Source organism: Pongo abelii, chromosome 6, assembly GCF_028885655.2.
Source record: "Pongo abelii isolate AG06213 chromosome 6, NHGRI_mPonAbe1-v2.0_pri, whole genome shotgun sequence".
Lineage (NCBI taxonomy): Eukaryota > Metazoa > Chordata > Mammalia > Primates > Hominidae > Pongo > Pongo abelii.
In genome coordinates, this window is record NC_071991.2 from 33,381,467 (window position 1) to 33,660,552 (window position 279,086).

The 279,086-nt window shown below is 40.2% G+C and overlaps 2 long non-coding RNA genes across 3 annotated transcripts; one reads left to right on the forward strand and one right to left on the reverse strand.

Annotated features, from left to right (window-relative positions):
• Window positions 1–91,693: 91,693 nt before the first annotated feature.
• LOC129060304 (uncharacterized) lies at window positions 91,694–242,909 on the reverse strand. 2 transcript variants are annotated; one of them, XR_008526900.2, is made up of 7 exons: window positions 242,796–242,909; window positions 241,505–241,589; window positions 236,951–237,110; window positions 102,962–103,067; window positions 101,312–101,400; window positions 94,673–94,729; window positions 91,694–93,306 (listed from the first exon to the last, which is right to left on the reverse strand). It is a non-coding gene; the product is annotated as an uncharacterized LOC129060304 (long non-coding RNA). The 2 variants fall into 2 exon arrangements; XR_008526899.2 differs by lacking the exon at window positions 242,796–242,909 and adding an exon at window positions 241,687–241,811.
• A 14,453-nt stretch (window positions 242,910–257,362) lies between these two features.
• On the forward strand, window positions 257,363–276,302 carry LOC129060305 (uncharacterized). The gene is made up of 3 exons (XR_008526901.1): window positions 257,363–257,486; window positions 266,948–267,052; window positions 275,980–276,302. It is a non-coding gene; the product is annotated as an uncharacterized LOC129060305 (long non-coding RNA).
• Window positions 276,303–279,086: the final 2,784 nt, after the last annotated feature.

The window sequence follows — 279,086 nt, forward strand, 5'->3', positions numbered from 1 at the left end:
CCAACATTATTTTTATCAGTATTGTCATTTATTGTTGTTTTGGATACCTGTTTATGAGTCAGTATAAATAAGAGTCATAATTATTGAAAAGGATAGACAATCATTATTACTTAGAAATTTATGACTGCATGCCACAAGACCAAACAAAACAGCCCTTAGAAATAACAGAAGTTCAGCCCAGGCACAGTGGCTCACGCCTGTAATCCCAGCACTTTGGGAGGCCAGGTGGGTGGATCATGAGGTCAAGAGATCGAGACCATCCTGGCCAACATGGTGAAACCCCATCTCTACTAAAAATACAAAAATTAGCTGGGCATGGTGGCGTGCACCAGTAGTCCCAGCTACTTGGGAGGCTGAGGCAGGAGATCTCTTGAACCTGAAAGGCGGGGGTAGCAGTGAGCCGAGATCGCACCACTGCGCTCCAGCCTGGCTACAGAGTGAGACTCCCTCTTAAGAGAAAAAAAAAAGGAAAAGAAATAAGAGTTCAGTAATGAGGCAGTGCACAGAATAAATACTAAAGTTACTATTCTTCATTACAGCAATAGGTTTTTTGCAAATAGGGTGAAAAATCCTTTTTAAAAGCCTTCAGAAAATATAAAACACTTGTAAATATAATTCAATTAGATATAGCATATTGTGTCCGGAATTGGTGGGTTCTTGGTCTCACTGACTTCAAGAATAAAGCCACGGACCCTCGCAGTGAGTGTTACAACTCTTAAGGTGGCACCTCTGGAGTTTGTTCCTTCTGATGTTCGGATGTGTTCGGAGTTTCTTCCTTCTGGTGGGTTCCTGGTCTCCCCACTCAGGAGTGAAGCTGCAGACGTTCGCGGTGAGTGTTACAGCTCTTAAGGTGCGGCGTCTGGAGTTGTTCCTTCCTCCCGGTGGGTTCCTGGTCTCCCTGACTTCAGGAGTGAAGCTGCAGACCTTCGCGGTGAGGGTTACAGCTCATAAAGGCAGTGTGGACCCAAAGAGTGAGCAGCAGCAGGATTTATTGCAAAGAGCGAAAGAACAAAGCTTCCACAGTGTGGAAGGGGACCAGACCAGGTTGCCACTGCTAGCTCGGGCAGCCTGCTTTTATTCTCTTATCTGGCCCCACCCACATCCTGCTGATTGGTAGAGCAGAGTGGTCTCTTTTCTCACAGGGAGCTGATTGGTGCGTTTATAATCCCTGAGCTAGACACAAAGGTTCTCCATGTTCCCACCAGACTCAGGAGACCAGCTGGCTTCACCCAGATCTCGCACTGGGGCTGCAGGTGGAGCTGCAGGTGGAGCTGCCTGCCAGTCCTGCGAGGTGCGCCCACACTCTTCAGCCCTTGGGTGGTCGATGGGACTGGGTGCCATGGAGCAGAGGGTGGCGCTCGTCAGGGAGGCTCGGGCTGCACAAGAGCCCACGGAGGCCAGTGGGCGGGGGAGGCTCAGGCATGGCGGGCTGCAGGTCCCGAGCCCTGCCCGGCAGGAAGGCAGCTAAGGCCCGGCGAGAAATCGAGGGCAGCGCCCGTGGGCTGGCACTGCTGGGGGACCCAGTACACCCTCCGCAGCCGCTGGCCCAGGTGCTAAGCCCCTCATTGCCCGGGGCCGGCAGGGCCGACCAGCTGCTCCGAGTGCGGGGCCGCCAAGGCCACGCCCACCAGGAACTCTAGCTGGCCTGCAAGCGCCCTGCGCAGCCCGGGTTCCCGCTGGTGCCTCTCCCTCCACACCTCCCTGCAAGCTGAGGGAGCCGGCTCCGGCCTTGGCCAGCCCTGAAAGGGGCTCCCACAGTGCAGCGGTGGGCTGAAGGGCTCCTCAAGTGCCACCAAAGTGGGAGCCCAGGCAGAGGAGGTGCCCAGAGCGAGCGAGGGCTGTGAGGACTGCCAGCACGCTGTCACCTCTCAATATCTTATGCAAGCAAAATTACAGAATATTGTTGACGGTAATAAAAGTAGATTAGGCATATCAGGTTCCTAAATGGGATTTTTCTGTATGGTAATGATTTTAAACCTTCCTTTAAAATGCTTTAACATAATTTTGATAAAATCACATTCATATTGTTTGGAACTTGTCAAGGTTGTTCTAGTTATCTGAAAGAAGAAAGGGTGTTGGAATGAGAATTAGGTTTTACTAATGTGTAATGGATCAGGTAGGCACAGAATTCTATGGTCTCATACTAAGCACAAAACAACAAAAGCAAATATGACAGCAAAGAAACAGAGAGCAAAGAGGGACTAAATCACCTAAGTCATTTATTTAAACTGAAAACTTGGTACAATCAGATGAAGCCCAGCAAATATTCACATTTTCTAATTTTTAGATATTAAAATTTGAATAAAACAGTTTTTACAAATATAGCACCACATCCCCAAATGCACCCATATGTTTGAATTCAAAGTTAGCAGAAACAGAAGCAATAGTTCTGGAAATCCTGAAAACATCATGTACTGCTGTGTTTGTACAGAATGAGACCTCAACATGCTTTCCTGCAAACATTCCTCGCATGCCCACTATACAGGGTGAGAAAAGCTGCTGGGACAGCTCTGAGTAGGAGAAGAATGAGAATCGCTTTGCTTCTCTGCAATTGTGTAAGATTTATCAAAGACAGCTCACTATGCAATTATACCAACATAATGATTTGGAGAAAGGTACCAAGGTTTCTATAAGAAGAAATTGGGTGCATTAATCTACCTAGGATCTATCTGAAAATGAGTAAATAAGCATGGTGACACAAATCATTTTTTTCCTTTGGTAAAATTTCAACTGAAAAGCTATAAAATGAATTATCATTAAGGTCTGGAGCAATGTTTTATCATGAATAAGGAACTGGAAATTGAAATATGCCCCTGCCACTAGATTAATCTTCCCTTGGTATTCTATTTTATTTCTCTACTCAAAAATCAATGAATTCCCACCAGCTGGCAAATATTATATGAATTACTTAGTCAGGTATTTAATGCCCTTGATGCTCTCATTCTAACTTTCTTCTCTTCTCTTGAAATTACCTCATGCTCCGGTCCAACACTGTTCAATAGAAATATAATGTGAGCCACATATATAAATTTTAATTTTCTAGTAGCTAAATTAAAAAGTAAAAAGAAACAGGTAAAATAAATTTTAATAATATTTTATTTTAATTAATATACCCAAAGTAGTATCCTCACAACATGTGATCAATGTATTCTCACTTATAAGTGGGAGCTAAGCGACGTGTACACAAGTGCATACAGAATGGTATAATGGACATTGGAGACTCAGAAGAGGGGAGCTTGGAAAGGGTGTGAGGGATAAAAAAATCACCTATTGGGTACAATGTGCACTAAAAGCCCAGACTTCATCGCTATACAATTCATCCCTGTAACCAAAACCACTTATAACCCTAAAGTTATAGAAAATTTAAAGAATTTAAACAAAAGAAAATTAATGACATACGTTTGAGTCTTTTTTGTACTGTCTTTGATATCCGGTATGTATTTTATACCTACAGCACATCTCAATTGGGACTAAGCACATTTCAAGTATTCCAGAGCTACCCGGGGATAGTGGCTACCGTGCTGAACAATACAGCTCCAGTTGAACCAATGGTTTGATTCTTCTTCCATTCCACATCTTCACTGATTGTATACCTTGTGTCTGTTCCTCATGGCAGAACAGTATCACTATCCTTGACGCCTTCTGTGCAGTGATTTCCTCTGCATCATGTTCCTGGAGATGTAGCATTGCAGGTACTGGAGAGCCTCAGTGATGCTGTATTCACTCATACACAATCAAACAAATGATATATAATTATGGCATCCTCTGAAATACACTGTTAGTCACCCAAGGTCCCAGAATTACAGAAAATATGTTCTGTTGCATTTCTGGCTTTTTAGAAAACAAGAACCATCTATTTTTCATCTTTGCAACTACAAGCCCCACCATTGTCTCCTCACTACACACTATGCTAGAATAGCATATCCATTTTTTACATTGTTAATAAATGTTTCTTGGAAGAATAAGACAAATAAAAGTAAACAGTTTGGTCCTTCACACACTGCTGGTAGGCCTAGTTTAACCATTTTATAAATGGTATAGGAATGGAATATTCCATGAAATACTCTATTTTACAGATTGCAGAGGTAGTGAAATGCCAGGCTGACAAAGATAAATTTCAGGGAAAAGAAAACTCACAGGGCTCAGTGAGTGAGCAGAAATCTGACAGACAATCTTCACTGTGAAGAAGGAAAGATAATGCATCTGAGAAGAAAATCTACCCTCGTTATAAAATGATGTGCTCAGAGCTCTCATTTTCAAGGCTAGTAATGGAAGTAGTAATAGGCAGCCTGCTTCTTAAGCACAACACAGCCATAGGTTACTAAGTCTGCGTGAGCAAGCCAGCAAAAACGACATAATTAGTCAGGAATTAGAAAAGTGCAATTCTACTGAACAAAGGCTGAGTTTGAACCCGTGACCGATGCAGCCAGCCACAAAGGGGTTAACAGAGGTGGTTCATAAGAGAAGCCTGGGTTTAAAACCTGGAAATGGATGAGCCTGCTGCAGTGGGCTTGTCCCTGGAGGGAAACGGAGGGAACACAATGACAGAAATCTGCCAGTCATTGAGGGAAGAAAGGGCACCAGCAGCAGGAGATGTTCTGGAAAGCAGCCGGGGAAGGGCTGGTTTCCTGCAGCGAGGCCCAGAAAACATAACAGCCCAAGATTTCCCACAGGAAAGGGTTGATGAGGATAGGCTGATATAGGTTTGGTGGACTGGTAAGGACAGGCAACGCCCCATTCTCCTAGCCAGGTTAACCATCTACATATTAGGCATCAGTGGGAAAGAAAATGCCCACATAAACAGACTGAGCTCCAAAATGATGCACAAACATGGGAATGAGAGAGAAGTCAGATCATTAAGAAAAAAGCACAGTCAGAAGCGGACTGGCAGTCACTTGGATGCGAAGCCATCTCAATGACTGGCTTAGATTTTCACACTGTATCCAAACAGGTTTCATCCTAGAATGCTTCTCAAGCTGAAGGTATTGCTATGTGGATTCAATTATGAAGATTTGGTGTTTCCAGGACACAAGGAATCAAACATGCTGTGGTAAAGGTCATCTGTCTTCGAATACTTGCTTTCTAACCAATATATAATGTCATAGATGTAGTTACCGATAAAAGCATAGAATGTGTGTGTGTGTGTGTGTGTGTGTGTGTGTGTGTATACACATGTTGTCCTTTGAATGAAATTGCATCTTGGCACAGCCAACTAATTCCTCCTTGCCTATTCTTCTTGCTAATATTAAAATCTTACTCACATCACCAAGTGCTCATGGCAAAATCAAGACTTAGTATTCCTAGAGTACAAAAAATTCCAAACCCTTTATGCTGTCCGGGATGAACATCATCAGAAACCAGCTACAATGGGAAGCTCTACATCTCCTGCAATAGCTACACAGAGAAAGACACCACACAATAGGGCTTCTCACTAACACATCAGGCAGCTCACATGCAAAGATGACTTTGTTCAGCCACACTGCAAGCAACATATAAAAGTCTATCTAAATATAGAACTGGAAAAAGAAATTGAGTTTCTGCCATACCTGTAGCACATGCAAAGAATGGATCCCACAGATATAAGTTCTCTGCTTGGAAAACCTGTGCTTTTAGCTGCATTCCTAATTTCATCAAAGTAGAAGATGGAAACAGATGATATAAATGCAACTTGATTATATTTTCAGCTAATATACAGTTGACCCTTAAACAAGACAGAAGTTAAGACCACTGGCCCCTCAAGCAATTGGAAATTTTCGTGTAACTTTTGAGTCTCCCAAAATTTAACTACTACTGTTGACCTGAAGTGTTACTGATAACACAGTCAATTAACACATATCTTATGTTATATGTATTACATATTGTATTTTTACAATAAATTAAGCTAGAGAAAAGACAATGCTGTTAAGAAAATCATAAGGAAGAGAAAATATATTTACTATTCATTAAGTGGAAGTGGATCATCATAAAGGTCTTCATCCTCCTTGTCTTCACATTGAGTAGGCTGAGGAAGGGGAGGAGAAGGAAGGGTTGATCTTGCTGTCTCCAGCATGGCAGAGGCAAAAGAAAATCTGCATATCAGTAAATCCACATAGTTAAAATCCATGTTGTTCATGTGTTAACCATATAATAAAACACATTGAAAAGAAACTAAGTTGTCAATGAAAGACTCGAGACAATTGTTCTCTCTTTATGACTATACACAGAACCTTTTATTCAAGAACGACTAATTTTAAAAATTTAACTGCAATAGATTTTCTAATATTTTTGCAATATAAAAGGAGAAAATCAAACCAAACTGATAGGATTGAAATATGTGTTATGTACTTTCTAGAAATCTAAAAATGTCCAGATTATAAACCAAAAATATTTGGCATACAAAGGATTAGGAAAATATTAACTCACATGCGATAAGAGAGCAGATACCAATATTAAGAGAGCACAGATATTGGAATTACCTAGCATGCAATCATGAAAACTCTTGAAACAAATGGAAACACAGTCATCCCTTGAAATCCCTAAGAAATTGGTGCCAGGACCTCCCTCAAATAACAAAATCTGCAGATGCTCAAATCCCTTACATAATCTGGTACAGTATTTGCATATAACTATGTGTATCTTCCCCTATACATTAAATCATCTTTAAATTACTTAAAATACTTAATATAATGTAAATGCTATGTAAGTCACTATTATACTGTATTGTTTAGGAAATAATGACAAGAAAAAAATATGTGCCTGTTCAGTAGAGATGTAATGTTTAAAAATGTTTTTGAGCCATAGTTGGTTGAATCTATGGATAAGGAACCCACGGATATGGAGGGCCAACTGTATAAAATGTATAAGCAAATAAATAGAAGATAGAAAGAAGAACCAAATGGAAAGATTAGAACTAAAAAACACAATAACCAAAGTAAGTTTAAGTAAATAAATTAATAATTGATAGATAAGAAAAAAATAAGAATGAAGATGGAGGAATCAAACTACCTGATTTTAAGACTTACCATAAAGCTACAGTAATCACACTACAATGCAGTATTGGCAGAAAGATCAAAAATTAGATAACTGTAACAGAACAGCTCAGAAGTAGACCGCACGAATACGAACAATGGTTTTTGACAAAGGTGCACGCTCAGTTGAATGGAGAAAATATAGTTTTTTTTTAAGAAATTGTGCTGAACAATTGAATAGGGGTATGTACTTAAATATATACCTCAATGTACACTTTAGCATCTTATACAAAATTTCACTCAAAATTAAGTATGGACCTAAAGGTAAAATTCAAAGATACAGAATTTGTAGAAGAAAACCCAAGGGAAAACTTTCATGGCACAAAGTTATGCAAAGTGTTATATATGACACCAAAAGCACTATCCAGAAAACAGTGATAAACTACATTTCATCAAAATTTTAAACTTTTGTTCTGTGAAGGACTGGTTAGGAGAGTGACACATCAAACTACGAACTGTGAGAAAATATCTGCAAATACATATCTGAAAAAGACTTGCATTGCAAATATACAAAAGACTTTCAATACTCAACAGAAAGGAAAACAATCAAATTTTAAAATAGACAAAAGACACTTCACCAAAGAGGATAGTCAAGGATGTGGAGCATCCTTTAAATGCCAATTAAAATCAAAGAGATACCACTACACCTATTAAAATATAAAAAATATCAACAATTTCAAGTGCCGATAAGGATGCAGAACAACATTGCTGATGGGTTAAAAATGATACAACCATTCTGGAAAAAGAGTTCTTCAACTTCTTGTAAAATTAAATATATATTTAAAATATGACCCAGCAATCACATTCCTGGATATTTACCTTAGAGAATCAAAAGTTTATATTTACAGAAAAACCTCCACATGAATGTTTATAGTAACTTTATAAAAGCTAAAAACTGGAAACAACTCAGAACTCAGAACTCTGACATCCTTCAGCATGTGAATGGGTAAAAAAAAAAAACCTGGGCTATATCTGTATAATAGAATAGTTGTCATCAATAAAATTCAGCCAACAAAAACTTGAATGAGGCCGGGCGTGGTGGCTCATGCCTATAATCCCAGCACTTTGGAAGGCCGGGGCAGGCGATCACCTGAGGTCAGGAGTTCAAGAACAGCCTGGCCAACATGGTGAAACCCTGTCTCTACTAAAAATACAAAAATTAGCTGGGTGTAGTGGTGCGTGCCTGTAGTCCCAGCTACTCAGAAGGCTGAGCATAAGAATCTCTTGAACCCGGGAGGCAGAGTTTGGCAGTGAGCAGAGATTGTGCCACTGCATTCCAGCCTGGGTGACAGAGCCACACTCTGTCTCAATAAAAAAACAAACAAACGAACAAAATGAATGAATCTCAAAGGCATTCTGTTGAATTAAAGAGGTCTTACAAGGTTATGTATTTTTGGATTCTACTTATTGGCTATTCTGGAAAAGGCAAAACTATAAATGAACAGAACAGTGGTTTCTAGGCATTAAGGGTTGAAGAAGCATGTGACTATAAAATTCCTGATGGAATATTTTGGATTATGGAACTTTTCTGTACTCTGATTCTGGTGCAGTTCCACAAATTATTCTTCTGTTAAAACACATAGACCTGTACGCCAAAACAAAATGCCAGTTTTACTGTAGGCAAATATTTTTTTAAAAAATTTCTAGCTTATCACCTTCTGACAAATATGTGTCTTATTTATGCATACAAGGGAAGTTCTCCTCCCTTTACCAGATACAACAGAACAGTGTTGTCAATAGAGTAGACTGATGAAGACTGAGGATAGTCTCTGCAAACTAGATCATGATAGAAAACCAGAAACAACATAGCCCAGTGGAAGTGTACTGCTGTTCCTTCCAGGTAAACTGTAATTGACAGTACTTTGAAAATAATATAGAGAAAAAGCATTTTCTAAACCCATCACTACATACCATGTGCCAGGGGCACATAGAATTATTCCAATAAAGAAACTGCAACTGGAAAAAGAGCTGCCGTTGAAGCCTCCAGCTGATAAAAGTTTAAGATAACACACAGACATTTTTAAAGACATATTGACTTAATGCTAAAGTAAAATATGAGAGATAAAAGGGAGTAGAAGAAATAAAACCTGCAATGTAATTTTTAGTGATTTATGTTGACACAGACTCTGTGATTATACGAAAAAAGTGTCACTGTTTTCAGTTTGCTATTCTCGGTCAGGGAGCAAGCGGCAGAAATTCCCTCTTTCTTACTTCTTTCTACCGTATTAGCAAGATTTAAAAAGACCACACAGTCTCAGGTAGGTTATTGCATTCTCCATTGGCAAGCACCATTTCTACCCATGTTCTTAGGTTTCTTATGTGCATATATGCATCCATAAATGTATATAGAATGTATATTAGTGCAAAATCTGACTCATAAGAATTTATGGTGTGTGTGTGTGTGTGTGTACCCATACAACTTAGATTCTTATGAGTCAGTTTTGCACTAATTCCTCTTGGGTATGCAGTCATCTTACTCTAGTTATGCATCAGAAGGCAATAGTGAGTGGTAAACTGTTCTTGAGAAAAGTCATCTTGCAAAAAAAGCAGGTAAAAATGCAAGTATTTACAAAGTCTTTGAGCAAGAGACGTGTAATTTCCTTAGAAGCAGGAGCTAGTTCTGTTAGTGAGGGAAGACTGGGGATTTCTGAAGGTTCAAAGTTCTTGCATTTATCATGTCTTACCCCAAAATCCCTATCTAAAGTCTCATTTCTCACTGCCTTGCACTCAATGCCTTTACTTTCCCAGAGAAGAGTTAATGGATGCTCTGTTTTCAATTCAATGTTTCAATTACCTTTTGCACAATTGTATGTTGCATCTTATTTTTAGCCAAATTTTCTCCATAGCTACAAAACAGAAGATATTTTTAGAATATTCATGGAAATTCTCAGGTTCTCTGTTACTTTAGCTCTGAGCTTGTTATAGTTGTGAGTGAGATCGCTGAGTCGTCATCCCAACCCTTGGTCTTGTAGCTATTATTACTCTGCTCAAATGTATTATTTGCCATGTCATATCAAAATTCTGTCACTTGTAAGTTTTCTACACCAAAGAGCAGCAGGTAATTAATAAAAATAATTTGGATGCCGGATTATTACAATGTTTTATTTGCCACTGGAAAGGAGGTAATTATTAAAGCACAAACAGTGATCAACCCAATGTCAGAATCCTGTTTTTGAAGATCTATTTCTCGGTATCATCCCTGATACCAAGCAGTGATTGGAAGAGTAAATACAAAGAAAGAGAAATTAAGAGATACTTGAAACTGGGCAGCAATAGAAACTGAGCAGCAATATAAGTTTTTGTGCCCAAATTGTAACTGCATCTCAAACTTAAATAAACTTAAACATGAAGAAGAAAATAATAAATTTTAGAGATATATATAAAATAATGAAAAAAACACGATAGAGAAATTTAACAAATCCAAAATCTGATTCTTCAAGAAATAATGAAACAGCATTGTTGTCTGAAGTAACACCTGAGGTTCATTGTCCCACACCCATGGAGAACAAGGATGCAGACACACAAAGAGTGAGGTTGAGAGTGGAAGTTTAATAAGCAAAAGAAAGAGAAGAGCTCTCTGCTGCAGAGAGGGGTCCTGGAAAAATGGGTTGCCAGACCGCAGTGAAATGCAAGGGGTTTTATAGATGAGCTGGTGAGGAGGCAGTGTCTGATTCACACATAAGGTGCAAAAAACTGGTTAGACCAGGTGTGCCATTTACATAGGTTGCAAATTTCCGGTAACTCCCACCTTAATCTTTATTATGCAGGCAAGTTCTCTGCCTGAGCTGTGCCATGTTGCCCATTCCTTTGTTTCTATACACATGTAACCAAAAAGGGAAGATGGAGCCTTCATGTTGGACATGCCTGGCGCCCAGATAGCCCTTTTCTCTTGGTGCAGCTGCCAGCATTCCCTCTTGCAAGCATCCAGCTTGCCTATCTATGTTTGCAGATCAATTTTTCAGGCTGCTCTTTGTTAGAAAAGAAATGATTTGGGGGGCTGCTTTTTACTAAAAGGATAGCTCTGCCGAGGACTTTGTTGTCCTCACTACCTGTCTAAATAATTTCTTTCTACCTCCTGTATTAATAAGATATATTGATTTCCATTTTATTATAAAGATGCATAGATGCATATGTTATTGCAGCACTATTCACAATAGCAAAAATATGAAATCAACCTAAATGCCCATCAATGGTAGACTGGGTAAAGAAAATGTGGTACATACCCACCACGGAATACTGTGCACTCATAAAAAGGAACAAGATCATGTCCTTTGCAGGAACATATAGGAAGCTGGAGGCCATTATCCTTAGCAAACTAATGCAGGAACAGAAACCAACTACTGCATATTCTCACTTATAAGTGGGAGCTAAATGATGAGAACACATGGACACATAGAAGGGAACAACACACACTGGGGCCTGTTGGAGGGTGGAGAGTGGGAAAAGGGAGAGGATGAGGAAAAATAACTAATAGGTACTAGGCTTAATACCTGAGTGATGAAATAATTTGTACAACAAACCCCCACGACACAAATTTACATATATAATAAACCTGCACATGCACACCTGAACCTAAAAATAAATCTATTAATTAATTAAATAAAATTTCATTTTCTTGCTTTATGCAATACATTTGGCATGTAAAAAAAGATACATTGATTTCATGAAGATAAAAAAGAAGATACAAATAAACAAAATTTAGAATAAAGAAAATGAGAGGTGAAGACATATATAACAGTAGTTAAAATTATAAAAGTATATATAAACAACTGTATAATAATAATTTGAAAACCTGGATGAAAAATAAATCAGTAACTTGGAACAAGAATAGACAACTTGAATAGATATATTTAAATACATTTAAAATGATAATTCAAGTTACCTCTTCAAAAAAGTCCCAGGTGAAGACATTGTTACAAGTAAATAGTGTCAACGTTTCAAGGAACTGAGAATCTATACCAGGTCCAACCTCTGGGCCATGGACTAGTACCTGTCTGTGGCCTGTTAGGAAACCAGCTGCATGGCAGGAGGTGAGCGGCAGGCAAGGAAGTGAAGCTTCATCTGTATTTACAGCTGCTCCTCATCACTAACATTACCGCTTGATCTCTGCCTCCTGTCAGATCAGCCGTGGCATTAGATTCTCATAGGAGAGGATCTAATTCTATTGTGAACTGCACATGCGAAGGATCTAGCTTGCGGGCTCCTTATGGGAATCTAATGCCTTATGATCTGTCACTGTCTCCCATCACCCCCAGATGTGACCGATTACTTGCAGGGAAACAACCTCAGGGCTCCCACTGATTCTAAATTATGGTGAGTTATATAATTATTTCATTATATATTACAATGTAATAATAATAAAGTGAACAATAACTGTAATGCGTTTGAATCATCCCAAAATCATCCACCGCCACCCGCCACCCGCCACCCTGACCCGTAGAAAAATTATCTTCCACGAAACCAGTCTTTGGTGCCACAAAGGTTGGGGGCTGCTGACTTATACTACAAGACTTCTTAAAAAAAAATAAGAAAATAAAAAAAGGCAAAGTCACCAATCATTTTGTCAGAAAAAACAAAGTCTAAAGCATAAAGAGAAGAATTTAAATAAATAAATAAATATTATTTTGACAACAGATCCGCATTATTTTGTATAAACATAGGTACAAAAATTGTAGTTAAGATGTTCCTAATTGTACCTAACACATTATTGTAAAATACAGTAATCATGTTTCTCATGAATGCATTGATGATTAATATTCAAAATATCTTAAATGAAAAATACATTTATAATGCAATAGAAATATAACATTTATAGATATTTTGGGTATTAATCATCAATGTATCTGCATTACACAGTTACATGTGTAATTTCAAAATTATATATATATAAAAACTAAACTGTACTCCTTTTCTTTCACTTTAAAATATTTCCTTTTAATTTTTACATTGATTTGTTCAAATCAGAATCTAGACTGAGAGATATACATTTCATTTGATTACTATGTTTCTCAAGCCACTTAATTTAAAAATTGAGGTCACTCACTTTTTTCTTGTCTTTTTAAAAATTAATATTCATTTTTTAGGGCAGTTTAGGTTTACAAAAATTTGAGCAGAGAATATAGAGAGTTCCTATATACCCTCTTGGCCTTTCTGATTTTTGAGATCTTACATGAGTGTTGTATATTTGTTACAATTAATGAGCTAATATTGACACATTATTATTGACTGACTGAAGTACATAGTTCATAATTTGGTCACTCTTTGGGTTTTGGCTGATGTATAATAATATACATTCACCATTAAAGTATCCAACAAAATAATTTCACAGCTCAAAAAATCCCTCGTGTTCCACTATTTCATCCTTCCCCTACAAATCCCTGGCTAGTACTGATCATCTTATGCCTCCATAGTTTTAGCTTTAGCAGGATGTGATATAGTTGAATCACAGAGTATATAGTCTTTGCACATTAGCTTCTTTCACTTATCAATATATAATTAAGTTTCCTTCATGTCTTTATGTGGCTAGGAACCTGTTATAAACTGAATGCTTGTGTCTCCTCCAAAAGTCATATGTTGAAGCCTTAAGTCTGAGTGTGATGGCATTTGGAGATGAGACCTTTGGGAGTTAATTAGATTTGGATGAGGTCATGAGGGTGGGACCCTCATGATGGAGTTACTGCCCTTATAAGAAGAAAAAAAGAAAAAGAAAGACAACTCCTGATCATCTCATGCACACACACCAAAAAGAGGCTAATGTAAGGAACCAGCCAGAAGGCAGCCTTCTGCAACTCAAGCAGAGAGTTCTCACCAGATACTGGCCCTGCTGGCACCTTGATATTTGACTTCAGTCTCCAGGACTGTGAGAAATACATTCTGTTGTCTAAATCACTCAGTCTATGGAATTTTGTTATGGAAGCTGAAGCTGACTAAGAAAATATTTCATTTCTTTTTTTTTTTTTTTTTTGTATGTTTCTTTGAGATTGTTGCTCAGCCTGGAGTACACTGGTATGATCATGGCTCATTGCTGCCTCAACCCCCTGGACTCAGATGGTTTTCCCACCTCAGCCTCCCAAGTAGCCAGGACCATAGTCACATGCCACACATGCCCAGCTAATTTTTGTATTTTTTTGTTGAGATGGAGTTGCACCATGTTCCCCAGGCTGGTTTCAAATCCCTAGGCTCAAGTGATCCTCCTGCCTTGGCCTCCCAAAGTGTTGGGATTACAGGCATGAGCCACCATGCCCAGCCATCTTTTTATTGTTGAGTAATATTTCATTGTATAGATGAACCACACTTTGTTTATTCATTCACCTATGGAAAGAATTAGTTGCATCTAAATTGTGGAAATTCTGAATAAAGCTGCTATAAACATTTGTTTGCAGAGTTTTATGGGCATGTACATTTTTTATTCATTTGAGTAAATACCAGGGAGTATGATTACTGGATCATATGGTAAGACTCTGTTTAGTCTTATAAGAAACTGCCAAACTGTCTTCCAAACTGGTTATATCACTGTGCATTCCTGCTGGCAATGAATGAGAGTTCCTGTTACTAAATGTTTCATTGGCTTATGAGTTTTCAATGTTTTAGATTTCAGCCATTCTAGTAAGTGTATAGTGGTATCTCATTGTTGTTTTCATTTATAATTGTATTATAATAATGTTGAATATCTTCTCATATACTTATTTGCTGTCTGTATATTTTTGATGAGATATCTGTTCAGATATTTGCTTATTTTAATTGGATTGTTTAATTGGCCTTTACAATATTTAATGCCTTTACAATAGTAAAGGCATTTATAAAGGCATTAATGCCTTTACAATAATACAATTTAATGTCAGTACAATATTCAATGCCTTTACAATATTTAGTAATTTCTTATTGTTGAGCTTTGTGTCTTTGTGTATTTTGGATAACAGTCCTTTATCTTACATGTGTTTTGCATATATTTTCTCCCAGTCTGTGGATTATCTTTTCTTTCTCATAACAGTGTCTATCTCAGAGCAGAACTTTTTTAATTTTAATGAAGTCTAATTTATCATTTTATTTTTCTTTCTTGGATCATGCTTTTGGTCACTGTATCTAAAAAATAATCACTAAACCCAAAGTCTCCTAGATTTTCTTCTATATGATTTATCTTCTAGAAGGTTTATGCTAGAATTTTATAACTAAGTCTATGATCCATTTTGAGTTTGCTTTTATAAAAAGTATACAGTCCTTGTCTGAATTCATTTCATTTTTTGCAAATGGATGCCCACTTGTTCCAGCACCATTTGTCAAAGAAACTATCCATTCTCTGTTGAATTCCCTCTGCACTTTTGTCCAAGTTTCATTGACTATATTTTCGTGGATCTATGCCTGGACTCTCTATTTTGTTCCAACAGTCTATATGTCTATTCCTTAGCCAATATCCCATTGTCTTGATTCTTGTAGCTTCACAGTAAGCCTTGATGTCAGTTAGTATCAATCTTCTGACCTTGTGCTTCTTTGTCAATATTGTTTCCATTCGAAGTTTTCTTACTTTCAAAATACACTTTTTTTTTTCGAGATGGAGTCTCACTCTGTTGCCCAGGCTGGGGTGCAGTGGCGCGAACTTTGCTCACTGCAACCTCCGCCTCTTGGGTTCAAGCGTCTCCTGCCTCAACCTCCCCAGTAGCTGAGATTGCAGGCATGCGCCACCAAACCTGGCTAATTTTTGTATTTTTAGTAGAGACGGAGTTTCACCAGGTTGGCCAGGATGGTCTCAAACTCCTGACCTCAAGTGATCCGCCCACCTTGGCCTCCCAAAGCACTGGGATTACAGGCATAAGCCACCTGAACTGGCCTCAAAATACACTTTAGAATCTGTTTGTTGATGTCCACAAAATAACTTGCTAGGATTTTGACTGGGATTGTATTGAATCTATAGATCAAATTGGGAAAAACTGCTATTTTAAAATATTGAGTCTTTTTATCCATGTATATGGAGTATCTCTCCATTTATTTATGTTTGATTTTTTTCCTCAGAGTTTTACAGTCTTCACTCAAATAGATTTAGTATATATTATCAAAGATTTGTATATGCGTTTCATTTTTTTTTTCAAATGTAAATGGTATTGTGTTTTCAATATCAAATTCCAATTGTTCATTATTGGCATATAAGAAAGTAATTGACTTTTGTACATTAACCTTATTTCCTGCAAGCTTGCTATAATGATGTTTCTTCCTTTTTTCTTTTTTTCTTCTTACAGGTTTGCCAATTTTATCAATTATTTCAAAATAATTTTTTTTTGCTTCATTGATATTCTGTATTGCTTTCCTGTCTCCAAGTTCAGTGATTTCTGCCTTAAGCTTTATTGTTTGTTTGTTTCTACTTAGTTTTAATTTAATCTTTTCTTCTTTTCCTAGTTTACTTCAGTTGGACCTACATTATTGTTTTTAAGGCTAGGCATGCTGGCTCATGCCTATAATCCCAGCACTAAGAAGCAGGAGGATTCCTTGAGCCCAGGAGTTTGAGACCATCCTGAGCAACATAACAGGACCCCATTTCTATTTGGTAGAAAATAAAATAGAAAATAAAATCTTTCTCTTTTATAATATACACATTGAATACTATAAATTTCCATTTAAGCACTACTTTCACTGCATTTCACAAATTGTAATGAATTGTATTTTAATTTTTATTTAATTAAAAATATTTTTAAAATTTTTCTTGAAATTTCTTCTTTAATCCACATGTTATTCAGAAGTGTTTTCTTTAATCTCCAAGTATTTTGGGATTTTCCAGCTATCTTTTTGTTATTGTGATCTAAGAGCAAACCTTGCAAGATTTCTATCTTTTCAATTTTTAAGGTATGTTTTCTGCCCCATAATGTGATCTAATTTGGTGAATATTCCATGTGAGCTTGAGAACAATGTGTATTCTGTTCTTATTATATGAAGTATTTTATAGATGTTAATTAAGTCCAGTTGACTGATGGTGTTGTTCAATTCACTATATCATCACTGAACCACTGGATCTATTACTAATGAAAGGATGTTGAAATCTCCAACTATGAAAGTGGATTCATCAATTTCTCCTTGCACTTTTACCAATGCTCTTGCTCACGTCTTTCGATGTTCTGTTAAATCCATATATGTTATGATAGAATTAATTTCTCAGTTGTTACCTAATGCCCTTTATATGCCTGGCAGTTTTACTTGCTCTGAAGTCTGCTCTGTCTAAAGTTAGTATAGCTTCTCCAAGTCTCTTTTAACTAGTATTAACATGGTATACCTTTCTCCAATTCTTCACTTTTAATCCATCCAAGTTTTTATATTTAAAGTGGGATTTTCACAGAAAACATATAGTTGGAACTTTAAAAAAAAAAGTCATTCTAACAATCTCTGTCTTTTAACCAGTATATTTAGACTATTGACATTTAGAGCAATTTTGATATAGTTGGATGCAGGCCTTGTTAAGAAAATCAGAATGCTCTGGGCATACTTCAAAATAGCTCCTCTCATCTCGCCCTGCCAAAAGCATCAGGGGATTTTTCTCCCGCCCTCACTTTGAGAACCTGGCAGGGCTAGAAGAGCAAAACTGATGAAAGTGTGGGGACCCTCCTAAGACAGGGTCTTCCTCAGTTTTAACTTTCAAATTTGTTCTCCCTGAGCCTCCCACAGTTCCTTTATTATGAGTTGCATTTCTTTCTTCAGTACTTGTCCCTGTGGGCATCTCTGCTCCTGGGCTTTGGCTCTGGTAAGTTGCCTGGTGCTGTCTATCTTCTTAATTTTGGGAGTGACAGTTTGCTCTACGACTGCCCTCTAATGGCTCTAAGAAGAGTTGTTGATTTTTAGTTTGCTCAGCTTTTTTCTTGTTGCATGGACAGAAGCAATGATCTCTGAGTTTCTTATATCTGGAGCAGTAACCAGAAGTCTTGACTACTCCATTTAAATACAGAGAGGACAAGAATGCCTGCTAGGGACCAGACCTTCTGGGTAATATATAAAGCCCAGCAAAAGAAACAATGCATGTACAGAATTGAAAAAAATAAAATGTTCATTGTTTATAGATTTTATGATCAACTATACAAAACACAACAGGAATTTAATATACTATTAGAAGTAAGAAGAATACAAGTTTCCTAGCACAGAATTTAAATAAAGACCACTTCTCTATATCAGCAATAACAATTAAAAACTATATATTGAGGAATAAACCTCACATGGAAAATACATGACTTTTTAAACAAAATTCTTAAAACCTGATTAGAGTAAAAAAAAAAAAATATTGTATTTAACTCCAATTAATCTATAAATGTATAATCTAATCACAAAACTCAGCTGGATTTATTTCCAAGTGCTCAATAAAATTACTTAAAAATTTACATGAGATAATAAAGGTTCATGAATAGCTAAATTAGTCTTGAGAAAATAAAAGAGAAATTTGTCTTGTAAGAATTTATGATATAATGGAATAATAATGATGTTAATATTAATAATAAAAAAACTGTATGACACAGTCTTTCCAACTAAAATATAGACTCTTTTCTAATAGAATGGCAAAGTCAGAAATAAAACCTCATGAAACATATATAACCTGTTATGCAATAAAAGTGGCACCAATACACTAACAATAAAAGAAAAAATATTTAATAACTTGTTTGGGACAGACTGCTGAGCTTATATGAAAATAAAGCTGGATCTATATCTTAAACTAACTTTAAGGGTGTTCAGTGTTATAGACTTAAAAGTGAAAGATAACATAAGCTAAGAGATGGAAATATAGAACACCATCTTTAGGATCTAGAAGTAGGGAATTCTCTTTTAAACAAAATTAAACACTCACAAACCATTAGGATCAAGAAAATTACTGGAACATATTGTATCAAAATTTGAAATAGCTATTCAACCATAATAAACAAATATGAAGCTATGGTAGAGGATAGCCTGTGAGAAGATAATTGAAATGTAAAACTTTAGCAAAGATTGCTGTTTAGAAGTATAAGAAATTCCTAAAAACATAAGCAAATATAGGAAACCTAAACAAGTTTAATTCAGCAAAGACAGGAAAAAGACAAATAATAAAAGGAAAACCCATAAAGATACCCAGTTCAGAAAGATATGCTCAAATTTATTAGTAGTTAGACAATTTCAAAGAAAAACAAGATATCAATCTGCACTGATCAAACTGATAAATGCAGAGAAATTCATGGGCCTCCAACGTAGCATTCATGGGACAATTTTGGCTTCAAAATTTGCAATATCTCAAGTTGGAGGCAACCAAAGTGCTCATCCGTAAGAAAATAGACAAAAAGAAAATTGTAATGTTTACATGATACAAAACATCATGATACAAAACATCATGCTACAATTTAAAGGAACAAATTAAATTCATGCATAGCAATGTTGACGGATTTAAAGGCTTGGGGTTATGCTTTTATAAAAGAAAACATAAAAGAATATCTATTGCACAATAGCACTGATAATATTTGCCTATGAAACCTTTAAACATAAATGTGTAAAAGAGTACTACCTGGGGGAGGAGCCAAGATGGCCGAATAGGAACAGCTCCCGTCTACAGCTCCCAGTCCGAGCGACGCAGAAGACGGGTGATTTCTGCATTTCCATCTGAGGTACCGTGTTCATCTCACTAGGGAGTGCCAGACAGTGGGCGCAGGTCAGTGGGTGAGTGCACCGTGCGCCAGCCGAAGCAGGGGCAAGGCATTGCCTCACTCGGGAAGTGCAAGGGGTCAGGGAGTTCCCTTTCCAGGGGTGACAGACGGCACCTGGAAAATCGGGCCACTCCCACCTGAATACTGTGCTTTTCCGACGGGCTTAGGAAACGGTGCCCCAGGAGAGTATAGCCCGCACCTGGCTCAGAGGGTCCTATGCCCACAGAGTCTCACTGATTGCTAGCACAGCAGTCTGAGATCAAACAGCAAGTCAGCAGCGAGGCTGGGGGAGGGGCGCCCGCCATTGCCCAGGCTCGCTTAGGTAAACAAAGCAGCCTGGAAGCTTGAACTGGGTGGAGCCCACCACAGCTCAAGGAGGCCTGCCTGCCTCTGTAGGCTCCACCTCTGGGGGCAGGGCACAGACAAACAAAAAGACAGCAGTAACCTCTGCAGACTTAAATGTCCCTGTCTGACAGCTTTGAGGAGAGCAGTGGTTCTCCCAGCACGCAACTGGAGATCTGAGAACGGGCTGACTGCCTCCTCAAGTGGGTCCCTGACCCCTGACCCCCGAGCAGCCTAACTGGGAGGCACCCCCCAGCAGGGGCAGACTGATACCTCACACGGCCGTCCAGGTACTCCAACAGACCTGCAGCTGAGGGTCCTGTCTGTTAGAAGGAAAACTAACAGAAAGGACATCCACACCAGAAACCCATCTGTACATCACCATCATCAAAGACCAAAAGTAGATAAAACCACAAAGATGGGGAAAAAACAGAGCAGAAAAACTGGAAACTCTAAAAAGCAGAGTGCCTCTCCTCCTCCAAAGGAACGCAGTTCCTCACCAGCAACGGAACAAAGCTGGACGGAGAATGACTTTGACGAGCTGAGAGAAGAAGGCTTCAGACGATCAAATTACTCCGAGCTACAGGAGGATATTCAAACCAAAGGCAAAGAAGTTGAAAACTTTGAAAAAAATTTAGAAGAATGTATAACTAGAATAACCAATACAGAGAAGTGCTTAAAGGAGCTGATGGAGCTGAAAACCAAGGCTCGAGAACTACGTGAAGAATGCAGAAGCCTCAGGAGCCGATGCGATCAAATGGAAGAAAGGGTATCAGCCCTGGAAGATGAAATGAATGAAATGAAGCGAGAAGGGAAGTTTAGAGAAAAAAGAATAAAAAGAAATGAGCAAAGCCTCCAAGAAATGTGGGACTATGTGAAAAGACCAAATCTACGTCTGATTGGTGTACCTGAAAGTGACGGGGAGAATGGAAACAAGTTGGAAAACACTCTGCAGGATATTATCCAGGAGAACTTCCCCAATCTAGCAAGGCAGGCCAACATTCAGATTCAGGAAATACAGAGAACGCCACAAAGATACTCCTCGAGAAGAGCAACTCCAAGACACATCATTGTCAGATTCACCAAAGTTGAAATGAAGGAAAAAATGTTAAGGGCAGCCAGAGAGAAAGGTCGGGTTACCATCAAAGGGAAGCCCATCAGACTAACAGCGGATCTCTCGGCAGAAACCCTACAAGCCAGAAGAGAGTGGGGGCCAATATTCAACATTCTTAAAGAAAAGAATTTTCAACCCAGAATTTCATATCCAGCCAAACTAAGCTTCATAAGTGAAGGAGAAATAAAATACTTTACAGACAAGCAAATGCTGAGAGATTTTGTCACCACCAGGCCTGCCCTAAAAGAGCTCCTGAAGGAAGCGCTAAACATGGAAAGGCACAACCGGTACCAGCCACTGCAAAATCACACCGAAATGTAAAGACCATCGAGACTAGGAAGAGACTGCATCAACTAACGAGCAAAATAACCAGCTAACATCATAATGACAGGATCAGATTCACACATAACAATATTACCTTTCAATGTAAATGGACTAAATGCTCCAATTAAAAGACACAGACTGGCAAATTGGATAAAGACTCAAGACCCATCAGTGTGCCGTATTCAGGAAACCCATCTCACGTGCAGAGATACACATAGGCTCAAAATAAAAGGATGGAGGAAGATCTACCAAGCAAATGGAAAACAAAAAAAGGCAGGGGTTGCAATCCTAGTCTCTGATAAAAGAGACTTTAAACCAACAAAGATCAAAAGAGACAAAGAAGGCCATTACATAATGGTAAAGGGATTAATTCAACAAGAAGAGCTAACTATCCTAAATATATATGCACCCAATACAGGAGCACCCAGATTCATAAAGCAAGTCCTGAGTGACCTACAAAGAGACTTAGACTCCCACACATTAATAATGGGAGACTTTAACACCCCACTGTCAACATTAGACAGATCAACGAAACAGAAAATCAACAAGGATACCCAGGAATTGAACTCAGCTCTGCACCAAGCAGACCTAATAGACATCTACAGAACTCTCCACCCCAAATCAACAGAATATACATTTTTTTCAGCACCACACCACACCTATTCCAAAATTGACCATATACTTGGAAGTAAAGCTCTCCTTAATAAATGTAAAAGAACAGAAATTATAACAAACTATCTCTCAGATCACAGTGCAATCAAGCTAGAACTCAGGATTAAGAATCTCTCTCAAAACCGCTCAACTACGTGGAAACTGAACAACCTGCTCCTGAATGACCACTGGGTACATAACGAAATGAAGGCAGAAATAAAGATGTTCTTTGAAACCAATGAGAACCAAGACACAACATACCAGAATCTCTGGGATGCATTCAAAGCAGTGTGTAGAGGGAAATTTATAGCACTAAATGCCCACAAGAGAAAGCAGGAAACATCCAAAATTGACACCCTAACATCACAATTAAAAGAACTAGAAAAGCAAGAGCAAACACATTCAAAAGCTAGCAGAAGTCAAGAAATAACTAAAATCAGAGCAGAACTGAAGGAAATAGAGACACAAAAAACCCTTCAAAAAATAAATGAATCCAGGAGCTGGTTTTTTGAAAGGATCAACAAAATTGATAGACCGCTAGCAAGATTAATAAAGAAAAAAAGAGAGAAGAATCAAATAGATGCAATAAAAAATGATAAAGGGAATATCACCACCAATCCCACAGAAATACAAACTACCATCAGAGAATACTACAAACACCTCTATGCAAATAAACTAGAAAATCTAGAAGAAATGGATAAATTCCTCAACACATACACCCTCCCAAGACTAAACCAGGAAGAAGTTGAATCTCTGAATAGACCAATAACAGGAGCTGAAATTGTGGCAATAATCAATAGCTTACCAACCAAAAAAAGTCCAGGACCAGATGGGTTCACAGCCGAATTCTACCAGAGGTACAAGAAGGAGCTGGTACCATTCCTTCTGAAACTATTCCAATCAATAGAAAAAGAGGGAATCTTCCCTAACTCATTTTATGAGGCGAGCATCATCCTGATACCAAAGCCTGGCAGAGACACAACAAAAAAAGAGAATTTTAGACCAATATCCTTGATGAACATTGATGCAAAAATCCTCAATAAAATACTGGCAAACAGAATCCAGCAGCACATCAAAAAGCTTATCCACCATGATCAAGTGGGCTTCATCCCTGGGATGCAAGGCTGGTTCAATATACGCAAATCAATAAATGTAATCCAGCATATAAACAGAACCAAAGTCAAAAACCACATGATTATCTCAATAGATGCAGAAAAGGCCTTTGACAAAATTCAAAAACCCTTCATGCTAAAAACTCTCAATAAATTAGGTATTGATGGGTCGTATCTCAAAATAATAAGAGCTATTTATGACAAACCCACAGCCAATATCATACTGAATGGGCAAAAACTGGAAGCATTCCCTTTGAAAACTGGCACAAGACAGGGATGCCCTCTCTCACCACTTCTATTCAACATAGAGTTGGAAGTTCTGGCCAGGGCAATTAGGCAAGAGAAGGAAATCAAGGGTATTCAATTAGGAAAAGAGGAAGTCAAATTGTCCCTGTTTGCAGATGACATGATAGTATATCTAGAAAACCCCATTGTCTCAGCCCAAAATCTCCTTAAGCTGATAAGCAACTTCAGCAAAGTCTCAGGATACAAAATCAATGTACAAAAATCACAAGCATTCTTATACATCAATAACAGACAAACAGAGAGCCAAATCATGAGTGAACTCCCATTCACAATTGCTTCAAAGAGAATAAAATACCTAGGAATCCAACTTACAAGGGATGTGAAGGACCTCTTCAAGGAGAACTACAAACCACTGCTCAAGGAAATAAAAGAGGATACAAACAAATGGAAGAACATTCCATGCTCATGGGTAGGAAGAATCAATATCATGAAAATGGCCATCCTTCCCAAGGTAATTTACAGATTCAATGCCATCCCCATCAAGTTACCAATGACTTTCTTCACAGAATTGGAAAAAACTACTTTAAAGTTCATATGGAACCAAAAAAGAGCCCGCATCACCAAGTCAATCCTAAGCCAAAAGAACAAAGCTTGAGGCATCACACTACCTGGCTTCAAACTATACTACAAGGCTACAGTAACCAAAACAGCATGGTACTGGTACCAAAACAGAGATATAGATCAATGGAACAGAACAGAGCCCTCAGAAATAATGCCACATATCTACAACTATCTGATCTTTGACAAACCTGAGAAAAACAAGAAATGGGGAAAGGATTCCCTATTTAATAAATGGTGCTGGGAAAACTAGCTAGCCATATGCAGAAAGCTGAAACTGGATCCCTTCCTTACACTTTATACAAAAATCAATTCAAGATGGATTAAAGACTTAAATGTTAGACCTAAAACCATAAAAACCCTAGAAGAAAACCTAGGCAATACCATTCAGGACATAGGCATGGGCAAGGACTTCATGTCTAAAACACCAAAAGCAATGGCAACAAAAGCCAAAATTGACAAATGGGATCTAATTAAACTAAAGAGCTTCTGCACAGCAAAGGAAACTACCATCAGAGTGAACAGGCAGCCTACAAAATGGGAGAAAATTTTCGCAACCTACTCATCTGACAAAGGGCTAATATCCAGAATCTACAATGAACTCCAACAAATTTACAAGAAGAAAACAAACAACCCCATCAAAAAGTGGGTGAAGGACATGAACAGACACTTCTCAAAAGAAGACATTTATGCAGCCAAAAAACACATGAAAAAATGCTCACCATCACTGGCCATCAGAGAAATGCAAATCAAAACCACAATGAGATACCATCTCACACCAGTTAGAATGGCAATCATTAAAAAGTCAGGAAACAACAGGTGCTGGAGAGGATGTGGAGAAATAGGAACACTTTTACACTGTTGGTGGGACTGTAAACTAGTTCAACCCTTGTGGAAGTCAGTGTGGCGATTCCTCAGGGATCTAGAACTAGAAATTCCATTTGACCCAGCCATCCCATTACTGGGTATATACTCAAAGGACTATAAATCATGCTGCTATAAAGACACATGCACACATATGTTTATTGCGGCATTATTCACAATAGCAAAGACTTGGAACCAACCCAAATGTCCAACAATGATAGACTGGATTAAGAAAATGTGGCACATATTACACCATGGAATACTATGCAGCCATAAAAAATGATGAGTTCACGTCCTTTGTAGGGACATGGATGAAATTGGAAATCATCATTCTCAGTAAACTATCACAAGAACAAAAAACCAAACACCGCATATTCTCACTCATAGGTGGGAATTGAACAATGAGAACACATGGACACAGGAAGGGGAACATCACACTTCGAGGACTGTTGTGGGGTGGGGGGAGGGGGGAGGGATAGCATTGGGAGATATACCTAATGCTAGATGACGAGTTGGTGAGTGCAGCGCACCAGCATGGCACATGTATACATATGTAACTTACCTGCACGTTGCGCACATGTACCATAGAGCCTAAAGTATAATAATAATAACAATAATAATAATAATAATAATAATAAAAAGAAAAATAAATAAATAAATAAATTTTAAAAAAAGAGAAAAGAAAAGATAACTGAGAAAATAGGGCAATATTTAACCCAAAAAAAAAAAAAAAAAAGAGTACTACCTTTGTTCAACAAAGAATTGAACAACTCTTTTGGATCCTAAACTGTTCTAGATACTGGAGTTTATCAGGGGCAAAAATATGCATATATATCCTTATTATGATGGAGCATGCAACTCAGAGGGTGGAGACTGACCATGTGCTGATTCGAAAACCAATGGAACCTAAAAGGACAACAGGGAATGAGAAAGCTGGAAAGGGCCAGGCAAGCACAGGGAACTAAGAAGCAGCAGCTGCAAGATGGGAGGGCACTCAGGATACGGAGCCTAGAGTTTTTTAAGAAAGGTGATGTGGTCAGTTAATGCAAATACCGCTGAGTTTGAACAGAAGGACCAAACAAGTGGCATTGGGCTGTGCATTGTGACATCATTCATAACCATGTTGAGAGCAGATGTCCTGGAGCAGCAGGAACTGACGCCCCAGAGCAGTGTACTGTCGTGAGACAGAGGTTCAGAAAGCCGGTGGAGGAAATACGTGGCACTTTTTTGAGAAGTTTTGCTGTTAGAAAAGCAAAGCAACAGGAGATAGCTGATGAGGATCCTGTGCACAAGAGTCAGATGTGTTTTTGTAGAGGAAGAGAGAATGATAGCAGGTGCAAAATATTCAACAACAGGGGAAGTAACTCAAGCATGGTGCAGGAGTCGGCCTTTGGAGAAGGGCCGCCTTGGCCATCCTAGAGGGATGGAAGGTGCCGGGTGTGGAGGCCAGTGCAGTGGAGTTGGTAGATTTGGGGCAGGAACATAAGAATGTTCCCATCCATTTAGTTTCTCTGCAAAATGAGGCAAGGCCATCAGCTGTGACATAGAGAAAGGTGTGCGAATAATTTTACCTCCTTAGCTGTGAATACTGAGGTCTAGGCCTAAGTGTGTTCTAATGAAATAAAAAGTATTCAGAGCCTCATCTTCCCATGCACACTCCAGAACCAAGGACTTGGGAGACAGTGAGAGCGCTTTGTCCATGCGCAACCAATGAACCCTTCCTCACTAGTAGACGGTGGTAATGGGGCCTCATTCTGCAGATAAAGGTAGAGAAACATTCTGAATCATGGTGAGAAAACACAACTCAAACAAGTGAAGGCATGCAAAGCCAGCCTAGGTGAGAGAATTGCTTAAGCCCAGGAGTATGAGTCTGCAGTGAGCTATGATTGTGCCACTGCACTCCAGCCTGGGTGACAAGGCAAGACCATGTATTTAAAAAAAAATAATTATTATTTGAAAAAGTGAAGCAAGAAGAGGGACATCAGAAACCAAATCTTCACGTGTTCATTACAAGATGATCATAAGCAGGCCGTTATTTCATCTATGAGGGCAACATATTAGTAGATTATGAAATCAATGTAGTAGAGTCAATTTCAGCATTTTAAAAGTGAATGAAGAAGAGAAGAGAAGAGATTAGGAAAGAAAAGAAAGTATCACTGTGCATCTTATGGATATATGCACACATAGTACACACAAACCCTATGTGTGTGTACAATGGAGGTATGCACGGACATACATGAGTACTATGTCATACGCTATCACTTGCTTGAAAAATTGAAAAATACTTCTGTAGGAGATGCAAAGATTTAGATATGATCCCTAAATTCTAGGAATAATAATGCTCATAAGAGGGCTAGGTTAGGGACCAACTCAGAAGCTATGTTCTCAGGAAAACTCCCTTTCTTACCATTCCCAAAACATTAGCCACAAGCTAGAATTTTGTTTCATGCCACCTCTGAATGCCAGCAGTACTGCTTTATACTCCTCCTGTTACAAATGCTGCCATTGTCAGTCTTTTAAAATCCTCCTGAATATTCTTCTGGATACCATTTTATAATTAGAAAATACTACTAGATATATAGTATTTCAGGGTTTTAAAAAATAGTTCTTGTTGCAGATATTAGTTAATGAACTCAGCTTGTACCAACTGTGACGAGTTGAAGGAAATCTATTGTTTTGTGCTGTCTACAAGAAATTGTGGACTGGTTTTATTCTTGTCATTCCAATATTTTGTTTGTTCTTCACTGTCTTTCAAACTGCATAGAAATATTTGGTTTCATCTGAATTAAAGTAGACATATTCTGAAGCTAAATTTAAAAAATACAACAAAATGAGTGTATCAAGACTTTTGCCATTCTAAATATTTTATCAGAAAAGTGATAGCAGTTTAACCATAATTCCTTCCCTTTTTTTAGAGCAATAATATTTTCCAGACCTTTCCTTACATTTACACACACACGTATTTTCCATCAGGAACACTATAGAATTCTACCTATTGCGTCGCATTTGTTATTTCTGTGAATTGTATTTCTGCATTTCATTTCCTCCTTTTTTTTTTTTTTTTTTTTTTTGAGTCAGGGTTTTGCTCTGTTGCCTAAGCTGGAGTGCGGTGGCACAACCGGGGCTCACTGCAGCCTCCACCTCCTCTGCTCAAGTGATCCTCCCACCTCAGCCTCCCATGTAGCTGGAACTACAGGACTGTGCTACCACACCGTGCTAAGTTTTTTGTTTTTTGTTTTGTAGAGACAGGGTCTCACTATATTGCCCAGGCTGGTCTTGAACTCCTGGGCTCAAGTGATCTGCCCACTTCAGCCTCCCAAAACGCTGATATTATAGCTGTGAGCCACATTTCCTCCTTTTTGAAACGGGAAATTTCATAGCTGTGTTGCTCTATGAATGCAAATCTCCAACCTTGTTTGTCCATTTTAGACTTTTTTAAGGGATCCTGATTATTTTTATTAATTTAAAACTACACAAAAAGTATGTAATGTAGATATTATTTTTCTCAACTCTTTTAATATTACAGCTGAGGGGAAGAACTCCAGCCCATCTTTCCTGGCCCAGCAGTCCAGCCTGGGAAGGCAGAGGCACTGAGGCAGCTGTGTCTATGTTTCATTTGAACCCTGTGTAAATGTCACACTCGGCTGTGCAACACTGTCAGACTCATGGCTGACACTTATTACTGTAGCCACAGCTGTCTTTGAAACAACTTTATACCTAGATAGAATCTGAAATCTCCAGGGAAGCACAGTTTCCTGGAAATTTGGAAGCATGTTCAGTGTCAAAGGAAAGAAAGCCAGCAACATTAAAAAAAAAATAGCTATACTCTTGGGGAGGCAGAGGTGGAGATTCCTTCAGAAGATAAATATGTCCCAAAGGTTTTAGGTCGTAGGGGCCAGCACGAAATCCACAGGCTCTTCAAAGGTAAGTTTCTCCCTTTCCACTTAACTGAAAGCAATCTTTCCCCTGAGGAGAGTGCTTACTGTAAGCAGAGGCAGCTCATTCTCCCACAGATGGCTAATAAGACAACTGGAGAAGTGTGGATTTTCCTGGTTCACCTCTACTCACTCAAAATCCCTTTTCTCCTTTGCTGAAATTCCTAACATAAAGACGTATGGATGCAGATCCCTGACCACCCCACACCACACACAACTCTCATTAATCCAGGTTTGCAGATGCAAGTTCACACCTCTTTAATTCACCTCCTCCCGTTATCCTGGAAGACTTCAAGGTCTATGCAAAGCAGCCATCCAACCAATTTAACCATGATCTTTGAAATTCTCAATTTCAATGACTCTCAGGCTCAGACCCATTAGCCACCCAGTGGCCATGGTCCACGATTTGCCATCACCCACAACTGATCTACACCTGAAAGCCCAGTGCCCAGTGATGCGCTCGGATCACAAACTGCACTTCCAGCGTGCTCACCTCCTTGCTTCCACGGCACCCACTCCTTGAGTTTGACAACTCTTTCAACCCCTTGACCCCACCGTGTTTGCAGTCTAGCCACCATTCACGGGCCTCACTTTTCAATATCCATCTTCAAGTTCATAGTCCATCAGGTGAACAAACCACTTGTGATACTTTTCATTTGCTGATTTTCATCATACTCTCACATTTACATTTTTTTGTTTTTGTTTTTGCTTTTAATTTTTACAGGCACACAGTAGGTATATATATTTAGGGGATACATGAGATATTTTGATACAGGCATATGATGCATAATAATCACATCAGAGTAAATGGGGTGTCCATCACTTCAAGCATTTATCATTTCTCTGTGTTACAAACATTCCAATTATACCCTTTTAGTTATTTAACAATGTACATTATTATTGACTGTAGTCACCCTCTTATGCTATCAAATACAAGCTCTTATTCATTCTATCTAACTATATTTTTGTATCCATTAACTATCCCTACTCCTCACCCCACTACCCTTCCCAGCCTCTGGTCACCATCATTCTACGCTCTATCTACTTGCAATACTTTTAACCCCTTTCCATTGGTCTTTCTTGCAATATGATGTCACCCTCAATCATCAAGTCATTCATTGTTTTGCCCCACCTCTCAGATGCCTACCCACATGGAGACAGACACAAATATTGCCAGAAAATATCCTTTTTTCCCCTAATTCAGAAGTGGCCCTAATTCCATTTGCTTCTCTCTAGTAAGGTTCCGTTCTTATTTGACTCAATGAATATTTTAAACATACATGAATTTCCTTTAATCTCCTTTTATCAGTTTCCTTACTCTCGGTATCAGATCCACATTTTTAATATTAAAAATAAAATAGAACTCTCAAGAAAGTTTGCTAAATACAGATGTGCAGCATGTGCACTGCATAAAGGCTACTGACCCATGAACAGTGTGGGAATTGAAATCCAGTCTGTACTGAGGTAGAGGGCTCCTCGGTTTGTATAATTTGCTTGATGGGAGAGAGCATCCTTTGACAGTCAGTCCACCCAGAAGAGGTGCCTTTTGTTTTTTGTAATTTACAAAATTCTGCATCAGACATTAATTATTCTCATTTCTCCCCAACACACACACACACACACACACACACACACACACACACACACACACTTTGTTATTATTATTATTATACCTACCCACAAACCCTTCTCGTCATCTCAGCAAAGGTCTCAGCTCTCACCTTGTCTAGACTTATCCCCACACATGAGTTTTCTACCTCATCACCTTCACCCTTCTCTAGAATCTCCCTTCGGTGTTTATCCTTTTGTTCTTCCACACCTTCAAGCTTTCTAGCATGGTTCATTTCCAAAATAATCTAGGATAAGACCTGCAAGGTAACATTGTAACAGAATGAATTACTGAGCCAGGAATTTTCTTTAACACCAACTAGGTTAGGGGAGTTGAAAATGAGTTGAGGTGGATAAATTATCATGCAAAAAATTGTCAATCAACTTGCCTTAAAATTTCACCAACAACGTTGCCATCACATATCCTGCAATGCTTAGTGGCAGCGAGTGTGGGAAACCAGGAGCCGGAGTTATGGCGCTTCCTGATTCACTGAGAGGCTTGGCGGGGCACTGCCTTTGAGTGACCCGCACTGAGCTTCAGAGACACAACATGGGTGTGGAAAGACAGCCTGCACTTGTAGCAGGGGAAATGGGGGAGATGTTAGAAAAAAAGTATAATGGAGTGCAGATTTTTAAGCAGATAGCCAGTGATTCCTAGTTGTAGGACTTTTCTCAGCTTTTCATCTACCTTGACTTGGCTGAAGTATTTGCTATTGACAATCATCCCCCTTCTCCTTAAGTGCACCGTTCCTTTTGCCTTCAGGGACAGCTGTCACCCAGATCCCATCTGTCCATCAGATCATGGCTCTTCCCACCCTCAGCCTCTACTTTTCTGTCTCTGTCCCCCAGCATGGATGTCACACAGGTGTTGGCCTCAGCATCCATCACTGGTTCCCAGCATGCCCCTCTCACCATCATCCCACCTTAGGCTTCCACTGCCCACTTTATACAGTGGAGCCCACTTCCACCTCTGCTGTCCTGATGCCACAGTATTACTTGTATTAATAGGATCAATTCAACCAACTTGTTTTCCATTTCTGGTACATGGATCCCTGCCTTGATTAAGTAAGGAATTCCCTTCCTTCCACCATGGGCATTACTGTTGGCCTTCCCTATCTGTGGGTTCCAAATTCGAGGATTTCACTAGTCAAGGATAGAATTTTGGTGGATCTGCAGTTGGTTGAATCTGTGCTCAGATGCAGAACCGGCAGATGGAGTGGAGGGCTGACTGTAAGGGACTTGAGCATCCATGGATTTTGGTATCCACTGGGGCCCTGGAACCAATCCCCTGTGGTTACTGAAGGATGACTGCACTTAGCTTTGGACACCCACCCTTAGCCAGGGCTTCTGTTCCTGCTGAAGGAATCCTTGGTGTTCATGGTCTGTCCCTGCCAGCCTCATTACTATAACTTGGTGAAGGTAGCTTCCCCTCAATTTTCAGTGCCAAGTCCCATTGTCCCGAATGGACATGCTACCTGGGAACCTAGATGGACACTGAGCTGTGCCACCAAATTCTCTGCATATCAGCTAAGACCAGATGGGCTTTCTGCTACCACCTGAGCTCATGTTGTTCCCTTAGACAAATCTCACCTGATTCTAATGGCTCCTTAAAAGAAGGGTGTCTCCCTCAGACCCTATCACCTCAGAATGGGCTATAGAAAAGGCCTTCTTCATGGTCCCTCCTTCAATCCCCCTAAGTAAAATCTCACTGCCGCCAGATCAGCCCCACTGGAAATGACTCTTATAAGGGAACCATCCCATCCAACAAAAACGTTATGGTCAAAATCCTCTGGATGGCTGCCCAGTTGACAAGTTCTCATTTTCTAGAACTTCCCCCTCTTCTAATCTACATGTAGACATATTTTCTTTTCTGTTCCTATGCTAACCCTCCCTTGTGCCATACTTGGTTAGATGGGGCATAAATATGTGTGTCAATCTTAGTTCTCCCACCATGAGTTTTCAGTAGGAAAAGAGAACACTGGATGGGTCCCTCTGTAGGGCTGGGTCTGTGCATAGATGCTCAGTGAGCTGGAAACTGAGACAGTGAGGTCATCTGTCTTGTGTTACTCAAAGGAATATTTCAAGGAATTGTCACACAGGATTGCAGTAATTGATATTGCCAGTTCTTGCTTCTACTTTCAAAAAGTGATTCCAAAATGGGACTACTTTGTAATCCTCACATTGTGCCACTTATTTGGATATCACAGATCCCTGATGCAATGGGATGGGATACATCCACCATCCAGTGCCTGTTTGCTAAGGACCTGCAGTGTGCAAGGAACTATGGGAACACAGAGGATCATCAGGCAAGGATTTTATGCAACAGAAGCTTGCAATGCAGAACTGAAGAAATAAGATCACCCACATCAAATTCTATTTTCTTTGGCATCTGAGTTCACCAAAGAAGAAAGGAATTTCCCTGAGAGAAACATGTCAAAATAAAGTTATGTACTGGCAGTTCCTAATCTCCTGATGCCTTTGGAAAGTAAAACAATGGCACATTGGGACAAAGGTAATAGCAAAATTTGTCATTAAGATTTCTGCCCTTGATTGAATACTATTCAATAATAACTGCAAACATCACAGAGATCATATCCAATCTCAGGCTTTTTAAAAATTTAAATAATTTCAATCTGATGTATGTTGTATGAATCTAAGAACCAATTGGGGTAGAGGGCTGAAATGTTATACATTAATCAAGCAAGACAGCCCAAGACCTTGTTACTGTTTTGTAAACTGAATTATTTCCCCCAACCCCTAAGCCCCAAGGAAACAGGCACCAAAAGTAAAGAGAAACACCCTTGAATCAAAACACTATCTGGCATGAGGAACTTAAACTTCATAATCAAACGTTTATTTTCACTTCCTACATTGATACCCTCAGGGTGAACAAGAAAGGAGACACCTTTCTTTCGTATTTGCCAGTTCCTTACACTGTCAGCATCTCTGAAGACCAGCCAAAAATTATTAAACTGCCTCAGTAAACCCAGCACTAGCTTTATGTTCAGTTTAGGAGGAAGGGAGGGTATTCTACCGACATTGTTTCTGGGAATTCATCTACCAAATAGACTAGTTAGATGGGGAATTCTACAATCCATAACTGAACGCAACTGTGACCTATTAAAAATAAAAACTCAGAATACAGACACCTTGTGGTAGAGACATCACAGAGTTCCTTTAAGCATTCACTGCCCGGACACTGTAACATGCCTACACCTATTTCAGAATGCAAGAGAAGGCTGCATGTATTATTCTACCCCCAGTAACTCCTGTGATAGATTATAACAGATGGAAGACTTGGTAATAATAGGCACAGCTGTGCAGGGCCAGGACAAAAGAAGAAAGAAATCACTACAGTCCAAGTAAGTGCTTCTAATTATCTGTTTCTTTTTAATATGAGAAATGCTATTGTGTCTCTGTCTTCTAAATACTGAACACAAAGCATATTTATATTCATCTAGGACCTAAAGATGCAATCCATCCTAAGCAAAGAGGCCCCTCCAATTCCTAGCATTTATTCACATGTTAATATCATGAAGATGTGCCTGGTTTATAGAAGAATGGTCAAAACTTACCTATTATAGCCATTTTTTCATCTAAAGTTGTTACTTATGGATGTAACAGAAACAGAACTCTGAACAAATCTTATTATTTTTCCAGATGATTTTTTTTATTATTATTTAGTACCATTATTCCTATCCTTGAAGCAAAGTAGGGTAGTGGGAAAAAAAAAAAAAAAACATTTAAAGCCATGGGTTTTAAGCCACATTCTCCCGTAGAATATTGGAGGATAGTTACATAACCTCCCTGAGATTCATTATGAAAAACAATCAAGTAACAGTAAGCTTTTTTACAAATTTAGTTTGAGGATTAAATGTAACAATGATTATTTGTTAAACTTCCAATAGTGAGACAGATAACAAGTACTCAATAAGTATTTGTGAAATACAGAAATCAATAACTTTGTATTATATGATAATGTTATCATCCCTATTTTAAGAATAGGATATTTGTCGGCAATAGATATGGCTCTTTCTTGGTTGCACTCATGTTCCCCCTCCATGGACCTAAGCAGGAGGCCATCAGGGTATGTGGCTGGGCTGGGCCTGAATTAGAGTGACCTCAGCACCAGCCTAGGAGGGGCAGGGGCTGGCGCTGGGGTCAACACCCTTCTTTCCCTAGGATGTTTGGTCACCCTAGATACTAAACAGCAGAGAGAGGCACTCAGTGTGGAAGGATGATTGAACTGGAAGGATGCTGTCTTCAGAGTCAGACAAACCTAGCTAGAAGTGCTGGCTCTGCTACTTATTCATGGTCCTGACCTTGTATCTTCACTGCCCTGAGTTTCTATCCTCAGCTGGTACACGGGGAAAAGCAAAGCTACCAACAATTATCACCATCCCTGAAAGGTAATCTATGTAATAGTTCTACCCTAGTGCCTGACGTCTCAGTCCTCAATCAGTGCTGCCCATTGTTATTGAGGACTGTGTTCCTCCTAGCTTCAGCCCACGTCTCCTGCTTCTGGATTCATAGATGCGTGACACACTTATACAACACACACACCCCAACACACAGTACAGATATACAACACACACAGGCAACACACACCTGTAACACACACACTATAGACACACTACAACCACACAAAATGCACACATAACATACAACACACACTATAGATACAACACACACATACTACACACCACGCATACAGCACATAAAACACACAACACATACATAACACAGAGAACACACACAACTACATAACACATACCCAACACACACAACACATACAGGCATACCACACAACACACATAACACACACACAACACACACATCTAATACACACCAAACGCCACACAACACATGCACAGCACATATAATATACTACACACAACACACACAGCCAGTACAGAACACACACATCACACATTCATAAAATATACAACACACACACAACACATATACAACAAATACACAAACTACATGCAGACATACTACACAATGCACACACACAATACAAAACACACACATGCCACACACCACACACACATACATAACACAAATGCCACACACAACACACATTAGTTGTGGCACAGGTTCTCAGCCAAGTCTCTGTGAGCAAGCCTCCGTTGCTGTGCTGGTAGAACCAAGTCATTCTGCCAGACTGGAGATCCAGCTGATTCCAGGAGTTTCTATGCCATGTATAAGACCCAGCCTACACTGTCCCAGGAGATGAGGTCCAAGCCCACATGTTCCCCAGGCTGCAGCTCTAGGCAGCATCTGAGCTGGGCAGACTAGTGGAGGTGGATTCCATAGGAGTGTGCTGAGCTCCAGCCCTGCATGTTCGAGGGTTTCAACTCCCTCCAGGTCTCAAGCTTAGCTGGTGGTCACAGCACACTGATGCCTTGTCAGGTGCTTGATGGCTGTCCTCAGAACTGGAGCCTCACCCCTTATCTCAGCTTCCTGCTTGGAGTTCCTGCCATTTTGCACCATCTCCTGGCTGGTGATCTGGCTAACTCATAATGACTTATCTCTCAAATACCCTACTGATCCTACCTGACTATTGCCAACAGCTGGGATCAATTAGCCCACCACGAGCTCTGGGGATTGCATCCCAAAATCTTACGTGGGCTATCCTCAGGAAAAAATATTTTTTGAATAGATGGGATTGTGATATTTATATTGACAGGACTACTCTATTTAAAATAGGGTTACTCAATTTATCCCTAAGCTGATGACTTCCAGGAAAATACGGATTTTATCAACAGATTTATTAATAATATTTATTCATAATTGATCAATCTACTGAATATAGAGTATCAATATCTACTATATTACTGATTTTAATAAACTACCGAGTATTTACCTAAACATCTCCATCCTCAAAAGCAAGGCGTGCTGCCTGAATTAGAAAATAGATAATTTTCTAAACTCCTTACTTCTCTTTTATTAAAAAATAATTCACACATTGGGGCCTGTTGGAGGGCATGGGGGAAGAGAGAATATCATGAAGAATAGTTGATGGATGGTGCGCTTAATACCTAGATGATGGGTTAATCTGTGCAGCAAACCACCATGGCATACGTTTACCTATGTAACAAACCTGCACATCCTGCACATGTGCCCTGGAACTTAAAAGTTGAAAAAAAAAATGTAGTGTATAGGCTGGGTGCGGTGGCTCACTCCTGTAATCCCAGCACTTTGGGAGGCCGAGGTGGGTGGATTACCTGAGGCCAGGAGTTCAAGACCAGCCTGGCCAACATAGTGAAACCCCGTCTCTACTAAAAACACAAAACTTAGCCGGGCATGGTGGGGGGTGCCTGTAATCCCAGCTACTCAGGATGCTGAGGCAGGAGAATTGCTTGAACCTGGGAGGCAGAGGTTGCAGTGAGCCAAAATCGTGCCATTGCACTCCAGCCTGAGTGACAGAGCAAGACTCCTTCTCAAAAAAAAGAAAAAAAATGTAGTGTATATTTTTAAATTGCTAAAAGCATAGTTGTTTAACATTCTTTCCACAAAAACAAATCATAAGTTGGTAAGGTGATTGTTATGTTAATTAGCTTGATTTACTCTTTCTACCATTGTAGACTGTATAGAGTTCAAAACATCACATTGTACCCCAAAATATATACAATTATTACCTGTCAAGAAACAAATTTTAAAAATACATACAATAATTAAAACTTTAAATAATAATAATAATATTTACAGTTCTGGCACAAGTCTAAAAGTCTTACATGAACCACTTCATTTACTCCTCACGAGAAGTACATGAGACAAATACTATTACAGTGCCCATTTTACAGGTGAGCAAATATTCGCTAATTCTTTTGTTAACTATAACTTGTACAGTTCAGGTATAACCTATTCTATGTTGAGTTCAATACCAATAAGAGACATTCATTCAATTACCATATTCTTATACTTTCTTCTGAAAGTTGATGTTCACAGTTATACAAGTGAATATGCAAAACTTACGCAAAATTATATCTTGCCCCTGAGCCAGAAATACCTTTACTAAGCTTACGGACAGCATTGATCTGTTAGGCTACTATAGATGCGTTGTTGAACACTTTTGTGGTATGCAGTGTGAAGTGGATAAACTCTGTCTCATACCTGAAGCTATGAGAACAATATCTGGGCCCCGAGGAAGCTGTGATGGAAGGCTGTGGCTGCTGAGTGCAGGTCAGGCCAGTGCGCCAAGCAAGAGGAGAGCAGAGTTCACGGGCCTCTTCCTGCTCCACAGCTGAGCCTCCAGCAGAGCGCAGCTGCCCTCTGTAGCCTGACTCGCCTGAGTCACAAGGGGACCTGATGATACCTGGGAAGCAGAAGAAAGGCCTTTGTCAAACAAAGGCCACATTTCCATTTTTCTTGGTTTACAGGAGGGATCCACAGCCTGAATGAGAAAAAAGAAAATGAGAAGTAAGCAAGGTTATAAAGATGGTGTTGCTGAAAGGTTTGTTTTTTTCCAGCTGATGCTTAAGATAAAGGAATAAATGACTTCTCATGGGCAGGCATCTCACAAAAATATAGCAAAGTTTGATCACCTAGAGACCACCTAATTTGATCAAGTGGTTTGAAAAATGAACCTGGAGATCATAGGAAAAAAGAAAAAAGCTGCAACGAAGCAGCAAAGCTGAATGAAATAGACTTCATCTTCTAAGAAACATAAATAACATGTGAGAGATGTCCAGTATTCCAGACAAAGACAAGAAAGATAGTTGTTACCGAAGACCTACGTGTTTATATACTGCTATGCAGTGAATGTAACACTATCTCCTAGGAAGCACCAAGGCACAATGAGAAGAGGTTTAGAGTGGAAACAGCAATGGGATTGGGGAAGAGCAAGGAAGATATATTTTATTTTAAAAGTCACACTTCTGTAGGAAGGAAAGCAACTTGGTTTCATATGCCAAGAAATACATGAGCATGAAAATGCATGACCTGAAAATCTCTCCCTGTGAAGGCAGACTTGAGAGCAGAGGAGACTGCAATGAATTGTGTGCTCCACCTACTGACCCAAAGATGGGCAACAGAGTGAAACAGAGAATCCAGGTGGACCTCAGAGATGATTTAATAGAAACGCCCATCCGCTGCCTTAATTTTAAGCAACTCCAGGCCCTTCACAGCTCCTCTTGCTGTTCCATTTTCATGTTAGAATCAGATGATATCTGTACCAAGAAGAGCACCCTAAGGGAGCAAGAAACAGGAAAGCTTCATCTTGTATTCCCTCCAAATCCCCCTCATCGACTGAACGGGCTAATTTTATTTTTTAAATCATATGCTTCTAGCCTAATGTGGTGCAGGAAGTGATTTGACTGCTCCTTGCACATTACACGTGCATGCCACAGAAACCCATCATTATTTCCCTCTACCTGCTCCAGCAACCTTCCTCTTGTGATATGAGATTCATCCTCTGTGAGTGCCCTAAAATTCTGCAGCCCTCCAGGGAAGATGCAATCAAACCACAGACACGTTGGTGGAAAGCAGTGCAGGGGTCCATTTCTTTAGGCTGGCATCCAGATGGACTAAACTATTCACCAGAGGAAAAGCAGGACCACAGTCATTAGAAGAGAACAGATTGAAGAGTCTCCAGAGTGCCTCAAAGGAAACCAAAAGCCCAAATACATTTGAAAACTAAAGTGTGGTATAAATCAATACGTTTAAACTTGCAATTCAAGGTTATTCATTCAGCTGAAACTTCTTGCACATTTCAAATGTCCTTTCTATAAGTTCAAAGAGTTCATGCATTTGAAATTTGAAACAAAAAAAAAGGTCAAACTTCACATTTTCACAGAAGGCAGCATGTCTGTGGAGTAATCATTATTTGGGACTACATGTTTTGTATCATATATTCAGAAGACTTTGTTTTATTCTACTTTGTCCCGGAATTGGTAGGAAGATTGGACAGTTTCGCGGTGATCCAGAGCTCATAATCGTGAAACATATTAGTCTCTTTGGGATGCTGGAATCAAGTCTTTCATGTAATAAGTCAAATCTGAAGTCATATGCTGTGTTTGATTTATCTTGGCTTGTTCTTTTAAGTGAAAGGAGGCTTGAAGACACAGGCAGAATAAGTGTTCTTCTTTGATAGAGCCAGAAACTCTCCAGGCCAAAAAACTCTCCCCAGCAGCCTTACAGATCAATGGAAAATCACTTTCTGGGATAATCATACATGAGCATATTTCATCTGCTGACTTCTCAGCACAGATGAGGTTATCAGAATAGCAAGAACTGAAAGAGGAGCCTCTCCATAATGAGCTCAGAAGCAGTTTCTTTTCAAGGGAGAGAGGGTCAGGGAATAGTCTGGGTGTTGGCTGACTCAGCAAGAACCACAGTAGCTCTCTCCAAGAGGCAGAAACAGTAAGGGCCAGGGGTATGTCCTCTGGAGTTGGACTGGCTGAGAATCCTAACGCTCTGTGTCTCAGTTTTCTCAGCTGTAAAATGAGAATTAAAAGTGTACCTTTCAGCCAGGCATGGTGGCTCACGCCTGTAATCCCAGCACTTTGGGAGGCCGAGGCAGGAGGATCACGAGGTCAAGAGATCAAGATCATCCTGGCCAACAAGGTGAAGCCACCTCTCTACCAAAAATACAAAAATTAGCTGGGCATGGTGGCGTGCACCTGTAGTCCCAGCTACTGGGGAGGCTGAGGCAGGAGAATTGCTTGAACCCGGGAGATGGAAGTTGCAGTGAGCCGAGATCATGCCACTGGACTCCAGCCTGGAGACAGAGCAAGACTCCATCACACACACACACGGAAAAGTGCACCTTTCTTATAAGGCTTGTTTTGGGGAATAGCAAAGTTACAAGGCACTGAGAATAGTAATGGGTACATAATAAAATGCTACCTAAAGAGTACTGTCATCATACCTACCATCATCATCATTGTCATCCTCAACCTTATCAAAGTTAGTAGAGACACTATATATTAAACATATTTTAAATGTGGATATCAAAATCCAGAAAGCTTTAGTAACTCAGAAGCCTGAAGCCTGAAGGTAGCCAAAATATATATATAACAACCCAAGAGGAACAGGTGATCTGAGTCAGTGGTATCAAAATGATGTATTTTCATACCAGGCAAGAGAAATAAGACAAGGTGAAGAGATGAAGCAGTTCTATGGCAGAGACAAGTGCTTCTCATATGACTTTGGCTTGAGAACTTGGAATAAGTAAGTCTAGCTTTGGATTTCAGGGCTCACGTGATACTAGATTTTACTTCAAGTTCACATTTGCTGCTGCACAATTATGTTCAATAGGACTTCCTAGGTAAGATGTTCTCCAACACAGCACAGGTTGAACTGAGGAGAGAAAGGTAAATATGTTGGATGGGGGCTGGGAACTGTCATAAAGCTGATGGCTCTGACCACCTCTTTTGTGTGTGGCATCTATGGGAAGCGATTGGGTCAAATAGTTTCTCCAACATAGAGAAGGGCACACAGGCTTTGAAGCACGTCAGCAGCTTCCTCATAATATAATGATACCTCTGACTCAGATCACCCATTCTTCTTGGGTCATTATATGTGTATATATATTTATATATATAATATGTATTAAGTATTATTAATATATGTATATGTACATTATATGTATATATGTATGTGTGTGTGTATATATATATATATAATGACCCAAGAGGAATAGGTGAGCTGAGTCAGAGGTATCATTTTGGAAAAGAAGGGGTTGTTGTTATTAACTTGAAAGATGAAGAATGAAGACACCTGTGAAAAGCCAGGTTAGGGACTGGGAGAGTAGGGACTAGGAGAGCTGTGGGGCCAGCCTGTGCTGTCCTAGCTCAATACATAGCATCCCCCTTTCCTCAGCGTGTTCATCTTTTAAATGCCTTTCTGCCTCTGAAAATTGTTACAATAATTTAACAATATAATAAGTGGGAATTACTTTGAAAATTAAAAGACATTATGGAAATAATTATAATAGCTCATATTTATTGTAAGCTCAATTTCCTAAGAGCTTGGTGATTTTCCAAACTCTTTTCCTATAATAATAAATTTAACATTCACAACATTGCAATGAGATGGTACTAACAGTCTCCCCATTAAACAGATGAGTCCAGCACGTTAAATGGCATGCCCAAGGCTGCATAGGTAGTAAGAGGACCATATCACGTGCCAGGCACCATCATAGGGACTGGGGATTCAACAGTGAACAGGAGCAGAAAGGTGGTTGCCTTTAAGAATGGCAATCTGTCACATACAAGACTAATGAACAACTAACCATACTGTCAGATGGTAGAAGGGGCATAAGAAAAAGAAGGCAAGGTCAAGGGGTGAAGCAGTTATGTGGCAGAGACACGTTCAAACAGGACTTTCTCGGGGAGACGATCTGGTGATGGAACACAGGTTGAACTCCAGAGAGAATCGCATGTAGGATGGGAGGTTAGGAATCAGGGAGAGGCAGGAACAGCTGCAGTGCTGCCCACAGCTTTGATGCTGAACACCTCTGCTTGTATGTGGGATCTATGGGAGCTAGTTGCATAAAACAGTTACAGAAGAAAGAAGCACCAGAGGGCTCCAGGGAGAGAAAACAGCAAGTGTGGCCAAGCAGGCCAGTGGGGCGGGAGATCAGTGAGCAAGAAGGGACTGATGCTCACCAGGGTCCTGACCTGCGGGCACAGAACACGTGGCCATGACGTGGAGTGCTGTGTTGAACCATGACAAAGCAGCAAAGTTCACATAGGTACCCACGGTATTGCTGATAATGCGTTATAGTATCAGTACCTTCAATACAAGTTCATGAACAGATAATTCACTTAACCAAAAATTCATGCACCGGGAGGGAAGCCGGTGGAGAGAAGTCTGAGTTATCAGACATACTCAGTACCAGGGTTGTTGGGTATAGGCCAGTCAATCACCAGATTGACTGAAATCATGGGGTCCCCAGTGAACGCTCTTCGCCTATGACACAATCCACATGAGTGGGATTTCCTTAACCAAAAGAAGGAGCCAAGCCCAATATGATTTTCAATGTGGCTTTGTATAAAATTACTCAGAGGGAATCATGTGAATTACAGTTTGCTAGTGAATTAAATTTTTCCCCATTTTCTATTGTATGTAGTTGTCAAGCGACGATAGCCTATAATTTATCAAAGACCCAGAAAATATTTCCAATACAATTGATTTCATTTCTCAATTAAAAAGGTCAATGTCCTTGAATTCTAACAACATCTGAAAGTATCCATCTAATTAGACTTTCAGAAACCTATGAGAGGAATTCATTTTACCTACCTGTCGTCTGTTTTGATTGTTGAACTTTCTAACAAATGAAAAGCAATTGATGAAGTTACTCAGCAAACAAAGCAAACATAATGCCAAATGCTGAATCCATCACTTAGAAAGAGAAGAAAGTAATAGCCAAGATTTATGCATCAATAAAGCTCAGCTGCTTTTTTCAGTAGGGTCCCCTGGGATCTAACCTGCAAGGTGTGTGCTTCTCTAATCACTTTGGCTTGAGAATCTGGAATAAATAAGTCTAGCTTTGCATTTCAGGGCTCACGTAATACAAGATTTTACTTCAAGTTCACATTTGCTGCTGCACAATTATGCTCAAATAGGACTTCCTAGGTAAGATGTTCTCCAACACAGCACACATTGAACTGAGGAGAGAAAGGTAAATATGTCGGGTGGGGGCCAGGAACTGTCATAAAGCTGATGGCTCTGACCACCTCTTTTTTGTGTGGCACCTACGGGAAGTGATTGGGTCAAATAGTTTCCCCAACATAGAGAAGGGGACATAGGCTTTGAAACATGTCAGCAGCTTCCTCATTGTCCTACCTTAGAGCATGCTTATTTGTGTGGCTGAAAGGAGTGGAGGTCTTGGGTGGAGATAGCTCTGCTGTTACCTGATTATCCTCTCTAGGACTGTCCCTGCCTTCAGGATTCCTGTATAATGCAGTTCTCTGCTCAACAGCCACAATAGACTGGGTTCAAATCCCAGCTCCACCCCTTCTGAGCAATGACTTTGGGCATATTAGAGAACCTTTTTGTGCCACAGCTTCCCCCAAATATAAAAGGGATGAGTAAGAAAAAGAAGCAGCAGTGTTGTTGAAAGAATTCAATGAATTAAAAATTAAATCAATCAAATTGCCCCCACCACACAAGGCATGCTAAGTGAGATGATAACTACAATACCAAATAAAACTGCATGAATATCATAAAAGAGTTAGTAACAAATCCTTATGCATGAGCTAAAGTACGATCACTTTCCAGATGAAGGTAGTACAGACGACTTCAGAAAGAGACCAACATTTGAGCTGAGCCCTAAGGATGTGCTGAATGTCAATAGCATAGAGTCTCAGGCCTCTTTGGGAAGAAGAAAGGCTTGAACGTAAGAGTAGAGGGTACATTTTGGATAAATTTTGTCTGGCCTGACTCAATTGTAGGATTGGTGCTGACAGCAATATTAATGAAAATTGTCATCGTATATGGCAGTCTTTTTCTAACTGCTTTACATATATTTTTAATTCTCAATATACCCTATGATATTTGTACTATTATTATCTCCATTTTATGCATGAAGAACTGGAGCATAAAGAGATTTAGTAAATTGCCCAAGGGCACAGTTAACATCTGGGAGCTGGGGTTAGATCTGGGGAGTTTGCACCCAGCACCTGTGCGCTCTGGCATGCTGACTCAGTTACCTCTGAAATAGCGAATGGCAGCGCTGGAACTCTTCAGAACTTGCGTCTTCTGATCATTTGCATATCAAGACCATCTCACCCAGGATAAGAAAATAAACGAGTCCTAAAGCATCCCTTTGAAAATTAATTGTGTGATTTTCCAAAGTATGTTTTTTAGACTCTAAAGGGAGGCCATAACCGTTTCATGATCTCACCTTTCTTCTTTATGGAGATCAATTCTACATAAAGATGATTATCAGGAAATATTGAATGTCTTGTATCACTGGTTCTTTTATCCTTGAGAATATATTACTAGGGTCAAACTGAGTATTTAAAAGCCACTGAAAGCACTTTGACCAAGCTATACTGAAGCTCTCATAAATAGCACTATCCTCCTACCCGATATACAGACTTGCTGAAAAGACCACCTATCTGTGCTACACAATGACACCCCCTCGGGATTTTTCTGATTTCATCCTAATGTCATTTAACTTGTTCTCCTGTTTTTTACATATATTGACTTGTTCTCCTGTCTTTTACATATATTGTCAACTGAAAATTACATCTAAAGGCTTAACTAGATCAGGTTATAGATTTTAGAAAGAGTCTTTCACAATTGGTGCTAAATAGTTCATTTACATCACATCAGAGTGCACACATGGCGACATAAGGTCACTAGTACTGATGCTGAGATTAATCTCTGGTTAAGCCACTAACAGACAGATCTCTCCATTGAAGTTGTGTTGCATCACTCAGGATGAAAAAATGATATGTGAAATGATAGTTTTGCACAATGTAAACATTCCATTTTCTGACAAACTTTCACAGAATGATCCTGTCGTCCCCTGATGATGACTGCTTGAATCAACTATTACATTAGAATTTGTAAAGTGGGCATTACTATATTCAATAATTCCTTTTATATTTGTATCAAGAGCTTTTGGCCAAGAAATTAACCTTTTTGGTTACCTTGAAATATAGTTGTATTGGAAAAGCATTTTAGTACTAAATTCTTTCCTTTATATATTTTCAAAGAAAGGAGTCAGTGTAGTCGCCTTCAATCCTGTCAAATACGATCTTGATTTTGTGTGTGTGTGTGGCTTTCTATTTTGTGAATATAATTATAGAATGAAGGAATGCACACACTCACAGATAGAATCTTTTTATTGTGTCTCCATCGATCACAGTCGCCTTCTTCTCCTTGATATCCTAATTGTCCCTGCTTTGCCCCATAGAGTCTCCTGCAGCCTAGCTCCTGTTTCCCTTTGTCCACATCCTGTTTGGTTTTGAGAGTTTCCTTGCTTTTCAGCATAGCACGATTCTTCTGTAAATTAAAAAGAAAAGAAAGGAGAGAAGAGGCTTCTGTTTCCAGAAAAATGGAGCAGTCATAATTTTTTATATTCCTCCTACACAACTAAACGTAATCTCAACTAACTTGAAGTACAGGTAAAATTCCTGGATGTTATATATAAAATAAACACAGGAAAATTCTGTGTTTAGAGGTGTAGAGAAGAAGGCAGGTTGTCCACAGCAGTAAGTTCTCTACGTTTTCTTTTCGTCTCATATATCCCTGACTTGGAGCTGAAGAAGTCAGTAAACCATGAATGCCAAGGGACATGAAGAAAGACAGCGCCAATAAAAGCTCTGCTCTTTCTAGCCAAAGGTGTAGGAAAGGGGAAAGAGAACAAGTGGAAAACTTTTGCATAATAAGCAAGGAAACCATGGAAAAAAACGATGGCACTATCTTCATCCATGCTGCAAGGCTGAGTGTGGAGTTTAGACTGCCACCCTAGCAAGACTATAATGAACTACTCCAACATCCATTGCAAGGTCAAGTCAGAGAAGGTCAATTAGGGAGCTGCCTCTATCCTGAGAATGTTAGTGGGTATCACATGGGGAACCTGAATTTCTATGCCCTTCTCCACGAGGGTGGTGCCAGAGGAGGACTCGTGAGGAGTCTAAACTTTCCCCATCATCCAATAGAAAAAAGACCACCCTCAAGACATTGTGAGTGAAGATCACCTGGGGAGCAAGAATTCACATTCAGAATAAAGGGAATTCTCCCTCAGGTGTCACGGGGAACTGAAGGAGGAAACTTAACACCTCTATCTACATGGCAGTAGTGAGGCAGTGCCAAACAAAGCCATCTAAAACAGAGCATTTAAATGAGATTCAGATGCTCATAATGTAATATGAAAATGTCTAATTTCTCATTATACCAAGAAACATGAGAAATACAGCTAAATGAAAAAAAGAATTAGTCATTGCCAACACCAAGATGACGAGATGTTAGAAGCATCTGACAAAGGTTTTACAGCAGCTATCATAAATATGCTTTGACAAACAATTACAAACATGCTTAAATAAACTTTTAAAGTTCAAAATCTCAAAAAGAAATAGAAGATGTAAAGTAGAGTGAAATGGAGATTTTATAACTAAATAATACAACAAACAAAAGAAAATACTCAGTTAATGAGCTCAACAGCAGAATGGAGGGGACAGAAGAAAGAATTAGCAAAATAAAAATAGAACAATAGAAATTATAGTCTGAACAACAGATAGAAGCTATACTTTTAAAAAAATCAAAAGAAAATGAAGACTGCCTCAGGAAGCTCTCTATATTATACAGTGTTAGGTAAACTATTTCTTATATAAGATGTTATAAAAGTGTTTGTCTGTTTGAGATGAGGTATTACTCTGTCACCCAGGCTGGAGTGCAGTGATGCAATCACAGCTCCTGCAGCCTCGACCTCTGGACTCAAGTAGATCCTCTCACCTCAAGCCTCATGAGTAACTGGAACCACAGGCATATACCACCATGCCCAACTATTTTTTTTTTCTTGTAGAGATGGAGTCTCCCGATGTTGCTCAGGCTGGTCTCCAACTCCTAGGCTCAAGCGATCCTCCCAACTCAGCCTCCCAAAGTTCTGGGATTCCAGGTGTGAGCCACCGTGCCTGGCCTTACAAAAGTTTTAACATTTGTGTTGTCCTTAAAAAACTGACTTTAAATGTTAACAATCTGGACAGGTTTTAAGCAAAAGCATGGAAAAGAATCTATCAGATAAACATTAATCAAAGGAAAGTAGGATTCATTATATAATATCAAATAAAGTAGATTTCAGAAAAAAAAGTTTAGCCGACACAATGAGGGATACATATGGTGAAAAAAGGGCTGATACACCAAGAAGTCATAGCAATATTAAATGTGTATGCAATGAACAAAAGACATGCAAAATGCATAAAACAAAACTGAAAACTGAAATGGACAAATCCATAACTGTAAAGGAAAACAGCAACTCCTGTGTCAACAATTGATAGAACAACTAGACAGAAAATAAGCATGAACATTGAAGAATTCAAGAATACCATCAATTGATGGGACCTAACCAATTCAACAACTAAAGAGATGTAATAGAACTTATTTTAAAATATTTCAGCAAAAATACAGTGCTTATGGAAAAAACTATCAATTCTTAAATCTGCATATGAGTGTGTACATTATTATACTCTATTTTTCTATGTGCTTAACATTTTCATAATAAAAGTCAAAAGACTGGCAAATAATAAATGGTACTTCCTTTATAACTAGTCAGCTGTTTTCATTAGGTAACTTCCCTTTGATTATTAGAACTACTATGTGGACCTGGTAGATATTTTTAGAGCATTTTAACAATATAGAAATGGTTTTTCTTTGAGTTTTTCAATATAGAGGCCAAAAGTTCCCCTATTTTTGCCCTCATTCTTCTTTAAAACAGCAAGAATTTGTTGAGTGCCTATTTGAACAAGATGAATAAAACCAAATAGCTTTTCTTAAAAGAGTCCATAACCTGATCAAGCAGATAAATATGTGGATAACTATGCAAAATACACCATGAATGTATAATAAATACAGAAGGCGTGTAGAGATTATCATGCTTCAGGGGAATGGGAGTGGGTGGTGTGGTGTGTGATACCTGGTCTTTGCACTAAACTGATGTATGATGAGGCATTTACCAGACAGAAAAGAGAAGGAATGACATCCTAAGTAAAAAGGAAAGTTCATGTAATGGCACAAGGCGAGGAGATACGAGCAAAAACCAGTTGATTCTAGACAATTTAATATTGCTGAATGAAAACGCAGAATGACTGGGAATAAGGCAGGATAAGTAAATATTAATTGTATCATGGGAGGTCTTACAAATCATAATGTAGTCAATCCCTGAAGTCTACAATTATATTTTTGCTCTTCCGGGAGGAGGAAGGCAGCCTTCCAATCCTGTGTGCATGTTGATCATGGCAAGCTGTTGTTAGTGACTCCCAAGAGATATAAGAGAGCTTCAGTGGGAATTTTAGGCAAGAGTGAGTGTTTCAGGTTTCATAATTTCTTGTGACTAAGAACTGTGTATCATCACCCATGAAAGGCATATGGCACTAGGTCAACACCAACTGTTTTAGCCAAGTGTTGCATTGTCACGGGCAGCCAAGAGAAATCACAATTTATTTCTCATGATATTGCATACCCCAGCTGCTTGTGCTGACTCCCAAGGAGATAGCACCCTGCTAGGCAAATATGCCATGCCTCGCCTGTTTTTCACTGTTAAGTCTATTGAACCTCAAATAATAGGGAATGCAATCACAAAACTGAAATTTTCTTGTCAATTAGCACAAAATAAAATTCAATGACTTTATCCTGGAAACAATGGCAAACCACAGAAAATAAATCAAAGTAATTAAAAATGAGCTGTAGATAAATCACTTTGGTAATGATGTAAACAAAAAAAAAGTTAGAGATAGCTGAGAAGAAAGTAGCTACGTAAGTGATTAAAGAGACTGAAACAAGGCAGCTACCATGTAGATGCAGAGATGGTGGCCTGTTTTAGTGAGGTAGAAAGTGGAGGAGGTGAGGCTCAATGGCAAGCAGACAAGAGGACAAAGGAAAGCCCCTGCATTCAAGGCTTAGGTGACTCCGTGCTGCCACTGCTGTTCCCTAGGATAGAAAACCTAGGCAGATAATAGTATTGGAGAGTAATATCAAGAATTCATTTTTTATGGTTCACTGATGAACTTATAAAATTCCAAGCTGAGATGCACAGTATACTGTTGGTGCTCAAACAAGGGGTCTGTTAGACTTAACTTTGGGACCTATTAGGCATGTAAGGAATAGTGGTCACCTAGTAATGGACATTATGGAAGAAATGAGGAACAGACAAATATTGTTCATAGTGCAGATGTTTGGTTTTGAAACATGAAAACATAAGTAAGTACAAATCATTGCATTGTATAAACAATGGTCCAGAAGAAAACAGAATAAAACAAGGCATGTTGTTTACAACAGCAACACAAATGCATAGCAATGAATAAGAAACTTGGGCATTATGAAATGCCATTTAGAAGGAATGTGACTTTATCAGGCAGCTTAGACTAAGTTACATGGCGCTAGTAAACGATCCCTAAAATCTCTCAATGACTTCTACAAGCAAAACATGTATTTCTTCCTCCTGCTACATGTACATCGCAGAGCAGCTGGGTGCTGTTCTGCTAGTCTTTATCTGACAGTCCTGGTGAAGGAGTAGGCCCTGTGAAGACATTTCCAATGCCATGGAAAAAGAAAAGAGAACATGGTAGAACTGCACAATGTCTCAAAGCTTCTACTTGAATATTGCAACACCACTTCTAGTCACATTTCTTTAGTCAAATAAGACTCTGTCAGACATCAATGGAGAGTGAGTTTGCAATGATCCCACAGAATTAAACAATTTTATGTTCCAAGTCACTTTTAAGTGTTTTTGATAGATTTTATAACCAAAAAAGTGACTGTTGCATAGAAAAAACAAACTCCATAAAAAGGACACAAAAACAAAACGGACAATTATTTGCAAAATTGGTAACACAAATAGTTACCACTTCATGGTGGTTAACTAGGAAGTGGGACTTTTAAGTCATTCTCCCTTATTCCCTGCTATCCTCAGGAAACGAGCGTGTCTGCATTCTTGTTCCCTCATAAACAGCATCAGGCCTCTGCAGAATGGAAGCATCTCACCTTTTATTTATGCTTCTCTGTAAGTATTTGCTGTTTTACAATTAGCAAGTATCATTTTCATAATAATAATGCTTCTAAAATTGCAAGAAAGTTATCAAAACTCCAATAGATAAATGAGTAATTATTATGAGTGGAACCATCACAAATTAGGAAATAGAAACAATAAAGAAACACATGGAAAATGTCCAAGAACATTTGTAATGAAGGCATAGAAATTTAAACAAAGAAATTCAATTTTATACCTATTAAATTAACATAAATCTAAATACATGTTAGGACTTAATCCAAAATGAGACAACAGAACCACACTAATTCCTTCTCAATAATGTTGCAAATTGGTACAATTTTGGAAAACATAATGGTAATACATTTCAAGAGCTAAGAGAAAGTTATTAATTTTTGAACGATTAATCCAACTCTTGGGTATTTATCCCTAAGAAATAATTCAACAGCAGAAGTCCCCCTAGAGCTTATATTATGTTGCCAATGCTGACATTGATTGAAACCTATCTCTGCCATGAAAACCTTTTTCCCTTGGCCCTCTCAAGTGGAGCTGCTCACCTGCCAGCATGGCCTGGAGGTGGGCCTGGGAGTCAGCATCTCCGGCCCCAGATGCTCCCTCATTTCCCACAATCCTCATCTTCAGCACAGCTAATTGGGAGGAAGCGGCACTCGGAACACAGTGAGCACTCGATAACTGCTTCTTGAATGATTTCATTAGAAACCTCACCACAGAGAAATTATCTTAATTATAAAACAGTAGCACCAAAAAAGGTTACTGTAACACAATTGCCCAAACTACTGAGTGAAAAATAAAGAAAAATTCGTGGAATAAAGCATGATTTGAAAGGTCAAGATTATTATCATTCAGCTAAGTAGTCACTGAGAACAATTTTTCTGTTCAAAAATGCAGTAAAATAGAAAGAATAAGATCTAGTATTCAGTAAGAGTAGGGAGACTATGGTTAACAATAATTTCTTGTGTCTTTCAAAATAACTAAAATAGTGGAATTGGAATGTTCCTAACACAAAGAAATGATGAATGCTCAAAGTGATGGATACCCCAGTTACCCTTATTTGATCGTTATCCATTGAATGCTTTTATCAAAATATCACATGTACCTAAATATGTACAATTATTACATATCCATAATTTTTTAAAAATTTAAAAAACAAATGTAGAAACACAAGCTCACACATACAAACTGGTCACAGTTCTGCAGAACTGGAAAGTAACAACTGTAAACTAGGGTTTTGCAATTCTTTTTTTGAATGTTCTGCAGAGCCTTTGGCTTGGAAAACAGAAGTAGGACCCATAGGATGCTGGGATGCCAGAGGTGTCAGCAATACTTCTGCCTCCTGCAATCGACATTTCTGTACCTCCCATCTCAGATATGCATGGAATTCACTGTCAGTAACCTGCTGAAACATTCTACACATTCCACTTTTAAATTTTTGACTAGTTACAGTCAAACTCCATCTTGTACTGTCAATTGATTTACATCCCAAATATCAACAGCTCCAATTTTTGAAGTTAAAATATCATCCGTAGTCTCTGTTATTTTTTATTTTCTGCATTTAATGGAACTTGGTTTCTTACCTGAAATGAGCTCCATTCTCTGGTCCTGAAGCTAATTCTTTCCTCTTAGCATCTTCATTAGCTCCTACACATGCCGCGGTGACTGGCTCGATAATCTCTCTGTGTAAATGGTTCCTCCCTCAGGACTCCCCATCAGGCTACCCACAGATTGATAAATTTCAGGGTAAAATGCCTGAATCACCCACTCTTTCTTCCTTTGCTTTAAATGAGCTTACTGCTTCTTTCTGTTTCCCATTTTCTCAAATGATAGAAAGTGAGACGTATTACAGGTGCCATGATCTGTGCACAAAATGAAACTCTACTTTCGAGTCCACTGATTCTTCTCTAAGTAACTTTTTCAGGAGGGACTTGTTCAATGAGTTATTTCATAACATGTCAAAGCCAAGACTAAAGTAAACAATTAATTCATTTATTGCCCTCAACAAATGCTGACTTTTTTTAAGGCTTTGAAACTCCAAACTATAATTTTGAAATGTTATTATTGAATCACAATCAAGGCTATTAGAAGAGAAAAGCTACTGAACCGGATTATTTTTTATTTAAAACTAGCTTTAAGTTATTCATATTTTGGACTTTTATATCTAATGGTCTTGACAGAGGTCTCTGATTTTTCATTAGCTGTTTCTGCACTTCCTGGAGTCGTTCCTTTTTCTTAAGTCTTTTTCATGCCATTCACTTTTCATAGTTTTTACCTCTGCCATCAGCTGTGGCTTTATTTCAGGATGCAATGTGCTTGACAGACCATAGAAAACAAAGGGGAGAAGTAGCCACCAATAAGCCTGGTCACGACAACATGTGGGAAGAAATGCATGCCCTTAAATGTGAAATTTTACCAATCCTTGAAAAAAAGGAGCAAGTTAAGAGAATAACCCAAGCCTGAGGGACCTCAAATTTTGGCTTCTGCTCGGTGGCAAGGTTGGGAAAATGAAGGCAAGTAACAAATTTTGGTTGATGCGCTTCAAACGTGTGCCTAGGTCTGGGTAAAAGTAAGGGCAGTCAGTGTTCAAGGCAGCCCAGGGCTCCAAATTTCCTAGATTCTCAGGCTCTGCCAAGACCCTCAGAGTGACTGCTCTGCTGGAATGGCAGTTGATCACGATGAGATACACAGAGAATTATCCAGACCATAAACGATAAATTAAAGAAAATGAGTCCTGTATTTTATGGCCTAGTCAGTCTGGGAAGAGTTGTTCAGAGTGAAGTCAGAAACCCCTTAATGAGAAAACATGAGCAGCATAAATCATAATAGCATAAAAATTGAACTTAGAGAGGGGCAATATAAATAATTCTAAATGTTTATGGAACGCCACAGTTGCTTCACGATCTATAAATATAATCAGTACCTAGATTTTTCTTGGCTCACTTGATATATTTCATGTAATGAATTTTATCTATGCCACAAAAAGTACTATCATCTATTCTTCTAACATCATTAAATAAAAACATTTCCACTGAGTGCTCTCGAATACTCATCCTACACTAGGTCATCTGATTTGTAATTTTACACACACAAAAAGTCACCTAGCCTCTAGAGAGGATTATGAAATTTTGAATGATGAAAAGGAAGGCTTGCAAAGGTTGGTACCAAAGTTTGGATGTTTGTCCCCTCCAAATCTCATGTTGAAATGTCATCCCCAATGCTGGAGGTGGGGCTGAGTGTGAAGTTTTGGGTCATAGGGGTGGATCCTTCATGAACAGCCCCCTGGCAGTAATGAATGAGTTCTCCATCTGTTAGTTCATGCGAGATCTGGTTGTTTAAAGAGCCTGGCCCCTTCTCCTCTGTCTCTGTAGCTCACTTTCCTGCTCTCTCACTCTCTCCCTCTCTCCCTTCCCGCCCTCTTCTTCTCACTCTCTATTGCCACATGACATGCCTGCTCCCCGTTCACCTTCCTCCATCCCAGTAAAAGCTTCCCGAGGCCTCCCCAGAAGCTGAGCAGATGCTGGCATCACTCCTCTTTTGTACCCTGAAGAACCATGAGTCAAATTAACCTCTTTTCTTTACAAATTATCCAGTTTCAGGTATAACTTTGTAGCAACACAAAATGGACTAACACAGTACCTGGCTTGTGCACTGCATGGATGGTGGGAATGGAAGGTGAAGGTGGGTCTGTCCAACTCTGAAGCCCAGCCTCCATGGGCCAACATTCTGCTTGTCAGCATTTTAGAACGAATAGTCACATAAAGGTGTAAGCTATGAGAATTCTTGGACTGTTCAAAGGTCACGAATTTACATCCAGGGAATCATTTCGATATTGAGAAAAATGTAGATCAAATGTCGTAGCCAGCCTAAATGTTTTCTCCTTTTGTGCCTTACACTCTCTTAATAGTCATTAATATTTTCTATCACTATGACTGGGAAGTAAATAAAATCTGATTTTTCTCTCTTCTCACACTTAATTGTTTCTGGGTTTGCTCCCAGGATGTTTCACAGAGCTGTGGCATCTAGAAGCTGGTACCTCAGTGGTGTTTTAAGGAATTTAGCTGATTACAGTTTGAAAAATGGTTTCCCATACCTCAGTTGATCTATTATATATTCCAGCCTATGAGACAATCTGGTATTAGCATTTTCATTTAACAAATAAGAAAGCAGATTAAAGTAGGAAGTTAAATGTGGAGTGGAAACTCATAAATGTAAGTACAGGTCTTAGAACCAAATCCTGAGCTTCCTCCACTTCTGATTTATTCAAATTGTTAACACATAAAATTGGCCTAAAGGATGACTCACGGGGAATTCCATTGTGAGAATGTGTATCCTTTAGCTCAGTGATTTCAACGTGTGGTCCGTGGGCCAACAACATTCTCACCTAGAAACCTGTTAGACATAGACATTCTCAGGTCCCTCCCCATACCTACTGAATTGAGACCTCTGGGGTGGGGCTCAGCATCTGCGTTTTAAGGAGCCCTCCAGGGGATTCTGATGCTTGCTGGAGTTAAAGAGCCTTTGGTTTAGCCAGAGGAGTTAGTATGAATCCAGAAGTTCAAACCAGATCAAGTTTAGAGATCTAATGTACCATTTAAGGACTAAAGTTAATAAAATTATGCTGTATTGGGAATTTTTGTTAAATAAGTGGATTTTAGCCTTTCTTGTTACCAAAAAAGTAACCATGTGAGACGATAGATATGTCCATCTTCCTCACTATAATAACCATTTTCCTATCTATATGTATAAAAATAACATCACATGGTAAACCTCAAAGATGCACAATAAATGTTATTTTAAAAAATAAAAAGGAATTAAAGAGGAAACAACGTTTTTAGAAATCACCGTTTTGCAGGCTGTCTTACCACTAATATCTGTAAACTTGGGTAGCTGCAACTGTGCTGAAAAGGCCTTGTGACCCCCTTCCTCTGGATGGTCAAGCTAGGGAAGTGAAGACAGAATCGGCAAGGGAAGAAGCAAAAGCTTCCGCAGCTCCCATGGAGTAAGGGAATCGAGGCTCCACAGACTGCTTTATGTAGGGGTTCACTTTAAGGAGGAAGTGCTTAAGTTGATCTTGCTGCTCTGATATTTACTAAAAGTCACAACTAAGAGTATGATTACAGTGAGTCACCCACATGTTTTCTAGTCTTAAAAATCAGGGGTTTAACTCGGTTCTTAAAATATGGACTTAATGAAGTGCATGGCATTCCCTGTGAAGTATCACTTAAAATTTAAGTCTGATTCTTGTCAAGCCTTTGAGCCACACTTAGCAGTTACAGAAAATCAGGGGATAGAGAAGCAGTCAGTGGCCCCACCAAGGAAGCACTCAGATGAGCTCAGTGTCTACAAATGCTACATGCCCCAAATTCAAACTCTTGAAATTAAACAGTAGGGTGGCTAGTCTAGAATAAATTAGTAATAAATCTAATAACAAAATGGGATGTGATGTGTGCAGCTTAATTGGTTCCTTGGTTTAGAGGGTATTAGCTCCATGCAGACAGACAGATAGAGATAGGTGGATAGAGACATGCATGCAGAGCAATTATTACAGAATGCCCTCAATTGTTGAACCAAGGTGGACACAGATGACCATTTACTATTCTTGTGGTATATTTATATGCTTGAATTTTTTCAAAATTAAATATTGATGAAAATAGTGAAAACAAAGAAGGTTATAGAGAAGAAAGGAAAAAAACTCTTTATCTCTTCCATCATTCTACGATTAACAAAATCTAGATTCATAAAAGAATAGAGAGGCAAGCAAACATTTGTTGAACTCCCAATTTCTTTATCCCTTATTTTCTGGTAATCAAATCAAAGCCTCTGACCCTAAAGCTATGTCTCTTCAATTAGAGTCAGAAATTCCAGGGGCCTGGTGCATAGTCAAAATGCTGCAAGGATCATGAGAGCATTTTCCTAACGGGCTTCCTCATGGTCTCATGACTCCTCCCCACTCCCAGGCCTCTGTTCCCCATGTTTTCCTTCCTAGACATGAAAATATGAATGGAAAAACAAGGAGAACAGGGCTAAAGGATTTCTGAACACTGGTGGTAATAAATATGAACACATGCATACACCCAGACATGCACACATGTATCCATGCACCTGGAGAGAAAGAGAGAGACTAGAGGATGTGGGTGTCAGCCTCCTCAAAAAGTTTTGCCAGGTCGGGTGTGGTGGCTCATGCCTGTAATCCCAGCACTTTGGGAGGCCGACGTGGGTGGATCACCTGAGCTCAGGGGTTCGAGACCACACAGGGCAACATGGTGAAATCCCGTTTCTACTAAAAATACAAAGTAATTAACCAGGTGTGGTGGCACACCTCTCTAGTCCCAGCTACTTGGGAGGCTGAGGCAGGAGAATCGCTTAAGCCCCAGAGATGAAGGTTGCAGTGAGCCAAGATTGTGCCACTGCACTTCAGCTTGGGCTATGGAGTGAGACCCCGTCTCAAAAACAAAAACAAAAACAAAACAAAACAAAAAAAACTTTTGCCAAATAATATCAAATTAACTTCAAAGTTTTAACAAACAAAAATCTTATTTTGAACGCAGAAATTCTCCTTTCCCATATGAAAACATTTCAAATATTTTGGGTTTTCATGAATAGAACTACACTTTCAACTAAATAAGATGCCGCTATGTCTACAGCATCTCCCTCATCTCTGATACCACCCTCTCTAGACACATTGTTTTTTCTTTCTTTTTTCGCCCCTTAAATGAAACATGTATTAAAAAAGAAGGGCATAACACTGCCTGTGTATTCACGGTATCAACTCTCTAAATCCACCTTTTCTATATTAGCCTATACAAATTGAAAATATACAAAATGAGACAAAGCACACATACATTATATAGGCATGTGCCAGATAAAAATGCTTCGGCAAAGGAAGAACTGCATACAGACAGTCCCATAATATTATCACACCATATGTTTACTGTATTTTTTCTATGTTTACACATGTTTAGATACACAAATAGTTGCCATTGTATTACAATTGCCTACAGTGTTCAATGCAGTTACCTGCTGTGAAGCTTTGTAGCCTAGGAGCAATAGACCATGCCATAGAGCCTAAGTGTGTGGTAGGCTATACTATCTAAGTTCATGTAAATGCACTCTATGATGTTCACACAATGATGAAATCACCTAAGGACACATTTTCAGAGGTATCCTCTTCACTAAGTGATGAATAACTGTATATATATATAGAGAGAGAGACAGAGTCAGATATGTATATGTGTATGTACCCCAAGACAAAATAACTGCCTTCAATTATGAATGTGGGTCTTTGAGCACACATATATGTGTGTGTGAATAAACTTATTTTTTGCCACCTGTTGCTCTTTATGAATTAAACATTTGAGAAGGGAAGATTTGCTTAATGCCATAGGCTTTGGATTGTAGTGTTATTTTTCTTCCTCTCTTTTCTAAAATTTCCCCCATGCATTTATTATTTCACTGAAATGGAGCCGATTAAGATGGCAAAATCTCCAGCTACTTTACCACCACTTCATAAATAACAGGGTACAGCTGCCTGGGCTTTGTCCCCGCGAGGAAGAGAAAATAACAGTCTTGAGATGAAAGCACATGGAGTTGTTAATCACTTTCTAATAGTCCGTGCTTAGAATTATTGGTGAGATATCTGAAACCACATCTGCAGGTCTGGGGTCTTACTTTTGCATATTGATAGAATAACAGCAGCCATGCCAATGCTGAGCCCTGTGGGGCTATATGATTGGCGAGGCCACCATTCCCTTGCCCTACGCACACAAAGTACCATTTTAATGTCATCTGCAGTAGAATCAAGCCCCAGGGACTGCCCCAGCTTTTGAATTTTGCTTTTAAAATGTGCTTCTGTCTCAAGTGTGTTTTTTTGCTGTGGTTTCGCAGAAATATTCCGGGGAGGGTTAATATAAACAGACATGATAATGCTCATGGCAACTGTGCTTTGGGGTATACCCCAGAGTGCTCAGCACACTTTCCTGGTGTTTTGTTTCAAATTGGGATGAGTTTCTAAAAGTGTCCCATAAGAGATAAAAACCCTAACATAGTTTTTCACCTGCTGAAGAAATGTTGCATGTGGTCTGCTAATAATAGAAAAAGATAGTTTAACTACTGTTTCCTTATTGAAAAGTTTGATCTAAAAGAAAACCTAATATACATTTGGTATGGTAAAAACAATTGATTTTGGGAAGAAAATCATAAATGTATTTAAATATAGTATAATTTCTGATACAGGGATGAATTATTGGTTCACCCTTGATTGAACACACTGATTCCAATTTTATTTTCTCCAATGAAATAGAAGAGTCTGCACAATAGGACATCTATGGTTAATGATAATTTATTGTATATTTCAAAATATTAATAACTAGAAGAATGAATTTGGGATGCACCAAACACAAAGTAATGATAAACAATTGAGGTGATGGATATCCCAGTTACCCAGATTTGATCATCACACATTGTATGCTTGTATCACAATGTCACATGTACCCTATAAATGTATGCAACTATTATGTACCCATAATTATTTAAAAAGCAGAGTAGGAGTTGAGAAGCAAGGTGCCATATGAAGCTTTGGAGATTTAAGCATAATTATCTAAAGAGAATACACCCGATGGCACAGAGCCCAGGAAACTTGTATGTGAGTTTAGGGTAAAATCAAAGTTTTTATTTTTAGTGTAAATTATTTCATATACTTTTCAGTGTCTTTCTTGTTCTCTTTGCATCAAATATGTACTAGAGAGAACATGGGAAAAAAAGAGATTTTGTCTGCTTTGCACCAGAATTTTAAAGAGGAGACTAGGAAGCTAGGGTGGAGACGCCTCAGAAGGCTAGGGTGATGACAGCAGACTCTCCCTCTCCTGGGCCGTTCCTCCTGACCTGACCAAGTCTTTTCCTTCTGCTGCTGCTTTTCTCTAAGATACCTTGGAGGTTTTCCACCTAGTTTTAATAAAGAAGATTTGATCCCTTGCAGGTTGCTGCAGGGGTGTGAATGTCATCGCAGAATAGGAACAAAAGGATATAATGACTTAAAGAGTCCTAAAATTCAGAGAGGGGGCCAAATGACAGCGTATGCATAACCCATACGGAGCAGCAGCATTTTAGCTCACAGCTGAGGAGACTATAAGAGGAAAATAACCAGAAAATAAAACACCTTAAGTTCCAAAAAAAGAAGAAAGTTGCTTTACTCTTCTTCAGAGTCTATATCCTTTAGTCTCTATAAAGCCGTGTTTTTATGCGTCAGTTCTTCATACAAAAATCCAATTCAGAGAACAACTCCAGGGATAAAAGTAACTATGTCATGGTACTTTATATTCAAGATTTTGAAGACAGTCAAAAAGATAAATAGGTTTGATACGTTTTTGCAATCTGAAGACTGTAGTTATTCATTCACTCTTTTCTATATGGAAGAAAATGAATACTTTCAGACACTTAAACGATGAATTTCTCACTTTCTTGCAGAGCACAAGAGGAACTATCTCCTCTGTCAGATCAACACAAAATAAATGAATGAGTGAAATCAGGAACTGGACCAGAAGCCTCAAATTTTGACTTTAAATGTAAAGGAAAGATTTGGGGCCTGGCATAGTGGCTCACGCCTGTAATCCCAGCACTGTGGGAGGCCGAGGCAGGTGGATCACAAGGTCAGGAGATCAAGTCCATCCTGGCTAACGTGGTGAAACCCCGCCTCTACTAAAATACAAAAAGTTAGCTGGGGTGGTGGCGGACACCTGTAGTCCCAGCTACTCGGGAGGCTGAGGCAGGAGAATGGCACGAATCCCGGGAGGCAGAGGTTGCAGTGAGCCCAGATCGTGCCACTGCACTCCAGCCTGGGCAACAAAGCAAGACTCCGTCAAAAAAAAAAAAAAGGAAAGATTCTACCAACTACCAGGAGAATAATGAGAATCTGGCTCTCCATTTAGACACGTGCCCAGAGCTGAATGGACCACTCCTCTTTCTGGAAAGATTAGAAGGTAGATGAAGGGTGACCAACATATCCTGGGTCTACAGAAAAAAGAAAAATAGTACTCATTATAAATAGGAAAGGAGTTCTTCAAAGCATACACTAACACATAAAATGGTGTTCTTTTTAGGATTTCAAGAAAGTAAGGAAGTAGACATTCTGCAACGTGATGTCCACAGACCAATTTGAACGTACTGAATCAGCGCAGGCAGCCCCCAGACAGAGGCTAAGGAGAGAAGGTGACTCAGGCCCACTAGAAGGTGAGGGGTTGGGGAGGTGAGTAAGGGAAGAGTCGGAGGCTTCACGTGGCTTCACCTTCAGTCAGTGGAATTTCGATTTCTGCTGGAATCCCCACATGGGTTTGTCCGTACATTCAGCAGTGCACTGACAATTTTGAAAGATGTTCTTTTTGTTGCTTTATATTTGTCACGCTGCTAGAGTGACACTCTAGTGCCTAGAGTGTGCCAGGTACTGATCTTAGTTTCTGGCAATATAAGAATTAATCCAAGAAACATACGTTCTGCCCTTATAGAATTTACATTATGATGGGTGAGAGGAAGGAGTGGACAGAGAAAATTAGCAAAACTTGGAGTAAAACTAGAAAGCGGTAAGTGCTGGGAAGCAAAATAAAGCGGAGAAAAAGAATAGAGAATTGCAGGAAGCAGAAGCTGTGAATTTTGAAACAAATTTAATGAAGGCCTTGCTTGGAAGGTGATATTGAATAAAGAACTGAAAGGGTTTGGGGAGGAAAAGACTCTGCTGATATCTAGGGGAAGACCATCCCAGGGAGAGGAATCAGAGGGGAAGAGCTCTGGAACGAGCAGAAATAGCACAGAGGCAAGAGTGGCTGCCAGAGAAGGAGCGAGGGAGACCACAAGAGGCCCAGTGATGAGGATACCAGAGGAGACCAGCTGCAGTGTCATTTAGAAGATACAGGAATGATGTTTCCTGAAGTACATTTTAACAGGAAATTAAATGGCTGCCACGCGGGAAATGGATCGGGGTAGGGATAGAGTGCAAGGCCGGAAGCAGGAAGGCCAGTTAAGAGATTATGACAGCATCCCAATGAAGACATTACACTGGATTGCAGGAGAGTGATAGAGGTGGAGGTTGAGAGATAGATTCTGGACACGCTTTGAAAGTGGAGAATTTGCTGATAGATAGGATATGGGGTATGCAAGAAAGAAAAGCAAAATGGCTCCATGACCTATTTGTCTATCAGACAAAGTCAGAGTTGCTACCAGCTAAGAAGAGGAAGAATGTGGAGATGCGGCCACCGATTTGGGGCAGAAGAATCAAGATATTCCTTCTGGCCATTGTATAGACAAGATGCCCAATGAGACATTTGAGGGAAAATGTCAACAGCTGATCTATGAGTCTGGTGTGATGTGGCTCTTCATGGATGGGGAGTTGAGACATTCTAGCATCAAGAGTTTGGAGAGATGAGGGTATAACAAAGTATAAAGAAAATATACGTGGAAAAGAGGAGATGAGTGAGCTAGGGAAAAATCAGTTTGGTATCCTAGAAAGTATTTGATGAAAGATTTCAAGGTGGCAGGAGCCATTAGCTGTGTTCAATGATGACTTGGGTGCAACTAAGAGGACTTAGATGTGACCATTGTGTTTAACAGCATGGAAGTTTTTGGTGACATTGGCAATGGTGGAAGTGAATGCCTGCTGTATGAAGTTTGAAAGAGAAGTGGTGGAAAGAATTCTGAGACAATGAGCAATTTTGAAGAACTGATGCTAAAGGAGAACAGAGAAATAAGGCAAGAAGTGGGGAGGTAAGAGTGACCATTCATTAGAAAGAGAAAATATCAATATATTAAAAAAAGATACCTGCACTTATATGTGTGTTGCAGCACTATTCACAATAGCAAAGATATGGAATCAACCCAAGTGTCCATCAACAGATGACTGGATAAAGAAAATGTGCTATGTATACACAATGGAATACTATTCAGCCATAAAAAAGGAAATCATGTGTTTTTCAGCAACATGAATGGAACTTGGGGTCCAAAGCAACTCAAACACAGAAAGATAAATATCACATGTTCTCACCTGTAAGTGGGAGCTAAATAATATCTATACATGCATGTAGAGTGTGAAATGATAGACAATGGAGACTGAAAAAGATAATGGGGTGGGAGGATGAGTGGATGATGAGATATTACTTAATGTGTACAATATACATTATTCAGGCAATGGATACCCTAAAGTCCTGAGTTGATGACTATGAAATCTATGTATGTGACAAAATTGCATTTGTGCTTATAAATTTATACAAATGAAAGAGAGAGAGAAAAAAACCTGATGCTAACACCAGAAGGCTAAGTCTTCATTGCTGGAATGATGTCCGTGGCATGGGGAGAGGACCTGGCCAGTAAAGTACCGGAAGGTTCTGGTGGTGTGACAATAGATGTACTACTGGGGAAGGTGACTCTCAAAGATGATCCCTGATGATTTTGAAGGTGCCCCATGCTGTAAAGAAGCCTGTGGGCACAAATGGATATGGCTATTCAGTAGACAGTTTTCAGTTCCGCACAGTTAGCCTTATTATTATTTTCATTGATGCGATTATTACTTAAAACATGGATATGACTGAATCCTATGATACAATATCTAAGAGTTTGAAGGGAACTGGCAAGTCTTAACTCATGTGTGTGGCAATAAAACATGTTCCAAGATGTCTAAAGATCTGTTAATTAAGCCCTCAACATGCCCTTCATGAAAATATCCCTAGGAATACTTGAGCTTATGAAAATTTGAATCAATTTTTTTTAACTCAAGAATCATGGTGTTACAATATAAAATGGGTAACTGTGACCACAGCAACAAGCTAAACAAATAAGGACTAAATAATTGATTTGAGTATGCTCCCAAACAAAAAAGCCAAAGGTGATTTAATTTTTTTGAGAGAGAAGATACACAATTAAACATTAATAAATAAGATAATCCCAGCTTGTACCAAAAGTACCCATGAGAGATGTGAGGAGGTGCATTTATCTTATATTCTGGTTTATAGACACATTTTATTTTCAATGCTGATAATTTTTAAGCTATCAGCTAAATCACATCTCTCTGTGGATGTTAGCTAATACTAGTAAGTTTGTTATAAAAATAATCCCTAAATTAGCTGATATGGTTTGGCTCTGTGTCCCCATCCAAATCACACCTTGAATTGTAATAATCCCCACATGTTGTGGCAGGGGCCCAGTGGGAGCTAATTGAATCATGGGGGCAGGTCTTTTTCATACTGTTCTCATAATAGTGAATAAGTCTTAGGAGATCTGATGGTTTTATAAAGGGGGTGTCCTTGCACATGCTCCCTTGCCTGCCATCATCTAAGACATCTCTTGGCTTTTTCTTTGTCTTGGGCCATGATTGTGAGGCCTCCCCAGCCACGTGAGTCCATTAAACCCTTTTTTTTCTTTGTAAATTACCCAATCTCAGGTATGTCTTTCTTAGCAGCATGAGAACAGACTAATACATAAAATAATTTGAATGGAAGAGTACGATTTCTAAATGTCAAGAAAAAATTTAAAAATAATTAAAGAAAATATACATAAGCAGATAGGAAAGAAACAGAAGGAATCAAAAGACGTAAAAACACCAAAGGATGATAGAAATAGTAATATATGCATTATTTTCTCTTATAATATGATAGGTATGTTCCTTAAAAATATCCCAAATAATAGGGTTCTATTATTAAAAATTATGTAAATAAGAAATACACAGCCAGCTCTCCATAGCTGCAAGTTTTGCATCTACAGATTAAACCAATGGCAGATCAAAAATATTTAATAAATAAATAGTGCAACAATAAAAACAATACAAATAAAAATCAATATAGTATAGCCACCATTTATATAGCATTTAGATTGTATTAGATATTATAAGTAATCTAGAGATTATTTAAAGTACACAGGAGGCCGTGCATAGGTTATGTGAAAATACTACACCATTTTATATCAGGGACTTGAACATCCTCAGATTTTGGTATGTGAGGGCATCCTGGAACCAGTTCCCCATGGATACCAAGGGATGACCATAATCCCATGGATAAAATCTTGCTCATATTTAAGCACATGTAGAATATATTTAAAAACAGTATGCTTCTAATTTTATGAAACGTGTAAGTGTGTACACATTTACACCATAAAACTAAATTTTTCTTGTCTCTTAATCATAGGATTTCTGGGGAGGTTATTTTTCTTTTTTTTTTAATTTATTTATTATTATTATACTTTAAGTTTTAGGGTACATGTGCACAATGTGCAGGTTAGTTACGTATGTATACATGTGCTATGCTGGTGCGCTGCACCCACTAACTCGTCATCTAGCATTAGGTATATCTCCCAATGCTATCCCTACCCCCTCCCCCCACCCCACAACAGTCCCCTGAGTGTGATGTTCCCCTTCCTGTGTCCATGTGTTCTCATTGTTCAATTCCCACCTATGAGTGAGAATATACGGTGTCTGGTTTTTTGTTCTTGCGATAGTTTACTGAGAATGATGATTTCCAATTTCATCCATGTCCCTTCTTATTTTACCTTTCCATGCTATTAGAATTTACTTTAGCGAGCTTGCAACAATTTTTTATTCAGGAAACAAATCCCATTTTTGTGAAACTTATCTTTTCTACTCCCTGAAAATAAAAAAATTCTAATTGTAATAGTTTAATAAAATAGTAATTCAGAAAAAATATGTGAATTGCATTGTAAATTAAAATTAAAAGATTTATATAAATTTATTTGTTTGTATTATATAGAATAGTGTATACTGATAGTGATAGAAAAACAGATATTTAAATTCAGAGGCTTTGTTCTGGGTTATACAGCATTAGAAATTTGGATTGATTTTGGACCAGCGGGCATTAGGTACCTTTTCAACTGTGAACAGACAAGTTTTTATTCTGGTCCTCTTTTTAATCCTCGCACCTAACTTAGAAAGGAGAAAGCAAAATGTAGAACAGGAAACCTCATCGTAGAAATCACACCCTGGAGGACAATAACACAGTCCATCATACCAAACACTTAAGCCAAAGCCTGCACCTTGGGGTCTGGGGGGGCAGGATTGTCTGCTAGGCATGAAGTCAAGTAGCCAGAAGCATAGGGTTAAATCACCAAATTAATGACAGCAAAGAGCACAGCATGGAAATATTAGGAAATTCAAGGATACTTCTCTTGTCTCTAAATCAATTCAATCAGATTCTCCTCCAAGTGGAGAGGGTGATATTGATGAAATGGCTTCATTCACAGAGTGTTAAACTTGCAAGCAGAGAATTACCATGACTTAGAGAAGATGCATTCAACTAAACCAGACTGTTGTTCATTATTCTTCGAATCTCCTCAATCAAATTACTGAGCACCTGACAACAATCAACTAAAAGCTCTTCTGCTGTGCCTGGCACAACAAATGAGGCTATAAAGTTTAAACTCTTGAAGACAGGGGAAGGTGTGCATTGAAAATTAAAAAAAAAGATGAATGTCTGTGTTTAAACATTCAGAAGAGAATACCAATAAAAAAGGCTGACTTGCCAGTGTTCATAAGGATTTTGGCAATACCCAAAATGATCACCATTTAAGAAAATGTATTTGTAATTGATGGAAATGAATCTGTCACCTCCAGGCAGGCAAATGGTGGCAAGAAGCACACAGTATGGGCTGTACTAGACAGGAATATGTTATGCCTCCCCAAAAGGAGCTCCCAGCTGGACTCACAACTGCTGAACACACAGCCCATTTTTAGTTGTTCTCCTAGAAGAGCTTACAAAGCTTGCATTTTGTGAAATTCTCAGTTTGGGAAAAGCTGTATGATGGGAGATTTTAATGAGAGATGAGAACAGAGGAAGGAAAGGTGAGCAAAGCCTATACTGTTACCACTACTCTCCTCAGGTAATACTTACCATCAGGTAATACCATGGAATCTATCAAGAACTCACTGTCACCTGGAGTACCCTTCACTTCAAGCAGATTTCCAGACACTGAGCGAAGTTTATCATGCCATGTTTCAAACTTCAGTTTTCTGCCTGATAATGTTTTCAAAAAAATAGGCAAAATGTCTATAATGAGAATGCCTTCATTAGGAACACATTTGAGCGTTTACCTTTCTCTTTTATAAATTTTGCATTAAGATAAATATATGTCAGCAAAAATATATTTCTAAAGGACCAGCTGTTTAGACACTTTTGAAGTTTACTGGAGAAGACTTTCCAGTGCATTTATACTGCAAGGTGAAACTAACGACAAAAACAGTGCTAGTCTCACTGATAAAGCCTCGTAGGCACTGAGAAAGCAATACCATTCCTCGCTCTGCTTAACTTGTTTTAACGTAAAACTAAGACGGAGCCACACGAGGAATACATTTCAGTTCCTCTAGTACTGCATAACCAAGAAAAACATTAAGCTTTTATTGTTTCTCGCCCTCTCTCTCTTTTTCTGTTTTATCTATCTTTGCATTGTAATCATTTCTTCACATATATTTTCTAAAATGACTATGATATAGTCTAAATATAAAATGGCTGTTGTGTAAGACTTATACAGGCACAGTTCCTCTCTGTCTATCCCACCTCTCTGCATCTCTCTCTGTCTCTGTATGCATCTGTACTTCTACCATTTCAAAAAAATTTTGAGGTAATTCAATGCATGGTTGCAATGAAGGAAAAAAGAGCACCAAAGAATGGCAAGTGCAGTGTGGAGGGAAAGAGCAGTAAAAGTACAGGGAGCGCCATCTCAGGAGCATGGCAATTGCAGGTCATGGAAAGATAAGGCAGTTACTTCCTCAACAGCACCATTCAACTTGTTTCCGTTTCAAGCACACTGAAGGCAGGGATCAGACCACCCATGTCATTTTATCAGAAATCACCATGTAGAGGTGACATTGTGGTGTTCACTGAACTGCCCAGGGCTACCTCAAGGCTTAGCACCAGCCCACAGCCCACCCAGTCTCCCACGTCGTCTACATGAATGGCCCAATTCAAAAGAGAGAAAAGCAGAGGTGCCACATGCTCCACCATAATATGCCTTCTGCAATATCCTAACTTCAAGTTTAAACAAAGGAAAAAGGAACTGGGACATTGAGGAGAACTTTATTTCTGCAACTTGCACCTAAACTTGGAATTACTTTTCCTATTTCTAAAAGGCAATAGGAGTTCCAACCTTGACTGAAATCCTGGGCCAGGGGATCAGATACGTGAGCTTCCAAACCAGACTGCCTTTGTATACACAGTTCCCCACTCGTGCACTGAAGGCACAAGTCTGTGGCATTATGATGTTAGTGAATTTCATGTCATAAAGATGCAAGCAGCAGCAGCTTAAGCAAGCTGAAGGGCTATTTCTCATCTCAGGTCAGAATTCCAAAGGGGAAGCTCTAGACCTGTGGCTGTGGCTTTCAGTGGGGAAACCCAGCCTTGGGCCCTGGTGGTCGTGCCTCCCACTACATCCTTCAATCCAGGCCAGGTGGTTTTCCACTTCTGCTGCTCTCTAGATTCCCCCCACTTAGCCTCTCAGATGCAATGATCACTAATACCAGCCTCCTGCACTGAATTGTATGTGCTTTTATATTTTGTGGACTTCAATGGGAAGACCCTGCTGTCCTCCAAAGACCAAATTATCACCAATATATTTGTTGCATCCTCCTTAGAGTGGAGATATGCAAACTAAGGCTGCAGGCATAATGAGGCCCAAAGCCTGTCTTTGCAGACAGAGTTTTATTATAACCCAGCCATGCTCATTTGTTGAAGTCTTGTTCATGGACACTTCTCTACTACAGCAAAAAAAGTTGAGTGGTTGTAACAGAGACTCTTCAGCCCACAAATCCCAAAGTACTAACATTCTGGTACTTTGCAGGATAAATTTGCCGGCCCCTTGTTCCTCTGCATGAGATGATTCACCATCACATCCATGGTCAAGTTCTAGGATGGAGGAAGGGAGGAAGAAAGGGAGGATCTCCATCATTTAAGCACATGCCCCAGAAGCTGCACACATTTCTTCGAGTCCAATTACGTAGAACTGAACGTAGTCAAACGGTCACACTTAGCTGCAAGGGAGACTGGCGAGTTTTGTCATTATTTTATGTAAGGATGAACTCAGCAGCAACACTGACAATTCTCTCACTTTGTGAGCAGGTGAGAATTGCAGGTCTTAGGATGAGAGCTAAGACAATCCTCATTTTAATTCCAGCAACCCAAAGCAAGTATATTCAATGTCTTGCATGTTTGCGATGCTAAACAAATGTTTTTATTAAAAAGTGACAGTGATCCTTTTAAAAGTCAGCACCTGGCACTGTTTTCCAGAGCCCCGACATTTTATGATTGTACACAATGCCTACTATGAGTTGTTTACTGAATTTTGATTACTTTATAATCATACTGGAATCATATCTGTGGAGCCCAAGCCAATAAAATCCCCCACAGCATTCCGAACACAAGGAGAAAGCTGCTGGAAATATCTGGACTGCAGCCAGCAGTAAGGGCCGTAATCTCTGACCCTGGTATCTGCACTATAAATAATGCTTTGCATCTTAGTTTGTTAGCACCAATTTTTGCATTATGAACATACCATAGCTGGAATTTAAATTTTTTTGGAGAATGGATGGTTGCAAGAAAAGAAATTAGATTCTGTTATATTACTACAAATACCCTAAGCATTTTGGTATACTACTTTTTTTTTTTTTTTTTTTTTGTTCATCTTGTTTTAATGTAAAACTAAGATGAAGCCACACCAGGAATACATTCCCCTTCCATATAACTTTCTCTTTATTTAAAATTGCAGTAAGTCTTTAAACATACATAAAAATAAAATATAGGTACTATTAATAAAATTGCATTGGTACAATGCACTGAGATTCATTTATAGCGTGTATTGGCATTCTCTTTGAGTCCTGGGATATCCAGATTGGTAGAATTGGAAGAGATATTACTCAAAAATGGTGTAATCCATGGCATGGGAATCAGGCACAGAATGACTTCAAAAGAGCATGGCTTTATAGTTCTTTTTGCTGATTCCATTCCCGTTCCAACACAACACCAGAGTCATCCACACCCACATGACTAAATTCTCATTAGATCTATTGAAACTGTCATTCAAAAGGTAAGGCAGCCTGGCATGGTGGCTCAGGCCTGTAATCCCAACACTTTAGGAGGCCAAGACAGGAGGATTACTTGAGCCCAGGAGTTCAAGACCAGCTTGGGCAACATAGCAAGACCCCATCTATACAAAAAATTTACAAATTAGTTGGTTGCAGTGGCGCACACCTGTAGTCCCAGCTACTCGGAGATTGAGGTGGGAGTATGGCTTGAGCCCAGGAGTTCAAGGTTGCAGTGAGCTAGGATTGCACCACTGTACTCTACCCTGGACAACAGAGCGAGCCCCTGTCTCTACCAAAACAAACAAACAAAAACAAAAGAAAGAACCTCTACCAAGAACAAGGAGGGTGATACAAGGAGCCATGGTGAGCAAATAAATTACCGGTAAACATGTAAATAAATCTAATTTTTTATTATAAGGACAATAATTATTATAGTTACTATTTATTTTTTTCTTTTATTATTATTATTATTATTATTATACTTTAGGTTTTATGGTACATGTGCGCAATGTGCAGGTAAGTTACATACGTATACATGTGCCATGCTGGTGCGCTGCACTCACCAACTCGTCATCTAGCATTAGGTATATCTCCCAATGCTATCCCTCCCCCCTCCCCCCACCCCACAACAGTCCCCGAAGTGTGATGTTCCCCTTCCTGTGTCCATGTGTTCTCATTGTTCAATTCCCAGATAGTATTGATTGGAAACAAATTATAATTAAAATCCTACACAATAGTGTCATGAAAGATGAGAGGAAAATAAAAATTATAGTCACACTGCTTCAATTTAAATTTTATTGTATTAAAATTATTTATTGTGTCTCATTTACAAGAATGAAAATAAATACCAGTAGAAGAGAAAAGTGTGTTTGGGTGAATAGAGAAAATTTAATCAGTATAATTAAAAGCAGGAATGAAAAGCAGAGGAGAAGCATAAAAAAACAGAATGTGTAAAATTACATGATAGAAATAAATCCGAGGAAGACAGACCCCTCTGAAATCCTCAAGTGATAAATGATGATTGATGTAATTACTATTCCCAATGATTCATTTAGTGATATATTTGTATTCTACTGCTGCATGACAAATTGCCACAGACTTAGCAGCTTAAAACAACAGACCTTTATTATCTCACATCTTCTGCAGATTAGGAGTCTGTGCATAGCTTAGCTAGGTCCTCTGCTCAGGATCTCACCAGGCTGGTATTCAAGTGTTGACCAGGGCCAGGGTTTCACCTGATACTCAGGGTTCTCTTCCAAGCTCCCTGGTTGTTGGCAGAATTCATTTCCTTCTGCTTATAGGACAGTGGTCCTCATTTTCTCATTAGTTGTTAGATGGAGACTTCTCTCAGCTCCTAGGGGCCACCACTGTTCTCTGCCTCAAGGCTCCAATAGGCAGTTCAGGACATGACTGTTGGCTTTAAAAGCTCATCTCTCTCATGCTTCATCTTAATTTAAAAGCTCCTCTGATTAGGGAAGGCCCACCCAGAATGGTCTCCCTTTTGAGTAACTCAACAGTGACTGATTTATAGCCTATGCAGAGGAGTGACACATCATCATCCCAGGTTGCACCCACACTCAAGGCAAGCAATTGTACAGGGTATGTCCATCAGAAGTAAGAATTTCAGTGCCATCTTTATGTCCAACCTAGGCTGAGTGTGAAAATGTAACCCAAAGCTGGCAAAGGATTAGGTTTGTTAAATCTTTTGGAGACTTCTAATGTTTTTCCTCATGATGAAAAGTGAGATGCTTGTGAGAAGCAAGTTCACTTACTTTTTAGATTTTCCATTTGCTGTGGGAAGAAATGATACTTGAGCTGCAGCCAGCTGCAGCCCTGACTAGAAAGCCTGGAGACTGTGGCTGGTGGAGGCCTGACACATGTTTACAGATGGAGCTTCCTGCAGTTGGGGAATCTGTCATTCCAGCAGTGAAAATGCCAAGTTATAACAGTGAAAATGCCAAGTTATAAAGAAGCACACATGAGATAAATTATAAAAACATACCCAGAAAAAGTGAACACCAACTTCCAGCATGTGATCACCTGTGCAGTGGGAGGAGGCAGAGAAATGTGGTAGGAGAGTGCCTTTGCCAAATTGCATATTTTTATTTCTCAAAAATATAACACAAAAATTGAAAAAATGTTAACATTTCCTAGATCTGAGTAGTGAGTTTTAACAAATCTATTGTATCCTTTTGGATGCTTTTCTGTAATTTGAAGGGCTTTGTAACTTAAAATAGAGCATATTTGATGCAGCTGAGATTGCATCACAGCTCTGCAGGGTACCCTCAGAATGACCAGCCACCCCATCCCTCCATGTTTCAGCTGCCTGAGCTTTACCATGGGCTAGGAAGCAGAGTTTTACATGGATACTTGTGAAAAATCAGTTAAATGAGCAGTGGGAGACAGAAAACCAAAGAACCTTCATATTTCTGCAAAAAGCACTTATTCCAGCACACAGTGTTCTAAACCAGGTTCCTCAATGCTCCAGGAAAATCTCAAAATTTATTCTAATTTTAACGTTGACTATATCAGATAACTAAAGCAGATTTATGCAACAATTTTATTGAGGTGTAATTTGAATACCATAAAATACTCATTTTAAGTGTGCAATTTCATGATTTTTGTCAATTTACTACATGGCGCAAACTGCATCACTATCCGGTTTTAGAACATTCTCAAAATTCTAATAAAATCCCTTTGCCTCTTTGGAGTTTAATTTTTTCTTCATATCCAACCCAGGCAAACACTAATCTACTCTACATCCCTATATTTTTGTCCTACAGGTGCATTTCATATAAAGTGCATCATACAGGATTGGACTTTTGCCTCTGGTTGTCTGCACTTGACATATTTTTGAGGTTCACCTGCATTGTAGCATGCATCATACTCCATTCCTTTTAACTGCTAAATGACATTCCATTGTATGGATGGATATGCCATATTTTGTTTATCCATTCACCAGTTGATGAACATTTGAGTTATTTCCACTTTTGGTTTACTATGAATAATCTTGCTATAAACATTCACATGCAAGTTTTTATGTGGACATGTGGTGGTGTTTTCTCATGCTTTGGAAGATACTTAGGACTAGACTTGCTGGATCTTTTGGTAAATTTCAAAACACAAGTACTCTTACATTTTCTATCTCCAATAACCAGTCCAAGATTGGGAGGTATATTAGCTTACCAAGAATTAGGTTTCCATCAGCTAAAAACATGAACAGAAGCTACTCTGCAGCTAATACAGTTTTCAGAAGCACTGCCTTAAAGACTTTGGGAAATGTATCACATGGAATGAATTTAAAATTTGGGGGTTAATTTAAAATTCCATTTTTATAATAGGCATAAATTTGTTTATTTTCTAGTATGTCATTTAGTTATTCATTTAACATAAAATCATAAAAATTTTCAACACTTCTATATATTCTTTTAAGTTGCTGCTTAAAATCCCAATGAGTAGACATGGTATTTACTTAATTATTCCAGTATAGATGAATATTCAATTTATTTCTCTTAAAAATTATGAAAAATATCTTTCAGTATCATTTCTGTGCACACAGAAATGCCAGCTTTGCCATGTTTTTGGATAATTTCTTTAGGACAAAAAAAATCCAAATATAGTTCCTGAGTTACAATGTGCACTTAGTAGCTTTTGACCTATGCTGCCAAATTGCTTTCCAAAAGGTCTATCCCAGTGCCAGTTTATACTGCCACTGGCACTGTATGAATGTCCATTTCATTGTATAATTGCCAGCATTGGGTATTACCTTTTCTAAGCATGGAATTTTCTCAATACTCATTTTTCTAAATCACAACAAATCGATGTAAGAAAAAAAAATCAGGGGTTCCCTGCCTTGTTTTCGTAAAATCTGTATGGAGCCCACAGCCACTCTCTGGTTTTTTTGCTACGAACAAGGGCTCATTTTCTTAGAAAAGTTCAGACTCTTTCTTAAATATCTCTTTTTCTTTTCTCCTCCTTTGCTCCATTTATTCTCCCCCTTCCCAGCTTGCATTCTTTATAGACCACCATCTCACACTAAAATAGACTGGCTGTGTATTCTCTTATCTTCCCTAACAGACAGATCTTTCCAAAAAATATTTGTTGGAATAAGATTTTCTTTTTTATCTGGATAGTATATTTTATTTTACATACATAATATATACGTATATATGTACATTTATTTATATTTTATTTACTCATAGAAGGCATGGAAATAGTGTTTAATGTACCAGCAGTTTGAAGGACCAGGTGTCTATTTCTTGATAACTGATTCAAGCACCCGCCAGAAGCTTCTGGGCTACCAATTCCATAATATATCTCGCTAAAAAAAATGTTGTTCTCTCTCTGTTCAGCAAGAACATTACCAAAAATGTAGCACAGTCCGTTTTCTTCTCAGGATGCCAAACAGCCGGTGCCTATCCTTAAACGTCACACAGCAACTCCTGGTGGCATATCTCAGTGGCTACTGTCACAGGACAGCGTCCAGCCCCACACTACCTCGCAGACCCAGCAGCTGGGTTCAGCAGCACTTCCAAGGATTTTCTCACAGCTCCTGTCTGTGGACCCCTCCTGCAAGAGCTCTTGGCAAGGGTGGGAACAGACTCTACAGTTACCAGAATGTGCATAGCTGGACACACCCATAGGTTATAGTGTACCCCCTCAGCAGGTGTGGCTCTTGAAGCTCCTACTCTCCCACAGGCACTCCTGGAGCAGAAAATGTTCCCCAATTTCCCCTTAGATTGGGGTAAAAGCTTGTTCTCAATGATGGTCATCCTTCCCTTCTGGTAACACCTGAATATAGATAGCTGATGACCATCATAGCCTGGACACTTATGTCTGCACAGGAGGACATACATGTTCGGCACAGGACATATTCAGCAACTCTTGATACCCAACACTTTGTGAGATAAAGAGGAAAACTAACTGCAATCATGATCATTACCCAGATTTTTAAGTAGTGGCAAAATCTGACAGCAAAATTAGAGAGCAGTTCATGACAGTAGGATTTTAGGATATATTAGAACAAGGAAAAGAAAGGAAGGATGTGAATTAGAAAACATATTTGTGAACTACCCACTAAGTTATAGGCAGTGTTTTTGAAATGTCGTTATGGCTTTTATATTTCTTTCAACCTACATAGCAAACCTCCTTTTCCAAGATGAGGAAAATAAGGTTCAGGAAAGTTAAGTAGCTCACCAAAATTAGCTTAGCTCACAAGTGACAGATCAGAATTTAAATTGTGTTGGTCAAAGGAGTGGAGCCTTTGCTGGGGAGAGGTAGGGAGGGGTGCAAAGGCTGAAATATATGTGATCTGAGAGGTGGCAGAATTTTGAAAGAAAGGCCTCGCTGCTCGCAACTATGCCAAGCAGAGCCATAACACTAGGATGTGACACGTATTGTGATGCACAGTTCTAATTATCACCCCTGCCCTACTTCCGAGGGGGAAAGGCAGCCAGAATGAGGTCTAACTGGGGCAATCCATAAGAGAAGACAACCCGTGCCTGTCTCAGGCCCTGTCTGCCCAGCACATATGCTGGCTGGTTGATTAGTTCCCGCTAGGCAGGGGCAAGCCCGCGCACCAAAGTGCAAGGGGTAATGGAACTTGAAGTCAAGGCTGGGGTGTTTCAGTTAATTAGAACCAAGAACACAGAGTCTACCCAAACAGTTGTGACATTCTCAAGATCCACAGCCACATGGCAGACAGCCAAACATCAATCAAATAAGAAGCTTCATACAAGAGAGCTAAAAGAGACAAAAGGTAAATGCCAAATAACCCTTTCATCTAGCTTAAGTGTTCAACATGTTTCAATCACACACAAAAAGCCTTTTGGACATTACAGTCATTCTGTGTACTCACAGTTAACTCGGGTGCAAGCCTGTGAAACAGCATATGTACTCTTGTTTTCCCAATGTTTAAAAAAATATATTATGTTCCTACTAATGGGACTCAAAAAACCAAGTAAATAGCTTATGAATACCTACCCTGTTGCCTCACCAAATTTTAATGATTCTTTCTTTCTTATCTGGATACCTAGAATCTATTTATTTTAATGTAATGTAGACACAATCCTGGGATTGTTCAAACTCAGTCTCCATCACTTTCTGTTTGTGAAGACTTGGGAAAGTCAGTGTTATGTCACTGAATGGGGACTTTTGATTTATAATTCAGTAATAGCAGTGACCATCTCACAGATGCCAGGGGTCTGGAAACTATGAATGTAAAGAAGCTGGAACTTAGCAACACTGAGTAGGTAATCATGAGCACATCATAACTGAACAGGTGCTGGGATGGCAGAGGCACTGCTGGGGTCAGAGTATTACAAAATCTTTTTACAAATGAAGCAACCAAGGTGCAGAGAGAAGACGCCCCAGAGGTAACTGTTGAGAACTACAGGAAAACAGAGCACCAGCCTCCAGCTTAGCCCAAGTCTGATGCCACCATATCCTATGCTTCCTTCCAGAGCAGAACATGAATATCAATGGCTCTAGCCCAGCAAGCAATCCATGCTGTGATTTTTTAGCTCTTTTTTATTTAATCATCCATTATAAAATTAGAACACAATAGAAAACAAAGATTTTCCTATGTATAACATTGAACAAATCCTTTGCACTGAATTTTCTCACTTGTAAAAACTGAAGTTTTTAAAAAATGTATTAGTCCATTCTCATACTGCTAATAAAGGCACACCCAAGACTGAGTAATTTATAAAGGAAAGAGGTTTAATTGATTCACAGTTCTACAGGGCTAGAGGGCCTCAGGAAACTTATAATCATGGCAGAAGGGGAAATAAACATGTCCTTCTTCATTGCTGCAGCAAGGAGAAGTGCAGAGCAAAGGTAGGGGGGAAAGCCCCTTATAATACCATCAGATCTTGTAAGAACTCACTATCACAGGAACATCATGGAGGTAACTGCGCCCGTGATTCAATTACCGCCCACTGGGTCCCTCCCATGACACATGGGGATTATTGGAACTATGGTTCAAGATGAGATTTGGGTGGGGACACAGACAACCCATATCATAACGTGATGAAAATCTTCTAAAATTGACTGTGTTATTGTTGTACATATCTGTGGATATACTGAAAACCACTGAATTGTACATAGTGGATGAATTGTATGGTATGTGAATTATATGTCACCAAAGCTGTTAAATATAATTAAAGTGTTTAAAGAGATAAACCCCAAAACTCACTCTATCTGCAAGAGAAAGACAAGGAACATATTACAGTATGAGCTTTAAATTTAAAAGACTAAATTCTTAGATGATGGACCTCATTCTAACTGTCACTGGGCAAATTATCTCACCCCAATAAGCCTCAGTTTCTGCATCATTAAAATAGGCTGGTGTAAATAACACCAGGTGATATGACTTGGCTGTGTCCCCACCCAAATCTCATCTTGAATTGTAGCTCCCATAATCCCCACTTCATGGGAGGGACCAAAAGGAGGTAATTGAATCATGGGGGCAGGTTTTTCCCATGCTGTTCTTGTGGTAGTAAGTCTCATGAGATCTGATGATTTTATAAAGGGCAGTGCCCCTACACATGCTCTCTTGCCTGCCACCATGTAAGATGTGCCTTTGCTCCTCCTTTACCTTCTGCCATGATTGTGAGGCCTCCCCAGCCATGTGAAACTGAGTCCATTAAACCTCTTTTTTTCTTTATAAATTACCCAGTCTCAGGTATTTTTTCATAGCAGTATGAAAATGGACTAATACAGCAAATTGGTATTGGTACAGTGGGGTACTGCTATTAAAATACCCAAAAATGTGGAAGTGACTTTGCAACTGAGTAACAGGCAGAGATTAGAACAGTTTGGAGAGCTCAGAAGAAGACAGGAAGATGTGGGAGAGCTTGGAGCTTCCTAAAGATGAGTTGAATGGTTTTGACCAAAATGCCGATAATGATATGGACAGTGAAGTCCAGGCCAAAGTGGTCTGAGATGGAGATGAGGAACTTATTGGGAATGGGAGCAAAGGTGATTCTTGCTATGTCTTAGCAAAGAGCCTGGCAGCATTTTCCCCTGCCCTAGAGATCTGTGGAACTTTGACCATGAGAGATGATTTAGGGTATCTGGTGGAAGAAATTTCTAAGCAGCAAACCATTCAAGAGGTGACTTGGGTGCTCTTAAAAGCATTCGGTTTTATTCATTCACAAATATATGGTTTGGAATTGGAACTTATGTTTAAAAGGAAAGCAAAGCATAATAGTTTGGAAAATTTGCAACCTGACAATGCGATAGAAAAGAAAAACCCATTTTCTGCAGAGAAAGTTAAGACAGCTGCAGAAATTTGCATAAGTAACAAGCAGTCAAATGCTAATCTCCAAGATAAGGGGAAAATGTCTCCATGGAATTTCAGAGGTCTTCACAGCAGGCCCTCCCATCACAAGCCATGAGGCCGAGGAGGAAAAAATGGTTTTGTGGGTTGGCCCAGGGCCTTGCTGCTTTGTGCAGTCTCAGGACTTGGTGCCCTGCATCCCAGTGGTGGCTAAAAGGGGCCAATGTACAGCCTGGGCCATTGCTTCAGAGGGTGTCAGTCCCATGCCTTGGCAACTTACACGTGGTATTGGGCCTGTGTATGCACAGAAGTCAAGAATTGAGATTTGGGAACCTCCCCCTAGATTTCAGAGAATGTGTGGAAGTGTCTATGTGTCCAGGCAGAGCAGGCAGAGCCCTCATGGAGAAACCTCTAGGGAAGTGTGGAAGGGATATGTGGCGTGGGAGTCCCCACACAGAGTCCCCACTGGGGTACTGCCTAGTGGAGCTGTGAGAAAAGGGCCTCTGTCCTCCAGACCCCAGAATGGTAGATCCACCAACAGCTTACACTGTGTGCCTGGAAAAGCCTCAGACACTCAACACCAGCCTGTGAAATCAGCCAGGCCGAGGGGCTGCACCCTGCAAAGCCACAGGGGCAGAGCTGCTCAAGACCATGGGAACCCACCTCTTGCATCAGCGTGACCTAGATGTGAGACATGGAGTCAAACAAGATCATTTTGGAGCTTTAAGATTTGACTGCCTTGCTGGATTTCAGACTTGCATGGAGCCTGTAGTCCCTTTGTTTTGCCCAATTTCTCTCATTTGGAAAGGCTGTATTTACCCAATGCCTGTACCCCCATTGTATCTAGGAATTAACTAACTTGCTTTTGTTTTCTACAGGCTCATAGGCAGAAGAACTTGCCTTGTCTCAGATGAGACCTTGGACCGTGGACTTTTGAGTTAATGCTGAAATCAGTTAAGACTTTGGGGGACTGTTGGAAAGACACAATTGGTTTAAAATGTGAAACCATGAGATGTGGGAGGAGCCGGGGTGGAATGATATGGTTTGGCTGTGACCCCACCCAAATCTCATCTTGAATTGTAGCTCCCATAATTCACACATGTGGGTGGGGCCCAGTGGGAGGTAATTGAATCATGGGGGCAGGTTTTTCCTGTGCTGTTCTTGCAATAGAGAGTAAGTCTCATGAGATATGATGGTTGATAGTTTTATAAAGGGCAATTCCCCTCCACACGCTCTCTTCCCTGCCATCAAAGATGTGCCTTTGCTCCTCTTCTACCTTCCACCATGGTTGTGAGGCCTCCCCAGCCATGTGAAACTGTGAGTCCACTAAACCTCTTTTTTTCTTTATAAATTACTCAGTCTCGGGTATTTCTTCATAGCAGTATGAAAGTGGACTAATACACCAGGGCATAGGATCTCAGTGAGTGTATGTGAAAATGCCTGGTGCTCAAGAAATGCCCAGGTTTTTCAATTCTTATTAAAATTCTAAACTATTAGGCAGCTGGATTCATTGCTATTTAAAAATCAAGCACACTTCCTATCAACAGGACTCTTGCTATGAATAGTACACTCACAAGCAATAGGGTTATACACAGAACTGTACATATTTTCTTAAGACTTGGGAAGGTGACTTGGTTGTGTATGCAGCTATGTTTATTCAAAAGAGATTTAGACGTGCATCTTCCAACAAGTAATTAAAATAATACAAAGGAGCACTTCTCAGATCTTACCAGTCTAAATAAAAACGGAAATGGCAAGGACACAAGCTGAACTGTATTTGTGTCTATATCAACATGGCCCTCCTGTGGCCTTAGGTGGAAGGAGAACCTGCTCCAATCCCAGAAAGAATGGCTCTAAAACACACTGTTCGCTTCCTATCTCTTCACTAAGGGGCAAGTTGCTTAATCACACTGAGGTTTGTAAAATGCTTATAGAATTACAGTACAAAATAAAAGAAGCATTATACAAATATTGCCTGTATTATGTGTCTGTCAATATTTGCTTTCTACTCTCTTAATAAAAATGCAAAAGTTGGTCAATAGATGTGTGATATAAAAATTCACAGGCCTACATGGCATCATATAGACAAAATTATCTTGTGTTTAATTGATTTTACTTTTCATCCAGGTGTGTGCATGCTTATTTTATGTTCTTTGCCTAAAACTCATCATAAGGATAGTGAGAAATTAAAAATGATTTTTCTTGCGAAGTCTGTTGAGACAGCAAGGAACTAGCTAAGACTAGCCCCTACTAGGTATTCAGTCTTGCTGAAAGTCTACCATGTCAAGCATGTACTAAATTCAGAAAAGAACTGCAATTGCCATTCCAGTCATCTCTGCCCTTTGGCTTTACTTTTCTTAAGTTTTCAGGGGCAGAAAACATAAAAACTCCCCAAACCCTCAAATCTTTGTATCTTTTACTGAGGGTGCTAAACTGTCCCTTTTTTTCTGTGTAGATATGAAAAAGATACGGTCTTCCCTCTGGTGATATTTGCTCTGTGGGAAAGAAGCTGAAATAACATTCTGGATGCAGATAGACTACAAATGACTTGAGCCCTTTGAAAATCACTCTCTCGGTATTGATTCACTTGGGGAATGAAAGCCTATTGGACTGACTGAAGCCAGCCCTGGGCAGACACAGACCCAGGGCTGCAGAATTCCATGGGAGAGGCAGGAGTGCTCTGAGAAATTCGAGCTGCCAAGGGCACTTAGCAACATGCCCACCAGCCAGGCTTGCTTCAACTTCATGCCTGCCTTTGAAAGGCTCAGTTTATTCTGAACACTCTCTCTCCCGTTTTCAGGTGACAAGTTTGGAAAAAAGAATGGAGTCATTATTGAATACACTAGCTGTGATCAGTCATGATATAACAACACTTTGCTCTTTAATTTTCAAAGCTCTTGATGAAACATTATTGTATTTTAATCCTCCTACAAACCTGGGACTAATTCTCTTTATTGAGCTAAGTCTTTTCTCCACAGAAGGAGGAACAGACTCTGAGACCCTCAAAGAGTGGTCAACAAGGCAACTCAGGTGGAGCCAGGTTTGGCTGCCTAGTCTGTGACACCTGATTAGTATTATTGCACCTCATCAACAGCTTCCAAGGTTCCTGGCAATGCTAGAAACACGTCATCCATCAATGTAGGAATAGTTAATACATTATATTAGAAATACAATAGAAAACCATGCAGCCATTTGAAAGAATGAGCTAGAATGTGGCACTGACATGGGAACAAGTCAGTCTATGCTGTGTTGTGAAAAAAAATCAAGTAATAAAACAAAGGGACAGCACGATTCAACTTCAGTTTTGGAAAATAGTTCTGTGTTTTAAATATTTTTGCAAGAAGATCTTCAAAGTTACTCACAAAAAGCCCAAGTGAATCTGGGATTCCCTCTGCTGTAGAAAGCATGACTGGTTTGGGGAGGTTGAGGTAAAGGAATAGCAGTTTCAACTTTTTTGAATGATAGAAAAATAGCACCAAGTCCCTCTCGCCCCTGGCCTCCGATGTAACCAGCCAGCATGATCTGAGTTAGGATGCTTTGTAGGCCCTCCCAGTGTGCTCATCGAGTCATGATCATAATTTTAAATAAATAAACCTACTTTTGTTGAGCCTGACAGGGTGCTGGGAGCTCTAATTCATTCCCTCTTTTGTTATTTGCCACTACTCTGCAAGAGAGGCACTAACATGAAAAATAATAGCTCCTCTGCATAAATGCTGGCTAGCAGGACAAAAGGGGGAGACCTGCACATTTACAGGTTCTTCTAAAGGCAGGAGCTGATATTGAGTGTGCACAGTTAGACCATGTCCCTACACTACAAAGTAGGGACCATCATCTCATTTGACATGAAGGAAACTGGGGCTCAGTAAAGAAGTACCCAGAGCGATCCCTCCAGCTAAGTGCAGAATCAAACCCCTTATCTGACACATTAGTCAAGAGAGACAGTCAAAAGGGAATGAGTCCTTGGTTGTGACAAGCTGAATTTAGCTACGTGGAATATTCAGCACCTGTGTGCATGCATGCATGAATGTGTGTGAGTGCGTGTATGTGCAGTGTGTGTGCCTGCACACCAATATGCTTATTACCCACTGTCAGTAGGACAGGGAAACAATACTTGTTGTCTCATGCTATTGCCACAAGCTAACCCTTTTCATCTCACCTAATCACACCAAAAAAGTCCTGTCTGCCCTCCTTCCAGCCCTCAACCTGCCCCACATCACTTCATACGACTTTACTGGGGATACTCAGGAAGCTGCTTGAGCCCCAAGAGACCTCCTGGGGAGAGTTTCTGGTACCTGGACAGAGCTCCCTTCCCATTTTTCTCTCCAGGATTCTTCTGAAATGTCCACTTTTTCTTGTTGCAGAATTGGGGGTATATGCAGAAATCAGGTGAAGGAGGAAAAGGGTTATTAAACTGATAAAGACTCCTTCCCATCTTTTTTCTGACATGTGCTCTGGGAACAGGGAAACCTTCCAGCCTGGAGGAGACGTTATTATTGAGCTCCCTTCTCTACCCACAGAAGCTGCCCCCTTCTGAGGGGCTGTTCATGGGGTCAAATGAGGGCTGGCCTGGGGATATTTCACTGTGAGACACAGAAGCACAGGATTTGAGCTAAATCCATTAAAAAGGAAAATGGGACTTCGATGTGTGTAGGTGAGTGCTGGGATGGCTGACACACGTCACTGACGTCTTCAAGGTTGAAGTTTCATCTGGAAAACGCCCTTGGTACTCTCCCCAGGGTTCTGCATGCACCCAACTCTAATTTAAACTGTGACATGATACAATAGATGGAAACAGAGAAAGTTGAAATAAGCCTTTTGGAACTTGTAGCTGCACAAAGCCATTGTACATGAAAACTACAGAGAAAACAATTGGAATCATTTCAGGCTTTGAAAACTTATAATTACAGGTGAGTGGCTATTATGTTATTGGAACAGCCATTATAACTGAAAGGTACAATTTCAGATAATATATGTGAGGACATTAATACACCATCAGATTTTTACAGCACAAGTATCACAATGCATCCAATTTCAAATTAAAGGTTACCTTCCTGGGTCTTTTTTTCCCTGGATTCTCTACCTCTATTTTTAAGTAGAGCATTCATGTGAAATAATGGCATCATTTCTCAAAAAAAATCACAATAATTTTTGGTTGTGCACTTTTTACTATCATTTAAAAGCTTCCAGGTCTTTAACATTGTAGGAAAATAACAAAAATCAAAATCACCCATCAGTACATTCTCTACATGACTGTCACCTCTGAGTTACTTATGCTAATTGAATAGAACTATGACATGGAAAATCAAGATGGAAGCAAATCTAGAAATTACCTTTATTTACACCTAGAATTTAAATTTAAATGTGCATGCATTTGACACCTTGGAGGTCTCCAGACACTGGATTAAGAACTTCAGCAAGGACTGCAGAAAACTGAGAGACATGAGCCATAGAAAGTACCAACCAAATTCTGTCTGGAACTCTATCACCTTGCTGTTGGGTGACATTTCCAGCATCCCTGATCCTCTGCACCCTTGTGAGTCCTGTGTAGTATGTGATCCAGAGGATGATTGTGATGGGAAGAAAGGTACCCACACACAGAGATGAAGGACCAGGCAGAGGCACAAAGACACATGCATGGAGTCCTTTCCACAGAAGGGGAAGTTTCCTTTGACCACCGAGCTGTCTGCTGTTCAGACTATAAAGGAGTAAAGTTCTCAGTATAAGAGCCCATGGGAAAACTCCTTTGGTCATTCCCACAGGGATTTTTGTGCCTTCCTGGTCCTTCTCAGCCACCCTAGGATCTCTAGCTGAGTGGTTACCTGTCCATTTGTGGGAGTAACTGAAAACAAATAGTAGCAACACAACACTTGCCTAAATCCTTATTTTGAGTCTGAGTGAACTGTAGGTCCATTACCTAGGTGTTCATCCTCTTGGCAGGCTCACTTCCCAGGTTGTTGTATAGAAATCCAGCTCAGTTCAATGCCTCACCTGGTATAAATTCCTGATACAAGTTAGTTTCACCATCTAAGAAGATTGCACGTTTCCATCCTCCAACTTCCCTGTTCAAAATTCCAAACAACATAACATGAATTTCCACGATCATGCAAACACCAGCCTGAGTTAAGCTATCTTCTCCTTTTGCATTTATTTTTCATGTTTTCTTGGTTTTTGAAAGGATTTAACAATTTGCTATAGGACAGCCTTCTCAGAGAGACTGATGGGCTGTAGGTTATTGGAAAGAGTGACACAGGACTGTGGCAACAACAGATTTTATTACATAAGCCACAGTGATAGGAATCTGACCTAAATAAAAGAGAAAAGGGGGTTGAGAATATGGCCTTTTGTCATTTTAAGATGCAAGTTTATTGCAATGCATTATGTTTTCTGTATGAAATTAAATACAAAAAGGCCCAAATTATGATAATCTAAATGTTCTTTCTGTGAAAATTGACTTATGTCCAGATATACAAAATAATTCTGAAAACAGTATTAAAATTGCATTGTGGATAGTTTGTTGGAACTCTATGAAGGGGCTGCACAGTGACGAGCATATTCCCATGAGTAAGAACACCTTAGATATACGGATGCTCCTCAACTTCTGAATGGGTTACATCCCATAAACCCACCATAAGAAGAAAATGAAGTGTGTTAAAGATGCATTCAATACTCCAATGAAGCCACTTTAGAGTCAAATAATAGTAAGCTGAACCAATTGTGGTACATATGCTCCCTGACTTACGACGGCGTTACCTTCCAATAAACTCTTAGTAAAGTTGAAAAATTATAAGTCCAGCCATGGTATGTCAGGGACAATTTGTACCAATAAATAAAGATCAAAGTCAGAAAAAATAACAGCCTATAAAAAAGCAACTTAGAAAATCTCTATGAAAACCTTGCTGTAGATACTGGCTATGGAGAACATGACACAGGTTGGGGCCACATATCAGCAGGCATGTTTGCTAGCTGATGTCAGGATAATTTTGGTGAATATGTCAATCACATTTTTATTGCAAAATAATCACCTATAATGTAGAAAATATAGATGGCAAAACAAAAATGTTACATGTCACCTACAATATGACACAGATGTTAATTTTCAATACAAAATGACAACATGGAAGAGAAAAAACATTTTGAACAAAATATTTGACATGTGTGTACATAGTAGGCAACATGTCCAAGGAGAAACTAATTCTGTACTTGTGCCAATTATACAGGTTCTGATAAGAAAGCCCAGGCACTCAGTGATTCATTCCTGCATCTTATGCACTTTCTCTGTGTCAGACGCCCCGGGACAGGGACATAGAAAGTAAACAGCAGGACCCTGAGCTCCGGGCTGGAGTCAGCAATGCCTCTCCTTTCTCTGCCACCACCTTCTCCCACTCACTCTCACCCCCAGGAGGGAGCAGCTGACAGAATTCCTTAACTAGTGTGAACACTTCAAGGATGTTTATTAAACTAACCCTAAAAATTTTAAACAGTTGATAGATTATAAAGACATAAGTACAAAGTTTAACAGTACTGTAGAACCAAGAAACTTATTCTTGTCCAGACATATATATTCAACTTGAGAGAAGTTTGTTCTCAAAACCTTTAAAAAGGAGAGTCTGTTTCCTAATCATCGCCATATAAAAATAATCTGTAGAAGTGGCAAAGATTGCTCACGAGGTCCCACGGTGTCAATTCACATACTCTTTAAACGTGGACTTACATTCACACATGGTATCTATTTTCAGAATACATTTAATAGGCAATATGGCAAAGGTACAGAAATACTTTCAAAGCATGTACACTCATAATATACAAATGACTATGGTGTAAATTAGCTGAATTATTCACTGAGTTGCAGTGCCAGGCAAAATTATCAGGACAGGTTTAGTTCATTTTTCAAAACCAAAAATTGTCAGTTCCTTATGATGCCTGAGGGCACACTACATCCATGTCTATATAATGCTAAAGCATTTGTGGGAAAAATAAACTATTCAGCCAGTCATCTCCCATGTTTCTCTATTGAGGTCAAAGTTAGCTGGATGAAGACTTTGAACAAAAACATCCAGTTGATTGACTACGCTGTTAAGGTGAAACCTGGAAAATAAAATGAGTTTTTCGTAGTTTTGCAGGATGTAAGTCAAATTCCTTGATTTTATACATGAGAAAAGAGGCCAAGAGAAACTGGGCAACTTACCTAAGCAAAAAGTGTTTCTGATGACTAGAAGAGCCAAGCAATACCATGTAAGGTGTAAGGTAAGAGTAGCGTCCTTACTTGACAGATCACCACCCTCTCTTTGCTTCAGGTCTTCTTGATAAAGGGAAAACCTGTGGTTTGGGATAAGAAGTTTAATCAAAGTGAAAACTAGGTCCTCTTTCAAAAAATATCCCAGTAAACTCTTTGCAATTAGCGTTGTTCATGTTGCAGTGGAAGCAACATCTGGCAGGGTGGCAGCTCAAGGAAGAGGGGCTCAACCTCATCCTGAGTTTTTGGGTGTGAGGCATGTGAAGGCTTCATACACAGCCAGCCCTAACACTCTTCCCTTTCTAACACTCATCCTGGGATTAGTGGTCCACAGGACCCTGTAAGGGTGTTTCTGAGAAGTCTGAACTGAACCGGAGTGTGGTCAGTGGTCTTTAAAGATGGGCTCCAACAACTTCTCCCTCCTCTGTGTGTGAATGCTCCCCCTTTGTCAAGGAATTATGTTTATTTTCCTTTCATTTATATAGGGGTTGAACTTGTGAGTTGTTGGACTGGTGCGGGTTTTAGGTCTAGCCCTTAACAGGACTGAAAACATTTGCTTTTACTCTCTTGGGCCCCTGTCACTACTGTCTGAGGAAGCAAGTAGAAACTGTTGGAGGAAGAGTGAGCTCTTATGCAACACCGATGGCTAGGCATGTGAGAGAGGCTGTTCTGAAAGTGCCAGACCCAACCAGGCCTTCAGCTGAAGGTGGACGCAAGAGCAATCCCAGCTGACACCAAGTGGAGCAGAAGATCTGCTCAGCTCAGCTCAGCAAACCCACAAAATCCTGAGAAACAATAAGCTGCTGTTGCTTTACTTGCTAAGCTTCACGTTTATGTAGAGTAGATAGCAAGAAGTATCCAGGCCGCAGGACATAACACACATGTAATGTTGTGAGTTATCACAAGAGCCAAGTTTTACTAGGGCTTCTTATTCAGAGTTGCCATGTCAAATGAAAACCAGAACCAGGGATTGACCCTAACTAAGCTGCAAACCTACTGAGAGGAGGGAAAGGAAAGGACATCGTGGAAGCTAGGATGCTCCCTCATGTAACAGAAATGGAGATAGGACTCGTGGCAGGGGACGGTATAAGGAGAACAAAAGAGGAAAGACCAATTAAACAATGACAGGCACATGTGGATTCTGTCTTTTTGATACTACAGATAATTCCAAATCAACGAAAACTTCCAGCTGGCTCCCTGCTTCTCACCGTCCTTTACCAGAAAGTAGCTAGCATGAATATCAAAATCAGTCATGTATATCTTTTGGAATCTGAGCCCCAAGGAGGGAGAGAAAGATTGGCAGCACATGCATCATCAACACTAACTCATGAAAAATATAATTTTGTCCATACCCATACCACCCTGAACATGCCCAATCTCATCCAATAAGTATAACCTTGTGGCACTCCTCCATCTTGCTTTCCTTGACCCGTTTTGAAGAGCAGTTGGGTTTGTCCTGTGAGACAATGAAGTAAGATTGTCCTGCACGTTTGTGTGCTTTCTTATGTTAAGTAGTATTTGTCCACAGCATACAATATATGCCATGGCTCCAATGATGCTCCCTTGCTCGTGGTGTCCTTTTGCAGCTGACTGATTATATAGCTGACCAAATTTTACGATGGTTAATTATGCAAGTTTCAGACAGCTAAGAATGATATTGAAATGTGAACTATGCCAAGCTTAATGTTCCATTTCATAGCAATTTAAATGGAACAAAAATGATATGCCCATAGCCCCAATAATCTTGAACTCTCAGCTATCCTACAATGTGACAGAAATTTCTAATCAGTAAGCAATGAGCAGATGAATTCATCAAATAAAACCCCAGAAACTCGCAGAACTAAGCCCTCCCTCCTTGAACACAATGAGCAATGGAAACACCATTGGTCCTTCATCAAGGGGGCAGGAAAACCAGAAGACACATGTGCATGTCCACAGAAGCTCTGAGCAGAGAAGACAACAGGATGGAGATTCAGCCTTTGATTCTTTCCACTTTTCTGTAGTGATTTAGTGTCTGCCTTGTGCTATAAGGGCTGTGGGGAGCTGTGGACAGAGAAGAAACAATGAAAATTCTATTGATTGAGTACTGTCTCTACCTTGGAAGTTTTCACCAATTGAGGGTGGTCATTTAGGGAGCTAACCATGAAATGACTGCCAAATTCTGTAATTCAGTTCAGAAAATGGATCTTTTCTAATTATGTAGCCAATTTAGTATTTGCACTGATAATTATTTTAGGTTTAAAAGGTATGGACATTTCAAATATTTACAATCCAGTGTGATACACACATAAGGTAGGTGACAGAGAGTGCTAAAGGAGCTGAGGAGGGGAATCCAAAGAAGCCTGTAGAGGTCCACACATTCTCCCTCTTTTGTTCTGAGTCTTGAAAGAAGCATTGGAAGTTCTGAGTAGAGAATGAAGTAAGGATACCGTGGGTAGAGACAATAACGGATGAAAAGCCATGTTGTGTGCAGGCCAGCAACTGATTCCATGTGACTATCACATAAAATGAGCTTGGGTCTAGTGAGATATGAGTCTCAGACAACCTTGTTTTTAAGCTGAGTACAAAAGGACTTGAGTACTATAATATACAGTTTAGAAAGTATGGAAAAAAGCAATAAAGGGATAAATCAATAAAATCTAACAGACATATGTAGAACATTCCACTCAACAACAGAAAGTACATTCAATTGCATGTGGATCATTCTCCAGGATAGACCATATGTTAGGCCACAGGTTAAGTATCAATGTATTTTTAAAAATAGATATCATGCAAAATATCTTCTCCAATGACAACAGGATAAATTTAGAAATCAATAAGAGAAGAAAACCAGAAAATTTATAAATTTATGGAAATTAAAAGTACACTTTCAAAAATCCAGTGGATCAAAGAAAAATCAAAATGGAAATAAAATATCTTGAGACAAGACAATAATAGTGAAAACACAACCTACTGAAACTGTGAGATGCAATGAAAGGAAAGTGAAGGGGGAGATTTACAGTTATAAACCATTACATTAAAAAAGAAGAAAGATCTCAAATCAACAATTTAACTGATAAAGAACAAACTAAAGCCAAAGCCAGCAGGAGGGAAAAAATAAAAATTGGAACAGAGATAAATGAAATAGAAAATGAAGAACAACAGAGAAATCAACAAAACCAATAGCTGTTTTGAAAAAAATTCACAACAATGTACAAATCTTAAGCTAAATGGACTAAGAAAAGAGAGAAGGCTAACATTACTGAAATCAGAAATGAAAGTGGGAACATCCCTACCAATGGTACAGCCAAAAAAAAAAGGGTTATAAGAGTACTGTGAACACATGTACACCAATCAGTTGGGTAACCTAAATTAAATGGATAAATCACTAGTGACACAAAACTGGCCAAGATTTAATTATGAAGAAATAGAAGTCCTGAATATATCCATAACTAATATAGAGATTAAATAAAGAATCAACATCTAACAAAATAAAGCCCCAGTCCTGATGGCTTCACTGGTGAGTTCTACCAAACATTTCACAAAGAACTAATACCAAACCCTTGCAATCTTTTCCAAAAAGTTGAGAGGAAAGACCATTTCCTAACTCCATGAGGCCAGCATGACTCTGAAAACACAGGCAGACAAAGACGACAGACTAATATCTCTTATGAATATTGATGCAATAATTCTCAACAAAATACTACAAACCAAATTCACCAGCACATTAAAGAGATTATAACCCATGACAAGTGATATTTGTAAGAATGGTTCAACATATGAAAATCAATCAATCTAATATACCCCCTTAACAAAACTGAAGGAGGAACCGATTATCACAACCGATGCAGAAAAAGCACTTGACAAAATTCCACATCCTTTCATGATAAAAACACTCAACAACTAGAAAAAAAAGGAAAACTACTTTAACATAATAGACATAACATATAAAAAACCCACAGCAAACATACTCAATAGTGAATGACTGAAATATTTTCATCTAAGCTAGAGAAAAAGGCAAAAATGCCCACTTTCATGACATACGTTCACCATAGTACTAGCAGTTTTAGCCAAAGCAATCAGACAAGAAAAAAGAAATAAAATAGATCCAAATTTGGAAAGGAAAAAGTCAAATTACCTCTGCTCACAGATGACATGATCATATATATAGAAAACCCTAAAGCTTGTACAAAATACCTGCTAGAACTAATAAACACATTTAGCAATGAAATAGGATTACAAATCGATATGCAAAAATCAGTTGGATTTCTATACACAACAATGAACAATCTGAAAATAAAATTAAGAAAACAATTCAATTTCCAAGGGCATCAAAAATAAAATACCCATATTAACTTAACTAAAGAACTTAATGATGTGCATGATAAAAACTCTAGGCCAGGTACAGTGGCTCACGCCTGTAACCCTAGCATCTTGGGAGGCTGAGGTGGGCAGATCACAAGGTCAGGAGTTCAAGACCAGCCTGGCCAATATGGTGAAACTCTGTCTCTACTAAAAATACAAAAAAATTAGCCAGGCATGGTGGCACATGCCTGTAATCCCAGCTACTCAGGAGGCTGAGGCAGAAGAATTGCTTGAACCCAGGAGGCAGAGGTTACAGTGAACCAAGATCGTGCCACTGCACTCCAGCCTGTGTGACAGAGCAAGACTCTGTCTCAAATAAAAAAAAAACTATACAACGTTGCTGAAATAAATTAAAGACAAGGATAAATGGAAAGATTCATGTTCATAGATTGGACCACTCAATATTGTTAAGATGTCAATATAACCCAAAGTGATTGAGAAATTTAATGCAGTCACTAACAAAATCACAAGTTTTGGTAGAAATAGAAAAAACCATCCTAAAATTTATATAGAATCCCAAGGGATCTCAAGCAGCCAAGTAAACCTTGATTTGAGAAAAAAAAAAGCTGGAGGACTCATGTATGCTGATTTCAAAACTTACTACAAAGCTACAGGAATCAAAACTATGTTGTACTGGTATTAAGACAGTATCCAAATTAAGACATTAAGTGTCCCTTAAGACATGTAGACGAATGGAACAAAACAGAGAGCCCAGAAATAAACCCTTGTGTATAATAGTCAAATGATTTTCAGCAAGAGTGCCAAGACCATTCAATGTGGAAAGAAGATTCACCTCTTTTTAACAAATGCTCCTGGGAAAACTGGATACCCAAATGCAAAATTAATGTGGGCACCATATATAAAAGTGGTGCCATATATAAAAATCAACTCAAAATGGATCAAAGACCTACATATAAGGGCTAAAACTATAAAACTCTTAAAAGAAAACATAGGATAAAATCTTCATGACATTAGATTTGGTAATGATTTCTTGGGTATGACACTAAAGACACAAGCAATAAAGAAAAATTAGACATTGGATTTCATAAAAATTTTAAAATTTTATGCATCAAAAGACCCTATTAACAAAGTAAAAAGGCAATTCACAGAAATGGAGAAAATATTTGAAAATCTCATATCTGATAAGAGATTAATATCTAGAATATATAGAGAATTCCTAAAGCTCAATTACAAAAAAAAAATCTTATCTGAAAAATGGGCAAAGGACTTGAATAGATATTTCTCCAAGAAAGATATACAAATGACCAGTAACTACCTGAAAAGATCTTCAACATCACTAGTTATAATGGAAAATGCAAATCAAGCCACAATGAGATACAACCTCACACTCATTAGACTATTATCAAAAATAAAAAACTAAATAAATAACAGAAAATAACAAGTGTTAGCAAGAATGTAGAGAAATTGAAACCCTTGAGCACTGTTGGTGGGAAGGTAAACTGGTGCAGCAGCTGCAGAAAACAGCATGGCAGTTCTTGAAAATATTAAATATAGAATCATACAATCCAGCAATTCTACCTCTGGGTATATACCCAAGAGGAATGAAAGCACGGACCCAAATTTCTGTACACTCATGTTCGTAGCAGCATTATTTACAATAGTCAAAATATGGAAGCAACCTCTCAGGTCCACCTATGGATGATAGAATAATTGAAATGTACTGTACACATACAATGGAATATTATTCACCCATCAAAAGGAAGAAATCCTTATATATGTGTCTCGGTCTGCTTGCGCTGCTATAACAAAATACCAAAAACTGGGTAATTTATAATGAACAGAAATTTATTTCTTATAGTTCTGGGGGCTATAAGTCCAAGATCAAGATGCCAGCAGATTCAGCATCTGGTTCAGGGTGGCTCTCTACTTCCAAGAAGAGGCCTTATTGCTGCAGCCTCCAGAAGGGAGGAGCACGTGTTCTCACATGGTAAAAGGAAGAAGGGCAAAAGGGGAACAAACTCCTTCATCAACTCCTTTTATAAGGGCACCTAATCCCACTCACGATGGAAGAGCTCTCTTGATCTAATCACCGTGTAAAACTCCCACCTCTTAATAGTACCACATTGGTAACACCTGGATTTTCCAGGTGACCCATTCAAATCACAGCAATGTGCCACAACATGGATGAACCTTAACACATTAAACCAAGTGAAATAAACCAGTCACAAAAAGACAATGTGTGACTCCACTTATATGAGACATCTAGAATAGTCAAATTCACAGAGACAAAAAGTTAAATGGTGGTTGCCAGGGACTGAGGGGAGACAGAAGTGGGGAATTGTTTAATGAGTATGAATTTTCGGTTTTGAAGGATGGAAAGCATTCTAGAGATGGGGTGGTGGTGATGGTTGCACAACCACGTGAATGGACTCAGTACCCCAGAACTGTGCACTCAGAATGGTTAAGACAGTACATTTTGTGTTATGCATATCCTGCCACAATAACAAAAATGTGCTATTTAAAAAATGAGCAATGGAGAAAAAATGGGGAGTTTTTAAGCAAATAGTATTATTTTTTCTGTATTTTAGGAAGCTTATTTAATCACCACCATGGAGAACAGCATGAAAGAAAGTAAAACAGGAAATGTTGGACGAAGGCATAAATGAAGACCTGGACTAAGACCATATGTTTTCAAGACAGGAGACGACATGCCCAGGAGAACCTTGTGTGGTATCATCAGTAGGAATTTGTGACCAACTCGAGATGAGTGACAGAAGCAGATGGTAAACTGTGGGACCCTGACCTCATAACTTGAGTGGAAGGCAGCAGCATCACCATGGCAGAGAAAACAGGAAAAGCAGCTGAGAAATAGGAGGGAGAGTTCAGGGCTTTACATGAACTGAAGGGATATCACCCAAATGAAACTCTCCACTCAGATTCTGGTGTTGGGTATGTTAGTGCCATGGACTGAATGTTTGTGTCCCCTCACAAATTCACATGTTGAAACCCTCCCTTCCCATGTGACAGTATTAGGATGTGGGGCCTTTGGGAGGTGATTAGGTCACAAAGATGGAGCCCCCATGATGTGATTAGCATCCTTTTAGAAGACATTGCAGAACTCCCTGGAGTACTTCCTCTGTTTCTCACAGTCTCTTCCTCTCTCTGCCATGTGAGGATAGAAGGAGAAGGCAGCCATTTCCAAACCAGGAAGAAGGGCTTCGCCAGACACTGGATCTGCAGGACCTTGATGCTGGCTTCCCAGCCTTTGGAACCATGAGAAATGGATTTTTCAACCCAACCTGAAAAAAACACTTAGTCTCATTCTCAGAAATGTCTTGGTTTGAGATACATATTTGAGAATTATGAGCGAATAGACAGCAAAGATCTGAATATGAAAAAAGTGGCTGAGAGAAGCCGGGTGACTTACCCAAGATGGCCCGCAGAAGCCAGAAGGTTTACATCATCTCTGGAACACAAATCTCCTACTAAAATGTTTCTTCTATATTCACTTGCATTAAATCATTAATTTTATGTGAAATAATGACCATTACTTGTCTGTAATTATCATTTTTAGTACTACACATCTGCAAGTCACGACAGTTTTGCACAAGAAAACAAAGCTTGTCAGAGGCAAGAGCTATGACCTCAATTTTATAGAGAAAATATTCTATTAACCTCCGCAGATACTACATGTTTGGGGTTAGTTCAACAATCTTATGGCATGTGCTCAGGAGGAAATATAGACCTGGGTAATTTTCCTGCATGACTTCAGCATATAATAGCTGTAACAGTCGCTTATTAGAAACACCTACTTCTATAAAAAGGGTGGGAACTGCAAGAATCTTAGCTGTATCTATGATGAGGAGTTTAGGCCACCTGGAGGCACAGTTATTGTGGAATATATTTCCATTCTAACAAAACCTTTGATTCCGGATCTTAGCATCAAGCTTTAGCGTGTTTTTCTTAGCAGAAACTATCATGTAGTAAGCAGTCAGCAAATACTCATGGACGATCATGGATGATGCTAATATTGGAAATGTTTATTGTTGATTGCTATGGTAAGGTAGTGAGTTTCTTTTTTGAATTGGAATTTGGACTGTTGAGTAGCTGCTAAATATTATTAGAACCAACCAGTAGAAGGGGAGTGACAGAGGAAAATAAGCAAGACATGCCCATCACCATGGCTTCCACAGTTTTAGGAATCGTCTCTGAGCATTGAGATGCAGAATTGGCAGGTGATGTTAGCAAATACTATTGGTGGAGAGTCACCTCCTGCAGTTGTTCACTGGGTTTTTATCCAGGAATCAGGACCTCATTGAGGATGTCAGGCACAGCTTCCCAGAGAAAAGACCAGTGTGGCAGGAGTGTCCACAAGAAAGGCTGCTGGAACTTGAGAGGCATAATATGGAATGAAATGGAGAGGTACCTTTTCCCTCACCCTCAGGCAGGGCTCCAATTCTGAGTCCTGCAGGGGAAGAGGTGCCTTTTGTCAGGACCACTCAAACTGGCCAGATGGCCTCTGTGCCCAAGGGTGGTGACTAATACTAGTCAGGGTTCTCCAGAGGGACAGAACTAATAGGATACAGATATAGATATAGATATAGATGTAGATATAGATATAGATATAGATATAGATAAAGGGGAGTTTATTAAGTATTAACTCACATGATCACGAGGTTCCACAACAGGCTGTCTGCAAGCTGAGGAGCAAGAAGAGTCAGTCTGAGTCCCAGAAATGAAGAATGTGGAGTCCGATGTTTGAGGGCAGGAAGCATCCAGCATGGGAGAAAGATGTAAGTTAGGAGGCTAGGCCCCTCTTTCCTTTTCACATTTTTCTGCCTGCTTTATATTCGCTGGCAGCTGATTAGATTGTGCCCACCAGATTAAGGGTGGATCTTCCTTCCCCCGCCCACTGACTCAAATGTTAATTTCTTTTGGCAACACCCTCACAGACACACTCAGGATCAATACTTTGTATCCTTCAATCCAATCAAGTTGACACTCAGTATTAACCATCACAGTGGTGTTTGACTTTCTGCATATCATCCCCAGGAGATTGCCAGCCCTCTGCCCCCTAACATCTTTGCACAAAGATTAGGCTGGGCACAGTGGCTCATGCCTGCAATCCCAATGACTTGGAAGACCAAGGCGGGATGACTGCTTAAGGCCAAGAGTTCAAGACCCACCTGGGCAACATAGCAAAACCCTATCTCTACAAAATGTTTTTTTTTTTTTTTAATTATCTGGGCATGGGGCACACACCTGTACTCTCAGCTACTTGGGAAGCTGAGACAGGAGGATTGCTTGAAGCCAGGAGTTCGAGGTTGCAGTGAGCCACATTCATGCCACAGCACTCCAGCCTGGACAACAGAGTGAGACCCTGTCTCTAAGAAAAAAAAATTAAATTGGCAAGATAACATGTTCTCTGTTCTGGATTTTTTTTTAAGAGACTGTCTTGCTATGTTGCCCAGGCTGCAGTGTGGCTATTCACAGGTACAGTTCCTCTACTGATCAGCATGAAAGTTTTGACCTGCTCCATTTCTGACCTGGGCTGCTTCACTCCTCCTTAGGCAACCTGATGGTCCCTCACTCCCAGGAGGTCACCGTATTGATGTGGAACTTAGTGTGGACACCTCATGGTCACAGTGCATGACAGCCCAGAACTCCTGGGCTCAAGCAATCCTCCCACTGGACTATGTGCACCCACCACTGCCTGGGGGTGTTCTGGGATTTTTTTAAAAAGAGAATCTTAACTTATAATTTACTTTTAAAAAAGTGAATGCTTGTAGTAGAAAAATCTTTGGTGATTGCAATCAACAAATATTCCAAGTCAATAATTTTAATTAATTTTGTAAACCTCAAATTTTCTGTCTCATTGAGGGGGAAGATCATACAATAGTATTTTACAAGGAATGTTGTACTTGCAATCATAGACTCTAAGCTGGAATTATGGTTCTGTCTCTTCTCTTCTGTGTGACCTAGAGTATAAGTCTCTTAACCTCATCTGTAATTTGGAGATAATTATTCATCACTTACCTAGTATTTAAAACTAAAAACTATACAAATAAAAAGTGTTATGCTAGAGAGTGAAAGGATAGGCATAAAATAAACTGCTTTTTGCCTCTTCAGTATTCACAGTACTGAAAACATATATCTGAGGTACTTGCATAAAAGCACATACTTTAAATGAATATGCACAGTGCTGACTATGGAGATGATATGATCGCTGGACTCCAGAGCTCAAAAAGACCAGAAAAGTGATGTTTTCAAATACTTACAGTAATTAAGATCCCTATTGAAGAAGAATCTAGATCAGTTTTCACTTTTTTTCAAGAAATGACAGATATGGTATGCAAAATATTTGATTTCTTTAAAAATAATGGAAACTTTCGATGAATAGAATCTGACTAGATGCAGATTTCTTAGCCAGAATCTGTGAGCAGATTACTCAGTGGTTGACAAATAAGACTACACCTGGGACCAAAGTCAGGTGACACAAACCAGTGATGTTGCATTTATCTTGATTGAAGTTTAGAATCATAGGAAAAGATGTATTCCTGGAGGCTCCCTGTCTAAAATAAAGCCACGGGGAGAGTTGTGGGAAATAATCCATACTCAGATTATAAGAACTAAGGATCCATTATTGAAAAACAACTCACACAGGCAGAAATAAGGTACTGGCTGGAGGCAGTCAGTATATGCAAAATATTTTAGGGTAATCAACATAGATTCTGGTAGAAAAATTGCGGCGGGACAGAATGGAGTGATGGTGAGACTATTCACTAATAAAGCAAGACCAGTGTTTAGATAAATAGAGCTCCAGAGATTTTAGTTTCTTGGGGCAAAGTACAATATATACAAAATTAAGAAGTTAGAATTCATTGCCAAATAGATAAGTTTTCGAGTTTCTCATACTTTTAAACATTGCTTTTTATATCTTCCAATTTAAATAGAAATTTGGATTTATATATATTAATTGCATTCAAAATAAATGGTGTGGATCTCTTACTTCTTGTTTTAACACTGTATAAGATACTTGGCTATAGAGTCTGCAATATATCACTGTCGTTTGGTGCCAGACATACCAAATTTTAGATACCAAGCTCCTGGAGAATTATAATTTCTAGGGGTTTTTCCCCATTATTCCACTAATTTCTCTCATCATCTGATACCTGTAAAGCCATCCTCTTTCATAACACTTACGACTTTCTACTTTATGGTACTTATTTGCTCAACAACCAGACTCATCCAGGCTAGACACTGAGGTACGTGTAAAAGATTCATGGATAAGGACGGCAACATCTTTCCCTCCCCAACAGCTTGGTGGGGGAGATGAATTTCTAAGCATATAATTAAAATTCCAGGGTAAAGATTACTATTATTTTCAAGATAATGATAAGTACTATGAAATACAGAGGAGAAGAGGTAAAACTTTTCATTGTAGGGGGAATAAAAATCAAAGTTGAGATGATAACAATTATGCAGCATGGTGAAAAATAAGTAGAGTTCATCAGAGCCCGGCAGGAGAAGCTGCACATGAACATAGCTAACACAGTTAAAGAGCATTGCCTGTTTAGTCTTGGTAAGCACTGCGGTGTCATTTGAGCTAACTGGGTATTATCAAGAGCAAAAGGCATAAAACAAAGTTGGAAACATAACTTAAGTACAGTGCTAAGAAGACTGGAAATGGTGAGTTAAAAAAAGGCATTTTAAAGGGAGTATTGATGAAATCAGAATTGTGTTTTTGAAAGATAACCCCTTAAAAGTGTGTACAGAATGGATTGAGGGATTAATGGCTGGGGAAAAATAAGCAAAACAGGAAACTATTGCAATAATAAGAGTGAGGTTTAGAGCCATTGGCAATAGTGAAAAAGACAGAATGGATTTGGCAAACGTGATGCAAAGAATTGTAAAGAGTGGAGGCAGAAAGAAGGCGAGGAAAGCTTCTGCGTTTCTCAAGAGGCAATTTGATGGGGAGTTGTGCTTTACTATCTCCTATGCAAGTCCAGGTCTGGGTAAGGTGAGTTAGACACTCACATTTGATGCACGGATCTATGAGTTAGACACTCACATTGATGCACAATGTAAAGAAGCACTAAAAATCTTAGTTATCAAGAGATATAATATTTTAATGTAATATTCAAAAAAACAATATCAATGTAAAAATCCATGATGAATGTATTAGAGTTTCAGAGAGAAAGAAAGAAAAGAGTTAGGATGAAAAACTGGCAGATGATTATGGAGGCTGAAAAGTCCCAGGTTCTATGGGGTGGGTCTGCCTGCAAGCTGGAGACCTTGGAGAGCTATGGTGTAGCTCCAGCCAGTGTCCAAAGGCCTGAAGACCAAGATATCTGATGGTGTAAGTTCTAGTCTAAAGGCTGGCAGGCTAACTACCCAGGGAGAACCAATGTTTTAGTTCAGATCTGAAGGCAGGAAAAGTGCTGATGTACCAGTCTGAGGCTATTAGGCAAGAGGAATGTCCTCTCACTTGGGGAAGGTCAGTCTTTTTGTACTATTCAGGCTTTCAAGCAATTGGATGAAGTGCACACACAATAGAGAGAGCAATCTTCTGTACTTAGTCTACTAATTTAAATGTTAATCTCATCCCAAAACACCCTCAGAGAAGCACCCAGAATAATATTTAACCAAATATCTAGGCACTTTGTGGTCCAGTTAAGTTGACACATAAAACCAGCCATCATAATAAACAAAATATAAAAAATTTTAAATAAAGTCTGGCTCAGTATTACTGATTTTCTTTCTGTCCCAGACTCCTATTTAGCTTGGCATGGCACTGCTCTTATGTCTTATAATATCTCCTACTTGACACAATGTCACTTGAAGTGCCATTCCCCCAAGATTTGCAATGTGCCCTATAAGGGTTCAATAAGTGTAGCTTTCAATGTGCCAAGAAAGGGTTCAATAAGTGTACATTTAACAAAGTAATGCACGCCACTGTGTGTGGGAAAGAAAGATTTTTCCATGACAAGATAAATTTAATAGCAAACTCAGAATGCCTTTAAATATTCCTTAGGATGTATCATACAAAAATACATTTATGCTTTGTGGTTAATTTTTAACCCACAGTACTGGCTTTGGAAATGAGTGGAAGCTAATTATTTTCTTCTGTTTTCTATGGGTGTCATTTCAATAGCTGTAACCACAGGAATGGCAGTCTAGGATAATGGAAACAGAGTCTCATCAGAATATTGCACATCCAATTGCACGTAAAAGAATGTTATAGTGCTCCATAAATTAGAAAAGTAAGGTTCAAGGAGTTTAATTAGCTTAGTCTTGGCTGCATGCTTAGTAGGCGGTAGAAACATTACATGGCCATAGTTCTGTCCCACTCCCAACCTGATGATGTTTCCATTACTACCTCTGGGATAATCTTCTAAAATATGCCAAATACCCAGCATTGTTTTCTTGAAATGTACATATATTTACTTTCAAGAAGTCTAACACAGTAAACAACTAATTTCTAATTTTGATTTGCATACCTACACCAAAATGCAATAGAAGTTATGGTTTTAAAATATACATCTGAATGCAAACCAAGTTCTTTTCCCAATAAATTAAATGTTACCAGATGTCAACTTAAAATAACCAACTCTTCAATAGCATTGTTCCAATCAGGAAAAGGAAACATAGCAACATAATTATCAACTTACACAGTTCCTCACCCCTCCATTTTGATTCTGAAAGGCAATTTGGTTGAATTACTTGTTTATGTATTTTTTGCAACCTGGCTTTCTATTCACATTAGCTTCTTATTCAAGTCAAATACCTCTTCCCCCAACCACATATATTCTGATGTGAAATCTAAACATCAAATCTCTCTCAAATCTGTCCTCTCAGTCCTTCCTCACATCTTTGACTGCTGACAGTCATCTTGTTAAGTGTTGACTCTTCACATGTAAATATGGAGACAAAAATGTGTCAATTTAAAATTCTGGAATATCAACTGACATGTTTTCCTGCAGTATTTCCTGTTACCCTGTAGTAATGCCAACTCGGGAACTAGACCGTGAGGCATCCATTGCTTCCAGGAAATGCTTTTCCAAAATGAATGGTAAAGAACTAAATAAAACAGACAAATACTGGCTTTGAAGTTTTAAAACTTGAGGTCCAGGCATAAGACACAAAGGTCTGGATGTGACCCCTGCAAACCTGCCAGGGACTGATAAGGAGTGAGAATGCTGCAAAGGATTTCAGCTTAGAAAAGAGAGACAACGTCCTCATGCCCCAAGAAGGATCAACTGCCTAGAACCTAACGCCCTCAGCTGAAAGGCTGCGGCAGATGCCAGGAATGAGCTGTTACAGACTTTACCCAATTAACTGAAATTACATCTCCCGTATTAGTGGAAAGGGATTCAAAGTATTTTGAAACTAAATATGGAACAAATAAAGCTGCATTTATTATATACCTAAGCATATCTAAACTTATAACCTAGTATTTGAATCTCTAATAGTTAATACCCTTACAGTCGTTATGAAGATAAAGTGAGATAAAAACTAAGGCCTCTTTAATTCTTGGATGTCCACAATTCTGTCTCCCACCGTAGTTTATATTCACAACTGAAACTACCTCTTTATTAGCTGACTCATAACCCTTATACAGTGGCCAGAGTCACATTTCTAAAGTGCACTAACCTTATGACTATCTTCCTTAAAATCATTCAAGGTAAAAAAAAAAAATACTTAATTCCTGTCCCACTTCATGTCCTGATACTTGCCCATGTGCTGAGCAAGCTTCAAGACACTGAAATTCTTGCCACTGTCCTAATCCACAATTTCACACCTAGCTGCCTTTGTCAATCTCTTCTCTGTCTGCCTGCAGCACAAGCACACAGAAATCCTTCATTTACCCAGTGACTTTCTTCCATGCCTTGTCATTTATTCCCCCCAAGAGTCAATGAAAAGAAAACCCCTTCCTCCAGGATGGACCTTAATCAGTGTCCCTGTGCTATCCTAGGATCAATGCTGTCTTCAATTATAAACTCTGAAAACATTGTGTTGCTGGGTTTTTTTCTAATTACTTTAATGACTCCTTTGCCAGATTATAAGCCTCATAAACATAAAGGACAAAATGTTAGCTATTCTTTTTTTACTTATTTTTATTTTTATAGACTTAAGGGGTACAGGTACAGTTGTGTTACATGAATGTATTGCATAGTGGTGATGACTGGGCATTACCTCTACTTTTTTTTTGGCAAATTACTGGGGTTGGAACAGATCACCTTAATCCCATCAGGGGTGCCTTGGCCTGAGGTCAGTTTTTAGACTTTTAAAGGCTCAACCTACCTTTCTTTCATCCCTGCTTCTAAGGTATAGTCCTCCAGGGGTCCCAGGGGGTGGGGTTTGTACCAATGAACTTCTTCCCTGAGTTGGTCCTGAAACATAATTTTGTCTTTTAGAACCATGAGATTTTCAAAAGCTCCAGTTAGATGTTTAGCAGCCATATGCTCAGTTTCTTAAATGTTTACCCACTGTAGATTAATAAATCAGCAAATCTATACACAAGAAATAAGTTCAGAAGGTATCAAATTTACTCCTAATAAATATAAGAAAAATACAAGTGAAAATTAGATTTAGATCCAATTCTCATTCATCAAATCAATAAAACTTCCAGATGTTTAACAAAACTCATGATGAAGCTGTGATGAAACAGGCATAGTCATATATTGTATAATAGAATAAGTCTTATAGAGGATATTTTGGCAGTATCTATAAAAAACTCTCCTTCTCTCTCTCTCTCTCTCTCTCTCTCTCTCTCACACACACACACACACACACCACAGAAACACTTTGAACCAGAAATCCATCTTCTAGGAATCTACCCAGATGGTAAATTCTGTAAATATGAAGCATTATATGAACAAGGTTGTGTTCTATGTCACAGTTTACAAAGCAGAAGACAGGAAACAACTCAAATGCCTTTAGTTAAGGAACTGCTTGTATATGTGGTATATTCACACAATGATGTATCACTCAGCTGTAAGAAAAAATGAGCAAAATTTCTATGTATTGAGATAGAGATAGTCCCAGACTGTATTTTAAAGTGCACAGCAGTGAATATTGAATCCTTTTGGTGTTGTAGTAGAAATAAAAGTACAAATACACCTAGTAATGTATTTTTGCAAAAAGAAATTCTGGGTAAATGAAGAACGAAATAGCATGGGAGTCAAAGTGGGGTGGAGGGTAAAGGGATGGGAATGAAACTTCTCTGAGTGTACCTTGTTTTGAATGCAATATTTTATGTGATCAAAAAATCACTTTAGATCAAAAAGGAAAAAAGAAAACTATAAAATTAAAAAATGAACTGAAACAAATGAATCTACATCTATGAACTTGGTAATATAATCACATAGAAAATAATTATTTCAAGATGTTGTGTAACAGAATGCTCTGACTGCATACGTATACATTCTTAGAGGGATATATTCAGGATACAAGGAAAAGTGCAAAGAAAGCAAAGCCTCTTTTGGTGATTTTAATAGTAGCATTAATATTATAATTTTTTAAATATGCATATTGTGATGATTATGTAAAAATGGCAATTTGTGAAACACCCAGATTTTTCAGTGTAAGAAGGAGATAATATCAAAGAAATTCCACAAAATATACTACTTGGTTAAATTTTAATTGGAAATATGAATGTGTATATATTATTTTTCTTATATAAATTATATACGTATTTGTATATATATTTTATATATATGTGTATATATATATATACACACACACACATGTATTTCCTAGCTCCATACAATGAACGTAGAAACAATGTCCTCCCAATATCAATCAATTCGGATCTTGGCTTCTAAATAATATTCCTTACTAACAGGAATCAAGCAAGAGAATTACAAGATAAACTTTGGATATTTTGGACCAGAAATCAAAGAAATGCTCCAAGAAACAAGTAAATCCAAAGGATAATTTATTATCACCTACCTTCTCATATAACACAAAAGGCAATTTATAGCATGAACAATACAATTTTCTTGCCAAAAATATGTGATTTGAGTCTAATAAGGTCTTTAGGTTTAATTTCAAGTTTCTGTAAAATAAAGGAGATACAAGAAAAAAATAAATTACAGTCCAGGTAATTTACATACACAAAGAAAATAAAGCATATACAGCAAAATTTTAACAATTGTTGAAGCTAGATGGTAAGTAAATGGGTCTTTGTTTTATTATTTCTTCAACTTTTCTGCAGTTTTGAAACATTTTATAATAAACACTTGGAAAAAAAATTTCCTCCCATTGATTCCATCTCACTGTAACTTGTGGTAGAAGCTGCTGGCTACTGCCCATGGGTTGCAAAAGTGAGAGACACACTGTGGCACCACAGATGCATCTTTTCTGACAGCAGAGAACTGTAAGTCCCATAGAGACAACCTTCTCTTTGTTCCAGCCCTGGGTAATCTTTTCACCATCTAGAGCAGGGATGTCCAATCTTTTGGCTTCCCTGGGCCCCCTTGGAAGAAGAATTGTCTTGGGCCACAAATAAAATACACTAATACTAATGATAGCTGATGAGCTAAAAAAAAAAAAAAAAAAAAAAAAAAAATCCAAAAAAAATCCTCATAATGTTTTCAGAAAGTTTATGAATTGGTGTTGGGCCACATTCAGAGCTGTCCTGGGCCACGTGAGGCCTACATTCCATGGGTTGGACAAGCTTGATCTAGAGAGAAAGCATCCCAGCCCATGTTTCTGCATAGCCATGCTTCAATTGATCCTTGTCACTTTCAGGAGAAAAACCCAAACCTGGAACTGAAACAGAGCACTGAAACACAATTTGGCCACTAGATTATACCTCTTTTCCATGTGGCCACACTCTCTACACCGTGCTATAACCAATGCCTCAAATTCTCCCCACTCCCTGAGACGCCTTTCTCCTCCACACAGCGATGTCTCTGCCCATGATTGCTAATGCAGTGAAAAGTCCTTTCCCATTCCTCAAAGATTATTCCTCTTTAACACTCAAAATTCACGGAGAATGTCTCTGCTTGATTCTGTGTACCTATTAGGTAGCACTGTCATTTGCATTTAAAAACAAACTTATCTCTCTACTTTCTGGCATCTAGTATTAGGTCTGGCGCATCAATGCCCATTGCTTTAATTCTGTTATATTCAACAAATATTTATCTAGTAGGTGGCAGACAAGCACCAGGCTAACGATTGGTGACTGTCAACAAAAATGAATGAGGAGATGGCCTCAAACCTGGCTCAGAAAATCACACTTGGAATCCTCATTACTATAACTATAAAACAGAAAGCCAAATGCCTCACTATGACATTTTGTGAGTACAGCAATGCTTCACTTCTTCAAACACCCGAAGTTGCCACATCCATGATTTCTCAACTACATGTGAGATTCATATGCAGATGCCTCAAGTGTGGCAGCAAGTGATGATCTGAAATCAAGGCAATCGGGCAAAAATGGCATTTAGGCTGGGCGCGGTGGCTCACGCCTGTAATCCCAGCACATTGGGATTAGGAGACCAGCCTGACCAACATGTGGAAACCCCGTCTCTACTAAAAATACAAAAAAATTAGCCAGGCGTGGTGGTGCATGCCTGTAATCCCAGCTACTCAGGAGTCTGAGGCAGGAGAATTGCTTGACCCGGGAGGCAGAGGTTGTAGTGAGCTGAGATCGTGCCACTGAACTCCAGCCTAGGTGACAGAGAGAGACTGTCAAAAAAAAAAAAAAAGGCATTCAAAGCTACTGCAATTGAATGTTGCTCTTCCAAAGAAAAGCCTTCCATCTTGTAGCAATGCTGATTTGTTCAGATATAATGCTTCCTTTAAGAACACAGAAAATAAAAATGTGCTTATTCAGGGACATGGATGAAGCTGGAAGCCGTCATTCTCAGCAAATTAACACAAGAACAGAAAATCAAACACTGCATGTTCTCACTCTTAAGTGGGAGTTGAACAATGAGAACACAGGGACACTGGGAGGGGAACATCACACACCAGGGCCTGTCAGGGGCTGGAGGGCAAGGGGAGGGAGTGCATTAGGACAAATACCTAGTGCATGCGGGGCTTAAAACCTAGATGATGGGTTGATAGGTGCAACAAACCACCATGGCACATGTATATCTATGTAACAAACCTGCACATGTATCCCAGAACTTAAAGTAAAGTAAAATATTTTTTTAAATGTGTTTATTACATCAACAAACACAATTGGCACTGAAATTCATAAACGTAATAATTTTTGGTCTTGTTTTTACAGCCATATTCCTTCCTTCCTGAAATGTCTTGGGCATAACAACTTTCATTGTTTTAACCAAGATATGTTGAAATTTTAGAGCTATGTTCCACCTCACACTATCCAGCTGGCATTTTCCCAACTCATCGCCTCCCACTGATTTTTTTGGATGATCTTTTTGCACTATAGTACTGAAAGTGGTATGTAAGAAGGTCTTCTGTTGTCGGAGATAAGAGATGGAAAGGACAGGTACAAAAGTATTCAGTGAAAGTCTAAATTATTATTTTTACATGTGTTTATTTCGATTCAAAGCAACCAAAAGAACAAGTATTTTAAAGCACTACTGTTTATAAAACATTGAGCTGGTATCCATGAGACCTAATTAAAAAAAAAAAAAGAAAAGAAGAAGAAGGCATGTGCTCTGCCCCCTACTCTCCCAGAAAACCACACATTAGTAGAACAAATAGGAATGTGACAGATAGATGATGACAGACAGCTAGATAGACAGGTGGATAAACAGGTGTATTGATAGATGTATGGATAGATAGACAGGTAGGTAGGTAGATTAGGTAGACAGATAGATAGATAGATAGAGAGAGAGATGATAGATAGATAGATAGATAATACAGATATATGGACAGGTAGAAAAATGAATAAATGGATAGATAGCTCTGACACAGGCAGACCATAATAAAGGATTTAATACAAATAAGCTCTAGAAATAGAGAAAGAAATTATTAACTCAGCAAGGAGAAATCATGGAAGGCTTATAAGATTTTTTGTGCCTCTCTACATTCAATGTAACAAGATCTATGCTGTAGAAATAGTATAAACACAAAGAAGACGATTGTGATTAGGAACCTTGGTTTTGAAATACTTAGAGCCACCTGTTATTTTAGGGCTACTCACAGGCCAAATTTTGTTCCAGGCCACAGCCTTGTTCAAAAGGTAAAATTCCAAAACATTGCAGAAAAACAGTTAACAGGAAATCAAATGTCACTCTCTAGTTTCAAAATAGCAATGCAATTATCAGAAGCAACGAGGGAAAAGGGGGCTTTTGTGTCTAGCTTTGCTTTGCTTTGTTTTCCAATGATAGTACCAAAATGTAAAATATCCGAAAAGAAGATGTGCCTAATTTCCATAACAGGACCCAAGAAACTGTGGAATTCAGTATTAAAACTAGAGATTTTAGATGCTCAAGCAAAGGTTTCTGTGAGGCTTTTTGTTTTGAGGTTGGCCTAGTTTTTATCACAGCCTCCCCAGCTCCCCCTCACCCTTGAACAACTGGACTCTGAGGACAAGCCAGGCCATGCTGAGAAGCCTTAAGGAGAACTGGTACAGCACCAGAGAATGTGGTTAGTAAGTCCATTTTCTTGCTGACCCCACTCTTTATAAATGAAACTCAAGCAGGTAACAGCAGGAAATTGAAGGGAGATTTCAAATTCTAAGGTCTGAGAGACAGCCTCAAATACATCTAGTAGCCTAGTAGAGAAAAAGGCAAAGACAGAAACAGGATAATTTGGGGAGAAAAATCAGAATGGAGGCCGCAACTCTAATGAGCCATGTCTAGAGGACAATTCTTTCTTAGTTATCAAAAAAAGAAAATTGTTCTTAATAAGATATTAAGAACAGAATAATAAAAAAAACAGACTTTTTAATGACTAGTTCCAGCTTCTGCTCCTTAATCCTTCAAGGAAACCATCATTAAACTCACATTCCATATGAGAAACATGGAGGGGCAGAGAGTTTAAGTGATGTGCACAGCTGGAAAAGGTAGGACCAGGATTCAGTCTCAGATCTGACTCCAGATCTACCCATTCTCTTATGAAACTTTGATACTTAAGAAGTTGTGTATGTGTGTGACCATGTGGATGCCTGTGCATGCATATGTAGAACTACATGTATGTGCACATGTCCATACATATGTATTTCAGTCAGTGTATTACCATGTGAACATAAATCAAACTCCAGTTCAGCGATTTACAGAGCTATGCTGAAATTGCTACAGAATAATCAAAAGAGGCTCATATAAAGCCAAACTTCCTGTGTTTGCCACTTAGTAATTGTGCTATTTTGGACAAGTCCTTAAAATTCTTGGTGACTCAGTCTATATGCTGTAAAAAGAAGATAATATTAGTACCAATATTACTAGATTTTCTGATTACATGATTTTATGTATCTAAAGTGCTTAGAACTTTCCCTAGCCAATTATTATTGTTATAAAATTATTAGCTATTGTCATTACTCATATGTTTCATTGGAAAGTGGTTTACTATTTCCTTCTTAATTTTTCATTGTTTCATTGTTTACAACTTTCTATTTTCCATAAAGGACTTCCAACAGGTTTTGTAATCCAAAATTATCTAAAGCTATAAAGCATTCAACTATATTTCAGAATAGGAATCTCTGTTGTGTTGCCCGGAAGAAGACTTCTTCACAGTTGAACACAGACAGGACATGACCCAACTGACATAGCACTATGAGGTTATGCTATTATGGGTTAATTTTCAATCAGCAAAAATGGGTGGTGGTCACAGGTAGAGAAAGGATTGTTCATGCAGGATCTTCAGTGGTCATTTGAGCACATGTGCTCAGAATGTCTTCCCAAGGCTCTAGTCACACTCACAACTGACCCACAGCAGTTACAGGCCACTGAGTTGAGTTTCAACAATATAAATTCTCTCATACGTGTGGTTCCAGGGTCCAGTCTATCAACTTTTCTCTCTAGCTCATAAAACCTTGCCAAACCTATTTTCTACTCAATTAACTATTTACTATTTTCAGTTTCTCAATAATCCAACACATTTCAACAGCTCAGTCTCAATATTTTTCCACATGTGCATTCAAACAGTGGGATTCCTGGCAATCTGCGAAGGATTTGCTGAAAACTCACAACAAATTGGGTCCAGCTTTTCAGCATTAAAATAAATCTCAGCCAGTAGAAAACCATATTCCAAGCAAAAGTGGGTTTTGTGATTTTCAGAATGAAAACCATTTTTACACAGAACAACCAGATCCAGGTGCTCAGAAGAATGCCATAAATTGACTGAGCAAAATGCCATGTAAATAAAGGCAGTTAATGCAGATACATTGTCCAATCTGCCACAAGCTCAACACCTGTCTCTTGTGGAAAGGCCTATTTGATGCCCTCCACCACACACACATGCAATGTACACACATAAATGCATGTGCTATTACACATGCATGCATGCATACACATGTGCACACACCAGTAAGGAAGGGGCAATAGACCTTCCTAGGACATGCTCCTTGTACATAGTTTATTCTTTTCCCAGGTTACCTCTTATTCTCCCATCTCCTCTAAAGCAGTTGTACAAAAAGCCTCAAAAACAATTTTCACATTTTTCTCAGAGACAAAAGTTATTAGTAGGTTGGACCATATAAAATTGCCATTTTTGTAGCTAAAAGTAGCTAAAAATAAGCAATTTAATATGGTTCAACAGTATGTTGCTTACTTTTATTTATCAAAATATCATTTATATACAGCAAAATGCACAGCTCTTAAACATACAGATTGATAAGTTTAACAAATGCATTACCTGTGTAGTTCAGATGCAAGTCAACATATAAAACATTTCCATCTTTTCATAAAACTTCCTTGTGCCTTTTTCCAGTCAACCTCCTGCCATCCACAACCACCTCTATGATTTTTATCAACACAGATTAGCTTTGCTTGTTCCAGGCCTTCACATAAATAAAATAATGCTGATTCTTTCATGTCTGGCTTTTTAATTCAGCACAATATTTCTGAGATTTGTTGACGTTGCTGTATATGTTAGTAGTCACTCCTGCATGCTGTTGAGTAACGTTCTATGGAATGAGCAAACCATAGCTTCTTTATGCTCCTATCAGCAGGTATCTAGATTGTATACAGTTTGAGGCTACTATACAAAAAGAAAACAGAGAGTGCTATGAACACGCTTAAATGCATCTTTATGTAGACAAATGTCATCACTTTTCTTCAGAAAATATCTAGAATTGGATTTTTATGTTTTTTAAAAACACTTCATTGACCAAAGCAGCTCATCAATTTTCCAAAGTAATTCTATATTCTCATTAGCACTATATTCAAGTTGCAAGTGCTGGACATATTCACCAACATTAAGTGTTATTGGTCTTCATCATTTTAGTCACTTCAGTGGCTATAAAGTGGTATCTAATTGCATTTCCTTCATGAAGAATGATATTGAGCACTATTCATGTTTATAGTGGCCATTTGTATTTCTTCTGGTAGTCCATTAAAGCGAGATTCATAACATAGTTAATTGGTTTCTGCGTGTGACTAGACTAGTAATGTGTATATTGTGTAATTTCAGGAACTGAAAGTGGGAGAATCCCTATTTCACACATGAAGTAAAAAAAAATCAAAAGGGGGTCTGCAGAGCAAAAAATACAATAAAATAAAGTAGGAATCAGATGAGACACTAGCAATGCAGGGAAGCTGAACTTCTCTTGTGTGTTAGGTTCCATTCCCAAGTTTCAGCTGTTTCACTGAATGTGTGTTCTGATCTGCAGTAAGCTTCCTTCCCTTGCTTAAGCAAGCTCAAATTGGTTTCTGTTGTGTTCAGTCAAAAGCAACTTGAATAATGCCAAAATCGTCTGACTAATAAATTTTAAGTGTTTTGTAAATATATGGAGTTATAGAAAGATCTCCTTTATTTAAAGGAAATTAAACCTATTAAAGTATTAAATTAAGTATTAATTATTAAACCTATTAAACACATACGCACATACACACCTCAGTAGCTTTCTAATTACTTTTGAGAAAATATTCAAAGATGTCCCTTTGGTAAATTTTTGAGAAAAAATAATTTATCTAAACATAAATATGATAAAAAATGAGGAGGTTGAAAAATCTTTACAGTTTCTGTATGTGTGTATTTTTAAAAATATTTTATGTGTACTTGATCATTTTATTGTGCCATAGGAAAGTTTTGCAAACTTTGATTTTTATTTAATTTATCTACTTATCTTTCTTGTCTTATCATTTTCTTGTCTTATTGCATTAGCTACAATTTTCAATATGATGTTGAATATGAGTGGTGAGAGACGATGTCCTTGCCTTGTTCCCACTCTTAGGAAGGAATTACCTAGTTTCTCACCATCATATAGTTTTTCTTCTATGGTCTATTGATGTGATAAATTACAATAATTGATTTTTGAACACTGAACCAACCTTGCATACCTGGAACAAAGCTCACTTATTCATGGTGTATAGCTCTTTGTATACATTCTTGAATTCAATTTTAAGCATTTTGTTAAAAATTTTTACATGTGGGTTTATGAGAGATATTAGTCTGTAGTTTTTCTTTCTTGTAATGTCTTTGTCTAGTGTTGGTATTAGGGTAATTCCAGCCTCATAGAATGAGTTAGAAAGTTTTCTGTCTGCTTTATTTATTTTTTTCGTAGAGAATTGTATCAATTCTTTCGTAAATGTTTGGTAGACTTCCACAATAAAAACATCTGGACCTGGTGCTTTGTTTTGAAAGCCTTATAATTTTTTAATTTAATCTATTTAACATATATAGCCTATTTAGATACTAGTAATCCATATTTTCTCTCTTTTTTTCTTGGTTACCCTGGCTAGGGTTTTATCAATTGTGTTGATCTTTTCAGAAAACCAGCTTTTAGCTTTGTTGATTTTCTCTACTGTGTTTCTGTTTTAATTCCATTTATTTCTGCTCTGATTTTTATTATTTATGTTCTTCTTACTTTGGATATAATTTACTCTCTTTTTTTCTAGCTTCCTAAGGTGGAAACTTGGATTATTTATTTTAGATCTTTCTTCTTCTCTAATTAATGTATTCATTTCAATAAATTTCTCTCTAAGTACTGTTTTCACTGCATTCCATGAATTTTAATAGGTTGTATTTTCATTTAGTTCAAAACATTTTTTTAAGGCATAGATAATTTTTATTGAATACGACAAAATAATTTCAAGGTAGGTTTCACTAACTCACAATGTGAACAGCTTAAGAGAGTCCCTCTTTTACTATTAACTCACAATAGCTTGTGAGAGTAAGGGAGACTATCTCAGAAATTTTTTTATTATTATTATTATTATACTCTAAGTTTTAGGGTACATGTGCACAATGTGCAGGTTAGTTACATATGTATACATGTGCAATGCTGGTGTGCTGCATCCATTAACTCGTCATTTAGCATTAGGTATATATCCTAATGCTATCCCTCCCCTCTCCCCCCACCCCACAACAGTCCCCAGAGTGTGATGTTCCCCTTCCTGTGTCCATGTGTTCTCATTGTTCAATTCCCATCTATGAGTGAGAACATGCGGTGTTTGGTTTTTTGTCCTTGCGATAGTTTACTGAGAATGATGATCTCCAATTTCATCCATGTCCCTACAAGGACATGAACTCATCATTTTTTATGGCTCAATAGTATTCCATGGTGTATATGTGCCACATTTTCTTAATCCAGTCTTCCTTACACCTTATACAAATATTAATTCAAGATGGATTAAAGACTTAAACGTTAGACCTAAAACCATAAAAACCCTAGAAGAAAATCTAGGCATTACCATTCAGGACATAGGCATGGGAAAGGGCTTCATGTCTAAAACACCAAAAGCAATGGCAACAAAAGCCAAAATTGACAAATGGGATCTAATTAAACTCAAGAGCTTCTGCACAGCAAAAGAAACTACCATCAGAGTGAAAAGGCAACCTACAAAATGGGAGAAAATTTTCGCAACCTACTCATCTGACAAAGGGCTAATATCCAGAATCTACAATGAAAAACAAATTTACAAGAAAAAAACAAACAACCTCATCAAAAAGTGGGCAAAGGATATGAACAGACACTTCTCAAAAGAAGATATTTATGCAGCCAAAAGACACATGAAAAAATGCTCATCATCACTGGCCATCAGAGAAATGCAAATCAAAACCATAATGAGATACCATCTCACACCAGTTAGAATGGCGATCATTAAAAAGTCAGGAAACAACAGGTGCTGGAGAGTATGTGGAGAAATAGGAACACTTTTACACTATTGGTGGGAGTGTAAACTAGTTCAACCATTGTGGAAGTCAGTGTGGCGATTCCTCAGGGATCTAGAACTAGAAATACCATTTGACCCAGCCATCCCATTACTGGGTATATACCCAAAGGACTATAAATCATGCTGCTATAAAGACACATGCACACGTATGTTTATTGCGGCACTATTCACAATAGCAAAGACTTGGAACCAACCCAAATGTCCATCAATGATAGTTCAAAACATTTTTAAATTTCTCTTGAGAGTTATTTGATCCATATGTTATTTAGAAGTGTGTTCTCTTATCTTCCAGGATTTTCAGGTTTTTCAATCTATCTTTTTGTTACTGATTTCTGCTTTAGTACTATTAAAGTCTGAGTGTTCTCTTTGTCTGATTTCTGTTCTTTTAAATTTTGTTTGGGTTTGTTTTATGGCCCAGAATGTGGTCTATCTGAATGTTTTACATAAGCTTGAGAAGAATGTGTCTTCTGTTGTTGCTTGATGAATTAGTCTACAAATGTCAGTTAGGTCCAGTTGATTTATGATAGTGATCAGTTCAGCTATGTCCTTACTGATTTTCCATTAGATTTGTCAATTGCAGATGGGGGTGTTGCGGTTTCCAACTGTAATAGTGAATTTGTCTATTTCTCCATGCAACCCTGTCAGTTTTCCTCTATGTAAACTGATACTCTGTTATTCGACAGAATTGTTATGTCTTACTGGAAAAATGACACCCTTTATTATTATGTAATGCCCTTATTTATCCCTGATAATCTTATCTGCTCTGCCATCTGCTTTAACTGAAATTAATATACCTATTGTATCTTTTTTTGATTAGTGTTAGCATCATACCTTTCTCCTTCTCTTTATATTTAGTCGATTTATGTCATTACATTTAGAGTATATTTCTTCAGACAACATACAGATGAATCTTATTTTTTAATCCTTTGTGGCAGTCTCTGTCTTTTAATCGGCATATTTAGATTATTGACCTTTTAAAGTTGATATAGATTAATATTTTTTTAAAAGATTTTAATATAAAGTGTTGAAATAGATTAATATCTTCTATACATATAACTAGGTTTTATACATTGGCCTGTTCTTTTTTCTTTTTAAGGGGGTAGTTGGGGGGGTCTTCCACTCTTTTTCTGTCTTTTCTGGTTTTAATTGAGCCATCACTTTAAAGGATTCATTTTCTCTCCTTAGCATATAAATTATACTTCTTTTTAAAATTTTCTTAGTGGTAGACCTAGAGTTTGCAATATATATTTATGACTAACTCAAATCTACTTTCAAATAATACTATCCCACTTTACAAGTAGGGCAAGTATATTATAACAAAGTATTCCCAATTCCTCTCTCCTATCCTTTGTAACATTGCTGTAATTCATTTTACTTATCCACATTATGGTTGCCAATATTGTTGCTATTATTATTTTGGATAAACTGTTATCTGTCAGATCAATTAAGAATAAGGAAACTGCAAGGTTTTCTTTTACCTCCATTTATTTCATCTCTAACACTTTTTTTCTTTATGTATATCTGAGTTTCTGACCTATACCATTTTCTTTTTCTCTGAAGAACTTCTTTTAACATTTTTTTTTTTTTTGCAGGGACAATCTGTTGGTGACAAATTCCCTTAATTTTTGCTTGTGTGAGAATGTCTTTATTTCTCCTTCACTTTTAAAAGATAATTATTCTGGATACAGAATTCTAGGTTGATGGGTTTGGCATTTTTTTTTCTTAACACTACAAATATTGTAGTCCCCTCTCTTCTTGTTTGCATTGTTTCTGAAGAGATGTTCAAGTTTCTGTTGACATATCTTTAAGCTCACTGATTCCTTTCCTGGTCCTTTTTTCATGTTGGCCATTTTTCCCTTTAGAATCCTTAGAATATGAATCATAGTTATTTTATATTCCTGGCCTGATCATTCCAAAGACTCTGCCATATTTGAGTTTGGCAAAACTGATGCTGGGTTTGTCTCTGTTCTATGCTTTCTCCCTGCTTTGAGAATTCCATGTAATTTTTTATTGAAAGCTGTATATGACATTCTGGGAAGCAGGAACTGAGGTAGATAAGGCTTTAGTGTGTGTTTTGATGGTAATCTGGCTGGGAGTTAGGCTGCATTTACTGATTGCTGTAGTTGTGTTTTTATAGGCTAAAATCTCCTTAGGGCCTTTGTTTTTGTTACCATATCATCTTTGAGCGGTCCCTAGAGACATTTTAAGTGGGACCTGAGGCTGCAGCTCATTTACTTGTAATCAAGTGTTACTGTTCATGAGAGTGGTGATGTGGTGACAGTGTGTGGTGGGGGGGGACTCGCATTCTAGGGTCCTCTATTAGGTCTCAGTCTTTTTAGTAAGTTTGAATTACCATCCCCTGTGTCAAAAGCTGGACATGGCAGGAGTTGGGTGTTTATCTTTCTCCAGGCAAGTTAGGCTTTGGTAAAACTTAGTAGGCTAGGCTTAGTTTAAATAATTTCCAGTGAGGGGAGGCCATATTGAAGACAACAGAAAATCTAGGTGTATTTTAAAATAGTTTATTTTCCCCTCTCTCTGCCTGGAGCTCCAGGGCATTTTTTTTTTTCAGATATTCACTGTGAGGACCTGGTAGGGATCCTGTAGATAAACTCACAAAAGTGGATGACCACTAAGACTGGGTCCCTTCCAAATGAACTCCCAACCTCGTCCACATGGATTTCCTAGCAATTCATCAATCTTAAAGTGATTCTACAGATTCAGCCTTCAGCGACTGCTTCTGCTCCTTCTCTTGCCTCCATGCTGTGATTTTCTGTATCTATCTGCCTGTCTCTCCAGTTTGCAGAGTAGGAGTTTGCCCTGTGACCTTAATTATCTGATAGCTCTAGGTCAGGTTGCTGACTTTCTCTTTATTCAGTTTTTTTCCTTGGAACTGATGACTTCTAAGCACCTTCCATGTAGTAGCAGAAACTGGAAGCTCCTTGATTTCAATAAAATGTCTAAAACTATGTTTAATAACACCCAAAAATATTTTCCTGAGTTAGCATTTCTGATCATCTTTACAGTCAATTGACTCTGGGTGGAGGTAAGACTGCTGTGTTAACCTCAAAACCAGATCTTATTCCTAAGCCAGTTCCATTTCCTCTATTCATGCATTCAATTCATCTAAGAATATAGAATCTAAATTTAGAAACTAACCATTGGGCTGAGATGCCATATCAAATGAAAATGCCAGTGGAAAAATTATGTATCTTTGATCAATCAGCACATATCTTTAGAGTGCTACTATGTATAAGGCATGTACTCACAGAATCTGGTGGAATGTCTAATACAGTAAAATTAGAATGATGCCTGCAGCCTTCAAGACCAGGCAACACAGTGGGGGTGACTTTCATGATAAAGTAAGAATTCCTCCTAATGAGTTGTATTCACAAAGTTAGGGTGGACCATTAATCAGTAAATTGTAAGATAATTATTTTCCAGCTCTACAAATCCCAAACCAGTGGTCATTACAGATGTCAATTTTCCCTTAAGGTTAGGGAAAATTGTGTAAGGTGTCTCTTATGGTCACTTTTTTTATCCCCTGTACTTAGCATACAGAATGGGTTGCATTGGGTGCTCATAAGTATTTGTGAACAAAACAAGTGGAGAAATGTTCGTATCCAATCAGAATCATATAAAGATTAGCCTGATGGCAGAGGCTTAGAATTCAAGAAATTACAAGGGGATGCTGGCTCCTGCACAGCAACTTCACTTGGCGGGGAAAAATTAGGACAGGGTAACTTGAAGTAATATACTGTCATTATTTACACCCATTGTATATCCCAGAAGTCTCTGGTCAGATTTTTAGTAAAGCAGAAAAAGTGCTGATATTGTTATCAGTGTGGAGACTTGGGGAAGAATGAAACATATTAATGCCACAGCTCACATATGCCTTTCAGTCAGAGTGAAGTAGGTCTACACAGTGTCTGCTGTTCACACTCAGGGACTTACTCTGCAGCCAGGGTTCTTATGCTGCAGTTCATGGATGAACTTCAAGGGGCCCTTGAGACCCCAGATATTTTGTATATATGTTTTTATGCAAGAAGAGCCACAGCTTTCATTAGCTGCTGAGATAATTACACACTGTGGAAGAGTACAACCATATAAGTAGCTGGAAAATGACCCCAGGACTTGTTCCCATTTGCAAAAGTTCACCAATTATTTCAATAAACAGATATCAGATGTCTGCTCAGAGCAAGAGAGACAGAGGGACAGAGCACTGACCTGTTCCATAGCTACATCCTCACAACCTGACTTCTGGGGAGGAGAAAGAACAGACCCAATCATTGACAGAGAAAGTTTTTTTAAGGTTTCAGTCTGTTTGAGATATTATCATCAGTTTCTGTTTATATGACAAAAAGATGACTGATCTTTCCATTTTTATTTTGATATAAAATAGCTATTTAATGTATTAAATTATCAGCAACTAATGAGTTATCATTGTCATTAAACTGCTGCATCCCAGAAAAGAATAGATAGAAAAAAATCAAAATCAATAGTATTTTCATCTTCATCACAGTGGACTTAGGGACTCATACATGTGAATCCTAATGCTGTGGCATTTTAAGTACTATTTCACAGAGGCTGATTCCTCCCTGCTTTCTAGCTCCCTGACAACATTTTACACTCCCTCTTCCTTCACCTTTACCCTCTAGGGCAAAAAAGGCCAAAATCTCTTGACCTTCCTTCACTCAGAAAAGGGTAAGACTGCAAACAGAATCAGAAATAACAGACTTTAAGCATGCAATTCAAGGCATCGGGAGAGAATGTATTTTTGCAGAGTCAGAGAGAGATGGAAAATCACCCTGAAGGAAAGGTCACCGCATCCTTGCCCATGGAGGCTGAACGCCGGCTTACTAATTGACCACTTACCTCCCAGAACTGTAACAAGCGGTCACTCATCTGCAGTTCTCAGACCTTTAAACACCTCAATGGATAAGGTGGGTTTAAAAAATGAAAGATTCTGTTAATTAGTGCTAATTGATTTTACCTGAGCAGGCTTACATTTAACCATCTACACGACTCCCTCTCTGTTTGGTGGTCAGGAGTGTTTTGTATATTTGGCAGGTAGCAAAAAAAAAAAAAAAAAAAAAAGTCTGAATTAATTAGGGAGAAAGTGCATAAACTTAGCAAGAAAATCCAGTGTGCATGAACTTTTTGTCTGTTGCTCTGACTCCCTGAGTATAATAGGCATTTATGGATTGAGATCATTTTCCTCTATGCTTGATCCTGAGAAATTGCTAGATGAAGCCAGGATCTGTTTCTGAAACGGAAATAGTAACCACAGAGCTTGTGACAAAGCTTCTGCCACAACTGCCTTTGGTTGTTAGACAATGCTGTTTCCTAGAAAAATAAGAGATATGCCATGCATATCATCTGTTGTTATGCACCATATATCTTTTACTTACAATATCATATTTTTAAGTGAATAATGTTATTAAAACACACTAATCGCTATCCTGGTTTCCCCCTCCTACATGATTGAAGGCGCATATACCAAATTCTATTATTCTTGTTCTGATTCTCACATTCATTAACAGTAGTTTTGCCCCCAGCAAGAAATTTCACATGAATGAAATGGATTTTTTGTGTTTGTCAAATGTATCCCTCTAGCATGACTAGACATGCTGAAGAAAACTTCCTAAGTGATCGGCCTTTGAATACATGTTCTAGAGGAAACTAATGTGGAAACAAGTTCTTGTACCAACAACATTTAAAAGAAGCTAAAATCTGATTAGGAATCTAGCAACTTATCAAAAAAGGAACCCATCCAGATTTGATTTCTTTCTCAGTATTCTATTATGCTGATGATAGTATCTCAAATATGAGAGATGGCTATTAATTCATGGAGTTTGACGTCTTGACCTTAATGATTTGGGGTCGAGTTGTTCTACAGAGGAATACTAAGGCAATTTGGGAAGAATGATTTTTTCATTTTATAAAGGTCAATGACACAAAAAGTTGTGGGTTATACTATCTTTAAAGTATTCTAAGAAGCATAAATAGGTATATTTTTCCAGAAGGCAATTAATAGCAAAATATACATAAGGTGTATACACACACTATATATATGATGCACATGTACATGTGTGTAAGTGTGTGTGTTTGTTTATCTTTTGATCTGGTGAAGCCACTTTCAGGAATTTTTTAATGTAGTGGTAACTGAAAAAATACGCATAGAAAGATATAAAAAGAAGTCTATTGAAACCATGTTATAATCATGAATAACTGGAAACCACTCCTAATCAATGGAAGTTATAGCATATCCAACCAAAAGCATAAATTTCATTCACCAGAGATGACACAGGCTTATTTACCCATATGAGGAAATATCTAAAAGACCTATCTGACAGGAAAGAAGAGGATAAAATTATCATATATAAGAATACAGTGCTATATATGGTGAGAAAAAAACAAGAAAATGTCTGAAAAGAACATCATCAAAATGTCAGTCTCCACATGGATATTACTTCAACTGTCTTCTTTATAATCATAAGTAAAACAATAAGTCTGTTTTTGTTTAGAGAAGAAAACCCTATATATAAGAAACATACACTGTTCAAAATAGCAAAATAGTGGAAAATAGTGGGACAACAGAAGATGTGAAGTGTTACCCAAGTTTGGATACTGCCAGTCTAACAGCACGCAGTGGGCAAAGGTCCTTTCAGTCCTGGCCAAACAGGAGTTATTACAATCAGTCGTTTCAGACTCTGTATGGAGAAAGTCAACTCTCTCCTGGAGCTGTTGAGGCATCAAACCTTCTATTCAAGGTCTGCAGCTTAGCAACCACTCTCCTCAAAGATTTGTTCCTTCACATTTCACCTGTGTCTAATGATGCTCATTCAAACACCTGTGTAGTGCTCTACTGTTTCCATATAGAAATTCATACCCACTCAAGTAAGCAGATGGATCACGATAAAGAATCTTCCAGGTAAGATTGCAGATTGGGCACATCTAATTTCTACCCTCTCAGAGACCTATTAAAATAACAGAATATAAAAAAGAAAACTCTCCCCCATATAGATGCTGAAAACGAGAGAAGTAAGACAGTCTGCACATCAAAACAGAAGCATTTCTGCTGCACATGGTGCAGAGGGCATCAACTGAAGGAAGGAGAAGACAGCTCTTCTGGAAAGGAAATGAAGGAGATGCGGCAGAAGCCTGTTGATACACCCATTTAGAGGAGGCAAGAACTGGAAGAAGGAGTACACACAGCTTATCCAGACCTGCTACAGCAAATCTGAAAGCATTCAGCCTGGACTGCTTGGATGTGGTCCTGGGGCAGTAGAGCCATGCTCCCTGCTCACACGTCATGATGACGCCTGCTTGTGGGAATGATTAGACAACGTGCCCCTACCTAGCGTTGAGATACCATACCAAAGACACAAGAGGGAGTCACTGAAATAAAGAGACTGAACTGAAAATGACATTTCAGTAAATTTAAATGTTATTCCACCAATAACTAATCTGGACTGAATCCATTTGAGTGCTGAAAATATATATATTTAAAAAGAACTAGCTATGAACTAGCTAGATAGTCATGAAGATAAAGCCATGTAAGGTCAAAAAAGACAAATGAAAACACAAGCTATAGTTGCCAAATTTAACATTTCAATAGGGGCAAGGAATATTTGATTGGATATTCAGAAGGTGAATTAAGAAAGTAGAGCAAAAGTGAAAGGAAGTATCCTAAAGCGCATGAGAAGATGCTAAAAAGCTTAGCATATAAAAGTAAACACACACAAGCATATAAAGCAAACAAGAAGAGAGAACCAGAAAACCCACTCCACTTACAATATGGATCCAAGAAGTAAGGAAAATGGGGGAAAAAATAATCAAAGAAATAACAGTGCAGCTCTCCTGATCCAAAATGTTTTCCCTCCTCTCACAGAGTAAAATCAAAACCCCTGCCCAGCCCACGAGGACGTCCACAGTGTGGCCACTGCTTTCTCTCTGACCTGCCACCCATTGCTCGCTCATTGGGCCCAGCTGCAAGGGTGCCTTCATTCATGGGTCCCACCAAGCACATGCCCTGCTGAGGGACCCTGCCCTGCTCATTCCCTAACCCGCTCACCCACTTCCTCCTGGTCTCCCCGACACTCAGCCCTTGCATGTGCTCTGCAGGGACCTTCCACCTGCCTGCTCTACTTGTCTTCACAGCACTCTTCTTCAGAGAACACACTGTGTTAGTGCATTCACTTATTTTACATCTCTTCTCAATTATCTCATGAGGGCAGGCACATTGTCTGTTTTGTTCCCTAGTGCAGTGGTTCTGGATATGGCATAAAGGGGCATTGGATGTCTGGAAACATTTTTCGCTTCCAGACACAACTTGGGGAGAGAGGGGATGCTACTGGCATCTAGATGACAAGGGCCAGAAATGCTGCTAAACATCCTACAGTGCACAGGGAGGACTCCCACCACAAAGCATATTCAGTTCAAAATGTCCATAGTGCTGAGGTGGAGAAACTCTGCCTGATAGTATCTCTAGAGTGTAATAGGTGCACAGTAAATACTGTGGATAGATGGATGAAGGAATGGAAGAATGGTTGGCAAGATGAACTGAAGATAACTTTCCTGAGCTGAACAGAGACTATGAAGGTTGAGAAAGACAACTGATCATTAATATAAAATGGAGAAAAGCAAATATATTTCTACAGATATTTTTGTGCTTTTTAATTCCAAGTTGTGTTTTTTTAAAGGACAAACATGAAGGAAAGGGGAAAAGTTACCAGTAAATAAAATAAACAAACAAATAAATAAAATGAGGGTCAGACTTCTCTAGCCACTCACTGCCCAAGGAAAATATTGATGTCTACAGAGCTTTATGGAGAACAACTGAAAACAATGTATTTTATTTCCAGTTACCTGTTGTCATGCATGACAATGTAGAGAGGAGTAGAGTGTTTCAGCTTTCAAGAAGAGGAATTATTCACATATACCCCAGTAAAATGAAGGATAAGTCAAATCAAATCATTCAGGATTGGGAGGAGTAGGCAAAATTGATTGGCTCAGAGCAGTAATATCTGTCAAGCATAGAGTTGTATAACTAAGCATTGTTGATATGTAAATGAAACTTAATGCAAATGCAAAAAGTAACCCTTGCACAAAAAAACTACACAAAATAGAAATGAAATCTGCATATGTGATTGTGGCAGCAAAAATATTCTTAAAATATTCAACATCTAGTAATAATTATACTATTTTTCCTACTTAAGTAGAAAACAATTGCAATAATAATTATTCTCGGTATTGTGGAGTACAAGGAAATAAGCACTCATATACTCTTGTGATGAAAGTACAACTTAGTACAAACTGCCTGGAGGGCAATTAGGCAGCACAAGGAGAAAGCCTCAAAAAATAGCATACACTTTGATGAAGGAGTTTTATTTCTAGCAATTTGTCCTAAGGAATCAATCATAGTTGTTTAAAAAGATGCATGTGCAATACTGTTCTTTGCAGCATAATTTATAATAGTGAAAAATTGGAAACAATCTAAATGGCTGCCAATAAGAAATTGGTTTTTAAAATATGGAACATATAAACTATGATGAAATTCAAGAGAGTGATTAGCAGACATGTGCGAGAATACCAAATGAAATAGGAAAAAAGAATCATGAAAAAAGTAAGCTCAAAATTATGGGTAGTATGACCTAAATTCAGTTAAAATATGTGAAAATATAATGCTAATTTTTATATGTGTAAAATATGTGCAAAGAAAAGGGCTGAAATTAAATTTAGCATTGTTATTGGTGACTCTCTAAGTCAATGTTGCAAAATAAGAGTGAAGTGGAAAGGCTTTCCCTGCCAGTTGTGAAGACGTATTACAAAGTCTTGGTAAAATACATTAATTTATTGACCATCACAAACAGTCTAATAAGCCAGTAAAACAGGACAGATATGCCAGAGATCGACTTACATGTATATACAAATTTCACATTTGGTAAAGATGCCACCTGAATTAAATGGAGAAAAGACGGGTAGTTTAAAATAATGTTGAGAGAATTCGTTCACTTAATAGAGAAAAATAAAGATGGTTTCTGACCTAATGTCATATATAAGGTAAACCATGGCTAAATCTATAATAACCAAAGCAGCATGGTGCTGGTATAAAAATAGATACATAGATCAAGGGAACAGAATAGAGAATCCAGAAATAAAACCATATACCTACAACCAACTGACATTTGACAAAATTGACAAAAATATGCACTAAGGGAAAGGACACCCTATTCAATAAATGGTGCTGGGAAAATTGGCTAGCCATATGCAGAAAAATAAAACTGGACCCCCATCTCTCAACATATATAAAAGTTTACTCACGATGGATTAAAGGCTTAAACATAAGATCTGAAACTATGCACATCCTAAAAGAAAATCTACGAAAAACTCTTCTGTACATTAGCCTTGGCAAAGAATTTATGACTAAGTCCTCAAAAGGAAACACAACAAAAATAAAAATAGACGAATGGGACTTAATTAAACTAAAAAGCTTCTGCACAATGAAAGAAATAATCAACCAAGTAAACAGACCAGCTACAGAATGAGGAAAAATATTTGTAAAGTATGCATCTGACAAAGAGCTAATATCCAGAATCTACAAAGTACTTACGCAACCCAATAAGACCAAAAATAAATTAATTAATTAAATAACCTGATTAAAAAGTGGGCAAAGAATGAACAAACACTTTTCAAAAGAAGACATCCAAGCAACAACAAACATGAAAAAAATGCTCAATGTCACTAATCATTAAAGAAATTCAAATTAAAACCACAATAAGATACCATCACACACCAGTCATAATGGCTATTATTAAAAAGTCAAAAAACAACAGATGCTGGCAAGGACATGAAGAAAGGTGAATACTTACACACTGTTGGTGGGAATATAAATTAGTACAACCTCTATGAAAAACAATATGGAGTTTTCTGAAATAACTAAAAATAGAACTACTCTTCAATATAGGAATCTGTTACTGGGTATATACCCAAAAGGAAAGAAATATATTATATCAAAAAGGAACCTGCACTCACATGTTTATTAGAGCACTATTTACAACAGCAAAGACACGGGTATCCACCTGTGTCTATCAAACAGATAATCAGATTTTAAAAATAGGGCATACACACACACATTATGGAATACTACTTACCCATTAAAAAGAATAAAATTATGTCTTTTGCCTCAACATGATGAAGCTGGAAACCATTGTGCTAAGTGAAATGAACCATAAACAGAAAGTCAAAAAACATGCTTTCACTTACAGTGGGAGCTAAACAATGGGTACACACAGACAAACAGAGTGGAGTAATAGACACTGGAGACTCCAAAAGGTAGGAGCAGGGGAAGGGGATTGGGGAGGCAATACTGCCTACTGAGTGCAATGTACACTGTTTGGGTGATGGATTCGTTAAAAGTGCAGACTTCACCACACTGCACAAGACATCCATGTCACACAACTGCACTTGTACCTCTAAATCTATAAATTTTTTAAAAAGATTAAAAGATACAGTCTATATTTAAAAAACTAAAAAAAGACTCAAATATAAAAGTAAATTTTCAAAGTTAATAGAAAATATTGTAGAAGAAAACTTGTGAACATAAAGGGGAAGAACATCGATTAAAGAAAACTTCGAAAGTACACATAACCAAGACAATAGTGAATTTGATAATATAAAAATTAATGCTATCTTTATTTTTAACACTTTTATTGAGGTATAATTGATATACGAAGAACCGCACATATTTAATTTGATGAGTCTGCACTTATGCAAGCATTTATAATGCCATCACCACAAGGTAACAGACATATCCAACACCTCCCGAAATTGCTTTGTGTCCCTTTGTTTGTTTTTGTGGTAAGAACACGTCACATGAGCTCCACCCATTTAACACATTTCAAAGTGCACAATATCACATTGTCAAATATAGACACTATGTTGTACAGCAGATCTCTAGAACTCATTAAGCTTGCATAATTAAAACTTTATGCCCATTCAACAAGGTTTATAGAAAAGTTTCAAATTGAGAGAAGATAGTTCTAATGCCCGAAGTGAAAAGGATTAATATCTAGAAAAGGCAGCAAACTCTTGCAAAAATAAGAGAACAATTACTCTACATTAAAAATGGATAAAGAAGATAATTTTCAGAAAATAAAATCTCAAAGTAAAAAAAAAGAAAAAAGAAAAGGTGCTCAAATTCTACAGAAATCAGAGAAATACAAATTACAGCAAAAATGATACATCGTTGTACACAAATTAAATTTAGAAAATTTAGAGAGCTGGAAAATGTCAAGTATTAGCGGGAATGGATGTATATAGATGCAAACCCGCTTGCTCTGCTGGGGAGAATGTAGACCAGTGCAGACATTCGAGCGAGCAGTTTGGCAGTGTTGAGTTCAACTTAAAATATTCATAATATAATCTGCAAAATGTGTATTCATGGGTTTAGCTCCTGAAGATATTCTCATACAAATGGATAAGAGAAATGTTTGTAAAGCTAGAAAAGGGCTGTACCTGTAACCATTGCCAAGTATGGTTATCCAGTTATTTCTTGAAAAACACAAAATGTTTCAATGTAAAATGATGGAGAAATATTTAGGCAAATGAAACCAAAATGATACTACTGCGGCAATAATCATAGCAAACAAAAGAGAATGTAAGACAAAGTACATTCGTAAATATGAGTGTCAATACATATGAGAAAGACTCCATAGACAATTAGATAAAACCATTGTAAGCTTGTGTACCTGGTATAATATATAATCAGAATGTGCAACAAAACTTTGACTCTTTAAATATTCCAACAAATAAAACACTAACCTAAATGATTTTACAAGTGATTTTACCAAAGCTTCAAGAAAAAGATAAATTCAGAGACTAGAAAAGTGAGAATATTCCCATTTATTTCATGTCATATGAATATGGTTTCAGCCAGATCTAGGTTGAATTTCCAAATCTGCCAAGTAGTAGGTTGGAACTCTGGAATAAGTTACCTAACCTGTACGGTTTCCTCATCATACATTCAACAAATATTTATTTGGCACATAATATGTAATTCTAAGTAGTAGAGATACAGTAGGGAACAAAATAGACAAAAGCCCTCATCTTCGTGGAGTTGATGGGGGAGTCATGTGCACATCTATGGAATGAGCATCCAGGCAAAAGCCACATGTGTAAGAGCCCCTGGAGGAGAGCAGGGCAGAATCAGGCATGTCACCAATAGGAATGGCAAGAGAGTATTAGGACATGAGGTCTTGCAAGGCTTGCCCTTGGTAGCCATTGGTCTTTCATTTGTATTCTAAATAAAACAATTATCTACTAGAGAGCTTTGAGCAGAGAATGAACATTGTCTGGCTTGGTTTTTAACAAGGTTATGCTGGCAGCTGTGTTTTGGATCAACAGTAGGGGCCAAAGATGATAGGAGAGAGTCCAGTAATTCAGACAGGAGATGACAGTGGTTGGGAGAAGAGGGATGGCAGAGCAGGTAATGAATGGTTGTTAGCCTCTGGATATATTTACTTTTTTTTTTTATTTTTTTTATTTTTTATTTTTATTATTATTATTATTATACTTTAGGTTTTATGGTACATGTGCACAATGTGCAGGTAAGTTACATATGTATACATGTGCCCTGCTGGTGCGCTGCACCCACTAACTCATCATCTAGCATTAGGTATATCTCCCAATGCTATCCCTCCCCCCTCCCCCCACCCCACAACAGTCCCCGAAGTGTGATGTTCCCCTTCCTGTGTCCATGTGTTCTCATTGTTCAATTCCCACCTATGAGTGAGAATATGCGGTGTTTGGTTTTTTGTTCTTGTGATAGTTTACTGAGAATGATGATTTCCTCTGGATATATTTTCATAGACGGGCTGATTAGATTGACTGACGGATTGCTTGCCTGGTAGAAGTGACAAAATAGAGTCAATTACTCCAACGTTCTTGGCATGAGCAAATGGAGTTTCTTTTTTTTATTATTATTATACTTTAAGTTCTAGGGTACATGTGCACAACGTGCTGGTTTGTTACATATGTATACATGTGCCATGTTGGTGTGCTTCACCCATTAACTCAGGGAGGGCTGTGAGAGGAGCAGTTTAGGGAAAATGGTCTGAAGTTCAGTTGTGAACATTTGGAAATGCCTATTACTCGTCCAAGTGGAGATTTGAGTTGGCTATTGGGTAGAGAATTCTAATATAATACGAATTTGAAATGTTATCAGTATCAATAGTGCACATAGATGACATTTAAAGCCAGGAGGCTACATGAGATCATTGAAGAAGTGAATATAATCGAGGAGAGAGGGAATCCAAAGACCGAGCCCTAGGCTGCTCCAGGAGATAAACAGAAGCCAGCTGATTTGATCCTGATGGAAGAGGCTTCTAAGGTAGGAGGAAAACCAAGCAAACACAAGGGTCGAGATAAAATTATGAGAAAAAATTGAAAGAGGTTGATATCATCTAATTCAAAAGATTATGAACACCCTGAGACAAGTAAAGTACATGATGGGCTGTCCTCCCTCTTTTATTCCACATATAGACCCCATGGAGATTGCTTACTAGATAGATAGATAGATAGATAGATAGATAGATAGATAGATAGACAATGTTATATATAATGAGATGGAAAGTAAGTACTGTTTAAAATTGTTTCATAAATTATTGTGATTTATTGGCAGTATGTATCTAGAAAAAAACTATACATATCTTTGTTTTGTCTTGTTTAGATGTCACTTTTTATTTTTATTATGCTTCAAATCCTGGGATACATGGGCAGAACGTTCAGGTTTGTTACATAGGCATACATGTGCCATGGTGGTTTGCTGCACCCATCAACCCATCATCTACATTAGGTATTTCTCCTAGTGCTATCCTCCCCCAGCTCCCCACCCCCCGACAGGCCCCCATGTGTGATATTCCCCCTCCCTGTATCCAAGTGTTGTCATTTTTCAACTCCCACTTATGAGTGTGAGAACATGTGGTGTTTGGTTTTCTGTTCCTGTGAATTTATTGAGAATGATGGTTTCCAGCTTCATTCATGTCCCTACAAAGGACATGAACTCACCCTTTTTTATGGCTGCATGGTATTCCATGGTATATATGTGTCATATTTTCTTTATCCAGTCTATCATTGATAGGCATTTGGGTTGGTTCCAAGTCTTTGCTATAAACTACACATATCTTTGAATAATTAATTCCACCTCTCAGAAGTAACTCATATTTTGAAGAATAATTACATGTAAAATATCCTTATTTTACTATTATATATCAAAGGGTAAACACAAGTGACCAAAAATCAAGGAATGGTTAAATAAATATGGGATATTCACTCAAAAGAATTAAAAATGATTATTGTAAATACTCTGCTATCTGGGAAAAACTGACTTAATAGAAAATGTAAAAGCCCTGGTAACATAAAGAGAATTGGGATGATGATTAGCACTATGTAAAAAATATACAAACAAAAGATTAAGAAAGAAATTGAATGGTGTTCAAACGTCAGGAAGTTTTCTGTTAAAATAATGCAAATACAGATGTCTTTTTTTTTTTTTTTTTTTGCTTCTCTCTCCTATAATAGTTTACCAGGTTGTATTTCTACAACTGAGACAATAAAATCTCACATGATTTGAAAATTAAAATTCATTATTAGATTTTTTAAATGCCATGCCTAAGAGATGTTTTTAGTGATGATGTGGCATAACAATTGAGCCTAGGTTATACCTCACAGGAAAAGCTGTATAATAAAGCCAATGGAAACAACGTGAAAATAATTTGCTCACAAGTCAGTATAAAGGCCCAACTATGGTTCTTCAATTCTACGAAGTCAAGAATATGCTGACAGCATGAAACCTCAAAGCAAATACCAGCTTGTACATGCACATGTTACACATGGAACCCCTGCTAGGGAATCCATGGCAGGGCAGCAGCTGGAACCTGGGGATGCTCCGTCTCCAGGTTGGTAATTTGCTCTGTTGTCTCCAGCCCCAGTGAAAAGCTTGAGCAAAACTTATACGATCTACATTTCCAATACAAAATTAAACGGACTTCAAATGCTGACATATTTTTAGCTAACTAAAGGGTAAAATTTCTGATTTATTTGCATAAATAATTCAAAACAGAATAGTGCCAAGATTGAAAGAAGATGATGAAAGAGAAAGAAATGGATAATGGAATCCAATTTCATGCCTGGTGTTCTCAGAAACTTTCACAACCACTAAAATTATCCTAATTTTACCTTAAAACTTTTGTTCACTTCATTTCCTTCGTACCCTAGTAGTGTCTTCCATCAGAATCAAATCAGCTGTTTCCTGTTTATCTCCTGTTATTGATAGCACTTCTTTCTTTTGTAACTGAAAATAGCAACACCAAAAAGTATGAGATAAAGTCTAGCAAAAATACAAGTCCGTGTATGACTTAAAATCTATGTGTGAAAAAACAATGAAATCGTTCTTATTAAGTCCATAGTTTACAGTAAGCTCTGGCTTAGCAGAGAATTGTTCTGTGAAATAGAAATATGAACAAGGAACAGGAAAAAGTGGATAGTAAGTGTGCATCCTAGAGGTAGGTTTACCAGAATTAATTTTTCCAGATTGGAAAGTGACCACCACAGTGAATGCCCCTAGAATATTTTAGGACTCGGCTTTCTACTACCAGTGTTTCTTTTCTTTCTGTTTAAGTGTCTAGGAATAGAAGACTAAAGGAATGACAAGTGTAAAATTTACAATGAGTGACTTCAGGAAGAATTACATTTGATTTTTAAATAAAGGAAAACTAAAGATTTTCCTGTACTGAGGACAGAAAACCATTAGTCAAGTATAATAAACAACATTTGAGGTTTAGTAGGAAAGAATTTTAATATTAGGGTTTGCTCCCTGATCAAACCCCTGTATCTTGTTACAATAAACAAGAAAAATGATTCTGACTAGTGTAAATAGAAAAAAAAATTTAGAAGGATATCAAGTACAGCAGAATCATCAAGAAGCCTAGAAAAACAGGGTCACAAAACAACAGAAATCTGGGTAGCTTCAGGGATCCTGAGAGAAGGAATTTAATAATGATAGTAATAATAATAATTGCAACAATAACAATAATAATGATAGATTTTATCTGTTGAGAGAATACTATGTAATAATATTATAGTAAGCACTGTACATGAATTAAGTAATTTAATTCTCACAATTATTCTACGGGGTAGTTATTATTATTCCGTTCTGCAAAAAGAAAATGGAGACATAATAAAAATCATCTTGCCAAAAATTAAAGCGACAAGTGGTAAGAGGCAGGAAGTCCCACTCACGAGCCGTCATTGTTATCCACAACAACTTAGATCCTTTCAGTGCTATAAACCAAATAATTGATTGGCTGTAACTATTTTTTCCATCCTATCACTGCATTCTAGGCTCAAAGTACCAGGGGGAAACTGGAATCTGCAGTCTAGGGATCTGACCCCCAAACAGGGCCTAGTGGTCTACCCCTATATTCACGCGAACCTCTGGAGGTTACACCATATCTGATACACCCATGATTTCCTGTGTATATTAAATACACATTTACATACACATGATACGTACACCATTCTTTCTCACTTGGTTAGAATACTGTATTCATGGGTTCTGGATAATAGATTCATTCTTTCCTAAAGAAATTTGATTCTCATACATGCAAAGGGCTAGCAAATGGTGCACACCAAAATCTAACCCCATCTAGCTATGCCTAGAATGTGACCAGGAATAAAGTGAAGAGTTAAGGCAGAAAAACCCAGATTCCCCAGGCACCTTGTCCATCAAACCCTGGCTATTATTCTTTACAAAGACATTTCATCCTATGTTCAGGATACCCCCGCACTGTACGATTATCCCCACTTCTAGGTGAAAACATTGCATTTGGAGAGAAAAAGAGGCTGCCCAGGGTGACACAGCCAGTCAGTGGCCACAGCGTGAGTTCTACCCAGTGTTCTCAGCTTCCCAGGTTCAGACTCCTCCTCCCCAAGGCTGGCTGTGTGTGCATCTGTCAGCAGTCATAGAAAATCAGTTTGATACACTGTTGGTGGGACAGTTGGGGTATCTTCTACCGAAGGCTGCAGCTCCAAACCTAACTCTCTGTTTTAATCTCTGCTTCAGAGAGAGAAGCTGATGAAACCATCACAGAGCCACACTTTTGTACTTAACCCAGATGGTCCTGAAAGAATCAGTGGAACTGGTAAGAGCAAGCAAATCGGAGCCAGCTACGTTTAACGGACCAATCATGTTTGCTGCTCTGTTCCTCCATCTTCCTGCCCTTGCTCTTGGTGCCCAATGCTTGCTCTATCGCAGTACACTTTGATTACTTCTGAGACTTCTGGGTTGTATTAATATTTCACTTTATCTCTCAATTCTATTTGTGAAACTGCTTTTATATTGTAGAGTGTCCACACAGACACAAGCTAAAATCCAAAATTCAAGCAAAAAAAAAATGCATCTGTAAAAGTTTCTGCGTCAAAGATCCCACCCACCGAGGTAAAAAGGGATGTGCAATTAAAGATCTAATTCACAGGGCAAATCCAGCTAAGAGCAGAGGAGGGGCGGCTGGTGGAGGGTTTCAGAGGAAATGTCTGAGTGGATTTCCACACAGCCACACGGTGAAAGCAAAATAAGCCCAAAGCCGGCCATCTGCACTTGAGAGGATGATACTGACTCCAAGCCGAGAGAGAGAAAAAAAAGCAATAAAATGCTGAAAACCGTGGAAGTAAACATTCAAATTGAGCTTATAAACCAAACTGCATTAGGTCTAAAGTACATCTTTTTCTCTTGTTTCAATTTCACTCTCCCTCTGGCCTTGAAGTTAGGCTTTTAAATTTTAACCATAATTAGATATTTTCACTACATTTTCTATAATCTAATTTTTCCACAGTTCTTTAAAGCTCTTAAAAAAATGTTTCCCCATGTACTGCAGTTAAAAGCAAACCACATGCAACCTCTTCCCACTTACTGACACACAGCTCTACAAGGCAACGTACAAACTATGCCAGTAAGACCCTGGGCTCACATGAACGTGCCACTGGAATTGTGGGACGTGGGATCCCAGGGACTGTCCCTGTCGGTGATGCTGTACCGTGTGTAGCCTTTCCATTATCTCTTCAGTGTATCCTGCCTGCTGCCAGCTTGCCCACCCTAAAGGTAAAACACATGCAGCCAATTCAGGACTCCACAAACACACTCAGTGTTCGCCAAATGTAGCAGCTTCAGTGTCCAAGAAGCCTCACCTTTAGCTCCTTCCAGTTCAGAGAGGGAGACCCAATGGCCCCTCCCCTAGTGTAGAGCAGCGTCTCTCACCAGCTGAAATCAATGACGTTATTTGTTATCATTTTTGTAATCATTGCTTCAAACATTTATCCCCTCTCCTAACTCCAATCCCTTCCTTCTCTGCCATCTCCTTCACACATCTGTTTACTCCACAACATTCTCTAAGCCTATTCCCAAGGTTGTTGGGAGTTCTGATCGCTGTCTTCATCTTAACAGTTTACCAAGATCATCAGCCCCTTCCAAATAAGGAGAATATCTAGAACAGAACTATTCAATAAAAATACAATGAGTGCAACATAGGTAATTTTAACTTTCTAGTAATCACACTGAAAAAAAACCGAGAAAAGATAAATTCATTTAAACAACAATGATTGAACTCAATATATTCAAAATACCATCCTGTTAATATGTGATTCTAAGTACATTCCTAGTGCCCAACAGTGACATGTGTCTAGTAGCTGTCAGGGAAGACCTAGAAGATAATGAACCCTCGCTATGTGGGAGGGACTTCTGTTACATTATCTCATAGGTATTATTCATTCCACTTCACCATGAGAAAATTGAAAGTCAGTGAAGCTGTGTAGCCTGCTTAAATTTACAAAGCTTGTAAACTGAAGAGTTAGAATTAAAACTAGATCTATCTGACACCAAAGGCATGTTTTTTCTCTCTCTCCGTACATCTCCCTACTTCCAAAAGAAGACTCTAGTCCCTTGGTCAGCTACTTCAAAGATGCAAAAGCTGTGGGACTTTATTCCCTTCAGGCACAAACTATGCACCAACCACCACCGCTTCCTCCAACCCCTCTGCTCCTGACACGCATATGCACATACACGCACACACAGAGAGAGACAGGGAGACCTTAACCTCTATAAGTTTATACCAGCCAAACTCAGACGCACTCTCAGAGCTCCTTGACAAGTTTGTTCTTTCACCTTGACTTCCTCAAGTGTCTCGATTTTTCTTAGTACCCTTTAATGCCAGTGTCATGTGGCTTATTTTTCCAACACTCTACTTGAACATTTTTGGAGGTCTCTGGTCATTTTTTTATACCAAACAAAATGGTCATTTTTCAGTCTCCAGTCTCACGGGGGACTCTTTCACTCTTGAAGATCAATTTCATATTTTTTTTTACCTCCACGATAAGAAGTGTGCTGTAATACACATTAGTTGGCATTTTTGGTAACTTGTTATTCACCGGAAGTTCTTATGTCCACAGGAAGATACTTGTTCTGCTTCTATCTCAATTTCCTTTAGCTGAAACTAGACCAATTATAGCTATATCATAAGATTTCTGTTTTTTAAAAAATAAATTCCCCACATTTTAGTGGAAAATATTTACTAACCTGCTTTGGTTTCTAAACATTCATTTAGAGAACACTCTAAATGAGGCTTCACTGGCAGATCATCTAAATAAATAGCATGATCATTTCTAATCTTAAATGTGGCTATTTCAACTATGAATTCATGACAGATGAATTTTGATAGAAAAACAAAAACATTGTTAAAATTTTCCCTAAAGCACAATATTTTTTAAAAAGGGTTACGTGTGTATATTAGTAGTTTAAATTTTAAAGAGTATTCTTGCCTAGTCTTTGATTGGCTCAGTTTAGCCTAATGACTATCTCATTATCCACTCTCTGTAGCCCTGTGCTCTCAGTAAGGGCAGAAACTCTTAGGTTAACAGGGAATCCACATAATTCTCAACAGAAGCACCTCGTGTTCAATGTCCTGTGCTTATTCTTCCTGAGAAAAATGCATGATCATCTTTACATACCCTGCTATCCAGTTCAAAATACCACTGTATTTTCATCAACTCAGTAACTACCCAGGATAACACATCTGTGTCTCCCAAAGGCCAGCATTTCCTCTGAATTTTTATTTTCATATAGCCTATAGTTTTGCTCACATCAGCTTTTCTATCTCTCACAATTTCAATCTAAATTTCTCTAATGCTATGTAGTCATTTCTTTCCTTCCCAAAGACCTTTAAGTGTTTTGCTACTTTTAAATAAAATCTGTATATATTTAAGGTGTATGACATGTTTTGGTATACGTATACATATATGCAATGATCACCACAGTCAAGCAAATTAACATATCCTTCTCACATGGTTACCTTTTTTTGTATTTTCTTTTTTTTGTTATTATACTTTAAGTTCTAGGGTACATGTGCACAACGTGCAGGTTTGATACATAGGTATACATGTGCCATGTTGGTTTGCTGCACCCATCAACTCATCGTTTACATCAGGTATTTCTCCTAATGCTATCCCTCCCCCAGCCCCCAACCCCCGACAGGCCCCGGTGTGTGATGTTCCCCGCCCTGTGTCCAAGTGATCTCATTGTACAATTTTTGTTTTTCTGTAATAAGAGCACTTGAAACCTAAAATCTCCAGCACACAATATAGAATTATCAACTCTTAGCCATTATATTGTACATTATATCTCTACACAAGTTCATCCTACGTAACTGCACCATATCTCCTCATTTCCTTCACCTCTCCACCCCTCTGAGAAACCATCATTCTACTCTCTGCTTCTAAGAATTTGACTGTTTTAGATTCTGCACGTAAGTGAGATCATGCAGTGTTACTCTTTCTGTGTCTGGCTTCTCTTACCACAATATCCTCCAGGTTCATTCATATTGTCACAAATGGCAGAGTCTCATTTGTTTCTAAGGCTGAATAATATACCACAATTTATTTACCTATTCATCTGTTGATGGGCACATAAGTTGTTTCCACGCCTTGGCTATTGTGAATAATGATGCAATGAACATGGGAGTGCAGACATCTCTTCAAGGTACTGATTTCATTTTTGGGGTTATGTACTCAGAAGAATGATTGCTGGATCATATAGTAGCATCTATAATGTTTTCTGTAATCATTGTACTAATTTACATTCCCACCAACAGTGTACAATCTTTTCTCCACATTCTCACCCACACTTACCTCTCTTCTTTTTGATAATTGCCATCCTAACAGGAATGAGGTGGTATCTTATTGTGGTTTTGATTTGCATTTCCCTGATTATCAGTAATATTGAGCACATTTGCATGTCCCTGCTGGCAATTTATATGCCCTGTTTACAAAAGTGACTATCCAAGTGCTTTGCCCATTTTTCAATTGAGTTATTTGGGGTTTTTGTTTGTTTGTTTCCTATTTAGTTGTGTGAATTTCTTATATATCTTGGGTATTAACCCCTTATTAGATATACAGTTTAAAAATATTTCTCTCTATAGGCTGCCTTGTCATTTTGTTGATTCTTTCCTTTACTGTGCAAAAGCTTTTTAGTTTGGAATCGTCCCACTTATTTATTTTTGCTTTTGTTGCAAAAAGAGAATTTGGTGTCACATTAAAAAAAAAACTTATTTCCAAGACCAGTGTCATGAAGATTTTCCCCTATGTTTTTTTCCAGAAATTTATGATCTCAGGTATTATGTTTAAGTCTTTATTTTGAGTTTACTTTGTGTGTGTTGAAAGGGCCAAATTTTATTATTTTGTATGTGAATATCCAGCTTTACCAACACCATATATCGAACAGGTTATCCTTCCCCCATTGTGTATGTTCATTGCCGTTGTTAAAAAGTAGTGGACCACTTATGGTTTGGTTTATTTCTGGGCTATTCTGTCCCATTGGTTTGTGTGTCTATCTATATGCCAGTACCGTATTTTTTTGATTACTATTGCTTTGTAGCATAATTTGAAATCAGGAAGTTTGATGCCTCCAGCTTTATTCTTTTTGCTCAATATTGCTTTATCTATTTGGGGTTTTTTCGTAGTCCCATACATATTGAAGAACTGTTTTTTCTCTTTCTGTGGAAAATGTCATTGGGATTTTGATAGAGTTTACATGAAATCTGTAGGTTGCTTTGGGTTAGTGTGGACATTTTAACAATATAAATTATTCCAATCCATGAACATAAGATTTGTGTCTTCTTCAACTTCTTTAATCAATGTTTTACCACCTTTTGTGTAAAATATTTCACTTCTTTGGTTAAATTTATTTCTAAGTATTTTATTGGTGCTATTGCAAATGGAATTGTTTTGTTGATTTCTTCTTCAGTTAAATTGTTGTTGGTTTAAAGAAAGACAACCAGGACATAGGCATGGGCAAAGATTTCATGACAAAGGCATCAAAAGCAATTGCAACAAAAGCAAAAAATGACAAGTGGGATTTAATTAAACTAACGAGCTTCTGCACAGCAAAGAAACTATCAGCAGAGTAAACAGACAATCTACAGAATGGGAGAAATTTTTGCAAACTGTGCATCTGACAAAGGTCTAATATTCAGCATCTATAAGGAATTTAAACAAATTTACAAGAAAGAAACAAACAACCCCATTAAAAAGCAGGCAAAGGATACGAACAGACACTTCTCAAAAGTAGATATGTATGCGGTCAACAATCACATGAAAAAACCCTCAACATCACTAATCATTAGAGAAATGCAAATCAAAACCACATAAGATATTGTCTCACATAGAATAGTTATTAAAAAGTCAAAAAATAACAGATGCTGGCTAGGTTGTGAAGAAACAAAACATTTATATTCTGTTGGTGGGACTGTAAATTATTTCAACCATTGTGGAAGACACTGTGGTGATTCCTCAAAAACCTAAAGACAGAAATGCTACTTGACCAAGCAATCCCATTACTGGGTATATGCCCAGAGAAGTATAAATCATTCTGTTATAAAGACACATGCACGTGTGTGTTCATTGCAGCACTATTCACTATAGCAAAGATATGGAATCAACCTAAATGCCCATCAGTGGTAGACTGAATAAAGAAAATGTGGTACATATACACCATGGAACACTATGCAGCCATGAAAAGTAATGAGATCATGTCCTTTGCAGAGACACAGATGGAGCTGGAGGCCATTATCCTCAGCAAACTAATGCAAGAACAGAAAAGCCAAACACCACATGTTCTCACTCATAAGTGGGAACTAAATGATGAGAACACATGAACACATAGAGAGAAAAAAAACACACTGGGGCTTTTCAAAGGGTGGAGGGTGAGAGGTGGGGGAGGATAAGGAAAAATAACTAATGGGTACTAGGCGTAATACCTGGGTGGTGAAATAATCTGTACACAAACTCCCATGACACAAGTTTACCTATGCAACAAACCTGCACATGTATCCCTGAACTTAAAATAAAACTTAAAAAAAAGAAAAGCAACCAATTTTTGTATGTTGATTTTGTATCCTGCAAGTCTACTGAAGTCATATATTAGTTTTAATAATTTTTTGTAGAATCTTTAGGTTTTCTCCACATAGAATCATGTCACCTGCAAACAAATAATTTTGCTTCTTATTTTCTAATGTGGATGACTTTTTTTAATTTTTGTTTAATTGCCCTTGCTAGTACTTCCAGTACTTTGCTGAATAGAAATAGTGAGAGTGGCATTCTTACCCTGTACCAAGTCATAGAGGAAAAGCTTTCAGTTCCTCCCCATTGATTATGATGTTACTGTGAGCTTTTCATAAAGGGCTTTTATTGTGTTAAGAAATTTTCATTCTATACCTGTTTCGTTGAGAGTTTTTTTTATCATGAATGGATGTTAAACTTTATCAAATTCTTTTTCCACATGTGTTGAGATGATCATGTGGCTTTCATCTCTTATTCTATTAATGTGGTACATCTTATTGACTTATTTGCATATGTAAAACTAATCTTGCATCTCAGAGATAAATTCCACTTGGTCATGGGGTATAATCTTTTTGATGTGTTGTTGAATTCAGTTTGCTAGTATTTTCTTGATTGCTAGTATTTTCTGGATGATTGTTGCACCTATGTTTATCAGAGATATTGTCCTGTAGTTTTCTTTTCTTGTGGTGCTTTTGTCCAACTTTGATATCAGCGTGATGCTGGCCTCATAAAATTAGCTTGGAAGCATTCCCTCTACTTTAATTTTCTGGAAGAGTTTAAGAAGGAGTGGTATTACTTCTCCTTTGAATGTTTGGTAGAAGCCATATAGTCCTGGGCTTTTCCTTATTGTGAGGTTTTTAGATTACCATGTCAATCTTCTTCTTTGTTATTGATCTGTTCTGGTTTTCTATTGTCTCTCAATTCAATCTTGATAGGTTATGTGTTTCCAGGAATTTATCCATTACTTCTACATTATCCCATTTGTTGATAGATAATAGTCATATAGTAGGCCTTCTTTATGACCCTTTTTATTTCTGAGGCATCTGTTGCAATATGTCCTCTTTTATTTCTGAATTTGTGCATTTGAGGAAAACCTGATTTGAGTGGTTTTCTAGAAGGTCACTAACAGCCAGCGGGTTTCTTTTCAGCCTTTGATGTGTTTTCACCCTGATTACCAAAGTGTGTTTCTTCGTGTCCTCATTGCCTTATTTAGTGCTTGGCACATAGTTGGTGCTCAGTAAATAGCTCTGGAATGAATCAACAAATAAATGGCTAAGTGACTGACTGAATGAATAAACTTATGTTATACTTAAGTCTCTTACATATCTTCTGAGATACTCAACATTAAAGAATTTCATGGACAAATGATTTTGAGATTATCCTTCATGCCATCTTAAGACAATGCACACTGGCATAATTGACAAATCAGAGAAGGTGACCCTGAGTCAGTACGACTCAACCAGTAGGCTACTGGAACCAAGACATAAAAATGCTACAATGTCTTAAGCATATTAAAGGGCAAACATGTGGAAAATGTTAGTGGCACATTCATAGGAAGTCCATGCTATTCTCCACATTGGTGTTAGTGCACAGATGTAAATCACATCTCTTCCCTCCTCAAAATATGTCCTTATCTCCCTAGAGCACATAGAAGTTCCAACCACTCATCTTCAAGTTAGTTTCAAGGCCTCTGCTTTCTGACCTAGCCTATGTATGAGGCATGGTACATGGAAGATCTGCTGTGCCATAGCTAAAGCAGCTAAGTTTCCTGGAACACATCTTACCCGCTGATTGGCTCTCTGAAGATTCACTTTCAGGCTCCACAGCTAACTCAGATCCCACAGAGCCAATCAGAGGGTAAGATGTGTTCATATTTGAAAGGTCTAGGTATGAAAGCATTAATTCATTTTTTTATTCACAGAGATAAGCAGTATATGCGTATAGTAGACACCTCATATGGTACATTAGATTGTATATATGGGATTGGTATGCAAGGAATATACACGTGTACATGTATATGTTTATGGTACAAATGTATATACATATATAGAGTATATTCTTACAAGACAGGATCTGCAATGAACATTCTTGCAACTTCATGTTTATTCTCATTTTCAAGATTAGCCAGTTCTTTTTGACACTAGCAGGAACCCTAATAGATGCTATTTTAAAAGAAGCTGAAAACAGGAAAATCTAATTTGACCACACCATCATTTAATTCTTTTCCAGACAAAGGTTTTATTGATTTTAGTGTATGCAATGAACTGAACAATTCTAATATTCAGGTGATAGTGAAAGCATTGAAGAAATATATTGTGAAGTGTCAGAACTTAGATCAATTTAAAACAAAAAGCTAAGCAATATAAAAAAACTGTAGTCAAATCAGTCAGGTTATAAGTTTCTTTCCCTCTGAGAGATAAGCCGGCCAAGAAAGAGTGTCCATTTTCTTTTCAGGAATTCAATTTATAAATCAAAATATAAGTATTTTGGTTGTTTCCTGCAATAGTCTCTTTTTATGACCAACAACAGTAATATTGCCTGTATCAGAGGATAGACAACGAGAGAGTTGAAGGAAGTATTCTTTAAAAAACTACAAGAAAGGGCAGACAGATAGTAAGAAGGAAGGAAGAAAAGAGAGGGAGAGAGAGGCTTTCAGCAAACAGAAATTGCATTTGTTAAAGTCTCACTAAAATACTAAACAGTAACTCCAAGGAAATAAAGAATGTGATGATACAATCAAGACAAAAGATTTTAAACAATGTAATACATCTTTGCAGTTAGATGTGGCTGTGTAAAAGACGTTTGCTTAAAAGAAAGTGAAGGAGAAGTAAATCTATTTTTATCCTTAAGATGTACTTATAATTATTTTAATTAATTGATTTGAATGACAGTTGTGGATAACGAATGAGCTACTGATGTCCAATTCCAAAATTGCAAGTAAGAAAAACATGGCTTATCAGTACTTTTTGAGAAAAGATATGAGTTTATCTGCTCTTCTTTTCTCATAAACCCTTCTGTCTTTGTGAAATATCTCTGGCTCCATCTTCAGAGAAATAATGTGTGTGCAGCCTGGAAAGACAGACTGTGATCTGGGAAGGCACAGACCAGTTTATCAACACGACTCAGCATACCGCCTCCCTTCTTCAGGACCAGACCACTTTCCTGGACTGCCAGGATGCCAGGATACAGCCTTTATTTCCTAACCATGGTTTTCAATGCTGAAATTATTCCTACAAGTCAATAGTAGATTTATTTTCAATATAAACGCACAAGCTATTTGGAAAGGAATCATATAGCTGGCATGTTGCTGAACAATTTGCAAGCCTCCAGAGTTTCCTGGAGTGTTTCAGAAGGAAAAACAAACAGCAAGACAGGTTATGGGGGGCAGGGTGGATGGTGAGCTCCAACAATTAATCTGCCTTTGAATGGTTATTAATCAGCTTTGCATGCCAAAAGCTGAATATTCAGGAATGCATTCTGATTCATAATTAGAAAGTTTAATTCTAGCCTTCTAACCAAATATTTGGTTCAGAGAAAGTACCCTCGTAAAGCGCAGATTAACAAGCTTGAGTGGCAGCCATGAGCTCAGTGCAGCTCACTTAGGAATCTCAGGTGTCAGTGTTCTGTGTCCTGTGCCACTTGAAGCAGATTGGCTGACACCTTGACAGCTTGCTGCATTCAACCAGTCCTGTAAAATATGTGGAGTTCTAGCCATAGGAATCAAGGCTTTTGAGGCAAGAGATAGGGTGTCGTTCAAACTCAAGGAATAAAAGAGAATAAAAATTTAGATTTCCTTTTCCCCTCATGCAGCCAACATCAAAACAGATTAAAACTGTTAAGTTCACAATTACAAGGAGAGTATGCTTTTAGCGGTACCTCATATAACAGACCAGGAAATTTTTATAGGATGTCTTTAAAAAGCCATCCCACAGTGATTCACCAGACACTTGGAGGCAATAATGAAAGTGCTTGAATTCCTTACTATTTCCAATAGCTGAAACTTAAATCCAAGAGAGTCAATACTTACATTATTTATGTTTTTCAATAAAAACTAATTAAAGATACTTAAGTTTTTAGTGATGGTCCGAGAAATGTAATTGAGCAGGCTCAGATTTAGCAAGCCATCAATTGAGTTCTCGATAAGGATCTGAATGAAGAAGGAATCAATTGCTCCTGAGTTTCAGCTCCTTTGGCTCCACTTTATGCAAGCAGGCAAGAAAGGAAGCCTAAGATTCCATCTTCTCTCAGTCTTCTTGTCTCTCAGCCCCGGAGGGAAAGAATATTTTAAAGGCATTGTTAGAAACTCCCAGAAATGGTGCTTGAGATGAGATTTGTTTTTAATTTTTCAGCTGGATCATTATTTCTTGAGAATGTAAATAGTAGCAAATGCCAATCATTGAACCTGAAAAAAAGGAAGAAATTAGCCACAAGACGTTTAAGTCACTTATAACTCCAATTCATTCCCTAAAGCTGCCTGGAAAACACTCTAGTTCTATTTTAAAGATGTCTTTACGTTCACAAAAGGCCATCGCGCAGGCTTGCTGCTGGCTGCTGTGAAGGGAAATTCAAATTCTGGCAAACTGCTGCTTTCATCTGGTCCTTGAACAAAGAAGCTATTTTGAAATTCTGATGGCATCTTAGGAAAAACAAGACATACCCCAAAATTTCAAAAATAAATATAGCTTATTGCCTAACACTCTGCATATAACAACTAATATCCCCAAGGAAAATGTAGAGTCTGGTAGCAGCACCACATGCTAGATTTAAGATGATACATAGATCAAATGCGGCATTTCTCCAGTGAACCTTTGTTTACCGGTACAGGAAACCATGCCATGACTCACAGCAGATTTCTCCAGACCTCGTCACTATGGGCAATAGTGGCACCTAACAATCCAATGCAACGCTAAGGAATGGGGCGCAGAATTAAATTTCACAGTAGCCGACTTCAGTTTTGCTTCACAGGATGTTTCCCCAAGGAACATAGCTTCTCTTGCAGAAAATATGCCATCGACTTCAGATCAACACTAGGATTCTTCCCTAATTGTCCATTTGTGCTCCTGCTCCAAACGCAATGTCCACTGAAGACACATCATTGCCTTGATAACACTCTTGACTTCCTTGGCCCGTGAGAAATCACAGGTCCTCTTAACTCACTGGGCTCTCTGTGTCTTTTCTTTGGAAGAACACTGTGATAGCTGGTGATATTCCTTCTACTGCCTTTGCGATTATTAGCATCATGCAAATAATGCTAAACTACATACACCCTCCTGCTCACCCGCAATTCCATTTTAAACATCCATCTGCTCCACTGGAATGGAAGCATAAGGAGACAAGGGACAATGCATGTGAGGTTGGGTGTGTTATCCAGAGAAGCCTAGCACGCATGCTGTAGGAAAACAAAAAATATTTCTTAAATTTATACAGAAGTAAATCATAAAGTTGGGTTTTTCATGATTAGAATTGAATTTTTTTTTTTTTTTTGAGACAGGGTCTCACTCTGTCACCCAGGCTGGAGTGCAGTGGTGCCATTTCAGCTCACTGCATCCTCTGCCTCTTGGGTTCAAACAATTCTCGTGCCTCAGCCTCCTGAGTAGCTGGGATTACTGGCATGCACCACCACACCCGGCTAATTTTTGTATTTTTAGAAGAAACAGGGTTTCACCATGTTGACCAGACTGGTCTCAAACTCCTGACCTAAAGTGATCCACCCGCTTCAGCCTCCCAGAGTGCTGGGATTACAGGCATGAGCCACCGTGCCTGGCCAGATTTTAATATTCTTGATACTAATAATGCTATATAGTAGCTTATACAACTTGGTGTGGCTCTTCCATGGCAGTCCACTGTTTTGTAACAGTCCGTGCCCAGAAAAGTTTTTCCCCATGGGATTCTGCAATTATTTTTTCTGTAAGCATTGGTCTAATATGGTAGTTTTTGGTGTCATAAATTCCCTCTATGTGGAAGTAAGCCCAATTGTTCATGGTATTTACAATAAGAAACATTGTTAAAGCACAGATTTAATCTCAGCATCTGGGAAATGAAGCAAACCTAGTCAACAGCCAGTATTCACATTTCAACAGGGTTTTGCTCCTCTGGTATAGGTCCCTACCTACTCACTACAACAAATGCAAAAATACAAACTAAGTGATATTGGCAAGTTTGAAATTCTGATGGCATCTTAGGGAAAAGTCTAAAAGTATTGCAAGTTTCTAGTTCAGTTCATCTCAAGCATAACTGGATGTGAAAGTCTACATCTTTAGTGTGTAACTGTTTGTAGCTCTTTTCTGAGATAGACATATTTTGATTATTTTCCTCACTTTTGAAGGGCATGAAACATTACATGCATGTAGTTGTAGTTTCACATGTATCTTGGAATACTATTTAGCCATAAAGAAGAATGAACTCCTGTCATTCTCGGCAACATTGATGGAACTGGAGGACATTATATTAAGTGAAATAAGCCAGGAACAGAAAGTTAAACACTGTGTTCTCACTCATATGTGGAAGCTAAATTTAAAGCTGAATTCATAGAAGTAAAAAGCAGAACAGATAATACTAGAGTCAGGTAAAGGCAGGGGGAAGAGGGAAAAATTAGTTAAAGGATATAAAACTATAGCTAGACAAGAGGAATAAGTCCTAGCATTCTGTACCACTGTAGAATGACTATAGTTAACAATAGCATATTATGTAGTTTCAGATAGGAAGAAGAAGGATATTTAATGTTCCCAACACAAAGAAATGATAAAGGTTTGAGATGAGGCATGTGCTAATTGCCCTGATGTGATCATTATACATTATATGTATCTTAACTTCATTATATACCCAATGAATATGTAAAATTAATATGTATCAATTTAAAATTAAAACAATTAAGAAATAAAAATACATTTAAAAATAGTGATAAGCGAATGTCCATCAATAAATAAATAAATGTCATAAAGTGGCAAACTGTAATCTTGTATGCATTTAAATAGATAAATCCTATTAGAAAAAATTCCTTAAGTCTTATGAATACATACCCTATTAATTGAAGGAGATTTGGATAATTCGGATATGAGCTGGTTGACTTACTTTAGGATTTGTCAACCAGGGTGCTATTGACATTTTGGGCCAGGTAATTCTTTGTTATGGGGTCGCCCCTATTGTGTGATATTCAGCATCATCTCTGGCCAGTACCCACTAGATGCCAGTAGCACCACCCTGGTACTGACAACAATATATTTCTTCAGACATGGCCAAATAGGGGCAATGAAAGGGGTTTCAGCAAGGTGGCAAAATCACCCCACTTGATAACCACTGCTTTAGTGCTATCTTGAAGAAAAAAATGCCAGACAGACTGTCATTGAAAACCTAGGCAGCAGACTGTACTAAGCATCTTAGAAGCTCTCCTACTGATGGTACATCAGTGTCATCCTACTCCAACTAGTCAACAAATCTTAAGATCAGTCCATGAAGAAGTTCTTCCAGAATACCCATTGTGAATGAAAGTAAGAAGATTGTAGTTTTAATCATGCATAATTAAGGCTTTTTACTGAACTGCACTGGAACTCCCCTGGTCACAATACTGCCACTCCATATGCTGCCCTACGTTCTGCACTTGATGGAAATAATTTTAGCTGATCCTCTCAAAAAGCTTGCAAAAAAAGTAAAGTAGATCCTTGTCTGTAAATGAGGAGAAAAAAAGGCTTGAGACTATTAGGGATTTGTCCCAGGTTGCACAGCCAGAGAGTGACAAGCAGGGTTTAGGATTCTGTCCTGCCCGATTTCACATTGTGTGTTCCATCATTTTCATCCTAGGACCTCTGTTCATATGCAGTTTGCTAAATTGAGATCATATCCATTGACAATTGTCTTGAAATTAAACTGAGAGGACAGTGGTGAAAGTCAGCATCTTTTGCAGCCCTGCAGTGGCACCATCATTTCCCCAGCTCAGTTTGCTTCTCCCGTAGCTGAGCTCTTGGCTCTGGTGGCCTCCAGATCCCCGACCCTGTGCCACCCCATCACCCTTCCTGCAATCTGTGCCCTCAATCTCCCCTCCAAATTGTATCTCAGGAGAAACAGCACTGTAGGATAGATAAACCATTTTTCAGTTGAAACCCTGATGGTGCCATCAAGATGCAGGGGGACCTTGAGGTTTGATGCATCTTGTTTTCTCACAGGATCATGGCCAAATCTTCCTCTCCTAAAGGACACAAGAACTCTTGTCTCCTAAGCACCAGAGATGCTCAGGCAGCAGAGACTTGGAAGGTTGTTTCTTTATGTAGGGAAGGATTTTCTCACGAACTTTATACCAAGTGGTGAATGGCTGCTACCTTATTTTCCCACCTAGCCTTCTGTTATTTGATTTTGACATGGCGTCCTTACTTTAACTAACTTAATGCATTTCCACTGGGGACGCTGCAGGTGGGCATCGTCGAGAAAGCTACTGAGAAATGGGGGTTGGGGGCTGCAAAGCAGCCTCCTTGGCAGCACCTCCATGGCTGCTGTGTGTGCAGGCCCCATGCCAACTCTGGGTGCCTCAAGCCTGCTGGCCGCCTGGGCTTTCTTCCTTTATGAATATTCAATCTCTTTTTTTCCATAAATTTGATCCATTGGCTGAAGAGCCAAGCAGGAATTTTCTTATTAGGGCATGATTTTCTTATTAGGGCACCATTAAGGGTCTTGTGTCTGTCTTCTAATGCAGCAGGGGTATAAACGAAGGGGTCGGGTGCTGCATCAAAGGCCAGTGCTACCCTTGCTGCCTTCAGGACAGTTGTTAGTCCTGGGAACTGGAACCTCACCTGGAAGGGATAGCTGGGCCCCGTTGACTCAAAGTCCTTTCTGGCTCTGAAACTCTGTCTGCAGCTCATCAGGCCCTGCTCATTATGCCAATTGGATTAAGCAGCCTGACTCGATCTGTCTGGCTAATGATGTGATGTGGGATGGACAGAGAAATTGGGCCATGACGGGCTTGTTAATGCTCATTAGCATATGCACCTGCAGCTGTGTACCTGCTTCTGCTGAGCGCAGACCCAGCTTGTGCTCCTCTCGCCATCACCTGAGCATCAAGGGCTGCTGGAATCACATAGGCACTTAGATTGCCGGAACAGTCTTCCTTCCCTCCTTACCCTTCCTTCCGAGTATCTTCTGCAAATCTGTCTTCTCACCCTATGGATGTTCTTCAGAGAGGATGGGCCCTTGCCTCCCTGAGTGGGTCCCTGGACCCACCATGGGCATTGCCCTGTTGGGGCGTGTTAGAGGCGCAGACTCTCAGGGCCCACCCCAGACGCAATGTATCAGATCCTCCGGTTGATTCCTATGCAAGTTAAAGTTTGAGAAGTGCAGGTCTAGACCAGGAGGCAAGCACATTGAGATAGAGTGGGGCCATCTGTCTCCAGATTTTAGTGGTCTTAATACAGTTTAACTCCCAATGGAAGTAGTTGCTATGGGTTGAAATATGCCTCTCTAACAAAATTATATGGTCAAGTCCTAACCCCCTCATTTGGAAATAGAGCTGCTGCAGATGTCTTTAGTTAAGATGAGGTTATACTGAACTAGAATGTATACAAAGGGGACATTTGGACACAGACACACACAGGAAGAACACATGTGAAGATGAAGCAGAGGTGAGGGCAATGGCTCCCCAAGCCAACCAACACCAAAGACTGCCAGCGGCTGCAGGGGCTGGAGGCGAGCCTGGAGCAAACTCGCACTCACACTCAGTCTTCCAGTTCTCGCCTCCAGAACTGAAAGACAATAAATATCTGTTGCTTGCACCACCCAGTTTGTGCTACTTTGTTATAGCATACTATTATAATCCCCTAACTGATATTAACTCCAAAATCTAAGATAGTCAAAACACAAAATTTTTCTTAGTGGTGCTGCATGCCATTAGCATCCAAGAGAAAATATAAGAATCCTCTCCCCAAAATTTTTTCAAGAGCTTTCTGGAAGGATGATTTCTGACACCTATTGGGTCAGATGGCCTCCTCTGAGATGCTTTATCACTGTCTCCTATCCCGTCCCGCGCCTTCTTGGAGGCTGAACACAAGCTCTGTTTGTATTTGTCTGCTCTGAGTTAGCCTACGTCTCATAAAAGCCCATTGCTACCTAAGCAGGATGGAGTCTGGGGTGAAATGATACCGCAATAACAATGAAACATAAAGTTATAATCCTCACAGCCCAGGACAAGCTGGCAGAACCAGGTTATATAATATTAAAATAGTAAGCTCTACGTGTTTAAGAAACTCTTATGTCACACCACCCAGAGGTGGATTTTTTTCCTCTGGTTGCTCTCACAGTGACTCAGGACCCTAATTTATTATTTATATGGTTTGAAAGATGTCAGCTGTTTGCCATTTAAGAAACAATTGCGACATACAGCATTGTGTTGGAGACTTTAAATATATTTTAAAAAGTAATCCTTTAAACAAATCCTACAAATCTATTTCTATACCCATTTAAGACATGAGGAATTGAAGATCAATACAGATAAGTGAATTGTCTAGACTGCCAGAGTAAGTACTGAAACTTTTTTTTCAGTTTTCCTTTCTATGCCCTGTATCAATAAGAACCGTCTTGCTTTTGTATACTCAGGTCCTAGCACCATTCTTTGCCCACAGAAGCACCCAATATAATAGTGGTTCACGGAAATCAATAGATAATGCTTAAAGAGCAAAATGTCCTGCCTCTCCATGGCTTTTGAACCCTAAGAATGTTAAACTTTCATGCAAGAATGGGAGGGAATCCATTAGCTATGTATGACCTCGGAGAAAAGTGACACATCCAAGCCACCAGCAGCGGTAACAGCCTCAAAGGCTTTGCGTTTGGGTTGCTTTAGCAAGTGACAAGGAAAGCCTGTACAGGACAGGAATGGGAACATTTTGCAGAGTCTGCGTCACCTGGGCCCCCCACTGCAGAAGTCCGTCCCTTCTGTGGAGAGAGCTGGGAGGGTGCAAGAGTTAAGGGCACAAACTTCAGCATTACAGACCTCGTTTCACTCCTGGCTCTAGGCAATATCTTTTTTTTTTTTTTTTTTTTTTTTTTTTTGAGATGGAGTCTCACTCTGTCGCCCAGGCTGGAGTGCTATCTCAGCTCACTACAACCGCTGCCTCCCAGGTTCAAGCTATTCTCCTGCCTCAGCCTCCCAAGTACCTGGAACTACAGGCACATGCTACCATGCCCGGCTAATTTTTTGTATTTTTAGTAGAGACAGGTTTCACTGTGTTAGCCAGGATAGTCTTGATCTCCTGACCTCGTGATCTGCCCGTCTGCCCAATATCTTAACTCTTCTGCATCTCAGTTTTCTCCTTTGTAAGATGAGGTTACAGTGGTATCAGCATCTCAAAGTTCTTGTGAGGATCCAAGGAGGTACTCTTCTGTGTTTGCATGGAGCCTGACACACACATAAGCATTCAGGCAGGGCTGCTCCTCAGCATAAGTGGTTGAACTCTGCGCCGTCCCTGTCAGAGGACCGCAAGGCCCCCAGTGTTAGCAGTCCCTGCTTGTCCGCCCCCAGCAGGACTCCCTGCCCACTGTAGAGACCCTTGCGGAGATCCCAGGCTCTGAGAAATGGCCCTTCTACAGTTCCCTGCAAGCCCTGCACGGAGCACATACCTGCCTCTGATGCTTGAGAGCCCACTCCAGCCATTCCCTTTGGAAAGTACTTCAAAACTTTTGTGAGAAATCCAACCTTTGACTTGCTCAAGTGTACTGGTGATCATCCTTCGAGTGATCTCAGGGACCAGCCTCCCTAAGCACCCCTGTTTACTCAGTTCAGTTGCCTCTGCCCCCTGCTTCATTAGGCCCTGCAAATGCCACAGGCTGTATTTACTGTTTTCTGCTTGTGATTTCAAATCGCCTAATAGTTGCCTTAAGATATGTTCTATAACTGAAATGTGCAAAGAAAAAAATGACTGATTGCCATGAGTATTTCATAAATTATAAGTTCAATTTCTTGCAAGCATTCTCAGTTGTATTTGTTAGATGTCAGGAAAACCATTTCTCTCTTTTCCTACTGGTCCTCAGGCTGAACCAGTGAGGGGACGGTGCCCATATTGGCTTGGCAGGAGCCATGGGAATGGTGCCCAGCAGGTGGAATGTGACCCTGAAGTCCTGATTTTTAAGGAGCAATGGGCATTTAGTTTCTGAGAAAACCAGTGTAATGTGTGGCATTGTTCTTGGGAATAGACTTAAATCCAACCAAAAACGTAGGTGCACTTTTGAATCACTGTTTGGAGAAAATGGTGTGTTCGCTTAGGTTCCTAAATCTTTGGATGTCCAAACACCCTTCCACCCTGAAAGTAGATCAAGTATTGCCTTCTTACAATATAACTCAATATTTTAAAAAAAAAATCCCCTTCACTAAAAGAGAATTTCCATCTCAGGGTAGGATTTTCCTATTTATGCTTTGTAGTTATATTTTTTATGAAACTTGTTTCCCTAGCACAGGAACATAAACTGTTGTGGCAGGAAGATACTACTTAAGTAAAATGGCAAAATGTAGCATGAATCAAAATCACCTTGAATGTTTGTGGCCTTTTATCATGGCATGCTCAAAAAACATTCTTCTGCATAGGATGTATTTAGGCTTGTCAGCAGAGAGATTCTAGTAATATTAGATATTATTGGATTTTCCATGTAGACAATAACTTGAGCAGTGCCAAAGTTTATATCCTTTGGCTCAGTTCGATTTGATCTTCAAAGAGTCCTTATGTGAGAGAACAGTGGTCCATAAAATCACGTGTTCGTCTGGAAACATCAGTTACAACAGAAAGCCCAGCTCCACAATCAGCAAAGCCAGGTCCTGGCGCCATACTTAGGCCTCCCTTCTTCCACGGAAGGAGCTGCTTGGATGCTTCCGCACCATAACCTTAGCCTTGTTCAAAAAGCATTCTCTGCAGATAAACGCAGAACACAGGAGCTTCTGTCCTTGTGGAGTTTGGGGTGTGCCACCCTCCTGGCTCAAAGATGCATTCTTGTTCACTAGCCAGAAGCTCTCCAAACCCCGTGGTTGAGGGATTTTATGAAGGCTGCATGGCATAGGCACGAATGATGAAATCCATGGCCACTGGTGACTACGTCCATCTCCAGCCTCTCTCCCCTCCCTGAAGGTAGAGGGAAAGACTGACTGTTCCAATCATCTCATTATATGGTTTGTTCCCTGGAAACCAGCCTCCACCCTCTTCTTTTAATTTCTGTCTTTTCTGGTCATTAAGCAAGTTTAAAGCCTCCCCCACCCCTGTTTTACTGTCATGGCCAAATTTTCTTCCTTTTTTTCTCATTTTAATCCTCAGTATACTATAAGCTTTCTGATAGTTCCTTGTACTGATTCCAAGTTTTCTGCCTATTTTTTTTCTAAAATTCAAGCTGTTATAAAATTAATATAACACATGACCTAAAAGATGCATTCTCTATTGCTAAGCTTGCCAGGTTGGAGTCAGGCTACATGGCCTTACATGGGACCCAGAGTCTGGAGGCTGTGCTAACCCAGTGGGAGCAGTCACAGGGGGCCCTGACTTCGACTGATCCCCAAAGCCAGAGAGACCAGGTGGAGGGCCTTGAACAGGCACTTACCCCAAGTCTCTCTTGACTCACCTTTAGAATCTATGAAATGGTGCATATGAAATATGTAAAAGTACTTTTATGTATCATATAAAGTTACATAAAATAATACACCTAAGGGATATTCAAGTGTGTGTAGTTATAAATATTATACCAGATATACCACTCCATAGGATGATGAATATTATCATTCCATGACTTAGGGGGAATGGCTGCAAATCAATGGAAATCTATAAAACACCGAAGACAAATGTTACATTTAGTCAGGTTTCTAAATTTGACTTTAAAATAATATTGATGTGAAATGCCTCACTACCTTTGAAAATCATTGGTACTCACAAAGCATCCAAAAGGGGCCAGCTTAAAGCTTACAATTTTATAGTTCTAGCTCCCGTGAGGGGCGCACCTTACAAATACACTGAGTTCTCTGACCTAAATCCCAAACCAAGTCAGGTAATTAAGATGTAAACCTGCATTTGTACGCAATTGTTTGCAGATCTAGAAACTGATACCAATGATTAACGTTTTGAAAATAATAAGTTGGAGGATAAAGACATCTGTCAAGTTCTATCAACCGTAAAGTGCTTTACCTGGGGACAGTAACTAATAAATGTCAGGTTCAGTTTCTGTGCCCTCCTCCACCTGGACCTCGATGGTTGCCTCTGGTTATGTGACATTTAAAATCAGCTCTCCCTCCCCTCAAAATAAAAAAATAAAAAAAAATCAGTGAAAGAGATACAAGTCCAGTGAGAAATTTGATATTTAACAATTATTTTTCTTTAACTTGTCTGCTTGCAATGAATTAATATATCAAATAAACTCACTGCTTTTTACCAAGTCTGCAAAACTACACACATAGGCACAACTTTCCATCAGATGGCATAAAACATCTGTAAGTGTGACAATCAAGAACTCACTATGTGTAACCTTTGAGAGAGGCACATCCCATCCTGAATAAAATGTCTCCCTCACCCTCAAGGGAACCCCCGACGTGGGCATGGCAGCTTCAGGGAAAGGTCACAATTGCTCTTCAGAGCTGAAAACTGGTGGAGGTAGAAAGCAATGACTGCCTTTTTAGCCTCTGTTCCTTGTGGGTGTGTGATCTTTTGGTTAACAGCAAAGGCCCCCAGTGAGGCAGATTTAGATTCAAATCCCTTCTCTTCCAATCATTCTCTTTACTCATTTCTTAATTTTTGAGTCCCAGTTTCCTGCATTTGGTAAAATGCAGATAACATGAAATACCAATACCTAGTCACTACGTTGTTGCGGGGTCTGAACCAGACAGTGTAAAACACCTGGAAAGTCACAAAAGATGTCAATACACACAATCCTAACTAATATGTGATCTTAAACTCATTTCACCATGGACCCATCCCATGGATTTCTCTCCTCTCTGCCCTGATTCCTCAGTAGAACTTTCTTTGTTCCTGCTAAGCATTTGGCCACCTTATGTCATTTTCATTGTGCCTCTCTGTTTTATACATGGGTCTTTTGCCTTTCCAATAAGACTTTAAGTGATTCTGAAGGTGTCCATGCAGTACTGGCAATAATAAACAACATTATGTTGTAGCATGAAAGGTTGGGCTGGTGATCCAATTCAAACTGCCTGCCTCTGTTGACAGATCACGTGCCTCCTCCCTCTGCTCCGGACACTCCTGCCATACAGGGGTTTTGGAGCTCCTTGAATCCACCTCACCATCAGGGCCATTTCACATGCAGTGTCTGCCCCACTGGTGTTTACTCTTGCTGTTGCTAATCCCCACTCACCTCCAGATTTTAGAGTGGCATTGTCATACTCTCAGGTTTGACACCCCTTTCTAATATTCCCAGAGGACATTGAATTTCCCATTGATCCTGCCTGTTAGACCAGTAGTTACTGGTTTGCTGTCTATCTTAACCCACCCAGCCCTGCCTATGGCCAATGTGGGGGGAAAACAGATCATGTCTCTCTTGTTGACTGAGCTCTGAGGCCTTCGTCCAGTGGCTGGCATGTGGGGCATCAATCATATTGGATGAAGGAGAGAACAATGAACAAATGAATCAAGTTTCACACATTCTGATGATGACTTTGAAACCAGCACTCAGGTTCCTGTTCTTCTCTGGTGTTTTTCCATCTTCAGAGGTGATACCCCTGAGGTCCCAACAGCACCTCGGATCAGGCATGTCTTTCTGAAAACTTCTTCTGAGCCATGCTGAGCCCCAGCTGCAACAGTATGATGGAAGGAGGCCATCTATGTGGCCAGAGAAGGTGAGAGGGTCAGCAAGCTCAGGATCAATGGTTCTGAGCAACGTCTGAGGGCACTCAGGAGAACATTGATGAAAGCAATGCTCTTGCCTCTTGCAGGCATCCAGAAATAATATCTATGAGTCCTTTATTTTCATGTTCCTATCACATGTAGAAAATAACACTGTTGTCAATCAAACAGGTTATTGAGGAACCTTACGACTGGCACACGATCCTTTGTTACAAGTATCCACAGGAAAGCAATCTCGTTTTAACCCAAGATGTTTTTAAATACATGGAAGAGTTGGGTCAAGACCTAGGGATAACATGCACCATCAGCACAGACACACGTGGATCAGCATGCAGTGGGTCAGCGGTTGTGTGAATTGGAAGGCCTCTTCATTCCTCAGCCCCACCATTCTCATGCTCTCATCTGTAAACAAGATGTGTGTGTTGACTTAGGACATGGGGCAGGGGCTCCTAAAGGATAGCTAAGACTCTTTCCTAGTCCAATATTCAACAATTTGTTAATCATTCAATGAATAGAATCAGACTCAGTCAATGTAAGAAAACTGTCTGAGCCAATATACTTTTACTTTTCTGTTGTTTCATTTTGTGCACCAAAGATTGGTGGCCTGAAATGTGTCAAGGAAAACAATAATCAAGAAAACTATAAAACTCTTCCCAGTTGTAGAAGTACAGATACTTTAATTCAACGATTTTTCACAGTTTCCTTGGAAATACATACAGTCTTGTGATCTCCTTTAACCCCTGCAGGCAATTTTATTCTTAATTTTCAGTATGCTTTCCCAGGAGAGATTCAAAGCTACTTTGATCAAAGTTTTAAAATGCTGCTGCTACCAGTGAAAGGATTAAAATTATGAAATAAAGATTGCATATTACCATACTGTATATGGTCCATGTATTACAATTCATATTCGAATAAGAAAACGTTTGAAGACTTTCTTAGCATGGTTAAGAAGAGGCAAGCAATAAAAAGCACTGTATAAAAACCAGCCTCATTTCATAAAGAAGATATTTTCTTGTAATGACCTTCTGATAAAATTAACTAATGCCTGGGCCAGTGCATTAAGAAATCAATTATCACCATGATTCTTTCTGACTAGGATAAGACTTTCCATGTGGCTTTGCCTATGGGAAGGTAATTCACTGGCTGAAAAATGTGGGAGCTATATTTTTTGTTTTATAATAATTAAAATTATTTTTTTGATTTCTTCACAAAAAATCAATGGTATTTTTTATTAAATTTAATCTTGCAAAGGAAAGAGGTAAAAAATCATTTTATTATGAGCCGCCAGTGGGCTAGGCTTCAGTATTTCCTTGAGTGTTCTCAGCACCCTGTGGTCAGCTTGGAAAGAATAATAAACAGCTTGATACCAAGCACCCCGTTATGAGGCCTGCATATGCTGTTAGAGCCAGAAGCCAACAGACAGGGTTCAAGAGTATGTCTCCAATAACACCGCAGGCCCAGGTTATCCATCAAATTTACTCCAAAGTAGAAAAATCTGACAGCTCAATTTCACATCACAGCTCTTGAGGGAAATCTGATTGAATGATAAAAATAGTATCTATTTTTGTTGTATGTGTATAATCAATATACTCTGCACTCTTCATATAGCCATGAAACCATTTTAAATATGAGGATATTGAGGTTCTGAGTGGTTACAATTAAGTCAAAGTTGAATCCCAGTCTCTATGCCCCTTTAATATCTTTCCAGACTGGGAAAACTGGGAGGTCTTTAACAGATCGTTAGTTGTTTGGAGAAACAATCTGGGCTCCTTATTCTACAGAGAAGCATCTCAAGTTATGTTTCTAAAAACATTAATGCGAGGATGACTCTGGAATGGTGTTGGCACCCAAGTCCGGAGATAAAGAGACTAAACACACATGCCATATAAAAAGGGCACGAACAGGCTCAAAAAGAGAAGAGAGAACCAAGCATCAAATGCACCCAGGAAATAAAACCCACAGGAAAAATTTAAGAAAATCTGGGGCCAATTGCTGCAAAGGAGCCTGAGAAGCCTCCTGCAGGACATTCTTGACCTCACCTGCCGGTCCAGGATGCTTTGGCCTGGCTCAGAATCCAAGCTGAGCGGCCAGAAGGACGCAACTGGTGCATAAGATCTTAAAAGCCAAACAGCAGCCAGCCATTGCTGTCATCTTCGAACATATGACCAGGGGGCTATGAACCCTCATAGGAGTTAGGTTAGAGAGAAGGAATGAGAACTAACAGTTCTAAACACTAATCAGTTGTTGAAACTGGTTTTACAATTGGTGAGCCCTTCATCTTCCTGAGTGAGGAAGTCTCTTCTTCCCTGAAGTCAAGAGCAATTACTAGCTGAACAGTCACGATTCTGTTCTAGGAGTAGGTAAGGCTTCACATATAAAAAGTCCATTTTTCAAATTCTTTCATCAGAACCCCTACTAGGTTGCTCTCCTCAAACATTAAAAGAAAGAAGATTGAAACATGGAATCCTTTGAGGTCAGAAGAGCCAACGATGAACAACTAGGTAAGAAACATTATTCTGGCCCAGTTCCCTTGAAACAAGAACTCTTACATTATTTCCCTTTAAACTGAAAATAATCCTTCCTTTTTTCTTCTTTTGCTTACAATGAAAGAAATAATATTCATTAGAGAAGAATTATGCAACATGGAGAATCTAAAATAATGACAGAAATCCATATTTGTACCACTCTGATATAACAGTTGTACTTTATTTTTTTCTTTGTAAATCTTATTTCTGAAGGAGGTGTGTGTGTGTGTGTGTGTGTATGTGTGTGCATGCACAAGTGCTCAAAAGGATTATGAAGAGGAAGAGGATTTCCCTCTAGTGGAAAACTGATGATGAGGCTTGAGGGAAATCCCACTGGGATTTTCCTGGTAGAAATTCCTGGCAGCAGGCATTTCATATTGGTGCTAGCCAATATTAAATTGTGTATTGTTGGCTATCATGTCATGTAACATTCCTCCACCACTTCCATTATTCCCCTACCTTCAGCAAAATCTTCTCTACACAGTGCCTTCTCTTGGTGATATTTTGTCCAGAAAGAAAGGTGGGGGAAGGCATTGTGATAAACTTTTTAGTTGCATTCAAGTGGAGGGAATTTAACAGTCACATGAGCAGAGTTGCAGAGTGGAGAAGGAAAGTTCAGTAGAACAATCAAACAGACTTGAAAAGCTAGAGGCCCTCAAACAATCCTTCTTAGTTTGGGAAAAGAATCTGGACTGCTTACTCTACAAGAGAAGCATCTCAAGATAGATTTCTAAAAACATTAATGAGAGGATGACTCTGGAATGGTATAGAATCCGGGGACACAAAAGTTGCTGAGAAATCTCAACTGGTCCCAAGCAGCCCAGTGTTGAGCCACCCCATTTCACAGAACACAGTCGAGCAATCCAGCAACCAAAAGTAACTTAGTGTACTGTAAGTGTTCATGCAGACTTTCAAAACAATGCCTAACAGAGTGTAAATCTGGGCTGTAAACTTGAGAAAGTTAATTACCTTCTCTGAACCTCACTTTGTCCTTTGTAAGGTAGAGATAGCTATACTTCATTCACACTGTGGTGGAGTATGTGAACTAACAATATAAGGGGAGTGTCTTAGTCTATTTACGTTGCTATAAAGGAATACCTAAGCCTGGGTAATTTATAAAGAAAAGAGGTTTATTTGGCTCATAGTTCTGTAGGCTGCACAAGAAGCATGGCACCAACGTCAGCTTCTGATGAGGGCCTCAGGCTGCTTCCACTCATGATGGAGGCAAAGTAGAGCCAGCATGTGCAGAGATGACATGGCAAGGGAGGAAGCAAGAGAGAAAAGGGAGAGGGGTCAGCCTCTTTAACAACCAACCAGCCCTTGCAGAAACTAATAGGGTGAGTACTCACTCATTGTCAGGAGGATGGCACAAAGCCATTCATAAAGGATCATCCCCTACCACCCAAACACCTTCCATCAGGCCCCACCTTCAACAGTGTGGGTCAAAATTCCACATGAGATTTGGAAGGGGAAAAACATCCAAACTATCTCAGGGGGCAAGAACAGTGCATGGCACGTATTGGTGGTTCACGAACATGAATTTCCATTCCTCCCATTGGTAGCACCTGTGCTGAGCTTTTTAATACCCATTTGGCTCCCACCAGTGTTCACATCATGGTCATTTCTCACATTGAAGTTTCCTGGTTGGAACTTTCAGGATTTATATCTCACCTCCTTTGCATCAGCTGCTCAGTGCCTTGCAAAAGGGTAATATCATAAGTTAATATGTTTGTTGGCAACAATATGCCCGTGAAAGAAAACTTGTCAGCCCCCTACTTGGACTATCAGTCTGTTTGCTTTCAAATGCCATGCTTTGGAAATATCTAGACAAGCTGGAACAAGTTGAAAGGAAATACAGCTGTAAGAGTTTTGCTGCCTGTGAAATACAGCAGTAAGAGTTTTGCTGCATATGAAATAGCTGCAGAAATTGTGCTGAGGAGCTAAGAGGAGAGAAGATTCAAATGACTATAATCCTCATCTCCAAGGGCCATAGCTTGAGACAGATTTGAGGGTATTTATGATCAGTAATTTTCCATAAGGATATAGTGACTGTGTTCTAAGAGTGCATTACTGACTCGCCAGAGGACGGTGGAAGCCATTTCCTCAGCTGTGGGCCTAAGAGAACTATAGCTGCTGTCTCCCTGACATCTAAAATCCAGGGGTTCTAAGAATCAGAGATATTTGGAATCAAGAACTGATGACCCATGAAACACCCGAGCAATGCCCAGAAATCTATGGGGTTAACAGCATGGAAGTCTGTGGCATAAAGGAAACTGAGCTGTCTGCACCATTACCTGCCTATTCCTTGACAGAAATGACAGTGATCTAAATATATCTTGTGCTGATTTTGATCAGAAGTATATCTGAATCATTTTTATTTGGTCTCCAAATGAGCAAAGACTAAAGCCAAAATTAAAGCCAAAACTCCTCTTATGTAGAAGAAGAAAGGGTACCATTAGCTTGATCTGTATTATCTCAGAGGCTAAAACTAGGACCACTGAGTATAAGGCACAGGAGAAAATATTTATGCTGAGTGTAAAAAGGAGCCAGAGAAGTGGAAATGTAGACTGAGTTATCTCAGCAAGCAGTGAGTTCTTCATGGACATACTCAAGCAGAAACTGTGCGGCCACTTAGTGAGAATGTGGCAGACAACACATAATGACCTCACAGTCCTCAGCTAGGTCACCTTGAGACTTCCTTTTACATCTGAGAAGTTACAGAATTCTAACACAGCGCCATAAAAAGGGGCCTCCGTGGAGGTCACCTCCAAGCAGATAGCCAGGTAGGACCATAGAGTCACAGGTCAATGTTGTAGGGATCTTCAATCTGTCAAGGTCCTACTGTGCCCCTCAAACCACACTGCCACAAGATAGCAAGTTGTCTGGAATCTTACCTACTACTTCTGTCACCTGGGCATCATATACCAGACAGTCACAACTGATGTCTATGGTTAGGAAAGAGACTGACTCCCCAGATGACTTGGTCTAGGAATTTTTAGCCCGAAGGAGACACTTTGAAATGGATGGGTCCAGACACCAGCATGTGTGTCCTGTTGGGAAAAACATTCATTGTGGATTCCAATATGCTTCTTGTATTTATCTCGAGCTTGCAACTACTATGGAATAAGACAGAATGGGGTGCCTTGAAGAAAGGGCTGTGGAAGCCATGGAAGGGGCCAGGTTAGTCACTTATCAATTAAACTTATGAATCATAGTAATTTGCCACTCTTTCAATGAACAAAATATAATGATCTAAGTCTTCCCTGCCTGTAAATTCTGCTCATTTTGGATTATTCTTCAGCGCATATCCTCAGCACATTCTAAAATGCCCACCATGATCATCTGGGAGAATAAGACAAAGTTTTCCTTTTTGCATCTGATTGAAATACTGTTGTTTGGTTTTTTATCATCAGTATTTTCAGAAATTTTAAGTTCAGCCCATGCTCCTGTATTGAACAGGGACAGCAGGGCCTGTGATCCTCCTTAAACTGAGGTGCTCCTTGGGATGCCAGATCTACTGGGATAACTCAGAAACCCCTGACACGTAGCTTCAGTTCCAGGTCACCCACTTCCAAACAACTTCCCTCTGTGCTGCACAACCTCCAAATGCCAGAGGCAGATGTCGGAAGCTGCCAAAACGAGCAAGCCAAGACAGCTGTACTACAACTTCGTGTCTGCCTGTAGAGGTTCCCAGACAAGGTAGCACCCACTAAGCCCTGCTCCGCTAAGGCACACGCTTCCAGGAAACACAAAGCCATTTGTTACTTTGCGTGGTTTTTGCATAAGTTGCTTATGAAATCTGGCGCATGTCCAGTTCTTTGTCCTTGTTCTTACACAGCACAATGAATATATCATTCCATTAGCCCACAGCTTACAGCCGATTTTACTATCATCATCCGTTTAGGGCTTAATAGTGTTTACCGAGGCTTTAGCAGAGTTCTTTGTGACATGCGGCAGAAGCCAGCCTAGCAACTGTAGCTAACAGGCTGGGAGCAAAGCCATGCCGATGCAAAATCAGTGGCTTACAGCATCTCAAGGCATTTGGCTGGTGTGCTTTGAAAAATCAAGAGGCTCTAACAAAAGAAAATAAACTGCTAGGGACCAAGACAGACAAAGGAAATAACAAACAACATCCTGAGAAGCATTACAGTTTTTAGCAGCCTTGGATGAGGAGGAGGAGGAAGGAGGGGAAAGAAGGTGATGTGGCCCATTTATCAGACCTTGCAGTGGGAGTTGATGTCAGGAGAGAGCATTAGCACTTGGTAATAGCCGCCCACAGACACTCGGTGTGATTCAGAGATGTCTGAGCAGGGGCTGGTGGATGCAACCAGAAGTGCCCCACTGCCCACCTCTGTGGCTGTGAGACCACCTTCATCAGCACTGGGGCAACTGCCAAGCCCACTCCCTGCAGGGCCACACTGTCTTTCCTGGTCTTACCTACCCTCACCCAGGATCTTTGGCTACCCAGAGCTTTCGAGCTAACTAACTCCCCGATCCTTCTTACCAAACCCCATTTGTGAGCTAGGTTTCCAGAATGTTCACTCTCACTAGTGCCAGTTTATATTGGTTTTCTTTTCCGATAGTTGCATTTTGGTGTTTGGTCACCCGATGGCCGATTGTAAGGCTACCTTCCATCTCAATGGCAATTTCAGACACAAACAAGCCTTTGTTTCGAGAAAGGGCTGGGCTATGGTTCTGTGCATGAAAATGTTAAAAGTAAATGTTCCCATGAGTCATCTGAACACCCTGAATCCCATACTAATTTCATAGGAATCTTCTAGAAAATCATACTTCATTAGCTTCTTCAGGTTTTTCGGTTGTTACATTTTTGGTTTTCTTTGTCTTTGTTCCTAGCTTACCCAATTCTTAAGAGAACAACTACATCTTAGGAGTCAAGGAAAGTCAAGTTTCCACTTTGTGCCTCGTGTCCTGATTGTGTTTGGTTCTCAAAATCCTCCTGGGAAGATAATTTTCTGTTAAATGTGGCTGACAGGAGTCAAGGGCCATGCAAAGACAGTTTAGACGTGGCTTTCTACTTTTCACTCACATCCCTTGAGGGCTCTCTACTGATGCATCCCAGGAAAGAGAGAAAGTTCTGCGGGGAGGCTCCTAGATGGTCCCCAAGCTCTCAGGTCTCTTGCATATTGGGCCAGGTTAAGCTTCGCAGGAAGCTTCGCAGGAACGGGGTGGTCACCATGTTGCAGACGTTTTTCATTCCTTGGAGGTGCCTTATGATCTCTCCACCCATTTCCTTAATATAATTTATGTTTTTCTTTTCTCATCATTAAAATTGAAATAGTAATAGAACCTAGAGCTCGCATTGCTGATTGACCTCTCTCAATTTGCCCACCGCGCTGAGAGACCAGGGCCAGACATAGAGCCGTTAGGAGTGAAGTCGAACATGTGTGCTCCCGCCCTGGGATCCCATTACAGCTGCAGCGTGTCCACAGGGCGATGAGTGAGAACACGTTCACCTGCACCTGCCTGCCTCCCCTCCCATCTTCTGTCTCTCATTCCCCATTGCTGACCTTACTGATCTGCCGTTCTTCCTCCTACTCCAGGTTTCCAGGCTGCCTGGGCCCCCACGCCCACTGCCAGCCCATCTTCCGGGGAGTTTCTGTTACAGTCTCACAGAAATCTAATCCTGAGTGGCCAGATTTAGCCCTGTCACTATGAAGGTGGAAAACCCCTTGGAGACATGGGGGAAGAGAATTTGATCCAGCGCTCGACTGCAGGCTGGTGGGACCCGCGGGCCAGGATGGTGGCGCACTGCCACCCAAGGAAGGGACACCCAAGTACCAGGATCCTGCGGGACAAGTCAACTCCTGCTGCTTCTCAACTGCCTCCTCCTGTGGGACAGAATCACCGGGGGAGAAACGCCACCCCTGGAGATTGAGGAGCGCAGGGCAAAGCCCCCAGACATTTAGGATTCAGGTTCTTATCCAGGCTTCAATAGGAGAAGCGGTGCTAGGCAGATTTTTGTACCAACGTAAATCAACGTGCACAAGAGAGAGCGGGGCGCAGGCTTCCTGACTACTTCTGGCTGACCTGGGGAGAAGGGGCTGCTGAATTCCCGAGTTTCCTCATGCAGGAATGTGGAGAGCACCATCGCACAAAGCATTCCGTGGGTTAATGCATGAATAGCACTCAGCCTGGAGTCTGACTCACAGCAAGCACTCAGTAAACAAAGGCAATTAAAATTATCTACAGCTTGATGTTCATCTGAAGTGTCTGGAAGTCCTAGAAGGGGGGCCTTATATAAGGGATAAATGCAAAAGGCTGCAGAGTGATAAATGAAGCCACTTAGCTGCTTTAAACCTTGTGACACCAGTCATACATCAGCAGAGATCATCTGGACACCCCCCAATGCCGCGTGCACATCAGGAGATGCAACTGCATTTGTCCCAGCCTAGGAGAGCATGAGCATGGTGGGGCTAGCACCTGCTTTGCCCACTTAGAGGGCACAAGCTCCATAGCAAAAATCCTCATGCAGAAACCTGAGAGTGGTGATTCACCTTCAAAGCAGGGTCCCAGAATAGGGAGCAATGTGTTCCCTGGTGAATCTGGCCCAGCAAGATTCAATACATCAAGGTACAGTAAGCAGGCAGTCATTGCATGCAAATGTCTACAGCAGAGCAGAGCTATTCAGAAACCTTGAGCAGGCTGCAGTCCCAGGCGGGTGCACTCACCTTGCAGAGAAAATGGAAAGATTACTGGAAAACGAAATGAGAAGATCAAAGCCCAGGGCAGGAACTAACACCCTGCAGCGAAGATGACCAGGAACCTCTCAATTTGTGCAGGGGAAGTGGGTGCAGTGGAGGCCGTGTAGGAGCTGGGCTCTGCACCATTGGGGGACTGTGGCTCCTAACAGAAAGTGGGGTAGCACTGCCATTAGGGGTTGAACTGTGGGCCCCAAAAACTCATATGTTAAAGTCCTAAGCCCCTGTATCAGAATATGACCCTATTTGGAAATAAGGTGATTGAAAATATAATCAGTTGAGATGAGGTCATACTGAACTAGGGTGGCCGCATTCTGATATGACTGATGACCCTATAAAGAGGGTAAGTTCAGAGACAGATGCATACTTGGGGAGAAGGGCCTGTGTAGATTGTAGTGATGCTATCACAAGCCAAGGAATAACCAGGAGCCAGGAAAGAGGCCTAAAGCAGCTTCCTGGCATCTTCAGAGCACATGGCCCTGGGCACACCTTGATGGCAGGCCTCCAGCTCCCAGAACTGCTCAACAATATGTTCCTGTTGTTCAGGCCACTCAATCTGTGACACTTTGTTATGGCAGCCTAAGAAGACTGACACAACTTCCCAGACTGGCTTAGGGACAGAAGCCAGATGAGAGGAGGGTGGGTGAGGCCAGTGTGGACGCAGTGGGAGGGCTGGGAGAAGGTTACCCCACTGTGGAACACAACACCCAAAATCCAGAGTCATGAAACAGCAACACCGGTCTTGTTCATGAATCTGCATTTTGGGCAGGACTTCGATCCTGGAGCCCCTGAGCCAGGCACAGGCAGGGCATCCCTGCTCTGCTCATTGTCACTGGTGTGGCGGAGGGCTGAGGTGGAAGCGTCTGAAGATGCCTCGCTTGCACACGAGGCTCCTGCAGGCCACAGGCATGGCCAACTCAGTGGGGCTGGCAGTGGGAACGTCCACTGGGGCTGTTCATGCAGCCTCTGCTTAATCGCAACATGGCAGCCAGATTCCAGGGTGAGGAGACCAGAAGAGAGTGAGAGACAGAGAGAATAGGACAGAGAAAGAGAGAGACAGGACAGAAACAGAGGGACAGAAATGGAGGGAGACAGAGACAGAGAGAAACAGAGGGAGACAGAGAGATAGAGGGAAACAGAGAGAAAGATGAAGAGAGACAGAGAGAGAGTAGGACAGAGAGAAACAAGAGAAAGACAGGCAAAGAGAGAGACAGAACAGAGAAGAGAGGCAGAGACTGAGACAGAGAGAGCCAGGAGAAACTATACCCTATTATGACCTGGCCTCAGTGGTCACTCAGCATCCCTCCATCACACTCATTGGTTGAAGTGTCACTAGCCCACCCAGGTTCAAGAAAAAATAGGCTCAATTTACTGATGGGGAGGGGCAAGCTTCTGGAGGAGCATGTGGAACCGGAACTACTGCCATGGCTATTTTTTTAAAACACCATTTGCCACAGCCTGCCCTCTGGCTTCTATAGAGAGTCACATTAATGCATTAATACATAAAGAAATTTTTAAGTGGTGAATTGATACCGGAAGTACTCAGTGCAAAGTTTACAGAAAAAGTAATTGCTGTCTTAATAACAGGATAAATGAAAAAATTAACTTTATTTAGCAAAGACAAAAAGACACTGCCACAGTTCTCTTTTGGGCACTTTTTCCATGAACAATCAGTTCTTATCATCTATAAGTATATTCAGCATTGTACTTTATTCATGCTAAATCTTACTTCCAACTCCCTTTTCTATATTATCTCATATTTAAATAAGTCCCTCCTCAGTCAAATACTCAATAGAATAAATGCAATTGGCTGTCAAGACGATTTGGTCAATCTGGATAAATTTCCTTCTAAATTATATTAAGAATGGAGGCTCCTATAAAGTCGTGGGTATACAATGTTTAATTTTATAATGGTGGCATATTAAAAGTATTCAAATTCAATGAACCAATTCTGCTTATTATTACCCTAAATTATATCCTCTGGTTCAGCAATAGATTAAAGAAGATTTTAGTTTCTCTTCTTGTAATCCAAGCCATATAGTAATGACCTCACATCAATTCCACCCCTTCCCCTGCTTTCTCCACCCCTGGCTTTCCAGGGACGAATCAGCCAGTGAGCAAAAAGTTTAAGGGTAGCAAGGACAGAATGTTTTTATTTTATTTTCCATAGATGCTTCATGGTACAGAATAAAAATAATATGTAAGCCTATATAGTAGAAAGTAAATCTCGCTTTTTTTTTTTGAGCCCCAGCATGTCCTCCTCCCAGAGGCAAATAATGTTAATAATAATATGTACATATATAATCTTATTGACATAAATGTGAACACGTTTTACCCACTGAGCTGCTCCATGTTCATTATTTTGACAATAAATCTCAGAGACTCTTTCCCATCAGCTCCTAGAACGCTGCGATATTGATTGTGATGGCTGTCTGGCGTTACACTGGATGACAACCCTCCATGACACAGCCAGTGCCCTATGGTGGGCGTTTGGGCAGTTCTCATTCCTTGGGTTTTTGTCAGTCACACAGGACAGCTCTTCCTTGTCTGGGAGCCATCAGTTTGTGTGGTGGTGTTCTCCCGATTTATCAGTGGACCTTGTTGAACAAAGGGGCAAGAGGCAGAATCTGGAAAGCACTTCTGCTCCCCCTGAAAGGGGTGTCCTTGGGGTGGCTTTACCGCCTCATCCAGGTCGTAGGGTGTATCCATGTTCTTGCAGTTGAACTGTGCAGGGGTAGGAGGAAATGCTGGAGAAAATCACCATGGCCACCACTTTACAGGGTTCACTGGACTCTTAGGATTCTAAGAGCCCAGCAGAGATTTCACACTGTTCAGTGCGAGCGACACTGACTTTCAAACACATCTTAGTGGAGGAGGCATTGTCCACCTTTGTGTTACCCTACATTGGCGGTGTGGCACACCATTGCTCAGGCCATTAGGGTCTTGTCATCTGAGCTGATTCAGTCTCCACAGATGTTTGCCACGAGTGCTGGAGCCAGGGCCTTTTTTCCCATCTCTTCCCTTTGCCTCTCTGTGGGAAATGGTCTGGACTCACACAGAATTACAGGCTCCATGAGAGTGTGCCTCAGGTTCCTCTGCTAGACCTTTCTAGACCTTTCTAGGATGGGGTGAGGGAAGGTCAACTTCACCTTCCTGATACAGCTCTTGGTGTGAGGCTGGACTACAGTCCTGAAGCCTGCAGTGTCTATGGGGAAGAGTCAGTCTTACCGCAAGGAGTGTAACGACTGGTCAGTAAGTGTTCTGTGATGCCAGGAACCTGCCCTACCTGCTTAAGCCTATAATGATAAGAGGGGAGAACAGAGATAGGGGAGCCCACCTGACATAGCCCTCTTTTGCATCATTCTGAAGTGGGCCTTGCCAAAATTATCCCCACCTGGCCGTATTCCTCGACAGATGGCTCAGAGCAACATGAAGTGTCTGGAGATTTCTCCACTTCCTGCCTGGTTCCATGGAGCAGATCATGGGTTCAGACGTCAAGATCATGTTTGTGGTCACCAAACTCCAAACTGTTTTGCAAACCGGAGCTCTGCAAGCCATATTGAGCTCACACAAGCCTTTGGTTTGTTGGAACATAAAATTTAAAGGTATACATTTGCATCTGTAGCCTGTCATGCCCTCTCAATTCACATGAGTCCCACAGTCCCAGTGAATCTACAACAGATGCTTCCTATAAATGTGCCACCGGCCTGGCCCCTGTGTCAGCAGTTAGGAAGGGATTGTCTTCTCCTCCTCTCTGTTTCTCAGGGCTCATCAGGAAGGTGGAAGCTTCAGCCTGCATCCTGGAATGAACTGAGCTGGGAGCTCAAGCAGACTTCCATACACACGGTGGCCTTGGCAAGTTATGTAAGAAAAGGAAATGCTGATATCCTGCAGTATCAAGTAGAGATAATAGCACTCACCTCCCAAGGCTATCATGAGATTCAGAATGATCTGAGTAAAGGGCCTGGTTCCAAGGCTGGTGCGATGGGAAACGGTCAATAAATATCTTAGTGCTCTTCCTGCATCTTCACCCTGAGCAACAGTCAAAATGCTTCAAATTGAACATTTTGTGTTCTACTCTCTCCTCAGAGAGCATAAAAGCCTCCTTCCCTCCAAATAAAACTATTAGTCAGGCAACTTGATACAAGTCTATGTTCTCAGCATAAAGAAGTGTGACTGAAGTAAAGAAAGACACAAAAGCCAAAAATTCAGTCCTGAGTGCTTCTTGCTTCCAACTCAGAGACAAAACACCTTCTGACATATTATTGCTTAGACTGCAGGAAGCAGTGAGTGGCTGCTGACATTTTCAAGGGCCGGTAAACATTTTTCTAAGGTGCCTGGCCATGCAGAAACATTTTTTTGTTGTTGTTGTTTGATAGAAAGCACTGAAGTTCCTCTGGGTTTTAGGGAGAACTCAGTGCTGCCTGTGTAGGTTCCATGAGCTCCCATCGAAAGGCTGCTCATACTAAAAATGAGCTAATGCCAATTTCCCAGAAACCCAGCTAGATACGGGGATTTTGAGATTCTTATTGGAGGACCCCTGATGGGCAAATTCATTAAGTTTGGATTTATGGGTTGTACTTGATTTCCTATTCCTGCCAGGGAGCTTTCTTTCTAAGTTAGGTTTTACCTATTTTTAGGAGTATACGCAGAATCATTGTGATGCAGAATTAGAGCTTCAGAGACTGCATCATCCCTAAAGCTGGGAAAGGGGTTGTTAGAAATGGGACACTGGCACCTGTCACCTTGCAGGGACGGGCATCTGTCATGCTGACAGGTGGGGTGCGAACAGTGTCTCCATGTCTTCATTACTCACTGCCTGGTTCCCTGTGCCTCAGGGCGTCACAGAGCATTATGGGAGAGGGAGAATGGAGGACCAACCCCCAGCTGCTGCGCCCTCTTCCAAAGTCTGTATCATACATTTTCTCCACTTCTGCCCTTTCCTTTTCTCACTTAAATTATATTTTCCTCAGCAGCAACGATTTGCAGCTTGTAACTCAAATTCCCAAGGAGGCACCTCATGTAAATGCACTGCTCTTCTGTATGAGTAATGCTCCAAAAATCCTATTTTGAGCAGCTTCTTTTAGAATAGCGCCATTCAGTGGAGACACTGTGAGTCACACGTAATATTCCAGGAGCCATATTCTAAAAATTTAAAAGGAACTGGCCAAATTAATTTTCATCGTAAATTTTTAGGCAAGTTTGTCCAAAATGTTATTATTTCAACCTATGATAAAGATGAAAAATAGTAGTGATCTTTTTTCAACTAAATCTAAATCCAGTGTGTACTTTATGCTTACAGCAAATCTCAATTCAGACTGGCCACATTTCAAGTGTTCAGGACCCATCTGTGGCTGGTGGCTACCATATTGTGCAGGCAGTCCTGGGAGACACAGTTGCCAGGGGGTGGGAAGGAGCCACCATGGGTAAGGGTGAGCACGACGAGGATCCCACTCCCCAAGAGCTGCACTCTTGTTAGGTAGCAAGATGTAGCAAGAACACAGCAAAACGGTTAAGAACAGCAGCTTCTGCATCAGAAAACACTGGATTTGATAGATTAGCTATGCAACCTTGTACCAGTTGTTTAAGATCACTAAGCCTCATGTGATCACACACATTGAAGAAGATCAGTAATAGTATCTTCTCTTGAAATTGTTTGAGGATTGAATAAGTTGACACTTTCATGTGCTCAGCCTTCCGGGGGTACCTATTCTTACATTGGAAGTTGTCTTCACTTCTGCACCAATCTCTGGTATCTGAGGATCCTACCTTCATTTCCTTGTCTTTCGAAGAGACTTGGGTATGTCCTGGAGAGGAGAGCTGGCCCTAGCTCCTAATGGTGGGAAAATATTGAAAAGGAAGCAGCACCAAGCCTCATGGAGACCCTCAGAGGACATGGGCAGTCCTCACCTCTACTTTCCCCCAGTTCCTAGAAACGCCCGTTTCTATGAGCATATTTATAATATTGTTTTGTACCTGAATAGTTACATGAAGGTTTCCCCACGGACTTCTTAAGGGAAAATATTAAATCCTATTATTTTTAAATGCCTCGTCTCCTGGCTCCTGGATAGTTACGTGAAGGTTTCCCCATGGACTTCTTAAGGGTAAATATTAAGTCTTATTATTTTTAAATGTCTCTTCTCCTGGCTCCGATTCTTCGGAATTGAGCTAACTAGAAACCAGTCATGCTGTGCAGACTCTGCTCTGGGAACCCCCTTTCCCATGCAGGGCCGCACTAGCGAGGAACAGGCTGCTGTCACACAGCTCCTCCTCCAGGGGAGGGAGAAATCAGAGGAGAGAAGCTCCAGGGCATCTGGGTTGAGGAGCAGGGTTGGGGCCTGCTGAGGATGGGGCAGCTGGAACTGCCAGGGTAAAGAGAGGACAGGTAGGTGAGGACCTGGCACTGGCTGGAAGGAAATGAGTGGACAGGACCTCTAGAGTTTCTGCTCTCTCACCTCCTCCTTCCACCTTCTCCTGCTGCCCCGTCTGCTCCTCCAGCCCCATGCCATGCCAACTCTGCCGGCACTTTGCCCTCTTGTGATGATTTTTCATATCTGGCTTCCCTTTACAACTCATACATTTCATGATGTTTCTGAAAAAACTTCCGTGGCCAATCTGCAGGAGCGTCAACTGGGGGCTTCATAAAATGAAAATCCACGGGCCCCATTGGCATCATGCCACAGTAGCACTGGTGAGATTAAGGAAGGATGCCAGGGCGCTGGTTTACACTTCCCTCAGCAGCAGCTCCAGAGTCACCTGGGAGCTTGTGGAGAATGCTCATTCTCAGGCCCCAGCTCAAGACCAACAGAATCCAAAGGCCTGAATGGAGCCCCGCAAGCTGCTTTAACCAGCCCTCCAGGCGCTGCCCATGCAGGCGAAAGTTTGAGCCCTGCTGCGTTAGAAGATGTCAACGTACTTCAATGGCAAAGGATGCGGACATTTATCACGGTGATGCTATAAAGCAGGAGGTATTATGGCATGCTCTCAGACATACTACACATTTCCTGATGACCCCAAGTTACCCATGAAGCCATGAGGGGTAGGGATCCCCTGGTTCTGAGAAGCGGCCTTTATCCACTTCACAGTGGCTTCCCCTTCTACCTCTTTTCCTCTCTGACTCCTCTGGAGACTTTGCCTCTAACCCCCCATTCTTTTCCAGATATTCGTATCAGCCCAGGTGCCGGACCTGAATCCCCAGGAGGAAAAAGTGGCAATCTACATTCATGCCAGGTCCCCAGATTATGCTTCTTTCATGTAAAAAATGTGACAGTTCCACACTGCACGGTGCTCTCTCCTAGGCTACGATGGGCACGGGGACTCCAGTGCCTAGCTCCCACTTTCCCCAGGCCTGGTCTCCTCCCTGCCTAAGCTCCAACCCCAGCAATCTTGTTCCTTTACAGCTGTTGCTGTTGGTCAATAAAAGTGCCACACAGAGATTCTATGTGAAGCCAATGAGGAGAATGTCACTGGCAAAAGTGTTGTTCTTTTCTTTTTCCTCTTTCAAAGAGTTCTTGTCTATTGTTCTGCTCTCTCGTGGGATGCATGCTGTTCTCTCTCCATAAGGCCTTTTCCTTGATCTGCAGCAGTGGTTCTCAACTGCACACACCAGGGTCACCTGGAGAGTGTGTAAAAAATGCAAATGGCTGCAGATGACTGGCCATGCTGCCAGGGTTTCTGATTCTGGTGAGCCCCATTATTCGCATTTCTACTAACTTCCCAGGTGATGCTGGTGCTGCTGTTGCATGCACCGTACTTCAACAACTGGCAATAGTGCTCGGCCGCATGGTGGAATCATCTTTGAAGTTAAAAAAAAAAAAGTGATGGTAGTCCCAGCTACTCAAGAGGCTGAGGCAGGAGCATCACTTGAGCCTAGGAATTCAAGGCTGCAGTGAGCTATGATCATGCCTGTGACTATCCACTGAACTTCAGCCTGGGTGACATAGTGAGCCCACATTTTTTTAAAAAGTGGGGGACCATGTCAACCTACCTAAGACCAATTAAATCAGAATTCCAGGACTGGACCTAGCCTATGCATTGATATTTTTTAAAGCATCTCAGAAGATTCTAATATGCAACCAGTGTTGAGACTATCCAAAACCCAATCAGTAGCAAGAGACTCAGCTAGCTGTTAGCCCACAAAATGCGCATGGAGAGTCTCCCATCTTCATAGGCTTGCAGGTTTCATTGTTATTCTTGGTGCAGTGGGAAAGGGGCCCTGAAGAGTGTGAAGAACTGAGAGGGGTCAGGGGAGTCTGACCAGGAGATGCGGGTTCCTGGCTCCTCCTCTCCTCTGCACAGCCAGACCAGCAGAATAAGGAGCCTGTCCTCTCCTTTCTCCTTCCCATGTAACTTCCCCCAGCTAGGGATACCTCCCTTTGCTCTCACCCAGGTTCCTTCCCCTCCACTGAGAGATGCAGGCACCAGGAGGAAGGGAGTAGGCTGCAGAAGCCCCATGGGGGGTCCTGAAATGGTCTTTGCAAAAATTATAGCAGTGAGAAAATATAGCAGTGGGAGAGATCTGATCTAAACAACCCCACTCTTGCCTTTAGCTTTCAAGCTACCCTTACGTATTCCTGGGCTTAAGCCAAGCTAACTTTGGGAGACATTTAGTTTATAGTTTGAATGATAATATTCCTTCCCCATAACTAAACTGCCTTTGTAAAGCTAGCGAGAGACCACGAGGCTAGAAGGGTGAGGAGCCTGAATCCTGCTAAGATGTAGACATAAATAGTCGTCAGCCGTTATTCTGGAGGCCACAAAATACGCAACTTCCCCAATTATGCCTGCCAATAGCATCACTATTGTAGAAACTGAGATTGGCCTTTTGCAATATCTTTCCAGGTGTTTTGCATGTCTGACAACCAATGGCTCCATGTGGACCTGCCAGTGCTCCTGCAACCCCACCCAGAAGTAACTCAGCTCACAGGAGGACAATTTCCCACACCTTTGTGATTGCACCCCAACCAATCATCAGCAAGCACCCACTGCTTAGCACCCCCCATCATTTCCCCCAAACTATCTTTGAAAAATCCCTAACCTATGAGCCTTTGATAAGATTGACTTGAGTAATAATTCTATCTTGCATGTGGCATGGCTGGCCTCACATCAATTAAACTCTTTTTTTCCTGCAATGCTATAGTATTGATTTTCTTTGTCCAGCAGGAAGGAAGAACCCACCAGGTGGTTACAGTCTCAGACACAGTTCCCAGACCTCCGACAATACAAGGGGAGGAGAGAGAAGAAAGCTGACAAGCCCCAGCAGCCCACAGGAAGGGGATTTAACAAGAGGAGGGGATTGCCTCAAAGGGAAGGATTGAAATATCTGTTCCACTTCTGTTCACTCTGCTCTGATTCCTGGTTAGAGAAACAAGATCACTATCTATAGTATATGTCTATAAATTGGACCAAGATAAGTCAGAGGCAGCTTGTACTTTGAACTTTTTGAACTTGTATCTTCTTATATCTCTTCTTTTTATATCTCAAGTCTGATTATTTTTTATGAGGTTTGTGGGAAAATTTACATTTGTGAGTAGACACTGACGTGCATCCTTTTCCTGCATCTTTTGAGGTCTGAAATTTAATAGGACATATAAATGTAATCATGATTAAAATAATAACATTAGCTTTATTGTTGATAGCCAGTGCATTTTGGTGACAAATTTCTGCAGTAAACAACTTTCATGGAATATTGTTAGAATTCTTCCAGAATTTGGGGGAATATATGAAAAAGCAGAACAGTACTCTTTCTGTGGTCCTGTTGTAAGAATCACAATTTGGCCAAACCCAGTAGCTAATGCCTGTTATCCCAGCACTTTGGGAGGTCAACGTGGGCAGATCACCTGAGGTCAGGAGTTTGAGACCAGCCTGGCCAACATAGTGAAACCCTGTCTCTACTAAAAATACAAAAATTGGCCGTGCATGGTGGCGCATGCCACCTACTCAGGAGGCTGAGGCAAGAATTGCTTGAACCTGGGAGGTGGAGGTTGCAGTGAGCCAAGATCACACCACTGCATTCCATCCTGGGTGGTAGAGTGAGACTCCGTCTCAAAAAAAAAAAAAAAAAAAAAAACCACACACAATGAATATATAACCATAAATATCCATAAATATTATAAAGCAGTAGGTTCTCAAATGAGCATCCACATGAGTTCAGACCTTGTTAGAAATGTAGATTCTTGGGCCCCACCCAAGCCTACCAAATCAGGAACTCTAGAGTGAGGCTCAAGTTGCAAGCCACTCTCAGAAATTACATGCATGCTCTGCAGAGGACTGAGCCCCAGCAGACTCTCCTTCCCACCACCCAGCTCTCTGTCTTGTGCTTCTCCCAACTCTCTACATTCCAGTAATCCTCCACACGCTCTCATCTCCCCCAGGACCATCCCTCGGTGCAATTCTACTGGGAAATTTTCCGCTTGTCCCCCATGTCTGTACACATCACATTGGAAGTGCCCTGACATCTATTTCTTACTGTATTTTTCCTTCTCTTCTTTATATTTGAGAACAAAAAATAGAATTCTAAGGCCCCCAACTGACTGAACTAACCCCTCTTAGCCAAGAGGACTCCAGAGAAACTATAAAAATTGAGCTCCTGGCCATGGCAGTGTTAAGGAATCAGGAGATTAGTAGGAGAGCCAGTCCATTTCATGTTCAGCTCCATCTGGAGACTAACAAGGCACATACCTTGCCAGTCACGACCCATGGTCATAAGCTGTTTATAGTGGAGGAAACAGCCTAAAGATACCTGCAAGGACACACTCCTATAAAACAGAAAGTCCAGATGTCCCAATGCCCATAGCAATATATGCTTTCAAGATAATTATAGTTATGCTGTGATGTACTCACACACTAAAATGTCAAGGATTGTTTTCTGTAAATCAATAGAATAATAAGTTTTGTCATGCTGCCAGCCAACCCACATGTAGGCACAGGTTAGTTTAGTCTTTACATAGACGAAACTCCTATATAAGGAAAACAAAAAACAAAGCTGAGGTGTCGTTTCTCTTACTTTCTGAAGATGCCCTACTCTGTAACTAAGGAGCTTTCAATAAACTCTCTCTTCCCACTGCACTCTGACTCATCTTGAATTCCATCCTGCAGGAAATCCAAGAACCCTCTCCTGGGGTCTAGATCAAGACCACTTTTCCAGTAACAATGGGATGGGAGGTCAGACCCGCTTCATCATGCCCCCTGCCTTTCTCATTTTAGACCCAACAACTGACCAGGATTCATATTAAAATAGAGGTCATAGGACTGACAGAACTAACTCTTTGTGGAAGTAAGATACCAAATCATAAACAGGACCTAAGGCCATGCCAGGCAAGGGTTACGTCACTCATCTCTACACTTAAAGAATCAACTCTGTTCTAACTGCCACAAGGTTTTCTTCTTCTCCAGCAGCTAAACATGCACTGGCCTGGAGATGAGCCACATTGAAACAAGTGCAGTGCGTCCACTGCCCAATGCTGACTGACTGACCTCACTTCACAGCCATAACTACAGCTTTGACTGGACACAGGCTGATTTCAGTGACTTTCTCATGGAAAAGACCATGAACCATGGGCTGAGTCTGAATGGTTCACAGAGGCTGCACACTGAGCACCTACATGCACTCTCCTGCTTCACCTTTTGAAGGATAAGACCTGATGGGAATGTATTTAAATGTGAGAACTTCACCACAAAGGGAATATGGGTCATATGTAACATGCGTGTTGTGCATGTTTATTCTGTGTGCATTCATTGAGACCCTTTCCTGAGTATTCATAGCTACTTCTGTAACCTGTTGAATGTGTACACGGAGCCAACCCATTCAGCAAAAATCCCTGTTCCACCCTTCCCTCCCTTGAAGCATCTGCTAACAGTGGTTACGCTTCCCAGCCTGTCAGGATGGCCTCCTTGCAGGCTGTAACTCTTTATGAGATATAAAGTCTTTTTTCCAAATTTACAGATCTTGTGTTTTTTTTTAACGTCAGCACTTTTTAGAATCTTCTCAAATTTGACCTCAAAGAGGACCAATAAAAGTGCCGTGTTAGTCCATTCTCGCGCTAATAAAGACATACCTGAGACTGGGTAATTTATAAAGGAAAGAGGTTTAATTGGCTCACAGTTTCACTTGGCTGGGGAGGCCTCAGGAATCTTACAATCATGGCGGAAGTCACTTCTTCACAGGATGGCAGGAGAGAGAATGAGAACCAAGCAAAGGGGGAAACACCTTATAAAACCATCAGATCTCAGGAGAACTTACTCACTATCACAAGAGTAGCATGGGGGAAACTGCCCCCATGATTAAATTACCTCCCACTGGGTCCCTCCCACAACACGTGGAGATTATGGGAACTACAATTCAAGATGAGATTTGAGTGGGGACACAGCCAAACCATATCAAGTACTAGCCTGTTTTCATTTTCCTGACACATCTAATTAACTTATCCTAGTTTTGCTGGGTTAAATTTTTGCAAAATGTTAGACTAGGGCATAAGAGGGTATAAATGAAAAATCTTCACAGACCAAAAGATCATTCTTAGGTTAATAAAAATTGGAATAATGGTACAAAAAAAGCCTTGAGTTTTCCTCTGTACTCCACCACCAACCTTTTAGCTGCTATTGAGCTTTGTCTGCTCCTCAGTCTCCTCGCATTCTAAGGGAGGCTGAAGAGGGCCCTGCTCCAGCTGTGTTCCTGGGAGCCCCGCTGTTCCAAGAGCCACTTAGGCTTTTGCAAAAACATTTGGGTAAGAAAGTTGCAAAGCAAAATATAACTTTCAAACCTCTATGATCTTTTAAGTCCCTCTGGTATGAAATGTGTGTGATTTTATGGAATTTCCCAGGGGAGCATGAGAGCAGCATGTAAAGTGAGGCTTGACTGTCTGTGCTGAACCAGACTAACCAGCATGAGGCCACTGTGCAGGCCACGCTAAGCTGAGACTTGGACCATGGGAGAAAGCAGAAATAAGTTCAAGGGCAGAATCACTGTTGGGACAATATGAGGTGATGGTAGGTTGGTGATAGCAACTGTAAATGAGGTCCCAGTGATGTCCTGGAGGAGGGCCTGACCTGGCAGTCCCAGCAGGAGCTCACCTCTGAGGGGCATGGCTCACATGCCCCTCCCTGAGCCAGGACACAGCACCACTGTGTGTGCCTGTGTGTGGCTATGTGTACCTGTGTGTGTCTGTGTGTGACTCTGTGCAACTGTGTGTGCCCGTGTGTGCCTATGTGTGGTGGCTGCTTTGTCCTCAAACATTGAGTCATGCAGGGAGCATGGATTCATCCCAAAACTCCTTGTCTACTCTCACAGCAAGCACTTATTTTATGGTCAAGGAAATTAAAATTTACTTAATCGGTATAAGCAGAAATATGGGAAAACATTCATTACAGTAACAGTCTGATAAAATGTTTGAGGTGCTGAATATCCCTATTGCCCTAGTTTGATGATTACACGCTGTATAAATGTATCACAATATCACATGTATCCCCCAAAATACATACAACTAGGATAAAACAATTCAAAAAGTTTTAATATCCTGATGGATGTTTCCATCACTTAATTTTCTTCATTTTCCAGCAATACAAAATATTCTAGCTAAAATTGATACTCAGATACAGGATACCACTAAAGACAATGCAGAGCCATGGACACAGGTGAGGATTGGAGCAGGCCTCAAGGCCCCAGGAGCAGACGGCTGCGGGGTCACTGACCAGGTCCCAGGAGAGCCCCATTCCCGGGAGAGGGAGGCTTGTTGGGGCAGGTATCCATCCTTCACTAGGTTGGTGGCCCCGAGGCACGGAGGTGAGACAGTTCCTCAAAAGAAGAAAAAGCGCTGACAGAGCACCTTAGCGGACGAGTGGGGAAAGGACACCAGAGCAGCAGCCCAGTTGTGTGTGGGAGTGGCATCTCCGCGGGATGCACCGCAGTGGCAGGAAGGAGCTGGGTGGCCCTCAGAAAGGCGCGTTGGAATCCAAAAACAACAGAACAATAAGGAGATTTCGTTATCGTCAACGCTGGTGGCAAAGATGAGATTGCTGGCAGAAAGAGAACCTCGAAGAAGGAAAGAGAGAAGCGGGAAGCAGCATGATGGTGTTTTCATCAGGGCTCTGTGTTACACCACATCAATTGGCTCTGCCTCCTGATAAAATGTCCAGTAAAATGATTATCACCAACGAGCACTTTCAGAGAGGTTTATTTTCAGACAGATGCAATCAGGGAAGGGCGGAACTGATTCACGGTGGATATGATGACAGCAGAGGCTGCTGGGGGGGTCCTCTCCATAGCACTTCACAGACCTACCACAGAAACCGGAGACAGACCTGTTTTCAGCCTTCCCTTGCCTAGAGGAAAACATTCTGTGTCCCTCCCAAAACACAAACTTTTAACTTTTTTGGGTTTTGACCTGAACGACTTTTAACTTTTCTGTTCCTGACATTTTAAGTGCTGAAATATATTTAAAGATTTAACTTAATATGGGTTTAACAATTTTTTGTTCTATTTTTGAGTACAAATGGGATAAATATCATTATTGGAAATACTTAAAAGGTTCATATTCAGCTGGGCATGGTGGCTCACACTCATAATCCCAGCACTTTGGGAGGCCAAGGTGGGCAGATCACTTGAGGCCAAGAGCTCAAAACCAGGCCGGCCAACATGGTGAGATCCCATCTCTACTAAAAATACAAAAATAAGCCAGATGTGGTGGCACACACCATGGCCTGCATCAGCTCCATGGCCCTAGTCATAAAGATGACTTCGTGTGCTGTCACCATGACAGCAAATCAATTGCATTGTTTCTTCTAGTAACACAGCTTAACTCAAGCTTACCCAATACATCCTGCACCTCAGAACCCCATTGATATGACTGTGTCCCCACCCAAATCTCAATCTGAATTGTATCTCCCAGATTTCCCACATGTTGTAGGAGGGACCCGTGGGAGGTAACTGAATCATGGGGGCCAGTCTTTCCCGTGCTATTCTTGTGATAATGAATAAGTCTTACGAGGTCTGATGGGCTTATCAGGGGGTTCCACTTTTGCTTCTTCCTTATCTTCTCTTGCTGCCACCATGTAAGAAGTGCCTTTCACCTCCCACCATGATTCTGAGACCTCCCCAGCCATGTGGAACTGTAAGTCGAATTAAACCTCTTTTTCTTCTCAATCTTGGATATGTCTTTATCAGCAGCATGAAAATGGACTAGTATACCCATCTCCTACCTATCCCAGGCCTAAAAGCTCTGTGGTTCTGAAACAGAGTGAACAAAATGACCGTGAAACCAATTGAACCCAAGAACTTTGCCCTAAAGATGTTCTTCTTTGGGGACTGGGGAGGGTGTGTAAAATTGTGAACACACTAAAGGAGATCATGGCAGTGATGGGCCAAGAGAAGTTACTTTCATTGAGCACCTACTATGTGCGGTGCTCAGGCACAGTTACCCATCTGTTTCCTCATTTCCTCCTCACAGTGCCGCTGTGAGAGAGACAGTCATCAGCTCTCCTTGACAGATGGAGAAGCAGGCTGTTTGACTCACCCTACAGGAAGCATCAGCATTTAAAGGCAGGAGCTTAAGGCCAGCACCTGTGAGCCGTCTGGCCTATGACACATCACCGAGTAAGGTCAGAGTAGTGTATAGCGTGAGGGCTTTGGAGCCCCAGACTGATCTGAGTCCTGTCTCTGATCCTTAACAGGTGTGAAACCTACTTGTTCCATTGAAATACTCTAAGCCCCAAGTTTCTCACATGTAAGATAACATATATGTATAACATACATTAACATACACCACACAGACGTGTTGTGAAAACAAGACTTAATGGTGTGCTTGGCTCTTACACATTTAATAAAATGTTCCCTCGTTTGCCACTCCAAATTCACATACCCGTCAACTCTAAGCTCAAGATTTGAATTCACCCCATCAGCCTCCAGCACCTCTGAACTGTCTAGCCTATGGCACATCACTGAGTAAGCTTCAAGCAGGCCCTGCAGAGCAGAAGCCCTGTGTCCAGCACCAGCCTCCCGCGCCAGGCATCACCATGGAACATGAAGGGCAGTAAGGCAGCATTGCTGCGCCTCACTGCCTTGTGTTTACAACTTACACAGCATTGTATCACACCGCCCTAGAGAGAGATGTATAGTGTTAGACTCACTGTGGCCATAGATACAGTGGTATTCACCCAGGGATAAGCACAGAATTTCCTCTGCCTGGCAACAATATCCACATTACACACAGCTAGATGTCCTATGGACACATTTATCTATCAGTTCTTGTAATTGCAAGATTTGTCCCTACAATATTTTGGACAAAGTACTGCTGAGCAAACAAAAATTAATTATTTTCAAAATAAAATTTACTTGTGAACATGGGCTCATTCTCTCTAGCACCAAGGTCTCCATCCAGGCCATGGTCTTCACTAAGCATAACCTAATCTCCCACTGATCATTAAGCCACATATCTCTCTTGTTATAATTCAATCACACAATAGGGCTTGCTTCTGGTTTCTTGTTCTTTCTCTCATCTTCCAATAGGTTTGTGCTCATCTTCAGGGGATCCTAAACAGGGAAATGCTCTGCCAGGAGACACTAGACTTTTCTTTCTTTTTTTTTTTTTTTTTTTTTTGAGATGGAGTCTCACTCTGTTGCCCAGGCTGGAGTGCAGTGGCACGATCTTGGCTAGGCTCACTGCAACCTCCGCCTCCCAGGTTCAAACAATTCTCCTGCCTCAGTCTCCCAAGTAGCTGGGATTACTGGCACCTGCCACCACGCCCAGCTAACTTTTGTATTTTTAGTAAAGACAGGGTTTCACCATGTTGGCCAGGCTGGTCTCAAACTCCTGACCTCAGGTGATCCACCCACCTCGGCCTCCCAAAGTGCTAGGATTACAGGTGTAAGCCACCACGCCTGACTGACACTAGCCTTTTCTGTTTCCTCTGTTTATCCCTCTTCACCTTGAGGCCATGCTAATTTAAGTATCAGATGGCCATACGGGCAAACGCATACACACGTTCACATAGATAACGCTTTTGATAAAGTGATAACGCTTTTGATAAAGTGATAACACTTTTGAGTGTTTTTTTTTTAAATGTTACTGGTACACAACTCAAACCATTATGACACTGAATTTAAGTACTTAATATTTGTGGATCTCAATTTTCTTCTCTGTAAATAAAGATGGCAATGCATGTCCCAAGAGGTCAAAAGGAGGTTTCCATGAGATAATGTGAGTAAACTCCTAATAGAGTGCCCTCTCTCCATTAGCTGCTCAATCAGCTCCCTGTTTTGGTACTATTTACTGATTTTTCCTTAGATTGCACAACTTAAACTGTTCGGGAGCCAGCAAGCTAACTCTCAATGTCTCCTTCTTTAGGACTTATCATCAGACATCTCCTTATTTGCTCATACTCATTATGCATATGCTGAACTAAAAAAATAAAACTGTCAATCAAATACAACAGAACAGGCCAAAAAGGGACATTTACTGTACAGCATGCTACCACAGGCAAAATTGAATTCAAAAACAAAGGCAGATGGACACACTAATTGGCAAAGCTGACAGCACACCTTTTGTTAAGTCTCTTCATAATGAGTAATTATCGGGATATATAGAGAATGAAATGAACACTGCTTGAGCTCCCAAAATTCTTCAGCAAACTACAATGGAGCCTTCTAGTGCCAGGTGTCATTTTTCAACATACCTTACATAAATGCTGGTCGTATAGTTTCCTCCAAAGCAGAATAACCACATAAGAACTGAGGAATATAAGAAAAAAGATTAGCATTCGTCCTGAAAGAAATTTCAGGCAATATACTTCTCATTTGGCAGGCTAGGCTTCCAACAGTTTTTGGTGACTTGTGGATGGGCAAAAAGGTTCCGCTGTCCAAAAAATACTTCCCCACCTACTCAATGATGCACTCAATCACTTTACCAGGACCCGTTCCAATCACCCTGTGGCTCTGATTTGCAATGCTTGACATGGGTGGTTCTGTCAGTGAGTTTGATAGGAGAATCATGGGAAGTTTTCAGTGTCCTCAGTTTCTGCATCCTCATGGGGACCAGTCAACCTCCCCAGCCCTTTCTGTCTATTTGCCAAGTCCACAGACCAATCCCAATGCCTCTCAGGTGGGAGGCAGGTAGAAGAGCCCCATGTGTGTGACAGATGACTCACCACGGGGAAGCTGGGCAGGAAGGTTACTCTGAGCAAGACATGAAGTGGGGTGAGTTCACACAGCCATGGCCAAGGTGGACCTGGAAGCATGGGGTGAAGGGAAGCAGCAGCAGGAGGGAGGGTCTTTCAGCTCAGACAGAGGCGGACAAGTCAGAGAACAAGCTGGGCCTCCCACACACAAGATACGACTGGAAGCCATGACACTGAAGAGGCCCAGGCACACAAGGGCAATTACAGGGCTACTTGCCCATCTTGGAGTTTGATTTTGTTACAAAGCTACTGACATTTGTCTTACTTAATAATTTAAATTCAATACAAACATGTTCAAACTACCATGGTGTGGATGCACCATCAGGGTAGTCCACGCAAGTCTTGGTCTCTAAACCAAGAAATCGATGTGGAGCCTGGGACATGGGCATCCCTGAACCCACTGAGCAAACGAGGGACTAAGTGAATGAGCAGTAAAGACAGCAAACACCACTGCTTTCTTCCGTGCTTTGAGAAAATTGTACAAGACACAACAGAAAAACGGAACTCAAATCTGACTTCTGCTCCGAATAGCGACTGTCTCCTTTTGCCACTCCTTCCTCTTGGTGTATTCACAGCCTGTGTCCTTAAAAATCTCTCATGGGTTTCTCTTGGGATCAACACTTAGCTTGCCAGTCTATAATCTTCCTACTTCTGAGTCATGGAAACCCTTGGGAAATTCGTGAGACCCTTGACTAACTCTATGGAATGTTCTTTCTTTCCCTTTGAAAGTAGATTGAAGTATTAAAAACTGTAACTATTTGTATTCTTTTTAAAGTAAATGGCATCAAAAGCTGTGTGGCCACTTTTCATAAAATAGTCCTATACTAAGAAAATAGGAAGTGGAGCACAAGAAGGATCTCTCATCAAAGTCATGTTGAAGACAGTGAGCAGCGTGTTTGCTGTGTTTCTTCAGCACTAGACAAGAAGAAGAAACGTGCCTCTCAGGGCCAAATGAGAAGACTGAGTGCCATGAGGGTCACCAGTGAGTCCACCCTGTGGAGCATGCACTGCAGACTGTCAGCAGCTCATCCCACCCTTTGACACAGTTTCCCAGTTCTGTCCATGGAGATGAAATGAGCTGACAGTCAGCTCTCAGCGTCCAGCCCTCCAGCAGATGAACAGGACTGTGCCTGGCTGGGCCGACAAGGCCCTCCCCAGGCACAAGACCGGAAGCTGTCCCTGCAGTACTTGGCACCATCTCAGGGAACAAAGGGGCACTAAGAGCCTTACAACTGAGCCGTGTCTCTTGGTTTCCCGAAACTTCTACAGCCCTTAAAATCTATTCTCCTTATCCAGACACAGAAAGAAAAATACTGCATGATCTCACTTAAAAGTACAATCTAAAAAATAAGTCAAATAAATGGAATCAGAGAGTAAAACCGTGGTTACCAGAGGTGGGGAGGGGGAGGAATGGGAAGAAGCAGGTCAAAGGGTACAACTTGCAGTTAGGGAGGATGAATAATCTAGAGATCTAAGGTACAGCATGAAGACCACAGTTAATATTGCATTAGATACCAGAAGTTTGCTAAGAGAGTAGCTGTTAGGTGCTCTTACCACACATATACACAGAAAAGTAACTATGGAAATTGATGGATATGTTAATTTGCTTGACTACGGTAATCAGTTCACTATGATATACATATTAAAACATCTTGTTGTACACCTCAAATGTATACTATTAAAATCTGTGGAAGTCACACACACACTCTCAATCCTAACATTAAAGTTGGAGTAAATGCTCTTCTGCAGTAAGTCTATTTTCTGTTAAATCTCTCTCTCTCTCTCTCTCTCTCTCTCCACACACACACACACACAGTCAGTCCTCCATCTCCCTGGGTTTCCAATTGTGGATCCAACAAACCAGGGATCAAAAATATGTGAAAAAAAAATTGTGTCTGTACTAAGTATGTACATGTTTTTTATTGCCATCATTTCCTAAACAATGTAGGTTATATGTAAATACTACACTATTAGCAATGAGGGATGTGAGCACAGGTGTTTGGTATCCTTGAGGGCCCTAGAACCAGTTCCCCAGAGATATCAAGGAAAAACTGGGTATGTACAGTCCTCTCTTCTCTCTCTCTAAATATATATATATATATTTATATTATATATTATATTAAACATATATATGTATGTTTACACACATACATATACACACATATGGAACTTAAATGTATATCTATATTTACTTATACACACACACACTTATGTATATATTTATACACATACAAGCCAACCTCAGTCCTGCTGGAGGCCTGGACACTCCTTTCCCAGCAGCTCCTGTAGCTCCTCACTCTTATCAGGTCTCAGTTTCAACTTCATCAGAGAAGCCTTCCTGGCCATTCCAGGCGACCACACGCTGAGGCTGTAACCTCTCCACTCTCACCTGATCATCCTCCATCTTAGCTCTTCCCATCTCCTGGCATTTGTCCTCTCTGAAGACGGGGCATTTTACAGTTCCCTATCGGCCGCCTGGATCCCACGGTTATGCCTGGAATGTGGTCGGTGCCCAGTAGATGCTGGTGGAAGCCAGGGAAGGAGAGGCACAGAAGGTCAGTGGAGGTTGTTTGTGATTGCTTGGCCAGGCTGCCAAGGGTCTGCCCTTCGTGTGGCCGAGTCATTCAACTCTACTCAGTTTGGAGAGCTCTTCAATATCTTTTCAGTGAATTTTTTTTAAAGAAAACCAGTGTCCAATTATGTGATTTGCAGCCAAAGACCCTGGGTGGACACACCCCTAAGTGTTCTCCTCTCCCTGTGACACCCAAGGTTCCTCCTAGCACATGCTTCCTTACCACCTGCTCTTCTCAGTCCCTATGTCCAGCCATAACCCAGGACCTTCCACTGACTGGTGGTGTCATCTTAGAAGCCCTTAACTGCTCTGGGTCTCAGCTCACTTGTCAGTCCCGTAGAGGTTTCAGTCACCTCCTTCCTGGCGCTGCTGTCTTGGGTTTAGGGACATATCTAGGGAAATATCTTACATAAAGAGAGAGTTTCATCAGCACAAAGCATTATAAAGTCAGGTATGTGAGGTTTTAATTGAAGAAAGGAGGTGTATTAGTCCGTTTTCATGCTGCTGATGAAGATATATCAAGGACTGGGCAATTTACAAAAGAAAGAGGTTTAATTGGACTCACAGTTCCACATGGCTGGGGAAGCCTCACAATCATAGTGGAAGGCAAGGAGAAGCAAGTCATGTCTTACATGGATGGCAGCAGGCAAAGAGAAGATGAGGAAGATGCAAAAGTAGAAACTCCTTATAAAACCATCAGATCTCATGAGACTTATTCACTGTCTCGAGAACAGCATGGGAAAGACTTGCCCCCCTGATTCAATTATCTCCCACCAGGTCCCTCCCACAACATGTGGGAATTCAACATAAGATTTGGGTGGGGACACAGCCAAACCATATCAGGAGGAAAAAAGAGAAAGAGTAAGAGCATCATGGGATCAGGGTGAATGGAATTAGGAGGCTGGAATTTCCCACCACATAGCTGTTTGTTAGCAGGTTCAAAGGCCTTCTTGTTGACATGCATCTAAACTTTTATCATTTAAATAAGACCTGGGGTCTACATTTGAAAGGGTTTATGTAAAGTTTAGGAATGTTCTTGAAGAAAGTTGACACATCTTAACATATTTCCTTTTGGCCTTCTTGCATAAGGGCAGATGAGGATGGAGGAATCTCAGTCTCCAGTCATCCCATGAAAATACTGACCTAGTTTCAACTTACTAGCACTTCCTACTTATGGAAGCAATGAATGGATGATCATCATTTCACCTGTAATAACAATTTCTAAGTGGTCTTACCATACCCACAGAGGACTCGGAGTGAATGTAGAGATAATGACATGCATCATGAACCTTTATTTCTCACAAAAATGAGATATTTTGAACCATCCACCTTCAGAGTTAGGCCGACTGTTGGAAACTGACTTTTGGGATAAACAGCTGCACATGGCCTCTGCCCTTTCTCCACAGCCTCCAGCCCAGGTCTATGTGTTAAGCACTATAAAACCTAGCACCAAAAATAAATATGAAGGAGGCATCCTCACTAATGGAAGAGGCTCCAAAAGAAAAGTAGTTCTAGTACCCTCTGCCCTTCCTCCTAATCCTACCTGGTCCCCATGTTTTCTTGTTTTCTTGTTTTTTTTTTTTAATTACTCTCTGGACTTATTTATTAAGGGTGAATTTGGCTAGAGATCCTATGATATTAATCTTTTTGACCAAGAGTTGGTTCCTTACTCTATGTGGAAAACCAGGGGTTGATATGGATCTCCAGGCATATCCTGCATCAGAGACATTCAAGCCAGAGTGACTCCATCTTGAGTGAGGACTAAGAAAATGAGGCTGGACTTGCGGGGCTGCATTCCCAAAAAGTTAGGTATTCCTAGTCTCTAGATGTTTGCAGTTAAGGGAACAGATTGATAATGTCAACTAAACAGACCCAGACTTGGGAGTGTCCCGATATCTCAGTATCTTGAGAACAAACACATTCCTAATTTTGCTTTAAAGAAAATAGTATCGATTCTTGCAAAATATAGCAATTAAGAAAATTAATCCTTTATCACAAACCCTTGTAGCAGAGCACATCTCCCCATGGTCTTTTTATCTTATATAAATGAGTCTTATACCTAGGGTGGATGCATTCCTCCTCTTACTTTTGGGAACGCCCTATTCTGTCTATGGAGTAGCTGTACTTTCACTACTTTACTTTCTTAATAAACTTGCTTTTGCTTTTCACTGTGGACTCGCCCTGAATTTTTTCTTCCATGAGATCCAAGAACCCTCTCTTGGGGTCTGAATCGGGATCCCTTTCCTGTAACACCTGAACAGGGGCAGCACCCACCACCTGGGTCCTGCCTCAACTGCTCAGTGCGGCATCACTCCCAGCCAGGGGCCTGCTGCTCCTTGGTCCTGGCCTCCCAAAACCACTACCTAATAAGTGGGGACTGTGGTGGGGAAGGTAACTGCCATTGGCTGTAATGCCTTTATCTTGCTTAGGGTCAACAGAGCTGGCAGTACAAAAATCTAATTATTTTCTGGTCAGACTCTGGGACTTTTAACACAAATTGTGTCTTCCTAGACACTGAGCAGGACCCATGAAAGAGAAACAAAAATATTCTGCAGGATAAATATTCTATACACAAGTTAAACATGTTCTACCTTTTCTCAAAGCCAAAAACATTATTATATAATAACAACAAGAACTTTGAAAAATATGCTTTCCATACATTCTCAAGAAAAGGAAACCATCTTCTGTATTGGGCTTCCCATTCCCGGGAGAAATTGATTGTGTTGCTTCCCAGGGGGAAGCCGGGAGGGAGTAGAACATCAAATAAACTGATTTTTAAACAAAACGACATTCACCAAAGGTTGTTCAGGTAAAGAACAATTCTTTCTGAGGCTCTCACAGCTTCCCCAGTGCCCTTTAACACAGGTGCAGTTGGTGTGTGGAATATCGCCGCTGTCTGGAGTCAGGTTTGGCAGGCACAGGCAGCTCAGTCACATTAAACAGATTCATCTAACAATCCAATGAGCCGAACGGCACTCACAGCCAACAGGGGGCTTAGTAGGAAGTAAGTCTCTCTGAGCAGGCACCTGCCTCTCCCTTGAGGCTGGAGGAATCAAACAAAGCCAACCGTTTCCAAGGAAGCTGGTAACTGGACTCCACCTATCTCTCCCAAACACCTGGCCCTGTCTTGAAATGCCACAGACATGCCCCCAGGCACTCTCCCCTCATCCTGGCCATGACCAAAAGATCACAACAGACAGAAGCCCTAGAAAATCTAAGTCCTGTTTGTTTTCAGGATTAGCATCATGGAATACTATTTTGACGTATTTATAGAAGGTCGATGGCCTTCTTCAAAGAAACAGAACCTTTAGCCTTGTAAAAGAATGTGTAGATTTGGAGAGTTCGAAAGAACAAGGAGGTATCTAATTAGTATCACCTCTCCAGCATCCCAGCCAAGAGGTTAAACGATACCACGCCTGGCCATGCTGCTCCTTCTCAAGACAGCTCTTTCTATCTGCCATAGATTTATGAAAACGTGCTTCCTGGTATTGATTTGAAATTGCTCTTGGAGTTTCACTACTTTTCTCAAACAGTGGATCTCTCCTTAATTCCACGATTTTTTTTTTTTTTACTTTTTTTTTAAAAAGTTCCAAGCTGTTTAGCATTTACTAATCCATGTCATTCAAAGATTCTTCTTTTTGATCACAGGGTCCCTCCAGTCTCTACAGGACTTCTTAGTTATGTGCTCTCCATGCTGTATACTCCTTTTTACAATCAGAAGTCGTTAGATAGCTTCTGTAACAGGATGAATCCTAACAGGAAACAGGATGATTCAAGGAAGGTTATTTACAAAGGGACCAATTATGACAGTGTAGGTGTAGACGGGGGAGTGGGGGGGGGGGGGTGGAGAATGACAGGGCCAGCAGCAGCACAGATGCTATCACCCTCAGGCTGGGAAAGGAGGTGGGAGGAGGAAGGTACCAGAACCCTAGAGCCCAGAGAGTGGTGGCCTGGAGGTGGGCAGTGACTTGTGAGGGAGGGACCTAGACAATGCCAGAGAGAGCCAGAGGAATAAATCCCTGCCTGAACTGCCTCCCTCCAGCTGTTCTCCTATAGGGCAAGGGGGCTGTTTTGTTTTATTTTATTTTATTTTATTTTATTTTAAGTGACAAATAGTAGATCTACAGAAGCACTCCTCTTATTCTCAGCTCCACTTTCCCAGGTTTTGGTAACCCATAGTCAACTGCAATATAAAAATATGAAGACATGGTGAGAGAGAGAGGAAGAGAGGGAGAAAGACCATATGCACTTAACTTTTATTACAGTATATTTTTATAATTGTTCTATTTTATTATTAGTTGTTGTTACTCTCTTACTGTGCCTGATTTCTAAATTAAACTTTGTCATAGGTATGTATGCATAGGAAACATAGTATATGTAGGGTTTGGTACTATTCAGTCTCAGGCATTCACTGGAGGTCTTAGAATGTATTCCCTATGGACAACAGGGACTACTGTAACATTTATGGGATATAATGTGATGTTTTGGTCCATGTTTATATTGTGGAATGATTAAATCAGGCTAATTAACATAACCATCCCCTCATATACTTATCATTTCTTTGTGGTAAGAACATTCAAAATATATCCTTTTAGCAATTATTAAATACACAATACATTGTTATTGACTACAATACACTGCTGTACAATAAATCATTAAAACTTATTCTACCTGCCTAACTGAAACTTTGTACCCTGTGACTAACATCTCCCCATTCTTCATCCCCTCACCCTCTGCCACGCCCTACCTCTGATAACCACCAATCTACATTTTACTTTCATAAATTCAACTATTTTTGCTTTCATATATAAGTGAGACCAGGCAGTATTTGTCTTTCTGTGCCTAGGTTATTTCGCTACAGGCAGAAGAATGCAATTAGGCCCTTATCCCACCATATCTACAAGAATCAACTCAAAATGAGTGGAAGACTGAAATGTAAAACCTGAAAATACAAAACTACTCCAAGAAAATAGGGGAAAAGCTCCATGACACCAGTCTGGACAATGAATGCTTTGGACTGAACTCCAAAAACACAAAAACAAAAGCAAAAATAGACAAATGAGATTACATCAAACTAAAAAACTTCACAGCAAAGGAAACAGTCAACAGTGGAAGAGACAACCGACAGAATGGGAGAAAATATTTACAAACAGTATCCAACAAGAGGTTAACATCCAAAATATATAAGGAACTCAAATAACTCAATAGCAAAAAAAAAAATCCAAATAATCTAATTTAAAAATGGACAAAAGACCTGAATAGATATTTCTCCAAAGAAGACATACAAATGGCCAACAGCTACTTTTAGAAACGGTCAACATCACTAGTCATCAGGAACTGCAAATTAAAGCCACAATGAGACACCATCTCATACCTGACAGAATGGCTGCTATTGAAAAGATTAAAGGTAAGTGTTGCTGAGAATGTACAGAAAGGGAACCCTTGCACACTGTTAGTGGGAATGTAAATTGGTACAGCCACTAGGAAAAACAGTATGGAGGTTCCTCAGAAATCTGAAAACATATCTAGCAATCCTTCTTCTGTGTATGTGTCCAAAGAAATTGACATCAGTATCTTGAAGAGATATCTGCACGCCCATGTTCACTACATCATTATTTACAAGAGTAAAGATATGGAGTCAACCTAAGCGTCCATCAGTGGATGAGTGGGGAAATAAAATGTGGCTTATATGTGCAATGGAGTATATTCAGCGATAAAGAAGAACAAAATTTTATCATTTCAGACGACATGCACAAACCCAGAGGGAGTCTGTTGAAGCCTCCCACAAAGTCAACTCTAAGAGAAGGCAGGGAAGGGAGGAGTGCATCTGGTGGCAGGTGCCTGTGCAGCCCCTGGACTCAAAGGGGACTCTTCTTGTCACTCCTATGTACATGTGTAGTAAATTCCCTTCTGAGGATCTTCTCACCTCATGGGCGTTTTGATCTCCCATTCCTGGTTTCATGGCTTGGAGCCTTGTCTACCTGTCCTGGGAACTTTCTGAAACGTGTCTTCCTGCAGTCCTGGTGACTCAGCTGAGGGGCCCTCTCCCTGGGGATGATCACTAATCATAGCTTTGCATACTGCCCTCTGGACTCCTCCTGTCATTGCCCTGTCACCTAATAATGCTGGTCAAGGCAGGGACTCAGAGGCAGGAAACCTGGGTTCTAACTGGACCAAAGCAAGCCTGATCCCCTGGCTGGTGTGTGGGCCAACTGTTTCAGAATAGCCAAGGGCCTGAGTCCATTAGAAGGAGGAGGACTTCACTCGGAGCCGAGACAGCAAGAGACATTGGAAGGAAGGCAGAGGCTCCTGCTCCAGTAAACAGATTGGAAGTGGTCAGTAATTCTGCTTCTGTGAGGATGCAACAGCTGCAAGGTCCACACCTCTGACCACAGGGCCTGTGGGCAGCCCCGGGAGGCAATGTCAACAGGCTCCTGTAGAGACAAACAGCAGTGGTCAAGTGACAGCATCCAAAAGGATGAGCTTGGCCTTGCTTAGGAATACATGTGAGACATCTCTGAAGACAGCCGGAGTCTGGGAAAGGACAAGAGCTTGGATCGGGGAAGGGGAACAGGTCATCTGTGACAACTGAGAGTCCACCTACATCTGAAGGCAGGTGTATTAGAGAAATGCATGCTGGGCTTCCTGTTCCTCAGGACTGGGCATGACAACAGTGTCCCTGCCTGTCCTCGCTGTTGCTGTTGTTTGTTTCACTCTCCCTTTGGGAGAAGCAGCAGGTACTAAGCTCATTTAAAACAGAGTCCTTGCTGTTAGCCCAAGGACGTGTCTGCAGACAGCTCAAGATGTGACCTTGTCCTAGGGCTAGTTTGTGTGATCTGCACACTAGCACCATGGAAGCCCTTCCTATTATACCCACTCTTTCTGGTCATGGATTTCTACACAATTCTGTTTTTCCTCAACTTTCAAAGCTACTCTCTCCTCCCTGTGAAACAAGCCCATTCTTTATAAAACAGCTTCTCATTCCAGCAACACTCAGGTCACATCGAGGCCCTGAGTGTTGTTCTCCCCAGTTCTCTCTTGTCACTATGTGCCTGGGTTCTGATGGGAATTACTCCTGAAAATAGTTCCTTTACTCTCCTTGGGACCTGAGTTTCCATAACGTCAGAGCTATGGTTTGAATGTTCCCTCCAGAATGCATGTTGAAATGTGATCCCCAACATGCCAGTGTTGAGAGATAGGTCCTTTAAGAAGTGATTGGATTATGAAGGCTCTGCCCCCATAAATGGATAGATTAATGGGTTATCACAAGAGTGGGGCCAGTGGCTTTATAATAAGAGAAAGAGAGACCTGACTTAGCACATGAGCACACTCAGCCCCCTTGCCATGGGATGCCCTGCACGGCCTCAGGACTCAGCAGAGTCCCCACTAGCAGGAAGACTCTCACCAGACACAGCCCTCTTGACTCTGGACTTCTCAGCTTCCATAACTGTAAGAAATAAATTTCTGTGTCTTATATTTCAGTTTTCAGGTATTCTGTTGTAACCAACAGAAAATGGACTGAAACATCCAATTTCCACTAACATAAACTGAAAGTCTGTCCAAGTCTCTGGCAGGGAATGCCTATGGCTGTTTCTTTGAAAAGCTACTTAACTACCACAATCCAGTTTCTTTTTTGTAGAACTGAGAGATTCCACTAAAGGATCACCACCCAAAATTTGAGGGGTGCACAGCCCGGCATACAGAAATGATGTTAGAACAATGCCTTACTTTCACACTCCCACCACACCGGCAGCAATGTCTCTCGCTTCACCTGTAGCTTCTCACTCCCAAATCCACCTGCAGAGACTGCATTGAAGTAGGTGACTTGGTGATTCCCATCACAAAGGAAGAGGGGGGAAGAAATGCTCCTGCAGATGGTGCCCAGCAAAGAGGTGGTCCTACCTAAAAGGCTGCCAACCATGCAGAGGAGAATCCAAGACGGTCCCACACCTCCTCACTGGGATTCCCTTGTGGTGACACTCTATCTCTCTTGATCCCAGAACACACTTGCCCTGTGACACCCCATTATCTCCAGGATATTGGCTTCTTCACAGAACTCTTCCTAAAGCATGCTTATTTGTTGTCCTTTTCCCCAGGGGACTTCAAAGCTCTTGAAGCACTCGCACCATGGAGCCCTCCTAGCATGGCCAGAAAACTTTACCAAAGAAAGCACCTAGAAATTCAGGCAAAAGCAGATGGAAAGATGGATGTGGAAATGTTGACCCAATTTCCTTTACCATGAAATGTTTTAATTTTATTCCACTTCTTCAAAAAGGAAGCCCCTCAAGACTCCAGGCCAAGTTGTCTCTGACCTCTCTTTATCTCCTTTAGTTCTCCCTTCTCTCCCATGTTCCCAGGGGATGGTGGACGTGGTCCCCAGATTGAGGACATGCAGAGAGCTATTGAGGAAGTAGAGACTCGGGGCAAGGCAAATATGTCCTTCAATGCCTTTGGACGGTCTGTATCTTTCTGTCATTCTCAGGTTTAATGAAAACCACTTCACATTGGCATGCATGCTGGGCATCAGAAAATAAGCAAGTCACTGACCATGAGTGGCGGCTGCAAAAGAGCCTCAAATGCCTCTCTAGGCTACACAAGGTCTCTGGGCTATTCACAAATTTTCCTATTAAAAGCCCATGAGCTCTCAGGAATGCCCGGCTTCTCCACACGTGTTCCTGCCTCTGGCTTTCCAAAGGGTTGGCTAGCTGTCCAGCATTCAGTATTTGGCCTCAGCTTCCCTCTCCATTATGTTAATGCATTTCCATCTGCCCTGCTTCCTGCCTACTGGCTTTTGCTCTTTTTAGCCGAAGTGTAGACAGAATCACATTTTCCTCCTTTGGTTAAAGATGCCCTATGGTCACATCACATGTGCTTTAGCCTCTTTTTTTGCTTTATTTCTACCATTTAATTCAAGGCTTTTGTGAGACCCTTTGACATTTATCCCCCAAATTTTCCACTTAACTTACAAGGAAACAGACTTTTTAAGACTTTGCAGAGTGCTTAGCCCAGTAAATAAATCACTTCTCTGCGTTTATATGTTTGGGACAATGAAGACTCTTGTCAAGGAACAAGCATTTCCACCTGGCATTTATGATCAATTTCTGTAGCTATTTAACAAGGCCATAAGCTTTTTGGGAAAAGTCTACCTACCTTTTTGTCTCATACAATTCTTGGTTACTGAAAGTTCTTTTCTAGCATCATGAATAAAACATCAAGAATAATATACTGGTGTCTGTTTCCTATTTGTGAATCTTCATTTTTCTATAGAATAAATACTCACCCTTTGTGTGTGTCTCTACTGTGCCCAGTCTCTTATGCAGCTCACTGGGAAGGTAGACACAGGGTCTTTGTACCAATCCCATAAAGGGCCAAACAGGATTGCATGCCAGGAAAATGTGTAGAGGTCAGTGCAACACAATCCTCACCAGAAAGGAGCTTTGTGCAAATTTTGAAGACAGAGGCAAATAGGTTTTTCCATATTTCATCACATTAACTTGTTACGGCAAACACGCTGGACTTGTATCTGGATCTCCAAGTATAGCCGTCACAAATGAAGTCATGTTTTAAGAATAAATATTAAGTGAAACAAGCTGTAATGCTGCTCAGCTCATTACAGTTTTCTGAGCTGTGATTCAGCTGTCTGCTTCTGCTATCCAGCAATGACTCAGAAATGATCGAATGACCACAATGAATCAAAGAGCTGGTCCACACTGAATTTGCTAAAATCATCATCCCTCAGATTTGGAAAAGTCAGACCCAAACAGCATGGGTCTCTTTGTGCCTTAATTACTGAGGTAAGTGGACAATCCTTGGTTTCACTTCAACTGGCCCAAGGAAGCTTGGCTGGAAAGATTGTTTTCACTCTCCTGTAAGCTTATAAACAAACCAGGAAAAATCTGTCTTCCTTGGCTCAAGCTTGGTTTGTTAGCAGAATCAGAAAACAAGGCTCCATGCCAGGCTCTGACAGCCACCACAGCTACGTGCCACGTGACTAACCAGCACTGGCAACATATGTACTTGGGTATCCAAGTGCCCACCACAAGGGAAGCCCCCTTAGACTGGAGGAATGGGGGAGCTGGAGGAGACCCACCGATCATGTCTCTGGCCTCTCTCTATAGACAGACTCAGGGCTAGGCAGAAGAAATAAGATGCAGGAAAGAACTAATTTCAATCCCTCCTAATTCACCCACAAAAGCCAACACAATTCAACATGCATGACAAGACTCTTGGAGTGGACATTTTCAGTTCTCTGTGGGCAAAGACATCAGCAACAGGCCAATCTCCCCCTACTTGCCCTCCAAGTGCTCCTGATGGCTGTGCCAACCAGGATTCTATGAGAGTGATGACAGCTGATGCTAGCCCCAACTCAGCTGCCATTTGAGAGGTAAGGTCAAGAAATTTAGCCAGGTATCAAAGCACATTTTCATTAGAACCTTGCCTACCCCACCTCTAACCTTGACCCCGGGTTTGTACTCAGCAATGCCAGTGCACCCCAGAGGTCTACCTCCAAATTCAACTCTGAGTTCACTCCTCACGGGTATATTCTCACCTACACAAACTCATTAGAGGTGGGTTTCTAGTTCTTATAAATCAATAAGAAATGAGTCTATTTTAACTTACTTGAAGAAGCAAATTTAATAACTCCAGGACCAAAGAAAAATAGCATATTCTGATCAACTCAAGGCTCTATCCACTGCACTTAGAACAGTGCCTTCCAATGAACATTTGTCTCCTTTTTCGTTTTTCTCTTTACTAGGATTTACGAATAAAGGTCTATGGCCACCTGGGAACTTCAGAGATCAAATTCACGCAATCCTCACCAGAAAGTAGCTTTGTGAAAAATGTGAAGAAAAAGACAAATGGATCTTTCCTTTAGATGTGACTTGCCTAAGGCTACTTGACTACACAGTGGTGGTGCCTGGTTTTCAACTGAGAGCTTTGTGGCTCCTGGTTTAACACTAGTTCCCACTATATCATGTTGCCTCTGTACTGTAGTATTTCAGCAGTGGTTATCAGGTGGCTATGCTGGACCAGTCACTAAGGTAGGTGCTGGAATCCAGAGATGAGTACAGCGGTTTCATCCCTGTCCACAGGTGCTCACAGCCCCCAGTACAAGGTGGCCCCTGGAAATAAGAGGCAGCTGCTCCCTAAGTGCAGCCTCAAGTGACAAACCAGCGTTACTCAAGTGACTCTAGGTGGGTGGCATGGGTGGTTCTGACAAAGCCTCTGCAGAATCAGTGTGGGAGGGCACTGCACAGCCCGTTGAGACAGACAGTCCTGGTCCTGGAGTTTGGTTAGGGCAGCGTGCACACACACAGAAGCACCAGAGGATTTGTTAAGGCACAGATTCCTTCCACCTACCCCCACCTCAGACTCCTGATTCGGGAGGGCAGGGCAGGGCTTGGGGAAAGTGCACTTCTAAAACATTCTCAGGGGATGTTGATGCTGCTGGTCCGGGACCACCTGTGACCCAGTGGGATAAGAGGCTGAAGAAGAGGGAAGGGGCAGAGGCACAGAGCACTGCTTCTCTTCCTATGTTAGAGGAACAAACTACGGATCTGACAGAGAGGTAAACTGGTTAATTAATGTGTGACATTGTTAGGAATGAAGAAAGTGAAGTATGACTTTTGCCTTCATGCACCATCTTATTTTCTCCTTCTCCTCTTCTCAGCAATCCAAACCCCACACGAAGAGCATTCAGTAATGTTAGCTTCTCTCCTCTCTCTCTCTCTCTCTCTCTCTCTCTCTCTCTCTCTCTCGCCCCGCCCCCCCACCCCGCTTCCTCCCTCCCTCTCTGCTGCTTTCCAGGAAGTTTCTGTAACGTGGTGGCATTCATATGCAGGAATTCAGCATTACCACCACCACTCACAAAGAGCAATCCCCAGGGAAAGAGTGAAGATTAAGTCAAAAGAACTAAGCAAGAATGGAAAACACTCAAGCATCAAGCATCAGTGGAAAAGAAATTTGGGAGCTTTTTCTTACTGATTCCACATTAAAACATGACAGGACCAGTGTCTGCTCTCTGGATTTGGTAATAATAGTAGAAGTAGAAAGTAGGCAGTGGTGAAAAGTGGTAAGTAGTCATGCATCACAGTAGCTCTCTACTGATACTACACACGATAATGCCCAGTGTCTACCTGCTACACGAGACCAAATCAACTCTACCCTCAACACTGTTGTGTTGTTACATGGGTATTTATTTCTTTCCTGTCTTCCTCCTGCATTTGCACTACATGTGCTGCTATTGTTAACAAATATTTTTAGATCATATTATATTATTTAATCCTGTTAACAGCTCTGTTAAGTCAGCTGGAGAGCTGTTATCTTTGATTAAAAAGATTTGACATACAGAAGTTACTTACGCAGAATTCCTTGTAAGCATAACCCAGCTGGCTTTGAACTTGGGCCTTGTGACTTCTACCCTGTCACTTCTTCACTTTGCCATCCATAAACTTGTATAGAAGAAAGATTCATGAACACCATGGCCTACTAAAACAGCCTATTGCCCCACTAAAAACTCATTTTGTTATAGACAAACGTTTTAAAGAGCAAAGGAATGACAGTCAATCCTTGATTTCTTACATAATGCAGTCCTGCCTTTCATGCAGGGCCTCAAAGGGGTCTAAAAGAGTGTTCAGAAACAGACCCCACACATGTGGAAACTGGACACAGGACAGAGGTGGCCCCATATGCCACAGGGAAGGGGGTCTTTGCAAGAAATGGAGTAGGAAAAATTGCACACGTGTTTTTTAAAACGTGAAATGGGATTTCTACACCAGACACAAAAATTGACCCACATCCATTCATAAAAGATATCAAAAAGAGGCCAGGTGCAGTGGCTAATTCTTGTAATCTTAGCACTTTGGGAGGCCAAGGCGAGCGGATCACCTGAGATCAGGAGTTTGAGACCAACCTGGCCAACATGGTGAAACCTCGTCTCTAATAAAAATACAAAAAAATTAGCCAGGCATGGTGGCACAAGCCTGTAATCCCAGCGACTCTGGAGGCTGAGGCAGAAGAATCACTTGAACCCAGGTGGCAGAGATTGCTGTGAGCCAAGATCTCACCACTACACTCCAGCCTGGGTGCTGGGTGACAGAGCGAGAATCTGTCTCAAAAAAAAAAAAAAAGAGAGAGAGAGAGAGAGCGATAATTCACATCACCAAGTAGGAGAAGATATTTCCTCTAGTTGAAACAAAGGACGAATATCTAGGGTATATGAAGATTGACACATCTACAAGAAAAAGACACACAAAGCAATAAAAAATAGACAAAATGTTTGAACAGGTTTTTTACAAGAGGTGAAATCTAAAGGGTCAGTACATATGTGAAAAAGTTGATAACCTTGTTAGTAATAAATGAAATGGAAATTAAAGTTACAATGAGATACAATTATACTCCTACTAGATTTAGAAAAATAGAAATGCCTTTTAACATTAAGTATTTATAACATTACAGAACAATGTGAACTCCCATTTAATGCTCTTTGGAGTTTGATATAAATACTTCAGAAAACTTTCTGATATTTTCTGCTAAATTTAAAGATGCATATACCCTATGGCCAAGCAAGTCCATATTTGAAAATATATAAAGTTATGTACCCCAGAGAAACTTACAGGAAATGCACCCAAAGACATGTAAGCTAGTATTCAAATTATCCAAAAATTGAAAGCAGCCCATACATCTATCTGCATTAAAGTAGATGTGTTGTGTTATGTTCATGCAATGAAATAATATAGAGCAGTTGTAATCAATGAGCAACACACAATAATATGAATGAATTTAACAAAAGACATATCAAGAAGAAAATAATCTACCAAGTGATCCCACTTCTATGGTATAAAATCAATAAAAACATTACAGCCAGCCCTCTGTATCCATGAGTTTCACCACATTCACGATCAATGGTTGATCGAAAATTTTGGGGAAAAATATCAATAAAAAATAAAAGTACAACAATAAAAAATAATGCAAATAAAAATTTAGTATATCAACTATTTACATAGCAATGACATTGTATCAGGTATCAATAATTAGAAATGACTGAAAGCATATGGGAGAATGTGCATAGGTCATATGAAAATAATACACCATTTTGTATCAAGGACTTGAGCATCCTTGGATTTCGGTACCCACAGGGTGTCCTGGAACCAATCCGCCATGAATACTGAGGGAAGACTGTATCATTAGGGAGGTAACGCAACATAAAGAAAGCATGAGATTGATTGACATAGATGTTCAGGACAGTGATTACCTTTAGTGAGAGGAAGGATGTTGCAATGAAGAAATAGCACAAAAAGGTGTGTGTCAGGAAGGGGAACATCACACACCAGGGCCTGTTGTGGGGTGTGGGGAGTGGGGAGGGATAGCATTAGGAGATATACCTAATGTTAAATGACAAGTTAATGGGTGCAGCACACCAACATGGCACATGTATACCTATGTAACAAACCTGCACGTTGTGCACATGTACCCTAAAACTTAAAGTATAATAATAAAAAAATTAAAATAATTATGAAGTTCTTGTCAATTTGACCCTGCCCAATTTTTATAAAGATTTAACTTTTTTCACTTTATTTTAAGTTCAGGGGTAAATGTACAGGTTTGTTACAGAAGTAAACTCAGGTCATGAGGGTCTGTTGTACAGATTATTTTGTCACCCAGGTATTAATAAAAATTAAAAAAAAGGGTGTGTGTGCTGTATTCTTATCAAGGCCAACTTTATGGCTGCAACCAGCACCATTGCACAAAGCCCACTCTTAGAAGACCCTGTGTTGGATTTAATGCTCTGCCTCTGTCATCTTGAAATTCTTTTTTTTTTCTTTTTGAGATGGACTTTCGCTCTTGTTGCCCAGGCTGGAGTGCAATGGCACGATCTCCATTCACCGCAACCTCCGCCTCCTGGGTTCAAGTGATTCTCCTGCCTCAGCCTCCCAAGTAACTGGGATTACAGGCATGCACCACCACGCCCGGCTAAATTTTTGTACTTTTTTAGTAGAGACGGGGTTTCTCCATGTTGGTCAGGCTGGTCTCGAACTCCCGACCTCAGGTGATTCAGCCACCTTGGCCTCCCAAAATGCTGGGATTACAGGCATGAGCCACTGCACCTGGTCAAAATTTTTGATAATTTTTTAATAAGGGGCCTCGCACTCTCATTTTGCACTGAGTTCCATAAATAACATAGCCATTCTTGATTTTCGTTACAGGGTATTTGCTGTATAAACTTGCCCTTAGTGTTCTGTGCACTTTTAAGGAGTGTGTGTTATATTTAATAAAAGAAAATCATTAGAAAAACACTATGAAAAAATTATTTAAAGCAGAGGGGTTGTGGGTTAAGCCACTGATATGGTGCCAGTAATGATGTTCTCTAAACTGTACTGAAAATTTTATCAGGGTAACTCTCACTAGTCTTTCCTCAGTAAGGGACTCAGGGGCAAATTGAATTGTTTTCCAACCTCTACCAGCCTGTGAACTACTCTCTTCATCTGAATCAAGTCAATTCTCAACCCACAATTTTTATGTATTAAGTCCATTCTGGAAGAAAGTGGGGAGAAAGGACAAATAAATAAATCATTGACAAAATGTAAATCATGACATCCCTAAGAGAAGACAGAGATGGAGAACGCTGCAGACTACTCTGGCCACCGTTACCCAAGTTAACTTATTGCACCTGGAAAGCTTCAGAATGGATGAGTCTGAGAAAGTGAGTCGCTGAACACATAGCTTTCCCCAAAGTGGAAAGAAAAGAGCTGAGGACAGCCAGCTTTAGATGGTGGAGAAGCACTGAAGGTACCTGGCACATGCACAGCCCCCAAGAGAATCCCAAGAGAATTGTGGAGAGACACAGAAATGTCTAATCTAACACTGCAGGACAGGGATAGAGATGGGGCTGGAAGTCTCAGCACCCTAGGATGTAGAGGTGAGAGCAAGCCTGCAAGAAGTTCTGTATTCACTATCAACCTCCCAGGTTTCTCACTAGTGAAGAGGGGCACACCCTCTTCACTTTCAAGGTTAGGCAGCCACGGCGGGTCCCAGCTTGAGCTTAGGCCATATCTCCTCTTGGGATTCACATGTGGCCAAGGGCTATGGCACGGTGGGGATGCAGTAGCCTTGCCTCTGTCTGCATGAGCTGAACCGAGTTGGGATGGAGCTAAATTGACATCCCTTTCTACTCTCCTCATTTGGGGGTTCTTCAGGAACAGATGGAGAGACATCAGCCTTACACTCGGTTTTCTCCAGAGTTGTCTTAATATCTTCCCCAAGTCTGGTCCCCAGGAAATGAAAGCAGAAAACTGTCATAAAAGTGTATATGTAGATCTCTGGCTTTTTAGAAACTTCCCCTTGCTAGGTTATAAACCCTTCAAAGGCTGGGTTTTTTCTTCTTGACCCAAGCTTATAGAGCAGAGCCTGCTTCCTAATGAAGGATCCTTACAGTGGAGGAGGAGGGACCCAGCACTGGTCCAAGTGTCACCCTCGAGGAGCTGCGGGAGGTGGACAAGGCATGAAACCCCTTTGCAACTATTTTCCAAATACTGGGAATCAACAAGCAATCTCTCTCTAAGTGCCTCCCCATCCCAGAACTTGGGTCAGAAAGCTTTCCAGATCTACTTTTCTACAAATGCCTGGGAAGGCTTGAAAAGGACGAGGAGTCACACCTAAATGTGAATGAAGGATCACAAACTATTGTGTGTGTACTTGTGCCTCTTCGTGTATGTGCACGTGTGTGTATGTACGTGTGTGTGTGCGCATAGGTGTGTACAAATGTGTGAGTGTGTATGCAAGTGTGCACATGTGTGTACATGTGGGTGTGTGAATGTATGTGTACATGTGTGTGAAATGCAAAAAGAAACAAAAGAAAGTCTGCTCAAATAGAACAAGCTGGAGGTCTCCCTTGGGAGGCAGCGAATTTAACTCACTGTGGATCTGGCTGTGAAGAAGAGTGAAGCCGTGGGAGTGAAGCATGAGGAGGAGGAAAATAAAGTAAAACAGGGAACTCTGCTATTTTAACAGTTTATAAAATTTTGTATTTAAAACCTTTTGTGACTCTAAAAACAATTTCTGAGGAAGGAGGCTGCTGAGTGTCGGGAAATGTTTAGTGAGCTGAGGGCCAGAGACCTTGCTTCCCACCCCCTCAATTATGCCTCCCTGGCCACCAAGGACAGGCTTGGGTTTAAGAGGAGTAATCTTAATGCTAACAGCGGCAATTCACACAACGTAATAAAACGTAACGCCGTGTTCCCTCCAGCCTCTGCCAGGCCTCTGTGGAATCCAGACTCAATCACCTACTGCTAAGGGCCGCCTGAGCTGTGGGTGAGAAGAGACCTTCTAGATGGGCCTTCTGGTTCTCACTGATTTATGACTTGGGCGAGTGGATTAACAGCGTTGCTTCCATTTTGTCAACAGTAAAAAGGAGATAATGGTCCATTCCTCACAGGGTTTTATGAGGAATGAGTCAATACTCATAAAGGATTTAAAATGGCGCTTGCACATAGCGTACTTTGGCCAGCTGTGTGTCCTGGACTAAAGTTCTTAAACCATGACCCCCTCATTTCCCACATTTGTAAAGTGAGGGTTCCCACTCAGCCCCCAGTCACCATCGGCTTCCTCACATCTGGCCCCACCCAGTGGCACTGCCAGGGCAATCAGCTACTGCCACGCCACCCCCAGCCATGGGCAGGCACAGCCAACAGGGGCACCGGGGGGCACACAGCCGTGTCCCCCCAGCCACAGGCATGCATAGTCAATGCTGGCACCAGGGGCCACACAGCCACACCAACCCAGCCACGGGCGGGGACAGCCAGCACGGGCACCAGGGGCCACACAAATAGCCCCAAGCAGGTGTCAGCATATTTCCCTTCCATTTTCATGGTACAGTAGAAACTAAAAAGGGAAACTCAAAAAACCATCCCACCAAAAAGGAAAAGCACACGTTAAGGTGGTTTGAAGTCATGTCCAAAACCCTTCCATTCACTAAACCTCAGTCTTCTCATCTTGTAAAATGGGATTAAGTAAATGACAATGGTTCTCTCACGGGTTGGCTGTAGAGATTAAATAAGATAATGTAGTTTGTAAAGCTCCCTGTAGCTGGCACTATATGTGCATTTGATAGAACATGCTCTTATCGTCGTCGTCATCATCATCATCATGCCAGATACTGATTGGAATGTCCATCTCATCTCTTGCTACCAAATTATCAGCTTTTCGAGGGCAAGGACTGTGTCTTCCTCATTCTGATATCCATCACACTACCCTACATCGTATAGTAACTGGTTAAAATTATGCTGTAATCTCACTAAGTTGAATAGCATATTTACATAATTTGTCCCATTGTTTCTCAGCTCTGATTGTACATTTAAATCACTTTGACCAGCTTATAAAGTACTGTGACAGTTCTTTACCCCAAGCCAATTAAGTCTGAATTTCTAGGGGAAGTTTTCAGGCATCAATATTATATAAAAGCTCCCCAGAGGACTCTAAAGTGCAGCCAGAGCTGAGAACCAGTGTGCCTGTCACTCACTCCCTGTTCATCCATTTATTACTGACTACTAGGTACCAGGTACGGCTGTGGGCAATGAAGACAAAAACATAAACCAGACGATGTTCACTCTCACAACCTGCAGTGAACTATGCATAAATCCTTCATTAATAAATTATCACAGCATGGGTGTGAGTCCTGAGACGGAATCGTGTACACGGGGGACTACACCTGCTAAAGGAGAACACAAAGTTCCTTTAGAGAAAGAGAGATTTTCAAATAAGGGAGAGGATTAGGGAAAATGAATTTCCATTAATGGATTTTCATGATTATGCCTTCAAAGTTTATCCAAGATCATTGTTATGAGACACATCCATGTGGGGTCTGTTTATGAAATAAACACATTCCATTGTATGACATGTATATGTCATTGTATGAAATATAGAAATATGTTCGTGGAATGATCCACTAAATGATTCTTATAAGAAACTTCTTTCAGAGCTGCTTCTTTGCTCAGCAGAAGTACCATTTTCCTCCTTTCCAGCACTGTGACTTACCCAACTTGTTTCCCTACTCACCTTGAACTCCAGAAATCTTATAGACACAGTTCTGCTCATTAGTGAATGTTGTGTTTAAACTATGGGTAAACTATGAGAAGTTTTTTTTTCTTTTGGACCACGCTCTTAGTTTTGAAATTACTTCAAATTCTCTGTTTTGACATGATGGAGAGAAAACAAATACTAATTATTTCAAATAATGAATCCAAATGTCCTTGCTCTATAATTCCTTCACAAAAAAAAAAAATCTATGCTTTGCATTTCATCTTTTTTTTATTATTATTATACTTAAGTTTTAGGGTACATGTGCACAATGTGCAGGTTAGTTACATATGTATACATGTGTCATGCTGGTGTGCTGCACCCATTAACTCGTCATTTAGCATGAGGTATATCTCCTAAAGCTATCCCTCCCCCCTCCCCCCCCCCGCAACAGTCCCCAGAGTGTGATGTTCCCCTTCCTGTGTCCTTGTGTTTTCATTGTTCAATTCCCACCTATGAGTGAGAAGATGCGGTGTTTCGTTTTTTGTTCTTGCGATAGTTTACTGAGAATGATGATTTCCAATTTCATCCATGTACCTACAAAGGACATGAACTCATCATTTTTTACGGCTGCATAGTATTCCATGGTGTATATGTGCCACATTCTCTTAATCCAGTCTATCATTGTTGGACATTTGGGTTGGTTCCAAGTCTTTGCTATTGTGAATAGTGCCGCAATAAACATACGTGTGTATGTGTCTTTATAGCAGCATGATTTATAGTCCTTTGGGTATATACCCAGTAATGGGATGGCTGGGTCAAATGGAATTTCTAGTTCTAGATCCCTGAGGAATCGCCACACTGACTTCCACAAGGGTTGAACTAGTTTACAGTCCCACCAACAGTGTAAAAGTGTTCCTATTTCTCCACATCCTCTCCAGCACCTGTTGTTTCCTGACCAGAAGGAAATAAAGGGTATTCAATTAGGAAAAGAGGAAGTCAAATTGTCCCTGTTTGCAGATGACATGATTGTATATCTAGAAAACCCCATTGTCTCAGCCCAAAATCTCCTTAAGCTGATAAGCAACTTCAGCAAAGTCTCAGGATACAAAATCAATGTGCAAAAATCACAAGCATTCTTATACACCAATAACAGACGAACAGAGAGCCAAATCATGAGTGAACTCCCTTTCACAATTGCTTCAAAGAGAATAAAATACCTGGGAATCCAACTTACAAGGGATGTGAAGGACCTCTTCAAGGAGAACTACAAACCACTGCTCAAGGAAATAAAAGAGGATACAAACAAATGGAAGAACATTCCATGCTCATGGGTAGGAAGAATCAATATCATGAAAATGGCCATACTGCCCAAGGTAATTTATAGATTCAATGCCATCCCCATCAAGCTACCAATGACTTTCTTCACAGAATTGGAAAAAACTACTTTAAAGTTCATATGGAACCAAAAAAAGAGCCTGCATTGCCAAGTCAATCCTAAGCCAAAAGAACAAAGCTGGAGGCATCACACTACCTGACTTCAAACTATACTACAAGGCTACAGTAACCAAAACAGCATGGTACTGGTACCAAAATGGATATATAGATCAATGGAACAGAACAGAGCCCTCAGAAATAACGCCGCATATCTACAACTATCTGATCTTTGACAAACCTGACAAAAACAAGCAATGGGGAAAGGATTCCCTATTTAATAAATGGTGCTGGGAAAACTGGCTAGCCATATGGAGAAAGCTGAAACTGGATCCCTTCCTTACACCTTATACAAAAATTAATTCAAGGTGGATTAAAGACTTAAATGTTAGACCTAAAACCATAAAAACCCTAGAAGAAAACCTAGGCATTACCATTCAGGACATAGGCATGGGCAAGGACTTCATGTCTAAAACACCAAAAGCAATGGCAACAAAAGCCAAAATTGACAAATGGGATCTAATTAAACTCAAGAGCTTCTGCACAGCAAAAGAAACTACCATCAGAGTGAACAGGCAACCTACAAAATGGGAGAAAATTTTCGCAACCTACTCATCTGACAAAGGGCTAATATCCAGAATCTACAATGAAAAACAAATTTACAAGAAAAAAACAAACAACCCCATCAAAAAGTGGGTGAAGGACATGAGCAGACACTTCTCAAAAGAAGACATTTATGCAGCCAAAAAACACATGAAAAAATATGCTTTGCATTTCTTACTTAAGCTGGGTTAGAAATGGAGAAGGGGTAACATAGATTTATTAAATCCTTATCATGTGTCAAGCAGTTTGTAATTTGCTTTATTTATATGATTTAAATTGTTTATTTTAATAATCCCATGATTGTGGTACTAACCTCCCATTTTAGAAAGGCAGAAGAAAAATGAAATTCAGATACAGTGGGGTCAGACAATTATGAGTAGCCCAACAAGGGGTTGAATGATATCTGTCTTAATGTGGGATCTATTATATTTCCAATTTAGTGCCTCTTCTCTGAAGTTTTGCTGTTTGGTCATCAAATATTTCAAATCCCTTCCAGCGATGTTTCAAATGCGAACCCTGAGTCTCAGCAATTTCCCATCATGTACATGCACTCCTTAATTTAACAAATTAAATCTATTGCCAAATGAGGCACATCCAGGGCACTTGGTGTGATAAAGAGATGAATCATAAATGGATTCTGCCCTTAAGGGAATTTATAAACTATTAGAGAGAGGAAAACACACATATGATAATTAAAACTTGTGCAGCAGTTCAGCTCTATCCAAGACAAGGAACAGCTGAGGCTTTCTCCTCTGCTCCGCATCATGCCAGGAGGCCACTGTCAGGCAATCCCCATGCAAGTGGCTGTTGGGGCAGGAGCAGGCACTGAAGTGGAGCCAGGGAGAATCAGGAATTGGAGCCAAAGAGAGAAAACACTCGCAGTGCCCAATAGGACATCTAGAACTGTAATGTGCACAGCAATCTGACTAAAAGGCCACTTATGATTCCCCAGGCCTGAGGTGGGCCGGAAATTCTGTGAGTCTAACAAACTCGTACAAGTGTCCTGGGCTGATATTTCAAGAACCACATTTTGAGTAGCAAAGGTCAACATTTTAAGTTCAATAGTGTGAGTGTGGAGCTGGGAACAAGCCAGCAGCCTGCAGGTCATGGAGGAACACACAAGTAGGCAAAGACAAAGATGAAGTGGAGGTCAGAGGGCTCCCATTCACACCAACCAGCTGGCCATGACACCACAAATTCACTGTCATTCCTCTGTGTCCACTAAAAGGTGGGTGGAGGAACCAGTTTAAAGCATGCAACGATGGGACAGGTCATCATTCAGGGCTTTCATTTAAAATAATTAGTCCAAAAAACTGGAAATGGAGCTATTACAGGAAACTCAGTGACTCTGGCCTCAGTAAGAAACAAGAAATTCGGGACCAAGTTAACACACATCCATTATTATTTTGGAGCAGTTGAATTTTGTTCATCTCTTCAGCTTGTTGGTTGTCTGTTTCCATAGTGGTGGTTGTAGGTTTGTCTTGATTTATTTTTGGTCATGGTGGAGTTTGGAGATGTCAGTTACATTCGGGCGCAGAGGGACCTCGTAGCTAATGTTGTGGAAGGGGCTAACACAAATCTATTCTAGTGAAAAAGTTGAATGAAAAGTGCTGTGTAAATACAACCTAAGTGTTAGTCATTGGGGTTTTTTTTAGAACATAAATTGGACAGTTAAGAGTGCCCCGTTTGTAAGAGAAAAAAATACCCTATAAAGTACAATATTAATTCAATACCAAAAGTGCTATTGCTTATTTAGCATTAACACAAATATGACTAATTTCTGGCTTATGTCTTACTGAGTGTTGGAATTTTGAATTTCAATTTCGAATTTGTCTCCTTTACTGTTTGCTTTATACTAGAGCATGTGGTTTGACCAATTTTCAAAAGGAACCTGACTTTTGAGTTCTGAATCATAACATGAAAGTGACAGCCACAATGATTTGACAAAATAGTCCCTCACACAAACTTCACACCCTGTCATCTAGTATAGACTTCCAAAAGCTCAGCCATTTCCCCCAGAGAGCTCTGGAAGTGTAAGCCAAGGGTACATAGATTTTAAAAAATGAACTCTCAGCTGTTCTGGGCCAGTCTTGCTTTCTGGGTGATTACTAGGCATACAAAGTAAACAGTTACTAGGATTTTAATAATCTGAGGAGAAAACTTGGCCATCAAGTTTAGTTCTTTGTTCCAGGAAAATAATAGAATCAGGTGCTTGTGAACAAAGAAAGGCTGCCTAGCTAGTTCAGAAGGATGAGCCATTTGAATCCATGGTAAAAGAAGAGCTAGGAATCAAATTCACCTGAAGAAAGGATCCAGGAATTCATTCCAAAATCCAAGTGGGAGACATTCTGCCCATATATGCTTTGGGGTCTTGACAACTTGGTTAATGTGAATACTATGCCACTTAAACCATCTTCTATGCCCCTAAACATATGATGGAGTAGGGCATGTGAATGGAGGTGGAGGTGAAACCTACTAGAAGATGAAGAACACTGCAATACTGCAGTTGCAATACTACAGGGATATATAAGATCTAACATCTACATAAGAGACACATGGGGAGGCTGAGGAAGAACTGGGACCTGGCTCTGCCTGGTGCAGAGCAGCCTAGGGAGGAGACAGTGGTACAACTTCATGTGGCAGGAATTAATTCTCAAGGTCTGAAGAGAGGACTCTCACAGGACATAGTCTAAGAGACATAAAAGAATGGGATTGGATTGTATCTTTTGGTGTTTCAAGTTCACTGCAGAGTGTTACCAGATGACTTCCGACAAAACCCCACAGATGTTGTAGTGGCAGCTGGAGAGCCTGCAATCCTGGAGTGCCAGCCTCCCCAGGGACACCCAGAACCCACCATTTACTGGAAAAAAGACAAAGTTCCAATTGATGACAAGGAAGAAAGAATAAGTATCCGTGGTGGAAAACTGATGATCTCCAATACCAGGAAAAGTGATGCAGGGATGTATACTTGTGTTGGTACCAATATGGTGGAAGAAAGGGCCAGTGACCCAGCAGAGCTGACTGTTTTTGGTAAAACTTTCTTCTAAATTATAAATTTTTATTTTTATCAATTTTTCTTTGCTTTTAAGTATTACTAACATTAAAAATTGGGCCATATAAGGACAGTTACTCATGAATCATGGTGAGCAGTGACAAATTAGAATTATCTGGTTTTTGGGGTGGAGCCAAGATGGCCAAATAGGAACAGCTCCAGTCTATATAGCTCCCAGTGTGAGTGATGCAGAAGACGGGTGATTTCTGCATTTCCAACTGAAGTACCGGGTTCATCTCACTGGGGAGTGCCGGACAGTGGGTGCAGGACAGTGGGTGCAGCACACCGTGCTTGAGCCGAAGCAGGGTGAGGCATCACCTCACCTGGGAAGCGCAAGGGGTCAGGGAATTCCCTTTCCTAGTCAAAGAAAGGGGTGACAGATGGCACCTGGAAAATCAGGTCACCCCCACCCTAATACTGCGTTCTTCCAATGGGCTTAACAAACGGCGCACCAGGAGATTGTATCCCGCACATGGCTCAGAGGGTCCCACGTCCATGGAGTCTCGCTGATTGCTAGCACAGCAGTCTGAGATCAAACTGCAAGGTGGCAGCAAGGCTGGGGGAGGGGCGCCCGCCATTGCCCAGGCTTGCTTAGGTAAACAAAGCAGCCTGGATGCTCGAACTGGGTGGAGCCCACCACAGCTCAAGGAGGCCTGCCTGCCTCTATAGGCTCCACCTCTAGGGGCAGGGCACAGACAAACAAAAGACAGCAATAACCTCCCGAGACTTAAATGTCCCTGTCTGACAGCTTTGAAGAGAGTAGTGGTTCTCCCAGCACGCAGCTTGAGATCTGAGAATGGGCAGACTGCCTCCTCAAGTGGGTCCCTAACCCCTGAGTAGCCTAACTGGAAGGGATCCCTCAGTAGGGGTGGACTGACACCTCACACCGCCAGGTACTCCTCTGAGACAAAACTTCCAGAGGAACGATCAGGCAGCAGCATTTGCGGTTCACCAATATCCACTGTTCTTCAGCCACCGCTGCTGATACCCAGACAAACAGGGTCTGGAGTGGACCTCCAGTAAACTCCAACAGACCTGCAGCTGAGGGTCCTGTCTGTTAGAAGGAAAACTAACAAACAGAAAGGACATCCACACCAAAAACCCATCTGTATGTCACCATCATCAAAGACCAAAGGTAGATAAAACCACAAACATGGGGAAAAAACAGAGCAGAAAAACCGGAAACTCTAAAAATCAGAGTGCCTCTCCTCCTCCAAAGGAATGCAGCTCCTCACCAGAAACAGAACAAAGCTGGATGGAGAATGACTTTGACGAGTTCAGAGAAGAAGGCTTCAGAAGATCAAATTACTCTGAGCTAAAGGAGGAAGTTCAAACCAATGGCAAAGAGGTTAAAAACTTTGAAAAAAAATTAGATGAATGAATAACTATAATAACCACTGCAGAGAAGTCCTTAAAGTACCTGATGGAGCAGAAACCCATGACATGAGAACCACATGACGAATGCACAAGCCTCAGTAACCAATGCGATCAACTGGAAGAAAGGGTATCAGTGATGGAAGATGAAATGAATGAAATGAAGCGAGAAAAGAAGTTTAGAGAAAAAAGAATAAAAAGAAACGAACAAAGCCTCCAAGAAATATGGGACTATGTGAAAAGACCAAATCTACGTCTAATTGGTGTGCCTGAAAGTGACGGGAAGAATGGAACCAAGTTGGAAAACACTCTGCAGGATATCATCCAGGAGAACTTCCCCAATCTAGCAAGGCAGGCCAACATTCAAATTCAGGAAATACAGTGAACGCCAGAATGATACTCCTCAAGAAGAGCAACTCCAAGACACATAATTGTCAGATTCACCAAAGTTGAAATCAAGGAAAAAATGTTAAGGGCAGCCAGAGAGAAAGGTCGGGTTACCCTCAAAGGGAAGCCCATCAGACTAACAGCAGATCTCTCGGCAGAAACTCGACAAGCCAGAAGAGAGTGGGGGCCAATATTCAACATTCTTAAAGAAAAGAATTTTCAACCCAGAATTTCATATCCAGCCAAACTAAGCTTCATAAGTGAAGGAGAAATAAAATACTTTAAAAACAAACAAATGCTGAGAGATTTTGTCACCACCAGGCCTGCTGTAAAAGAGCTCCTGAAGGAAGCCCTAAAGATGGAAAGGCACAACCGGTACCAGCCACTGCAAAAACATGCCAAATTGTAAAGACCATCAAAGCTAGGAAGAAACTGCATCAACTAACGAGCAAAGTAACCAGCAAACATCATAAATGACGGGATCAAATTCACACATAACAATACTAACCTTAAATGTAAATGGGCTAAATGCTCCAATTAAAAGGCACAGACTGGCAAATTGGATAAAGAGTCAAGACCCATCAGTGTGCTGTATTCAGGAAACCCATCTCACGTGCAGAGACACACATAGGCTCAAAATAAAAGGATGGAGGAAGATCTACCAAGCAAATGGAAAACAAAGAAAGGCAAGGGTTGCAATCCTAGTCTCGGATAAAACAGACTCTAAACCAACAAAGATCAAAAGAGACAAAGAAGGCCATTACATAATGGTAAAGGGATCAATTCAACAAGAAGAACTAACTATCCTAAATACATATGCACCGAATACAGGAGCACCCAGATTCATAAAGCAGGTCCTTAGTGACCTACAAAGAGACTTAGACTCCCACACAGTAATAATGGGAGATTTTAACACCCCGCTGTCAACATTAGACAGAACAAGAAGACAGAAAGTTAACAAGGATATCCAGGAATTGAACTCGGCTCTGCACCAAGCAGACCTAATAGACATCTACAGAAATCTCCACCTGAAATCAATAGAATGTACATTCTTTTCAGGACCACACCACACCTATCCCAAAATTGACCACATAGTTGGAAGTAAACCACTCTTCACCAAATGTAAAAGAACAGAAATTATAACAAACTGTCTCTCAGACCACAGTGCAATCCAACCAGAATTCAGGATTAAGAAACTCACTCAAAACCACTCAACTACATGGAAACTGAACAACCTGCTCCTGAATGACTACTGGGTACATAACGAAATGAAGGTAGAAATAAAGATGTTCTTTGAAACCAACGAGAACAAAGACACAACATACCGGAATCTGTGGGACACATTCAAAGCAGTGTGTAGAGGGAAATTTATAGCACTAAATGCCCACAAGAGAAAGCAGGAAACATCCAAAATTGACACCCTAACATCACAATTAAAAAAACTAGAGAAGCAAGAGCAAACACATTCAAAGCTAGCAGAAGGCAAGAAATAACTAAGATCAGAGCAGAACTGAAGGAAATACAGACACAAAAAACCCTTCAAAAAATCAATGAATCCAGGAGCTGGTTTTTTGAAATGATCAACAAAATTGATAGACTGCTAGCAAGACTAATAAAGAATAAAGAGAAGAATCAAATAGATGCAATAAAAAAAGACAAAGGGGATATCACCACCGATCCCACAGAAATACAAACTACCATCAGAGAATACTATAAACACCTCTATGCAAATAAACTAGAAAATCTAGAAGAAACGGATAAATTCCTTGACACATACATCCTCCCAAGACTAAACCAGGAAGAAGTTGAATCTCTGAGTAGACCAATAACATGCTCTGAAATTGAGGCAATAATTAATAGCTTACCAACCAAAAAAAGTCCAGGACCAGATGGCTTCACAGCCGAATTCTACCAGAGGTACAAGGAGGAGCTGGTACCATTCCTTCTGAAACTATTCCAATCAATAGAAAAAGAGGGAATCCCCCCTATCTCATTTTATGAGGCCAGCATCATCCTGATACCAAAGCCTGGTGGAGACACAACCAAAAAAGAGAATTTTAGACCAATATCCTTGATGAACATTGATGCAAAAATCCTCAATAAAATACTGGCTAACAGAATCCAGCAGCACATCAAAAAGCTTATCCACCATGATCAAGTGGGCTTCATCCCTGGGATGCAAGGCTGGTTCAATATACGCAAATCAATAAATGTAATCCAGCATATAAACAGAACCAAAGACAAAAAACACATGATTATCTCAATAGATGCAGAAAAGGCCTTTGACAAAATTCAACAACTCTTCATGCTAAAAACTCTCAATAAATTAGATATTGATGGGACGTATCTCAAAATAATAAGAGCTATCTATGACAAACCCACAGCCAATATCATACTGAATGGGCAAAAACTGGAAGCATTCACTTTGAAAACTGGCACAAGACAGGGATGCCCTCTCTTAACACTTCTATTCAACATAGTGTTGGAAGTTCTAGCCAGGGCAATTAGGCAGGAGAAGGAAATCAAGGGTATTCAATTAGGAAAAGAGGAAGTCAAATTGTCCCTGTTTGCAGATGACATGATAGTATATCTAGAAAACCCCATTGTCTCAGCCCAAAATCTCCTTAAGCTGATAAGCAACTTCAGCAAAGTCTCAGGATACAAAATCAATGTACAAAAATCACAAGCATTCTTATACATCAATAACAGACAAACAGAGAGCCAAATCATGAGTGAACTCCCATTCACAATTGCTTCAAAGAGAATAAAATACCTAGGAATCCAACTTACAAGGGATGTGAAGGACCTCTTCAAGGAGAACTACAAACCACTGCTCAAGGAAATAAAAGAGGATACAAACAAATGGAAGAACATTCCATGCTCATGGGTAGGAAGAATCAATATCATGAAAATGGCCATCCTTCCCAAGGTAATTTACAGATTCAATGCCATACCCATCAAGCTACCAATGACTTTCTTCACAGAATTGGAAAAAACTACTTTAAAGTTCATATGGAACCAAAAAAGAGCCCGCATCGCCAAGTCAATCCTAAGCCAAAAGAACAAAGCTGGAGGCATCACACTACCTGACTTCAAACTATACTACAAGGCTACAGTAACCAAAACAGCATGGTACTGGTACCAAAACAGAGATATAGATCAATGGAACAGAACAGAGCCCTCAGAAATAACGCCACATATCTACAACTATCTGATCTTTGACAAACCTGACAAAAACAAGCAATGGGGAAAGGATTCCCTATTTACTAAATGGTGCTGGGAAAACTGGCTAGCCATATGGAGAAAGCTGAAACTGGATCCCTTCCTTACACCTTATACAAAAATCAATTCAAGATGGATTAAAGACTTAAATGTTAGACCCAAAACCATAAAAACCCTAGAAGAAAACCTAGGCATTACCATTCAGGACATAGGCATGGGCAAGGACTTCATGTCTAAAACACCAAAAGCAATGGCAACAAAAGCCAAAATTGACAAATGGGATCTAATTAAACTAAAGAGCTTCTGCACAGCAAAAGAAACTACCATCAGAGTGAACAGGCAACCTACAAAATGGGAGAAAATTTTCGCAACCTACTCGTCTGACAAAGGGCTAATATCCAGAATCTACAATGAACTCCAACAAATTTACAAGAAAAAAACAAACTACCTCATCAAAAAGTGGGCGAAGGACATGAACAGACACTTCTCAAAAGAAGACATTTATGCAGCCAAAAGACACATGAAAAAATGCTCACCATCACTGGCCATCAGAGAAATGCAAATCAAAACCACAATGAGATACCATCTCACACCAGTTAGAATGGCAATCATTAAAAAGTCAGGAAACAACAGGTGCTGGAGAGGATGTGGAGAAATAGGAACACTTTTACACTGTTGGTGGGACTGTAAACTAGTTCAACCCTTGTGGAAGTCAGTGTGGCGATTCCTCAGGGATCTAGAACTAGAAATTCCATTTGACCCAGCCATCCCATTATTGGGTATATACCCAAAGGACTATAAATCATGCTGCTATAAAGACACATGCACACGTATGTTTATTGTGGCATTATTCACAATAGCAAAGACTTGGAACCAACCCAAATGTCCAACAATGATAGACTGGATTAAGAAAATGTGGCACATATACACCACGGAATACTATGCAGCCATAAAAAATGATGAGTTCATGTCCTTTGTAGGGACATGGATGAAATTGGAAATCATCATTCTCAGTAAACTGTCGCAAGAACAAAAAACCAAACACCGCATCTTCTCACTCATAGGTGGGAATTGAACAATGAGAACACATGGACACAGGAAGGGGAACATCACTCTTCGGGGACTGTTGTGGGGTGGGGGGAGGTGGGTCGGATAGCATTGGGAGATATGCTAGATGACGAGTTAGTGGGTGCAGCGCACCAGCATGGCACATGTATACATATGTAACTAACCTGCACATTGCGTACATGTACCATAAAACCTAAAGTATAATAATAACAATAAAAAAAGAGTAAAAATTATCAGATTTGTGGGCCATTATTCAAAGTATATATATGTATAAATATATGTATAAATCTATATATATGTATAAATATATGTATAAATCTATATATATATTTACTGTACTTACATATGTATAAATAACTATATTTACTGTGAAGGAAAAAACCTTGGCTTGATTCCTAACACTAATGATTTCAACTGAAAAATAATAAAAGACAGTAATCAAAGAAAAAAAAAAAGAAAATGTGGCACATATACACCATGGAATACTACGCAGCCATAAAAAATGATGAGTTCATGTCCTTTGTAGGAACATGGATGAAGCTGGAAACTATCATTCTCAGCAAACTATTGCAAGGACAAAAAACCAAGCACCGCATGTTCTTACTCATAGGTGGGAACTGAACAATGAGAACACATGGACACAGGAAGGGGAACATCCCACACCCGGGACTGTTGTGGGGTGGGGGGAGGGGGGAGGGATAGCATTAGGAGATATACCTGATGCTAAGTGTCGAGCTAATGGGTGCAGCACACCAACATGGCACATGTATACATATGTAACAAACCTGCACGTTGTGCACATGTACCCTAGAACTTAAAGTATAATAATAAGAAGAAAAAGAAAAAAAAAAAGAAAAAAGAGACACATGGCCACACGGCTGGCTGGCTGGGCAAGCCAGACTTGAATCTTACATAATCCTTTCTCCACCATTCACCAAGACAAGAACAGGGCAAGGAACAGGAAGAAAAAAGGGGTGGGGGTGGTTATTTTTAGTCCCAGTTCTCATTTCAACCAGGGACTATCACTCTCCAGACTCAGCAGATGGCGGGCCAGACAGTTTTGTCTGATTATCTAATTAGTTTTCAGCACCTCATTATCACCTCACAATGGAATCTAGAATAAAAGCTTAAAGTGCAGAATGTTTAACGGGTTTATTTGAATGCAGTAAAGTGAGTTCTTTAAGTTAAATTCTTTCATCAGCAATGGGCTTTATCTACTCAGGAGGCATTTGAAGAGAACGAAGATTTAGGTGAGGACTGTTAATAAAGTAGCATGTCTCTAACATTGAAATGTTGTCAAAAATGTTATGTGTATTCCAGATATAACAGAGATAAGCCACAACATTCTGTAGTAAAAAGAAACTGAGAACCAGAAGAATTGAATTCTAGTTCATCTCTGCCACTAATTAACCATATGGCTAGAGGCAAGTCAGTTTCTCTAAGCGCCAGTCCCTTATCTGTGACATGCAAACACGGGGCCAGGCAGATGGACTGTACATTTTCTTCCAGTTCTAAAATCCTCCTATTTAGCAACACTTCTGTAAGGTCAACTCTGCAGCCTTCTACAACACACTTAGGAGATGTAATTTTTTCAGATAAAATAATTTTCAAAATTGCTAAGCATGAAGCGTTTTTGGGAAAAAAAAATAGAGTACAATTGTTTCGGCCGTGTCATCTCTTTCCAGCAACAGCGTTCAACACACCATGTGTCCAAATACACTGGCTGAGCTGGAAAATGCCTGAGCTGAATCCACGGAGTGTTAGGAGCCTATGGAGGTTCCGCAGTAACCAATCTCAAAATCCTTTGCAGGACAACTGCGTCAGTAAGGACTGCTGATCCCTGGGGACTCCCAGGGCAGTGTGAGCTTGCTGAGCCTGAGAGAGGCTGTGGGGCAGATATGATGTTCTCTACTTTCAGTGTCTGGCTCCCACTTGCTGCTTAATAATGTTACATAAAGACACAATACAAAGTATTTTTACGCAATGGTTAAAATGCACCCCAGATGCAGGATTTTTTTACCTGTTGGCATCATATTTTTTTCTAACTTGATATGGAAGCTATTAACACTTCCAAACAGCCAATGTCTCTGTGCTTCATATTGTCATTACTCCTGACCTGCACTACCACAGAAGGTGTAGTCACATGTGCCTGTTTAAATTTAAATTGACATTAATATTAGACGAAATTTAAAATTCAGCTCCTCCTTTGCACCAGCCACATTTCAAGTGCCCCGTAGCCATGGTACTCACTAGCTGCATTTCATAGGTAAGGGAATGGATAGATGCATGGTGGGTGCACTGGGGTCCTCAGATTGGGACAGTGTGGATCTAAATCATTTCCATCACCACCAAAAATTCCACTGGACAGTGCTGATCTAGACTGACCATCCCTGACTCCATGAAATTACTTTTTGGTTTTAACTTGGAGTACACAACCAGCATTGAAACATTATTTGTGTGTTAATACCTTAAGAGGCAGGGTGGGGTGGCTCACACTGTAATCGCAGCACATTTGGAGGCTAAGGTGGGTGGATCACCCTAGGTCAGGAATTCAAGACCAGCCTGACCAACATGGTGAAACCCTGTCTCTACTAAAAATACAAAAATTAGCCGAATGTAGTGGTGCACACCTGTAGTCCCAGCTACTCAGGTGGTTGAAGCACAAGAATTGCTTGAACATGGGAGGCATAGGTTGCAGTGAGCTGAAATCATGCCATTGTACTCCAGCCTGTGTGACAGAACAAGACCGTGTCTCAAAAAAAAAAAAAAAAAAAAAACATAAGAGAGCTACTGTAGGTTGTTTGGGACCTAGGAAGATGTGATCTAACATGGCATAATTTAGCAATTTCTTTAATTTGTCTTTGGGGAAACCACCAAGTTCTCTCACCCAAAAAAGTCAACTAAAATTGAAGACTCTCAGCTGGGAGTGGTGGCATGCGCCTGTAGCCCCAGCTACTTGGGAGGCTGAAGTGGGAGAATCACTTGAGACTGGAATTAGAGGCTGCAGTGAGCTGAGATCATGATGGTTCCACTTCACTCCAGCCTGGGCAAAAGTGTGACACTCTGACTCAAAAAAAAAGAAAAAGAAAAAGAAAAATCTCAGGTCACAGTTAGATATGTTTTAAAAATTCTAGTCAACAATTTATACTCTTCATTATTTCATAACCTAAAATATCAAGCTTGCTCACATACTTTATATATTTTATTTACATTTGTATCCTTTATATATATACAAGTAGATTTGTAGATTGTGCTGAAATACCATCTCAGAGGAAGAACACTGCTAAGCTAATCTATACTTCTATCCTCTACCCTCCTACTACTCTTTTTGTTTTTCTACTTTAGGCTGTTACAGTCCCCTTTCTGTATTCGATCTAGTTCAAAGGTTGACTTTTGTTTGCATTCACAGCCTTCCCATTGTGGAGATTTATTTATTTTTCCTTTTGATCTCTCTTCCTTGAAAAGGTTAATTCATAAAGAAAAAGAATGAGTTGATGATTATTTCTCCTGACCACTAAAACTTGATCTTCATTGTTCTCTTCCTTTGAAGGATTCCTCCCCACTTCCTTACGTGAGGTATTCTATTTGGAGAGCACAAGACACACTTTAGTTGCCTGGGTCAGATGTAGAAATTACTTAAAATTCCTACAAACACCTTCTTTTATGAAATACGGAATCACAAAATATTGGTCTATATCAGAAATTATTTCAACACTATGATTAGGCTGGTGTTGCTCTCAGGAAAAAAAAATAATAATATAGGTGATTTTTGTAATCAGCTTCTATTTCTTTTTTCAGTACTGATTCTTCTGTTTTCTCCTGGGATTCCTGCCTCCTCCCCTCTAGGAAGACATTCAGAAGATCTCACTTGCCTGAGCTGGCGGGACAGAGCTGCTACTACCTGCTGTGTCCGTGAGGAATCAGCCCAATAGGGAATGGAAACAACACAGAAGAGAGACAGATGTGAGATGCAAATGGGGAAACTGCAGGCTGAGGACATCTTCTGAGCCTCCGAGTTCAGCCAGCCTGACAGCTGGTCTCTCTTCACTCCAGAACCTTTTTTCAATCCTGAGGTCTGAAATACCTTTAGAATTTCAGTGGAGCCTGCTTCCTATGGGTTACGAAATTCTTTATCATGCATGGTTTAAATTATGCAAACCTCTAGAAAAAAATGTCTTAACTTGGTAATAATTTCATGCAAATTATTTTTAAAAAGTGGCATGTATTTTAACAGAAGAAAACTTTTCTCAAACTACCCAATTTGCAGTAGCACAAGAAGGCAGTCATGAGATTCTGCTAAAATTAATAGGCACATTGTTAAGTAATTATACAATATTAAAATATCACCAAGGGAACAGAACTGGAGATAAATGTCCTCATCTGGACTAGATGAAGCTCTTCTGGGAGACCATGTTATAAAGTTCTTTAATTTAAAAAATTACATTTCCAGGGCCTAATATTGTCAGAAAGACAAATAATTTGGCTCAGTAAGAAATATAGATTTAGAGGATTGTACTTAAGGGCCTAGCACCGTGGCTGTACATCATTGTCAAGCAGGAAGGAATAGAGCTACAGACACTGCATCCCTGGATCAACCGTGCAAGCGTTAATGGAAAAGGTATCCTTGAACATCTCTAAATCTGAGATGCCTGAGAGCCCAGTCTCCTGCTGATACATTGCCTTTGGATGCTCCCAAGCACATATGCTGTTTAATATAGGTTTATTATTATGTAGGTATGGGAAGGCCAGTAGATTCGAAGATGACTGCCACCAGAAAGACAGACTATCATTCTCACAGATCCCAAGAAGAGGAATATGGCACTCCATTGAGAGCCACACGAGGAAGCACCAGGGGCATCCAGAGGCAGAGGGAGTAAGGAAACGTGGGTAGGAAACTTCACTGTGGTATCCACTGGAATAAATGCATACGGCAGTGTACACAGGCTTAGGATCAGATAGGGCTGTGCCTACTTGTCTGCTGCCTGGCCCTGGGGTGAATAGGGCAGGAGGATGGTGACCCTGAGTGTCAGAGCCCCATAAAGGCGGGCCTGGGGGTGTGGGCTCCAGTTTGATTGTTGTCTTAGTTTAGGCTGCCATAACAAAAATACCATACATAGGCTGAGCAACTTAAGCCACAAATATTTATTGTTCACAGTTCTAGAGGCTGTGAAGTCCAAAATCAAGATGGCAGGAGATCAGGTGTCTGGTCAGGGTCCATATTCTGGTGTGCAGACGGCCACCTCCTCATTGTATCCTCACAGAGCAGAGAGCAGAGAGGAAATAAGCAAAGTCCCTCATGTCTCTTCTTATAAGGCCACTAATCCTGTTAGAAGGGCTCTACCCTCATGACCTAATCACCCCCCAAAGGCCCCACTTACTAATATATCCCATTGCAGATTAGAGTTTCAACATATGAATTTTGGGGTGACACACTGAGTTCACAGCAGTTAGCTTGCATTTGAAAAGCGTGCTCATGTGTGAGCTGCTTAGTGTCTCTAGGAATTGGCTAGCCTCCAGAGTCCTCAAAGGCCCAGATGTCAAAGCATCCAAATACAGACAATAAAAGATATGGTTAATGCACATAGTTAAGGGCTTACCCTCAACATCTGCATGGGTGTCTGATGGGATGGGTGCACTGGGGGCCTCATATTAGGTGGCAAAGGAGGTCCCAGGTTTCCCATAGGGATGAAACCCTGCAGAATGTGCTGATAACAGAAGTAAGGCCAGTCTGTCCATTTAAGGCATCCCCAAGAAGGTTTCTAGATGAAAAATGCCTGCCATTCACTGCCAACACTTTTCATTTCCCAATTCTTGCTCTCTGAAACACATGAAAGGTGTTCTCTTTAAAATAGTATGTTGTGTGAATTCTGGAAAACTGAACCAAGGAGCAGACCCTTATTCTCTCTCCCAAATCCCTCTCAAGAGAATTCTAATTTAAAAAATGAACTTAAGAGTTGGCTGGACCTGCCTGTTCTCCTCAAAGATCCCTGGCACTTTTGCAGACTAAAGTTCTTGAGAAGACTTGTAAGCCAGGGAAAGGGCTACCTTCACTGTTATTCAATGGTCTGGAAAAAACCACGAGCTCATCACCAGGATGAGCCTGCTTTCCAGGGACAGCACATCATTCTAAACGTCCCAGCCAGCAGACCCTTGCACTCTCCTGGTCAGCACAAACACCTGTCCTCTCTTACCCTACACACAGACTGTTACCAGAATGCCAGGGTTTGGTCTAGGCTAGGTCCCATTGCTCGCTGCACAGAAAGTCAATCACTGAGACAATGAGTATTGCAAGGGAAGAATGCTTTTTATTCTGGCGATGTCAACAGAGAAATTGGGAGAAAAGTCTGAAATCTGTCTTCCCAACTGACTAAAATTGGGGAGTTTATATAGCAGGGAACGAATGTAGCTATGTGCAGGAAGGACTCAGGGAGGGGTAAGGAAGCAATCATGAGGAATGTGGGATCTGGCGTCTATAGTCTGGATGCCATGAGTCAGTGAGTTTCAGTCCCCTGCCAGGGTCAGTTTCCTGAGGAAGAAACTTAGATGAGATAAATGTAAGTTTCAAGTTTTAAGATGGAGAGTCAATTTCTATGTTTATTCAAAAATCTGTAAATATTACTTCTGTGAAACAATTGGACCAATTTCAAGACCAGTGAGAAACTGGTTGACCCCAATGACAGCCCCTGCCCTCCAGAGGGACTGCACAGTTCTGAAACAGACCTCTCCCCTACAGCTGGAAAAGGACTGCTCTTCCCTGTCCCTGCACCTAGAGAAGCCCAAGAAACCCCTTGCCTATGCCCCACACCTCTCAATCAAAAGATGAAAAGAAACCAAAAAATGCAGCCTATCAGTCAACGGTTGCCTTTCCCTTTATCTCCAGCCTAAGAAAAATGAAAACAACCCACATAAACAGAAACTTTCCCTTACTTTGAATCTCCCCATTCCCTGGAGACCCCAACAGCCTGAACAAAGATGCAGAAGCCAGGAGAGAGCCCAAAACGTCCTGAAGCTCGTTCACCTGCAGGGGAAGCAAAACACTGCAGAAAACAGGGCAGGACACAGCTGGTGTGCTAGTGCAGGAGGGCGGAGAATGCCTATACAGGGCAACCTGGCTGCATGCTATCACCTGGCGGGCAGGGGAATACAAAATGATGTAGCTCACACCCCCAGAGACTCTGACTTAATTGGTGTGGGCAGCAGCCTGAGCACTGGGATTTTTAAAAGCTCCCTAAGTTTAGCCAAAGTTGAGAAGCACATCTATAAGAAGATATTGCAAAACATTATTTCTGACTTTTTAAATGTAATAACAGAACTGGAAAGTCATGAATTCATAACCTGGAAGGACCAAGGGGATGCTTCCTCACAACAAAGTATATTGAGCACCAGAAATCATTTTTATTTATTTAATAAATGTTTATCTGGCACTTACGTGCAAGGCATTGTTAAAGTACCTTACCAATATTAACTCAATTACACTCATACTGAACCTATGAGATTGTTACTGTTGTTATCTACTTTTTAAATATGGTAAACTGAGGTGGACGTTAGGTAAAGAACATCCACTTAATTCAAACATTCAAATAATATGAGCAAAAAGTTGGGATGGGAAGGACAGGCCACAGAGGGCAACACTTCTTAATCTTTAACACGCACACAGGTCCCTGGGATCTCGGTACAGCACAGATTCCAACTCAGGAAAGAGGTTTGGGAGTCTGCTTTTCTAACAGACTCCTGGGAATGCTCCACAGTTAGCAAGGAGAATTAATTTGTGAATAACGGTGGTTCAGAAGAGGCATGAAGGATAGTAAAGGAAATAGAAGAAATTTTCCCTGAGGTGAAGAAAGACTAAAATTTTTAATGGAAACAGCTTATTTCCCCAGAAGGATTAATGAAAATAAAGCACTGACTGACCATGAGGGGCCCTCATGGGTATCCCCAGTGACTAGACGGCTTACCAAGTAAAAAGCACGTGACTCCATGGAATCCTGACGTGCCACTAAAAGCTGGAACATGTTGTAATCCATTTGGCTTTCCTGCAAAGAAACCTTCATCTGTCCAAAGCTCCTTCTCCATGACTGGGAGAAAGGCATTTCAGGTTGGCGAGGGCTGGAAAGAATGACTACAGCTCATTTTCTGAGACAGCTTCTAGTGGAAGTGCCCAGCCTGGAGAATATTCCGTCAGAACAATGATTCCCAAAACAAAAGAACCCAGAGAAGGCAGCAAATGAACTTTAAAATATCACAAATGTTAAACAGCAAACTTAGAGGGAGTCAGGAATTGCTTTGGGAAAGTCAGGGCATGGCCCTGAGAGTCAGATGGGCAACTGGTTGGGTTACCTGTGAAAATGAATGGTAGGACAAGAGTAGATTGTAGGCTGTACAAAGTCTGTCTTCCCGGTCCTCTGGGCCTCACAGCACTGCCTCTCACCTGCACCAGGGCAGCAGGTGGTACAGAGACAGAAAGACCCCATGCAGACAGCAGGCCACTGTGCCCTCTCTCCACACCAGGGACTGGTCAACAACAGCAAATGCAGCCACCCCATCCCTCGAATCCCTTTATCCCAGCCTCAAAAGAGTTGTTTAACTCAAAATTTATGACAAAGAGAAAAGGATTTGCTGAAAAATTGCTAAACCCACAAAATTGAATAAGAAATTTAGGCAGTTTCATATACATTAACCTACTCGGGCTATGATCATTCTTTGACATTCAGACAGATCGAGTCCCAAGACTTTTAGAAATCCCCAAGTTTAGGAACACATAAATGCTTGTCCAGTCTATGGGCTTTCTCTGGAAAGTTATTGCTATTAGGAGCCATTAACATTCTGGGAATTTCCTCACACTACATGCTAACCATCTTTCAATGCTTGTTAGGTTTTATCTCTGAAAGAGGACTGGGCAGCATTGGCTGGAGAACTTCCTGGATGGCTTCACTGATCCATCAATTGGCTGTCACTTGTGGGTTGGTAGCAAGAGCAGGCTGGATCTCTGAGCATGCAGAGCCTGTACCCAAGGCTGGGCCCTGGGGGTTCTGGTTTTGTAGCAGGAACTCATGTTGTGGACTTGATGAGGAGTCCCCTCTCACCCAGCCTTGAACCCAAGAGAACAGTCAAATCGGGAAATGTTGTGCCTGTGGGTAAACTATAGCTCCCCAGAGGCTGCAAAGTAGAAAAACAACAGAATTTACAGCTTGATGATTTCTAGGAAGCTGCTTCAACTCTAGCCCTGGCCAAATTTATTCACATTACTATTGTTCTTCTACCCAAATAAATAGATGATTTGGGTATATTAAATCAATCAAGCCAGTTTTACTTTCTTTTTCACATTACTTGGAGTGAAAATTTGGGGAAAGCACTCGTCACCCATAATTAGTGAATTATTTCCTAAAACACATGACTGCTCCCCAGTGAGTTTTGTCCATGGAGTGCCAGGAACCATGCCCAACTGACTACAACACATCACCTGGGGACACTGGAGGCATCACAAAGTCTCCAATAACTGAATGAGAAACAGGACCTTTATGGAAGGAGTGCACTGCTCTGCTGCAGGCAGGGCACACACTCTCTCTCGGATGTGGTGCCATGACATGGAGAAGACAGACCCACTTCATGAGTCTGGCTTACCCTAAGCAAAAAGCTCCATGCTGCTGGCTCATCCACACAGGCTGCTTTGAGTAAGACTGGATCTAGTCACCACGCTTGCCATTTCCTGGGAAGCCTTACTCCTGCAACTGCGCAATGTGGCCCGGCACCCCACGACCACTCAGACCTTGCACCTGTTCTCTCTGGTGGGTCTGTTGGCCCAGTGGGTGCCCTGTAGGGAAACGTGAGCTGTGGGCATTCGGTAGACCAGGCAGAGTGAGCAGACACCCCATGGCACCATCCTACCTGATCACTGCTTTTCGAGTTGCTATTATGATATAATAGTTAATATTTATTAACTGCCTGCAGGCAGAGTTATGCATATTTTTCCAATATTAGTTTATAGCTTTAACTTGCATTACTCCATTAAAAACACAGTAGGAATTAGATGATGATTACCTGGAAAGAAGATGGGCTATAGGCTACATTCACAGGGCAGGGAAGGGAAACAGGGATGGCAACTTTAAGGGCCCTGGGAGGATTCTAAAGGAGGAAAAGGTTCTGATCTCATATGTTCCCCATGGCTAGGCTGATGTAGTCACTGGTCCCAATTTTAGCAAAGCTAAGGAACACTATATCAATTCCAAAACCATACTATCATCTTACCAAGTGCTTACATAACAGCCATGATGCATACTCTGAAGGTTTATAAGCCAGAATTAAGAACATTGTTAAAAAAGAGACTCCACCCACTGCGGCCCCAGCCCAGGGCTTCAGGAAGCTCCCGTGGGCCAGCTCTGAGCCTTGACCACCAGCCCAATGTTGTGTGTGTGTGCTCTGCACCACACAGCCAGGAGCCAGAGAGATCTCGATGGGTGTGCTTCTTGACCTCTTTCTTAGGTTTTTTCTTCCACCTGTTTCAAATACTGTTTTTTCCCTCATAGCTGTCTTGCAGACACTATCTTTCCTCAATTTGATGCTCCCACTAGCTGATCTAATTTATTCCATGGCTTCATCTAGCTAAAATTCATATAATACATCCTAAATAAATATAACCACTCCAGACTTGCCTCCTGAGCTTCCAGCCTGGAAATGCAATAGCTAGGTGCCAATGTCACTTGGAGTACATACACCACAGCCTCTGCAGTCTCATTGTGTTCCCTTACAAGGCCTGATCTTCCCTCTTGGAGTCTACCTCAGTGAATTGCACCCATTTTCCAAAGGTGGGAACCTGGAATCAGTGCTTCCCTCCTCTTCTCTGCCTTCCACATCACGTAAATTACCAAAGTCTTGTTAATTACACCTCTATGTATCTCTTGAAGCTCTTTCCTTCTTTGATCTGTTTAATCTTTCCTGGTTTGATCTTTCAACATTTCTCCCCAGTTACTCCCACAGCACCCTTTGAGTTTTTCTGCTCTTTTGCAACTCTCCAAATTACTGGAATGTTGCATTTACTAATTTGCACATCTGCTCACACTCCTGTTTAAAATCCTCCTCCAAAGCTCCAGAGCCTTCAGAATAAAATTTGACATCCTCAGCCTGACATCCTAGGCCCTTCAAGAGCTAGTCTTGATGTTCTCTGTAGCCTTGGCTTCACTGCACCCTTCTTCCTCTTCCACCTTCTGCTACTGGCCCAAGCACAACTTGCTTTGCCCTACTCTTCTGCTTTGAAGCTCCCTGACTAGAGAGTTAAACTCTGGCTAGGCTCTGTTCATCCTTCAAGACTCAGTTCCTCTCTTTTCACATCTACTTTGGCTTTCCCTACAAGATATGGTGACGTCCACTGATGAGCAATCGAAAGCAATGAGTCAGAGGGAGCAGAGAAGGATGGGAAGCAAGTTTCCCCCATTGCCTCCTGAGTTACTCTTGCCTCTGACTACCTGGCATGCACTGCGGAGGAAACACAGACAAAAGAAACACAGTGTGCTCTCAAAGGCCTATCCAGAAATGTCAGAAGTGGCGTTACACACACAGAGTTGTATAAGCTGGATATTGGAAAATTGTAGAATTCCATTATTGTTCTTCTAAACATGGGAGAAAAATAAATATCATTCTTTCTGTTGCTATTTCATGGAACTCTCTCATATCATTCCTTAGATGCCGTCTTTCATTCACCTCAGCATACAATAGTCCCTTGTTATCCATGGTTTCACTTTCCATGGTTTCAGTTATCTGGCATCTAATTGAGAAATTAATCTTTATCATACATACATATATATGTATAGGAAGAAACATGGTATATATAGGGTTCAGCACTATCAGCAGTTTTAGGCATCCACAAGGGGTCTTGAAATGTGTTCCCCTGGATGAATGGGATCTATTGTAGGGCTACCACCCTCTTGCTGCAGGCCAAGCACTGAGCTAGAAGCTTGGGAACTATAGGCAAGTATGACTGAATCCTACTCTTCAAGGATATCCTGGAATGACCATCACCCTGACACTCCCAAATACACCACTACAATTGAGTTAGGCAGCAGACGCACTTCCAGAATGGTGATGGAAGCATTTCTGAAAATATATTCCTTGGTGAACGCAGCAAGAGCACCTGGGAAATTTCCAACTTTGATTTGTTCAGGAAACTGGAAATTAAGACAGGCTTGCAACAATCTTAAGGTGTTTACTCAAGAAAAAATCTGAATTTTTGTAAGAAAAGTAAGCTTTGGATATTTTAATTTGTTGTATTATCATCCCCTGTCCCTACCTCCACAGTAGCCTGAAAACCAGCAGCCTCCACAGCAAAGGCTGGAGACAGAGGAGGAGAATAGACTCTCCAGTTCCCCCACATTATATTATTTTTAATGTGTAGCTTTTCCACAACAAAAATTTACAAGATACATACAGGAAAAGGAACTGGGATCTATACACAGGGAAACAATGTGGTCACTAGAAACTGACACTGAGGAAACCCAAATGTTGAAGCTTTAAGACAAGCAGTTTAAATCAGCTATTATAAATATATTCAATGGGCACAAAAAAATAGAAAGAATCATTAGTACTTACTATTTGATAGCACAACAGGGTGACTATAGTCAATAATAATTGTATATTTTAAAAGAACTCAAAACATGTAATTGGATTGTTTGTAACTCAAAGGATAAATGCTTGATGGGATGGATACCCCATTCTCCATGATGTGCTTATTTCACACAGCATGCCTGTATCAAAACATCTCATGTGCCCCATAAATATATACACCTACTATGTACCCACAAAAATGTTAAAAAATAATAAAAAATTAAACAACAAATATGCTCAAAGAACTAAAGAAAATCATGTCTAAAGAATTTTTTTAAGTATGAGAATAATGCCCAATCAAATAGAGACTACTACTAAGAGATAGAGATTATAAAAAGAACAAAAGAGAAATTCTGAAGTTGAGAACTATAAGAACTGAAATGCAAAATCTATTAGGACTCAACAACAGATTTTAACTGACAGAAGAAAGTAAGAGCAAACTTGAAGAGAGTTAAACTGAGGTTCTTTTATTCTGAAGAATATTAAGAAAAAAATAAGAAAAATGAATAGAGCCTCAAAGATCTGTGGGACACCATTAAGCATATCAACATACACTTGAATGTGAGTTCCAGAGAAAAGAAGAGGAGTGAGAGAAAGGCACAGAAATAATATTTGAATAAATAATGGTGAAAACTCTCCAAAGGTAATGAAAATAATAATGTGCACGTCTAAGGTGTTCAATAGAATCCAAGTAAGATAAATTTAAAAATATTCACATTGTCAAAAGACAGTTAAACAGAGAATCTTGAAAGCATCAAAAGAGACATGATTGAATATATAGTGATCCTTAATACAATAACAGCTGAATTCTTATTAGAAACCATGCAAGCCAGAGGGAGTGGGATGACATACTTAAAGTGCTGAAGAAAAAGACTATCAACCAGGAACTCTGTTTCCAGCAAAACCATTAATTAAAAACAAAGAAGAAATTAAGATATTCCCAGATTAAAAAAAAAAAAAAACTAACAGAATTTGTTGCTAACAGATCTGCCTCACAAGAAATACTCAAGGGAGTCCTTTAGGCAGAAATGAAAGGAGGTTCGCATGAAGAGGAAATCCAAAGGAAGAAATAAAAAGCATTGATAAAAGAAAATATAAAAGACAGTATAAATATAATTCTATTTACATAATAGCTCTTTGCATCTCCTATCTTATAGATAAGAAAACTACATAAAGCAATAATTATTAAGCAGCATCGATAGGTTATAATAAATAAAGATATGAATTGTGTGATGATACTAGCCTAAAGAAAGGGAGAATAAATACCATTGGGGCAAAATGGTATTAAACTTACTGAAACTAAGTTATATTATTCTAATCTAGATGTTTTAAGTTAAGATTTAATTGTAATCCCCAGAGCAACAATCATTAATAAAATAACTAAATCCACATTTTATATATATCCACATATATACATACATACATATATATATAAAGAAACAACAAGCAAATTAAATGGTAGACTAGAAAAATCTATTTAACACAAAAGGAGGCAGTAATGAAGGAATAGAGAAACAACAAATTTGATATAAAAGAACAAAATAGTGAAATGCAAATGTAAATTCTACCTAAACAATAATTACATTAATATAAATAAAGTAAGTACCCCCAATGAAAAGCAGATATTGGCAGATAGATTAAGAAAACCAACAAAAACATGGTCTCACTATATGTTATATAAAAGAGATAGACTTTAGCATCAAACACACAAATAGGTCGAAAGTAAAAGAATACCAGAAAGAGATACCACGCAAACAGTAACAAACAGAGAGGCAGAGAGGCTAGATTACTATCAGATAAAATATAGTTTAAAACAAAAATAATTACTAGAGACAAAACATATATTTTATAATAACACAGTCAATCCATCCATTAGATATAATAACTATAAACACATGCATCTAACAACAGATCCTCAACAAATGTGAAGCAAAGACAGAGAAAAGAGGGGAGAAATAGACAATTCAACAATAATATTGGAGACTTCAGTACTTCACTTTCAATAATATGGAGAATAAAATAGGTAGAAGATCATCAAAGAAATAGACTTGAATAACACTATAAATCAACTAGTCCTAACAGGTATTCATAGAACACTGCCGAACAGTAGCAGAAAACAGTTTTCTCAAGTGCACATAGCACACTCTCCAGAATAGACCATGTGTCAGCACATAAAATAAGCCTCAATCCATTCAAAATTTTGTAATTATAAAAAATATGTTCTCTGACTGCAAAGGAATAAAATTGGAAATCAGTAACAGAAGGAAGTGTGGGTAATTCAAAAATAAATGAAAATTAAATGACACATTTTTAAATAGTTAATACATCAAGAAGAAATCACAAGGGAAATTGGAAAATATTTTGAGTTAAATGAAAACAAAAACACAACATACTACAATTTATGGGAAGTAGCTAAAGCAGTGCTTAGAAGAAAAGGTATGGCTGTAAACACCTATGTTTAAAAAAAGAAAATCCCAAATAAATAACCATCCACCTTAAGCTAACAAAACTCAAATCAAGCAGAAGAAAAAAAAGATTACAGTGAAAATAAATTTTAAAAAAAGAAAACTAGTAGAAAAAATATTGAAACCAAAATGTATTATTTGGCTGAGTGCAGTGGCTCACGCCTGTAATCCCAACATGTTGGAAGGCTGAGGTGGGCGGATCACCTGAGGTTAGGAGTTTGAGACCAGCCCAGCCAACATGGCGAAACCCTGTCTACTAAAAAAAATACAAAAACTAGCCAGGCATGGTGGCACACACCTGTAATCCCAGCTACTCAGGAGACTGAGGCAGGAGAATCACTTGAACCCAGGAAGCAGAGGTTGCAGGGAGCTGAGATCATGACACTGCATTCCAGCCTGGGTGACACAGCAAGACTCCATCTCAAAAAAAAACACAAATATATATATATATAAAATATATCAATATATACAAATATAAATTTATATATATATTATATATAAATATATACAAATATAAATTTATATATATTATATATAAATATATACAAATATAAATTTATATATATTATATATAAATATATAGAGAAATATAAATTTACATACAAATATATAATATATATAATTATATATGTATAATTTTTATATACTATATATATATATACTTTGAAAAAAATAAACAAAATTGACAAACTTTGAGCTAGCCAGAAACAAATGGGAGAAGATTTATATTACCAATGTAAGTAAACAAAAAGGGGACATCACTATTTACCATATGTAAACAAGAAGGATTTTAAGGGAATACTGTGAAAAATTATATGTCAATAAATGGACAAATTCCTAAAAAGATACAAACCACTAAAGTGGACGAAAACATAAAAAGAAATTTTGAACAGATCTATAAGAAGTAAAGCTGTTAAATTAGTAATCAGAAAAGCTAACCATAAAGAAAAGTTCAGAACAAGATAGTGTCACTGGTAAATTATTTCAAATACTTAATGAATAATCATCAATGTGCCACAAAGTCTTCAAAAAAATAAAGAAGGAAAAAGCAATTTTCAATTCATTCATTATTTCTATTCAAAATTTTACCATTCAGGTAAATTAGGGGGAAAAAAAGGAAAGTATCCAGATTGGAAAGAAAGAAGTAAAATTTTCTCTGTTCACAGGTGACATGATTTGTACAAAGAAAATTCTAAGGAAAACACACACACACGTGCGCGCGAAAGAAATAGAATTGAGAGTCTAGAAATGACCTCTTACATTTATGATCATTTAGTAGTTTTACAGGAAAGTCAAGACAAATCAAGAAGGAAACATCATATTTTTAACAAATGATGCTGGAAAAACCGGATATCCACATGCAAGAGAAAGAAGGTAGATCTTCACCTCACACCATATACAAAAACTAACTCAAAATGAATCAAACACCTAAATAAAAAAACTAAAACTATAAAACTCTTAGGAAAAAATACATAGAAATAAATTCTGGTGATCTTGGGTTAAGCAATGTTTTATTAGATATGACACTGAAGCACAAGCAATGAAAGAAAAAAGTGGACATATTCTACTTGATAAATTTAAAACTTCTGTTCCTAAAAGGACACAATCAAAAAAGTGAAAAGATGATCTACAGAATCAAAGAATCTGAAAGTCATGTATCTGATAAGGGCCTAGTATCCAAAATAGTATAAAGACCTCCTGCAATTCAACAATAAAAAGACAAATAATCAAATTTTTAAATGAGCAAATGACTCAAATACACATTTCTCTAAAGAAGATAATACAACAGCTAGGCATGTTGGGTCATGCCAACATGCTTACTGGGTCCCCAAGCAGGCCATTTCTGCCTGGCACCACAGGGACCCTTTGGGAGGGCAGCCAGAGTTGTGGGGGGAAAATGCTGCAAGGAGAAGGAAGTCTCCAATTTGAGCAATTTTGTAACCATTTGAACTGGGTGAAAAGCCTTCTGCCCAGAAATCAGGAGAGGGCATGAATCCAGTGTTCAGACTTCACGGGCAGGGGAAGAAACAAAGCCCTGTTCTTTCTCAGGGGAGGTGGGCAGCCTGGAGCAAGTTCTCAGGCCCTGCTCACCCACTGCCTGGAAACAGACTCAGGTTGTTACGTGGGGCATGGTAAGACTGAGTCCAGCCCTTCAGATCATGTGGGAGCTGGGTGAGGACTGTGACTGCCAACTTTCCCCCACTGCCCCGACAACCTGCATGACTCAGCAAGGGAATTCATAATCCTCCTAGGTACACAACTCCATTGACTTGGGAACCTCATCCCCTTCCTCTACAGCAGCCTCAGCAAGACCCGCCCAATGAGAGTCTGAGCTCAGACATGCCTGGTACTGACCCCACCTGATGGGCCTTCCCTATCCACCCCGGTAGCTGAAGACAAAAAGGACATACTCTTGGGAGTTCTAGGGCCCCATCCACTGCTGGTTCCTCTCAATACTACTACAGCTGATGCTCTCTGGAAAGTGCCACCTCCTGGCAGGAGGCCAACCAGCAAAAAAATAGAGTATTAAACCACCAAAGCTCAGAACTCTCACAGGGTCCATTTCACCCCCTACCACCTCCACCAGAACAGGTGCTGTATCCACAGCTGAGAAAACCATAGAGCGTTCACATCACAGGACTCTGTGCAGACAACCCCCAGTACCAGCCCAGAGCCAGGAAGACTTGCTGGGTGGGTAGACCCAAAAGAGAGATAAAAATCACTGCAACTCAGCTCACAGGGAGCCACATGCATAGGAAAAGGGGGAGAGTACTACATCAAGGGAACAACCTGTTGGTCCAAAGAATCTGAACAATAATCTTCAGCCCTAGACTTCCATCTGACAGAGCCTAATCAAATGAGAAGGCACCAGAAAACCAACCCTGGTAATATGACAAAACAAGGCTCTTTAATACCCCCAAGAAATCACACTAGCTTACCAGCAATGAATCCAAATCAAGAAGAAATCCCTGATTTACCTGAAAAAAAGTTCAGGAGGTTAGTTATTAAGCTAACCAGGGAGGCACCAGAGAAAGGTGAAGCCCAATGCAAGGAAATCCAAAAAATGATACTAGAAGTGAAGGGAGAAATATTCAAGGAAATAGAGAGCTTAAAGAAAAAACAATCAAAACTTCAGGAAACATTGGACACACTTACAGAAATGCAAAATGCTCTGGAAAATCTCAGCAATAGCATTGAATAAGTAGAAGAAAGAAATTCAGAGATCGAAGACAAGATCTTTGAATTAACCCAATCCAATAAAGATGAAGAAAAAAGATAAGAAAATACGAACAAAGCCTCCAAGAAGTCTGGGATTATGTTAAACAACGAAACCTAAGAATAATCAGTGTTCCTGAGGAAGAAGAGAGATCTAAAAGTTTAGAAAACATATTTGGGGAAATAATTGAGGAAAACTTCCACACCCTTGCTAGATACCTAGACATCCAAATACAAGAAGCACAAAAAAAATCTGGGAAATTCATCACAAAATATCATCACCTAGGGACATTGTTATCAGGTTATTTAAAGTTAAGACGAAGGAAAGAATCTCAAGAGCTGTGAGACAAAAGCACCAAGTAAACTATAAAGCAAAACCTATCAGATTAACAGCAGATTTCTCAGAAGAAACCCTACAAGCTAGAAGGGATTGGAGCCCTATCTTCAGCCTCCTCAAACAAAACAATTATCAGCCAAGAATTTTGTATCCAGCAAAACTAAGCATCATATATGAAGGAAAGACACAGTCTTTTTCAGACAAACAAATGCTGAGAGAATTTGCCACTACCAAGCCACCACTACAAGACCTGCTAAAAGGAGCTCTAAATCCTGACACAAATCCTGGAATCACATCAAAACAGAACCTCTTTAAAGCATAAATCACATAGGACCTATAAAACAAAAATACAATTTAAAAAGCAAAAACAAAAAAAAAGGTACACAGGCAATAAATAGTATGATGGATACAATGGTACCTCACTTATCAATACTAGCATTGAATGTAAATGTCCTAAATGCCCCTCTTAAAAGATACAGGACTGCAGAATGGATAAGAACTCACCAACCAACTATCTGCTGCCTTCAGGAGACTCACCTCACACATAAGGACTCACATAAACGTAAAGTAAAAGGGTTGAAAAAGGCATTTCATGCAAATGGACATCAAAAGTGAATGAGGGTAGCTATTCTTATATCAGACAAAACAAACTTTAAAGCAACAGCAGTTAGAAGAGACAAAGAGGGACATTGTATAATGGTAAAAGGCCATCTCCAACAGGAAAATATCACCATCCTAAGCATATATGTACCTAACACTGGAGTTCCCAAATTTATAAAACAATTACTAGTAGACCTAAGAAATGAGATAAACGGCAACACAATAATAGTGGGGGACTTCAATACTACACTGACAGCACTAGACAGATCATCAAGGTAGAAAGTCAATAAAGAAACAATGGATTTAAACTATACCCTGGAGGAAATGGACTTAACAGATATATACAGAACATTTCATCCAATGACCACAGAATACACATTCTATTCAACAGCACGTGGAACTTTCTCCAAGATAGACCATATCTTAGGCCACAAAATAAGCCTCAATAAATCTAAGAAAATTAAAATTATATCAAGCACTCTCTCAGACCACAGTGACATAAAACTGGAAATCAATTCAAAAAGGAACCTTCAAAACCACGCAAATACATGGAAATTAAATAACCTGCTCCTGAATGATCATTGGGTCAACAATGAAATCAAGATGGAAATTTAAAAATTCTTCAAACTGAATGACAATAATGATACAACCTATCAAAACCTCTAGGATACAGTAAAGGCAGTGCTAAGAGGACCGTTCATAGCCCTAAATGCCTCCATCAAAAAGACTGAAAGAGCACAAACTGACATTCTAAGGTCACACCTCAAGGAACTAGAGAAACAAGAACAAACAAAACCCAAACCCAGCAGAAGAAAGGAAATAACCAAGATCAGAGCAGAACTCAATGAAATTGAAACAAAAAAAATACAAAAAATAAATGAAACAAAAAGTTGGTTATTTGAAAAGATAAATAAAATTGATAGACCATTAGCAAGACTAATCAAGAAAAGAAAAGAGAAAATCCAAAAAACCTCAATAAGAACTGAAATGAGAGCTATTATAACTGACACCATAGAAATACAAAAGATCATTCAAGGCTACTATGAACACGTAACACGTAAGTTTATGCACATAAACTAGAAAACCTAGAAGAGATGGATAAACTCCTGGAAAAATACAACCCTCCTAGTTTAAATCAGGAAGAAATAGATACCCTGAACACACCAATAACAAGCAGCAAGATTGAAGCAGTAATTTTAAAATTACCAACCAAAATAAAAGCCCAGGACCAGATGGATTCACAGCATAATTCTACCAGACATTCAAACAAGAATTGGTACCAATCTTTTCAACACTTAGAGAAAGAGGGAACCCTCCCTAATTCATTCTATGAACCCAGCATCACCCTAATACCAAAACCAGGAAAGGACATAACCAAAAAAGAGAACTACAGACCAATATCCCTGATGAACATAGATGCTAAAATCCTTAACAAAATACTAGCTAACTAAATCCAACAACATATCAAAAAGATAATCCACCATGGTCAAGTAGATTTCATATCAGGGATGTAGGGATGATTTAACATAAGCAAGTCAATAAATGTGATACACCACATAAAAAGAATTTAAAACAAAAATCACATGATCATTTCAATAGATGCAGAAAAAACATTCAACAAAAATCCAGCATTCCTTTATGATTAAAACTCTCAGCAAAACTGGCCTACAAGGGACATACCTGAATGTAATACAAGCCGTCTATGACAAACCCACAGCCAACATAATACTGAATGGGGAAAAGTTGAAAGCATTCCTTCTGAGAACTGGAACAAGACAAGGATGCCCACTCTCACCACTCCTCCTCATCGTAGTACTGGAAGTACTAGCCAGAGCAATCAGACAAGAGAAAGAAATCAAGAGCATCCAAATTGGTAAAGAGGAAATCAAACTGTCACTGTTTGCTGATGATATGATCATTTACCTCAAAAACACTACAGACTCCTCCAGAAAGCTCCTAGAACCGAAAAAAGAATTCAGCAAAGTTTCTAGATACAAGATTAACGTACACGAATCAGTAGCTCTTCTATACAACAACAGCAACCAAGCAGAGAATCAAATCAAGATTTCAACCCCTTTTACTGCAACAAAAAAAAAAAAAAATACTTAAGAATATACCTAACCAAGGAAGAGAAAGACATCTACAAGGAAAACTACAAAACACTACTGAAAGAAATCATAGACAACACAAACAAATGGAAACATATCCCATGCTCATGGATAGGTAGAATCAATATTGTGAAAATTGACCATACTGTCAAAGCAATCTACAAATTCACTGCAATCCCCATCACAATACCACCATCATTCTTCACAGAATTAGAAAAAACAATCCTAAAATTCATATGGAACCAAAAAGGAGCCCGCATAGCCAAAGCAAGACTAAGCAAAAAGAACAAAACTGGAGGCATCACACTACCTAATTTCAAACTATACTATAAGGCCATAGTCACTAAAACAGCTTGATACTGGTATAAAAATAGGCACATAGACCAACGGAACAGAATAGAGAATCCAGAAATAAACCCAAATACTTACAGCCAACTGATCTTTGACAAAGCAAACAAAAGCATAAAGTGGGGAAAGGATGCCCTTTTCAACAAATGGTGCTGGGATAATTCGCTAGCCACATGTAGGAGAATGAAACTGGATCCTCATCTCTCACCTTATACAAAAATCAACTCAAGATGGATTAAGGACTTAAATCTAAGACCTTAAACTATAAAAATTCTAGAAGATAACCTTAGAAAAACCCTTCTAGACATTGGTTTGGGCAAGGATTTCATGACCAAGAACCCAAAAGCAAATACAACAAAAACAAAGATAAATAGGTGGGACTTAATTAAACTAAAGAGCTTTTGTATGGCAAAAGGAACAGTCAGCAGAGTAAACAGACAACCCACAGAGTGGGAGAAAATCTTCACAATCTACACATCTGACAAAGGACTAATATCCAGGATCTACAACGAACTCCAACAAATCAGCAAGAAAAAACAAACAATCCCATCAAAAAGTGGGCTAACAACATGAATAGACAATTCTTAAAAGAAGATATACAAATGGCCAACAAACATATGAAAAAATTCTCAACATCACTAATGATCAGAGAAATGCAAATCCAAACCACAATGCAATACCACCTTACTCCTGCAAGAATGGCCATAATCAAAAAATCAAACAACAGTAGATGTTGGCATGGATTCAGTAATCAGGGAGCACTTCTACACTGCTGGTGGGAATGTAAACTATTACAGCCACTATGGAAAACAGTGTAAAGATTCCTTAAAGGACTAAAAGTAGAACTACCATTTGATCCAACAATCCCACTACTGGATATCTACCCAGAGGAAACGAAGTCATTATATTTGCACATGCATGTTTATAGCAGCACAATTCACAATTGCAAAATCATGGAACCAATCCAAATGCCCATCAATAAACAAGTGGATAAAGAAACTGTGGTGTGTATATATATATATATATTCCATATATATACTCATATATATATTCCATCTCGTATATAATACACATATATAGTCCATATATATATTCCATCTCATATATATATAAACACATATATATTCCATATATATATATATTCCATCTCATATATAGATGGAATACTACTCAGCCATAAAAAGGAATGAATTAATGGCATTTGCAGCATATATATATATATATTTATATATATATGAGATGGAATACTACTCAGCCATAAAAAGGAATGAATTAATGGCATTCGCAGTGACCTGGATGAGACTGGAGACTATTATTCTAAGTGAAGTAACTCAGGAATGGAAAACGAAACACCATATGTTCTCACTGATATATGGGAGCTAAGCTATGAGGAAACAAAGGCATAAGAATGATACAATGGACTTTGGGGACTTGAGGGGAAGGGTGGGAGGGACCAAGAGATTAAAGACTACAAATGTGATGCAGTGTACATTGCTCAGGTGATGGCTGCACCAAAATCTCACAAATCACCACTAAAGAACTTACTCATGTAACCAAACACCACCTGTACCCCAATAGCCTATGGAAATTTTTTAAAATTTTAATTTAATTTAATTTTAAAAAAGAAATGGCAAATAAGCATATGAAAAAATGCTCATCAGCATCAGTCATTACGAAATGCAAATCAAAATCATGATGAGATACCAGTTCACACTATCCTTTTAGCTATCTTTTTTTAATTTTAGCATAGCTAAAATAAAAAAGATGAAGTGTTTGTGAAGACCTGAAGAAAATGGAAGTCTCATACATTGCTAGTTTGGTGTAAAATGGTACAACCACTTTGGAAAATAGTTTGACAGCTCCTCAAAATCTTAAACATAAATTTCATATAACTGAGAAATTTTATTCTTGGTGTATACTCAAGATAATTAAAAACATGTGTCCACACAAAAACTTGTGTATCAATGTTCTAAGCAGCATCAACCACCAAAAAGTGTAAACAAATGTCTATCAACTTATTAATGGGCAAACATCATGTATTATATACATACAATGGAATCTTTTTCAGCCATAAAAAGAAATGAAGTACTGACTCACGCTACATGGATTAACCCTGAAACTGTTATGCTGGGTGAAAGAAGCCAGTCATGAAAGAGCACAAATTGTTGATTCCATTATATGAAAAGCCCAGAATAGAAAAATTCATGAAGACCTAAAGTAGATTAGTGGTTTCCAGGGGATTAGGGGAGAGGCAAATGGGTGGTGAGTGCTAATGGGTACTGGGTTTCTTTTTGTGCTAATAATTTTCTAAAGTTAGATAGTAGTGATGGTTGTACAGCCCAGTGAATAGACTAAAAACCACTGGTTTGTATACTTTAAAAGGGTGAATTTTATGGTATACATCTCTGTAAAGTCATTATTAAATATAGAATTAGACCAGTGAATCTGATCCATGAATTAACACAGGGCTGTTTGAGACCTGGGGACAGAGTGGATCACTTGCCAGGAGGTACATCATCTACAACGTTATACTTTATTGTCATTTAAGAAGTCCACCATGTGAGTTTTTTATCTAACCACCTTCCTTGTCTGCTTACTCTATATACTAAATGTCATTACTCCTATCACCATACTCACCTCTTTCCACCTCTCTTCCACTTCCCATGAAATCTGTGGCTCTCACTGCAGCCCTGGTTACCTGATGGTTCATATCTGTGATCAGCCCCTGTCTTCTCACTGTATAGCCAAGGTTTACACAGCAGAGCTCCCCAGGAACACTCAAGACTGCATTTTCCACCTGCACAAGAATAAATGGGGTTTAAACACATGATTGGAGTCAGAGCCTTGGCTTTGGCCATCTCATATGAGTGCTTGGATTGGAAGTTTTAAGCAAGGCCATGTCACCTTTACTTAGTGTTCAACATTCAAACAATACACAGGTCTATTTTTCACTTGTAGGAGTGCAGATAGGAATAATAACATAGCCACATTAGTTATGTGGGCATTTGTAAATGAGAAAACTACTTCAGAAAGAACAGGTCCATTATATGGCAACAGATTAGACTTGGCAGGTCTTTCTGGCCTGAGAGAGAGAACATTATATTACTTGAAAAGGCATACATTTACCCAGCAATTCATATAATACAGAATAAACCAGAAGCTGGAAATTAGTAAACATAACAGTGCTTTTTGCAAAGAACCTGGCATTACACTAAGATCTAAAAATAGAAATATGTGGAACAAGAGCCCAGCGCAGAAGCATCTCTGATCCTGCTCTGTCTCCCTGAACCACTTTGTCACCACAAGTAGCTGGGATTACAGGCGCCCACCACCAAGCCCAGCTAATTTTTTACGTATTTTTAGTAGATACAGAGTTTCACCAGGTTGGCCAGACTGGTTTTGAACTCCTGACCTTAGGTGATCCAGCCACCTTGGCCTCCCAAAGTGCTGAGATTACAGGCGTGAGCCACTGCGCCCGGCCAAATTTGAATTTCTTTAGAGTATACATGTAAAATATTTTAGCACATTTGGAAAACACAGAAAAAAATTTTAAAAAATAAAATAAAAAGATCACTTAAAACCCATGACCTGGAAATAACTGCTGTTAAGTGCCAGTGATATTTCTCCCCAGTGTTTTCGGTTTGCTTATTTGTTTGTTTTCCTCTTCTCTGTGTATTGTAAGGGATACGCTTTTTCTGCTGGGCTACTGTTTCAAAGAAAAATTTCTGTAGGTGACTTTTCCCCCTTGGGGATACTTAGCAATGGCTGGAAACACTTTTGGTTGTCAAAGGTACTACTGGCATCTAGTAGGTAGGGACCAGAGATGCTGCTAAACATTCTACAATATCCAGGACACACACACACACACACACACACACACACACACACTCAGAGTAAAGAATTATGTCCACAAAATGTCAACTGTACCGAGGTTGGGAAGTTCTGCTCTGCACCTGCATCATCTTGCAGGCTTGTTAAAGCACGGGTTACCAAGCCCACTCTGAATTTCTCATTCCATTCATCTGGGTGGGACCAGACAACCTGCATTTCCAACAAGCTTCCCAGTGACCCCACACTTCCAGAGTTAGGAAGAGCCCAGGAGGATCACATCTCCACCTTTCTCTAGCTCCCCACTCACCCTCCCAAAGAGGGGAGAATGAGCTGCCCTATAGGGGTGGCATCCAATATCTACCCTTTCCCACTGACTGGAGGCCCTGCGTTCAAATCCACCTCCCCTCTCCCTCCTGGCGAGGCTCCCAGTTGAGTGGCATCTGCTCTCTTCAAGGCCGGAACGCACAGGGATGCCCTTCTCCACAGGTGCCCATTCCTGCCACCTACCTCGACCTGGATGGGAGGAGAAGGAAGCCCACCTGGCCCCAGAAGCTGGTTTACGCTCTGCTCAACCCAGTGCTACCACAATAAGCTCATTTTTCACCCCTTCTTATGTTGGCCAATTTCTCATTCATTTCTGAATTTAGAGGAAAAAGGGGGTGTGATTTATGGGTCTCTTTAAGCTTCACCAAAAGGGGTTTTAACTGGAAATTGAAAAGGAGACATGTCCTTGCAGCTAGCCGCGTGCAAGACCAGCTTCACACATGGGAAGTGGAAGGTTTCAGTGGTGGCCAAGGAAGGAGAGTGGCTGTGGGGGCTGGGAATTCTTACTTACCATTTGGGGTCCCAGCAGCCTGTTGTGTCCAGCAGCCATAGGTACCCAGTTGTGCGTTTAATAGGCCCCTGGCTGTTTTTAAAAGGTACAAACTTCAGTCAACTCTGGACAAGCAATGCCAACCGCTGGCTTTGACCTTAGCCTGTGAGGTGAGACTGAAATGAGATGAAAGGCTTGTCTCAAAACAGACAACAGGCTTTTGAGCCAATGCCGTGGGAAATATTTTTGCTCCATTTAAAATGTGTTTTCAGCCAGGACTGCAAGCAGGGGCCTTAAACAAGCACGGTGGTTCCTTTACGGGAGGGCTGCGGAGACCCTGCCACTGAGGTTCCTGCCTTTAAATTGTTAATGCCATCCACTCCATTGCTTCCCTCAAACATCTTACTGGTCTTCATCTCATTTCAAACTGTGTTGCAGCTGGGCTTTGAAGGATGCAGGACAGTCACCCCCTGGTGTTTGGGGTTTGGCCTCAGAATTTTTTTTTTTTAAGTCACACGGCCCCATGAGGACTCCACTGTTTCAGTGTTTGTTAAAAATAAACAAATTGTAAGCCTGAAGCCTGTCCTTGGATTTCAAGGACTCAGACAGTGAGCTTAGCCATAAAGGAATGATCAATGTTATCAAGGAGCAGGTAATGACAAGGGGCCAATTATACAATTATAGGGGAATCTGCTTCTTTTTCTAGGGTGTGGCTGTTTACCCAGCTAAAGGCTCTGTAAGAGGGCATAGGCCACACATTTTCTCTAGGAATCCTGCTTCCTCAGGAGATCAGTGAGAGGCTGGATTGGGTGTGAATCTAGATTTTGTCATTAGTATCAGAAGAGAGGCAGTTGCAGACGAAAGGAAATAGCCCTGATTATACTGGAAAAAAAAGAGGAGCTCCCTTAGAAGGATGTGAATTTTGAGGCAGCCTCCAGACACATAGAAAAAGGGTACACAGTGGCGCTTCACCCCACCTGCCCCTGCTATTTCAGGATCACCAAGGAACAAAATCCAGTTACCATGACATCCTCAGCATCACTGCTGCCCACAGAAATCCACCCAGAGACCTCAGTAGTGGCCTGGCTGCGGCTCCTCTCAGAATGAGAAGGCAGAGTTCGCAGGATTGATTTGGACAGCAAATGGTTTTGGTAGACCCAGAAATTGTTTATTTCACATTTCTCATTCTGGGGGATCCATAACATGAAACCTAGAAGAAAAACAAATGTCTAGGCCTAAAAGCAAAAGGAGAGTTTAAAAGAAAAACAGCACTGCAATAAAACAACAGCAGCCCCACAGGAAGAGGGCCACCTTAAGCAGATGACCTTGGTGGACACCTGGCAAGGCCGCCTGAAGAAATGGAGGGTACAGGGACACCTGATGTGGAGGGCAGATCCGGAGGGGACAGGGACATGTGATATGGAGGGCAGATCCCTGCACAGGCTTCAAGGCAGCCATGCTGAAGAAGAGTGTAAGTGACTCAAGTGGATGCTAAAGGCCTCGCTTGGCTGAGGCATGGAGGCAAGGCTGCAGTTTTACAGGGTGAGGAGGAGGGGCCTTGCAGTTTGGCTCAGAGATAGAAGCTGGGTGGGTTGGGGAAGGAAAATAGATTAGGCTTTCCTGGAGATGACCTCACTGCCTGGGCCTTATAATTGTAAAGGAAAATCTAAAAATCTCAGGACCCCCAAACTTATGCCTGGAGGCTGAGTCATGCAACACCCCCTTCCAAATGAATAGCTGTGACCAGTGCTATGCATCAGCCAGGTCCTCATGGAAAGGTGAAGGTCCTCAGGCATCTGCACAGGGCTGTCCTCACAGACCATTCATAAATCAATTCTTTGTCTGCCTTCCCATAAGCAAGGACATGCCAATTGTAATGTTAGGCCTGCAATCTAAGTCTAGCTCCTATAACTAAAGTCACATTCCACACTAATGTCGATAACAAGCTTCTCTTCCCAGGTGCAGAACCAGGTCTAGATGAGATCAGCCATTCCTCTACCTCATTCCTTCTCTCTTCATGCATCCATCTTATCTTAGTTAAAATGTAGATTTACTGGGCACTGACCAAAGTCTCACAGGAATGTAACCACTCGCCTTACCAACTGCCGGCCTCTCTCCCTACATGCCCTCCCCTATTTAAGGAAATGGTATAAATATGAAACCTCCCGAAAACCTCTTTGGGAAAACAGCCACACATGTGTCTGTGGCTCATGATTTTCCTGGCGCACACTGAAGTTGGCTGAATAAGCCTTGATGATTGAGGCCTTTCCCTCACTCATTTCACAACCACCTCATCCATGCCATGCCCTCCCCTACACGGTCCGTTTGCACATGGCCATTATTGGGGGCAAGGGTTGGGGAAGGAAATTGGGTTTCTGTTGGATCTGAGATTCAAGTTTCTAAATGGACATAATTGAACTAAGCCCTTAGTAACTGAGGGTGCCTACAAATGTGGAGCCTCTGCCTGGGATGAGATGGGGCGTGTGGAGTTGCAGGGGTGGCCCCTTGGGCTGGGAGGGCCAACAGTCTTTAACCTTTTATCTCACCAGGTTCTGCTGTCCAACATGCCCATGACCAAGAGCTGGAGTTCTGAAGTGCTTTTATCACTTTTCTTAGGACATCTTGGGCTGGCTATAAAAGGAAGAGGTTGAGAAGGGAAAGTTAGAAAAGTGCAGGAAAGAGGAGCTCATAAAAGTAGTGTTTCATGCTGGAACAGAATATATAATACATCAGTGGTTATGCAATGGAGGTCCGTCTGGGGAGACTGGGGAAGGGGAGGTGCCTAGGAAGAGGCTGGTGACTCCGACCGCAGCACCTGAGCTGGAGAGCAGCAAAGAGCAGGGAGCGGAGACCCAAGAGGGCCACAAGAGAGGCTGGAGACGAACCCCTTTGTGAGGTCTAAGGGCCTCATAAAGGCTGCTGGAGACTGAATTTGTCAACATGGAGTAGTCCTGGATTATGACCTGCTCAAACTTATGGTTCTGAGATGGCAGAAGTCAAATCAGTGTGAAAATTATTTTATTTAAATAAGAAAGGTATGTGAGTCTTGAATGTTGGATAGAAAATTCCCCTAGACCTTGGCCAGGTGTGTTAGCTCATGCCTGTAATCCCAGTACTTTGGGAGGCCAAGGCGGGTGGATCACCTGGAGGTTGGGAGTTCGAGACTAGCCTGACCAACATGGAGAAACCCCGTCTCTACTAAAAATGCAAAAATTAGCTGGGTGTGGTAGCGCATGCCTGTAATCCCAGCTACTCAGAAGGCTGAGGCAGGAGAATCACTTGAACCCTGGAGGTGAAGGTTGAAGTAAGCCGAGGTTGCACCATTGCACTCCAGCCTGGGCAACAAGAGCAAAATTCCATCTCAAAAAAAAAAAAGAAAAGAAAAGAAGAAAATTCCCCTAGAACTTAATGGAGCATGGCAGAAGATGGAGGAAATTTCCAAAATCCTTAATAAGTGTAGGCAAGTGACCTAAAGGGATGCCAGAATCTGTGAAATAGGAAGAAAGGGTTTTTGCATAATCCTGGAAGAATCCGGAAATTGCAAGGGTAAGCCAGGAAGTCACCACTGTTCCTAACAGGCTATGGGTAAGTGGAGTGTCCAAAAAAGGTCAGACATCTCAAAAGGACCATCACGGACATAGGATTCTCAGAAGGGATCTGTTGTCCACAAAGGCAAGCAGCAGAGAGAGCTTGCTGGGAACAAGATGAAGACAGAAGAGGATTGTTTGTAACGCACACTGTAAAGCTTCAAGAGGAAATGAATCACCAGCCTGACCAACATGGAGAAACCCCATCTTTACTAAAAAAACAAAATTAGCCAGGTGTGGTTGCACATACCTGTAATCCCAGCTACTTGGGAGGCTGAGGCAGGAGAATAGCTTGAACCCGGAAGGTGGAGCTTGCCATGAGCAAAGATCACGCCATTGCACTCCAGCCTGGGCAACAAGAGCGAAACTCTATCTCAAAAAAAAAAAAAGAAAGACAAAGAAAAGAAAAAAGAAAAAAGAAGCTTTTTCCTGTCCACCTCCCACAAGAAGACTTTCATACTCACTGAAAAAGTGATAACATTTCCTGCAGATCTACTTATTTGCAAACAATGTCTTTCCAAATCATTACTGGTGTAAGTGTCATTGTTTCCTTCAGAAACAATGACAAATAATAAAGCTATATGATATATTTGTGGACAGCATTCATTTAAAAGAGAAACAAAGAAAAACATTCAGGTAGTCCTCATGCAAGAGGCTCATTTCTAGACTATCCAACATTGTGTTTATCCTCCAGTGGTTTATGTGGGTGGCACGGAAAATCTTTGAGGCAAAAAAACTGCTACAGAGAAAACTTCTTTGCATCCTGCTAGGCATTCCATCTGGCTGTACTACCATAGCTGGAACCTGCTTTCAGCTGTGAAATTTTGTAAAGTGCATTTCCGCCTCCTTAGTTCTTATTTTTGTAGGAGTCTGTCCTAATTCTCAAACTATGCAATTATTTATGGAAAGGTGGCCATCTGATAAATTTGTTGAAATCTCATTCCCCATCACATCTCCTGCTCAGTGCTCACCCTCAGGTCTTGAAAGTACAAACTCTCAGTCATTCATGAATGAAAGAATGAACAAAAGCAGAAGAAAAGAGATGATCAGCACCTGCAAGATTGTACATTATCATGAGATTATCTATTGATCTTTTTGGTTGTATTAATAATTGTATTAGTCTGTTTCACACTGCTATGAAGAAATACCCAAGACTGGGTAATTTATAAAGAAAAGAGGTTTAATTGACTCACAGTTCTATATGGCTGGGGAGTCCTCAGGAAACTTAAAACCATGGAAGAAGGCACCTCTTCAAGGATGGCAGGAGACAGAGAATGAGAATCCAGCAAAGGAGGAATCCCCTTATAAAATCATCACATCACAGGAGAACTCACTCCCTATCATAAGAATAGGATGAGAGAAACTGCCCCATGATTCAGTTACCTCCCACTGAGTCCCTCCCACAACACATGGGCATTATGGGAACTAATTCAACATAAGATGTTGGTGAGGACACAGCCAAACCATATCATTCTGCCTCTGGCCCCTCCCAAATCTCAGGTCTTCCCATTTCAAAACAAGTCATGCCTTTCCAACAGTTCCCCAAAGTCTCAACTCATTCCAACATTAACCCAAAAGTCCAAGTCCAAAGTTTCATCTGAGAGAAGGCAAGTCCCTTCCACCTGTGAGCCTGTGAAATCAAAAGTTAGTTACTTCCTAGATCCAATGGGGGTACAGGCACTGGATAAATAAACTAGTTCCAAATGGGAGAAATTGGCTGAAACAAAGGGGCTAAAGGCCCCAAGCAAGTCCAAAATCCAATAGGGCAGTCATTAAATCTTAAAATTCCAAAATTATCTCCTTTGACTCCGTGTCTTACATCCACATCATGCTGATGCATGAGGTGGCCTCCCAGGGGCTTGGGCAGCTCTGCCCTTGTGGCTTTGCAGGGTACAGCCCCCCTCCTGGCTGCTTTCACGGCTGGCGTTCAGTTCCTGCAGCTTTTCCAGGTGCACAGTGCAAGCTGTCAGTGGATCTACCATTCTGGGATCTGGAGGCACGTGGCCCTCTTCTCATGGCTCCACTAGGCAGTGCCCCAGTGGGGATTCTGCATGGGGGCTCCAGCCCCAAATTTCTTTTTCTAAAGTGCCCTAACAGAGGTTCTCCATGAGGGCTCCACCACTGTAGCAAACTTCTGCTTGGACATCCCAGTGTTTCCGTACATCCTCTGAAATCTATGCAGAGGTTCTCAAACCTCAACTCTTGACTTCTGTGCACCAGCAGGCCCAACAACACGTTAGCCATCAAGGCTTGGGGCTTGCACCCTCTGAAACAATAGCCCAAACTATATGTTGGCCCATTTTAGCCACTGCTGGGACTGAAGCAGGTGAGATGCAGGGCACCATGTCCCAAGGATGCACAGAGCAGGCAGGCCCTGGGCCCTGGGCCCAGCCTACAAAACCAATTTTCCCTCCAAGGCCTCTGGGCCTGTGATGGAAGGAGCCACTGTGAAGGTCTCTGACATGCCCTGGAGACATTTTCTCCATTATCTTGGCAATTAACATTTGGCTCCTTGTTACTTATGCAAATTTCTACAGCAGGCTTGAATTTCTCCCCAGAAAATGGGTTTTTCTTTTTCTATTGCATTGTCTGGCTGAAAATGTTCCAAACTTTTATGCCCTGTCACCTCTTGAATGCTTTGCTACTTAGAAATTTATTCCACCAGATACCCTAAATAATCTCTTTCAAGTTCAAAGTTCCACAGATCTGTAGGCCATAGGTAAAATGCTGCCAGTCTCTTTGGCAAAGTATAACAAGAGTCACCTTTACTCCAGTTCCCAGCAAGTTCCACATCTCCATCTGAGACCACCTCAGCCTAAACTTCATTGTCCATATCACTATCAGCATTTTGGTCAAAACCATTCAACAAGTCTCTAGGGAGTATCAACTTTTTCATGTATTCCTGTCTTCTTCTGAGCCCTCCAAGTCACTAGGAAGTTCCAAACTTTCCCACATCTTTCTGTCTTCTTCTGAGCCCTCCAAACTGTTCTAACCTCTGCCTGTTACCCTGTTCCAAAGTCATGTCCACATTTTTGGGTATCCTTACAGCAGCAACCCACTCCCTCAGTACCAATTTACCGTATTAATCCATTCTCATGCTACATATTTCTCATGTTGGGTATGAAGAAATACCCAAGGCTGGGTAATTTATAAAGAAAAGAAGTTTAATTGACTCACAGTTCTTCAAGGCTGGGGCAACCTCAGGAAACTTACAATCATGGCGAAAAGGCACTTCTTCACAGGGTGGCAGGAGAAAGAATGAGAACCCAGTGAAGGGGGAAGCCCCTTATAAAACCATCAGATCTCAAAGGGGCATTCCAAGATGGCCAAATAGGAACAGCTCTGGTCTGCCACTCCCAGCATGATAGACACAGAAGATGGGTGATTTCTGCATTTCCAACTCAGGTATCTGGTTGATCTCATTGGGACTGGTTGGACAGTGGGTGCAGCCCATGGAGGATGAGCCAAAGCAGGGCAGGGCATCGCCTCACCTGGGAAGCACAAGGGGTCAGAGGATTTCCCTTTCCTAGCCAAGGGAAGCCATGACAGACTACCTGGAAAAACAGGACACCCCCACACAAATACTGTGCTTTTCCCAAGGCCTTAGCAACCAGCAGACAAGGTGATTATCTCCCGTGGCTGGCTCTGTGGCTTCCATGCCCATGGAGCCTTGCTCACTGCTAGCACAGCAGTTGGAGATCAATCTGCGAGACAGCAGCCTGGCTGGGGAGGAGCATCCACCATTGCTGAGGCTTGAGTAGGTAAACAAAGCAGCTAGGAAGCTTGAACTGGGTGGAGCCCACCACAGCTCAACAAGGCCTACTGCTTCTAGACTCCACTTCTGTGGGCAGGGCATAGCTGAACAAAAGGCAGCAGACAACCTCTGCAGACTTAAATGTCCCAGTCTCACAGCTCTGAAGAGAGCAGTGATTCTCCCAGCATGGCGTTTGAGCTCTGAGAGCAGACAGACTGCCACCTCAAGTGGGTCCCTGACCCCTGTGTAGCCTAACTGGGAGACATCTCCCAGTAGGGGCTGACTTGTACCTCATACAGGGGGGTGCCCCTCTAAGATGAAACTTCCAGAGGAAGGATCAGACAGCAATATTTGCTGTTCTGCAATATTTGCTGTTCTGCAGCCTCTGCTGGTGATACCCAGGCAAACACGGTCTGGAGTGGAACTCCAGCAAACTCCAATAGACCTGCAGCTCAGGGCCCTGACTGTTAGAAGGAAAACTAACAAACAGAAATGAATAGCATCAACATCAACAAAAAGGTCATCTACACCAAAACCCCATATGTTGGTCACCAATATCAAAGACCAAAGGTAGATAAAACCACAAAGATGGTGAGAAACCAGAGCAGAAAAGCTGAAAATTCTTAAAAATCACATTCCTCTTCTCCTCCAAAGGATTGCAGCTGCTCCCCAGCAACAGAACAAAACTGGATGGAGAATGACTTTGATAAGTTGACAGAAGTAGGCTTTAGAAGGTCGGTAATAACAAACTTCTCCGAGCTAAAGGAGGATGTTCGAACTGATCACAAGGAAGCTAAAAACCTTGAAAAAAGATTAGATGAATGGCTAACCAGAATAAACAATGTAGAGAAGACCTTAAATGACCTGATGGAGCTGAAAACCATGGCACGAGAACTTCGTGATGCATGCACAAGCTTCAATAGCCGATTCAACCAAGTGGAAGAAAGGGTATCAGTGATTGAAGATCAAATTAATTAAATAAAGTGAGAAAACAAGGTTACAGAAAAAAGAGTAAAAAGAAACAAACCAAGACTCCAAGAAATATGGGACTATGTGAAAAGACCAAATCTACGTTTGATTGGTGTACCTGAAATTGATAGGGAGAATGGAACCAAGTCGGAAAACACTCTTCAGGATATTATCCAGGAGAACTTCCCCAATCTAGAAAGGCAGGCCAACATTCAAATTCAGGAAATACAGAGAAAACCACAAAGATACCCCTCAGGAAGAGCAACCCCAAGACACATAATTGTCAGATTCACCAAAGTTGAAATCAAGGAAAAAGTGTTAAGGACAGCCAGAGAGAAAGGTCAGGTTACCCACAAAGGGAAGCCCATCAGACTAACAGAAGATCTCTCAGCGGAAACTCTCCAAGCCAGAAGAGAGTGGGGGCCAATATTCAACATTCTTAAAGAAAAGAATTTTCAACCTAGAATTTCATATCCAGCCAAACTAAACTTCATAAGTGAAGGAGAAATAAAATCCTTTACAGACAAACAAATGCTGAGAGATTTTTCTTACCACCAAGCCTGCCTTACAAGAGCTCCTGAAGGATGCAATAAACATGGAAAGAAACAACTGGTATCAGCCACTGCAAAAACAGGCCAAAGTGTAAAGACCATTGATGCTATGAAGAAACTACATCAATTAATGGGCAAAATAACCAGCGAACATTATAATGACAGGATCAAATTCACACATAACAATATTAACTTTAAATGTAAATGTGCTAAATGCCCCAATTAAAAGACACAGACTGGCAAATTGGATAAAGAGTCAAGACCCATCAGTGTGCTGTATTCAGGAGACCCATCCCACATGCAAGGATGCACACAGGCTCAAAATAAAGGGATGGAGGAAGATCTACCAAGCAAATGGAAAGCAAAAAAAAAAAAGCAGGGGTTGCAATCCTAGTCTCTGATAAAATAGACTTTAAACCAACAAAGATCGAAAGAGACAAAGAAGGCCATTACATAATGGTAAAGGGATCAATTCAACAAGAAGAGCTAACTATCCTAAACATATATGCACCCAATACTGGAGCACCCAAATTCATAGGGCAAGCCATTAGAGACCTACAAAGAGACTTAGACTCCCACATAATACTAATAGGAGACTTTAATGCCCCACTGTCAATATTAGACAGAGCAATGAGACAGAAGGTTAACAAAGATATCCAGGACCTGAACTCAGGTCTGCAACAAGCAGACCTAATAGACACCTACAGAATTCTCAACCCCAAATCAACAGAATATACATTCTTCTCAGCACCACATTGCACTTATTCTAAAATTGACCACATAATTGGAAGTAAAGCACTCCTTAGCAAATGTAAAAGAACAGAAATCACAACAAACTATCTTTCAGACCACAGTGCAATCAAATTAGAACTCAGAATTAAGAAACTCACTCAAAACTGCACAACTACATGGAAACTGAACAACTTGCTCCTGAATGACTACTGGGTAAATAATGAAATGAAGGTAGAAATAAAGATGTTCCTTGAAACCAATGAGAACAAAGACACAATGTACCAGACTCTCTGGGACACATTTAAAGCAGAGTGTAGAGGGAAATTTATAGCACTAAAAGCCCACAGAGAAAGCAGGAAAGAGTCTAAAATCAACACCCTAATATCACAATTAAAAGAACTAGAAAAGCAAGAGCAAACAAATTCAAAAGCTAGCAGAAGGCAAGAACTAACTAAGATCAGAGCAGAACTGAAAGACAGAGACACAAAAAACCCTTCAAAAAATGAATGAATCTAGGAGCTGGTTTTTTGAAAAGATCAACAGAATTGATAGACTGCTAACAAGACTAATAAAGAAGAAAAGAGAGAAGAATCAAATAGACGCAATAGAAAATGATAACAGGGATGTCACCACCGATGCCACAGAAATACAAACTACCATCAGAGAATACTATAATATAAACACCTCTATGCAAATAAACTAGAAAATCTAGAAGAAATGGATAAATTCCTGGACGCATACAACCTCCCAAGACTAAACCAGGAAGAAGTTGAATCTCTGAATAGACCAATAACAGGCTCTGAAATTGCCTACCAAGCAAAAAAAGTCCAGGACCAGATGGATTCACAGCCGAATTCTACCAGAGGAGCTGGTATCATTCCTTCTGAAACTATTCCAATCAATAGAAAAAGAGGGAATCCTCCCTAACTCATTTTATAAGGCCATCATCCTGATAACAAAGCCTAGCAGAGACTCAACAAAAAAAGAGAATTTTAGACCAATACCCTGGTGAACATTGATGTGAAAATCCTCAATAAAATACAGGCAAACCAAATCCAGCAGCACATCAAAAAGCTTATCCAACATGATCAAGTCAGCTTCATCCCTGGGATGCAAGGCTGGTTCAACATACACAAATCAATAAACGTAATCCATCACATAAACAGAACCAATGACAAAAACCACATGATTATCCCAATAGATGAAGAAAAGGCATTTGACAAAATTCAACAGCGCTTCATGCTAAAAACTCTCCATAAACTAGGTATTGATGGAACGTATCTCAACATAATAAGAGCTATTTATGACGAACCCACAGCCAATATCATACTGAATGGGCAAAAACTGGAAGCATTCCCTTTGAAAACTGGCACAAGACAGGGATGCCCTCTCTCAACACTCCTATTCAATATAGTGTTGGAGGTTCTGGCCAGGGCAATCAGGCAAGAGAAAGAAATAAAGGGTATTCAATTAGGAAAAGAGGAAGTCAAATTGTCCCTGTTTGCAGATGACATGATTGTATATTTAGAAAACCCCATCGTCTCAGCCCAAAATCTCCTTAAACTGATAAGCAACTTCAGCAAAGTCTCAGGATACAAAATAAATGTGCAAAAATCACAAGCATTCCTATATACCTATATTCCTATATACCATTAACAGACAAACAGAGAGCCAAATCATGAGCGAAGACAATTGCTACAAAGAGAATAAAATAATACCTAGGAATCCAACTAACAAGGGATGTGAAGGACCTCTTCAAGGAGAACTATAAACCACTGCTCAGAGAAATAAAAGAGGACACAAACAAATGGAAGAATATTCCATGCTTATGGATAGGAAAAATCAATATAGTGAAAATGGCCATACTGCCCAAAGTAATTTATAGATTCAATGCAATTCCCATCAAGTTACCAATGACTTTCTTCAAAGAATTGGAAAAAACTGCTTTAAAGTTCATATGGGACCAAAAAAGAGCCCACATTGCCAAGACAATCCTGAGCAAAAAGATCAAATATGGAGGCATCACACTACCTGACTCCAAACTATACTACAAGGCTATAGTAACCAAAACAGCATGGTACTGGTACCAAAACAGATATACAGACCAATGGAACAGAGCAGAGGCCTCAGAAATAACACCACACATCTACAACCATCTGATCTTTGACAAACCTGACAAAAACAAGAAATGGGGAAAGGATTCCCTATTTAATAAATGGTGCTGGGAAAACTGGCTAACCATATGTAGAGAGCTGAAACTGTATCCCTTCCTTACATCTTATGCAAAAATTAGTTCAAGATGGATTAAAGACTTAAATGTTAGACCTAAAACCATAAAAACCATAGAAGAAAATCTAGGCAATACCATTTGGGACACAGGCATGGGCAAGGACCTCATGACTAAAACACTAAAAGCAATGGCAACAAAAGCCAAAGTTGACAAATAGGATCTAATTAAACTAAAGAGCTTCTGCATGGCAAAAGAAATTACCATCAGAGTGAACAGGCAACCTACAGAATGGGAGAAAACTTTTGCAGTCTACCCATCTGACAAAGGGCTAATATCCAGAATCTAAAAAGAACTCAAACAAATTTACAAGAAACAAACAACCCCATCAAAAAGTGGGCAAAGCATATGAACAGACAATTCTCAAAAGAAGACATCTATGCAGCCAACAGACACATGAAAAAATGCTTATCATCACTGGTCATCAGAGAAATGCAAATCAAAACCACAATGAGATACCATCTCACGCCAGTTAGAATGGCAATCATTAAAAAGTCAGGAAACAGATGCTGGAGAGGATGTGGAGGAATAGGAATGCTTTTACACTGTTGGTGGGAGTGTAAATTAGTTCAACCATTGTGGAAGACTGTGGTGATTCCTCAAGGATCTAGAACTAGAATTACCATTCAACCCAGCAATCCCATTACTGGGTGTATACCCAAAGGATTATCAATCATGTTACTGTAAAGACACATGCACACATATGTTTATTGTGGCACTATTCACAATAGCAAAGATTTGGAACCAACCCAAACGTCCATCAATGATAGACTGGATTAAGAAAATGTGGCACACATACACCATGGAATATTATGCAGCCATAAAAAATCATGAGTTCATGTCCTTTTCAGGGACATGGATGAAGCCGGAAATTATCATTCTCAGCAAACTATCACAAGGACAGAAAACCAAACACCGCATGTTCTCACTTATAGATGGGAATCGAACAATGAGATCACATGGACACAGGGCAGAGAACATCACACACCATCACACACCAGGGCCTATTGGGGGGTGGGGAGCTGAGGGAGGGATAGCATTAGGAGAAATACCTAATATAAATGATAAGTTGATGGATGCGGCAAACCAACATGGCACATGTATACCTATGTATCAAACCTGCATGTTGTGCACATGTACCCTAGAAGTTAAAGTGTAATAAAATAAATAAATAAATAAATAAATACTGACAGGAACTTCTAAAAAAAAAAAGAAAACCATCAGATCTCATGAGAACTCACTCACTATCATGAGAATAGCATGGGGGAAACCATTCCTGTGATTCAATTACCTCCCACCGGGTCCCTCCCTCCACACCTGGGGATTACGGGAACTACAATTCAAGATGAAATTTGGATCAAGACACAGCCAAACCATATCAAAAATAGTTTTACTTTGGTGATTCATCACCATGGCCCCTACTGGAGATAACACTGCACCTGGCATATAGCTGAGTCTCAGTAAATATAAATTAATGGTGAATAATGAACAAAACATTCATAGTCAATAAAAGAGAGCCCTTTATGCCTTTACTTCTTCTGTGTGGCACCTGACACAAGCTGCAGAAAGCAGAGCTGGGAAGAGGGCATCCACTGCCTTTGATCTGCTCCACCAACCCCAGCCTGGGCCCCCATTCTCTCAGCACCTTGATTCCTGTCAACCAAGCAAATATGCTGGGTCCAGTCAATTGTGAGCAGATGTCCTGTCTCTATCTTGTAGTCATCACTCTTCATTTCAGAAGAGCACATTCGTCATTCCATAACTGTCTAGGCAGTATCCAGCCTTTGTCAGACCATGTGCTAATCTAGTGATTAGGACAGGCTTTTAATTCCTCTAGGCTTTGGCTTTTTGAGACATACAATGAGATCATTAGGCTCAATCCTGGTGGTCAATCTGGCTCTTATTTAAAATAATCCTGATACAATGTGAGGCCTTTCCCCTAGTACTCATGAGTATTTGTGTTTTAAAAGGTGTCCATAAAGTCCAAGGGGTTGGGGAAACAGGCAAGTCTGTGCCCCACATCCCACCAGATGGGTGCCTGTGGCAGTCCCACTGAAGGCACAGGTGGAGGTGGCATATTTCCTCTAGGCCTCCTATCCCTGGCAGCAGGGTGGCACTTTTCTAGCTCAACATGGCCAGAAGACACTGGGGAACATTGGCTCACCTCTTGTGCTAGTTCTTTTTCAACTGCAGATATAGAAAGTGAACCAGAGCAACTAACAGGGATTGTGTTGCTTACACACTGGAAAGGATGCTGAGGCGGCCTCAAAGGAAGCTCTGACAGGGTTGTGGTTTCCACAGCTGTAACAGGGATTCACTGCAGCCAGGCCTTTCTTCCCTCCTCTCCCCTTCCTCTCACTCTCTCCTCATCTCTCTTCTCTGATTTTCTCTGCTTAACTTTATTCTGTAGAAAAGCTTTTGCATGAGATGGGCAAGGTCGCTGCCAGCAGCCCCAGCATCCCATTATTCCAGATTAGCAACTCTATCTAATTGTTTTCCAACATCTATATCCATTTATTTAAAAAATATTTACCAAATTCCTCGTTCTGGGTGCTTGGGCTGTATCAATAGAACAAAGAACAATGCAAAAAACAAAACCAAACTAAACTAACTTTCTTGGAATAGAACACTGGACCAGCTACTTGGTAAGAATGCTAGGATTGGCCAGGCCTGGGTCATATGCTCATTCCTGAGGTGGGCATTGGAGGATTGCTGAGATTGACAGCCCTAACAAGCACGTGGAAATTTAAAAAAAAAAAGAAAAAAAGAAAAGAAAGAAAAAAAATGGATATACCCAGAGATGCACCTTCCTTTCATATCCCCTTCCCTCTCGTGTGGACTCTTCTCCATCCCTTGCTGCATAATTTCCTGCATTATTGTACTCTCACATTCTCCAAGGGCCATGGCTCCTGTCCCATTTCCCTGCCTGCCTTTTCGTCTCCCCGACCCTGAATAACTTCAGCACCCACCTGAGTGATGTACGAAACACTTGTCTTCAAAAACTCTACTCCTAGTCACCTGTAAGCAGCAATGTAACTTCATCCTTGAACTTGGCTGTGACTCGGAATGGCTCTGCTTCACAGACACAAACTTGAAAATCCTGCCCTCTGGCTTCACTCTCCCATCATTTGCATCTGTCATTCCTATAAGCCTTGTTCCTGAAATTCATCAAAAATTTTGTTGTAGGCCCCTATTTTCAAGAATACCCCTGGGTTTGTTTTTCAGCCCTACCCAGGCTAAGCCCAAGGTATGGCTGCAACTCTGCTAAGAGTAGCACTGCATGGCCAAGTCACCCCAGCAGTGCTCTGTATACCCGAGCATTGCTGCTCCCATGGCTTCTTCGTAATTATGAAAAGAGTCTGGGAAACCCCCTGACCTCTTCTCTGGAGTTGGCTGTTTCACCATTTTCTCTTCTCTCTCTCTCTCTCACTCGCTGTTGTGGCATCCCATCTCTTCCAGCCTCAGGTCTTGCTAGCTTTCTTCCCTTACATTGTTTTCAGAACATGTTTCCCCCAATGACTTCCTTCTGTTTCTCACATACTCAACTTCTTCCTTGCTCAGCACTTGGGAAGCTGCACCCTTCTCCACTTCTCCAGGCCCGGTATCCTTCCATTCTCCTGCTTGCCCTGGAAGGGGACTGTAGGTGGCATGCCCATCAGCTGGGCTTGAGTACAAGAGTAATACCAAATCATTTTCATATTCTCAGTGCAAGCATAGTTTCTGGCACTTAATAGGCACTCTCCAAAATAACACTGTTAAGTTGAAGAAAGTTCAGTCTTGCTGGGCTGGATTAGATTAAATTGCACTACATGATGTTTGTGCCAGAGTTGGAATGCTGGAGGGCACTCATCAAGGATCAAGTTAGATGGGAAGTGAAGATATAACCTGGGCGCAGCTTTTGACAACAGCATAGATTAAAAAATGCAGCAACTCGCCCAAGAGCTCACCTAAAATGATCTAAATTTTGCAAGTCCTATCGCTTTAGAATCAAAACAATTCAAAGGAATCCAGAAACTGCTGAGATTGGCTACAGATAAATTTGCCTACTCTGAAAGAAGTTAACAATTGTAACTGGCAAGAGGTAACATAATAGTAATAAGGAAAAATAACTTTTCAGCAGTCTATACTCAATCAAAATGTTTCACAAATACTTGCACAAAAAAAAATATAAATTGAAGTCACTATGAAAAGATCTCTCAACTAATGAGCTTGACATCAATTAATTCAATCCATCATGTTCTTTCACCCACCACCCCCTGCCCTTTCCCTACCTTTTTTTTTTTTTTTTTTTTTTTTTACTTAGTCTTGCTCTGTCACTCAGGCTGGAGTACAGTAGTGCGATCTCAACTCACTGCAACCTCTGCCTCCCAGGTTCAAGCAATTTTTCTCTCAGCCTCTCTAGGAGCTGGGACTACAGGTTTGCGCCACCATGCCCAGCTGATTATTGTATTTTTAGTACAGACAGGGTTTCACCATATTGGCCAGGCTGGTCTTGAACTTCTGACCTCATGATCTGCCTGCCTCAGCCTCCCAAAGTGCTGAGATTACAGGTGTGAGCCACCATGCCTGGCCTTATCTACATATCTTTTAGGTTATCCTTAACCCCTGAAATAGCTGAAAGTCAGGGAATTCACAAACTAAATGCACTGCTTTAACTTAAGATGCTCTTATTAAGCAACTACCCTGTACAAGCAGGGCAGGAGCTGTGGAGGATGCAAAGGTGAGCACATCACCGCTACCAGGAAAGGGCTTCCAGGTTGCTGTGTGGAGTGGTGCCATCTGCAGAAATCAGGGAAAGATTGCGGTGTGCCCTGAGCAATCTTAGAAATAGATCCTCATTTGCCTATCTCAAATTTGAAAAATTTTCATTTGAGACTCACTGCAGGGAGGGAGTTAAATTTGTACTTCCCAGCAATCTTTCTCTTGCAAAGAACGTGGAATGAACCTGGGAAGTTGTCAAGAATCATATTCTTCCTATTAGAGTATGTTCTAACAAGTCCCTGAGAGGAAATGGTATTTTCCAGCAGATGAGCAGCAAATGAAATATGGTTGACAGAAGGTCAGGAAAATCTTCAGCATGGGGTGTCTCTCAGAAGGGCTGGAGCTGGGCATGGTATTGGGGTAGTGAGGGCATGGACACTGCTGGAAAAGATGGGAGAAGAGCCCACAGGGCCACTGAGCCTCCACCAAGGGAAATGGTACCGCTCCCAAAGGCCGTTCCTACTGCATCTGCCAAAAAGTATGGAGCAATGGAATGTTAGCAGCTCTGGAAGAAACTGTAGAGACCATCTTGTCTACTTCCCTGCTTTGCAAACCAGAGAAGTGGCTTGTTGCAGAGTACCCAGAAAGTTGACAGCTGATATGTGGCTAAAATCCAGGTTTATGGCTTTCCAGCCAACACTCCATCCACAAAGTCAGCAAAGAACTGCTCAGACACACTTCTCCTCAGCTTTGCAGCTGCTCCACAACAAATCTGCTGGGCCTTGGTAGCTTTGATCCCTACAAAGGGACCAAACTATCCGAGCCAGAAACTGACATAGACACTCCCAAATATTGTTTTGATTAATGACAATTAAAAACAAACATAGAGTTCTTTCTTGGTAAAGAGAAAGGGTAAGGTGATGAAGATTACAGTGTAACCCATTAAGTGAGATCAGTAAAAGTAGTATCAGAACCATGGGAAAAAACAATATTAACAATAATAAATCATCTAACCAACCCCTTTGAAAATGAGAAACCACTAAGCTGTAGGTTGGCTCTTTCACTGTGTGAGTTAGACTGTCAGCTACACCAAGTCCTTTGTGAAATTAACACATCCCCTACCGGCTTAGGATCTCCTCTTGTCCAGTCAGCTCAAGTGTCTCCTTGACCCTGCATATCAAGAAGCACATCTCAAATACTCACATAGCTTTCCAAATTGCACAGAGAAAATAATCTCAAACTCCTAGAGTATAGAAAGCAATAATTCATGAAATTTCTTATTACTTATTTTATTGTTCTTTTATAAGCTTTTAGCATAAATCCGTGCAAGTAAATAGTAAAATATTAAGTAAAAGCTCAGGGCAAGTGGAAATACAACAGGAAGTCCAGAGAAGAGTGAAATAAAATTTTGCAGAAATAAAGCCCATTTGAGCCTATGCCACTGATACAGATGAGCCACTAGATTGGCTCTGAGGTTCCTAGTGGCCAAAGCAGAAACAGAAAGATAGAGACAGAGAGTGTGTGTGAGACAGATAGACAGTATTAGCTCTTACAATGAATGAGGTACTCCATATCTGTTTAAAATTTTTCATCAACTCTAATAGGGAAAACTATCATGTCCCTTATCTTAAATGAGGAAGCAGGTTTAAAGAGTTCAGCTATTTATCTAAACTCAAAAACCTAAGGGGACTGAAAGCTTTGATTCCAGCCTAGGTCAGCCTAACCCCAAAGCCCATGATTGTGACACATACAGGGGTGGAGACAGACCTGCCTCCAGATCCTGTTATGTCATATTGAGAGCAAATAGAATGACTTCTTTATTGTGGTGTTCAAAGGCTCGTCTAAACAATGTGGACCCTGTGCCACAGCTCTGCTGTGTCCCAGAATTTTGTCCTGGCATGCAGTCCTGTGTAGACAAGTCTCACAGGTGGCATTACTGGAAACAAGGTAATGTGAATGAGTACAGGATTTGGAGACCCACAGCCTTGAGTGAGAATCTTGGCCTCATCCCTTGGGTAGGGTATGAGCTCCAGTTCCCTCATCTATAAAGCAATTACATTATAAGAAAGAAAACACTTTTTCTCAACCTTCTTATATTCTTTGACTAGGACCTGGAAATTAAACTGACAAAAGCCAGAGAAAAGTCAAACAAATTTTAGCTGATGTTAATATTTTAATTTTTACATGCACAAAGGCCTTCAGAGGAAAGAAGTAAAGACCCTAAAGAAGTAGTGATATTTGGTGGATTCATATACAATTTCAACAAAGACTGATAAATTATGGAAAAGTAATAAGACAAAGGAAAAAGGGCTTGGATTTCTAGGCGTGGTAAATTGTGAAAAGGTAAATATATAAGAAAAATTAACAGAAAACAAGGGTGACTGCAGTTAGGTTTGCTTACACAAACCCATCTCCATGCTAACCTTCTCTCTCCAATGACAGATAATGGTTGTTTTTCCACCTCCTGGTATGGAATAGGAAGAGGGGAAGACCTTCACAAAGGAAAATTTATGTACTGCTTTTAGGAAGATACAGGCAGAGTGTGCTGCTTCTTAATTGCCTTGAGCTCAAAACAATCCCCATGCTAAAGTGGCATACTTCAAGGTGGCACGTTCCCACTTTCTCCAATGTCAGCCCTGCTGATTAGAGATTGGGATTAGAAGTGATTGTGTGTATGATATCTAACAAAGGGCAAGTACTCACTTAATGCTGCTGATGCCACTGTAGCCTCATCAGCTCTGATATTCACTGTTGGAAATTTGTTTTTTAAAAATATTGACATAGTCTCTAGGGGAAAATTATAGAATGTCTTCATAGGAATTTCAGGTATTCTCTCACCAAATTCAATGTTAACCTCTTATTCAAATCATAACCCACAGCCTTGTTAAGTATTGCTTAGAAATGAAAGACAGCCTGTGCCTCCCTGGAGGTGTGCCTTCTCTTTTTTCTTCTTGCCTTGCCCTGAGTTAAGCATGCTTGAATCACCAATCTCTTCTCACTGTCTTGTCATCTCAGCAGAGGCAGGCCTAGTCCTCAGCAAGACAACTTCTTTTTGCAAAAGTTCCACTCCTCAGGAAAACCTGGTTTCAAAAGAAAGCACATGCCAGTCCCCCAGAGGACATTTATAGACACAAACCTTCAAGAAATACATGAGAGAGAAAGGAGCCCTGCCTGGCACTTCCAAATCAAGTGCTCATGCTCTTAAAGAGCAGTTGAAAGAAAACAGAGGCTGCTGTCATTCCCACACCATATCTTGGATTCAACGAAAAGGTTGTATCTGATGAGTCAACAAAGGTGAGTAATTGGCCAAGAGGAGAGGAGAGGAAGCCTCTCAAACCTCAACCCAGCACAGCTGAGGAGTGAACACACAATGCAGCTGTCAGGCCCCATTCAAAACACACTCCAACACCCTTGTCAGCACAGTCCTCCAGGCCTCCCTCTGCTATGCAATGGGGACCAGGACCACAACAGGGCCATATCCAGGGATGCACTGAACAACCACAGCTGCACCACGCTCTGGCACAAACAAATAATGGGAAATGATTTCAGCTCAAGACTCAATTTAATTCTCTCTCTCTCTCTCCATATATACATATATTTATTTATTTATTTATATTTATATTTATATTTATATCTCCATATGTATGTATATGTTTATATGAGATATGTATATCTCTCCATATATATAAATTATATATATATAAATTTTATATATATACATATATATATATTTGTATCACAACATTAGCTCCATAGCAAGCTCCAAAACACCCTTGAGTTCAAAAACATTTCCATGGAGAAAATTCCATCAGGAGAAAAACAAAGCAGTACAAGGCTTCTTCCTGCCTTGATTCAGAGGTCATCTCTGTTAGAAATTGATACAGACCCAGTCTGTCACCCCAGCCACCATCTATCCCTCACCGCCACCTCCAATCATTCAGCTCAATGTTTGCATTCTAAGGCATTTGTTTGGAAATCTTATGTTCTCTTAACAGATTTTAGTTGGGGGTAGCATGGTTGAAATTCCAATACTTGTAGTATGAGGTTGGTGCATCATTTCCCCACATTCAAATACAGTCAAGCAAATTATTGAGGGAAAATGGCAGATAAGAGGCAGGACAAACTAGCAGCTCCCACTCAGATGGACAGAGCAGCATGTGGAGACCCACATCACGAATTTTCGCTCCAACACCTACCACAGGAACATGCCAGGAAAACTGAGAGAATCCATAGACCCATTGAAGTAGGTGGATTGCTGCTTCAGGCTCTGTGGGACAGCTGAGGAACTGTTGAATTGGCTTGCTTTCTCAGCTGGGAGTCCAGTAGCCTGGGGCAAGTTCTCAGCCTTGCTCACTGGCTGCCTGGAAATAAACTCAGTGCTGTTGAGGGGCCACAGTGGGAGAAAGACCAGCTTTTCAGGCTGTGGGCTATGTGGGAGTTGGGTGAGGCCCCTGTCTGCTGATTTTCCCTCACTTCCCTCATGACCTGTGTGACATGGCAAAGGCAGTCATAACCCTCCTGGTAACATAACTCCATTGGCCTGGAAACCACACCCCCATCCCCACAGCAGCCACAGCAAGCCCTGCCCAAGAGGAGTCTGAGCTTAGACATGCCTAACCCTGCCCCCACCTGGTGGTCTTTCTCTAGGCCTGGTAGCTGAAGACAAAGGACGTAATCCTTTGGGAGCTCTATGGCCCTGCCCACTGCCTGAGAAATCTGAATACCTAACCAGCCAATCCTAGGGCAAGTTTGCATCCTCCCTATAGTACTGCAGCTGATACACTCTTGAAAGTGCCACCTCCTGGCTGGAGACCAATGAACACAAAACCAGCACACCAAACAAAAATACAACAAAAGACACTCACAAAGTCCACTTTACTCCCCCGCAATCTACACCAGAGCAGGTGCTGGTATCCACAGCTGAAGGACCTGAAGACAGATCACATCACAGGATTCTTTGCACACACTCCGCAGTACCATCCTGGAGTCAGGTAGCTCCACTGGGTGGCTAGATCCAGAAAAAAAAAATCACTGCAGTTCAGCTCTTAGGAAGCCTGATCCCTAGGGGAGAGGGGAGAGCACTACATCAAGGGAGCACACTGTGGGACAAAAGAATCTGAACAGCAAACTTGAGTCCCAGATTTTCCCTCTGACATCATCTACTCAGATGAGAAGGAACCAGAAAAACAATTCTGGTAATATAACCAAACAAGATTATTTAATACTCCCAAAAGATCACACTAGCTCACCAACAATGGATCCAAACCAAGACAAAATATCTGAATTGCCAGAAAAAGAATTCAGAAGGTTGGCTATTAAGCCAATCAAGGAGGTACCAGAGAAAGGTGAAGTCCAACATAAAGAAATGAAATGTATAATACAGGATATGAATGGAAAATTCTTCAATGAAATAGATAGCATGAATAAAAAACAATCACAACTTCCAGAAATGGAGGACACTTAGAGAATTGCAAAGTGCATTGGAAAGTCTCAGTAATAGAATTGAACAAGCAGAAGAAGGAATTTCAGAGCTCGAAGACAAGGCTTTTAAATTAACCCAAGCTAACAAAGAAAAAGAATTTTAAAAAATGAACAAAGCCTCCAAGAAGTTTGGGATTATGTTAAACAACCAAACCTAAGAATAATTGGTGTTCCCGAGGAAGAAGAGAAATCTAAAAGTTTGGAAAACAAATTTGAGGGAATAACTGAGGACAACTTCCCCAGCCTTGCTAGAGATCTACACAGCCATATACAAGAAGCTCAAAGAATATCTGGGAAATTCATCACAAAAAAGACCATCACCTAGACACATAGTCATTAGATTATCTAAAATCAAGACAAAGGAAAGGATTTACAGAGCTGTGAGGCAAAAGCATCAGGTAACCTAAAAAGGAAAACCTATCACATTAACAGTAGATTTCTCAACAGAAACCCTACAAGCTAGAAGGAGTTGGGGTCCTATCTTTAGCCTCCTTAAACAAAACAACTATCAGCCAAGAATGCTGTATCCAGTAAAACTAAGCTTCATAAATGAAGGAAAGATACAGTCTTTTTCAAACAAATGTTGAGAGAATTTTCCAATACCAAGCCAGCAGTACAACAACTGCTAGAAGGAGCTCTAAATCTTGAAACAAATCCTCAAAATACACCAAAATAGAATCTCCTTAAAGCATAAAACTCACAGGACCTGTAAAACAATAACACAATGAAAAAACCCAAAGTATTCAGGCAACAAATAGCATGATGAATAGAATAGTGCCTCACATATCAATACTAATGCTGAATGTAAATGGCCTAAATGCTCCACTTAAAAGACACAAAATGGCAGAAAGGATAAGAATTCACCAATCAAGAATCTGCTGTCTTCAAGAGACTCACCTGATACATAAGGACTTACATAAACTTAAGGTAAAAGCACGGGAAAAGATAATCCAGGCAAATGGAAATAATAAGTGAGCAGGAATAGCTATTCTTATATCAGACAAAACAAACTTTAAGGTACCCGCAGTTAGAAAAGGCAAAGAGGGACATTATACAATCATAAAATGACAGTCCAACAAAAAAAATCACAATCCTAAATATATATGCACCTAACACTGGAGATCCCAAATTGATAAAACAATTACTAGTAGACTTAAGAAATGAGATAGACAGCAACACAATAATAGTGGGTGACTTCAATACTCCACTGACAGCACTAGACAGGTAATCAAGATAGAAAGTCAACAAAGAAAAGGCCGGGTGCAGTGGCTTATGTCTGTAATCCCAGCACTTTGGGAAACCAAGGCAGGCAGATCACGAGGTCAGGAGATCAAGGCCATCCTGGCTAACACAGTGAAACCCCGTCCCTGCTAAAAAGACAAAAAATTATCTGGGTGTGGTGGCAGGCCCTTGTAGTCCCAGCTACTCAGGAGGTTGAGGCAGGAGAATGGTGTGAACCTGGGAGGCAGAGCTCGCAGCGAGCCGAGACCACGCCACTGCACTCCAGCCTGGGTGACAGAGCAAGAATCCATCTAAAAAACAAAAACAAAAAAAGAAAGTCGACAAAGAGACAATTGATTTAAACTATCCCCTGGAAGAGATGGATGGACTTAACAGGTATTTACAGAACATTCTACCCAACAACTGCAGAATATACATTCTATTCATCTGTGCATGAAACTTTCTCCAAAATAGACTATATCCTAGGCCACAAAATAAGTCTCAGTAAATTTAAGAAAATTGAAATTATATCAAGCACTCTCTCAGACCACAGTGACATAAAACTGAAAACTCCAAAAGGAACCTTCAAAACCATGCAAATACATGGAAATTAAATAACCTGCTCTGAATGATCATTGGGTCAACAATGAAATCAGGATGGAAATTTAAAAATTTTTGGAACTGAATGACAATAGTGACACAACGTATCAAAACCTCTAGGATACAGCAAAGGCGGTGCTAAGAGGAAAGTTTATAGCCCTAAACGCCTACATCAAAAAGTCTGAAAGAACATAAATAGACAATCTAAGGTCACACCTCAAAGAACTATAAAGTTTATAGCCCTAAATGCCTACATCAAAAAGACGGAAAGAGCACAAAAGATAATCTAAGGTCACAACTCAAAGAACTAGAGAAACAAGAACAAACAAAACCCAAACTCAGCTGAAGAAAGGAAAAACCAAGATCAGAGAAGAACTAGATGAAATTGAAACAAAAAAAGTACAAAAGATAAATGAAACAAAAAGCTGATTCTTTGAAAAGATAAATAAAATTGATAGACTGGTAGCAAGATTAACCAAGAAAAAAAAATAGAAAATCCAAATAAGCTCAAATAAAAACAAAATGGGAAATATTACAACTGACACCACAGAAATACAAAAGACCATTCAAGGCTACTATAAACACCTTTACATGCATAAACTAGAAAATCTAGAGGAGATGGATAAACCCCTGGAAAGATACAATCCTCCTACCTTAAATCAGGAAGAATTAGATATCTTGAACAGACCAATAACTAGCAGTGAGATAGAAATGGTAATAAAAAAAGTTACCAAAAAAAAAGTCCAGGACCAGATGTATTCACACCTGAATTCTATCAGATATTGAAAGAAGAACGGGTACCAATACCATTGACACTATTCCACAAGATAGAGACAGAAGAACTCTCCTTAAATCATTCCATGAAGCCAGTATCACCCTAATACCAAAACCAGGAAAGGACATCACAAAAAAAGAAAACTAAATGTCAATCTCCCTGATAAACATAGATGCAAAAATCCTCAAAAAAATACTAGCTAACCAAATCCAGCAGCATATCAAAATGATAATTCACCATGATCAAGTTGGTTTTATACCAGGTATGCAGGGACAGTTTAACATCTACAAGTCAATAACTGTGATACACCACATAAACAGAATTAAAAAACAAAAGTAACATGATCATCTCAATAGATGTAGTAAAAGCATTTGACAAAATCCAACATCCCTTTATGATTAAAACCCTCAGCAAAATCGGCATACAAGGGACATACTTTAAGGTAATTGAAGCCATCTATGACACACCCACAGCCAACATTATGCTGAATGGGCAAAAGTTAAAAGCATTCACCCTGAAAACAGGAACAAGACAAGGATGCCCACTTTCACTACTTCTATTCAACATAGTATTGGAAGTCTTAGCCAGAAAAATCAGGCAAGAGAAAAAAATCAAGGGCATCCAAATCAGAAAAGAGAAAGTCAAACTGTCAGTGTTTGCTGATGATATGATCGTATACCTAGAAAACTCTAAAGACTCATCCAGAAAACTCCTAGAACTGGTAAATAAATTCAGCAGTTTCAGAAAACAAAATTAATGTACACAAATCAGTAGCTCTTCTATACTAACAGTGACCAAGCGTATAATCAAATCAAGAACTCAGCCCCTTTTACAATAGCTAAAAAAAAAAAAAAAAACTTAAGAATCTACTCAACCAAAAAGGTGAAAGACCTCTACAAGGAAAACTACAAAACACTGCTGAAACAAATCACAGATGATACAGACAAATGGAAACACATCCCATGCTCATGAATGGGTAGAATCAATATTGTGAACATGATCATACTGCCAAAAGCAATCTAGAAATTCAATGCAATTCCCATCAAAATGTCATCATCATTCTTCACAGAACTAGAAAAAAAAGTATAAAATCCATATGAATGAAACCACAAAAAAGCCCACATAGCCAAAGCAAGACTAAGCAAAAAGAATAAATCTGGAGGCATTACACTACCCAACTTCAAAATGTACTATAAGGCCATAGTCACCAAAACAGCACGGTACTGGTATAAAAGTAGACACACAGACCAATGGAATGGAATAGAGAACCCAGAAATAAACTCAAATACAGCCAGCTGATCTTCAACAAAGCAAACAAAAACATAAAGTGTGGAGAGGACAACCTATTCGACAAATGGTGCTGGGATAATTGGCAAGCCACATATGAAACTAGATCCTCATCTCTCACCTGATACAAAAATAAACTCAAGATGGATCAAAGACTTAAATCTAAAAACCTGAAACCATAAAAAATCTAGGAGATAACATTGGAAACACCCTCTAGACATTGGCTTAGGCAAAGACTTCACAACAAAGAACCCAAAAGCAAAGGCAACAAAAACAAAGACAAATAGATAGGAATTAATTAAACTGAAAAACTTATGCCAGCAAAGGAAATAATCAGCAGAGTAAACAGAAAATTCACGGAGTGGGAGAAAATCTTCACAATCTATACTTTTTACAAAGGACTCATATCCAGAATCCACAATGAACTCAAACAAATCCGCAAAAGAAAAACAAACAATCCCATCAGAAAGTGGGCTAAGGACATGAATAGACAATTCTCAAAAGAAGATATGCAAATGGCAAAAAAAAATACGAAAAAAATGTTCAACTTCACTAATGATCAGGGAAATGCACATGAAAACCACAATGCGATACCACCTTACTCCTGCAAGAATGGTCATAATAAAAAAATCAAAAAATAATTGAGGTTGGTATGGATGTTGGTGGGAATGTAAACTAGTATAACCACTATGGAAAATGATGTTGAGATTCCTTAAAGAACTAAAAGCAATCCCACTCCTGGGTAACTACCCAGAGAAAAAGAAGTCATTATACAAAAAAGACATGTGCACATGCATGTTTATAGTGGTACAATTTGCCATTGCAAAAATATGGAACCAGCCCAAATGCCCATCAAACAAATAGTGGATAAAGAAAATGTGGTGTGTGTGTGTGTATATATATATATCTTATGTCCGGGCGTGGTGGCAGGCACTTGTAGTCCCAGCTACTCAGGAGGTTGAGGCAGGAGAATGGTGTGAACCTCTGTGTATATATATATATACACACACATACATACCATGGAATACTACTCAGCCATAAAAATGAATGAAAAAATGGCATTTGCAGCAACCTGGGTGAAATTGGAGACCATTATTCCAAGTGAAGTAACTCAGGAATGGAAAACCAAACGTTGTATGTTCTTACTCATAAGTGGGAGCTAAGCTGCGAGGATACAGAGGAATAAGAATTTTACAACGGACTTTGGGGACACAGGGGGAAGGGTGGGAGGGAGGCGAGGGATAAAAGACTGTACATTGGGAGGAATGTACACTGTTCAGGTGACTGCTGCACCAAAATTTCAGAAATCACCACTAAAGAACTTATTCATGTAACCAAACACCACCTGTTCCCCAAAAACCTATTGAAATAAATAAAAATAATAAAAATAAAAATAATTTTAAAAAACAAATACAGTCATACATCACTTAATAACTAAGATGTGCTCTGAGAAATGCATCATTATGCGATTTAGTCATTGTGTGACACCATAGAGTGGACTTACACAAACCTAGGTTGTGTAGCCTACTACACAACTAGACTATATGGTATAGCCTACTGCTCCTAGGCTACAAACATGTACAGCATATCGCTGACTGAATACTATAGACAGCTGTAAAACAATGGTAAATTTTTGTGTATCTAAACATATCTAACCATAGAAAAGATAGAATAAAATACAATAATATCATCTTATGGGACCACATTTATATGCAGTTGGTTCATCATTGACTGAAATCTCATTATGTGGAAAATGACTATAATTTTACTGTCAATGTCTACATCAGCTGTGCTTAATTTGTGTTACTGAGAATGCTAGTTTCAATAGATACTTCAGAGAAAGGTACAGGGAGGGACAGAGAGATGAAAAGGAGGAGAGTTAGAATAGGAAGGAATTATATTCTATTTCTCAGAAATTCAATTGTAATGTTTGCATGGTAAAGGTACTGAGAAATCCTGTGCTAAAGAAATCTGTTTAACTCCTATGTACCCGATTATATTACATCAAAATACCCTTTTTTGTTTTCATACCACTTCCAAATAGAGGAGCAACCACATACCAACTAAAACCAGGAAGTAAAGAGGGCTGGCAAGATGGCCGAATAGGAATAGCTCCGGTCTGCAGCTCTCCATGAGACCAACACAGAAGGTGGGTGATTTCTGCATTTCCAACTGAGGTACCCGGTTCTTCTCACTGGGACTGGTTAGACAGTGGGTGCAGCCCACGGAGGGCGAGCTGAAGCAGGGTGGGGCGTTACCTCATCTGGGAAGTGCAAGGGGTCAGGAACTCCCTCCCCTAGCCGAGAGAAGCTGTGAGGGACTGTGCCAAGAAGAACTGTGCCATGAGGGATGGTGCTATCTGGCCCAGATACTACACTTTTCCCATGGTCTTTGCAACCCACAGGCCAGGAGATCCCCTCGGGTGCCTATACCACCAGGCCCCTGGGTTTCAAGCACAAAACTGGGCAGCTGTTTGGGCAGACACCAAGCTAGCCGCAGGAGGTCTTTTTTCATACCCTAGTCATGCCTGGAACACCAGCAAGACAGAACTGTTGACTCCCCTGGAAAGGGAGCTGAAGCCAGGGAGCGGAGTGGTCTTGCTCAGCGGATCCCACCCCTATGGAGCCCTACAAGCTAAGATCCACTAGCTTGAAATTCTCACTGCCAGCACAGCAGTCTAAAGTCACCTGGGAGGCTGAAGCTTGGTTGGGGGAGAGGCATCTGCCATTACTGAGGCTTGAGTAGGCAGTTTTCCCCTCACAGTGTAAACAAAGCTGCTGGGAAGTTTGAACTGGGTGTGGAACCCACCGTAGGGCTGCAAAGCCACTATAGCCAGTCTGTCTCTCTGGATTCCCTCTCTCTGGGCAGGGCATCTCTGAAAGAAAGGCAGCAGCCCCAGTCAGGAGATTACAGATAAAACTCCCATCTCCCTGGGACGGAGCACCCTGGGGAAGGGGCAGCTGTGGGTGCAGCTTCAGCAGACTTAAATATTCCTGCCTGCCAGCTCTGAAGACAGCAGCAGATCTCCCAGCACAGCACGTGAGCTCTGCTAAGGGACAGACTGCCTCCTCAAATGGGTCCCTGACCCCCGTGCCTCCTGACACCTCCCAGCAGGGGTTGACAGACACCTCATACAGGAGAAATCTGGCTGGCATCTAGCAGGTGCCCCTCTGGGATGAAGCTTCCAGAGGAAGAATCAGGCACAAATCATTGCTGTTCTGCAGCCTCCGATGGTGATACCCAGGCAAACAGGGTCTGGAGTGGATTCCCAGCAAACTCCAGCAGACCTGCAGAAGAGGGCCCTGACTGTTAGAAGGAAAATTAACAAACAGAAAGTAATAGCGTCAATGTCAACAGAAAGGACAACCATACAAAAACTCCATCTGAAGGTCACCAACAGCAAAGATCAAAGGTAGATAAATCCACGAAGATGAGGAAAAACCGTGCAAAAAGGCTGAAAATTCCAAAAACCAGAACACCTCTTCTCCTCCAAGGGATCACAACTCCTTGCCAGCAAGGGAACAAAACTGGATGGAGATGGAGAATGAGTTTGATAAATTGACAAAAGTAGGCTTCAGAAGGTGGGTAATAACAAACTCCTCTAAGCTAAAGGAGCATGTTCTAACCCAATCCATGGAAGCTAAAAACCTTGAAAAAAGGTTGGAGGAATTGCTAACTAGAATAACCAGTTTGGAGAAGAACATAAATGACCTGATGGAGCTGAAAAACATAGCATGAGAACTTCATGAAGCATACACAAGTATCAATAGCCAAATCAATCAAGTGGAAGAAAGGATATCAGAGATTGAAAATCAACTTAATGAAATAAAGCATGAAGATACGATTAGAGAAAAAAAATGAAAAGGAACAAACAAAGCCTCCAAGAAATATGGGACTATATGAAAAGACCAAACCTACGTTTGATTGGTGTACCTGAAAGTGATGGGGAGGATGGAACCAAGTTGGAAAACACTCTGCAGGATATTATCAAGGAGAACTTCCACAACCTAGAAAGACAAGCCAACATTCAAATTCAGGAAATACAGAGAACACCATAAAGACACTCCTCAAGAAGAGCAATCCCAAGACACATAATTGTCAGATTCACCAAGGTTGAAATGAAGGAAAAAATGTTAAGCGCAGCCAGAGAGAAAGGTCGGGTTACCCACAAAGGGAAGCCCATCAGACTAACAGTGGATCTTTCTGCAGAAATCCTACAAGCCAGAAGAGAGTGGGGGCCAATATTCAACATTCTTAAAGAAAACAATTTCCAAACCAGAATTTCGTATCCAGCCAAACTAAGCTTCATAAGTGAAGGAGAAATAAAATCCTTTACAGACCAGCAAATGCTGAGGGACCACACCTGCCTTACAAGAGCTCCTGAAGGAAGCACTAAACATGGAAAGGAATAACCAGTACCAGCCACTGCAAAACCATACCAAAATGTAAAGACCATCAACACTATGAAGAAACTGCATCAATTAATGGGCAAAATAACCAGCTACCATCATAATGACAGGATCAAATTCACACATAGCAATATTAACTTTAAATGTAAATGGGCTAGATGCCCCAATTAAAAGACACAGACTGGCAAATTGGATAGAGTCAAGACCCATCTGTGCACTGTATTCAGGAGACCAATCTCACGTGCAAAGACAGACATAGGCTCCAAATAAAGGGATGGAAAAATAATTACCAAGCAAGTGGAAAGCAAAAATAAGCAGAGGTTGCAATCCTAGTCTTTGATAAAACAGACTTTAAACCAACAAAGATCAAAAAAGACAAAGAAAGGCATTATATAATGGCAAAGGGATCAATGCAACAGGAAGAGCTAACTATCCTAAATATATATGCACCCAATACATAAGCACCCAGATTCATAGAGCAAGTTCTTAGAGACCTACAAAGATTAGACAGATCAACGAGACAGAAAATTAACAAGGATATTCTGGACTCAAACTCAGCTCTGGACCAAGCTGACCCTAATAGACATCAACAGAACTCTGCACCCCAAATCATCAGAATATACATTCTTCTCAGCACCACATAGCACTTATTCTAAAACGGACCACATAATTGGAAGTAAAACACTCCTCAGCAAATGCACAAGAATGGAAACCATAACAAACAGCCTCTCAGATCACAGTGCAATCAAATTAGAACTCAGGATTAAGAAACTCACTCAAACTGCACAGCTACATGGAAACTGAACAACCTGCTCCTGAATTACTACTGGGTAAATAACAAAATTAAGGCAGAAATAAATAAGTTATTTGAAACCAATGAGAACAAAGACGCAACGTACCAGAATCTCTGGGACACAGCTAAAGCAGTGTTAAGAGGGAAATTTATAGCACTAAATGCCCACAGGAGAAAGCAGGGAAGATCTAAAATTGACATCATAAGGTTAGAATTAAAAAAAATAAAACTGGAGAAGCAAGAGCAAACAAATTCAAAAGCTAGCAGAAGACAAGAAATAACTAAGATCAGAGCAGAATTGAAGGAGATAGAGATATGGAAAACGCTTCAAAAAAATCAATGCCTCCAGGAGCTGGTTTTTTGAATAGATCAACAAAATAGATAGACCACTAGCCAGACTAATAAAGAAGAAAAGAGAGAAGAGTCAAATAGATGCAATAAAAAATGATGAATGGGATATCACCACTGATCCCACAGAATACAAACTACCATGAGAGAATACTATAAACACTTTTAGGCAAATAAACTAGAAAATCTAGAAAAATGGATAAATTCCTGGACATACACACCCTTCCAAAACTAAACCAGGAAGAAGTCGAACCCCTGAATAGGTCAATAACAAGCTCTGAAATTAAGGCAGTAATTAATAGCCTACCAACAAAAAACACTGTAGGACCAGATGGATTCACAGCTGAATTCTATCAGAGGTACAAAGAGGAGCTGGTACCATTCTTTCTGAAACGATTCCAAACAACAGAAAAAGAGGGACTCATCCCTAACTCTTTTTTATGAGGTCAGCATTATCCTGATAGCAAAACCTGGCAGAAACACAATAAAAAAAAGAAAATTTCAGGCCAATATCCCTGATGAACATTGATGTGAAAATCTTCAATAAAATACTGGCAAACAGAATCCAGCAACACATTAAAAAACTTATCCACCATCACCTGAGGTCAGGAGTTCGAGACCAGCCTGAACAATATGGTGAAACTCCGTCTCTACTAAAAATACAAAAATTAGCCAGGTGTGGTGGTGGGTGCCTATAGTCCCAGCTACTCAGGAGGCTGAGACAGGAGAATCTCTTGAACCTGGGAGGTGGAGGTTGCAGTGAGCTGAGATCGAGCCACAGCACTCCAGCTTGGGTGACAGAGTGAGACCCTGTCTCAAAAAAAAAAAGAAAACAAAAGAAAAAGAAAGCTTATCCACCACTATCAAGTCTGATTCATCCCTGGGATGCAAGGCTGCTTCAACATTTGCAAATCAATAAATATAATCCATCACATAAACAGAACCAATGACAAAAACCATATGATTATCTCAATAGATGCAAAAAAGGCCTTCAATAAAATTCAATGCTTCTTCATGCTAACAACACTCAGCAAACTAGGTATTGATGGAGTGTATCTCAAAACAGTAAGAGCTATTTATGACAAACCCACAGCCAATATATACTGAATGGACAAAAACTGGAAGCATTCCCTTTGAAAACCAGCACAAGACAAAGATGCCTTCTCTCACCACACCTATTCAACATAGTATTGGAAGTTGTGGCCAGGGCAATCAGGCAAGAGAAACAAATAGAGGGTATTCAAACAGGAAAAGAGGAAGTCAAATTGTCTCTGTTTGCAGATGACATGATTGTATATTTAGAAAACCGCATTGTCTCAGCCCAAAATATCCTTAAGCTGATAAGCAACTTCAGCCAAATCTCAGGATACAAAATCAATGTGCAAAAATCACAAGCATTCCTATACACGAATAGTAGACAGAGAGCCAAATCATGAGCGAACTCCCATTCACAATTGTTACTAAGAGAATAAAATACCTAGTAATACAACTTACAAGGGATGTGAAGGACCTCTTCAAGGAGAACTACAAACCACCGCTCAAGGAAATAAGAGAGGACACAAACAAATGGTAAAACATTCCACACTCATGGATAGGAAGAATAAATATAGTGAAAATGGTCATACTGCCCAAAGTAATTTATAGATTCAATGCTATCTCCATCAAGCTACCATTGACTTTCTTCACAGAATTAGAAAAAACTACTTTAAATTTCATATGTAACCAAAAAAGAGCCTGTATAGCCAAGACAATCCTCAGCAAAAAGAACAAAGCTGGAGGCATCATGCTACCTGACTTCAAACTATACTACAAGGCTACAGTAACCAAAACAGCATGGCACTTGTACCAACACAGATATATAGACCAATGGAACAGAATAGAGGCCTCAGAAATAACACCACACATCTACAACCATCTGATCTTTGACAAACCTGACAAAAACAACAATGGGGAAAGGATTCCGTATTTAATAAATGGTGCTGGGAAAACTAGCTAGCCATATGCAGAAAACTGAAACTGAACCCCTTCCTTATAAAAAAATTAACTCAAGATGGATTAAAGACTTAAACATAAGACCTAAAACCATAAAAAACCCTAGAAGAAAACCTAGGCAATGCTATTCAGGACATAGGCATGGGCAAAGACTTCATGACTAAAACACCAAAAGCAATGGCAACAAAAGCCAAAAATGACAAATGGAATCTAATTAAACTAAAGGGCTTCTGCACAGCAAAGGAAACTATCATCAGAGTGAACAGGCAACCTACAGAATGGGAGAAAAATTTTGCAATCTATCCATCTGACAAAGGGCCAATATCCAGAATCTACAAAGAACTTAGACAAAATTCACAAGAAAAAAACAAACAACCCCATCAAAAAGTGGGCAAAGGATATGAACAGATACTTCTCAAAAGAAGACATTTATGCAGCCAAACAAACATATTTAAAAAAGCTCATCATCACTGGTCATTAGAGAAATGTGAAAATGTGGCACATATACACCATGGAATACTATGCAGCCATAAAAAATGATGAGTTCATGTCCTTTGTAGGGACATGGATGAAATTGGAAATCATCATTCTCAGTAAACTATCGCAAGAACAAAAAACCAAACACCACATATTCTCACTCATAGGTGGGAATTGAACAATGAGAACACATGGACACAGGAAGGGGAACATCACACTTTGGGGACTGTTGTGGGGTGGGGGGAGGGAGGAGGGATAGCATTGGGAGATATACCTAATGCTAGATGACGAGTTGGTGGGTGCAGCGCACCAGCATGGCACATGTATACATATGTAACTTACCTGCATGTTGCACACATGTACCATAGAGCCTAAAGTATAATAATGATAATAATAATAATAATAATAATAAAGAAAAAAAAACAAACAAACATAAAAAGAGAAATGTGACTCAAAATGACAATAAGATACCATCTCACACCAGTTAGAATGGCGATCATTAAAAAGTCAGGAAACAACAGACGCTGGAGAGGATGTAGAGAAATACGAACACATTTTACTTGTTGGTGGGAGTGTAAATTAGTTCAACCATTATGGAAGACAGTGTGGTGATTCCTCAAAGACCTAGAACCAGAAATATCATTTGATCCAGCAATCCCATTACTGGGTATATACCCAAAGGATTATAAATCATTCTACTATAAATACACATGCACCCGTATGTTTATTGCAGCGCTATTCACAATAGCAAAGACTTGGAACCAACCCAAATGCCCGTCAATGATAGACTGGATAAAGAAAATGTGGACATATACACCATGGAATATTATGGAGCCATAAAAAAGAATAAGTTCATGTCCTTCACAGGGACATGGATGAAGCTGGAAACCATCATTCTCAGCAAACTAACACAGGAACAGAAAACCAAACACCACATGTTCTCATTCATAAGTGGGAGTTGAACAATAAGAATACATGGGCCCAGGGAGGGGAACATCACACACTGGGGCCTGTCGGGGGGTGGGGGGTAAGGCAAGGGGAGGGATAGCATTAGGAGAAATACCTAATGTAGATGACAGATTGATGGGTGCAGCAAACCACCATGGCACATGTATGCCTGTGTAACAAACCTGCACATTTGCACATGTATCCCAGAACTTAAAAGAAAAAAAAAACAAGAAGTCATTTGCGTTTGAGGGAAATATCTAAGGTGGTCCTCACCTGTCCTTACATGTAGGAGAAAACCATCATAATTTTGCAGAGACTGGACTGAAAATAAAATACTAAAAAGACCAAACCTTGGCAGAATCTTTGTAGGTATGTATGGGTCCTGAAGAGGTTCTCTAATTAGTTTATTTATTTTGTACCACTGGACCCAAGACATTGTGACATCAAACAAATGTAAGATATCTCTCTGCAAGTGATGTGGTTAGGGAAATGGCATAATGGTCCCATTCAAAATGCATACACAGTTGTCCTTGGACAAAGGGTGGACATGTGTTTACATGTGTATGTGTGTATGTTGTGTCTATTTGATTAAAAAATTAGGCATCAGATGACTTGTAAGGATGGGGAGCCACATGTGTGCCCCATAAAGTCGGGGAACCTCAAAAATGCCCAGTCTTGAAGTAGCAACATTCACCTGAAGTATTTTTTTCAACCAGGGTTCAGCAAACTTTTTATATAAAGAGCCAAATAGCATATGCTTCAGGCTTTGAAGGCCATATGGTTTCCTATTGCAACTACTCAACTCTCATGGTGTAGCACTAAAGAAAACAATACATAAATGAATGAGCTTGGCTGTGTTCCAATAAAACTTTATTTACAAAAACAGGTGGTAGACCAGATTTGGCCTGCTGGCTATAATTTGCCTATGCCCGCTTTAGATCAGAACCGTTCAAGATAAACTTTTGTAATGATAAAAATATTTTACATCTGCCCTGTCCAATGGGCTAGTCACTAGTCACATTGACTACTGATCCACTGAATAGCTGAGTTTTCCATTTTATTTCATTTTAATTAATTTAAATCACCATATGTAGCTAATGGCTACTGTATTGAACAGTGCAATTCTAGACAAAATACATTTGTATAAATACTACTGGTGATTACTGGGTCCTACAGACAGCCTGGAGGAGAGGGACTGGATGCTTAGGTTATGAGGTTCCTAATAAGTAAGCCATAGGATTCCTCTGAAAAAGGGGCAGGATATTCAGCCCAGGGCTTTGAATAGGAAATGGTTTCTAGGAAGAACATGGACCTTGCCTATGCTACCTATGCTGTGCTCAGAGCAGAGCTCAGCCTCTCTCCCCACTGCAAGTCCCTGGTGCAGTGGTCTCTACACTGATCGCTATGGACCCCCTAAATAAAATCTGCCTTACCATCCTTAGTGAGTGTCATGAGTAATTTTTTTCTGACACCACTTTAAGGGTTTAGCTTTTTGTTGCCTTCTCTTGGGGGATAGTCATAAGAAGAAACAATTCAAAAATTTTTCTTCTTTTATGCTGTAATTTCTGCTAATCAAGCTAGCTCTCCAGTGAACTCATCTACCACACATCAAGCTCTGTAGAATGAGGTTGTGAAGGATAAAGGGCAGGCGGGTAAAACGTGGCAGGGGCCCCTTGCAATTTACCCCCATTCTGATGGTCAAGGAAGGCAAACAGCCTATGCTGGAGAGGGTTCTAGCCCAAGACCTCTGGCCTGGGGGTAGCAGCCAAGTGAACTCCAGACCAGCAGGGGCTGAAAGCAGTGGAGAAGCTGCAGGAAAGAGCAACAGTGCCTGGGAGATGAATGAGGAGGTGCTATGGAACCTAGTGCCGAAGGAACGCTGCACTGTGGAGGGTGAAGGGTGGATCACATGCCAGTTAATATCTCGTGGAATTGGTGTTTCAAAGAAAGTATGTTGGGAAACACCTACAAACTCGCATATTAGGGCCTTTACGAAAGTGAAGTAGGATATAAAAATCTCTTTCTTCTACTTGGTGTTAGAAACTCAAGGTCAAAGTACGGACATAATATTTCCTGCTCCCTCTTCTCATTCTCTCCTTTTCCCCCTAGTTTCCTCCTTCAGGCAAAAAGAAGTAATTAGTTCATCTTTGTGAATTATAAAGCCAGTGAGATTTTCAGCATCTAGATATGACACATTTCTGAAGTAAACCTGGGACAGTCCTCCTATTGTTGTCCTCACCATGAGGTTCTGGCTCGAGACATTCGCTTGAAGACCTCTTCCTCTCAGCATCAAATACAAAGGCTGTGGCCTCAGTCCTGACTCCTCATGTATCCAATGAATGCTCTTTGCTTTAAAACAACCATCTTATCATGGCCTGGTCTCCTTCCATTCTTATCCCACTCGCCCGTGGATCTTAACCTTGGCTCTGCCTCCCAGCAATAAAAACACACCACTTACTCTCCTAGATGACTCTGCTATAAAAACTCCATCTTCCTCCAACAAGCAGGATACTAGTTCCCCATGAACTAAACTCACAGGATTCCCACATGAGCAGACCCCACAACACATGCCGGTTGTAGCAGCCCACGCTGGGACTGGAATTGGGCCAGAACCCTCCAGCCCAACCCCTCTTGAGAGAAGGCTTTTCCAGAAAGCTAGAACTGAGCCCATCGTGCATTGGCAACACCTGGATTTCTCAAATGTTCTCTACTGTTCCGTGCACAAAAAGAGAGGGTTCACTTCAAACCAATATTGACCCACTCATTGATTTGTCCAGCAGATACTTATAGCATGCCTTCTGGTGTCAGGGCCTGGGCATATAGCAGTGAATAAAGGGGTGAACCCTGCCCACAGGGAGTGAACAGTCAAATAGGGAGGCACAGTGCCGTGAGCCAAGGCTGACTGGAGTAGTCTATCTAGTGGCAAATTTTTTGATAAAGAAGGCTAAAATCAAATATGTAAATGAAGCATCATGGTTATAATTAATTACAAATAACCTCTACTGAGAAAAAGGTACAGCTTGTTTTAGTTAACAGTCCTAAGTTCAAAGGCTGACTTCTGCATCACATATATTGACAATCAGGTTATTTACAAAAAATAGACACAGTTATCCCTCTTTCAAAAAAACTGCTATAAACAGAAATGTCTTTACAATATATTTTCAAGTAATAAAAAATGAAAGGAAATTACCATATCTAAACCATTATGGTAATAATTGACTTAAGCAAAAAGCATTAACTGAAATTAAATCAAAATGAATGGGTAAAAGTTCAATAAGAAGAAGGATGTTTATATAATCTCAAAATACTTTTACCAATTGATTATATTTTTAGCTTTATTTTTTATTGAGGTAAAATAATACATATGAAATTTACCAGTTTTACCATTTTAAGTGTACAGTTCAGTGGTAATAAATACATTTACATTCTTTTTTTTTTCCCTTCATCCACCCCCACCTCTCCACCCTCCTCAGCCTTCGATAACTACCAATCTACTCTCTATCTTCATTAGATCCACTTTTTAAGCTCCTACATATGAGTGAGAACATGTGATATTTGTCTTTTTGTTCTTGGCTTATTTCACTTAACATAATGACCTCCAGTTTCATTAATGTTGCTGCAAATGACAGGATTCCATTCTTTTTATGACTGAATAGTACTCAACTGTGTATATGCAACATTTTCCTTATCTATTCGTCTATTGGTAGGCACTTAGGTTGATTTTGTACTTTGGCTATTGTGAACAGTGCTCCAATGAACATGAGAGCACAGTTGTCTTTTCCATGGGTTAATTTCCTTTCTGTTGGGAATATATCCAGCATTGGGATTCCAGGATCATATGGTAGCTCTATTTTTAGTTTTTGGAGGAACCTCCAAACTGTTCTCCATAGTGGCTGCACTAATTTACATTTCCACCAACGGTATATGAGGGTTCCCCTTTCTCCATATCCTCTCCAGCATCTGCTATTGCCTGTCTTTTTGATAAAAACCATTTTAACTGGGATGATATCTCATTATCTCATCGTGGTTTTGATTTGCATTTCTAAGATGGGTAGTGATGTTAAGCATTTTTTAATGTACCTGTTGGCCGCTCGTGTGTCTTCTGTTGAGCAATGTTCAGATCTTTTGCCCATTTTTAAATAGGATTATTATTGTTGTTATTTTTGAGTTGTTTGAGCTCTTTATATATTCTGGTTATTCATTCCTTTTCAGATAGATAGTTTGCAAATATTTTCTCCCATTCTGTAGATTGTCTCTTCACTTTGTTGATTACTGTGCAGTAGCTTTTCAGATTGATGTCATCCCATTTGTCTATTTTTGCTTTGGTTACCAGTGCTTTTAGGGTCTTACACAAAAAATCTGCCCAGACTAATGCCCTGGAGCATTTCCCTGATATTTTCTTTCAATACTTTCATATATTCAGATCTTAGATTTATGTCTTTAATCCATTTTTATCTGATATTTGTATATGGTGAGAGATGTGGGTCTAGTTTCAGTCTTCTGGATGTAGTTATCCAGTTTTCCCAGCACCATTTACTGTCCTTTCCCCATTGTATTTTCTTGGTGCCTTTGCTAAAGATGAGTTGGCTGTAAATGTGTGGATTTAAATCTTGGATCTTTATGTTGTTCCATTGGTCTATGTGTCTGTTTGTATGGCAGTACCATGCTGTTTGACTTTTCAGTATATTTTGAAGTCAAGTAGCATAATGCCTCCAGTTTCGTTCTTTTAGCTCAGGATTGCTTTGAATATCAGGGGTATTTTTTGGCTCCACATAAATTTTAGAATGTTTTTGCTGTTTCTGCAAAAAATATAATTGATATTTTCATAGGGATTGCATTAAATCTATAAATTGCTTTGAGTAGTATTGTCATTTTAACACTATTAATTCTTCCCATTTGTAAGCATGGAATATCTTTTCATTTCTTGTGTCTTCTTCGATTTCTTTTATCAGCGTTTTATAGTTTTCTTTGTATTGACCTTTCACTTTTTGCTTTGATTAATTTCTAGGTATTTTGCATTTTTTAATTTACTGTAAATGAGATTGCTTTGTTGATTTCTTTTTCAGATTGTTGGTATATACAAACACTACTGATTTCATATGGTGATTTTACATTCTACAACTTTACTGAATTTGTTTGTCGGTTCTAACAGCTTTGTGGTGGAGTCTTTAGGTTTTTCTAGGCATAAAATCATGTAGTCTGTGAATAACAATAAT